This window comes from Capricornis sumatraensis, chromosome 8 (genome assembly GCF_032405125.1).
Source record: "Capricornis sumatraensis isolate serow.1 chromosome 8, serow.2, whole genome shotgun sequence".
NCBI lineage: Eukaryota > Metazoa > Chordata > Mammalia > Artiodactyla > Bovidae > Capricornis > Capricornis sumatraensis.
In genome coordinates this window covers 97,905,351-98,171,960 of record NC_091076.1, presented here as the reverse complement: position 1 = coordinate 98,171,960, position 266,610 = coordinate 97,905,351, and the positions used below count along the sequence as shown (strand labels likewise).

At 48.2% G+C, this 266,610-nt stretch overlaps 12 protein-coding genes across 17 annotated transcripts; 8 read left to right on the top strand and 4 right to left on the bottom strand.

Annotated features, from left to right (window-relative positions):
• The first annotated feature begins 17,906 nt into the window (after positions 1 to 17,906).
• On the top strand, positions 17,907 to 48,973 carry SCN4A (sodium voltage-gated channel alpha subunit 4). Its single transcript, XM_068977553.1, has 24 exons — positions 17,907 to 18,179; positions 18,269 to 18,387; positions 18,537 to 18,626; positions 18,871 to 18,999; positions 19,471 to 19,562; positions 21,787 to 22,083; positions 23,770 to 23,833; positions 24,082 to 24,223; positions 25,767 to 25,976; positions 26,590 to 26,743; positions 28,946 to 29,184; positions 31,088 to 31,261; positions 32,080 to 32,436; positions 38,848 to 39,336; positions 40,942 to 41,074; positions 41,736 to 41,890; positions 42,411 to 42,584; positions 42,665 to 42,787; positions 44,232 to 44,510; positions 44,779 to 44,832; positions 45,035 to 45,172; positions 45,689 to 45,793; positions 46,448 to 46,718; positions 47,748 to 48,973. The coding sequence occupies exons 1-24, from the start codon at positions 17,907 to 17,909 to the stop codon at positions 48,971 to 48,973; spliced, it is 5,487 nt and encodes a 1,828-aa protein (XP_068833654.1).
• A 6,547-nt stretch (positions 48,974 to 55,520) lies between these two features.
• On the top strand, positions 55,521 to 58,409 carry CD79B (CD79b molecule). 4 transcript variants are annotated; one of them, XM_068978987.1, is made up of 6 exons: positions 55,521 to 55,587; positions 56,227 to 56,277; positions 57,241 to 57,552; positions 57,794 to 57,912; positions 58,144 to 58,185; positions 58,311 to 58,409. In XM_068978987.1, the coding sequence occupies exons 1-6, from the start codon at positions 55,521 to 55,523 to the stop codon at positions 58,407 to 58,409; spliced, it is 690 nt and encodes a 229-aa protein (XP_068835088.1). The 4 variants fall into 4 exon arrangements, with proteins under 4 accessions (XP_068835088.1, XP_068835086.1, XP_068835090.1 ...); XM_068978985.1 differs by having other exon boundaries at positions 56,224 to 56,277; XM_068978989.1 differs by lacking the exon at positions 57,241 to 57,552.
• Positions 58,410 to 71,165: 12,756 nt separating this feature from the next.
• GH1 (growth hormone 1) lies at positions 71,166 to 72,798 on the top strand. The gene is made up of 5 exons (XM_068976183.1): positions 71,166 to 71,178; positions 71,427 to 71,587; positions 71,815 to 71,931; positions 72,161 to 72,322; positions 72,598 to 72,798. The coding sequence occupies exons 1-5, from the start codon at positions 71,166 to 71,168 to the stop codon at positions 72,796 to 72,798; spliced, it is 654 nt and encodes a 217-aa protein (XP_068832284.1).
• A 10,754-nt stretch (positions 72,799 to 83,552) lies between these two features.
• LOC138084628 (intercellular adhesion molecule 5-like) lies at positions 83,553 to 87,890 on the bottom strand. The gene is made up of 7 exons (XM_068978980.1): positions 87,836 to 87,890; positions 87,266 to 87,532; positions 86,040 to 86,360; positions 85,518 to 85,796; positions 84,728 to 84,997; positions 83,843 to 84,085; positions 83,553 to 83,653 (listed from the first exon to the last, which is right to left on the bottom strand). The coding sequence occupies exons 1-7, from the start codon at positions 87,888 to 87,890 to the stop codon at positions 83,553 to 83,555; spliced, it is 1,536 nt and encodes a 511-aa protein (XP_068835081.1).
• Positions 87,891 to 99,458: 11,568 nt separating this feature from the next.
• On the top strand, positions 99,459 to 108,633 carry SMARCD2 (SWI/SNF related BAF chromatin remodeling complex subunit D2). The gene is made up of 13 exons (XM_068976816.1): positions 99,459 to 99,674; positions 104,001 to 104,185; positions 104,364 to 104,406; positions 104,567 to 104,689; positions 105,423 to 105,578; positions 105,991 to 106,086; positions 106,226 to 106,327; positions 106,476 to 106,637; positions 106,768 to 106,865; positions 107,027 to 107,162; positions 107,323 to 107,445; positions 107,564 to 107,665; positions 107,757 to 108,633. The coding sequence occupies exons 1-13, from the start codon at positions 99,459 to 99,461 to the stop codon at positions 107,808 to 107,810; spliced, it is 1,596 nt and encodes a 531-aa protein (XP_068832917.1). The 3' UTR covers positions 107,811 to 108,633.
• Positions 108,634 to 108,701: 68 nt separating this feature from the next.
• On the bottom strand, positions 108,702 to 113,307 carry PSMC5 (proteasome 26S subunit, ATPase 5). The gene is made up of 12 exons (XM_068976648.1): positions 113,228 to 113,307; positions 112,609 to 112,680; positions 111,044 to 111,113; positions 110,740 to 110,837; positions 110,519 to 110,575; positions 110,211 to 110,441; positions 109,799 to 109,925; positions 109,521 to 109,711; positions 109,319 to 109,417; positions 109,128 to 109,238; positions 108,952 to 109,038; positions 108,702 to 108,851 (listed from the first exon to the last, which is right to left on the bottom strand). The coding sequence occupies exons 1-12, from the start codon at positions 113,249 to 113,251 to the stop codon at positions 108,798 to 108,800; spliced, it is 1,221 nt and encodes a 406-aa protein (XP_068832749.1). The 5' UTR covers positions 113,252 to 113,307; the 3' UTR covers positions 108,702 to 108,797.
• Positions 113,308 to 113,684: 377 nt separating this feature from the next.
• On the top strand, positions 113,685 to 121,296 carry FTSJ3 (FtsJ RNA 2'-O-methyltransferase 3). The gene is made up of 20 exons (XM_068976228.1): positions 113,685 to 113,892; positions 114,069 to 114,174; positions 115,091 to 115,137; positions 115,262 to 115,341; positions 115,769 to 115,868; positions 115,961 to 116,155; positions 116,236 to 116,351; positions 116,470 to 116,574; positions 116,657 to 116,757; positions 116,989 to 117,069; positions 117,161 to 117,307; positions 117,433 to 117,568; positions 118,712 to 118,893; positions 119,016 to 119,133; positions 119,214 to 119,473; positions 119,711 to 119,799; positions 119,884 to 119,983; positions 120,076 to 120,259; positions 120,341 to 120,435; positions 120,518 to 121,296. The coding sequence occupies exons 1-20, from the start codon at positions 113,826 to 113,828 to the stop codon at positions 120,708 to 120,710; spliced, it is 2,502 nt and encodes an 833-aa protein (XP_068832329.1). The 5' UTR covers positions 113,685 to 113,825; the 3' UTR covers positions 120,711 to 121,296.
• Positions 121,183 to 156,055, bottom strand: DDX42 (DEAD-box helicase 42). Its single transcript, XM_068976226.1, has 18 exons — positions 155,950 to 156,055; positions 146,903 to 147,139; positions 145,021 to 145,171; positions 139,110 to 139,171; positions 137,745 to 137,781; positions 136,758 to 136,907; positions 134,171 to 134,275; positions 132,599 to 132,718; positions 131,356 to 131,532; positions 130,706 to 130,834; positions 129,716 to 129,815; positions 129,071 to 129,118; positions 128,460 to 128,557; positions 126,814 to 127,090; positions 125,847 to 126,073; positions 124,412 to 124,522; positions 123,203 to 123,304; positions 121,183 to 122,792 (listed from the first exon to the last, which is right to left on the bottom strand). The coding sequence occupies exons 2-18, from the start codon at positions 147,121 to 147,123 to the stop codon at positions 122,061 to 122,063; spliced, it is 2,847 nt and encodes a 948-aa protein (XP_068832327.1). The 5' UTR covers positions 147,124 to 147,139; positions 155,950 to 156,055; the 3' UTR covers positions 121,183 to 122,060.
• Positions 156,056 to 156,772: 717 nt separating this feature from the next.
• CCDC47 (coiled-coil domain containing 47) lies at positions 156,773 to 175,031 on the top strand. Its single transcript, XM_068976832.1, has 13 exons — positions 156,773 to 156,934; positions 162,088 to 162,356; positions 162,785 to 162,892; positions 163,400 to 163,574; positions 165,150 to 165,271; positions 165,560 to 165,625; positions 167,398 to 167,499; positions 167,702 to 167,812; positions 168,714 to 168,799; positions 170,097 to 170,155; positions 170,453 to 170,562; positions 170,795 to 170,962; positions 173,837 to 175,031. The coding sequence occupies exons 2-13, from the start codon at positions 162,093 to 162,095 to the stop codon at positions 173,915 to 173,917; spliced, it is 1,452 nt and encodes a 483-aa protein (XP_068832933.1). The 5' UTR covers positions 156,773 to 156,934; positions 162,088 to 162,092; the 3' UTR covers positions 173,918 to 175,031.
• Positions 175,032 to 179,971: 4,940 nt separating this feature from the next.
• Positions 179,972 to 210,461, top strand: STRADA (STE20 related adaptor alpha). Of its 3 annotated transcripts, XM_068978521.1 has the most exons (14): positions 179,972 to 180,044; positions 187,855 to 187,934; positions 189,974 to 190,031; positions 192,200 to 192,228; positions 197,784 to 197,886; positions 198,402 to 198,523; positions 200,218 to 200,326; positions 200,430 to 200,553; positions 202,576 to 202,747; positions 203,262 to 203,366; positions 205,191 to 205,432; positions 205,718 to 205,760; positions 206,252 to 206,417; positions 210,412 to 210,461. In XM_068978521.1, the coding sequence occupies exons 2-13, from the start codon at positions 187,899 to 187,901 to the stop codon at positions 206,402 to 206,404; spliced, it is 1,296 nt and encodes a 431-aa protein (XP_068834622.1). In that variant the 5' UTR covers positions 179,972 to 180,044; positions 187,855 to 187,898; the 3' UTR covers positions 206,405 to 206,417; positions 210,412 to 210,461. The 3 variants fall into 3 exon arrangements, with proteins under 3 accessions (XP_068834622.1, XP_068834623.1, XP_068834624.1); XM_068978522.1 differs by lacking the exons at positions 189,974 to 190,031; positions 192,200 to 192,228; positions 210,412 to 210,461 and having other exon boundaries at positions 206,252 to 207,014; XM_068978523.1 differs by lacking the exons at positions 189,974 to 190,031; positions 192,200 to 192,228; positions 210,412 to 210,461 and having other exon boundaries at positions 180,005 to 180,044; positions 187,855 to 187,910; positions 206,252 to 207,014.
• On the top strand, positions 209,592 to 211,799 carry LIMD2 (LIM domain containing 2). Its single transcript, XM_068978524.1, has 5 exons — positions 209,592 to 209,655; positions 210,412 to 210,506; positions 210,689 to 210,733; positions 210,814 to 210,953; positions 211,025 to 211,799. Exons 2-5 carry the CDS (start codon positions 210,465 to 210,467, stop codon positions 211,182 to 211,184), a joined length of 387 nt encoding a protein of 128 aa, XP_068834625.1. The 5' UTR covers positions 209,592 to 209,655; positions 210,412 to 210,464; the 3' UTR covers positions 211,185 to 211,799.
• Positions 211,800 to 213,353: 1,554 nt separating this feature from the next.
• Positions 213,354 to 265,841, bottom strand: MAP3K3 (mitogen-activated protein kinase kinase kinase 3). Its single transcript, XM_068976470.1, has 16 exons — positions 265,770 to 265,841; positions 254,712 to 254,752; positions 249,313 to 249,412; positions 244,074 to 244,168; positions 231,553 to 231,585; positions 230,054 to 230,139; positions 226,823 to 226,956; positions 223,063 to 223,136; positions 221,148 to 221,215; positions 220,866 to 220,958; positions 219,796 to 219,987; positions 219,128 to 219,276; positions 218,383 to 218,514; positions 217,773 to 217,902; positions 217,240 to 217,417; positions 213,354 to 216,049 (listed from the first exon to the last, which is right to left on the bottom strand). Exons 1-16 carry the CDS (start codon positions 265,839 to 265,841, stop codon positions 215,821 to 215,823), a joined length of 1,806 nt encoding a protein of 601 aa, XP_068832571.1. The 3' UTR covers positions 213,354 to 215,820.
• Positions 265,842 to 266,610: the final 769 nt, after the last annotated feature.

Genomic DNA, 266,610 nt, shown 5'->3' with positions numbered 1-266,610 from the left:
TGGAGACTAGACAGGTCCGCCTCCGACTTATACTGCCTGCTGCAGGCGTCTGCCCCAGAGCCCAGGAAGGCTAGAGCCCGAGGGAGCCTTGACATGATGTAATTGTCGCGCTCTCTTGTCCGACTCTTTGCGACCACATGGACTGTAGCCCACCAGGTTCCTCTGTCCATGGGATTCTCCAGGCAAGAATACTAGAATAGGTTGCGATGCTTTCCTCCAGGGGATCCCCCAACCCAGAGATCAAACCTGCGTCTCCTGTATCTCCTGCACTGCAGGCAGGTACCTTACCGCTGAGCCACCTGGGAAGGCTTGAAGGCCATTTAATTCAGCCCCTAAAGATGCGCCAGCTCGGGGAGGGCAGCTAGAGACCAGGTTCCGTGTCTGTCTAGTCTGGTGAGGGGAGGAGGCTGACAGAAGTTGGGGCAGAGCAAGAGGTGAGCATTGTTGTCACTCGTCTAGGGTGGCAGTGCCTGAACCCAGGTGTGCAGAGCTGGGGTTGGGGGCAGGTGTCAGAGGGCTGGTTCTCCCAGAACCCTCCAGCTTCTTCCAGGGTCAAAGCTAGTCCCCTGCTCGTGGCCAGTGGTGTGGATGATTATACACACTGCACCAGTATTTGGAGCCATGTTCCCTGTGTAGGGTGATGCAGGGGCCCAGACATAGCCCAAGGCCCACTCCATCTTCATCCCTGGCAGCTCTCAGGGGATGGGAGGGGTTTGGGGAAGGTACTTAAGGGTCCTTCCTAGGTGGTCCCATCCCTGCCTGGCTTCCTTGTCATTTTTGCATCGGGACCTGCTTAGGGTGGAGGCTCAGGACTCAGGGTCGCCTCCAGCTCTAGACTGGCCTGAGTGTCAAAGTCTGCCCAGCCGGCTTCCCTGCCCTGACCCACCCAGGCCCAAGGGTGGGGGAGCCCTGAAGCTCATGCTGAAGGCATTGAACTCCTGGCCAGATGCTGGAGGTGGTCCTGACAAAGTCCCTGCCTTCGGGGGCAACTCTGTCCGCCAGATCAGAGAAAAGCGTGGGTGATGGCAGGAAAGGGTGGGTTTGGAGAAGGCTCCCAGGGGAGACAAGGCAGAGAGGAGAGAAGGGATTGGACCCTCCAGACCAGAGGGGGAAGGCTCACTCTCTCCAGGTGATAGGAGAGATGCCTAGAGGGAAAGATCTGAGCCCAGGGGCCTTGGAGAGCAGGTAGAGAGAAGGCGGGGGCAGGAGGAGGGAGCGTCAGCAGCCCCAGTCCACATGACACAGACCTCTGTCCCTCGAGTCCTCTTAGAGGGAAGGCTCAGGTTCAGAGGGCCCTGTCACTTACCTGGGGCACAAGGCTTGTGAGGGGCCACGGCCCCTACTCCCTGGGGCAGAGCTCGACCCCGAGACCCTGGGGGCAGTGGGTCCCCGGTTGCATCCCTAGGGGTCCCCAACTCTGCAGTGGCAGGAACAGGCCCGGACTCCCCCCGGCTCCACTGGAAGGTGCTCCTGGGGCTGGGGAATCCCAGGGTCTCTCCGCCTCCGCCACCCCAGCCCCAGGCCTTTCATGTGCTCTGGCCCCCATTCTGCCTCGTCAGCACAGCTATTTTTATTCCCTACAGTTTTCAGTCAACAGCCCTTGTATGTGTGTGGCGGGAGGGGCGGCAGGGCATGGGACAGCCAGAGGAGTGGGAGGGGCTCGAGGAGCCCACTGGGCAGTGGGGATGGCAGGGGAGCCATGGTGCCCCTCAAAGGGCAGGCTGCCCCCGGCCCCCCGCAGGCCTCCTTGCCCTCTGCTGGGAGGCCTAGCAGAAATCTTCAGTGCAAAACCCACAAGAGTCACCAGACCCCACTCTGTTTTTGAACTGGTTTGTGAAACCAGGTGCCAGCCCCTCCTCCACCCCCATAGGTGCTAGAAGGTCATGGCCCAGTTTAGACACTGACCGGGGTGATGATATACCTTAGTGGTTCAGAGCCAGGGTCTCTTCCGAGAGCCCCAGGGGTCAGGTTTCCAGCCCCAATTTACTACATAAATAACACCTGGCAACTTCCTTATCCTCTCTGTGCCTCCGTTTCCTCATCTGCCAAATGGAATAATAACAATAGGATCATGTCAGGATTACATGAGCTCATTGCATGTGAAATGCCCAGCATAGTGCTTGGCAAGTATATAAGTGTTAACCAGGAATTCATTATTACGCTTGTTATCAGGTTATGACTCTGAAATAAATGTCTCCTTGTTGGGGGGTTGGGAGTCACAGAAGGGGAGAAGAAGTTACAAGTTGGGGGTGCCTGGTAGGAAGCATTAGACCCTGTCCAGCTCTGGGTACCCTACATACCTGGGAGGAGGTGGGTTTTTTCCTACCAAGAGATGCTTTTATTATACTGACAGCAGAGCTCCCCTTATGAGAGTGTGTGGTTTACAGGTATTGCCTTAAGCTCTGTGAGAGTAAAGGACAAAGCCGAGATTGCCCCTACCCCAGCCTCCCCCTACCCCAGCCTCCCCCTACCCCAGGCTCAGAGTTCAGTAAGAGCTGCAAGTGAGTCTTATCTTTTTTGAGGCTTGTTAAGTTCTTGATTGGCCTAATTTGGGAGAAGGATCTTCCACAGGGTCACTGGTGAGAAAACATCCCTGGAGCAGTTTCTGGGGTTGAACCAAATTCTCTGAGTGGCAAAGCCACGCTGCTGAAGGGGCGGGATGCCGCTTGGGGGTTTAGGTTATAGGCTCAGGTTCTGTGGGCCACTCTTCCTAATGCTCCTCGTCCAATTCCCTGAGCCTGGCAGGGACCTAGAGCCCAAGTATGGGGTGAAAGGGGTCAAAGCCTATGCTACCCGGATGGTTAGGGGTTGATGGAGGGAAGCGGGGCCAGATAGGCCCTGGAACTCTCCAGGCTCAGAATCAGTTTCGAACCATCCTCTTCTCACCCTCTGGGTAGACCTAAGGCAGGAAAAAGGCCTGGCAGCCATAGTCTGGGAGTGGGGAGAGTGCGTGGCAGAGAGAACAGAGGCCGGCAGCTCCAGGGGCTGACCTAGGTGGGAGCCCACAGGGTGAGGGGAGGCAGCCCTGTGTGCAGGGGTGAGTCTGCCTGAGGATGGGCAAGGTGGCTCTGGATGTGTGTGTAGACGAGGCTGTGCACACACAATTTGGAGGGGGACCAACCATGGAGCCCCCAGAGGGCAGGAAGCCCCAGGCCTGGGTGGAACTAATTAGCCTTCCCACCCCTTGGAGCAGCTGGGAAATGACTCATAGAAGCAACGAGTGAGTGAGTGAGTGAGCGAGTGTGTGTGTGTGTTTGGTGTGTGTTTTTTGTAGGAGCAGGCTGGCTGCTGAGGAAGTTGGGAGGGTATTTTACAGTTGATTGGTGCAAATGAAAAACCAGACCTCGACAAAGGCTCTTTACCAAATTACAGGTGGGGGCCCTTAATCCCCACCACTCCCAACCCCCAACTCGAGGCCCCAGGAAGCCTGAGCCTGGGGCCTGCCAGGGCTTGCCAGACGCCCACCCCAGCCCACGCCTTTCAGGGGCTTGGCCCAAGGACTGGTCTGTCCTTTGAAGAGGACAGACAGGTGAGGATCAGGCCAGCCCAGGGGGAAGCTGGATGGGACTGCAACCTGGGCGTGCCCCGGGCTGGGGGAGGGCAGCCAGGCCGAGCACCATCCCCCACTGGGAGTGCCAGAGGGAGGCTGTGTTTGTAGTAGCAGGCACGTGGATTTGGCCCCTCCGAGAGCCACATTCGAATCCTGGCTGCACCACTTGGTAGCTGGGATGATGGAACAGTGCCTGGCATGCGTTTAACACCAAATGAACATACGGATGACTGCTCTCGATCAAGAAATAATTCTCAGTGCTGAATTTCTAATTAAAAAAAAATGGATATACAACAAGCAACAAAGCTTTACTGTCTAGCACAGGGAACTATAGTCAATATCTTGTAAAAACTTATAATGGAAAATAATCTGCGAAATGATAGGTGTATATTATAACTGAATCACCTTGCTGGGTATCTGAAACACTAAGTCAACTATACTTCAATGAAATATACATATATATATATATATATATATATAAAGAAAAAAAAATTATTGGCCCTCCACCTCTCAGGCCCTCACATGTCAGGATGACAGGTGAATGCACTGAGGTTTGGGGGTCAGAGGAACCACCCCACTCCCACTCCTAATAGAATCTTCCCCAAGCTGATGCTGATGAGGCCTGGAATTTACACCTTGAGATAAGATCAATTCCTTTGATTTAAGGCTCAGTCTTGGGAGAAGAGGGGTTTCCCTCATATGTAGGAGACCCTGGTTTGATTACCGGGTCAGGAAGATCCGCTGGAGAAGGGATAGGCTACCCACTCCAGTCTTCTTGGGCTTCCCTTGGGGCTCAGCTGGTAAAGAACCCGCCTGCAATGCTGGAGCCCTGGGTTGAGAAGGTCCCCTGGAGAAGGGAAAGGCGACCCTCTCCAGAATTTGGCCTGGAGAACTCCATAGACTATAGTTCATGGGGGTCACAAAGAGTCAGACACAACTGAACGACTTTCACTTTCACTTCACTTGGGAGGGAAAACCCATTCCTGGGAACCCCATCTCCAGGCAAACAGTAAGTCGAAACGTCACTCTAAATCTTTGTTGTGACAAGACAAAGAACCGAGGAACATACACTCACGTGACATTTAATAAATGTGGCCACACTACGATCATTCTTTCCCCATAGGCAGGACAAATCATCAGCCTGGTTAAATCAGGTGCCTGAAAAAGGGAGGCTTATTTCAATCCAGTGAGCCCCAACTGGAAAGTGTCATCAGCGTTAGCCCACCCCTTGTCCAGGGTAACCCTCCCACTCCCCCACGGTGTGACCATGAGGGTTTCTGGAACTCTCAGAGCTCCTGAGTGTCCAGAGGTTTCTGCATTAGGCTCCAGGCTGCCCTCCAAGACCTCTTCGAGCAGATTTCCTCTACAGAGAGTCAGACCAGAGGGGAGGGCCATCTGGAGTGACTTCCTCCAGGCCCCTGGCCTGCCAAGGCCGAGGCCCTAAGTGCTGGCAGAGAAACAACACAGCTACCCACTTCCCATCCTTACCCCCAGCCTGCCCCGGCTGAGAAAAAAGCTGTGATTTGAGATTTACAACTAGGGGGACGGGAGGAAGGGATCCATTTTGCATTCTTGGTGCTGGGCCACAGCAGAAATGCAGGAATTTGGGAAGCAGGCCACCAGGATGCCCGGTGCTGTCTTTGGCCAGGACAGAGAAAGTTTGATCTGTTTCAGCCTCCCAGAAAGTCCTGAGTCTGAGCCCTCACTGCAGGTGAAGCTTGAGGATTGGCTGCAGCTCTGGGTAATTTTGCCCTCAATCCAGAGAGAAACAGCCTGACTGCGGCTTTACTAGAGATGAAGGGCTTGCTTGGTTGGCAAGAGAGATGGTGCTGAGCAAGGCCAGCAAGTCATCCACCATCTCTGCATCCTGGGAAACGGGCCCTCGAGTGAACGGGAAGGCTGTGAGGGGCAGGTCTCATCCATTCTCAGTCTTCCGGAGGTTTCCCGCAGCAACTGTTACCAAGCTGGCAGGGCATGGCTGAGGCTCCTTGGGGGGGTTTCAGGCCATTTCAGTGCAGCAAGGTGGTTTGAAGGACCCTCATTGGAAGCTTGGTGTCCCAAGAGAGAAGGTTCTAGAAGCATATGAGTGGCAGGAGGTGGGGATGTCTGTCATGAGTTTTCTTTGGCCAGTAATTTGGGACAATTAGGATCATAGGCACTCAGCTGTGAGGGATTGGTCTTGAACTGAGTGGGGAGAATCAAATTTTTACAAAAGATTGCAGGTTAAGAGGTGCAATGAATGAGAGGCACTTAAGTGGAGGTAGATGGAAAATCCTACACCCGAATTTGGGCTTCCCAGGTGGCTGAGTGGTAAAGAATCCTCCTGCCAATGCAGGAGACGTGGGTTCAATTGCTGGGTTGGGAAGATCCCCTGGAGAAGGAAATTGCAGCCCATTCCAGTATTCTTGCCTGGGAAATCGCATGGACAGACGAGCCTGGTGGCCCTACAGTCCCTGGGGTCACAAAAGAGTTGGACATGACTTAGTGACTAAACAACACCACCTGAATTTATATTAACTTTACATCCTGAAACTCTGCTATAATTATTATTAGTTCCAAGAGGGGGTTGATTTGTTTGTTTTTGGTCGATTCTTTTGGGTTTTGTACAAAGACAATCATGTCATCTGTTAAAGACAATTTTATTTCTTCCTTCTTGATCAGTGTAACTTTTGTTTCCTTTTCTTGTCTTATTGCATTAGCTAGAACTTCAGTATGATATTGAAAAGGAGTGGAGAGAGGTGACATCCTTTCTTTGTTCCTGATCTTAATGGGAAAAGTTCCAGTTTCTCACCATTAAGTACTATGTCCACTGTAGGATTTTTTAGGAAAATGTTCTCTATCAGGTTGAGGAAGTTCTCTTCTATTCCTAGTTTGCTGAGAGCTTTTATCGTGAATGGGGGTTGGATTTTGTAAAATTAATTTTCTATATTCATTGATATGACTATAGGATTTTTCTTCAGCCTGTTAATACGACAGATTAACATTAATTGATTTTTGGAACTTTCCTGTGCTAATTTTCTTAGCACAGTGTCTGAGACTCTGTGCTCCCAATGCAGGCAGCTCAGTTCCATCCCTGGTCAAGGAACTAGAACCCACATGCCACAACTTAAAAAAAAAAAAAAAATGATCTGGCATTCTGCAACTAAAACCCAGTAGAGCCAAATAAATAAATAATTATAAAAATTAACCGATTTTCTAGTGTGGAATCTGTGCTGCATACCTGGGGTAAATCCCCTTTGGTTGTATAGTCCTTTTTATATGCTGTTGGATTTGATTTGCTAATATTTTGTTGAGCTCCACCTGGATTTAAAAGAGAGAAGTCAGTTGCATAATTACAGGATGGTGAAACTCTGATATGGCCACAGTTCCTGATGAAAACTCCAGGGGTGTCTGTAAACTCCCCTTGTAAGTGGGCTGCTGAAAATGTAAATGCCATTTTGGGATGAATGAACACAATGGGTGTCCAGGCCAAGGAGAAAAAGCCTCTCTCTCTGCGGTCAGACTATATCTGGAATTGGGTGTTCCGACCTGGCAGCCCCACAGAGAGAGACAATGCAGGGCTGGACCCGCTCCAGAGAAGAGCTGCCTCGCCCTCCAGTGTCCTCCCCGCCCGGGGACAGCTGGCCCTCGCCTGGCTCCCTGACTCCCGGACCCTTCTTTCACACCCCTTGCCTCCAGGTTCCCAAGACTTTAACCCCGACTTCCGCCCAAACTTCCGTTTTGACGCAGTTTCCGACGGAGCTTCTCACTTCCTAACTGAGTTCTGGTGCCCACGGAACAGGGTTTTAGTCTTGGCTGAGCCTTTCATTTATCATTCTCTAAAATTATCTTATTTGCTTCCTTATTTATTATCTGCCTTCTCCCTCGGGAATGCAAGCTCAGTGAGGACAGGGACCTCGCCACTCCTGTATCCCTGGTTCCCCAAACAGAGCCCCGCATAGCGTGGATGCTCAGGAAATGTTTGTTAAAGGAATAAATGTGTGGTCTGGGGAGTAGAGAGTTACTGCTCCTTTCAAGGCCTCAGTTTCCCCATCTGCAGAATGAGGGAGTTGGACTCCATGTCTCCGGTCCTTGCAAATCTAACATTCTTAAATTCGGGGCGGGGGGGGGGGGGGGGGGAGGGGCACTGCCTGATGGTCCAGTGGCTAAGACTCCACACTCCCAATGCAGGGGACACAGGTTCGATACCTGGTCAGGGAACTAGATCCCACATGCTGCAACTAAAGCAGCAACAAAGATCAGAGACAGCGAGTGCTGCAACTAAGACCTGGCACAGCCAAAAAAAAAAAAATATTAAAAAATTTTCCATGAGAAGAAACACCACATCTCTGAGGTGGAGGCCAGAGACTGGCTGGCAGAAGGAGGGTTTGAGCTGTCACATGGCTCCCTTTACTCCAGGCTGGATTTGAGGGGCCATGTGGCGATCTGCCTGCAAGACACCCAGCCCACTGACATGGGACATTATCAGTACTTGTCCCTGCCAGAAAGTCGCTGTGTGTATACCCCAGATGTCTTTTCATTCTCCACTGGTGCCACTGCAAATAGCACAGCTTGTCATCCTATTCTAGACACACTATTAGGGTGAGCAGGGGGCACATACCCACTGGCCAATGTAAGCAACCCAGCACCCCTGGGAGGGGCTTTCCAAACCAGGGGGATGAAGTCCAGACTCCCAGATGTGGTCTTCAAGGCCCTGGCCTAGCTGCCCAGCCCACTTCCCCAAAGCCCATAAACAGGGATTCCCTGGTGGCTCAATGGTAAAGAATTCCCCAGTCAATGCAGGAGACATGGGTTCAATCCCTGCTCCAGGAAGATCCCACATGCCACAAGGCAACTAAGCCCATATTCCCACAACTACTGAACCTGTGCTCTAGAGCCCAGGAGCCGCGACCACTGAGCCCATGTGCAGCAACTACTGACCCCACGTTCCACAACAAGAGAAGCCACCGCAATGAGAAGCCTGCTCGCTGCAGCTAGAGAGTAGGCCCCACTCAGCCACGGCTAGAGGAAAGCCCACACAGCAACAAAGACCCAGTGCACACAGGAATAAATGATCTTTTTAAAAAGCCCATACGGATTCCAAGCCTTCCAAAGACTGACACAGCGCAGCTCCCTAGGTCCGGCTTCTGTATTTTCTCTGGCTGTCCCTTCTCCCTGGAGTGTCCTTCCCTTTCACTTCCTTGCGCCCATAACTTCCTCATCCTTTGTGACTCAACTGAAAAGCCACTTCTTTCCTTTCCCTGGTCTGGAAGTCACCGCTCCAGCCACCCGAACTCCCATAGCACAATCAACTCCCTTCTTTATTTATTTATCTTTATTGGAATATAATTGCTTTATAATGTTGTGTTCGTTTCTGCTCCCTTCTTTAGGGCGGACATCTCTGTCTCCTCATATCAGAGCTTCTGTGCCCATCTCCCCAGCTGTCAACTCTTGGAAGGCAGGATGCATAGCTGGTGCATCTTTGTGTCCTACTCAGGGCTAGCTCAGCTTCTGACTTATGAACAGAATGAATGGATGGCTGGGTGGGTGGATGGATGGAAGGATGGCTGGGTGGATGGATGGATGAAACCTTTCAGAATCCATCTTATTCTCAGAAAGATCTATATCCAAGGCCTCATCCACACACTGAGTATCTGCGAAGTGCCCAGGCCTGGGACCAGCCGTGGTGATCTGCACAGACAGAGTTCCTGCTCTCTCGGCATTTTGGTCTGGTGAAGGAGATAGACAAATAAATTAGGCCAATAAACAAGTGATTATGAATTATGATAAATAATGTCAAGGAAAATACACCATCATGGAAAGTACAAGGGGCTAGGACAGAGAGATGAGGAGGAGAAATCCTCCTGGAGAAGGGACCTTAGAGGCTTGATGGGAAAGTGAGCAGGAAGAGCCATGTGAAGAGATAGGAGACAAGAGCTCCAGAGAGAGCAAAGACCCAAAGGCTGACTTGAGCTCAGTGGTCAAGAAGCTGGAAGGAGGCCGGAAGGACTGAGGCAGAGTGGGTAGGGAGAACAGATCAGCAGACAAAGATGAAGAGGTATAGATAGGGGCTGGATCACCAGGCCTTGGAGACCACCAAAAGAAGTTTAGGTTTTATTCTAAGCACCATAGGCCATTACTGGGGAAATTTAAGCAGGAGAAACAATATGATTAGTTTCTTATTTTTAAAACAGTGCCCGCTGGGGCCTCCCTGGTGATCCACTGGCTAAGACCCTATGTTCTCAAGGAAGGGGGCCCAGATTTGACTCCTGGTCAGGGAGCTAGATCCTACAGGCCACAACTCATGATCCTGCCACCACGAAGACAGAAGATCCTGCATGCCACAGCTAAGACCTGGCACACATAAATAAATAAAATATTTTAAAAAATGTTTACGTAAACCAGCACCCGCTGCTTTACTAGACTGGTTTGGAGAGGGCAGGGGCAAAAGCAGGCAGCTATTGCAAGAAAATGTTGTGATATGGACCAGGGTGGGTAGGGGAAAACAGAGGTTATAGGAATTTTGGAGATGTTATTAATAGAACTTTGGACAGGCTGAATATAGAGATGAGGGAGAAGAAGAATTCACAAAGACATCTCAGCTTTTGATTTGAGCAGATTTGGTGCTTGGATGGATGGTGGTACCATCTCCTGGGGTTGAGGAAGAGGGTGAAAAAGACAGTGATCTTGAGGAACCTAACCTTGCCGTTGATATCAGAAATGTGGGCGGTCTTGGGTGGACTGTGTCCTCAAGCTTAATAGTTGATTGTAACCCCTTTTGGGAGTGAAACCTGTTCTCCATAGAGGCTGTACCAGTTTACATTCCCACCAACAGAGTAGTAGGGTGTCTTTTTCTCCTCACCCTCTCCAGAATTAATTCTCTAGACTCTTTAGCAATGTTGAATCCTTTTTCATGTGCATTTTGGTCATCTGTATATCTTCTTTGGAGAAATGTCTGTTTAGATCTTCTGCCCACTTTTTAATTGGATTATCTGTTTGTTTGCTTTGAGAATATATTTCTGTTATCTTTTTCTTTTATATTGGAATATAGTTGATTTGGGGCTTCCCTGATGGTTCAGTGGTAAAGAATCCGCCTGCCAATACAGGAGATGAGGGTTCGATCCCTGGGTCAGAGGATCTGCTGGAGAAGGAAATGGCACCCCACTCCAGTACTCTTGCCTGGGAAATCCCATGGACAGAGGAGCCTGGCAAGCTACAGTCCATGGGGTTGTAAAAGTGTCAGACAGGACTTTGGGATTAAACAACAACAGCATACTTGATTTACAATATTATGTTAGTTTCAGGTATACAGCAAAGTGATTCAGTTATTCATATACATGTATCTCTTCTTTTTCAAATTCTTTTCCCATTAGGTTATTACCTATTATTGAGCAGAGTTCCCTGTGCTAAAAGCAGGTCAGTGGGCAAATGTTTCATTCCAGATGCTATTGGCTGCATGCCTATTACTATCCACATAGTGGGGTCCAGGAGCCCGTTGGGTATTTTAGTCTAGAGTTCAGAGGAGAGAGTTGCCATACTCCTATAACACTACCTACAGTCATAGGAATGATGCCATCCAGACCCAGACAGAGCCCTGGGGAGAGGAAGAGGGACAAACACAAAGGACATTGAGAAGGAACAGCCAGAGAGGCAGGAAGTAAAGCATGCGTGAGCTGTCATGGAGGCTGGGTGGGTAGAGCCTGCCCAGAAGCGGGCCACGGCCAACTGGGTTGAATGTTTCTAAGAGGTTGAGGGAGGTGAAGACAGAAACGTGTGCAGCAGGCTTGGCAGCATCGAGACTGCTAGTGACTTGACAAAAGCCACTTCCGTGGAGCGGGGGAGGTGACACACGCCAGGTTGGAGTGGGTTGGAGAGGGAATAAAAGGTAAGGAAGTAAAGACAGCTGGTGTAGACACTGTCCAAGCAGTCCGTCCATGAAGAGAGGCAGAAAAATAGAGCGAGTGTGAAGGGAGGTGAGAATTCCGTACTCCCAATGCAGGGGACCTGGGTTCCATCCCTGGTCAGGGAATTAGATCCCACATGCCTTGACTCTAAGATCCTGCATGCCACAACTAAAAAAAAAAAAAAAATCCATCTGCCGCAACGAAGATTGAAGATCCTTGTGCCTCAGCTAAGATCCAGTGCAGCCAGATAAATCAATAAAAATAAAATATCTCTTTAAAAAGAAGGAAGGGAGGCGTGGAGGCAGGAGGGTGCTTTTGGTCACCACTACCATTATTTTGAAGATGGGAAAGCCTGGTCACTGAGAGGGAGGGGCTGGTGGTGGGAGAAAGAGACGATACATAGAGAAGGAGGTCCTTGGGAAGGCAAGTGGAGTGAGGGGCCCAAGCCGAAGTGAAAGTCCTGGTCTTGCTTCTTCTGTTGGTAGGATGGAGGAGGAAGGGGCGGGCAGTGAGGCTAGGTCCATTGGTTTGACTGTGTGTGATGGATCCCATGTGTGAAGATGGAGACTAAGTCATCAGCTGGGAGCACTGTGGGGAGGATGGGGAGGGGATAGTTGGAGGAAAGAAGAGAAAGCACGAAATAGTTCTCAAAAAGAAGAAAAGTGAGACTCACAGGGAAACCTATCCTTAGAGGGTGGCACTCAGGGAAAACCTGGAGCTTATAATCACAAAGGCAATGTGAACCCAGCCAGGTCCTGCCTTGGCAGCAGTAGCACCCAGCAGCTCAGGGCCCTGACTCAGGCAGAGCATAGCTGGGCTACCAGGTAGATGAAGGTTGCCCCTGTTGAGGGGCGGAAAGAGAGAGAAGGCTATGCTTAAGGGTATTTTCTTTTCTTTTCTTTCTTTTTTTAAAAAAACTGGACTGCCAGGGAAGCCCCCTAAGGGAATATTTTTTACTATTGTAGTGTAAGCATTCTATTGCTGTTCAGTTGCTAAGTCGTGTCCGACTCTTTGCAACCCCATGGACTGCAGTGCACCAGGCTTCCTGTCCTTCACTATATCCCAGTTTGCTCAAACTCATGTCCACTGAGGCAATGATGGAGAAGGCAATGGCAACCCACTCCAGTACTCTTGCCTGGGAAGTCCCATGGATGGAGGAGCCTGGTAGGCTGCAGTCCATGAGGTCTCAAAGAGTCAGACGCGACTGAGTGACTTCACTTTCACTTTTCATTTTCATGCATTGGAGAAGGAAATGGCAACCCACTCCAGTGTTCTTGCCTGGACAATCCCAGGGACGGGAGAGCCTCGTGGGCTGCCGTCTATGGGGTCGCACAGAGTCGGACACGACTGAAGCGACTTAGCAGAGGCAATGATGGCATCCAACCATCTTGTCCTCTGTTGCCCCCTTCTCCTCCTGCCCTCAATCTTTTCCAGTGAGTCAGCTCTTCACATCAGGTAGCCAAAGTATTTGAGTTTCAGCTTCAGCATCAGTTCTTCCAATGCATATTCAGGGTTGATTTCCTTTAGGATTGACTGGTTTGATCTCCTTGCCATCCAAGGGACTCTCAAAAGTCTTCTCTAAAGCCACAATTCAAAAGCATTTTATTATAAAGGATAATAACGGGTAAAAATGAAGAGCCAGATGAAAATGTACACAGGGAAAAGTCTGGAAGGATTCCAAGCATAGAATCTTTGGTCTCCCAACAGTATTTTCAAGGGGGGATTATGATGGCTCTTGTAACTGAGGCTGGAAGAGGAGGGAGGTGAAGTCTGAGGGGCTGATGGAGAGGGAGAAGTCTCAGGGTCAAGGGCAGAAGATAAGGAGAAGCTCAAGGATTACACAACCCGGCACTTGAGCTGAGTAGTAGGAGGTGGGGGAGGGGAGTGCTCAAAGCAGACATATCAGAGGAGATCCAGGTTCTGTTCATGATTTTAGTTCAGAGTGGGCTCAAAGGAGAAATAACTCAGGTGGAAGGGCCCTCTCATTCATTCATTCATTTGATAAACTCTTCTTCAGCATCAGGCACACAGGTGATCCAAAGGGGAAATCCACTCAGCCAAGGTTACCAGGGAAGGCTTCCTGGAAGTGGTGGTTCGTGTGTAGGTTGAGCCTGACAAATTAAACCTCTCCAGGGTGACATAAAGAAGGAGTGCTGCAGGAGGCATGGGCTTCAGTGAAAAACAGTGTGGCCCATTTGTGAAAATGGAGGTACCATGGCCAGAGTCCGGGTGCATGTAGACAAGGGCTGGGTGACAAGGTAGAGATCGGATCATGGAGGGCCTGGGAGCCACATGGAGGAATGCAGACGCACTTTTAAATAAACTTTTTATAATGCATTGGGGTCTAGCCGATTAACAATGTTGTGATAGTTTCAAGAGAACAGCAAAGGGACTCGGCCATATCTATACATGTATCCATTCTCCCCTAAACTCCGGTTCCATCCAGGCTGCCACATAACTTTAAGCAGAGTTTCCTGTGCTTTATAGCAGGCCCTTGTCGGTTATGGATGCATTGTTAATCCAGTGAAGGATTAAGCAGAGGGTGACCGGAACAGATTTATGACTTTAGAAATGGGGGTAGAGACTTCCCTGGTGGTCCATGGTTAAGACTCCACTCTTCCAATGCAGGGGGCCTGGGTTCGTTCCCTGGTCAGGGAACTAGATCCCACATGCCACAGCTAAAGATCCCCCACACTGCAACTAAGACCCAGTGCAGCCAAATAAATAAATTAAAATAATTTTTTTAAAAAAAGAAATGGGGATGGTGGATTGGAGGAGAGCCAGGTGGGAGGCAGGGAGGCAGGTGGGAGGCTGTTTGAATGGAGCTGGTGAGGGGTGATGAAGCACCCCCGGCAGGATGGAGAGACAGCTGGGTGCTGGAGGGAGCCTCGGCGAGGTTGGGAACTGACCAGATGTGCCACTGGGATGATTTTGGCCATCACCAACCAAAACCTTTGCCTCCACTGGCCTAGCCAAGGAAGGCATCCACTCACTGATATAACACAACATCCAGACGCTAAGTGGCTCCAGGGCTGGTGAAGAGGGAGGGAGGAAGCGGGGAATTTAGGACCAAGTGCAAATTCCAAAGGGAGGGATGAGGAGTCCACTGGGGGCCAGCTAGAGGCCAGCAGGAGGAAGTGCCAGGCTAGCTGTGCTGGCTGTGGGCCCCGTGCCAATGTGCCAGGCACCAGTTCAGGGTGACCCCAAGCCCTGGTCTCTGAGGATTCTGGTCGGGGAGACAGACACCCATCACACAAGCAGGGCATGAGCCACCATTGACCTAAGAACTGCGAAGGCGACACAAGAAGAGGAGCCATGACCTGACCTGTCCTGGGGCCAGTGCAGAGTGTGAGCAGAAACCATGAGAGGAGGGGGATGGTGACTGTTCCCGGAGCAGAGGAGAAGGACACTGGGAGAGGCGCCTGCTGCGAAAAACAACCGAAAACAGGGCTGCAGACCAGGCCTTGGAGAAGAGTGTCTTCCAGGGGCAGGAAGGAAGCGCTCACAGAGCAGATGTAGAGAGAGCAGCCTGATGGGGAGGCCACATTCCTCTCTCAAGAACAAAGGCTGTGGGGACCTCTCTGCTGGTCCAGTGGCTAAGGCTCAGCACTCCCAACACAAGGGGCCTGCGTTCGATCCCCGGTCAGGGCTTGCCAGGTGGCTCAATGGTAAAGAATCCACCTGCCGATGCAGGAGACGTAGGAGACATGGGTTTGATCCCTGGGTCAGGAAGACCCCCTGAAGGAGGAAATGGTGACCCACCCCAATATTCTTGCCTGGAGAATCCCATGGACAGAGGAGCCTGGCAGGCTACAGTCCATAGGGTTGCAATGAGTCAGATATGACTGAGCAACTGAGCATGCACGCATGGGAAACGAGATCCCACATGCCACAAGTGAAGACTGTGCACGCCACACAAACAAGTATCTCAAAAGACCAGGCAAAATAAACAAGTACGTAAACAGAAGGAGGGGTTATGGCCGGGAGATGCTCGAGGGAGGGTCAGCTGCGCAGAGACCACCGGGTCTGACTGCTGGGGGCTCTGGAGACTCTGGCCAGCAGTTTCCACCGGCGCTGGGGCCCAAGCTGGACTGTTTGTCCCTGGTTTTCTGTCATCCCACTTTGATGTTGTTCAGTCTCTCAGTTGTGTCTGACTCTTTGTGACCCCATGAACTGTAGCACACCAGGCTTCCCTGTCCTTCACTGTCTCCTGGAGTTTGCTCAAACTCATGTCCATTGAGTTGGTGCCCATCCAGCCATCTCATCCTCTGTCGTCCCCTTCTCCTCCTGCCCTCAATCTTTCCCAGCATCAGGGTCTTTTCCAATGAGTCGGCTCTTCCCGTCAAGTGGCCAAAGTACTGGCGCTTCAGCTTCAGCATCAGTCCTTCCGATGAATATTCAGGGTTAATTCCCTTTAGGATTGACTGGTTTGATCTCCTTCACTTGGGCTCCTGCAAAGGAGGAAGGGGGCAGCATCAGGCCAGAGAATTGTGCCAAGCGGGGCCCATGAACCAGGAGGGTGCTCATTGGCCATGGTCTCTTCAGGGCCATCTGGCAGGTCAATGTCTTCTGTTCGGACACGTACGTGGGACCAGTGATGGGGATGAAGGAGAGAAGGTGTGTGGCAAGTGGTGGGTACAACTGTGGGGTCAGTGTGAGGAGAGGTTTCAAGCTGGGTATGCGCACTTCTGTGTGTGCACGAGTGCACACGTGCGTGTCCGTGCACAAACACATTTCCACGCACATGACTGGGCCGATGAGCAGCTGAGGGGCGGGGTGGGCAGGAATGAGCAAAGTCATCCCCGTGGAAACACGACTCCCCGGGTGATGGGAGGGAGCAGCTGGGCAGTCAGGCCGGAGGGCGTGGCCTGCTCTGCCCAATGGTTCCGGCCGTTCCCTGGGCCGCCCTCCCCACCTGTTGACCAAGCCTGAGGAAGTGCCCGCACTGGCCTGGGCACTGCTCAGGCGTCTGGGCCCACTGTGACAGAGCTGCCCTCTGGTGTAGCCCTGGGTATCTCTGGAGCCTCTGTCCGTGGGGTCCTTGGGAAGGCTCTGTATGACCAGGTGGCTGGGGTGTCCCTGAGTCCATCTCCTGATGTGGGTCATTCCCCAGGGCCTTTGCCATAAGTGACCCACTGCCGCCTCCCTTCCACAAAGAACAGGCTCAAGAAGGCTTTGGGGGAGGAGGGGAGTAGTAGCAACCAAGGGACTGGCCAGGAGACAGCGTGTAGCTCTTATGGCCTCCAAGGCTCCTGGTAGGCGCCCCTCTATCTGCCCTGTTCATACAGGGACCACCAGCCAAAAGCAGTCCCTGGGAGCTCCCGTCCTGCCCCCACCATCGAAACTGTCCATCTCTTTCTCCCAGGACCTTACCTGTGTGTCCTGCTCTTCCATGTTAACACCTGCAGCTCTCCTGACGTGCCCCCCCCACACACACACCCCTTGCATTTTCTTGCTCCAGTTCCCCCTCCCTGCCCATAGGTTAGATCCCATGGGTCATGGAGGAGGAAGCTATCGGAACTATCCCCAGAGCCTGGGAATCTTCCTTCTTCCCGCTCCCCATCCAACATCACACCTTCCCAAAGCTCAGGACAAGGTGCTACATGTTCACACATCTTCCTTGTCTCCTCCCTCCAAGCAAGATGTGGTGAACAGTGGCAGGTACAGGCATTCTCTCCTTCATGCCCCCGGCAGACATTACTAATCAATCCCCGCAGTCTCCTCGCGCCGAGTCTGTTTCCAGCCCACATGGTCTTTGCCCACATCTCCAGGCAGCCTGGAGAATTCCAGGGACGGCAGAGCCTGGTTGGCTGCCGTCTGTGGGGTCGCACAGAGTCGGACACGACTGAAGCCACTTAGCAGCAGCAGCAGCCAGGCAGCCAGAGCAGCTGATCCACGTCAGCCTTCAAGATGAAATCCGTTTGCCGTTCCTGTTTTAGGCTGACCCCGCCGGGCCCCTCACCTCGGCCCGTCCTCTGGGTCTGCCCTCACGTCTCACATCCGATTCCTTTCTGCGTCACGGCAGGGTCGAGGTCATGGGGGTATAGCCAGCTGTGGTTTTCTCTGTTCCCCGTAGGCTGAAGCCACACAGTTCCCAGAACTCGGGCCCAGGAGGCAGTTGAAGGCACGGGGGCGTTGGCCTCGAGTCCCCGAGGGAGAAGAGGACCTGGTTGGTTTTCTGTCAGTGCAGAGGGGAGCCAACCCCCTGCTGGGGCGAGTGTGGTGCAGGGCTGCGGGGGTGATGCTCTGTGTCCAGCATCTGTGCAAAAGCAGCACCCGGGCCCGCAGGCACACCCTCCAGTTCCGACAGCGCCTGCTCGCCAACCTGCCTGCCCTGGCCCCAGGGCAGGCGGGAGGTGAGTAGCGGGACCGCAGGCCCAGGGCGGGGTGGCCGCCCAGCACCCCGGGGGCTGCACGCTGCAGCTGCCCCAGCTGCCCGCCACCCTGCTGGCCCCTGAGCCCAGGATGCGAAGATGGCCAATGCGTCTCTGCCCACGGTGGTGCCTCTGGGCCCCGAGAGCCTACGCCCCTTCACCCGGGAGTCCCTGGCAGCCATAGAGCGCCGGGTGTTGGAGGAGGAGGCCCGGCAGTTGCGGAACAAGCAGATGGAGATCGAGGATACCGAGCGGAAGCCGCGCAGCGACATGGAGGCTGGCAAGAATCTGCCGCTCATCTACGGGGACCCTCCGCCGGAGGTCATCGGCATCCCCCTGGAGGATCTGGATCCCTACTACAGCGACAAGAAGGTCCGCGCCGGGGAGGCCTCCCTCCACCTGTCTGTCCCTGGTTCATCCGTCTGCCTGTCCCAGGCCTCACAGCTCTCTCCCTGCTGCAGACCTTCATCGTGCTCAACAAGGGCAAGTCCATCTTCCGCTTCTCAGCCACTCCTGCTCTCTACCTCCTGAGCCCCTTCAGCATCGTCAGACGCTGCGCCATCAAGGTGCTCATCCACTCATATCCTGGCGGAGTGGGGCGAGCACAGGGGTGGGGAAAGGCAGGCAGGGGTCAGGGATGGGCAAGAACGGGGCGCTCTGGGTGAGGAGGCCCTCTGTCCTCCTCTCCTCCCCACCTGCTCCCTCACTTTCCTTGACCCTCCCCCCAACGCTGTTCAGCATGTTCATTATGATCACCATCCTGACCAACTGCGTGTTCATGACCATGAGTGACCCGCCTTCCTGGTCCAAGCACGTGGAGTAAGTGCCCCGCCCCCACTTCCCCCGGTTCCCCAGTGTCTCTGCTCGGAGGACGCCCCAAGTGACCATTGCTCTGTATTCCAGGGGGACAAATACTGTCCCTGTCACTCCATCAGCACCCTAAGTCCCCAGAGTGGCACACACTGGCCCTCTCACCGATGTCCTCAGCCCCCTGGGTCCTCCGTCCCAGGAGGCCCGCCTCTGCCACCCACATCCTGGCCCTGGCCCGCCCTCTCCCCGCCAGGTATACATTCACAGGGATCTACACCTTCGAGTCCCTCATCAAGATCCTGGCCCGAGGTTTCTGCGTCGATGACTTCACATTCCTCCGGGATCCCTGGAACTGGCTGGACTTCAGCGTCATCATGATGGCGTGAGCAGGGGCCCCAGGGGGGCGTCCAGAGCCCGATGCAAGGGAAGGGAGGGGGCCAGGCTGTGGAGAGGGCAGCTGAGTGGGCTGGGTGACCGTCCGAGGCTGGGCTGCAGGGCTGTGGTCCGGCGTGCACAGTGGGCTGCACCTTTCCAGGAGCTGTCACTCGGGGTCTGACTTGGAGGCTGTCCATCCGGGTGCCCCTCCACACAGTACATGTGACCTGGCCCCCAGGCCGCCACCCACTGGGCGAGCTGGGCTACCCTTGCCACTCCCCCACTCCTCAGCAAAGTCCCTGCAGTGTCTTTCCCACCCAGGCCCCGATAGGAGCCTATGGTCCCTGACCTGTCCCCTTGCATCTCCACGGTAACCCCAAATACAAGGATTCCTTGGGAATCCTCATTCTGGGCCTCGTTCTGCCCCATCACCCACCCCTTGGCTCTGACACAGCCCTCACACCTACCCCCCATCCAGGTACCTGACGGAATTTGTGGACTTGGGCAACATCTCAGCGCTGAGAACCTTCCGGGTGCTGCGGGCCCTGAAAACCATCACAGTCATCCCAGGTACAGGGGAGGAGCAGGGACCCTCTGCCTGGGCCAGCCGGCCTGCCCCCTCGCCCATGCCTGGAATGGGGCACTCAAGTTCTGGGAGCCTGACCCAGGGTCATAACCCTCCCAGGTGGCGTAGCACCCTCATCAAAGCCTGGACACAGAGTAGGGGGGGTCCAGTGTGTCTACAGGGAGAAGAAGAGGCCCCAAGTGGGAGGATGGGCTTTGAGAGGCAGCACAGCAAGGTGGTTAGAGCACAGACTCTGGAGCCAGACTGCCTGGGTTCAACTCCCATCTCTACCACTTCCTGACTTTGACCTTGGTTAAATGGCCACCCTGTCTGCTTCAGTTTCCATATCTGTGAACTGTGAATAATGACAGTACTGCTCACTCAGTTACTATGAGAATTCAAAGCCTTGATAGCAATAAGGTGCTTAGAGCCATGCCTGGCACTGGGAGGTGGTGGTGGTTTAATCCCTAAGTCGTGTCTGACTCTTGGCAACCCCATGGACTGTAGCCCACCAGGCTTCTCTGTCCATGGGATTCTCCAGGCAAGAACACCAGAGTGGGTTGCCATTTCCTTCTCCAGGGGATCTTCCCCACCCAGGGATCGAACCTGAGTCTCCCACATTGCAGGGAATTCTTTACCAACTGAGCTACCAGGGAAGCCCTGGGATAGGGTTCATGCTTTAAATAAAATAAACAGACTGGACGGAGCAGAGCACTCCAGCTGAGAGACACAGAGGGACTCAGTGACGGAAAGTCCACACCCTGAGAGCTCAATAATGAACACATCACATACCCGCTGAGCCATGAGGCCAGGGCAGTTCCAAAGTAATGCATCGAGAAAAGCATGAAATAAATAAAATCTGGATCATCCAGACCCTCAAAAAAGCATGTGAAGAAACTGGAGAAGGTTCATTAAAGGAGAGAAGTGTAGTCACTCACTCATGTCCAACTCTTTGCAACTCCATGGACTGTAGCCAGCCAGGCTCATCTGTCCATGGAATTCTCTAGGCAAGAATACTGGAGTGGGTTGCCATTTCCTTCTCCAGAAGGAGAGAAAGATGATCTGAAAGGCATGGAGAACAGGCTCTGGGACACAGGGAAGTTGTCTTAATGCTAGGAAGCACCTTAGTTTTCTCTAGTCCAAAGCCCTTGTGAATTGCAGTTGAGGAAGGAGGGACGCCCAGAGAGAAGGCAACTCGGCATGTTAGCCACTGAGTCAAGGCCACAATACCTGCCCTCAGGACCACACTGCGGCATCCTCAGAGCCCGTAGGGCTTTTATGATGAAGCTGCTGAGCATCTCTCTTCATACCAGGATAAGAAAAGGAAATAAATATTGAAGCGAGAGACACCCTGATTAGGCCCAAGGAAGAAGTTATGGTTCTTCCATAAATGATGGGATCTGAGCCTATGCCTTTGCCTGTTCAGAGGGGCAGAATGCAATAGTATTGCAAAGTCAGCCTAGAGCTTCTTTGAGTGAACCCTGCTCTTCCTTGGGTGTTAACAGGCTAGAAGAGAAAGGGTTCTGTGTCAAATAAGCTGAAACATGGTATTAAAAAGTTTTTGTTTCTGCAGAACTTTCCCAAGCCTCTGGTAGGATAATCTACATAAAGACCCTCCAGAAGGGTATCACGGGGTTAGTTGTTGTTGTTGAGTCGCTAAGTGGTGTCTGACTCTTTGCGACCCTATGGACTGTATATAGCCTAGCAGGCTCCTCTATCCATGGGATTCTCCAGGCAAGAATACTGGAGTGGCTGCCATGCCCTCATCAAGGGGGTCTTCCTGACCCAGGGATTGAACCCACATCTCCTTCATTGGCAGGCAGATTTTTTATTACTGAGCAACTATGGAAGTGCCTTCCAAAAGCACGATTGAACCCCTTTCATGAAGGGCGCAGCTTGTGAGATTAGTGTTCTATGAACACTTTGGGAGTCCTGACTTAGTGACATTTATGAAGTTACACCGTGTGCCTGAGTGTTGTTGTTCTCCTGTGTTAGACAACACCCTGTGGAGTCTTCATAGTCCATTCTTCTAGTGGCTGAGATTCGGTGGCCACTGGAAGGCTCGAGATGGAGGTTGTAATCAGAGATGGATGGGGCTAATTTAGGAAGGCTTCAGGGAAGTAGCGCCCCAAGTAAGCCAAGGCCCAAAGGAGATGGAGCAGGCAGAGGCTCGGAGGTGCTGAGTCGGTGAGTTACCCCCTGCCACACTCTCCCGCTCTCTGTGATCAGGGCTGAAGACCATCGTGGGGGCCCTGATCCAGTCGGTAAAAAAACTCTCGGACGTGATGATCCTCACCGTCTTCTGCCTGAGCGTCTTTGCCCTGGTGGGGCTGCAGCTCTTCATGGGAAACCTGCGGCAGAAGTGTGTGCGCTGGCCCCCGCCCTTCAATGACACCAACACCACGTGGTACGGCAACGATACCTGGTACAGCAACGACACCTGGGACGGCAACAACACCTGGGACGGCCAGGAGAGCTGGGCCAGCAACTCTACCTTTGACTGGGATGCCTACATCAATGATGAAGGTAAGAAGGGAGGGTGGGGAGGCCAGTGGGGTCTTTCCTAGCCCCATTGGCAGCCCCTTATGTGAGATAAAGAACATGAGGAAGGGACTTCCCGGGTGGTCCAGTGGCTAAGACTCCATGCTCCCAACGCAGGGGGCCCGGGTTTGATCCCTGGGTGGGGGAACTAGATCCCACGTACCCCAACTAAGTTCTCCTGCTGCAACTAAAAATCCAGCATGCTGCAATGAAGGTCCCATGTGCTCAGACCCCATGTGGCCAAATACATAAATAATTTTTTTAGAAGAAGATCATGGGGAAGATCTGAGTGTGAACCCAGCACTTAACAGCTCAGGTAACCTCTGACAAGTCACTTCATCTTCCTGACTCTCAGAATCTTTACCTGTAAAATAAAGATCACAACACTGCTCTCAAGTTTCCCTGCTGGCTCAGTGGTTAAGAATCTACCTGCCAATGCAGGAAACCCGGGCTTGATCCCTGGGTTAGAAAGACCCTTGGACAATCCGCTCCAGTATTCTTGCTGGGGAATCCCATGGACAGAGGAGCCCGGTGGGCTACAATCTATGGGGATGCAAAAGAGTCGAATCCAACTTAGCAACTAGATAGCAACGGTTACCCTCTCAAAGGGTTTACAGCAAACAAGGGTAACAGCAAACACGAAATTGTTAGGAAAATCCTAAAGCTTTGGCTAGGAAAAGCAACAATCCCTATGTGCGGGCTCCTTGTTCTCCTCCATCGTCCCGGCAGGGCCAGCAACAGGCACCCACATCCCGTTCACATACCCAGACTTCACAGGTGCACACACACAAGACAGCGTTCTCATGGAGCCACTCCTAGTCCACACGGTGCCTCCTGGCAGCTTAGAAAATGGACATGGAATCGCCAGCTTAGAAATGCCACCTTCTTCAACCTGGCATCCTGGATTCTAGCTCCCCACTCACCCCTCCACTGGGGGTCCTGCTCAGGTACGTGGTAGCCCCAGGCACACACATACATGTCCCCCCATCTCCCTCTGTACCCCCACTATACCCCATACAAGGCACTGCGCTGACACTGAAATGTGTCTACCCAGAGAGCTTAGGACTTGGAGCTGCCCTTAAAGGAGAAGGAAGAGAACAGATAGCTAATGAGAACATGCTGTATCACTCAGGTGAAAGGGGAAGTCGCTCAGTCGTGTCTGACTCTTTGCGACCCCGTGGACTATGGTCCATGGAATTCTCCAGGCCAGAATACTGGAGTGGGTAGCCTTTCCCTTCTCCAGGGGATCTTCCCAACCCAAGGATCGAACCCAGGTCTCCCGAATTGCAGGCAGGTTTTTTACCAGCTGAGCCACAAGGGAAGCCCTTATGGCACAGGGAATGCTACTTAATGCACTGTGGTGGCCTGAGTGGGAAAGAAGTCCAAAAGGGACTCCATGCATATATGGAGAATGTATGTGGCAATGGATATGTATCCATGTGTGTGTGGCTGAATCATTTTGCTGTACAGTGGAAGCTAACACAACTAAAGCAACTATACTCCAATAAAAATTATTAAAAAAAAAAAAAAGGAGCGGGAAGGGGCACCCTGAGAGCATCTACGTGGCGGTGCCCATGGTCCACACAGATGTGTCCACGGGTGTGCAATGGGCACTCTGCCCACAGTGTCCATGCGCTGACATGCTTCCTTTGTGACCTCTGACTCCCACAGGGAACTTCTATTTCCTGGAGGGTTCCAACGATGCCCTGCTCTGTGGGAACAGCAGCGATGCTGGGTGAGTGACACCCAGGAGGGTGGGGGGTGAATGGAAACAGTGGCCCCAGGGTTGCCAGAAGATGGGGGATGATTGGGGATGAGAACCTGGGGTGGATGGAGGTGTAAAGACAACTCGTGAGCATGCACGTGTTTTCAGGATGCAGACAAGACTAAAGGATGTTTTTTTTTTCTCTCGGAGTGCCCCCCATGTGGCCCCTAGTTGGAGCTCTCCTTTCTCCCTAACACCAGTCCCCATCCTGTCCACAGGCATTGCCCTGAGGGTTATGAGTGCATCAAGGCCGGGCGGAACCCCAACTACGGCTACACCAGCTATGACACCTTCAGCTGGGCCTTCCTGGCTCTCTTCCGCCTCATGACCCAGGACTATTGGGAGAACCTCTTCCAACTGGTACAGTGGCCCCCTGCCCTGCCCTGCCCCTCAGCCCCACAGCCCTACCTCCCTCCATCTCCATGGCCTCCTCGGGGCTTGGTAGGACCCTTACCAAAGCCATCCCTTCCATGGGACCCCCCCGATCAGTGGCCCTATATATGGGTTCTTGGCACCTCTGGCATTTGGTTCCTGCCCAGATCTGAGCCCCAGCCTTTTCTTCCTTTTCCTCATTTGCTTAGGAGCTGAGATCTAAGCTTAGCACAGACTTCCAGGCCTCTTCACAGTAACCAGTAGGGCTGCTTAGACACCAGTTCTGCCCATAATGATTTACCTTCCACAGTTTGCAGGTGGGCAGGTTGAGTCTGGAGAACAATGCCTTCCAGTGCCTGGTAATGTTTCTAACATCGACAATGTTAATACTAAGAGTAATAGGACTTCCCTGGTGGTCCAGTGATTAAGAATCTGCCTGCTACGTACACCTGTGGCTGATTCATGTTGATGTATGGCGGAAATCAACATAATATTGTAAAGCAATTATCCTTCAATGAAAAATAAATAAAAATTTTAAAGTAAAAGAAAAAGGCCACAACTAAGACCTGGCACAGCCAAATAAATAAATATTCAAAAAAAAAGAAGAAAGTGAGTCTGCCTGCCCATGCAGGGGACATGGGTTTGATCCCTGGTCCAGGAAGATTCCACAAGCCATGAGGGGCAACCAAGCCCATGCGCCATGACTACTGACCCCATGCTTTGGAGCCACACTCTGAGACAAGAGAAGCCACCACGACGAGAAGCCCGTGCCCCACAGCTAGAGTAACCCCAGCTCTTCGCAACTAGAGAAAGCCAGTGTGCAGCAACAAAGACCCAGCACAGCCAAAAATAAATAAATAACTGTAATAATAGTAACAACAATAGCTTCTATTTGCTGAGCTCTTACTAGATGCCAGGCATCATGGGGAAACTAGGATTCAAGCTGATCCCAAAGCCCACATTCACCAACTTTTTATCCTGGATCTCTGATCTCAAGATGTCTGGCCAGGGTCCTCAGGGCTCTCTGAGTCAGGAGCCCAGGAAGGTCTGGGTCCCAAGTTCATATATTGAAATGCCCCAGAATGTGGTTTAACCCATCAAGGGTGGCCGTAGAAGAAGATAGAAAGCTGTCTCTATTTGCAGATGACATAATTATCTATGTGCGTGTGTGCTAAGTCATTTCCGTCGTGTCTGACTTTTTGCCACCCCATGGGCTGTAGCCCTCCAGGATCCTCTGTCCATGGGATTCTCCAGGCAAGAATACTGGAGTGAATTGCCATTTCCTCCTCCAGGGGATCTTCCTGACTCAGGGATCGAACCCACATCTCTTATGTCTCCTGCTCTGGCAGGCAGGTTCTTTACCACTGGTGCCACCTGGGAAGCCATACCTCACCTCAAAAGCCCTCAAACTTCCAGGCTCCGTGAGGGATCCTTCCTGTCTGCCTCTCTGGGCAATGGTTGTATGGAGGGGGGCCCTGGGTGAAAGCAGGCAGGGTACCACGTGACACTTCCTCCCCTTCCCTCACTCCAGACCCTTCGAGCAGCCGGCAAGACCTACATGATCTTTTTCGTGGTCATCATTTTCCTGGGCTCCTTCTACCTCATCAACCTGATCCTGGCTGTGGTAGCCATGGCCTACGCTGAGCAGAACGAGGCCACCCTGGCCGAGGATCAGGAGAAAGAAGAGGAGTTTCAGCAGATGCTGGAGAAATTCAAAAAACAGCAGGAGGAGCTGGAGAAGGTCTGGACTTGGGGAGGTGGGGGGAGGGGAAGATCCGGGGGTCTCCCTGCCCCTCAGCCCGGGTACCCTGGGCAGGCTGAGGGGCACGGGGAGGTGTGGGCTGGGGGCTGCGAGACAGGGGACGGGGAGCAGAAGGCTCAGGTGGAGGTTTGGTGGGGTGGGAGGCTCCCAGGCAGTAGAAAGAGTATTTCGTAGCTCAGTGCCTCAGTTTCCCCATACATAACCAGGAATCTGGAGTAGTTAAACCTGAAGTAGCCTTCCAGCTCAAATGCCTATGGTTTTATGATTTTTTTATGGGCAGTGTCTGGGTCCAGGCTGAGGGAAAGGTGGGTGCTGATGAGCCCCCAGGGAGCAGCTGTGCATTCACCCATCGCCTCCTGAAGTGCAGGGTCAGTCAAGGCTTCAGAGAAGGAAGGGTCTTCAGGGATGAGGGTCCTCAGTCACTTTGGTCCCTCCCCTGTCACCCCCCGCCACCAACCACCCCTATTGCAGTAGACTGGGTGAAGGCCAAAAAGAGAGGTCCCCAGCCTGAAGGACTCAGGAAGAAGCTCTGAGAGTTCATTCCCATGGCTTGGCGATGGACTTTATGTCCATTACCGTTGCTGGTCCACAGGCCAAGGCTGCCCAGGCTCTGGAAGGTGGGGAGGTGGACGGGGACCCAGCACACAGCAAAGACTGCAACGGCAGCCTGGACACATCAGCAGGGGAGAAGGGGCCTCCGAGGCCAAGCTGCGGCACAGACAGCGGTATTTCTGATGCCATGGAAGGTGAGTGCCCAGCATCCCCAGACCCATCCTGCCCACCCTGGCCATCGGGCCACTCAGGCTCCCGGGGTGGGGGCAGGGAGGGCCTGGCTGGGCCCAGCTTCAGGACAGTAACTTAATATTGGCATCGAAGAAATGGCCGTGATAAATATAGTCCTGGCTTAACCTGGCCCGATTCTGGCCACAAGGCCAGGCTGCGGCGGGAACTGGGGGCTTCCGGGAGGCCTTGTGGGCTGCCAAGGCAACGGGAAAGGACAGGATAAGAATACTAACCAGGAAGGCCCAATGTTCCGGAAACTGAAGATCCTGTTCCACAAATATCTTCTGGGTAAAAGCTAAAGGTCAAAGTCAAACTCTGCCCAGATAGAGCCAGAGACCCCCCAAAAAAAACCCATGCTGCCCCCCAGGCCTCAGGAGACTAGGTTAGGGTAACAGGGAGAGGTGGGTAGACATACGCATGGATGGATGGACAGATGGATGGATGGTTGGAAGGATGGATGGATGAATGGAGAGATAGTGAGTGGGTAGGTGGGGGGATGGATGGGTGAGTGGATGGATGAGTGAGTGGATGGGTAGGTGAATGGATGGATGCATGGGTGAATGGATGGACAGATGGTTTGATGGATGGGTGGGTGGGCTGAAAGATTAATGAATGGGAAGAGACACAGGTGTGTGGATGGATAAGAGGGAGGGAGGAGGAGGAAATGATGCAGGAAAGGAAGATTCAGGGAAATCTGACATCAGAAGGGATTTCTTGCCTTTTGGCAGGAAGAACTTGAAGGACTTTGCAAACCTCTATCCCAGTTGACCTTGCCTGAAGGGCATCCAGGTGTCTGTGCCCTGACAGAGAACACCCCAGGGGATGCTGGGCAGAGCCAGCCAAGGAGATCACTCAACACTGCCCTTTCTGGGACCACTGTGGGAAGTTTGGGACCTCAGACACAATTTGAGGCACCTGCAGTAACACCTGGGTTGGGAGTGGGGGTGTTACTGTCAGAACCTGCAACCTTTGGGAAGTCCGGTTTACTAATTGCTGGATGGGGGGAGAGGCTCAGCTGTCCCCTCCCTGGGGTGTCCCATTCAGGCCCTCAAACCCACATGTCTATGAGACAGCCCCTGACTCCTGTTCCCTTTCCTCATCTCTGACATGGGGGCACTAATATTATTACCTCATACATTTTTCGTGGATTAAATGAGATCACGCCCTGGCTGAGAACTCCCATGGGCACCAGAGGCCTGGAAGACCTGGAGGAGATGTAGCATTTCCGTGGGCCTGGCAGAGCCCCAGGGGTTTAGAGCTCGAGGGGCAGGGACAGGGCATGTTTCCAGGAAGCTACCCTGGTGGGAAAGGACCGGCAGGGTCCGGTGTGGAGGAGCCGGCGGCAGCGCGAGGCAGAGCCCCCAGGGAGGACTCGCTGTGCTCCTCAGAGGCTCTGGCCAGCAACAGTCGGAACTGGGACCCAACCTTCTGCAGTGGCCTCCTGCCTCTCCCCGAGGCCCTTGGGCCCCTCCCTAGTCGGGATCCTGGGCCGGCAGCCCTGGGCCATAGTGGATGGAAGTCACCCTATGGCACAGGGGGATTTTGTGCTGAAAAGGTGGAGCTGAAGTAGAGCACTGGGAGAAGGGAGCTGGGCTAAGGCTTCTGAGGGCATGGCTCTTCATGGGGCTGCCCTGGTGCCTCACACAGTAAAGAATCTGCCTGCGATGCAGGGTTTAATCCCTGGGTCGGGAAAATCCCCTGGAGAAGGAAATGGCAACCCACTTCAGTATTCTTGCCTGGGAAATCCCATGGACAGAGGAGCCTGGCCGGCTACAGTCCATGGGCTCTCAAAGAGTCGGATACTACTGAGCAACTCTGGGAGTTGGTGATGGACAGGGAGGCCTGGCGTGCTGCGATTCATGGGGTCGCAAAGAGTCGGACACGACTGAGCAACTGAACTGAGCTGAACTGAACTGAACACCTTCAGTTTCAAGGGACTGGTCATTGGGGGCGCGGAGCACTGAAGGTGGGGCCATGTGGGCGGGGTCTGGGGGTGGGTCTTGAGGGTGACCCACTGAGAGGCGGGGCTTGCGGTGGGCGTCCCTGAGAGGGCGGGGCTTGAGGTGTGGTGCTCTGAGGGGCGGGGCTTGGAAGGTGGGCTCAAAGTTGGAGGCGGAAGAAGGAGCAGGTGAGGGAGCGGATCCTCATCTGCCGTCTGTTTTCAGAGCTGGAAGAGGCCCACCAGAAATGCCCACCATGGTGGTACAAATGTTCCCATAAAGTGCTCATATGGAACTGCTGCACCCCGTGGGTGAAATTCAAGAAGATCGTCCACCTGATCGTCATGGACCCCTTTGTGGACCTGGGCATCACCATCTGCATTGTGCTCAACACCCTCTTCATGGCCATGGAGCATTACCCGATGACAGAACACTTTGACAGTGTGCTCAACGTGGGCAACCTGGTACGGAGGGGACAGGGGAGAGGTGGTCCTTACTGGGCAGGACAGGAGAGGGGCCACAGGGCCCATGGGCTGTGTGGAAATGAGGGGCACGATTAGGGGGCATAAAGAGACAGGCTGGGGTTATTTTCCTAGCATATGGGAATACAGGGACATGAGTTGATGTACCAGGGGAGGTACATGGGGTACATGGGGATCTGTGGAATTTGGGTTTCGGGGTATTTGGGGGCAGAGAGAGTGGGGATGAAGTACGTGGCTTCTTAAGATCAGGACTTCAGGGGTTCTGGAGTCCAGGTCATGCCCTGGAGGCAGAGATGGGGGAGTGGGAGCTTGGGAATGGAGAGTGAAGTGCTGGATGGCAAGCCTCTCCACTTTCAGAGGTTGTTGTGGGCCCCTGGAGAAGGGCATGGCAACCCACTCCAGTGTTCTTGCCTGGAGAATCCCACGGACAGCGGAGCCTGGCGGGTTATGGTCCACAGGGTTGCCAAGAGTCAGCCATGACTGAAGTGACTTAGCCTGGGGGCCTAAGCGAGACCAAGGGACCCAGAAGATTGGGTGTAGAGCCATGGGCACCCAGGCCCAAGAGGCCCCAGCTCACCCTGAAGGCCCCAGGGCATCGTCCCCTAGCCCTGAGGCCCCCTGCCCACTCCATTTCTCCAGCACGACCAGGCCAGCTCCCCTCTCAGCCCTTTCTGCTCCACTATTGTTGACACACACTGATCCCCCTGCTTATCCCTGCCCATTAGGAGCATTATCACCTCGTTGCCAGCCCCGGTGGAGCCTGACAAAGGGAAAAAGCCGCCGCCTCCTCCTCCAGCCCGGCCCCACCCTTCCCAATTCCCTTCTCAATCTGTCCAGGGCAGCCAATGGGCTAGATGCTTCCCGCACCCTGAGGGTGAGGGGAGCCCAGGGAAAGTAAGATGTGAGGCCTGGAGCAAGATGAGGCTGGGGTGGGCGGCATGGGAATCAGACCCTGGGCTCCCCAGCCCCTGAGGCAGGCACATCTACCCCACGGAGATGCCCGAGGCAGCTATGACCAGGCTGGGCTGGAGGGGCAAGGGCGGGCTCGGGACTCGCTGCGCAGCTGCTGGGGTGTGCGTGATGGGCCCGGCCGGCTGCCTGCCCACCCTCTGCCCACACTCTGCTGCTGTCTGGGCACCTGCTATGGTTAGGGACAGCTCCTGGGCGGGGCTCAGCATGTGCCCGGGCAGGCTGTGGACCCGGGGCAGCTGGTGCCCGGCAGGAGGGCGGGGGCCATGCCCAGGGAGCTTTTAGGGGCTCTGAAGCCCTCAGACAAGTCCAGGATTGTGGGGGATCAGCTCTGGTTCTCACTGATCCTCAACTTCACCTCCTGTCTGACCTCCCCAGATTTCAGAATCCACCCAGATTTTCTGGGTCCTGGGACCACCCCCTGCCCCTCCCCTGCAAACTAGGATAGAGAGGCTGTAGGGTGTAGAGACAGGAAACTGAACTAAGCACCCCAAGACCTGGGTTTGAGACCTGACCCCATATGGACAGTCTTTCTTCTCTGGGATGGACGTGGTGATCATCCCTCCCAGCTTCATGGAGATCAGGATACGGATGAGGCCATAGCGTGAAACACAGAATGCTCTACGAGTGTCAGATATCATTATGAGTGGGTTGAGACCCCAGGAGTCACAAGGCCAGGAAGAGATGGGCCCCGGTCTCTGAGCAGTACCCACTCTGCCCGGTGGCATGGCTGTTCAGCTCCTCGTTCATTCACACACCACTGTGGGCCATGGGTATACATGTACCATGCCCGCCCCCTCGGGGCTCTGTCACCCTCTCTCCTGGCCTCGAGGGCTCTGCCCGGAGGTTTAAGAGTGGGGTGGGAGACTCTGGAGGCCCTGTGCCCCTGAGGCTTTGCACACCCCACCCCCCGCAGGTCTTCACAGGCATCTTCACAGCCGAGATGGTGCTGAAGCTCATTGCCATGGACCCCTACGAGTACTTCCAGCAGGGCTGGAACATCTTCGACAGTATCATCGTCACCCTCAGCCTGGTGGAGCTGGGCCTGGCCAACGTGCAGGGCCTATCGGTGCTCCGCTCCTTCCGTCTGGTACGTGAGGCCCCGGGGCCTGGGCGAGGGAGGGTGGGGTGTGGATGCTCGGAGGACACAAGCAGAAGCCCCCAAGAAGCCAGAGGACTGGAAAGGAGGCCCCTCTGCCCTAGTGTGTACCCCTCTGCCTCTCGGAACTTCTCTTACTGGCAAAAGGGAGAAAGAGGCCCTCCCCCTTATCACATAGGGCTGCTGGTAGATCAGAATGGCAGCCCAGGAGCTGCCATTTGGACTTGACTCCTAAGTGAACTTGGGGGGCAGTGGGGCGGGGGCTTCAGCCCATATTGCAGACCTGAAAACTGAGCCTCAGGAAGTTCATCAGTAGTGGGATTGGGACTCTGAATTAGCATCCTTTTCACCACCTTGTAGGGACCTTTCATGCCTCCACAAAAATATAGAGAAAGATCTCCCTCTGTGTGCCTTTCAGCTGGCTCCAGTGGCCATTAGTACCCTGTAGTTCTTGCTTGGTCTGTCCCCCCACTTTTTATGGGGGAGTATCTTTAAGTAAATCCTGAGATTTTATTTCACTTGTAAATGTTTTAGCTTTTATATGTAAGAGACGAGGACTCTTTCTTTTGATCATGTGAAGAGGATGAGGTGGTAGGATCCGAGCATTCCCATTTAACAGAGAGGTAAACTGAGGCCCCATATCCCTCAGGGGGTAGGAGCTGGAGCCATTCATAAGAGTTCTTTCTGGGAAACCCCTGGTGGTCCAGTGGGTAGGACTCTGCGCTGAGAGTCTGGGTTCAGTCACTGGTCGTGGCTGGGCCGGGGGGTCCCTGGGTCTCACCAACCCCTGCCTTCCCCCTGCCCGGCAGCTGAGGGTCTTCAAGCTGGCCAAGTCATGGCCAACGCTGAACATGCTTATCAAGATCATCGGCAACTCGGTGGGGGCGCTGGGCAACCTGACGCTGGTGCTGGCCATCATCGTGTTCATCTTCGCCGTGGTGGGCATGCAGCTGTTCGGCAAGAGCTACAAGGAGTGCGTGTGCAAGATCGCCGCGGACTGCAGCCTGCCCCGCTGGCACATGCACGACTTCTTCCACTCCTTTCTCATCGTCTTCCGCATCCTGTGCGGGGAGTGGATCGAGACCATGTGGGACTGCATGGAGGTGGCCGGCCAGGCCATGTGCCTCATTGTCTTCCTCATGGTCATGGTCATCGGCAACCTGGTGGTGAGTGAGTCCGCCTGGGCGGCTCCCATACCTTCACCCGGAAAGCCCAGGTGTCCAAGGCGTGTCCGTGCCTTTGTTGCTGTTGTTTAGTTGCTAAATTGTGTCTGACTCTTTCGGGACCCTATGGACTGTAGCCCACCAGGTTCCTCTGCTTGTGGGATTTCCCAGGCAAGAATACTGAAGTGGGTATTTCCTTGCCTACGGGATCTTCCTGACCCAGGGATCAAATCCCGCCTTGGCGGGTGGGGTTTTTTTACCATTGAGCCACCAGGGAAGTCCATCCATGCCTTTGTTTCCCTTAAATCGGACTGTTGAAGGGTTCTTTTCCCATGAATCTGTGTCGTGTAACATTGCCGACACGTGATTGTTTTATTCCTCTCCTGACCCTAGATGGCAGTTGTGTATGGTTTAACCCAGTGGCTCTCAAATTTTAACCTGCTTCAAAGCTCTCGTGAGTTTCTCAAAACCTAGATTCCCAGTCCCAGCCCCCCAGAGTCAGATGAGGCAGCTCTGAGCCAGGCCCCCTAGGCCTGCATTTCTAATGAGCTCTGGGTGATGTCCTGTGCAAGTAGTTGAGACCTAGTGTTTTGGGGAAAGTAACATGATAACCGGAGTCAGACTGGCCCGTGTTCCAGTCCCAGCTCCTTCGCCATCTGTGACCTTGAACGAATCACTGCTCTCTGGTCGGCTGGGTTCTCTAACTCCACATGGGAGAAAAGTGGTAGACTCCTCAGGGCAACAGTGCCCAACCTTTTTGGCACCAGGGACTGGTTTCATGGAAGACAATTTTTCCACAGACTGGCGTGGGGTGGGGGGTGGTTTTGGGGTGATTCAAGTACACTGCATTTATTATGGATTTTATTTCTGGTGGTTCAGATGGTAACGAATCCACCTTCAGCGCAGGAGACACAGGTTCAATCCCTGGGTCAGGAAGATCCCCTGGAGAAGGGAATGGCTACCCACTCCAGTATCCTTGCCTGGAGAATTCCATGGACAGAGGAGGCTGGCGGGCTACAGTCTATGGGGTCACAAAAGAGTCAGACACAACTGAGCCACTAACACTTAACACCGTATTTCTATTATTATTACATCAGCTCCCCCTCAGATCATCAGGCATTATATCCCAGAGGTTGGGGGCACCTGCCTCAGTGGGTGGCCGGGGGGACTGACCGTGATGGAAGAAGGCACAGTGTGGGTCGGTACCAGGAACTCCTGGCGCTTTTGTTCCCCTCCCCTCTCACCCTCTGCTCCTGGGAATCAGGCCCCGCGTGTTGGGAGGATGTGGAGATGGCCTGAACTGCATCTATCCTGCCACTTTCTGGGTGGGGCGCTGGAGGAGGGAAGGGGGTGCAGGGGCCCAGGAGAAATGGGATGTGAGGTCGTGGTGCAGCTGACCAGAATTTCTGTGGCCGGGCGGAGGGAGGCGTTTCTCCTCACCTTGTCGACCCTGCTCCTCGGGGCGGGGTCACCCCTGCCAGGAGAGCTGTGCTCGGCTGCCCCGGGCGGGGGCGATGCCACCCTGGGCAACAGTGGGTAGGAAGACGCACGTCCCCACGTTCCGCAAAGGCCGGTGGAATCCTTGAGCTGCTCCGTCAGCGCTTCTCAGATAACGCTGAGCTCTGCTGGGGCAGGGGCGGACCGGCGGCCAGGGGAGTTACCGCGACTGAGGAGGGGACAGTGGGATGGGGTCCGACACAGCCAGACAGCAGAACCCAGGCCGACTGCTCCTAGGAGGGGGTCTTAGGGAGCGGGGAGAGTAAAGGAAACGCTTCAGCAGGACTTGGGGGCAGGATTCCTGATTGGGGGGGGGGGTTGCAGGCTCTGAATAGATGTTTGTGAGGGCCAGTTTAAGGGTCACAGTGGTTTCTGTGTACATGTAAACTCAAAAACATTTCAGGCCCCTACTGTGCCACTTTCTGACTGGGAAACTTTGAGCAAGTTATTTACACTCTGGCCTCAGTTTTTCTCATCGGGAAAATGGGGATGAGGCGGGTAGTGACTACTCTGCTGGTGGTCAGAAGGATTACACCGACCTAAGTGCTCAACAAAGGGCTTGGCCCACAGGCCAGGGGAGTTCAAAAGTTACAGGCATCCAGGGAGCAGTGGCAGATTCCACGCCTGCCACCAACCGGCGCCACACGCCAGGCACTGGGCTCCTGCCACGTGCCAGTTCCTGCGCCAGGGGCTTTACGTGTATTATCCCTACTGCTCCTGACAACCCCGTGAGGCAGGTAATGTTGGCTCTGTGCTCCCCGGAGGCACAGCCCAGAACCACACAGCGAGTGTGAAACTGAGCCTGGGCTAGAAACTGAGTCCGTGTACTTTCAACAGCAATAGCATCAATATCATCATTAGTGATACTAACGATGAGTTAGCATCAGAGTACCAGTGGTGACGACCGACCTCTGCTCATGCTCATACAGCATTCTGAGCACTTTCCGGATGTTAAGCTCTCTCTTTTTAAAAACTTGTATATATTTATTTATTTATGGCTTTGCTGGGTCTTCATTGCCCTGGGGGCTTTTCTCTAGTTATGGCGAGCAGGGGCTACTCTTTATTGCAACGTGTGAGCTTCTCATTGCAGAGGCTTCTCTTGTTGCAGAGCTCAGACTGTAGGACATTCAGGCTTCAACAGCTGCGGCACACAGGCTCAGGAGTTGCGGCTCCCGGGCCCTAGAGCCTGGGCTCAATAGCCGTGGTGCATGGGGTTAGTCCCTCTGAGGCATATGGGATCTTCCCGGATCAGGGATTGAACCCGTGTCTCCTGCACTGGGAGGTGGATTTTCTACCACTGAGCCACCAGGGTGGCCCCGGGTATTGATCCCTTAATGCTCACCAGCCTCCATGTGGTGTGTGCTGGATTTTGTTTTGCTTTTAATATTAAAATATATAATAATATTTAATTTTAATTGTCTGTGTCGGGCCCCAGTTGCGGCACACAGGATCTTTCATCTTCTTTGAGGCATGCGTGATCTTTAGCTGTGGCGTGTGAACTCTTAGTTGCATCATGTGGGACCTAGTCCCCTGACCAGGGATCGAACCCAGGCCCCTTGAATTGGGAGCTCGGAGTCTTAACCATTAGACCACCAGGGAGGTCCCAGGGATGTGCTGTCTTATCTCTATTTTGTAGACAAGAAAGCAGAGGCTCAGTGTGAACCCAAGGAGTCAGGTCCCAGAATCCAGAACCACTGCACAGCAGTGTGTGCCCCCACGCCTCCCATATCACACACACACACACACACACACACACACACACGCACGCACGCACACCCTGACACCCTTCTCAGGCCCAGCTCTGCAGCTATCCCACTTTGCTCAAAGGGAGCGGAGCGGCCCGGGGAGGCGTGCTGCCAGCTCCTTGGGCACTGGCCCCGCCTACCACCCTCCCAGGCCTCATGGAAGCAAGTGTCTGCCAGAGGGCATGGGGCACCCTGCCAGGGAGGGTGGGGACCCAGGTCCCCAGTGTCCATGGCACTCAGGTACTTCTTTGAGGGTGAAGAGGAAATGACCAGGTCATATGGAACCCTCCCGACGGAGCCCACTCCTGGGGAACCTAATGTCCATCCCCCCTCCCTAATTTAACCCACCCCCCATGCCTTGCCTGGGGCAGCTATTTCTGTCCCAGGCAGGAGCCGTGTGCAAACCCTGGTGACCCAGAGAGCAGCTAATTCCCATCTCAGATGTGTTTCTGGCAACTGGACACCTCCCCCCAGAGAGGGAGAGAAAGACCAGTACATTGTGGTGGGGGGCAAAGGCAGGACAGTAGCCAGAAGGCGTGGCGATGGAGCGAATCCCCCAGCACATTGCCCCAGAGAGAGAAGATGAACAATACGTAATAGATACATAGATATTTTTTAATTTTTCTGCTCTCGTTCATATTTATTCATTTTTAATTGGAGGATAATTGCTTTACAATGTTGCATTGGTTTCTTTGGTATGACAGTGTGAATCAGCTTTAAGTATACATATATCCCCTCCCTCTCGAACCTCCCTCCCTATAATTATTTTAAAGATATGTCAACATGATAGTTAAGACAATGACAAAAAGACCTTAGAGGACACTGGTGAAAGCCAGACAGATTCACATGTACGGTCCTCCCCTGGTCACTCAGGGAATTGGTTCCAAAACCCCCTGTGTGTTAGTTGCTCAGTCGTGTTGACCCCATGGACTGTAGCCCACCAGGCTCCTCTGTCCATGGAATTCTCCAGGCAAGAATACTGGGGTGGGTAGCCATTCCCTTCTCCAGGAGATCTTCCCAACTCAGGGATCGAACCTAGGTCTCCTGCAATGCAGGAGATTCTTTTTCGTTTGGGGGGCAAGCCCCCAAGACCCCTTGCAGATACCAAAATCTGGGGATACTCAAATCCGATAGAAAATGGCATAGTGCAGTTGACCCTGCTTCTTTCATGTCCAGTCACACACTCAGCCCCACCCTGAGGCCCCCAGAATAAGAGGCCCCCCTGCCTCTGGTTGGCAGGAGCCGGGACCTCCCCCTCCTCAGTCAGGCTGCACTGTCCTCCTCACTGTCCTGGGAGGTGGGTTGGTGGAAGACAGGGCCACTGCATTGCACAGCTTCTGGGGTGGCCATTCACACTGTAGTCTAAATAAATGATGTCCTCTAAAGTTGTGCAGGGCTTTCCAGGGAGCTTCAGTGGTAAAGAGTCCACCTGCCAGTGCAGGAGATGCAAGAGACTTGGGTTTGATCTCTGGGTCAGGAATATTCCCTGGAGTAGGAAATGGCAACCCACGCCAGTATTTTTGCATGGGAAAGCCCATGGATAAAGGAGCCTGGTGGGCTACAGTCCATGGGGTCACAAAGAGTAGGATATGACTGAGCACACACACACCAAGTTGTGCAATGACAGGAAACCTGGATTCTAGTTCTGAATGTGCTGTGTGTCCTTAGGCAAGTCACTCCACCTCTCTGGGAGAACTCAGGCTCCTCATTCATCAAATGCAGAGCTGGCCTCAGAGTTCATCGCACTCCTCCCACCACCGTGTAAAACCTTCTATTACCACACACATAACAGCCCACACGTTTTGAGTGCCTGCTGTGCGCTCTAGTTGTATTGACCTTTCAATCCTCACAACAACAATGTGAGGAAGTAGGTACTGGAATCATTGCCATTGTACAGATAAGAAAACCGAGGCACAGGGCAGCAATAGGACTTGCCTTTGGACGCACAGCTAATCACTTGGGGTTCAAAGCCAAGCGGCATGGTTCCAAAGCCTGTGAACCCCGGTCTCTACTTTGTGCAAGCCCACTGCGTTGTAATCGTCTGATCAAATGTCTCTCTCTAGGCTGGGAGCAAACTGAGGCCAGTCATTCCCGCACACAGTGGGAGAGGCTCAGTAAATATCCACCAACAAATAAAGCTGAGGGAGGTAGACCAGTAGCCTCTTAGCGTCCCTTTCAGTGGGGATAAGAGAAGAGAGCCAGTAGAGCAGGGAACCCCGGGGGAAGAAAAGGGAGTGAGCCGAGGCAGATCGGACGTCCTTCCACAGCAACCGGGGACATAGGTCTGAGTACTGGGAACTCCGGGTGCCACTAGTGGTAAAGAATCCACATGCCAATGTAGGAGACACAGGAGACGTGGGTTCGATCCCGGGGTCAGGAAGATCTCCTGGAGGAGGAAATGGCAACCCAGTCCAGTCCAGCATTCTTGCCTGGAGAATCCCACGGCCAGAGGAATCGGGCTGGCCTCAGTCCATGGGGTTGAAAAGAGTCAGACACGACTGAGGACGCAGGAGCACGTACCAGGAGCCCATGGACTATTAAAAGTCCCACTTACAAGGCAAGAGAAGGCTCAAAATAGTCAGGCTCACTGTAAGTCCTAGAAGCTTGGCGACGTGAGCCCTAGTTTTTGACCTGCTTCCTCTAGCAGTGGAAGTGGAGGACAGAGCCCCTGTCACCCAGTGGGCCTCCTCAAACCCTGCCTCCGCCTTGGTCAGCAGAGTCCTCTCTTGTGCCCAAGCCTCAGTTTCCTAATCTGTAAAGTGGGCGTGGCAGTAGCACTTCTCAGCTCCAAGAGCAGTTTTGCGGGTTCTGTTAGGTGCTTCTGCTGATGGTTAGTCATTCAGCCGTGTCCAACCATTTGCAACCCTCAGGACTGTAGCCCACCGCTCCTCTGTCCATGGAATTTTCCAGACAAGAATACTGGAGTGGGTAGCCATTCCCTTCTCCAGGGAATCTTCCCAACCCAGGGATCAAACCCAGGTCTCCTGCATTGCAGGCAGATTCTTTACCAGCTGAGCCACCGGGGAAGCCCTCTCTTAGATGATGCCCCTCTTCAATGCCCACCAAGAGGCAGGTCTGACTTGGAGGCCCAAGGACCCTCATGTGGACTGCAGGTGGCACCCTCGGGGCCCCGCAGCTAAGCTCAGGCTCCCCCTCACCTCCTGCTCTCCAGGTCTTGAACCTGTTCTTGGCCCTGCTGCTCAGCTCCTTCAGTGCCGACAGCCTGGCGGCCTCGGACGAGGATGGCGAGATGAACAACCTGCAGATTGCCATCGCTCGCATCAAGTGGGGCATCGGGTTCGCCAAAGCCTTCCTCGTGGGGCTGCTGCATGGCAAGGTCCTGAGCCCCAAGGTTATCATGCTCAGCCTCGGAAGCATCGGCGAGGCTGGGGAGGCTGGCGAGGCTCCGGAAAGTGCTCCTGAGGATGAGAAGAAGGAACCTCCGCCCGAGGAGGATGGCAAGGACCTCAAGAAGGACAACCATATCCTGAACCACATGGGCCTGGCTGACGGCCCTCCCCCCAGCATCGAGTTGGACCACCTCAACTTCATCAACAACCCCTACCTGACCATCCATGTGCCCATCGCCTCCGAGGAGTCTGACCTGGAGATGCCCACAGAGGAGGAAACTGACACCTTCTCCGAGCCTGAGGATGTCAAGGTAAGCCCGTAGCAAGATCCAGATTCAGGGGTCGGGAATCAGACAGTCACAACTCTACATTTGTGTATGACCTTGAACGTGGCACAAAGCCCTCTCCAAGCCTCAGTTTCTCCATCTGTAAGGTGGGGTAATGGTACCTACCTTGTGGTGTTACTGTGAGCATTAGATGAGATGCTGTGTGCAGAGCATCTCTGTGAATGGTGACTTATAAATACCATTATTATGACCTGCTCCACTTGTCTGAACACCCCAGGCCTCTCCCTGCTCTCCTGCCCTGCAGCTCCTCCTGGGTCCCCTCTCACCAGTAGGTGGCGCTGTGAGATCGCATATTCTCACCTGAGAAGCCTGAATCCAGGGCTGGAACCCAAGGGGCCTCTCTTAACCCTGCCCTCGGGTTAAGAAGCCCCTACCAAGTTCTTGCTATTATTATATATTTCTGTGTAGACGCCCCCTGGTGGTGGTGGGGACCCGGTCCCAACTTCCCAGCATGGGCCAGAGTGCCGGGTCTGGGCTCGAGACACTGGGGAGAGGGGGTCAGGGATCCAGTAGGGTGTAGCTGAAGGAGAACTGGAGAGCTGGGCCCCAGCCTCAGCTGGAGCCCTGATGCCCACCCTCTGCCCCTGCCCCTCCCCTGTGAGGGTTGGGGAGGCCCTGGCGGTAGGCTGAGCCCCTCACCCACCCTCCAGCCCCATCAGGGGAAGGATCAGCATATAAGCTAGGGCAGGGCCCCCTGACCACCCCCACCCTGGCAGCTTGGGCCCAGCAGGCACCAGAGCCTGGATAAACTTTGCCCTGAAAGCTCTTGACTCCTTATTCCCCCCAAATACGTGGCATGCTCACTTACCAGGGAGCCGAGCGGCTGCCAAGCTATAAATACCCCGGGAAACGTGGCACCAACCTCGGTATGAGGAGTGGGGGTGGAGAAGGGCCGGACAGCAGCCAGGCCAAGGCACTGGGGACTCTGGAGGGGGCAGGCACGGCTCCCGAGGGGCAGTGGGAGGTGGGGGGCACAGGCAGGGCCAGTGGCTCAGCGGGCCTCCTGCCCGACCTAATGCCCCGTGCCTCAGTTTCCCTTTCTGTCAACTGGCCACCATTCTGACAGCTGCCCCCTGCCACCACCCTCTGACCCTCTACATTTTCCTTTTCAGGGGCCTCACCCCAGTCATAAAGGGGGCCCCTTGAGGAGTGGAGGCTGGGCCAGGAGGAGGTGAGGGAGATCTGACCAGGCTGGAGTACCAGGCCCCCACCCCCACCCTTTCTGGATTCCCCCATCTTCCTGGATTCCTCAGCTGAACAGAGCATAGGAAGGCTCGGACCTTGCTCCATCCTGACCCCTTCCCTCCCTAGCCAGCATCTCTGAGCCTCTTCAAATCCAAGTGCCCCGAGGTCAGGGCCAAAGCCTGGGTCCTTCTGCACAGACCCAGTGCTGGGTCCGCAATCCAGGGCTGAATGAATGAATGAGTGAGTCTGCTCCACCTCCCCCCACTCCACCCCCCCGCTTCCCCTTCTCCCTTCTGGGCCCTCCCCTCGGGGCTTCCATCTGGACCCCCTCTGCCCCACAATGCGGGAGGACCCAGGGGTCACATGACCCTGTGGCCTCCGCAGAAGCCGCTGCAGCCCCTGGACGGGAACTCCTCCGTCTGCAGCACTGCCGACTACAAGCCCCCTGAGGACGACCCCGAGGAGCAGGCCGAGGAGAACCCTGAGGGGGAGGAGCCTGAGGAGTGCTTCACCGAAGGTGAGGGCCAGCCCGCCGGGGTGCCTCCCCCAGCCCGGCAGACCCTGGGAGGGGCAGGCCAGGCCAGGGCCCGAGGCGAGCCTCAGCCTCAGCTCACCGTCTCCTCGGGGACGGCCTGGGGACAGACAAGTCACCAAAAGCGATCAGGGCCTTCTTCCTCCGATTGTACCCTGCCCTTCTGCACCCGGGAGAATGTGACCCCAGGAAGGCGTGTCAGAGCAGATGCCTCTGAGCCCCTGCCCCCTCTGACCCCTGCCGTGTGTGCCCTGGGTGACAGTCCCAGCAGCCTGCAGGCTACTGCACAGAATCCCTGTAGAGCCCTGAGTATGGCCAGCACAAAGCAGGTGCTCAGCACTGGCTTCTCTAAGGCTGTCCTCCTTAGCTTTGTCTTCCAGAAAGAGGCCTGTCTGGCTCTTCCAAAACATTCTTTGCCCAGAGAGTTTGGGCTGTGCAGAGTGGAGGCTGCCTGGGGGACATGGGGGAGGATGGGGACAGCTGAAAGCCGTGGAACCTGCGCGGGTGTCCCGCACCCCTGTTCTTTGGAGTGTCTCTGCATGCAGTCAGGATGGGGAGGGGGCACATCCTGGGATGGGGGGGGAACGGGCTGACCATGCTCCTCAGGCAGCCCATGACGGGTGCGCCTGCCGCCCTCCCTCCCCAGCCTGCGTGCAGCGCTTTCCCTTCCTCTACGTGGACATCTCCCAGGGTCGAGGGAGGAAGTGGTGGACCCTCCGCAGGGCCTGCTTCAAGATCGTCGAGCACAACTGGTTCGAGACCTTCATTGTCTTCATGATCCTGCTCAGCAGTGGGGCCTTGGTAGGCGCCGCCCTGGGGGCCGGGCACGGGCAGGGGCAGGGGCCAGGCCAGAAGCAGGCCGTCCCAGGGCTCCCTCCTTTCCGCACCATGGGAGGGACACTTGCTGGACAGGCCGGAACCCAGAAAGAGAGCCCTGAAGAACTCACCAGTGCTTCCAGGGTGTGTGGCAGACTGTGCTCATTTTTACAGAGAGGCAGATGGGCTCTGACCCCGCGTGCCTCCCTGGCTTACAGGTCCCGACCAGGAAGCAGGTGGGAAGGGAATGTGGGGTGGGGGGCCAGCCTGTGTCACAGCAGACCCCCCTGCAGGTTAGTGAACATTCCTATCGTTAGGTCTGGGGAAGGGGAGCTGAGGGGCTTCCCCGCACCAGGAACTCCCTTGCTCACCCCCTTGATGGGCGCAGGGAGTCTGCCCCCCCTAACCTGACGCCAGTGCCAGACCCCTGGGAACCGGCGGCTGTAGGGACATGGTGGCTGCCCCAGCCTCCGGGCCCTGGTCACCCACCTGCTGGTGCCCCCAGGCCTTCGAGGACATCCACATCGAGCAGCGGCGAGTCATCCGCACCATCCTGGAGTATGCCGACAAGGTCTTCACCTACATCTTCATTCTGGAGATGCTACTCAAGTGGGTGGCCTACGGCTTCAAGGTGTACTTCACCAATGCCTGGTGCTGGCTCGACTTCCTCATTGTGGACGTGAGTCCGCCCCACTCCCGCCCGGCCCCACCGCCAACTCCGGAGGCGCTCCCCTGACCACCCCCCCATCCCGTTTGCAGGTCTCCATCATCAGCCTGGTGGCCAACTGGCTGGGATACTCGGAGCTGGGACCCATCAAATCCCTGCGGACGTTGCGGGCCCTGCGCCCCCTGAGGGCACTGTCTCGATTCGAAGGCATGAGGGTGGGTGTCGAGGAGGACTGTGAGTAGGGCTAAGGATTGGGGGAGCAGCCACAGCTTGGGAGGGGGCTGGGGGCGTGTCTGTACTCTGGCCAACACTGGGATTCCAGGTCTGGGGGGTCCCCAGGCAACTGAGGGCAAAAGGAGAAGGGAGTGGCAGAGGATGAGATGGTTAGATAGCATCACTGACTCAATAGACATGAATTTGAGCAAGCTCCGGGAGGTGGTGGAGGACGGACGAGCCTGGCGGGCTATCGTCCATGAGGTCGCAGAGAGTCGGACACGACTGAGCGACTGAGCAAGGACAACAACAGAAGGCACCCCCACACACCAGCCCAGGTGCGGGTTCCTGCTCTCAGCCCCCTCCTTCACTCCTCTCTGCCACCGCTAGGGGGCAGCAGAGGCTGCAGCCGCTCCCAGGAGGGGCCTGAGGGCACCCAGGCAGGCGAGGAAGGAAAGGTCTGTGGGTTTATAGGTGACTCTCCCCAGCCTCAGACTGGGGCCCCCCAGGGCTCCGAGCCTGCCCATCCGTCCCTCAGCCCCCTGAGGGCGGAAGTGACAGGTAAATACAGGGTTCGGGCAAGACCAAGGGGACTTCCCCGGCCAAGGCTGGAAGTAGGGGTTCTGTTAAGAGCAAGGCCTACTCTGGAGGGGGACAGACTTCCATGAAGCAGATGGTTGCAGGTCAGCAGGGCACTCAGCCTGGTGTCTCCCATACAAGAGCTCAGCCCAGCCAGGGACCCCTCCCCACTGGGGGAAAATGACCTGGCCTTGGCTGCACAGCTGGTTGGTGCCCCAGCCAGGAATAGCATTGCCCTCCTGGGCATCACCGGGCTTACTCCACTCACTTTGTCTGGAGGTCATGAAACCACTTCTCCTTGAAAACAGATAATTCTCAGATTCAGCTCAGCCGGAAACAATGAGGTTGGCCTGTGTGGCCAGGGCTGGCTGGGCACAGAGCTCCAGTCCCCAAGGTTCCTGCTGCTTCAAAGGCTCCGTTCTTTTCTGGGTCTTTGTGTCTAATCCTGTGAGCAGATGAGCCGGGGGGCCAGGTCACGGGGACTGAGTTTCCTATGGGGGCTGAGGAAAGAGTGTTTGTCTCCTGCCTGGTGACCCGTGGCCGGGCTGCTTCCAGAGAAACCCAGCTCCCCACCCTGGGCTGTTGGCTCCAGCGAAGCAGAGAGCCCTCTTCAGCCAGCAGGCCGGCAACCCCCTACCCCTGCTCCCTGCTCCCACCATCCCCCACCCCCACAAAAAGCCCGGTAGACTTCTCCTGCAGCCTGCGTTCATTCAGATCAGCCCTCCTCCAGGAAGCCTTCCCTGCCTGGTCCCTTGGTTGGTGTGGGTAGGGAGCCCTCTCCCAGAGGAGGCTGGGTGATGCCCCCTACCCTGCTGCCCAGGAGAGGGTGTGGCAGTGACTCCCTCCTCCCCACGCCCGGCCCCCCAGGTGGTGGTGAATGCCCTCCTGGGAGCCATCCCCTCCATCATGAACGTGCTGCTCGTCTGCCTCATCTTCTGGCTCATCTTCAGCATCATGGGCGTCAACCTGTTTGCTGGCAAGTTCTACTACTGCATCAACACCACCACCTCCGAGAGATTCGACATCTCCGAGGTCAACAACAAGTCCGAGTGCGAGAGCCTGATGCACACGGGCCAGGTCCGCTGGCTCAACGTCAAGGTCAACTACGACAACGTGGGTCTGGGCTACCTCTCGCTGTTGCAGGTGGTGAGTGACGTGTGGCCCCTGCATGAGGCGGGGGTGGAGAAGCCCCTGGAATCTCACTGGGACTGAGCCCACGGCCACTCCTCGTTAGGGAACCTCCCACCTGCCTCCAGGGCTGGAGGACCCAGAGGTCGTGTCCATACCTGTCTGTATTTGATGCCTGCCCAGTGGGACTTGGAGCAGGCAGCTTCTGGGGTGGGCAGGGAGGGAAACTCATGGATGATGGAAGCAGGGAGCAGCCCCTCCCCTCACACCAACCACACTCTCGCAGGCCACCTTCAAGGGCTGGATGGACATCATGTATGCTGCCGTGGACTCCCGGGAGGTGAGTGGGGGGCCCCGAGATGTGGCTGGTGAGTGAGCCTGGGGAGAGGACTCGGATCCATCCCCACCCCACGCAGCCTCCTCGGGAGCCCCCGAGACCCCGCCGCCTACAGGGGTGGGCGGGCTCACAGCGGGACAGGGAGCAGGCAGCGTGTGCCCCGAGCCCACCCCGCATGCCCGCCCCTGGCCTGTGACCGCTGCAGAAGGAAGAGCAGCCGCAGTACGAGGTGAACCTCTACATGTACCTGTATTTCGTCATCTTCATCATCTTCGGCTCCTTCTTCACCCTCAACCTCTTCATTGGCGTCATCATCGACAACTTCAACCAGCAGAAGAAGAAGATGAGTGTCCAGCCCGCCTTCCCCCCGGGTCCTCCCCTCGCTGGGCTCCCTCCTCCCACCCGCTTTGCCCACTCCTCCCTCCGTATGTTCACAAACACTGTCCGCCCACCCGATCGAGGCAGAGCCTGGGTTCCGATCCCACCAGGTGACCTTGAACCAGTGACGGGGCCAGTGTGGACCCTGGTTTCCTTCATGAGGCTCCTGCTGCCTGCTTTGCTGGCTCCTTCTGAGGACCCAGTGAAATACTGATGGAAGGTGGCCCGAAACGGGCCGTGAGGGCTGCGCGGGCCCCTTCCCTCTGTGTGTCACCCACCCCCGCTTCTCTGGACCCCTCCGTCCCCCTTTCCTGCCTCCTTCAAGCCCCATCTCTGGCCCTCTAGGCAGGTCTCCTTCCCTCTTCCCACCAGGGCCCTCTGCTGGGATGGGGGAGGGCTTTACAGGTGATGTCTGAGGTAGGGAAGTCCTGGAAGCTGGGAAGGGGGACTCTCCAACCTTACGGGCTCCATCCCATTGTACTTTGGAGGGAAAGACATCTTCATGACAGAGGAACAGAAGAAGTACTATAACGCCATGAAGAAGCTTGGTTCCAAGAAGCCTCAGAAGCCAATTCCCCGGCCCCAGGTACCAGCCCTCTGGGGCCCTCCCCCTACAGCCCATATGAGGCTCCTGCCCAAGGGGCCCTGTGCGGGGGATGCAAAAGGTAGCCTGCTCTCTGCCCACCAGGCTCTGTCTCTGGTGTGAGGCTGGGGCCCCCTTCAGGAAGGTTGGGCCCACCTGCTGGGAGGAGCACCTCTCCGTAACGACACACTTCATGTACAAGCAAGCAGCAGCAGCCTGATGAACTCCAGTCACTGGTTTACCCCTTGCCCAACCCTGCACAGCTCCCCCAGCATCCATTCAGCTCCTTAGCTGGTGGCCTCTGGGTCAAGGGCCCCTGGAGAGGGGAGGAAGAGGATGTCCAGACAGCTCCCCCAGGGAGCAACCACTTCGGGAGAACGATGAGGGGTTGCTGAGGGCCCTTAATTCGGGAAGAAGCTCCCAGAGAGAGGAAGGAGGCCCACAGACCCCACAGAATGGCCCGTTTCCATGGGCCTCCCCGCCTCCCGCGGCCCTGGCCGACTCCACCACAGGCCCTCATGCCTCCTTTCTCTCTCTTTCGCCTCCCCACCCCCCACACTCTTGGGTCGCGTCCTCCCACGTCTCCTGCCGGCCCATGTCCTGCTCTGACCACTGTCCCCACCCGCCCGCCTCCCCGCACTCCCACCCCTGCTGCAGAACAAGGTCCAGGGCATGGTGTACGACCTAGTGACCAAGCAGGCGTTTGACATCGCGATCATGATCCTCATTTGCCTCAACATGGTCACCATGATGGTGGAGACGGACGACCAGAGCCAGCTCAAGGTGGACATCCTGTACAACATCAACGTGGTCTTCATCGCCATCTTCACGGGCGAGTGCGTGCTCAAGATGCTGGCCCTGCGCCAGTACTACTTCACCGTCGGCTGGAATATCTTCGACTTCGTGGTTGTCATCCTGTCCATTGTGGGTGAGCAGGGCCAGGCTGGGCTGAGTCATTCGGGAAGGCCCGGGGTCCCCCTCCTCGTGTCTACATGCACACCTGCTCATGCACTTGGTAGGCTTTTACACACACACAGACACACATACACACATGCATTTGCGCCCGGTGTCTACACCAAATGCGCAGAAGCACAGACGGTGGGTTCCCAGGCAGCCCGTTACCTGTGCACACACGGCTACAGCTGCAGAAGCATTCACCTGACCTGGAGATGCACGTTCAGGTGCCGATGTGCTTCGGGAAAGGCGTAAGAAGATGGTTCCGGGACTTCCCTCATGGCCCTGTGGCTAAGACTCTGCACTCCTGATGCAGGGGGCCCAGGTTTGATCCCTGGTCAGGGAACTAGATCCCGCATGCCGCAACTAAAGATCCCACATGTTGCAACTAAGACCCATCACAGCCAAATAAATAAAGTCTAAAAAAAGAAGAAGAAGATGGTTCTAGGAGCCTTACGCACAGGAGAGGTGTGTGTAATTATGACAGTAACTAGCTATCATTTATCCATCACTTACAGTTTGCCTGAACTAGGCCATGCACTTCATAGTATTAACTGTGTACTTAGTAATTGTTCCTAACAAATGTCCTGAGACTGGGACCGTTGTCACCTCCATCTTACAGATGAGGAAACTGAGTCACAAACCAGGTAGGCGACATGCCCATCGTCACACACCCAGAGCTGTTCTCCCCCTCCCTCTCATCCATGGCATCTGTGAACAGCCTTGGCAATGGGCCTTACCCACCCTCCCATCCACTTTGGCACATCCCACCTCCACCAGGCTGCATCAGGGCAGAGATGGAGCCCAGGACCCCAAGAGGCCTGGGAGAGTCTACTGGGTCAGGCCACCGGGGCTGCGCACGGAGCGATGAATTTCTATTGCTCCTTCCTGGGGTAGACGAGCCCAGCACTCCATGCCCCATGGAGCCGCGCCTTCCCCCTGCTCCCCACCCTGCCGCCCACCCCCAGGGCAGCAGTGCTTCCTCGCCGCTTCCTCCCTGCAGGCCTGGCGCTCTCCGACCTGATCCAGAAATACTTCGTATCACCCACGCTGTTCCGTGTGATCCGCCTGGCGCGGATCGGGCGGGTCCTGCGGCTGATCCGCGGGGCCAAGGGCATCCGGACGCTGCTCTTCGCGCTCATGATGTCGCTGCCCGCCCTCTTCAACATCGGCCTCCTGCTCTTCCTGGTCATGTTCATCTACTCCATCTTCGGCATGTCCAACTTCGCCTACGTCAAGAAGGAGTCTGGCATCGACGACATGTTTAACTTCGAGACCTTCGGCAACAGCATCATCTGCCTCTTCGAGATCACCACGTCGGCCGGCTGGGATGGGCTCCTCAACCCCATCCTCAACAGCGGGCCCCCCGACTGTGACCCCAACCTGGAGAACCCGGGCACCAGCATCCGGGGCGACTGCGGCAACCCCTCCATCGGCATCTGCTTCTTCTGCAGCTACATCATCATTTCCTTCCTCATCGTGGTCAACATGTACATTGCCATCATCCTGGAGAACTTCAACGTGGCCACGGAGGAGAGCAGCGAGCCTCTCGGGGAGGACGACTTCGAGATGTTCTACGAGACGTGGGAGAAGTTCGACCCCGACGCCACGCAGTTCATCGACTACAGCCGCCTCTCCGACTTCGTGGACACCCTGCAGGAGCCGCTGAGGATCGCCAAGCCCAACAAGATCAAGCTCATCACGCTGGATCTGCCCATGGTTCCGGGGGACAAGATCCACTGCCTGGACATCCTCTTTGCCCTGACCAAGGAGGTTCTAGGCGACTCTGGGGAGATGGACGCCCTCAAGGAGACCATGGAGGAGAAGTTCATGGCTGCCAACCCCTCCAAGGTCTCCTACGAGCCCATCACCACCACCCTCAAGAGGAAGCACGAGGAAGTGTGCGCCATCAAGATCCAGAGGGCCTACCGCCGGCATCTGCTGCAGCGCTCCGTGAAGCAGGCCTCCTACATGTACCGCCACAACCATGACGGCGGCGGGGCCGGGGCCCCCGAGAAGGAGGGGCTGATCGCCGACACCATGAGCAAGATGTACGGCCCTGACAACGGGAACAGCGGAGTGCTGAGCAAAGAGGAGGAGAGGGGCTCCACGGGGGGCCCCGGACCTGCCGTGGGGCTCAGGCCCATCAGCCCCTCCGAAACACCCCTCCCTCCAGCCCCATCCCTGGGGCAGACGGTGCGCCCCGGGGTCAAAGAGTCTCTCGTCTAGCAGGTGGTGGTGAGGTGGCACAGCCCCGAAGGACCCCCTTGGTGCCTGCTGCTGAGGGAGCTACGGCTCTGCGTCCGGGACTGACCCAGCTCCCTGGCGGGGACAGGCTTTGTCCTTGCTGGGCTGTCACCCAGGCCGTGGAAGGGGGGAATTGTACCTGAAGCCTCCACCTTGGGCCGAGGCCACTGCCTCCGCGATATTTACCTTCAAGTTGCTCTCACCTCCTTGTGGGCCCTGCTGCCCCCCTCACAGCCCCGAGGGAGGTCAGAACATCAGTCTCTGCTCCCCACTTGGGAGGAGCCGGCCTGTGATGGAGGGATTGGCTGCCCTCCTGCCCCCAGAGTCTTAAGGGCTACTGACCTCTGTGCAGGCAGTGGCTCAGGCCTCCAGCTCCCTCTGGGACAAGGAAGTCTTAACCTCAGTGAGAGCAGACGCCTGAGCCCAGGGCCTGCCACCCTGTCCAGCCTCTGGGATGCGGCTCACCCTGCCTGCTCAGGAATTCTCAGGAGAAGAAAAACATCCCTGGTTCAGAAATAGCTCCACATACCCGGTGGAGGGGGTGAGGCGGGGAGGCCACTGGATGCTGAGACATTGGGCTGGGTTGTGGCCCCTGAATCCTTTCCCGATTCATCCATTGCCCAGGCCCTCCGGCTCCCTGGCTGGCCCCTGGGAGAAGAGCAGAAGGGAAGATTCCCCTTGGGAATTATCTTTTTCTAGAAAGCACGATGGGGTGGGTAGCAGGGGTTGGATCCCACCAGTGTATCGCTGCACTGGGGGCTTCCTTGGACTGAGCACCCAGATCTCGGGTGGGGTCGGGGATGCTGGGGCTTGGGAAGAAGATTGCCTCCCTCTCCACCAGTCTTCCTCCTCCATCAGCACTTGGGCTCTGGGCAGCCTCTCTAGCCCCAGGATCCTCTCCTGACCCCACCCCTACCCCCTTCTCTTCCTCTTGCCTCATCCTTCCTCACCTCCTCAAAGTGATCCTAGGAATGTTCTAGCTGAGCTCACGTTCGAGATTTCAACACTGAGGTGGGCACCGCTCACCCGGCTCAGGCCCAAGCTTCCAACTTCCGGCCACTGGAAACTGTGCGGTGCATCTCTTGGCCCCACTGATCTGGGCTCCCGCGAATAGATAGAGGCCGAGCTTGGAGGAGGGGGTGAGATGCCAGCTCAGGGTCACTGGATTTACTCACCTGTGTGTGTGTGCGTGTGCATCTGTGAACCACTGTGTCCCGTAGAACCTGTACATGCATTTGTCTACGTGTATATCTGTGTGCTGGAGTGCTTAACCAGTGAGTATGCGTGTGTCTTCTCTGTCGGCCAGTCCGTGGAAGTGTCCCTGTGCTGGGAGTGTGTACGTGAGTGTGAACACATGTGGTAAGGGTTGCACATTGAGCCCCCACCCCACCCCCGCTGCGCTTAGTTCCTGTTCTTTTTCTTCTTGTTTCTCGTGAACAGTTTGATTAAAACTCAGGAAGCAGCAAAACCTCCAAACAACATGTGTGTGTGTTTGCTTGTGTGCACGCCCACAGGCCGGAGCCTTCCTTTCTGTCTGCCCCGCTCTGCCTGGGCATTCCTTCCTTTCACCGCCCATGAGGCCACCCTACTGCCTTCTCTGCTTCTCTTCCTCACACCCACTGCCCAGCTCTGCTCCCCGGCCCTGCCTGGGTCCTCTCTGGAAGGAGGCCCCTGCTCCTTCCATCTCTTCCTGCAGCAGTTCCGATTCTTTCTTCAGAAGTTCCTCCAGGGGTCAGCCTCCTCTCCGACCAGCACCCTGCCCACGTCCTTTCCTTCCTTCTCCTTGGGGCCTGGACGAATGTGGCCCCAGAGCCTCAGCCTCTGTTGGACTGAACTCTCTCCACTGGGCCAGGTACAGACCCAGCATGGCTGAACGGGGTCCAGGCCTCCTGCCTCTGCAGACCCACGGCCATTGCACCTTGTCCGGGTGGGAACAGGCCCAAGCCAGGCCAGCAGAAGGCTCCCTTGTACAGTTCTTATAATAAACCTCCCGGTGCCTCGGATGGGTTCGCTTTTTCCTTCTGTGCCTCTGCGTGCGGACGTGGACGGGAGCTGAGGGCGACAAGAAGGGCTGGGGGGTTGGAAACAAGTGGAGAAGCCTTGAGGAGCTGCCAGGAATTGGGGAGAGCAGGATAAGGAGGGCCCCAGCTCCCTTCTCGGGCTCAGTCCGGCTGTCTCCTGCCCTCTCCGAAAGGAGGCTGGAACCCAGCCTCCTCAAGAGGACAGATGAGATCAGGAGTCATTCCCTCACCCCTGCCCGCCCCACTAACAGGCAGCACCCACACTGCCCCTCCCTGCCCACAATAGTACCCAGCAAATAGGTGTTGAGACCCGTGTGCCCAGACCCTCCTCTCTGGAAGCCCCCATCACTTTTCTGCCTCACCCAAGGCCTGTGGGTCCACAGTATGGCCCTTCCCTTTCCTGAGGCCCAATCCCCCCGCCCCAGGATGCTGCCTCTGACCCCAGAGGACCCAGCATCCCATGGACCTATGGCAAAGAGAAATATTATATAGTGAATTCAGGCCACAATCCCAGTGAGCGAAATATAAGTTTAGATTTAATTCTGCTTTCAGACAGCCAGGGCTGTATTCCTCTAAACTAGTAAATACTTAGTCCCTTTCAAGATTCCTGTACCCCCTATCCCCATTTCCTGAGTCTTGAGGTTACATGGCTCCCCTGGGGCCTGGGGAGGGGCACCCACAGGCCACCTTGACCTCCCTCAGCCATGCCCTCGAGCCCCTTCCCACCCTGTGGATGTCTTTGCCTGCGGGGGTGGGGTGCCAGCAGGGTTCTCTGAGCCCCCACGGGGGTGCTGAACCCCTTCTCACTTTAAGTTTCTCCAAACCTCGGTTGGGGCTCTCTCCGTCCTCAAGGACAGGAGAGCTTGAGAGTGCCCCGAACTATGTTGCCCCTGAGCCTTGAATGGTAGAAGAAAAAGGTACAATCCTGGGTGATAAATGTAACCAAGGTTCCTATTCAGGACCATGTCCTTCCCCCAGACATCAGTGCTACTCACCGCCTCCTGAGGGTGGACTGTGCTTCCACCCATGTCACCATGCACTTCAGGTACAAGAGGCCCTTCAAGGCTCACGACTGCCCTGCAAAGGCCAGGTGGCTCAGTGGTGAAGAATCCACCTGCTAATGCAGGAGACTTGGGCTCGATCCCTGGGTCAGGAAGATCCCCTTGAGGAGGAAATGGCAACCCTTCTCCGGTATTCTTGCCTGGGAAATCCCATGGACAGAGAAGCTTGGCAGATTACAGTCCAGGGGGCCTCAGAGAGTCCAACACAACTAAGCCCCTGAGCACACACAAAGAAGGTTTTATTACAGTTATTTGTATTTTGCCTAAAGAAGGAAACTTGGTCCCTGAGAGGTTAAGAATGGGTGTTGCTTAACTGGGGCGCTGTTGGCAGGAAAGGCAGGACAAATCTGCCCCTCCCACTGCTGTGTCTTCACTGCCCCTGGCCCAGGAATGCCAGTGGTGTCCACTGGTCATTTGACCATGGCCGCGGCCCTGGAGGGGGCTTCCCTTATAGCTCAGTCGGTAAAGAGTCTGCCTGAAATACAGGAGACCCGGGTTCGATTCCTGGGTCAGGAAGATCTCCTAGAGAAGGAAATGGCAACCCACTCCAGTATTCTTGCCTGGAGAATCCCATGGCCAGAGGAACGTGGCAGGCTATAGTACATGGGGTCGCAAAGAATCAGACACGATCTAGCAACTAAACCACCATGGCCCGGGAAGGGCTTCCCTGGTAGCTCAGATGGTAAAGAATCTACCTGCAATACAGGAGAGCTGGGTTCGCCTCAATCCCTTGGCCCTGGAGCACTTCCAGAGCTGTCAGTGTGGGGCAGGACCATCCTTTGTTGAGAATTGCCAGGTAACTGGGGGAGGCTTCCTGGCTGGTGTACTGCAGAGTTAGGGGTCAAACCGGCATTCTCTTTTTTGTTTTCAGATATGTGTTCTGTGACTTGGCTTGGTTTCTCTTATTTATCTATTTATTTTGGGTTGTGCTGGGTCTTCGTTGCTGTGCAAGAGCTTTCTCTAGTTGTGGCAAGCAGGGGGTACTCCTCGTCACAGGTCACAGGCTTCTCATTGCCGTGGCTCCTGTTGTTGCAGAGCCCGGGCTCTAGGCGTGTATGCTCAGTAGCTACTCAGTAGCTACCCTGGTCACAAGGGGCCGAGCAGTCAGTGAGGAAGGAAGGGCTAGGGGAGGGGCAGAGGTCATTCTTTCCAAACTGAGGCTCTGCCCTCCCCCCACTTCCCAGGGATGCTGGGGGTCCCTGCCCTCTTGCCCCTGAGCTCCTTGTCCATTTTCCCTATACCTCCATCTCTTGTTTTGATGCTGCCTTCCTGGAAAGGTGGGGTGGGAGCTGCCAGATGTCGGGGTGTACGGCCCAGGGCAGCCGGGGGCAGAGGCGGAGATGGGCTTACGAGGCCTCCTGTTCCAGGAAAGAAAAAGCGTCACCAGCCTCGGAAGGAGCTCGGTGCTGTTGTCACTGAGGATGGAACAGCACGGCTCCACCTGTGACAAATAACCCTGTAGACGGTGGGGCCCCCACCCCCTCCTGAAAATAGATCCCTGCCTGGCATGAATGGGAATGAGGTCCAAAGGACACATCTGCATTGCTGCCCACAGGAAATGCAGACATGTGTGTATGTCTGGAGGGTACCCGCTGCATCCCCAACCTCCATGGCCCCCCAGAGGCACCCTCGGCCGCAGACCAGTTCCCAAACCGCCTCCCACCCCACAACTCAGCAGTACACCCGTGTTGGCAGCTACATGCACACGCAAACACACACACACACACACACAGGTGCACCCCAACCTTTCTCCACCTTTCTCCCAAATTCAGGGGCCCCCAGCCCCAAAGCTAACCAAGCCCTCCATCACCAGGAGGTGTTTGGCTAAAGGAAGAGACCCCTGAATTTCCCCCCATTCCTCTGGGGGAGTCTTCAACCACCCCCACCAGCACCAGGGGCCTGTGGTCCCCATGCTGACCTCAGGTGATGTTTATATTCCTGGGCTGTTTGTTCTGTGAACGGAACATCTGACACCTTTTCAGAGAAATGTTTTTCTCTTCGTTTGGAACATCTGGAACCAGCAAGAACATCTGGGACTGCCGGGAAGAGCTGTTTCTCGGATGGAACCTGAACTCCCCTGTCCCCATTTCCCACAGCTCCGGCCCCAACCTGTGCTCCTCGGGTGGGGGGTGGGGATGCCACTGTACCAGGTGAGGCCCAAGCCCAGGACTGAGGGGCCAGCACCCAGACCTCTGCCTTCTCCACCAGCAACCCTGGCCTGGGTGGTGGGTCCATGTCTCCCGGAACTCAGACCTGCCTGCAGCACAGGCTGCTTGAAAACTAGCGGGTGGTGAAGAGAGTGAGATGTGGGCAGAGGACACAGGATTCAGCATCTTCTTTCCCCTCCTGGGGGGTGAAGGAAGAGACAGAGCAAGGGGCCAAGAGAAAGTAAAGAAGGTGCCATAATACATGAAACTCACAAACTCAGCTGTGGGGCTGCCATGGGCAGCTGTGCAAGTTGTGCACTGCACAAGAGCACCTCCCCCCCCCGAGACCCCAAGGGATGAGGGCTGTGTCTGATCCAGGGGCAGGAGCACATAGTTCAGCTTAGACAAGCTCCTAGACTCTGTGGTTCCATCCGCGGCCCTGCTGACAGATGAGAAAAAACCAGAGAGACTTTCTGTTTCAGAACTTGCAGGCTCCCCCAGACCAGCCTCTTGTCTTCCACTCCAGACCCGTGGAGCTGTGGATAACACTTCTGTGCCCTGAGAGTCCACTGATTGCTGAGTGGTGGGTTTTCAGTAAGCCATCAACACCCAAGTCCACCGTCTTTGGCAGCTCCCAGCAAACTCTCCCACCAAGTGAGCGAGGTGGGGCCTCTCACCAGAGCCGGGACCAAATCTTCTCCCAAGTGGCTGCCGCTCTTGGCCTGTTCTTGCTCAAGAGCCTCTGTGGCTCCCTTCCTACACAAGGTCAAGCCTCCATCAACTGCCAACATGGCCACCTGCACTCTAGCCAAGAGGCTGGGCTCTGGGTCCATAGCTGTCCCCTCAGCACTCCTACCCCGTCCTTCCTGGATGTGTAAGTTAAAGAGTGTAGATTTGTCTGGGGAGGAAGGGCTGTGACCACATCCATCCACAGGACCCATGTAGTTTCAGTTAAGTGCCTGGAACTCTGGACTGAGAGGCCAACGGGCCCCAGGACATGACTTTGGGGGTTGGGATGGGGCCTCAGGGGCCCCTGCCTCCCAGGGGCGTCCGCCGCAGACCCCAGCCGCAGTGCCCGAGCCGGGGTGACCCTTGGGTCTTAGCAGCACAGCTGACAAGAAAGCCTGCCCTCCCCCAGGGTCCCCAGAGAGCTGGTGCCTCCCCTGGGTCCCAATTTGCATGGCAGGAAGGGGCCTGGTGGGGAAGAGGCGGGGAGGAGGCAGACTGCAGCCCAGGCAGTTACACGTTTTCCCCCAGGAGCCTCCGTTGTCACGGGCTTGGGGCTGGAGACAGGGTGAGCATGGCAGGGCCGGCGTTGATTCCCGGGCTCAACAACTGGCTGGTGCTGGGGCTGCTGCTCCTTTCAGGTACTGCGAGGGGCCCAGAGGCGCCCTGGTCTCGCTCTTTCCACTGCTTCTGCCTCCTGCTCTCGCCTCCTCCGCCTTCGTCTCTCACTTTTGCTGCCTCCTGTCTCCCTCTGACAGCCCTGGGGACCGGGTCTGTGGGAATCAGCCAGGCTGAGGGGCTGGTGTTCTCTGGAGTCTGCGGCCCCTAGCCCTTCTCTAGCCCGGAGGGGGTCGGGCTGAGCTGGGGGTGAGGGGCTGGTGGCTCTGACTTTGGAGAAGAGCGAGGCTGGGGAGGAAGAATGGAGAGAGGGTTGTTCACCCCCAGGCGCTGCAGGGCCCTGGGTGGGGGAGGCGGTGGAAAGGCCGCCCCCCACCAGACCTGGGACAGGCCCGCTCCCCACACGGCGCCCTGGTCTGGAAGGCAGTAGAGCCCTCCAGGGGTAACTTCTTCCCTCTCGTCTCATCCAGGAGCCCACTCAAAGGCCGAGGGCAGAAGCGGGGCTGGGAATCAGATCCTCTGGTGACCCCACCCGGCTCTAGTCTCTCCAGGGCAGGGGTCTTGGAGCTAATGTCCTGGGGGGAGGAAGTGGGTCCGGGAACGCAGGGGCGAGGCAGCCAACTCCGAGGGACCAGCCCCGCCCACTTCCTCCCACCCAGCAGGTGAGACGGTGCTGGCGGCCAAAACAGAAGACCTGCTCCGGGATCCCAAAGGTCAGCAACTTCCCCTGAACCTTCTGGGAGCAAGTATGTCTGTGTCCAACGCGGGGGTCATTGTCCACGAGCTGCCCTATGGTTGCCCCGGCGCCCTGGCCCCCTTGGGTTCTCCCCATCCCCAGGCCTCCTGAGGGTCTGTCTCTCTCTGTAAGACCTGGCTCTAAAGTTCCTCCAACCCCCATTCCTCCAGTGTCACCCACGTCAAACATGAGTCCCAAAGGTCAGGGAGGAGGGGATCCCACTGGGGATGCAGGCCTGGGCTGTCTGGCTGGGGAGTTGGGCTTAGCCCCAGCAGGAGCCGGCAACCGTGGGGGCCCCCTAGAGGCTGCAGGGGCTTAGGGGTTCCTAGGGCACCCCTGACTGGGGACCAAGCAGGAGGGAGGCTTCCTGGGGCACATGGGTGGTGGGGAGTGTGGCAAGCTGAGAAAGGCATAGGAATAAAAAGAGGAGCAGGACCACGCAGAAGGGGTGACAAGAGAGACATGGGCAGGAGATTGGCGCGGGAGCCCTGATTGCCAGGCTGAGGATTTGCGGGGTCACCCTGAGGATTGGGGGCTGGTGTGGGCAGGGAGAGGTGAGAGCACCAGGCCGGGTGAGAGGCTGTCCTGGGGGCCCTCTGGCCTCAGAAGGTGAGGCCTGCATCAGGCTGCTGTAATGGGCATGGAAAGGCATTGGAAGTTTCCAGGCCCTTCTAAAGGAAAATCAAATGGGGAGAGTGGGCCATTAGGAAGGGGCGGGGTCCAGCTGTTTGGCCTGCGGCCCCTCACATGGCTCAGTTCCCCTACACCTCTGCCTCATGACTGTCCCACACTCTGAGAAACAAGGGCAAGCCAGGAGACCAAGCCAGGGGCCAGTGCTGCCCGGGACAGGGGCCGTGGTTGGGGGGCGTGGCGGGCCACGGTCGGCCGGCGGTCCAGAATGCAAGGAGCAGGATTTTGACCCCAGCCCTGACACCCACAGGAAACACTTGTTCCCGGATCTGGCAGCACCCACGTTTCGTGGCCAAGAAACGGGGCTCCACAGTGGAGATCAGGTGCTACCTGGAGGATATGGGTGTCGTGAGCTGGTTCCGGAAGCCGAAGCCGGACTCAGAGCCCAAGATATTTCTCCCGGAGGAGGGCCGCATCCTCCAGAACCACAACAACTCCGAGGCCATCCTCACCATCCTAGGCGTCCAGTTTCAGGACAACGGCATCTACTTCTGCAAGCAGGAGTGCACCAAGGGGACTTCGAGGACAGAGCACGGCTGTGGCACTGAGCTCCGGGTCATGGGTGTGTGTGGGGCCTGCCCCCCTACCCCCACCAGCCAGGGCGACCACGGGGCGCTCCTGGAGCCCTGCCAACACCCACCCCACCCCAGCCCTCCACCAGCAGGAGGGAGGGTCACACCGTGTGGGATGGCTGTGACCCCGGGCACCTGGGAGAGCCGTGGAGAAGCAGGTCCTGAGGGGTCCGGGCCCAAAGTGGGGACATGTCGCACCAAGCCTCACCAGGTCCACCCACCTCCCCCCAGGGTTCAGCACCCTGGCCCAGCTGAAACGGCGGAACACACTGAAAGACGGCATCATCATGATCCAGACCTTGCTCATCATCCTCTTCATCATCGTGCCCATCTTCCTGCTGCTGGACAAGGTGACCGTGGGGGCCGGCCAGACACTGGCAGGGTCTCCGTCTCCCCAGCCCCAGAGCCCACCCACTGACTCACCCATTCAAACACTCCCTCATTCATCAGCTGTTCTCGCAGAGTGCCCCTCAACCCTGACCCTTCACCCTTCACCCAAGACCAATCTCCCTGGCCCTCCCCAGCCTGGCCCAGCAGTGGGTGGGGGAAGCTAACACTGCTCTCCATCCCTCCCCTGCCAGGATGACAGCAAGGCCGGGATGGAGGAAGATCACACCTATGAGGTAAGGGGCAAGCTGGACCCCCTATACTCCTGGAAGCTCCGAAGGCCGAGGGGGGGCAGTCAGAGGCACCATCAGTGTGCGACCAGGGGAGTGTCCAAGGCCTGAGCTCCGTTTCATGTCTCCAGGGCCTGGACATTGACCAGACGGCCACTTACGAAGACATAGTAACTCTGCGGACAGGAGAGGTGAAGTGGTCTGTGGGTGAGCACCCAGGCCAGGAGTGAGGGGCCGGCCCTCCCCACGCTCCTGGGCACAGCCCGCTGGGCCTTAGTGACTGCTTCAGTGCTGTCCCCCCCTTTTCCCTGAACCCCCGTCAGCCTCCAAAGCGGGCCCACCAGACCCACCTGCCCCTCCAGCCCTTGGTCCCCATCTCTCACCGAAGGGACTGGCGCAGAAGGGCTGCAGGGCAGTGATTAGGAGCAACGGGGTCCTCGGGGGCTAGACTGGACCCCGCCTTCCGGGGGTGCTGTGTGGGGGATCCGTGGCCCTGTGAAGGCCAGGGAAGGCAGAGACTTGTCTGGAACCTGCAAGCGGACTCAGAGCAGCCCGGCTTCTCTGGAGAGCCGGGCCAGGGTCACAGCCCACCCCAAGCAGCCGCAGACGGGCCGTGAGAGCTTCGTCCCTCTCCCGTTCTCTCCCGCCCTCCCCCACCCCAGGGAGCTGCTGGCCTTGAGCCCATCCCCCCGTGGAATAAACAGTGTTTCTTGAGAAACAGGCTTGTGACGTCTGTGGTTCTGGGGTGGATAAGGGTACCTGTCTGGGCACAAACGTTCGGGCCTGGGGGTGGGGAGGTCGGGCTCAGCTCATGCCCGGCTCTCTCTGAAGGCCCGGTTGGGACCTGTGCTCGTGTCTGCTTTCTTTCCCCGCTCTGACGCTGGTGGGACCCCGAACAGAGAGAAGGTCTGACTGGACTGGTCCTTCTGCTTGGTGGGGATGCCCGTGTCCTGCCTGCTCTTCAGCCGACAAGCAGTGCTTGAGTCCTGCAGGACTTGAGTGTCTCAGCCCTAGAGGAGCTACCCTCCCCTACCCACCCAGTCCTCTTGTCCTTCAAGGTCCTCCACCTACAGGAAGCCTTCCCAGAACACCCCAGCCCCTGCCTGATCCCTGTTTGGACGCTGTCCTCCACAGCTCTGATATAGCTACAACTTTGCGTTGCCCGTCTTGGCCTCGTTCTCCAGTTAAACTAGAAGGTCCCTGAGGGCAGGGCTTTCCCTGCCTCTATTATACACCTCCTGTCCTCCACCAAGCCTGGAGATAGGTACTATATTTTTTCTTACGAACTTTGACTTTAACTTTTCACAGTCAAAAATTGTTCTTTGTCATCCAATAAATGTATAGGTATGGATCTGATTTTGGTCAAATATTAAACTATGAGATGCTGCAGATATAAACTATGAGATGCTGGAGATATATATATATATATATATATATATATATATATATATTTTTTTTTTTTTTTTTTTACCCAGAGCTATGCAAGAGAGATTCCTAAATCAAGAGGCCTTGTGGTGAGGAAACCTGGGGATTCTTAGTCAGATAATCCCTTCAGAGTTTCTGGCATAAAATCAGAGGCAAAATGATCCCCAGCCCGCCTGCTGCGGGAGCGACTGGGAGCAGCTCAGGGCTAGGAGCTGAAGTGCAGTGAATCTCTGTGTGCAGAGCCAGGCTGAGCTCCACTTCCTGTTGACCTTGGGGGGACCATGCTCTGGATTTGCCACTTACGTTCTGGATTCAGGTGGGAGAAATCCCTGCCCTCAGGGAGCTGCCAGTTTAATTGGAGAATCAAGGTCAGCACAGGGAGGGATGAGTCAAAGCAGCTCCACCTGGAACTGCAGGTGAGGCAGGCAGGAGGCCAAGGACCCCACGCCTGGGGTAAAGGTCCATCTCTGCTTTGATCAGCGGTGACCACGCTGAGCCAGGCTGGGGCTGGGCCTGGCCAGGCCTCCTACCTCCCTGGTCTCTGGGCTGCCAGAGGAAACGCACTTGTTTTGGCATCTGCCTCCACTGAACTGGAGCTCTTCCTCTCCTGCTGCTTTGCATAGTGGGGCTAATTCTGTCCTCGACCTCCACCAGGGACCCTGGGCAACCGGCTGGGGGTGGGATGGAGTCTTCACTTCTCCCCCCAGGCAGGGTCTCCCCCTGCTCGGGGCTGCCCTCAGTCTAGGGAGGATTGGCGTTTTTTGAAAGACAATTAAATATCTTTGAATAACTGTTTTCCTAATACTTTGAGGTACTGTTGACAGAGAGTCATCTGAGCAGGGAGGCCTGCCTTGACCATCAGACACCCTGAAAGGGCACTGATTTCATGGTTTCGATCTAGAAGCCCTCGATGGCCTGTTCTGTTTTAGAGGCTTTTACACTGCGGGTGTCTGCATGTCTGTTGTGTGGGGCCCTGGCCCCCAGAACTGATAGGCAGTGGTAACAAAGCTGAGTGATGCTGGTGGAAGTGATAATTATCTCAGATCTCAGTTGCTTTTTCTACAAAATGGGAATCATAAAACTTCTCCAAAGGAAAGAAGTTGAACCAGATGCTGGTTTTTAGAAAATTATCCTACAGTAAAGTTTTCTTGACATAAATTTTAGCACATGTACAAATTTGAATAACCACCACCACATCCAAAATACAAAACATGAATCAGATTCTCTCAGTGGGTCCCCCAGATTTTTATATATGAAGCATCTCTTCACTGCCAATAAGATTTTATGGAGCACTTCCGTATTCATTTATATGATATTTCCCCAGCATAACCCTGGAAGGGGACAGCTTCATCCCCACTTTACAAAAGAGGAAATCAAGGCCCAGGGAGATGATTACCATAATTGGCCACAAGTCACACACAGACCTTCAGACTCCAAGTGTGGCATTCTTTCCACTATATCACAGCTGCCTCCCCTGAAGGACTTGGCAGCTCAGAGGCCTTCGGCCAGAGGAGGAGGGCCATCAGGAGAGAACCCTGGGACAGCTTTGTCCTGGGAACCATCTCCAAATGTGTCCCCTTGTTCCTGAGTCCCGAAGGCCCCGCTCCTTCCTAAGAGGCCCGGATGTCGGGTCACTCCTCAGCCTTCCTCCTCCCAAAATGTAGCCCGAGGCCCCCTTGTTGGGCACATGCCCCACTGCCCACTGGGGGAATCCAGCCCAGTCCCTCGGGGGCCTGGTGGAAGCACAAGCTGGTTCCTCCTCCGTTTTAGCTTGACTTCCGGCCCCCTGTCTGCAGGTGCTGCTAGGTCAGGGGCGCTCAGGCCAGAGGGTTTGGGTGTTTTTCCAGCAGAATCAGAGATGAGAGAAAAACAAAACTCGGAAAGCTGAGGCTGTCTGGGTGTCTGTGGACCACCCCCAGCAGGGCTACAGCCTGGCTGGGTTTTCTGTGAAAGGCCTCAGAAGCCATTCAGCCCCGGGGGAGTGGGGGCTCGGGGCTCGGGGCTCGGGGCTCGGGGCTCGGGGTCCTGCGCTGCTGTGCCCTGCTCTCTGCAGGCAACCTCAGCAGCTAGATTCAGAGTCCACACACTGTGAAGTTTCTGGATTTGTCTCTGCTCTCCACGCTGCTGCACCGGGTCACAGCATCCTCGGGAACCGCTATTGACTCAGATACAAACAAAAACCAAAACCAACCCAGCTCGTCTGTCGGGGAGACCTTGGCGGCCCTCTCCCAGCCCAGAGCCTTTACTTGTAACTTAGGTGACCCCACAGAGAACACAAAACAGCAAGCCTGAAACCCTGAATTCAGAGTGTAGTTTGTTAAAACACATTTATACAGATCCTAATGCACTTTTCAAACAATAATAATAAAAGACATTGTTCTGTTCAGCCCTAAGATCACTTTCTCACGTGGCAGGAGTGGGCGGCCAGACGCCTCGTGAGGTCCCGTTTGGGGCTCAGGTTCTGTAAGCTGTGGGCCTACTGAACATCTGTGTGCTTGCCCTCAGCATATGCATGCCACCCCGTCCCCTTTTTACATTTGAATTTGTTCAGGTGTGTATTGCTGTGTGTTGCAAGATCCCACGTTATCATTTTTTCCACACTTGTTATGCGAAGTTCATTCTACAGACACAGCATGACCTGCCTGGCCATTCCTGGCCGGGGGGTTATTTGAGTTTCTTTCCTTGACACTGTCCTCCCATCCATTCAATCCACTCGGCGGATGCTTGTTGAGTTTCCTGGCGTCTGGGAATGTGGTTCCAGCTGCCAAGTCCCTCCCTTCTCCCCAGAGCTATACTCTCACCCCTTAGCTCTTTCTTTCATGGTAGTCTTCACAGTGCGGAATTTCTGGATACATGTTACTGTTAGGTATTTATTTGTTTGCTATTGTCTCTCTCTCCCATAGACTGTAAACTCCAGCAGAGAAAAGGTGGTGTCCTTTGTTTATCTAGGTCTGCCCATCTGCCCAGTACATGGATGCCTGGCACATGGAAGGTGCGGCAACTTCTTACTGAATTGGTTAATGTACGAATAAGAGAATGAGTGAATGAATGGAGGGATGAAAGGCATGAACCCAGCCTCAAAGAGCTTACCTTCCCCTACGGGGGTAAGATGTTCACAAACAACCACAGAATAAGGTGAAGGAGGCAGAGGTTATTTCCAGTTGACAGCACCAATCAGGAAAGCACCTCAGACTTCCCACAGCTGCTGGACACACCCCGGTACTTACTACTTCGTTCTCAATGGGCTTGTCCCCCTGGGGAGTCATCCCCGAGGTGAAATTACCCACTAGGTCCAGTGATGTAGGTTGTTTTGCACTTCTAGATTGTTCGGAGATCCTCACCCCCTGTAAACAACACCCCCATCGACTCACAGGGGTGCCTGCCCTCATCCTCCCCACCCCCACTCCAGAGCCCTCCTGGGCCCTTCCTCCATGCTTGAATCCTCTGGCAAACCCAAGGGTCCGATGAGATAAAGGAAGTGAAAATGTGATGTACACTGAAACGTGCAACACAAGTGTGAAGGATGATGTGACTTGGTTCATTAAATCGGGCTGCATCAGGTGGCTTTCTCTCTGCTGCTTGTCTTGGTACCTGTACCTGTGGACCTCATTCTGGGCTGAAGCTCCTTGAACATCTTCTTTTTCTTTTTGGCCATGCCACACAGCATGTGGGATCTTCCTTGGCCAGGGATCAAACCCATGTCCCCTGCACTGGAAACAGGGAGTTTTAACCCCTGGGGTCACAAAAAGTCGGACATGACTGAACGACTGAATTGAACTGAACTGAACTGAACTGAACCACTGGATTGCCAGGGAAGTCCTATTGAACATTTTCTGAGTGGGGACTTGATCCCGCCCTGCCAGCTTTGCACTAAGGATAGTTCTGTCCATGCCCAGCAGCGCTACCATCTTTCCTAGGTGAGGCTTCTAAGCAGCTTGGCACCATGAAAGACTGGGACCTTGGGCTGCTATCACTCCAGGAAAACTACTTATCTCTGAGCCTGAGTATCCTTGTATGAAGGATATATCCTCATACAATCCTCCCCACATCACTCAGTACAGCGCCTGGCACATGGAAAGTGCTCAGAAATGCTGGCCTTACGCATGTCCCCTGGAGAAGCCTTTGAGAATCCCCACATAACATTCTTAAAGACGTTGACCCAATGAGCTGTGATCCACTCAGCCATCAGACTTGTGCTGGAGTCGAAGAAGTGTATATCCTGGGGGCAATCCCAGCCTCTGGATTCAAGGAAGGCAGAAGAGAGCTAGAGATGGGAAGCATGGACCTCAAGTGACAGAGAGAAATGGGGAGAGCTACCTCCAGTCCCTTTGTGGCTCTCTCGAAGACCAGGGCAAGTATGACTCTAAATAATGAGATGGCCCCAAGCCAAGTGGACTTGAACCTTGGAGGGGTTCTTGAAACCTGGAAGGGGCCACTTTCAGATCAAGAGTGGGCTTTCCTGGCGGTTCAGACAGAAAGAATCTGCCTGCAGTGCAGGGGACCTGGGTTTGATCCCTGGGTTGGGAAGATCCCCTGGAGGAGGAAATGGCAACCCATTCTAGTATTCTTGCCTGGAGAATTCCACAGACAGAGGAGCCGGGTGGGCTACAGTCCAGGGGGTTTTGAAGAGTCAGACATGACTGAGCGACTAACACTCAGATCAAGAGTAAATCTGTGAGTAACCATGATGGGTACAGAGAACCCCAGAGACAATCGAATCTGACAATATGAAGGGCTGCCAAACACGCTGAAATTCATGGATTCCAAGATAATGGTGGAATTCATCTCTAACCCTATGGGCCTGGCCCTGGAGATGCTGATCACAGCCTCTGCCCACCGGCCACCATGCAGAGGCCATTGCCTGGCAGTCTCTGAAACTGGAGAAGCTGTGGGTCTGGCCCCAAGAAAGGATGAGTGACTCCCTAGCATGGGCAGGAAAATCCCAAGTCTAATTCAAAGTTTATCTTCTACTAGCAATGACTTATGTGTGTGTCTTCATTATGAAAAATCCTGAAAAAGACCTTATAGAGAAGAGGATCACCAGTATCCACCCCCACACCTTCCAGTTCTGAGAAAGGTGTATCCCAGGGGCCCCCAGGATCCTGTGGGCCAACCAGAAGCGGGTTGGTGAGAGGAGATGCTCCCCTGCTCTGACTGGTCCCACCTGTTCTTGGCAGTCCCCTGCCTGGAGTCACCTCTCCTCACCGTGCCCACCTTGTGTGGCTCTCGAGCAATCCCCAACTCAGGCTCCTGTACCCTCACTCCTAGGGAAGGCCTGAGGCTTCTCCTGTGGTCCACAGCTCACGTACTAGTCCCCCCAGTATTCGCCAGAAGCCTGTCATGGGAGCTTCCACCTCAGTGCTGCTTCCCCCAGGTGGCCTGGAAGGAAGAAGTGGCAGAAGAGGTAGAATGCTGTGTGGGGCTCAGAGACCCTCCCCTACTTTCCACCTGACTCCTCCCCTTTGGTGGCACTGGAAGTAGAGGAAAGGCGGCACAGAGGTAAAGAACCCACCTGCCAATGCAGGAGATGTGGGTTCGCTCCTTGGGTCAGGAAGATCCCCTGGAATGGAAATGGCAACCCACTCCAGTATTCTTGCCTGGGAAACCCCATGGACAGAGGAGCCTGGTGGGCTACAGTCCATAGGGTTGCAAAGAGTCAGACACGACTAAGCTCCTGAGCACACACTTTTCCTGTGGCCCTACCTTCATCAGAGCCAGTTTCTTTCTTTCTTTAAATAAATTTCTTTTATTTATTTGGCTACACGGGGTCTTAATGGCAGCTTGCAGAATCTTTAGTTGCCGCATGCGGGACTGAGTTTCCCAACCAAGGATTGAACCCAGGACGCTTGCATTGGAAGCATGGAGTCTTAGCCACTGGACCACCAGGGAAGTCCCAGAGACTGTTTCTTTCATGACACTCCCCTCCGGTCCTCCTACAGCTGAGCCTGGGACAGTTCCCACAGGTCCCAGTGCCCTTGGTAGCAGATAAAGAATCAGGGGCATGGTTGGGTGACAGTTCACGAATGACAGGAAAAAAAAGAGAGCTCTATCTTCTGATCTTAAAAGGGGAAGGTCACAAGGTGCAAGCCCTCAAGTTCTGGACCACAAGGGTATAACTTTTCAACACTGGTTGGCAACACCATCACTAACCACCTCTAAAAAGGTTTGTTTCTTTCTTGCTTTCCCACAGGGTCAAGTGCTAAATGTATTTAGACTCAAGGGGTGGAAGGTTTAAATGCAGGGGAATATGTTCTTTCCTGCTCTTATCCTTGGGGACAATTCAATGCTGGTGACTTCTGGATGCTGAAATAGCCCCAACTCTAGGCACCTAGAGGTGGGAAGTTTGTAGTTCTAGCCTTCCTAACTCAGGCCTTGCCTTGCTGTGTGGTCTCTGCCACACATCCCGTGTCTCTGGGCTGGTCTCACCTGGAAAATGACAAGCTCTGAAGGGAGGACAAAATGAGGCAGAGACTCTTGTGACTAGAGGCAGGATCCTTGTGATCAGGAAGCTAAAAACGCAGAGTGGCGCCCACTCAGTCTGCTTTGAAGAAAGGACCTGGAGTGCTGCAATGAGAAGAGTAGGCATTTGGAGATTTGCTGTCTTGGCTGAAGTAGCTCTTGTAAGTATGCCTCTTTGAGCCTCAGTCTCCCCTTCTGTAAAATGGGGGTGATAACCATACCTCCTTCACAAGATGATCCTGAAGGTCTAATATGGGCTGCATGGGCATGCTTTTCACAGCCTCATAAGCTCTGTACAGATACTAAAAGGAGGAGAAGAAAGACTGGGAGGAGACTACAATGACTAGAGAGAGCAATTTTTCAGGATGCTATGCTTCAGTGCTGGGGGTGGGACTCAAGCCTTCAAGGGCTCTTCCAGCTGAGATTCTCTGATGGTAACAGGGCTACGGGAGCAAGCACTTGTGGTCAGTGTCTGTTCCTGGGATTTCTGCTGCACATCCGAGGAGTAGGGGCTATGCCTCAAGCTTCCGTCCTTTGCCCCCACCCACCTACCAGAGCGGGGACGTTCAGGAAGAGGGATGTGTGGGACTGAAGCCCTCTAACGGTCACGGGTTAGCACTGCATCCACCTCAGTCTGGATCAGGTGGCAGGAGGAAGGTGATGGAGCGAAGGAGGAACTTGTGCCCAGAAACCTCAGAATCTATTGCTATCCTTGGCTCCCTTTCCCCAAACACACATTCTCTCTGGTGGATGGAGAGGAGCATTGCAGGGAGGAGAAGTGGGTAGAGAGTGAGGACGCATCCACATAGCTCTCAAGATACTTCCATGCTGAGATAACACTTCCTTCAGGGGACCAGCTCGGGCCTCCCTCACCTGGGGAACAACCCCACAATGACACCCTGCCAGAGTTGTGCCTGGGCTCAGGATACTCCCTTCTGCTTGTTGCTTAGTAGCTCAGTCATGGGTCCGACTCTTTTGAGGCCACATAGACTATAGCTCCTATGATGAAAAGGACATCTTTTTCGGGTGTTAGTTCTAGAAGGGCTTGTAGGTCTTCACAGAACCGTACAATTTCAGCTTCTTCAGCATTCCTGGTTGGGGCATAGACTTGGATTACTGTGATATTGAATGGGTTGCCTTGGAAATGAACAGAGATCATTCTGTCATTTTCGAGATTGCGTCCAAGTACTGCATTTCCGACTCTTATTGACTATGGGGGCTACTCCATTTCTTCTAAGGGATTCTTGCTCACAGTTCAGTTCAGTTGCTCAGTCGTGTCTGACTCTTTGCGACCCCATGAATCGCAGCACGCCAGGCCTCCCTGTCCATCACCAACTCCCGCAGTCCACTCAGACTCATGTCCATCGAGTCAGTGATGCCATCCAGCCATCTCATCCTCGGTCGTCCCCTTCTCCTCCTGCCCCCAATCCCTCCCAGCATCAGAGTCTTTTCCAATGAGTCAACTCTTCACATGAGGTGGCCAAAGTACTGGAATTTCAGCTTTAGCATCATTCCTTCCAAAGAAATCCCAGGGCTGATCTCCTTCAGAATGGATTGGTTGGATCTCCTTGGAGTCCTAGGGACTCTCAAGAGTCTTCTCCAACACCACAGTTCAAACGCATCAATTCTTCGGCGTTCAGCCTTCTTCATAGTCCAGCTCTCACATCCATACATGACCACAGTAGTAGACATAATTGTCATCTGAATTAAATTCACCCATTCCAGTCCATTTTTCTCTGATATCTATGTTGATGTCGATGTTCACTGTTGCCATCTCCTGTTTGACCACTTCCAATTTACCTTGATTCATGGACCTAACATTCCAGGTTCCTATGCAATATTGTTCTTTACAGTGTCAAACTTTACTTCCATCACCAATCATATCTATAACTGGGTACCATTTTCACTTTGGCTACATCTCTTCCTGCTTTCTGGACTTATTTCTCCACTGATCTCCAGTAGCATATTGGGCACCTACCGACCTGGGGAGTTCATTGTTCAGTGTCATATCTTTTTGAATTTTCATACTGTTCATGGGGTTCTCAAGGCAAGAATACAGAAGTGGTTTACCATTGCCTTCTCCAGTGGACCACGTTTTGCCAGAACTCTCCACCATGACTCATCGGTCTTGGGTGGCCCTACACAGCACGGGTCATAGTTTCACTGAGTTAGACAAGGCTGTGTTTCATGAGTTAGACAAGGCTGTTGCCTGGAATAACAGGTAAATTTGGCCTTGGAATACAAAATGAAGCAGGGCAAAGGCTAACAGAGTTTTGCCAAGAGAATGCACTGGTCATAGCAAACACCCTCTTCCAACAACACAAGAGAAGACTCTACACATGGCCATCACCAGATGGTCAATACTGAAATCAGATTGATTATATTCTTTGCAGCCAAAGACGGAGAAGCTCTATACAGTCAGCAAAAACAAGACCGGAAGTTGACTGTGGCTCCGATCATGAACTCCTTATTGCCAAATGCAGACTTCAGTTGAAGAAAGTAGGGAAAACCACTAGACCATTCAGGTATGACCTAAATCAAATCCCTTATGATTGTACTGTAAAAGTGAGAAATAGATTCAAGGGATTAGATCTGATAGACAGAGTGCCTGAAGAACTATGGATGGAGGTTCATGACATTGTACGGGAGGCAGAGATCAAGACCATACCCAAGAAAAAGAAATGTAAAAAGGCAAAATGGTTGTCTGAGGAGGCCTTAACTGAGAAAAGAAGAGAAGCTAAAGGCAAAGGAGAAAAGGAAAGATACCTATTTGAATACAGAGTTCCAAAGAATAGCAAGGAGAGATAAGAAAACTTTCCTCAGCGATCAATGCAAAGAAATAGAGGGAAACAATAGAATAGGAAAGATTAGAGGTCTCTTCAACAAAATTAGAGATACGAAGGGAACATTTCATGCAAAGACGGCCACAATAAAGGATAGAAATGGTATGGACCTAATAGAAGCAGACGATAATAAGAAGAGGTGGCAAGAATACACAGAAGAACTATACAAAAAAAACCTTCATGACCCAGATAACCATGATGGTGTGATCACTCACCTAGAGTAAGACATCCTGGAATGTGAAGTCAAGGGGGCCTTAGAAGGCATCACTATGAACAAAGCTGGTGGAGGTGATGGAATTCCAGCTGAGCTGTTTCAAATCCTGAAAGATGATGCTTTAAAGTGCTGCACTCAATATGCCAGCATATTTGGAAAACTCAGCAGGGGCCACAGGACTGGAAAAGGTCAGTTTTCATTCCAGTCCCAAAGAAAGACAATCCCAAAGAATGTTCAAACTACTGCACAATTGCACTCATCTCTCATGCTTGCAAAGTAATGCTCAAAATTCTCCAAGCCAGGCTTCAACAGTACGTGAACCATGAACTTCCAGATGTTCAAGGTGAATTTAGAAAAGGCAGAGGAACCACAGATCAGATGGCCAACATCTGTTGGATCATAGAAAAAGCAAGAGAGTTCCAGAAAAACATCTACTTCTCTTTATTGACTATACCAAAGCATTTGACTGTCGAAAAGCCTTTGACAAATTGTTGAAAATTATTAAAGAGATGGAAATACCAGACTACCTTACCTGACTACTGAGAAATCTGTATGCAGGTCAAGAAGCAACAATTAGAACCAGACATGGAACAACCGACTGGTTCCAAACTGGGAAAGTAGTATATCAAGGCTGTATATTGTCACCCTGCTTATTTAACTTATATGCAGAGTACATCATGTGAAATGACAGGCTGGATGAAGCACAAGCTGGAATCAAGATTGCTGGGAGGAATATCAATAACCTCAGATATGCAGATGACACCACCCTTATGGCAGAAAGTGAAGAACTAAAGAGCCTCTTGATGAAAGTGAAAGAGAAGAGTGATAAAGTTGGCTTAAAACTCAACATTCAAAAAACAAAGATCATGGCATCCGGTCCCATCACTTCATGGCAAATAGAGGAGGAAGCAATGGAAACAGTGAGAGACTTTATTTTGAGGGCTCCAAAATTACTGCTGATGGTGACTGAAGCCATGAAATTAAAAGATGCTTTCTCCTTGGAAGAAAAGCTATGACCAACCTAGACAGCATACTAAAAAGTAGAAACATTACTTTGCCAACAAAGGTCCATCTAAGTCAAAGCTATGGTTTTTCCAGTAGTCATGTATGGATGTGAGAGTTGAACTATAAAGAAAGCTGAGCGCTGAAGTTAAAAAGAGACACTTTTGAACTGTGGTGTTGGAGAAGACTCTTGAGAGTCCCTTGGACTGCAAGGAGATCCAACCAATCCATCCTTAAGGAAATCAGTCCTGAATATTCATTGGAAGGACTGATGTTGAAGCTGAAACTCCAATACTTTGGCCACCTCATGCGAAGAGTTGACTCATTGGAAAAGACTCTGATGCTGGGAAAGAGTGAAGGCAGCAGAAGGGGATGACAAAGGGTAAGATGGTTGGATGGCATCACTGACTCAATGGACATGAGTTTGAGCAAGTTCTAGGAGCTGGTGATGGACAGGGAGGCCTGGCGTGCTACATTCCTGGGGTCGCAAGGAGTCGGACATGACTGGGCAACTGAACTGAACTGAACTGAGACTGTTGCCCGCCAGGCTCTCCTGTCCTTGGGATTTTCTAGGCAAGAATACTGGGGTGGGTTGCCATTCTCTTCTCCAGGGGATTTTCTGACCCAGGGATTGAACCTGAGTCTCCTGCATTTGCAGCTGGATTCTTTATGGCTGAGCCACCTGGGAAGCCCATTCGTTTCTGCTACCTCCTCCTTAAAAAGAAAACCTATGGGGTGGGCTCTCAAGCTGAGACCCTGTGTGCACAGCCCTCAGGCTGGTGGCAGTGGAGAGGGGATGATGACGAGCCTGGGGGACATGACCCCAGAGAAGGAACGGGAACAGGATGAGTGAGAGGAGGTTCTAAATTATCCATTAGCACAGGCTGCCAGTGGTCCTTGCATAAATGTATAGAGCACACAGGGTGGGGGGAAAGGGAGAGAGAAGAAGCCAGGGTATAAAAAGGGCCCAGCAGGGACCAATTCCAGGATCCCAGGACCCAGTTCACCAGACGACTCAGGGTCCTGCTGACAGCTCACCAGCTATGATGGCTGCAGGTAAGCTCACGAAAATCCCCTCCATTAGCGTGTCCTAAGGGGGTGATGCGGGGGGCCCTGCCGATGGATGTGTCCACAGCTTTGGGTTTTAGGGCTTCTGAATGTGAACATAGGTATCTACACCCAGACATTTGGCCAAGTTTGAAATGTTCTCAGTCCCTGGAGGGAAGGGCAGGTGGGGGCTGGCAGGAGATCAGGCGTCTAGCTCTCTGGGCCCCTCCGTCGCGGCCCTCCTGGTCTCTCCCTAGGCCCCCGGACCTCCCTGCTCCTGGCTTTCACCCTGCTCTGCCTGCCCTGGACTCAGGTGGTGGGCGCCTTCCCAGCCATGTCCTTGTCCGGCCTGTTTGCCAACGCTGTGCTCCGGGCTCAGCACCTGCATCAACTGGCTGCTGACACCTTCAAAGAGTTTGTAAGCTCCCCAGAGATGTGTCCTAGAGGTGGGGAGGCAGGAAGGGGTGAATCCGCACCCCCTCCACACAATGGGAGGGAACTGAGGACCTCAGTGGTATTTTATCCAAGTAAGGATGTGGTCAGGGGAGCAGAAATGGGGGTGTGTGGGGTGGGGAGGGTTCCAAATAAGGCAGTGAGGGGAACCACGCACCAGCTTAGACCTGGGTGGGTGTGTTCTCCCCCCAGGAACGCACCTACATCCCGGAGGGACAGAGATACTCCATCCAGAACACCCAGGTTGCCTTCTGCTTCTCCGAAACCATCCCAGCCCCCACGGGCAAGAACGAGGCCCAGCAGAAATCAGTGAGTGGCCACCTAGGACCGAGGAGCAGGGGACCTCCTTCATCCTAAGTAGGCTGCCCCAGCTCTCTGCACCGGGCCTGGGGTGGCCTTCTCCCCAAGGTGGCAGAGGGTGTTGGATGGCAGTGGAGGATGATGGTTGGTGGTGGTGGCAGGAGGTCCTCGGGCAGAGGTCGACCTTGCAGGGCTGCCCAGAGCCCGCGGCACCCACCAACCACCCATCTGCCAGCAGGACTTGGAGCTGCTTCGCATCTCACTGCTCCTTATCCAGTCGTGGCTTGGGCCCCTGCAGTTCCTCAGCAGAGTCTTCACCAACAGCCTGGTGTTTGGCACCTCGGACCGTGTCTATGAGAAGCTGAAGGACCTGGAGGAAGGCATCCTGGCCCTGATGCGGGTGAGGATGGCGTTGTTGGGTCCCTTCCATGCTGGGGGCCATGCCCACCCTCTCCTGGCTTAGCCAGGAGAACACACGTGGGCTGGGGGAGAGAGATCCCTGCTCTCTCTCTCTTTCTAGCAGCCCAGCCTTGACCCAGGAGAAACCTCTTCCCCTTTTGAAACCTCCTTCCTCGCCCTTCTCCAAACCTATAGGGGAGGGTGGAAAATGGAGCGGGCAGGAGGGAGCCGCTCCTGAGGGCCCTTCGGCCTCTCTGTCTCTCCCTCCCTTGGCAGGAGCTGGAAGATGTTACCCCCCGGGCTGGGCAGATCCTCAAGCAGACCTATGACAAATTTGACACAAACATGCGCAGTGACGACGCGCTGCTCAAGAACTACGGTCTGCTCTCCTGCTTCCGGAAGGACCTGCACAAGACGGAGACGTACCTGAGGGTCATGAAGTGTCGCCGCTTCGGGGAGGCCAGCTGCGCCTTCTAGTTGCCAGCCATCTGTTGTTACCCCTCCCCCGTGCCTTCCTAGACCCTGGAAGGTGCCACTCCAGTGCCCACTGTCCTTTCCTAATAAAGCGAGGAAATTGCATCACATTGTCTGAGTAGGTGTCATTCTATTCTAGGGGGTGGGGTCGGGCAGGACAGTGAGGGGGAGGATTGGGAAGACAATAGCAGGGATGCTGTGGGCTCTATGGGTACCCAGGTGCTGAATAATTGACCCGGTTCCTCCTGGGCCAGAAAGAAGCAGGCACATCCCCTTCTCTGTGACACACCCGGTCCTCGCCCCTGGTCCTTAGTTCCAGCCCCACTCATAGGACACTCATAGCTCAGGAGGGCTCCGCCTTCAATCCCACCCGCTAAAGTATTTGGAGCCGTTTCTCCTTCCCTCATCAGCCCACCAAACCAAACCTAGCCTCCAAGAGTGGGAAGAAATTAAAGCAAGACAGGCTGTTAAGTACAGAGGGAGAGAAAATGCCTCCAACATGTGAGGAGGTAATGAGAGAAATCGTAGAATTAGTTTTGTGCAGAAATTTTAAGGTGACTACACACTTGGCCCAACTACCCTTGGGAAATGTGTGTGTGTTAGTCACTCAGGTGTGTCCAGCTCTTTGTGACCCCACGGACTGTGGCCTGCCAGGCTCCTCTGTCCATGGGATTCTCCAGGCAAGAATACTGGAGGGGGTTGCCATTCCCCAGGGGATCTTCCCAACCCAAGGATCAAACCCGAGTTTCCTGCATTGCAGGCAGATTCTTTACTCTCTGAGCCATCAGGGAAGCCCTGTGGGAAATGGAAACCATGCAAAAATGGCTTTGGGACCAATAGGACCAGAATGTTTGGGATCTGAACTGGGTCAAGAGATGTGGAAGAGAGATTCTAAATGCATGTGTTCATGCTAAGTTGCTTCAGTCGTGTCCGACTATTTGCAACCCCATGGACTGCAGCCCGCCAGGCTCCTCTGTCCATGGGATTCTCCATTCAAGAATACTGGAGTGAGTTTCCATTTCCTCTTCCAGGGGATCTTCCAAACCCAGGGATTGAACCAGCGTCTCTTATATCTCCTGCACTGACAGGCTGGTTCTTTACCACTAGCGCCACCTGGGACCCAGTTCTAAGTGAGGGGTTGCAAACTCAGCGCCAACAGGTGCCAGGCAGCTTATATACATAAGTGGCAAGGGCTGCATGTGAAGGGAGAAATAGCAACCAGGCAGGTTATATACATAAGTGGCAAGGGCTGCATGTGAAGGGAGAAATAGCAACCAGCCCTTAGCCTGCTTGTGAAGGACATAGCACAGAGGGGTAGGAACCGGGGCAGCCTAAAGTCTCACGCCCCAGCTAAGGATGCAGCCCACCCAGCCTTGTTACATTGCCTTATCCTGCATTCAGGACTGCAGGAGGACTTTCCTGGTGGTCCAGTGGCTGAGAATCCACATACCAATGCAGGGGACACGGGTTCAATCCCTGATCTGGGAAGATTCCACATGCCTCAGGGCAACTAAGCCTGTATATCACAACTACCGAAGCCCTCACACCTACAGCCTGTGCTGTGCTACAAGAGAAGCCACTCAGTGAGAAGTCTGCTCACCACAACTAGAAAGTAAAGTAGCCCATGCTCGCTGCAACTAGAGAAAGCCCTCTTGCAGCAACCAACACCCAGCACAGCCAAAACTAGTTAAAAGACCTCAGGGGACTTCCCTGGTGGTTCAGCATATAAGGCTCTGTGCTTCCAATGGAGGGGGCCCAGGTTCAACCCCTGGTTGGAGAACTAGATCCCTCATGCTGAAATTAAAGATCCCAAGCGCCACAACCTGACTCAGCCAAATAAATAAATTAAAAAAAAAAAAAAGAGCTCAGATGCAGGGCTGCCAGACCTTCTGATTCTTCAAGACAGACAGGATATCCACACTTTCATGTAAAATCAAATGTTTAAACATTGGCAACTAATTCATATTGAAACATTATAAGGGCAAAATTTAACCCAAACACATTTGCTCTTCAAGCAGTCAGTGAGCAATCTGTTATTAGAGGAGTGGATTGGGATAACTTGGAATAAGGGAAAGAATCAGAAAGACCTGGACTTGAACTTATGCTCAGGAAGAAATTACTTAACCTCCCCAAGACCCAGTTTGCTCACCTACAAAATAGAGATAATAATGTATTGCCTTATAAGGCTTGGGTGAGCAGTAAATGAAATGAGGTTTCTAAAGTGATTGACACATTATGGCAGGTAAGAAGCTTCAGCTATTTTTGCATTGAACTGTGGAGTGCTCTGTGTTTTTCCAAAGGAATTGAATCACATTCTGCTTCCCTAATGGCAGCCTGAATGTTCTTTCTAAATACACTTCAAAGGGCAGTTTTAAAGTTGTTTTTAGTCACCCAAGCACCTTGGCTAAGTAACCAGTGATCGATAAATTAATGCTTAGATGTTCAAAGTAACTCTATTGTCTGCTAAATTTTGCTCATAACTTTATTATTTCTACTTAACTACTCACTTTAAGTTTTCTTCTTTAAAAGCCTCTATTCTTTAAGTGGATTTTTAGATTACTAACTTTAGAGCTTTATTCTTTACAAATATAAGATTTAAAAGTATGGTTCAGTTCAGTTCAGTTCAGTTCAGTCGCTCAGTCATGTCCGACTCTTTGCGACCCCATGAATCGCAGCGCGCCAGGCCTCCCTGTCCATCACCAACTCCCGCAGTTCACTCAGACTCACGTCCATCGAGTCAGTGATGCCATCCAGCCATCTCATCCTCTGTCGTCCCCTTCTCCTCCTGCCCCCAATCCCTCCCAGCATCAGAGTCTTTTCTAATGAGTCAACTCTTCACATGAAGTGGCCAGAGTACTGGAGTTTCAGCTTTAGCATCATTCCTTCCAAAGAAATCCCAGGGCTGATCTCCTTCAGAATGGACTGGTTGGATCTCCTTGCAGTCCAAGGGACTCTCGGGAGTCTTCTCCAACACCACAGTTCAAAAGCATCAATTCTTCGGCGCTCAGCCTTCTTCACAGTCCAACTCTCACATCCATACATGACCACAGGAAAAACCATAGCCTTGACTAGATGGACCTTAGTCAGCAAAGTAATATCTCTGCTTTTGAATATACTATCTAGGTTGGTCATAACTTTTCTTCCAAGGAGTAAGCGTCTTTTAATTTCATGGCTGCAATCACCATCTGCAGTGATTTTGGAGCCTCCCAAAATAAAGTCTGACACTGTTTCCACTGTTTCCCCATCTATTTCCCATAAAGTGATGGGACCGGATGCCATGATCTTCGTATTCTGAATGTTGAGCTTTAAGCCAACTTTTTCACTCTCCTCTCACTTTCATCAAGAGGCTTTTTAGTTCCTCTTCACTTTCTGCCATAAGGGTGGTGTCATCTCCATATCTGATGTTATTGATATTTCCTTTTAATCAGTGCTTTAGCTACATGCTACAAATTTTGATATTTTGTGATTTCATTATCCTCGAGTTCAAATATTTTCCAAATTTCTTTGGGATTTCTTTTGACTATGGCAATTTAGAATTATGTTGCTTAATTTCCAAGTATTTCAGGAACATAAAACAAGTATCAAAGCATTTAACAATATTGAATTAATATGGAGGATGTCCTCTAATGAAAATTAAGAAATTAACAACAAAGATGATTTTTGGGGAGGCAGCCTATTTACTTCCTTAAGTACTGAAAAATGAGTTTTAAAATCTCCGACTAAAATTGTGGATTATCTCTCCTTTTTCTTTTTCTCTGATGTTTTGTTATTTCTATCCATATTTGTAAAACATGATGCTGCTGCTGCTGCTAAGTCGCTTCAGTCGTGTCCGACTCTGTGTGACCCCATAGATGGCAGCCCACCAGGCTCCTCCGTCCCTGGGATTCTCCAGGCAAGGACACTGGAGTGGGTTGCCATTTCCTTCTCCAATGCATGAAAGTGAAAAGTGAAAGTGAAGTCACTGAGTCGTGTCCAACTCTCAGTGACCCCGTGGACTGCAGCCTATCAGGCTCCTCCATCCATGGGATTCTCCAGGCAAGAGTACTGGAGTGGGGTGCCATTGCCTTCTCCGAAAACATGATGCTATAAAATCAATAATTCTTCTACAATGAAAATAATCAGCAAATCTTCCTAAAAAGCTTTTAGGAAGTTCTTACATGCTGTAATGAATTTTCTTCCAAATGGCACATATGTGTATTCACTTGGGATATCTTACATTTAGTAATTAGTGTAAATATACTTGGGGAATGGTTGAAAGTTGGAGTAATCAGAACCCTAGAGCTCCATTTCTTAGCTCAGAAACCATCCCTCTGCTTCAGGTCAATCTTTAATTGTCTGACTTTAAAATCATGGAGTTTGGGGGACTTCCTTGGTGGTGCAGTGGCTAAGACCCCAAGCTCCAAATGCAGGGGGCTTGGGTTTGATCCCTGGTCAGGGAACTAGATCCCACATGCTGCAACTAAAAAGATCCCACATGCCACAGCTAAGACTCAGTGCAGCCAAAATAAATAAATAAAAATCATGGAATTTTGGATTTAGGAGGGCCTCACAGGGGCTTCCCAGGTGGCTCAGTGGTAAAGAATCCACCTGCAATGCAGGAGCCACAGAAGACATGGATTCGAAGCCTGGGTCTGGAAGATCTCCTGGAGGAGGGCATGGCAACCCACTCCAGTATTCTTGCCTGGAGAATCCCCATGGACAGAGGAGCCTGAGGGATTACAGTTCATGGGGTCACAGAGTCAGACACGACTGAAGTGACTTAGCACGCATGCACAGGGCCTCCTCACAGGTCATCCTAATTTCTTCTAATTTAGGATTCTTACGCTATAGTATATCTCACAGGTCATACTCACTTGTGTAGCACTGGTGTCAAGGGAATCACTATTCATAAGGCAATTTATTCTATTAAACCCCTCAGGTTTCAGTAAAGTATCTCTTACATTCAGCTGAAATCAATATCCCTGTAATGTCCCCATTTGACTTTAGAATTATTTGCAAATCTCAAGGTCTTTTAGAAGTTGATGTATTGAGCACAAATACTATTATCTATTACTTGAATAAGTGTTTCAAAGGGAAAGTGAGCCATATTAAGAAGTATGTGTTAAATGAAATGCGGCAGGAGAGGGGTGTTATAGCCACCAGTAAGAGGCCTCTATGTGGCTTCCTGGGTGGCTCTAGTGGTAAAGAACCCGCCTGATAATGCAGGCAGACACAAGAGACCTGGGTTTGATCCCTGGGTTGGGGAGATCCCCTGGAGTAGGAAATGGCACCCCACTCCGGTGTTCTTGCCTGGGAAATTCCATGTACAGAGGAGCCTGGTGGGCTACAATCCATGGGCTGGGAAAGAGTAGGACAGGACAGTGGGCTTGCCAAGACAGCAGTAAACTGCAGCGAGAGCCACACTCCAGACAGCTCTGGTTTCTCTCCTTCTAAGCCTAGCTGAAACAACTCAACCACTGCTGGTTGAGAATTAGAAAGATGCCAGTTGATTTTGCAAAGTTTTTGAATTTAAAAAGAACTTGACGAGGCCACATGTTCCAACTTCCAAAGTCCGCTGCACTCTAGGGCCTGGGAGCTGCAACTACTGAGCCTGCACGCCTAGAGCCTGTGCGCCACAGCAAGTGAAGCCACTGCAATGAGAAACCTGAACAACACGAGCAGTAGCCCCTGCTCACTGAAACTAGAGAAAAGCCCATGCAGCAAGGAACACCCAGTGCAGCCATAAATAAATAAATAATTTTTTTAAAAAAAGAGACCTTGAAGATCATCTTCCCTAAACTCTCTGATTTGCCAGCTATTCATCTGCTTCCCTGGTGACTCAGATGATGAAGAATCCGAGTGCAATTCGGGAGACCTGGGCTCGATCTTTCAGTTGGGAAGATCCCCTGGAGGAGGGCATGGCAACCCACTCCAGTATTCTTGCCTGGAGAATCCCCATGGACAGAGGAACCTGATAGGTTGAAGTCCCCGGGGTTGCAAAGAGTTGCAAACAGCTAAGTACCTGGCAACCCACTCCAGTGTTCTTGCCTGGAGAATCCCAGGGACAGGGGAGCCTCATGGGCTGCCGTCTATGGGGTCGCACAGAGTCGGACACAACTGAAGCGACTTAGCAGCAACAGCAACTAAGCACACAGCACCCACACACACATCTGCCTTTCAGCTCTCCAGCTAGGCACTGGATGGCAATCTTAAATGCAAATTAGAAAGGCCTGGGATGTTTGCCTAGAATCCCTGAGATTCTAAATTTAATGAATCTGGGAGTGGAACCTGGACAAGATAATTTTAAAATGCTCCCTGAGTAAGAAGGTGGAGAATTACTGAGTTTGAACCACAAAGATGAATTGCACATGTCCACATGTGAGCTTGGTAAAAAGGAACAAAAGGAGACGAGAGACCTGGGCCAGTTTCAGCGCTTTCTGTTTCCAGTTCTAGCCAGTTAATTTTATTTTCTATTTATTTTTTAAAAATAAATAGGCTTTTTAAAAATCGTTTTTAAAGTCTTTATTGAATTTGTTACAATATTCCTTCTGTTTCATGTTTTGATTTGTAGACCAGGAGGCTTGTGGGATCTTGGCTCCCTGACCAGGTATCAAACTTGCACCCCCTACACTGGAAGGCTGGACCATCAGGGAAGTCCACAACCAGTCAACTTTAAAAGTTCTAATAAGCCAAGAGCAAAAAGACAAATATTAGATGAGTCATCACATAGGAAGTACTTAGAGTGGTCAAATTCATAGAGACAGAAAGTAGAATGCTGGTTACCAGGGGCTGGGAGGAGGGTCAACAGGGAGCTGCCTAACAGGCTCTTAGTTTTGCAAAATGAAAACGAGTTCTGGGGACAGGTTACACAACAATATGAGTGTGCAGTAAACGTTATGTATATTTTACCTCAGTTTAAATCTTCACATTGAGGTATAATTGACATAAAACATTGTATTAGTTTCATATAATGCATTAGTTTATATATTTTTAATGAATCAGATATATGTATGTCTCATACAATGATCTCATATTTGTATGTATTATGAAGTGATCACCACAATAAGTCTAGCTAAAATCTGTCAGCATACATGATTACAAGTTTTTTTCTTGTGATGAAAACTGTTTTTAAAGACTTTTTAAAAAGATGGATCATTTTCAAAGTCTTAATTAAATTTGTAAAAATATTGCTTCCGTTTTATGTTTTGGTATTTTGACCACTAGGCATGTGGGATCTTAGCTCCCCAACCAGGGATCAAACCCAAATTTCCTGCATTGGATGGTAAACTCTTAACCCCTGGACCACCAGGGAAGTCCTGTGATGAAAACTTTTAAGATCCATTCTCTTAGCAACTTTCAAATAAGCAATACAGTATTAAATATAGTCACTATGTTGTATATTACATCCTAATGCATAATTTTAAAATTTTTTAAATATTTTTTAATGAAAACAACTTCCCTATGATTAGTGAGATGTACATAAGAAAGAATTCAATAGATAGAGCTCCAGTAATCCTAGACCCTTTGGAATAATGTTTTCCTGACTTCCTTTAATCTTTTAAGTTTAACCTGAAATGGCCATCCTGAATCCTTTCCATCACTATTGCTGAAATACATACAGTGAGAGCTTTGTCCTTTTATATACATTTGAGAGAACTGACACTTTTCCCTTTCTTCATGAGTCCTCCTCAGATTTACAGGCCCTGGGCTTCTGGGAGAAGCAGAAATGATACTGTTTTGTGACTTCTTTGAGTCAGAATGCCCTGGCAAAGCTGAGAAACATTTTGAGGGATACCAGTATTAGAATGAACAATTCTTCCTAGTCTGTATGAGACTTTTCCAATTTTAGCATCAAAAGACCCATTGCAGGACCCTCTCAGCTCTATGCAAACTGGGACAACTGGACATCCTACCAGCAGTCCTAAATCTTAGGGAACATAAACTTTAAAAAAAGGAAAAAGTAGAGGAAAGAAAACAGAGTAGAAAAAAATGAAGAGAGAACGCAGTGGGAAAAAGAGTAAGGAAGTATTGATGATGTGAATGACTTTTGCTCACATACATTAACAGTGGTTGTCACGGATTTCTGACTCTTGCTTTCAGTTCATTATGATTATCACCATCATTGTATAGTACAAACTAATACTTGTGAATACACATATATGACACCATGCTAGTGTATTTATAAGCACTAAGTCATCTCTTTCCAAATATAGTTGTATACTACGTAAATGTTATTATTATCCCACTGAAGATTTGTGTTTTTTCAGGTCTAAAAAAAGTCGCCTTGACTTTTCTAACAGGATAAACTTTTGGAGTATTAAAGGTAGCTCTTCACCTGGAGAAAATCAGGATAAATGCAGTAAAGTGTGAGCTGGTTGCTCTATTTTCAGAAAAGGAGTATGATCAAAACCTTTCAGGGAGTGGGGTTTCCTGGAGGCACTGCCCTTAGTAGGGTAGGGTGAGCAGAGACTAGCTCAATTGTTCCAGAAACGAAATGTAAGAAGATCCTTTGTGCTTTAAGAATTGACCAAGAGGGACCACCTCCTCTGGGGAGAGAAAGGAAATAGAAGTTCCGATTCTACAAGGGGAAGAGCCTACCCAAATCTGAGGAGACTTAGGGAACAAGGCATCCAAAGTACCCTTCTCTAAGAACCCCATGCAAGGTGTCCCCTAAGCTGGACCTGAACAGTAGATCATCCTCCCTGGAGGATCAGCAGCAGCCCACCAGGAATCTGGATCTGTATGGGCTGGGAGGGACACTGTCAACAGTGACACCATGTGGCAGTGAGAAGCAAAGGCAGGAGGCAGGCTAAGCCTCCACTAAGGTGGACCAAGGAGCCTGAAAGACCCTTTCCTCCCTCCCATTTAGGATTCACTGTTCCATGGAGCTCTGGGCTCATGAGGTGGGGTTTGCACATGATGCAGCTAATGCCAAGACACTGAAGTGGGTAAAGATTCCTGGATGACGTAACTCTATACTCCTTTCTCGAACCTGTTTTCTAACTTACTTCCCCAAGCGCTCAATTCAGAAAAGTGGATAATTGCTATTACTCACACGATGAGAGAGCAGTGCCTACTAATTAGAAAAATGGAAGCGGAGGTCATTTGGAGGGTTGCTGTTGTACAAATTCAAACAAGGTATTTCCCAGCTCCCCCCGGAAGCCTTCCTTGACCCTGAGTTAGGTGTTCTCCCAAGGGTCTGTGCGGCCCCATTCACAGGACTGTGCTTTGCTGTTGACAAGCTCTAGCTTCTAGTGGCAGGGACAGGGCTTTGTTCACCAGTGTATCACCACTGCTTTGTGTGTCTTAAAACCAAAGGATTATTTTATACCTAATCCACAACTCAGACTCAGGGAAGGTCTGGGAAGAATGAGACTGTTTTTACTTTGATGCTCGTCGCTGTACTCTTTCTAGGTGGGGTTTTCAATTTGGGGAGGCCTGTTGCCCTCTATCTGGAAGTCTGAACTTCAGTTTTAAAGGCGAGCCGAAAACGCTACTTCCTGAACTACACCGCCTGCCCTGGGCTGGCTATGAACATTCTTTTCTTAGAAATTTTACTCAAAATGCAACTGTGTGACTTAATAAAACTTTCACACACGGAAGAAAACTAGTTTCAGATAAGGTAAAATCACTTTTATTTTTATCATATCCAACACTTCAACGACCCATACATAACTGATTTGGGAGAAAAGATTGGTTTTAGAAATCTTTATATCTTATCTAAGGGTTGAATACAATCTTTCCAATGAACAGAAAAGGAACCTCTATCATATGGTGAACACGATCATATGAGGAGTCTTCCTGAAGCTTAAAGGAAAGTTTGCAGACATATAAAAATATATACTTCTATATGGAAAAGGAGAATAAATTGGGATTCTACCCTAAGAGCTTGTACAGGTAAAAAAAATGTTTAATATGAACTCAGATGATTTACTCTATAATGGATTTCTAAAGAGTAATTCAGATATGTTTAGAGCCCAATTCAAGGAAGAACTCTATCTTCCACTTCAAGGACAGAACACTGGGCTAGGACAGCTGCTTGTCTGACCCAATGTGGAATTTCTTATGATCTGTATACTCTTCTAGGGCACACAACAGATGGTTAGGGAGTTGAAGCCTGACTAGCCACTGAGCCTTAATGATGTTACCAAGCTCAGCTCTGGAGCCAGTATTCCAGAATTCCCCATTAGGGGAGCCCAGAATGTGTAATATATAGGCAGAAACAGGCTTTTAATTCCCAGCCCTTTGCTAGGTACTGACTACCTTCCAACTGGTCCCTAGACTAAGAAATTGGTTCCCATTTAGTCATGAGGAAACCATGAGAAACGTACTGTATCTCAGAGATAGTTCTGGCTATCTCTTCCATCTGATGTTTGGGAGCAAAGGGCAGTGGGAATGGGGATGACAAGGCACTTCTTTTCTGAATCTGAGAGTCGACTGATGAAGAACACACAAGGAGCAAAAGGCCCGCTCACTAGTTGAACACTGGGACTGGATTCTTACAGGAGTTGGGCTTGTGGCTGCATTGGATCCACAGGATGAGGACCAGCAATATTGCTTTATGGGACCACAGGACAGAAGATAACATCTCCCTTTCTCTTCTAACCCCTCCTTCCCTCCCTTAGGAAACCCCAGTGGTAGAGGTTGCCTTCAACCAAGTAACTTTCTAATAAACAATTATGTTCATTGTGCTTTTCTGCTTGTTGAACAGCAAACTGGCTCTCCTCTTCTTTGTTCTTCTCCTTCTGCCTATAGGGCAATTTCCTCCTCTCCACTTTTCAGGGCCAAATGTTTCGAATCAGTGCCATGTAGATGACACCCACTACAAAGGCAACCCTAAAAATCACCAAAATGACAGAACTGACTCCTTTATCCAGTCCTGCCAAAGCACAGAAGACAAGAGAAATGGGAGGGTTAGCAGGCAGGAGAATCACCCTGCCCCAGCCCACCAGGCTTATGTGTCAGCCTCACCCTCCCCAGCCCACTGAGCTCTTTCTTGTCTCCTTAAGAATCCCAACCCCCTGAGGGATTTCCACCCTGGGCCTGGCAGCAGGGGAGCCGCAGTCACCTTTAACAAGGACCTCAATATGTTTGCTGACAGAGCCCAGCTGGTTGGTGGCTGTGCAGCAGTAGGTTCTAGAGTGGTTCCAGGTTGCCTTCTGTGGCACTTCAAGGTCAAAGACTGTGCCATTCCAGGTACACATCAAGACCGGTGTTGGGTTTCCCTTTGGGACACAGGCAAGCATCTGCACCATCCCTTCCACCCAGATCTGGTTGCCAGGGCAACCAGATTCCTCAAATCGTGGCTTGTCTGGAAAGAGAGTCCCCAGAGGAGCCAGTTCAGTGTGCCACGCTTCTTCATGACCGCCATGCATTAGCTCCTTCTCCCTCCCCTACCCAAATGATGTGTCCCCTCCACCCAACAGCTTCCTTTCCCAAGGGGAGGACCATCAGTTCCCTGCTTGGAACTACACTTTTTCCTCCTTGGATGAATCTGAGATGCAACAGGGCATTTTAATGGGTTAATACTAAATGAGCTTGCTCAGTGGTGGTCCTGGGGTCCCTGCTCCTCATCTTTGCTTCTCTGTGAGGGATATCATGGGTAGGGGTGAACCCAGAGACAAGGATTTTTCTACTTTTCAAAATACAAGTTTTCATGAAGAAATTACCCTCCTCAGCATAGGCTCCAGCTGTTTTTATTCCCTATGTTCTCAGCCTTTGGCCCTCAGCCTGATCACTTTCTCTTTTGTTTCAGTTTCCCCCAGGTTTCTCCCTACTCATTTTCCCATGGGTAAGGTAAGCTTGCTGAGCTTTACTTTTTATTTTTTCCTTTGATTTTCTTTTTTAATGAGAAAAATGTGGCAACTCTAACAATGCAGCTATTGGCTAAGATCTCTGGAAATGTGAGACTAACAATCCATGTTTTGACAAGAAAGATCAGGCTTCTACTCACACAAGACATGGAGTTGGATCACGGTGGTTTTGCTCAACTGCTGACCCTGAACCTCCAAAGAGGCCTCACAGGATAAATTCCGGCCATCATCTTCCTCACTGGCGTTAAGTGAAAGCCAGGCAGGCTCCCCAGGCGCAGGAAGATCTGGGGCTCCCTGAAGCCTCAGAGTAGGGCTAGAGGATGTTAAAATATGCCCCGAGCAGGTCACGTTAATTTCTGTCCCTGCCAATGGGTACATTTCTTCCATCTCCAGGATTGGTGGAGGGAAGCCTGTAAGGAAAGGAAAAAGAGAATCAAACATATTTCTCAAAACTGGCAGCGACTTCTGTACTCAGCTGCTGGTGGTAACCCTCGGGTAGGCAGACAAGAAGGGAAAGGCTTTGGATACCATTACTGCTTCTATGCTGACTTGCAGGAGCAATAAGATGGTTTTGGAAATTTGAGAGCTTCCCCGTAACAAATGCCACATGAGCCTATTTGGCTGTGCCTCTGTGGCAAGGAGAATAAAATGTCTTTTCATCTTACAGATTTCTTTCTCACCTCAAATCACTGTACCTAGGAATAAGTTCAAGCATCCATAATCACTCTGTCAGTACGATGGCCTAAGAAAACAGGGTGATGGTTGGATAGAACTGCTGCCTCAATGCGTCCCTGCACTTATCTGAGGAAGACGAAGACCAGAGTTCACTTAGGTTCATGGGGACACCTGCAGCTGAATAACCAAGCCTTCACTATGGAAGTTTTCAATGGCAGAGAACCTTCAAGGGAAGGGAAGAGGCAGGTCACTTACTATAGACATACACTGGCTGGCTTGTTTTCTGTTCCACTGGACCCAGAGATGCAAGGCAAGACAGCTCCTGATCACCAATCTCCATGGCCCGAATGGTGGCATTGGCCCATATTGTGTCTCCCTCCCAGAAGAGAAAGGGGCTAAGCTCCTGGTCTCCCAGGAACATGTGGATCATTACCTCTTCGGCTGGGAACACCCTAGCCACCTTGCAGCTCACCGTTTCTGCCATCCCAACCTCCAGAAGTGAAGAGACCTGGATTTGCGGGCTCTGAGAAAATTCTGCCAAGAAATGAGGAGAAGGGAAGAAAAGAGAAAGGCCATGATAAATTGTATAAGACCCCACAGTATAGGGACTGTGGCTAAAAGCTCTCTGCTCCCTACAGTGAGTTTAAAACTCAAGTAAAGGAGCTCAATTACCCTTCCACCCGCATCCTAAACCCTATGGGAAATGAGTCCTAAAGGCCAAGGTAAGATGAGGAAAATGAGCCCCGGGATTCCCTCCACACCTGGGCTCTGACTTACCAAAGATTCGGAGTATCTGGAGGGCTGAGTTGCTGTGAAAGAGCCCCCCACCACGTGAATTCAGGTCCAGTTCTGCACGGCAGGAGAAATTGCACCTGTCATCCGCCCATCGGGCTTTGACATTGATGGTGACCTCAGCTCTCTGGGAAGCCATAGCTAAGCTCCTAAAATTCTTCCGCCGTAGTTCTCGGTCATCCTGGAGAAGGGTGAGGGTGAGGTTCTCCAGGGGTGTGACCCTGGGCACACGACATGTTACCGTGAAAGCTTCATCCACGGCCACCCATGCAGGCTGCAGCTCCACGATCACCTGCTCTGGTGGCTCTTTAAGACCAAGAGATAGATTTGATGAGAGAAGGATACTCACCTCTCCAGAGAGAAAGAGTAAGAGGACAGGAAGCCTGTGATAGAAGGTAGGACTGCTACTCTTAAACCATCTGATGAACAGCATCAGCTCTCTGCCCTGGATGAGATGAGTTAGGCTTCTTCTTCCCATTGCAGGGGGCTAAAGTCATAGCCAAGACATGTGACTGCTGAGAGGCCCCTTGCTTTGACTGCCATTTGGGAGATCCCCTTTGCTTTGGAGGGGCCCCTCTGCTGCCATTCTGGAGAGCTTTTCTCTCTTACCAGAAGTGCTTCAGAGGTGTGAGCAGCATCTGAAAAGCTCCTGAGCATCACATGAAAACTACACAATAGCTAACCAAGCTTCAACCCTGGAGGGCACACTCATGGCTACATCTTTGCCGATGCTATTTCCTCACCTGAAAGATTCTCCTTACCCATTCCCATCCCTTCAAATCCTAACCATACACAGGGGTGAAGTTTAAGAGCCTCCTTTTCTGTGGAGACTTCTCCAACTACCCCAGCCTATAAAGCCCCTCTTTTCTCTAATCCCTATTTATTCTAAGAATTTGTGACAATTCAACACTAATTTTACACTTTTTTTTTGTAATTTACAAATCAGCATCATTAGCATATGCCTCCTGTATCTTAACATATTCTCAAGCCCAGATGCCAGGATGCACTCTATGGTCTGCTCCTAATTTAAAAGCCTACACCAAAGGGAAACAGAAACAATTGGCTAGAGAATCCCTATAGTATGACAAAAATCTTTAGTAAAGGCCCCAATTCTTTCCCCTAAAAGAAATTCTCTAACTATTCCCTATATAAGGCATAGTAGTCATGTTCCCCCATGCTGCCCTTCCTCCCCAGCCCTCAGCTCCACTCACGGTACACAGTGATGCCAAGGTTTATGTCCTTTTGGATGCCTGCACAAGAGAAGAAGCATTGCAGGATGGAATTCTGTGTGGCATCTTCCAGCAGAAACTTCTTCCACTGAGGCCCTTTGCCCACCTCGGTTTTCTTTAATAAGGTTTCAATTCCACCGGGTCCTGGGTCTGGACAGGTAGTGCTGCAGTTGACCGTAAGGGACTGTCCATACTTTACAAGTGCCTGATCTGGCCAAACAGAAACCTCAAATCGCTCTTCTGCAGCTCCTGAAAAGGTCAACCAGTCATGCCAAAGTCTCTGGTGAGGACCACAAGACTTAAAGAGAAGACAGAGCTTAGTCTACCTATTTACAGGTTAGAGAATAGGAAACCCACTCTGAATAAACAGGAACAGGGGACAGGACAAGAAAAGGGCCCTGAAAGAACAAGTTAGAATCCCAGCTCTACCACCATCCCACCCCCCCGTCATCTTTTAGGGATTGATTTCTCCATTAGTGTCCCTGTGGAAACTATGGCGTTGCTAAAAATCATGCCCATAGAAGCTAAAGAAACCTTCCCAGAGAGCCTCACCTGGGTCAGGGATCAAGACCAGCAGGGCCCAGACACCAAACAGTAGCATTTCCATCCTGATGAGAAGGGCCAAAAGCTGGAGAGGAAGAAAGAAGGCAGCAATACTGGAGAAAGCGACCAAATAAAGAGGAAAAGGAAGTAGGAGATTCTTTCTTTGATATTGTTAAGTTACCTCCTTTCCTGAAAACCTACATGGTCTGGAGAAACTGCAGCAAGAGTATCAATGCTGTGGTTGTATTAAAAGAAATTCTTTCATCTATCCATTTCAGTTTGGTTCATGTGCACAGCAAAAAGACAACAGGAAAATATGGGAAATAATGAAGGGGTATTAGATTAAATGAGATTCCCGTATCAGTTTGTATTGCACTTATCTGTTTACATGTTTGCTTCTATTTCAGTCAATAGAAAACGGCTGTCAGCATGGAAATATGAAAAATGAGTTTTAGAGAGATTAAATTTGGCAGTGTTTATCTGGCACTGTCCAGTGGAAAGTGACCCTGAATCAAGAAAACATGTTCACTAGACTCTTGTTCTCTTATGGGAGAAATGTTTCATCAGGCTTCATGAAATATCCCTCAAAATAATCCATCTTTCTGATCTGCCTCCAGGCTCACCAAGCAACACGTTGATTACACTTTGGCAGAGTTAAGTCTTAAACGTCTACTTCTTTTCTCTGCCAATCTATACCAAGAGTTTCTTTCAAAATCCAATTCAAGCTAATTTCTTCTAAGAAAGGAATTTCTTGACTAATGCTATTTCACTTCATAATCCCTTACTTATTACACATTATCTGTACACTTGATTCCAAAAGTGATTTCTGAAGCTATCTACCTTAAAATGTAATTCACCTCAGTGGGTTATTTTAATGATGTAATCATAACTGTCCTAGAATTCCTTAAGAACAAAAGACCATTTTATTACCTTGCTTCTGCAGCGCCTAGCACAGCATCTAGCGCATAATGCATATTCCATAAGCGAATGACAGCCCTATAATTCTGCATTTTTTCATACATTAGGTTTTATACAAGACTACTATTACCTGTATGCTGGTCTGAAAGAGGGTTTTTTTGGGGTCTCTTTGATTCACACATAAAACAATAGGCATATCAAAATTTACCCTCCCAAGTAAACGCTACCATTCAAAACAATCACTTCTGCAGGCTATAAATTTAATCCAGTAATGACACCATTATTCAAAAAAATTTTTTTTGGAAAGTGATCTAGAACTAGATTTTAAGCTACATAAGAAAAAAATCAGTCTTTTATTAAGCTATTCTATTATTCTTCATGCAAAAGTGATATTATTCACTCATCTTATTCCCCAAACTTAACTTTGAGTGACTTAATGTCTCTTTCAAAGGAAGATCTCCTATTATGGGAGAGATAATAAAGTAACACCAGACTGTGAAGGAAATCTCAAAACAAGAGTTTTGAGTAGTAACAGCTCTGTGAAAAAAGTACAAAATCCCCAGTTGGGGCTACTTATATTTATATTCCAGTCTTCCCTGGTGGGTCAGAGGTTAAAGCATCTGCCTGCAATGCGGGAGATCCGGGTTCGATCCCTGGGTCGGGAAGATCCCCTGGAGAAGGAAATGGCAACCCACTCCCGTATTCTTGCCTGGGAAACCGCTGCAAACAATTATTGAGCCAGGCTTGTAGTAAGGTGTTGAAGTTACCAAGATTTATCCTGTTACATAAGAATTCCTGGGAGTTAGTGGGAAAGACAAATGTAAATACAAATAACAATATACTCTGCTGAGTGCAACAGGAGGGAGTACACTGGCAGGTACTCCAGCCACTAAAAGGCTGCAAGGAGAATGGTGGTCAGGACTTCCCTGGTCCAGGGGTTAGAACTCCGCCCTTTCAGGGCAGGGTTTCAGGGTTGTTGGAATGGCTTTGGCTGTGCAGCTGAACTGGACTTCCCGCCCAAGTTTGGGATGCTCACTATCCTTTTACATCCCAAGGGTATTTGCAGTTTCTTATACAGATTGAGTCACACCCTACTCTTTGATCACTCTCTCTTGCCTCTGCTTGGAATTCACTTCTTCCTCCCTGAACACTGCTTCACCCAGTTCAGTGTATCTTTGCAACAAGGCCCACAAGCCCGAGCTTCCAAGGCCATATCCCAGCACACCCTCGGACGCTTCGGCTGCTATCTTCTCCCTCAGCAGCACGACCTTCTAACACACTCCTCCTGATCCGTTAGGCCTAGAAGTCCGGTCTACTTCCGGCCTGGACTGTAAGGCCCCTCTGAGGGCAGGGCCTTTTTCACTGATGGATCCCAACCACCCAGAACGGTTACAGACGCTCAACGACTATAAAATGAATGAATGAACTAAATAAAATATTGACCAATATATGAGTGAGGGGCTGTGCCCATCGTTCAGACAGAGAGTATAAAGGTCAGTTCTGCCTCAGGTGGAGTTTCCCGAGAAGTGTGTGCACTGCCCCACAGGCCCTGAAGGTCTTTAAAAGCATATAGTATTTTAAAATTTTAACTATGTGGGAAACATACTTAAGTGAATGCTCCTCAACGATTCCCGAGTGTGAGGAGGCAAAGCCCGCCAAGAGGTCAGACTCCCACAGATTTGACAGGAAAGCCGGGAGGAGACCCCGGCAGGAATCTAAACGAAGAAAACAAGACCTAAAATCTCACTGAGGGCCGCTCCTCGCTGCTCCAGCCGGTCCTCTAACCGCTCCGGGGCTTCGACCGCTACGCCTTCAAGAGCCGGCCACGCGCTCAGACCGTTGGGTAGGCACTGCCGGGCGGGGGCGCAAGACGACGCTCCTAGCCGGAGGATTTGCCTATTCTGCCTAGAAACTCGTGACGCTTGCGCAAAAGCTTAGCGAGGGTTGGCTGAGGCAGGAAGCTAAGAAGACCGGAGGGGATTACGGAGAAGATGAGAGTAGGGTTGCCTGTATCCTGCTTGGCAGAGAGCACATATTTGACTCGAGATAATGCTTACTGCAAAAAACAACATGAAAACAAAAGGTAAATGGTTGCTGTAGCAAGTAATGGCCCTATAAGCAAAACAAGGGATTGTAGGCACCCCTGCCTGTTCGAGGGGTGGTGCGGCCCGAACAGGTGAGACTCCCGCGCGGGAGTGGTCTGCGCGCGCAGTTTTGTTCCTGCCTTGGGCCTCAGTGCGGGCCTGGCGTTGGGTTTAAGTTAGTGACTCGCACGAAGCCCACCAGGGACTTTTCCCGGCTCTTCCTGGGTGGACTGGGAAAGGGATGCCCTGCCAGTGCCTGCCCCCGTTTCTGTAGCCCACTCCCCACATAGAAGTAACACGCTTGAGAGAAATATTGGTTCAGGCTTCACTTCCTACCCAATGTGCGTGCGCCCTTCCTCCCCACCCTGCCCCAGTCAGGTCCTATCAATAAGCCATAAAAACTGGGGTGAGCTTATAAATCTTACTTTGTTGCCTCTTTCCACCCTGAGACCTTTTTGTCAACTTCCACGTGGAACGTCTCCGGAGGGTCATGTCTCAAAACCCTTTCCCTGAGCCGAAATTAGGCCATTTGCTTCGGCGTCCTTTTGCGGCTCTGGCTCTCCCGTAGCCGCTGGTCTGATCCTAAGCTGTGGGCTAAATTTCTTGATGGAAATTTGAAGATTTGGAAGATTTTTTCAAGTGCTTACTTCCTCTAGTACCCTAGTACCACTACCTCCTCTTTCTCTACTCACAGTTTCAGGGAGAATGTTGGATAGAATAGAAGCTTTGAGGCGAAACAATTTTGTCCATGAATGTCTTACTAGCTTTAGGACTATGGGAAATGTAGGTAACTTACAGTGTCCTCCTCTGGCAACAGGAATGGCATTTAGTTTGTTTATATGAAAGTGCCTGCCATTGCTTTTGACACTAAACATAGGTGTGCAATAAATGGTCGTCAGTTTTTTCCTTTTCCAATCTCAGAAAGGCCTTTCCTGATTACTCAAACTGCCGAGCTTTATTTTTCTTTGTAGCACTAACCACTACCTGACTTTGAGCTAAATATCCAGCGACCAACTTAAATGGGTGACCTGTTCTCTTCCCAAGTCTGCATTTAGTGATGTTGGTTGGTTACCTGAAAACCAAAAACTCTTTCATTGAAGTATAGTTGATTTACAATGTGATAGTTTCTGGATATATTCATATTCATGTATATAGAATAAACTATGTATATTCTTTTTCATATTCTTTTCCATTATGGTTTATTATAATGGTGGCTGCTGCTGCTAAGTCGCTTCAGTCGTGTCCGACTCTGTGCGACCCCATAGATGGCATTCCATCAGGCTCTGCCGTCCCTGGGATTCTCCAGGCAAGAACACTGGAGTGGGTTGCCATTTCCTTCTCCAATCCATGAAAGTGAAAAGTGAAAGAAGTCGCTCAGTCGTGTCCGACTCTTAGGGACCCCACAGAAGGCAGCCTACTGAAGTGGGGTGCCATTGCCTTCTCCATATAATGGTGGAAGTATATATATATGTATATATACATATGTACATATACATATATAACATATATATTAGATGTTACAAGTTAGGGTTTGATTGTATTTTTCTGAGAAATGGTTGGTAAACATTCACTAGTACATCACTGTATATATCTGTTTACCTGTTTATTATTTTCTCTCTAGAAAATCTTTTTTTATAACTTATTTTTTATTTGTTTGTGCTAGGTCTTTATTGCTGCACCAGGGCTTTCTCCAGTTGCAATGAACAGGGGCTTCTCTTCATTGTGTGCAGGCTTCTCATTTTAGGGCATGGGCTCTCAGGCACACACGCCTCATTAGTTGAGGTGCATGGGCTCAGTAGCTGTGACTTGAGGGCTCTAGAGAGCAGGCTCAGTAGTTGTGGCGTGCTGGCTTAGTTGCTCCGTGGCATGTGGAATCTTTGTCGGATCTTCCCTGACCAAGGATCAAACCTGTGTCCCCTGCATTGGCAAGTGAATTTCTTATCCACTGTACCACCAAGGAATTCCTCTCTCTAGAATCTTGTGTCAAAACACGAGGGCATGATTTTCATCTATCTTATTTATTGCTGTCACCTTAGCACTCAGAACAGTGATTGCACATAGCATGCACTAAATAAATATTTAGTAATTGAGTGAGCTAGGAGTCTGTGAAGAGTGGTGATTTCATACCTTAATTTTCTTTGTGGGGAGGTAGGATGTAACTCCTTCAGAAGACTTCTAGTTTTATGATGCCAGCCTCTTTGACTGCTTTCTGTTTTCCCCCTGCTTCTTCATCCACTGTTGCCAAAGGTAGGGGCGAGGATGAGAATCTGGATCTGTCTAGAAAAGATATCACCACCATCCTCTTTTAGGCAACAAGCTTGGTGCATCATCCCCACCCTTGGTGTCCTCTCTCAGCAGGAGAGAGTGGAAGATTTGTGCTTGTCAGACACATACCTTCAACTTATCCTAGCCCCAGATGACTCAAAAGGCCAAAATGGGGATGACCCCTAACACTGTTTTTCAAAAAAAGTGTTTCTTTTACCTCTTCATAAAGTTCCCAACAATTACTATTGTACGGGTTAGTTTTTAAAGCATTTGGAGATTTCTGAGAAGTTTTAATTGATAGGTTTCTATTTTGTTTTCATAGGAATATTTTAAGAAATATTTCATTTGTCTGAAGTTTTAGAGTAACTTAAAGAGTTTATGAAAATAGAGTATATATCAAAATTTATCAAACTGCAATTTAAATATGTGAAGTTGTCAATCATATTTCAATAAAACTTTTTAAAAAGTCACTATTTGGGGCTTCCCAGGTGGTGCTAGTGGTAAAGAACCCACCTGCCAATGCATGAGACGTAAGAGACTCGGGTTTGATCCCTGGGTCAGGAAGATGCCCTGGAGGAGGGCATGGCAACCCACTCCAGTATTCTTGCCTGGAGAATCCCATAGATAGAAGAGCCTGGTTGGTTATAACCTATAGGGTCGCAAAGAGTTGGATACAACTGAAGCGACTCAGCACATAGAAATACTTAATATTCTACATGAAAACTCTTATTTTTTTTTCAGTATCAGTAAACAAATTTCAGTTTCATGTGAGAATGTTTTTTCAGTTGTGTAACACATTACTTTAGTATGTTATTTCTAGCAAAATGTATTTGTGATGTGATTCTTCTGTTGCTTTACCTAATTTTTAGCATGTTCACTGTTTTTTGTTTTTGGCCCTTTACAAATTTATTTTCCTGGTTCAGTTCAGTTCAGTCGCTCAGTCGTGTCCGACTCTTTGTGACCCCATGAATTGCAGCACGCCAGGCCTCCCTGTCCATCACCAACTCCCGGAGTTCACTCAAACTCACGTTCATCGAGTCGTGATGCCATCCAGCCATATCATCCTGTCATCCCCTCTTCCTCCTGCCCCCAATCCCTCCCAGCATCAGAGTCTTTTCTAATGAGTCAATTCTTCACGAGGTGACCAAAGTACTGGAGTTTCAGCTTTAGCATCATTTCTTCCAAAGAACACCCAGGGCTGATCTCCTTTAGAATGGACTGGTTGGATCTCCTTGCAGTCCAAGGGACTCTCAAGAGTCTTCTCCAACACCACAGTTCAAAAGCATCAATTCTTCGGCGCTCAGCCTTCTTCACAGTCCAACTCTCACATCTATACATGACCACAGGAAAAACCATAGGCTTGACTAGACAGACCTTTGTTGGCAAAGTAATGTCTCTGCTTTTGAATATGCTATCTAGGTTGGTTATAACTTTTCTTCCAAGGAGTAAGCGTCTTTTAATTTCATGGCTGCAATCACCATCTGCAGTGATTTTGGAGCCTCCCAAAATAAAGTCTGACACTGTTTCCACTGTTTCCCCATCTATTTCCCATGAAGTGATGGGACCGGATGCTGTGATCTTCGTTTTCTGAATGTTGAGCTTTAACCCAATTTTTTCACTCTCCTCTTTCACTTTCATCAAGAGGCTTTTTAGTTCCTCTTCACTTTCTGCCATAAGGGTGGTGTCATCTGCATATCTGAGGTTATTGATATTTCTCCTGGCAATGTTGATTCCAGCTTGTGCTTCTTCCAGCCCAGCGTTTCTCATGATGTACTCTGCATAGAAGTTAAATAATCAGAGTGACAATATACAGCCTTGATGTACTCCATTTCCTATTTGGAACCAGTCTGTTAATGCATATCAAATGTAAGTCTAATTTATAAGCTCTATCACAGCAACCTCTTCAAGCCACCCTTATTTCTCTTTTGTGACTTTGAGTAGTTTTGCTCATTTATGTTAACTCTTTCTGCAAAGTGCTACCAAGTCAACATCCTAATCACTGCTTGTAAGAAATAAAAGTTTCAGCACTTATAGTTGGCAGGACTTCTTTCAGCTTATTTTTTTCAGGTACTTTTGAATGTCATTTTCTATATTGTCATATGCTTTTATTTTTACTATGCTTTTTCCAGTTCCTCAGCAGCATATCATCCTTAACTTTAATTTCTTCAATTAAAATTTTAAGCTTCAACATGTTTAAGGCTATTTATATAATCCCATGTAATAAAAATAGCTGTATCGTGTAAATATAGCTGTTTTTAAAGTTCTGATAATTTTATAAAATGATCACTTAGTGAATTGAATTTTGGCAAGAGAGCTCACTCCAGCCCACCCTTCCTTTTTATGAACGGTGCTTTCCTAGGGAAGTGGAAGTCATTCCTTCAGGTGTAGAATTGGTTTGGTTCAGGTAGTTCATGGTCACGTGACTGGGTTATAGAAGCAGCAGGTCTGAACCCGACAAAAGCAGAAGAAACTCCAGCTAGAGAACTATCCTTTCCTGTACCTGTATCTCTCATTTGACTACTTTTTTTGATTTCTGCGTTCTCCAAATCTGCTGCCTCCCTGATCCCTCAAGACCCTCTCTCTCCCTTTTGTTGTTGATTAGTTGCTAAGCCATGTCCAACTCTTGTGACCCCATGGACTGTAGCCCACCAGGCTTCTCTGTCCATGGGATTCTCCAGGCAAGAATACTGGAATAGGTTGCCATTTCCTTGGGGATCTTCCCAATCCAGGGATTGAAACCACGTCTCCTGCATTGCTGGCAGATTCTTTAGCAATGAGCCACCTGGGAAACCCCCTCTTTCTCTCTTACCTGCTTTTTATTCCTGGGACTGGCAATACCTGACTCAGGGCAACTTATTAATAGAGGTTAAATAGCTAGTTAGGATCAATATAGCCTTAACCAGAATCAGAAGAGCTTATCGATTAAGGGTTAAACATAAGGAGTTAGTATGAAGTGAATCAACCTTGGCGACCAATCAGAGTCAAGATAAGGATAAGATCTGAGTAGGGAGTAAACAAAGAAAAATCCAGGAATTCAGGTGGAGGGTCACAGTCAATACAATACGTCCACGGTAGTGAGGCTGTAAAGCTCAAGAAAGATTTGAGAGTCAAAGTTAACTGTTATGGTTGTTGTCCAGTCACTCAGTCATGTCCAACTCTTTGTGACCCCATGAACTGGAGGACGCCAGGCTTACCTTTCCTTCACAATCTCCCGGAACTTTCTCAAACTCATGTCCACTGAATCGGCGATGCCATCCAACTATCTCATCCTCTGTCATCCCCTTTTCCTCCTGCCTTCAGAACTGTTATGGTTAAGCTGGTTTTAACCTTCTGTCATGATGGATTACCTCCTGATTGGAAACAACCTGAAACAGAGTCCTGGGATGGGGAAGCAGAGGTAACTTTTATCAGTTATTTCCTGAGCAGGCATTGTTTCTGTGCGGTCCTAGAGTTCACGCTGCAGGAATGTGTGGATGGAGACAGAGCCCCAAACAAAAGTCACAGCACAATAGGATGAGTACTCTTAGATTTAGAGTGCTGTGGAAAAACAGAAAAGAGAATAGCAAATTGACAATGGCATTTGGTGAGTGGGGATCAGAAATGATGGAGACTTCCAGAGGCAGTGACATTTGAGCTGGTCTTGAAGAATAAACAGACTCTTACATAGCAGGGAACTGGGGAAGAACACTTACTTAATAAATATGTATTGAGTACTACACTCTATGCCAGGTATAGTTCCAGGCAGTGGGGACACAGCAGCGAAAAAGTCCCCACCTTAAACGAGCTTATATTTTAGTGACATCATAGAAGAACCACAGCATGAAAGGCATGTTCAGGGAAGGGCAGGTTCAGTGTGATTTGATGGTAGAATTCATGGGATATTGATGGGGAATAAAGCTATAGAGATAGGAGGAGGACAGAGAATAGAGAGTCAATTGTGCCATGTTTATAGACTCTTCTGTAAGCCATTGGCTTTTAACATTTTAGGAAGCTTTTCTGCCAAAGATATCTTTTCAAGGTGAGTCAACATAGAAAAAAGTAGAGCTCCTTGGTTACAGCAGGGATATGGAGGTGGAGCAAGGGAGGAACTCCTAGCTCAGCCCTCTCAACCTCACTTTCAACTCTCCACAAGAGCGCTGAGAAACCCAAAGGACCCCAGTGGGTTTAAAACCCACTAGTGAAGGTGATGGAAGACACGAATGTGGGAGCACTGTTTCTCTGCAGGTAATAACAGACCAGAGGTAACAGAACGATAGCAACTCCAACAAGAAATCATATACAGTGGTAAATGCCTGGACTGTGGATTCTCAGGCCAGATTAGAACCAGAACTGAATCTCAGCACCATCACAGGAAGAACAGGCAAGTATCTGAATCTCTCTGCCTTGATTTCTAAAACAGAGGTAAAAGTAGTATTTATATTATATGCATTGTAGGGATTAAATAAGGTAATGTGTAGTAAATGCTTAATAAATGTTTGCTATTCTCTCCCTACTGTCTAGGAAATCTTTCTCAATTTCTACCATGTCTTAGATATGTTTTCCCCCTAAAACCTTGAGGATATTTTTTTCATAGCAATTAACTCATTGCTGATGTTATCATTTTATCTCATTGCACTTGAAGACCATTCACTTGTTTACAAATACACAGAGGGTTGAACCAGAATTACCTGGGAGGTCTTTTTTTGAATACAGCACAGGGATCCAGTGGTTGTGTGTGTGTATGTGTAGGGGGGTGGCTTGGCAAGGATAGTTTGGAATAGCTCCCCAGCGGATTCACCCCTACTACTTCCTCTGGAACTGCTGTTGGTCTAGCAGCTTGAAAGGGCTGAAATGGACATCAGCTGCATTGTTAAGAATTCTTTACCCACTTTGCAGTGGTGGGGAGGGGACCTGGTGGAACAATTCCAGTGGTTTGTTCTCAGACTTGCAGGTAACCCACTTTTAGGGAGAAAGAGGAGAATCTCTGAGAAGACAGGAGAGCAGCAGCAGCAACAGCAGGGTTGATCACTGAAGGATAAAACTACCAGGAAGTAGAGATGTGCAGCACTAATCAAAAAGGGTTGCACTATGAACAGGATCTGGGGTGCTTTGGTGCAAGACTTGGTTGGGGATGAAAACATAAAACAGAGAATTTATATAATGAAAAATTCTATCTTCGGTACTCCAAAGTGTACTGAGTAGCAACAGCATTGCTTGAGAGCTTGTTAGGAATGCAGAATCTTGATCCCTAGCCTAGAACCCAAGCTTACAGAATCATAGTCTGCATTTTAAACAAAAGCCCAGCAGTTTCTTATGCTCCTTAGAGTTTGAGGAGCACTGGTCTGAATCATGGAGAGAAAGTCAAAGAACACCTGGCAAGGTTGAAGCACTTTTGAGTACCTCTGACTTAGGACTGATTTCTGAAAAGTTATTGAACTTTTGAAAGTCGCTATAAATCTTGGAGGCAGACCTTATTTAACTCTAGGAGCCTTCTCGGAATGCAAAATTCCTTTGCCTAGGAACATCTCCTGTGGAGTAAAGTTATTACTAGGTTTCCTTAATGGGAGGCAGAGGCACATTCAAAATAGGCGATAAGAGCTCGGCGCTTGGCCAATTCAACCCTTCACACAGTGGATCGGGTCCGGAGCAGCCAAGTCCGCTGGCAGCTCTGGCTTTTAAAGTCAAGTTGGCAGCTAGCTGCCCTGCCGGAGAGAGCAGCTCGTTGTCTTTAATTCTAACAACGTAGAAACGAGGACAAAACTATTTTCAGGGAGCGTGACCCGGTACCTCGGGGATTCGGCTGCACCGAGGAGAAATCAGCAACTACTCTTACACCGTACTCTTACCTCCTGACCTTCGACCTCTGACCCCCCCTACCGCATTTCCGTGCGCAGCTTCCGCTCCCGCCCCTCCGGTGGAGGGCCGACCCAAGGGATGTGGGCGGGGCTTCGGGGCCCGGCCATTAGGGGCGGTGCCTGTTGGGGGCGGGTCTCGCGAGGGGCGGGATTTGAGGAGACATCCTCGCATTGGGCGACTAGGTATAGGCGGGGCTTGGTGCTGGGCTGGGTTAGGCGGGGCAGGGAGTTAGTTACCACCTCTGGGTAACTGGACGCTGGCGGCCAAACCTCCGGAGGCCCGGGGAGGCAGCGGGCCCGTAGCAGATCCCGGATCCGGAATTTTCCGGGCAGGACCGGAATCAAGATCGGCACTGCCCCAAAGTGGGTTTCTGAAGAACTCGCGAACTTGGATTAGGAAAGCCCGGAATCCGGATCAACAAAACCCAGAACCCGGAATTTAGATCGGAAAGTCCCGGAGCACGGAGTGCGGAGCGAACTCAGCGCGGAGCCCGGAGTCCGGACCGAGACACCGCCGGACGGGACGGAGCGATGTCGGGCCGTGGCGCGGGCGGGTTCCCGCTGCCCCCGTTGAGCCCTGGCGGCGGCGCGGTTGCTGCGGCCCTGGGAGCGCCGCCTCCGCCAGCGGGACCCGGCATGCTGCCCGGACCGGCGCTTAGGGGGCCTGGGCCGGCTGGAGGCGTGGGGGGCCCCGGGGCCGCTGCCTTCCGCCCCATGGGCCCCGCGGGCCCGGCGGCGCAGTACCAGGTGAGGAGGGCGGATGGGCGGGCGGCGCCTCGAGCACTCCCGGGGCTGGGGGCCTCTAATGAGGGCCCTGGGGCAGCCTCCTGAATAGGGGGCACAGAGGCTCTGCATGCGGATTTCACGGGGCACGGTGGGGGGCAAGGGCAGGGACCCTCGGGCTCGGCCAGGTGGTGGTGGAGGATTTGAGGGAGAAGGTAAGAGCGACTCGGGTGGAGGGTTTGAACCATTTGGGAGCGTCTGGGGGTCTTCCTTGGAACGGGGATTCTGAATAACTGAGAGATGGAGGCGTAGTCGAAGCTAGTGAGTTGTGGACGGGTGGAATGAGAAATCTAGTATAGATTTTCGGGTAAAGGGTCCTGGGAAGTGATGAGAAAGTTTTGGGAAAGAGCCCTCATTGAGAAAGCAGGGTTACCCTGCATTGGTCTTGGTTATACTCCAAGTCTGCTCTGGGTTTTTTTTTCTCCCCCTAGTTGGGAACTGGCAGAGTTTTAGCGTGTCTGAGATGGCTCCCAGCTGCTAAGGAGGAGGAAGAAGGGCCTGGCTTCCCAGGGGCACAGAAGGCAGAGGATGGGGATTGCAGCCCGTGCAAGGGGAATCTACTACTGGGCCAGGCCCTGGCACCTTCACACAGGGATGCCTCTAGGTTAGATCAGAGAGGGTGGTGGACAGGCCTGAGGAAGGAGGAAAGCCTAGCCCATTCTGGACAGACTTTCTGGCTTTCTGCCTGGTGTCATAGTGTCCAGGAGTTGATTAGTCTGGAGGAACAGAGAGGCACCACTGAGTACTGCTGGTCTGGGGCTGGAGGAGCCTGCAGAGAGTTGCCTCAAAGGGTTCTGTCTGACCCCTTCTGGGTCTGGCTTTGCAGAGGACTTCTCGGGTTGCAGCTTCAAAGGCCATGGAGAAACTGTGGGGTCAGTGTGTGAGGAACACAGCCTCACACTGGGGGTGGGGCTTACCAGTCCCCAAGTTCATTGTTTCTGGTTGCCCCAGAATGCTTGGGAATTGCCCTCATCCTTTTTCCTGCCCTCCTCTCCACTTTTAATTAGCCTTTAGGTTCTAAACAACAACATATTTCAATCTGTGTGCCCCAGCACTTGACACGGAAGTCTTGCTAATCTCTCAGGGCAGCTGGGAGATTCTCATGTCTCCTCTCCCTCTTGCCCCCAGGTAAAGGTCCCCTAAGTGGTTCCTCATAGAGTAGGAGCCCTGGGTCCCCACTTTGTGAAGAGATGCTTCACTGGGACGGTGATTTTTCCTTCTTGCACCTCATGTTCCCTCTTCTCTCTGAACCAAGGATCTGGCTATTGACAGAGACAGACCTGATCCCCAAGACTCCAGCTGGGATTCATCTTTCCCATCTTGCTCTCACTCCAGGGGATTCATGGGCCCAGGGTGTCACTGAGGGATCCCTGGGTCTGTCATTCCAACTCTTAGGTGAGTTAGCTGAGGAGCCTCCCTGGGGGCCGTTGGCCCCGGGGAAGGCTCCAAGGACTAGATAGGAGCCTCTCTAATTTCCTAAGCCTGGGGAAAGCCCTGAGAGGACGGATTCCAGAGTGATTTGGAGGGAGTGGCCTTGGACCGGTGGCAAGGCTGAGCTAACTGGCTGGGTACCCCAGGCTTCCAGGAGAGGGGACCTTGAGGAAGGCACGGAGCCTCTGCCTCCCTGGGCTTCCCCTGCAGCTTCTCATGGCCTCCTCCTCCTCCAGGGAAGGGGCATGTGTGTACGTGTGGGGGGAGGGAGGGCCCAGTTCATGTCTGCTGACTTCAAGGAGGATCCTATGTGGCCTCTTTCCAAGTCCAGTTATGTGACTTCTGGGAGAAGGGACTTGAGATCTGAGGAGCAGGGGGTGTGTCTCTGCTGGGGCATGTGAGGTGAGCTGGAGGAGTGAGGCTCTCAAGCCCACGTTGGGCAAATAGGGGAGCTTACTGGTGGAAGGGAAGTGATGACCCCACCTCTTTACAGAGTGTTTCAAGCTGTGGGTCACGGTCTACTAAGGACCTTAAAGAAAACATAATATTAAAATAAAAAACAAACACCACACCGCCCCCCCACCCCCCACCCCCCACCCCCCACCCCTGCAAAGAACACAGATTGCTGGGTTCACGCCAGAGGGTTGAAAATATTTTGTATGTCTGCAGAGGTAGGTTCTCTTCTTCTTGGTCCTTAGGCCCAGCCTTCAGAGGCACCAGGGGCCAGACTGGCCTCCCACCCCTGCTGTCCTGGGCGGTGGATCCGGAGTCCGGTTGAGGACATGGGCTGTGCTGGGCTAAGGGAGAGGAGGTTACTGCTCACATCTGAGGCTCAGGGCGTGGAGCCAGGCCTCCCTAGCCCTGCTGCAGGAAAGGGGTCAGGGAGCCTAAGAGATCAGGGCTCTGTTCTTTTTTTATTTTTTTTGAAGTCTTGGGTTGTTTTTTAGAAGAGGAGGAATTACTGGTGCTTCAGAGCCCAGGTGTGGAGCTTGGCCAGGCTGAGCTGGGACTGCAGGAACTGTAAGCCGCCTTTCCAGGGGCCCCTTCCCACCTTGGGAGAAGTTTGGGGCCCTGGGCGAGCTGGAGGTCCTCGCAGGCTTCCTCCAGGCCCGGCCTATGCCACCTGGTTTTGAGACTTCCTGTTCCGGGAGCACCTGCCTAGGCGGGCTGCGTGGTGCTCAGGACCTCCCACTCTGCAGGTTCCCTGCCTCAGTCGTTCCACGCCCTCAGCTCAGGCGCTGGTGGGAAACACTCGAGTCTAGGGTGCGAGGGGGCCGGGCTCTCAGCTGTGGCCACCCTGAGTTTTTTTTTCTAGCATCTCTAGCTGTGTAGCTCTGGCTCATTAAGGCAGAGAAGCAGGCTGTCTTTGCCTCTCCGCAGCTCAGAGGAGCCTCCTCCTGATGAGGAGACTTATGGCAGGACTCCAGAGGCCCCCCATCCTCCCAAATGCTTCCTTCCCACCCCTCTCCTTCTCCCCCCCCCCTGTCTTTGGGTCGTGTTTCTCCTCTTTTCCTGTGTCTGCCTCTGGTCAAGAATCTGACCGTCCTTGGTGAGAACGTGGGATGAGTGCGGGATGAAGAGTTGGAGTAGGAATCTCATCTCTGTGATGCTGGCAGGGAAGGGGGTTGGGGGGGGCGGGGGGGGTCCTTTGATTTGGTGTGAATCCCCACCCAGCCTGGCTTGGTTGGCTGGTTGTGCTGGTTGCATAATCTGGGCCCTGGGGCCAGCCCTGTGAAGCTGCCAGGGACAGTGTGTGCGAGGCAGAGCTGCCAAACAGGCCTTGCAGGCCTTGCAGCCACAAGAAAGGGGGTGGGGGCTCCTCCCCAGTGGGTTCCACAGTAATGTTGGGGAGCCGGACCTCAGTGGGAAATCCCTTCTGCAGGTTTTGAAAGAAGCCACCTCCTACCCAGCTTCCTCTGCTGATCCTAAGACTTTGATCCTTGCATCCCAGGCTAATCTTATCTCCATTCTCCAGCTTGGCATTGCCAAGCAGCCCCAGCCACCAGGTGGCGTGCGGACCGCAGGCAGAGGCCAGGTGCCAGCTGCTCTCCCTTCCACAGACCACTGGGGAGCCACAGCTTCCCCTTGGAGTCTTCAGGCCTAGAGGTTGGGGGCTGGGCAGCAGGGAGGTGAGAGAAGGGTCCAGTTCTGGGTGGTGAGTAGGGGCCATATGGCGACCAGATGGCCTGTGTACTCTGCCTGAGGCTGCCCCCACCCGTCGGGACAGGCTCCAAGCCATCCTGTTGCAGCTTGCTCACCTGCGGCGCCACTGCCGATGGGCCTGCCAGCCCTTTGGACTGCCGTTCCCTGCTCAGTCACACCACCAGGCCGGTGACTGGGGACGGGCACTGGGGCTGTGCCCCGTCAGCCTGCTCGCATCACAGCCACAGTCCGCCGCCTGGCTACGACAGTGCGCCTGGCTTCTGCCTCAAGCTGGGGGAGGAGAGGATGGAGTGCTCGGTGGCACCATCTGAGAGCCTTGAGGCCGGCTGGTCCAGGGAGCCGGGCAGAGTGTTGCTGGGGCCAGAAGGTGGTTGCAAGTGGCAATGGGCCCTGAAAAACTCCCCCAGGCCCTTCTCCCTGCAGGCAGTGTTCTCCTCCCACCCCTTGGGCTCTGCGGGCCTCATTCGCTGGCACGGCTGCCAGGGCGGTTGAAGGGGGCGGGGCAGGTGTGGTTTACACTTCTGCTCTCAAGCGCTTGCTCCCCTTTGTTCCTGGCACTCCTGCCTGGGCTCGGCGGCCCCGTGGTGTGCTGCTCAGGACTGGACCCGGCCGAGGAGAGGGATGGAAGGAATGGGTTACGGGCCCCGTTGGGCCCCACCCCTGACCTATGCACCCCCGTTGGCTCACTTCCCCCAGCGGCCTGGCATGTCCCCAGGGAGCCGGATGCCCATGGCTGGCTTGCAGGTGGGACCCCCTGCCGGCTCCCCCTTTGGCACAGCTGCTCCACTTCGACCTGGCATGCCACCCACCATGATGGACCCATTCCGAAAACGCCTGCTTGTGCCTCAGGCCCAGCCCCCGATGCCTGCCCAGCGCCGGGGGTAAGACCTTCCTGTTTCTTCTACCCCATCTAGTGAGACGGTTTCCGTGTGTCCTAAGGGCTGCGATGACTGAGGAAGACTCCTGGTTGTCTGGGGAAGGTCCTGGGGACTGGAGAGGTGGGGAGGCGGGGAGGTCCTTTGGACCATTGACTTCTTCGTTGGGTTTCTGTCCTTTTAGGTTAAAGAGGAGGAAGATGGCAGATAAAGTTCTACCTCAGCGAGTGAGTATGTTGGGAGAGGGCCTAAGAGGCCCACCCAAGGGCTGGTTGGCTGAGGGTGGACTCAGTCTCCCCTCACCTTGGGGCGAGGGAGGAAGTGAGGAAGGAGCCAGAGCTGCAGCTGAAATGAGCTGATGGATCCTTGCTCCCTCCACACTTCCAGATTCGGGAGCTTGTCCCAGAGTCTCAGGCGTACATGGACCTCTTGGCATTTGAACGGAAGCTGGACCAGACCATTGCTCGAAAGCGGATGGAAATCCAGGAGGCCATCAAAAAGCCTCTGACGGTGTGTGCAGCCCCAGCTGCTCCTGGGCCTCCCCAAGCTTCTCTGCCCCTCCCTGGGCTTGTTTTCCAGGGGCCAAGTGGGCGTCTCTGATGGGCTAGAGCAGGATGTTTTACACTGTAGGATACAGCCCATTTAGCATGAATTTGCTTTGATGTGGTGAGGCCAGCCTGTTTTTAATGGAACATTAGGGTTGTAGAAATGATCATTCTTCACAGTAGCAAAGGAATTATGACATTTTTGTTTCATATATTTGCATATATGTGCAGATCCTGGATCATAATTTAAAACATTAATATTGTACATCATGGTCAGAAGTTTGAAAGGCAAAGCTGGAGGGTAGATGAGGATAGTTCCTGTCTTCTTCCCCGTCCCTAGAGAAATTTTATCTAGAGAACAGTTCCTTGAATGGTGGAGGCTTTCCGGGAGACGATGTTCTGTAGCCACGATGAGTGAGTGGGTTTCACTTAAACTATGAGCCAGCGACTTCTGATAGCACCCTCAGTGTATCTGTCACACCACCGATGCCCCTGTATTGGACCTTTTGGTACTGCATCTGTTTCCCCATAAAGTTGTGAGTCCCTTGAAGGTGAGGGATGAGATTTCCTCACCCAATTCCCAGGGCCTCACTAGGGGCCTGACCCATAGCACTCTCTCTATGGGTGTGAAATGAGTTCAGACGGGAGGATTGGGTAGCAGCTGGTCCCTGTCTAGTTAACCTGTTGTCTTTCTTTAGCAAAAACGAAAGCTGCGGATCTATATTTCCAATACATTCAGTCCCAGCAAGGCAGAAGGTGACAGTGCAGGAACCACAGGGACCCCTGGAGGAACCCCCGCAGGGGACAAGGTGGCTTCCTGGGAACTCCGAGTAGAGGGAAAACTGCTGGATGATGTGAGTTGGGGAAGGAGGTGTCTGGAGGGGCAGTGGTCTGTGTGGGTTTCAGACTTGGGCCAGACACTTGGGCACTTCCGGGGTCATCCTGCTGGAGGGAGAGGGCACAGCACCCAGTCCAGAGGTGGGAGGTTTGTGTGGTTGTTACAGTGCTTTTCCTGCAGATGGCGATAGAGTGTCCTGAGGAAGGGGTGCCCTTGCTAATTCTGGTCCTTTACTGGCTGACAGCGGGGCTGCCTAGGGCCCCTTTCTGTGCCTCAGGTCTCACTTTTCCCCGCTTCTTTCAGGGCCTGAGAATCCTCAGTACCCTGAGCTTTAGGACTGAAACAATATTCCTCTGTTCGGGGCTTAGTATGTGGCTTAGGCTTGAACCTTCAGTGGCACCCCTGTCTCACCCCCTTTACATCCCCAGCCTAGTAAACAGAAGCGGAAGTTTTCTTCCTTCTTTAAGAGCCTCGTCATCGAGCTGGACAAGGAACTCTACGGGCCGGACAACCACCTGGTAGAGGTGAGAGCGGGCCTGGGGCTTGGGAGCACAGGGTGCCGTGCCCGGCGGGCAGAGAAATGGCCTCAGTCCCCTTGCAGGGCCGGGGGCGTATGTTGCCCGTCCCTTTGGTGATGAGCTTGACTCCCCTTCCTCCTGCCAGTGGCACCGGATGCCCACCACCCAGGAGACAGACGGCTTCCAGGTGAAGCGGCCTGGAGACCTGAACGTCAAGTGCACCCTCCTGCTCATGCTGGATCATCAGGTGATGAGTGCCCTGAGGCCACGTCTGGGCTCACGGGGACTCTCACCTGGGGCGGGGGCAGGTGCCCATTGGAAACCCTTCCTGTCCCTGCCCTAGCCTGCTTTGGGTTTTTTTTTTCCCTCCTCTGACTCCCGTCTGTCCACGCCAGCCCCCGCAGTACAAGCTGGACCCCCGCCTGGCGAGGCTGCTGGGGGTGCACACGCAGACAAGGGCTGCCATCATGCAGGCCCTGTGGCTCTACATCAAACACAACCAGCTGCAGGACGGCCACGAGCGCGAGTACATCAACTGCAACCGCTACTTCCGCCAGGTAAGCGCGGACACCGCCCCTCCCCTTCCGGCCCCCGCCCGCCTTGCCTGCGGCGCCACACCGCCCCGGGGACGGGCCACTTCCCCGTGTGCCCACCAGGGCGTCACCGACCCTCTGGCGCCCTCCCCAGATCTTCAGCTGCGGCCGACTACGTTTCTCTGAGATTCCCATGAAGCTGGCAGGGTTGCTGCAGCATCCAGACCCGATTGTCATCAACCACGTCATCAGGTAAACGGGAAGGGGGAGGAACGCTGCTCTCAGGGGTTTACCTTTGACTTCAATTAAAGCCAAAGCGAAGCAGCGCGTTTGGTTTCTTGCTCCCTGGGTGTGTGTGGTTTGGCCCCGGGCGGGCGGGAGGGAAGTAGCTCCCTCTCCCGTGTGCCGTGTAGCGTGGACCCTAACGACCAGAAGAAGACAGCCTGTTACGACATTGACGTGGAGGTGGATGACCCGCTCAAGGCCCAGATGAGCAATTTTCTGGCCTCTACCACCAATCAGCAGGAGATCGCCTCCCTTGATGTCAAGGTGGGCCCCAACCTCCTCTGGGCCCCCAGTGAGCATGGGCAGGTGTCGGGCATTTCCATTTATATAGTACCTTGGGATGGGACCTGAGTCCTTTGGGGTTGGGGCTGGAAGCAGACCTTGTCGGGGTGGGAGCCAGTCTGACACGTACCCCTTTGCCCAGATCCACGAGACTATTGAGTCCATCAACCAGCTGAAGACCCAGAGGGATTTCATGCTCAGTTTCAGCACTGACCCCCAGGACTTCATCCAGGAGTGGCTCCGTTCCCAGCGCCGGGACCTCAAGGTGTGCCCCTTTTTCCTGAGGGTGATCCCACGTTAAGCTCTGGGGGTTCTGTCCCCAGCACCGTTCTTCTGGCTCAGGGGTGGGAATTGCGTTCAGCTCTGCTCTTGGCGCTCTACAGATCATCACTGATGTGACTGGGAACCCGGAGGAGGAGAGACGAGCAGCTTTCTACCACCAGCCCTGGGCCCAGGAAGCAGTAGGGAGGCACATCTTTGCCAAGGTGAGGCGGCTCTGCCCTGACTGGCCTGGAGGGGATACCGGAGGGCAGGGTGGGCAGCCGGGCCTGAGCCGCTGGTCTGTCCCTGCTCCAGGTGCAGCAGCGAAGGCAGGAACTGGAACAGGTGCTGGGAATCCGCCTGACCTAACTGCTCAGGGACCCCTTCCTTTCTTCCCAGCCTGGAGCCATGCCCTCAGCCTGGAAGGGGACCACCCTCTGGGGCACAGACACGTAGGATAACGAGGGGGTGAGGGGCATCTCCAGTTACCCTCGGCTCCCCGGCTTTAGTTTCTTAAGTGTAGTGATAGGATTCCTTGTTGCTTGGTCCTCCAAAGCCTTCTTACTTACACATTGGCTTTAACTGGGTTCACGAGAGGCCTCCTATGCCCCCTGCAGGCAGGCCTGAGAAGGACCTGGAGGCTCTGCTTTGACATTTTAACCGAGACCTTTTGGAACCAGAGGCCCCTGGCTTTGCTTGTTTACAGACCCCCTTGGGGCGAGTGTCCACGCTGGCTCCAGGGAGCGGGGTGAGGAAGAGGAGCATGGCTCCCTTTCTTCCCAGCCTTTCCAAACCAAAGTTCTTTGCCATTCCTACCAGCCCAGCCTTGCTGCTGGTAATTTCCTTTCCTTCGGGTTATTTGCACTATTTGTGGAGCAGGATTTTCTATGCGGGAGCCACTTTTTTTATGGGGGTGTGTTGGGGGTTTTCAGGGAGCCCTACTTGGGGGTCCCTTATTTTCTTTTCTCAATCTATGCAAGCGGCTCTGGCCGCCATCATCTCCTGCGATGCCAGAGGGCTGTCACCCCGGTTCTTGGGCCCAGGGTAACGCCTCCTAGGGAGAGGGCACCCTAATTCTCTGGCGTGGCCTGAGGCGTGGGTGTGTGTGTGCTCGGTGGAGGGCAGTGGGAGATGGGGAGGACTGTTGTTGCTCTTTGGAGCCTGTTAAGGAGGGTGGGCCGAGGGCTTGGCAAACGCCACTTCTGGCAGGTTTGGAAATTTCCAAATAAATCTTTGTTTATTGGTGGTACCCAGACCTGGTGATTGAACAGTGCAGCTGCTGATTAACAGACTCGAGTCCTCAAGGTCCTGACCGGTAGAGCTTTATTTGAGGGATCCACACAAAGGACGTCTGCCTCACTTCCATAGTTTCTTGATGGACATGTTTTTCTCACTGTCCTTTTGCATGACCTGGAGAGAGAACATTTGAGTTAGAGACCCAGTGAACACGTGCCCGACCCCACTGCTCCAGAGTCACCACCAGCAAAGGCAGAAAGGTGTGGCCCTGTACCTTAGCTACTGCCATCTCGAAGTCCTCCTGCGTGACGTGCACTCGGCGCTCCCGCAGCGCATACATGCCAGCCTCGGTGCACACGCCCTGAGCAGGGAAAGAAGGTGGAGATGCCGCTGTGCCCTGAACCCAGTGATTCCTGCCTCTGCCCCCTTTCCCTTGGGCACTCCTGTTACCTTCACTTCAGCCCCTGACGCTCCCGGCATGAGCTCAGCAATTTTTCTCAGGTTGATCCCCCGGGTCAGGTTCATTTTCCGAGAATGGATCTTCAAAATGTCCAGCCGGGCCTAGCGATGGGAGGGGAAAAGCCTGAGCCCAGGGCCTACCGCCACAGCTGGGGCTGCTGCCAATGCTGCTTACTACAAACCTCCTCGTTGGGGGGTGGGAATTCAATTTTTCTGTCTATGCGCCCTGGGCGGAGTAGCGCCGAGTCTAGGATGTCAATCCTATTGGTTGCCATGATAACCTGAGTGGACAAAGCAGGTGGCGTCAGCTAAGCCCTTCCTAAGGCAGGCTGCACCTCACCCAGGGCCTTCCCTGGGTCCTTCCCCAAGCCGACCCCACCGTACCTTGATATTCTTGGTGGCCTCAAAGCCATCCAACTGGTTGAGCAGCTCCAGCATAGTGCGCTGGACTTCACTGTCCCCTCCAGAGCCCCCCTCCAGCCTCGAGGAGCCAATGGAGTCAATTTCATCCATGAAGATGATAGATGGAGCGTGTTCTCGGGCCATGACAAACAGCTCCCTCACCATCCGCGCCCCTGTGCAGAGACCAAGCGGGGTGTCAATAAGCCAACGAGTTCCGCCCCCTCCCCCCGGCTTAGTTTCATGTTTCTGACCACAGTTACCTTCGCCGATGAATTTCTGTACCAATTCAGAGCCAGAGACACGAATGAAGGTGCAGTCTGTATGATGTGCCACAGCCCGGGCCAGCAGCGTCTTCCCCGTGCCTGGAGGTCCATACAGCAGTACCCCCTAGAGAGCAAGGGTGGGGCTCAGGGAAGGAAGCTGGCCCCCATGTTTCATTCAAGGAACATTTATTGAGTGTTTGCACTGTGCCAGATCTCATGTTAGACGCTAGAGATAAAAAAGTAAATGTCAAAGTCCTTTCTGGAGCTTATACCCAAACTATCTGATGGCCTGGTAGCGTCTCTTCCCCCAGCCCCTGGGTGAGCAGGACCAGTGGAAGCAAGCTCCAGTCTACCCGGCTGGGGCAAGTGTACCGTAGCAGCATGGCCCTGGCACAGAAGCCCTGCTCACCTTGGGCTGCGCGATGCCCAGTGCTTCAAACAGCTCAGGATGCTTCACAGGCAGCTCAATCACTTCTTTGATCTCCTTGATCTGTTTGTCCAGTCCACCAATCATCTCGTAAGTTGAGTCTGGCACCTTCTCCACCATCATCAGGGACACCAGCGGGTCCACCTTGTTAGGCAGGATCTTGTGCAGAGTGTAGCTATCATTTCTGAGGGCCACCCGGCAATTGGGTGTCACCTGGGCAAGGGACAGAGGTTCAGGAAGTGGTGTGGTGAGAGCTGACCCCCACCTCCCAACTCCCGGGCTGCACTCACATCATTGATGTCGATGTTCTTGTCCACGTCAACGACAAACTTGCCCTCCGGATGTACCTACAGAAACAAGGGCGCATGACCGTCCCTGACAGTTACCAAATCACTAACCTCACCCAGAAGACCCATGAATCTTACACTAAGGTGAGAACAATGTCCTCACGGCGCACAACGGTACGGGAAAGCAGAGGCAGGTGGCTGGTGCCGGGTCCTGCTGCCTTTACCTTGACGAGCACTTTTTTCTTATCCATGGCCCGGACTACTTCCCCCACGTAGGAGCCCTGTTCCTGCAGTAGCTGTAGCTCCTCCCGCAGCAGGCGAACTAAATGGAAAGCAAGACACCATGATCAATCAGAAGTTTTGAAGGGAAGGACTCAAAAACAGAATTCACGTGTTTAAGGCGATTACAATGAAACTCAAGGGAGATGAAGCAATGGGCACTTAGGTGAAGACTCGCTTCAAGGACACGGAACACTCAGAGCTCACACCAGTTGCCTCCACGCAGCCCTCCCATCTTTCCCTCCTCACCTTTTGCATTAAGCTCATTCCTCTGTGCCTGTAGCCTCCGGAGATTCTGGCTCTTATCATTCACAATCAGCTATTGGAGAACAAGAAGCAAAGGGTAGAAAAGAGGAGGAGGTTAAAATCTTGGCCAAGACCCTCACAGGCTGACATGAGCTGAGTGAGGAAAGCACAGGGCACCTGCATTCCCCATTCAGATTCTCCAATATGACTTTAACCTTGACCCTGTCCTCCAAGAGCGCCTCTGGAGCAAAGGACAACCATGGGGGCGGGGTGGGGGGAGCTGTCTGTCTAAAACTGGTCTAGGAACCCTAATGGAGACAAGGTAACAGCTGATTAACATAGTTTCTCAGAGTGGGAACTTGGGTACTGAAGATTTCTGAGTCAGAATCCTAAGTTCCAGCCCCATTGCTGGCAATCATCAGCTGAGTAAAGCCAATGAAAACCATGAGAAAGGTCTAGATCTGTTACAAAACCGAAAGTGGGTACAGCACCCCTATCCTGGCTCTTTTCAGGATTAACATAAGGAACAAATGAAAGCACACGTTGTTTAGTTGCTAACTCGTGTCTGACTCTTTGTGACCCCATGGACTGTAGCACACCAGACTTTCCTGTCCTTCACTATCTCCTGGAGTTTGCTCAAATTCATGTCTACTGAGTCAGTGATGCTATCCAACCATCTCATCCTCTGTCGCCTCCTTCTCCTCTTGCCCTCAGTCTTTCGCAACATCAGGGTCTTTTCCAATGAGCTGACTCTTCATGTTGGGTCAACAAAGTATTAGAGCTTCAGCATCAGTCCTTCCAATGAATATTCAGGATTGATCTCCTTTAGGATTGACTCCTTTAGGTTTGATCTCCGTGCAGTCCAAAGGACTCTCAAGAGTTTTCCCCAGCACCACAATTCGAAAGCATCAATTCTTCAGTGCTCAGCTTTCTTTATGGTTCAACTCTCACATCTGTACATGACTACTGGAGAAACTACAGCTTTGACTATACGGACCTTTGTCATACAGGTAAAGCATTTCAAAAATGACAGACCAAATACGATACCCACAAATGTACCTGAAGTTCAGAATTTTCCCTTGTGGCGCACCTCCATCCAGTTTACGTTATTTTCCTTATTTCTGTGGTCCTTGCTGCTTCTCTAGGCTAGAGCACTGGGCTGTTCAGTTTCATTTCATTCAGTCCCGTGGAATCAGCATTTTCCAGACTCCTCAACTCTTCTCACTCTGCCCCAACCCTTCCTCTGATAAATGTCATTTCCTGAACCTGTGTCTTCTCTTCACAAGAAACTGTTTCATTCGGGTTTCTAAAAGGAATGACTTTTGGCTGGGGGGTACTTTTATGTTAAAATTTGACTCTTGAAGATGTGTAAGAAATTGTGAATATTAATCATCTTCAAAAAGATGGGATTTCAGGGGAACATGAGACAGTTAATTTCATATATTTTATACTATTAACTTGTCATCAATACTAATTTTTCCACTGCATCGCAGTGGAGTTACATGGATTTGTAGAGATCTGCTCATCCCCCTTCTAGCTCCCTCTGGACCTCTGAAGTCCGTTCTCACCTGGAGTTCTTCAATCTTGGACAGATAATATTGGCGGAGTCCACTGCCTGCCTTCCCCTCTTCCAGCTCCATCTGAGGACACAGTGTAATTATTAACCAAAAGGCTAAACATCCAAAGGATAAAGCTATTTCCACGCTGACTTCGGAGATTTAAGATTTGTGTTCTCGTCCCTCACTCCATCTCTTCACAACCATTTCCTTAAGACTAAAACAGAATGAGAATGCCGCCTGCCTCTTAAGACTTTCAGGAGGATCAAGAAACAGCGCACCAGGGAACGCTACACAATCCCGAGGTGTTGTTTGTACAGGAGCAGCCAGCAGGAAGCACGGGGCCCCCGAATCCCGCAAGAGTGGGTTCCCGCTCCCGCTCTTCTCACCGCTCCCACTGTTCTCACCACTCCTCACTCAATCGGCTTCCACCCGGTCTTCCACTCCCGGCCCTGCCGTGACCCGCCGCGGGCGGCGCTGACACAGCAGATCCGGTCCCAGGCAGGGCCCAGTCTAGACTGGCCCACCCACCCCGGACTCCCCCGACCCGCTGGCCCCGGCCGGCTGCCCACCTCGGATCGTACCTGCTTCTCATCCAGCCCCGGTCCCCGCCCGGCCGCCGCCGCCATACCTGCTCTGGTCCGTCAAGCGCCATCTTCCCTCTTCCGCGGAGACCGCCGGCATCAGAGCCGCTTTGGCGCGCAGGCGCAAAGCCGGCGCTTGCGGGGTGGGGGAGTACCAAAGACTCGGGCAGCGAACAGTTCCGGGTCAGTGGGCGGGGTGTGAGGACGGACGGTAACAAATAACAAGGGACATGAGGGGAGGGACGGGGTTACCCTAGGTCAGGATCTTTGGTGTAAAAGGCACAAAACTCCTAAAGTTACTCTCTAGAAATTCGGTTTTGGCGCCATTTCTCCTGGTGCCAGCTTCCAACTTATAAAACCTGGGGAAGGATTACAGAGAAAATATTTGCGGCCACGCTCTAAATGGCGGAAAACTTGGAGCCGGGACGCGAGCGACGCAAGCGGAAACGGAAGTACGTTTGCTGCCCACATGTGCCTCTCCAAGGTGGAGAAAACGGTGCTGGTTGCTGGTGAGTGGTGTCGAGTAAGACTCCGAGTGTCTCCGCGACAGCGAGTGGGAAACGGAAGGCGGAATCTAGTGCTCCGGGAAGAGACGTTCCAACTTCTGCTTTCTCTCCCGCTTGAGTGGTGCCCCCACGTTACACCATGGGCAAAAAGAGCAAAGTCGGGAAGAGCCGGCGGGACAAGTTCTATCACTTAGCGAAGGAGACCGGTGAGTCAGGGTTCGTGCTGTCAGAGCAGGCGAGCCACCGACCTCGGTCGGTTCGCCCCGCTTTCCGAATATTGAGTTTCTTTTCCGCAGAAGGGGTAGTGGGTCGGGAGGCCGCAGAAATCCCGCTGGGAAAGCGCTTCGCGGACCTTGTTACAGAATTTTGTCGCCGCCTCCAGGTTACCGGTCCCGCTCTGCTTTCAAACTGATCCAGCTGAATCGCCGCTTTCAATTTCTGCAAAAAGCCCGAGCATTGCTGGACCTGTGCGCTGCTCCGGGTGGATGGTGGGTACACCTGGCACCTGAAGCTCCTTATGGAAACTTTCTGGGTTCCAGCCTTGGATGACTGAGAATTGGCGTTGAGGGGCGGGAGGGATACAGTAATACCAGCCTCAAATTTCTGTACTCCCCAGAACTGTAAGCTTCAGGAAGGAAGATTTAGAACGTGTACATACATTTGGCTGGTACTGGCCAGGGTTCTTCAGCTCCATTCAGTTGCTCAGTTGTGTCCGACTCTTTGACTTCTGCACAACTGGCCTCCCTGTCCATCACCGACTCATGGAGCTTGCTCAGACTCATGTCCATCGAGTTGGTGATGCCATCCAACTATCTCATCTTCTGTCGTCCCCTTCTCCTGCCTTCAATCTTTCCCAGACCAGGGTTCTTTGCCTTCCCCAATCAATAGAAATTGATTAGGGGCCAGACAGGAAATTCAGGCAAAGCTTTATTGGGGCCCCTGCTGCAGCAGGAGGGCATGAGAACAAGTAACACGTTCCCTTGGTTGCTAGCTCCTGGAGGGGTGTGAGCTGATTCTTTATATGGGGTGAGGTTGCTGTGTGTCTAGGAGCCCAGCCTTAGGAGTGGCTTCGGTGGTTTGCTCATCCCGTTGGTGATGGTGAGTGTTGGGGCAAGTGCAGGACCCTGCTTTTGCTCCTAGCTCTTCAAAAGTGGCAGTGGATTTGTTTTTTGGTCTTTTGTATCTTGTCCAAAATTTACCCCAGCTGGCTATGCATACAGTTATTTTTAGTCACTTGTGGTTTGTTTGTATTTTATTACTTGAGGACTTGTTTGTTCAGCTGCAAACACTGCAGCAAAAGGTCCCAGGTCCCAGAGACTCCCAACACTAAGGGTGGGAGATCAGATTGTCAAGGGAGAGGGAGAGGTGGTCGAGAGTATTTTAATCTTTACTTCTCTTTTACAGGCTGCAAGTAGCTGCCAAGTTTATGCCTGTATCCAGCCTTATTGTGGGTGAGTGACCGGTGGCTCTCTTAGGTGTTCCGGGGGGGTGGGAGAGTGAGACACTGTGGTTCTGCATTTCCTTCCTCCCTGCTCGAGGCAGCCTTTTGGAATTCTCTGGCCTCTTTTCTTCCAGGAGTGGATCTGGTCCCAATCAAGCCTCTTCCCAATGTGGTGACCCTCCAGGAGGACATCACAACAGAACGCTGTAGGCAGGTAATAGGAACCTTCTTTTTCCCATCCTTTTTATAAGTAGACATCTGCATCCATCCCTCTTCCCACCCTGAGCCCCTGAAAGCGCGTTTTTCATGTTTACCATGCCCTAAGCAGTGCCCACCCATTATCTCTGTGACAAGGCCCAAAAGACAGTGTGTCCATCCAGCCTTTGTTTATTCAGGAAAGAGGTCTTTGGAATTAGAGGAAGTGCAGAGATTTCCATGAAATCCTTTCCAGCAGGTTCTCTATAAACTAAGCTCCACGAGGACAGATAGGTTTGCTTATCGTTGTATCCCCTGTCCATGGCACAGGAATTGGCCTGTGGCAGGCACTCAGCAAATGATTGGGTGGACAGATGGCTGAACCAGTGATTCAGTTCATAGCCATGTCTGTATTTCAGTTGCAGTAATCTCTTCCTTCTCTGCAGGCCCTGAGGAAGGAGCTGAAAACCTGGAAGGTTGATGTTGTGCTCAATGATGGGGCCCCCAATGTCGGGGCTAGCTGGGCCCATGATGCTTACTCACAAGGTGCCGGGGTCAGAGGACGTGGAGATAAGGGTGGAGGCGGGCATGCCTTCTCAGGCTGCAGAGGTCCTCAGCTTACCATCTCTGTCCCACAGCCCATTTGACGCTGATGGCTCTGCGTTTGGCTTGTGACTTTCTGGGCCGTGGTGGCTGCTTCATCACAAAGGTTTTCCGTTCCCGTGACTATCAGCCCTTACTGTGGATCTTCCAGCAGCTCTTCCGCCGCGTCCAGGCCACCAAGCCCCAAGCCTCTCGTCATGAATCTGCGGAGATCTTTGTAGTCTGCCAGGGTGGGTGTAACTTCATTTGTTCTCTTGATTCAGTCTCCTACCTACCAAAGCACACTTGCTCATGAATCCTATTATCTTAGGTTTCCTGGCTCCTGACAAGGTTGACAGTAAATTCTTTGACCCCAAGTTTGCCTTCAAGGAAGTTGAAGTTCAGGCCAAGACTGTTACAGAATTGGTGACTAAGAAGAAGCCAAAGGTGTGTTAGGGGAGTGGGCCCACTCTCAGGTCCTGGAACTTGGGGGAGGCTGGGCCTGGTGGGTCCTACAGACAGCCCGGAAGGGACTGACTGCTCAACCTTCGTTATTTCCCTTAAGGCTGAAGGCTACGCTGAGGGTGACCTCACTCTGTATCACCGAACCTCTGTCACTGACTTCCTCCGAGCTGCCAACCCTGTTGACTTCCTCTCCAAAGCCAGTGAAGTGAGTCCCCAGATTCGAGGGCTGTGGGGGAGATCTGGAAACAGGGCCTGAGCATCTCCCCACTCCTCCCCCGCCCAAACAGATCTCACTAGACGACGACGAGCTGGCCCAGCATCCAGCCACCACCGAGGATATTCGGGTGTGCTGTCAGGACATCAAAGTGCTGGGGCGCAAGGAGCTCAGGTTCGTGCTGGGGGTGGGCGGAAGTTCTGGGAGCCCCGAGGGCAGCGGGGAGGCCTGGGAGGGACATGATGCTGGATCTTGGGGAACAGGATGCTGCTGTGCTGGAGGTGCGGGGTCAGGGCCTGAGTCCTTGGACTTATGAGGCTCACCCGTGAGGTTTGGGGTATGGACGTAAACCAGAAGGAGGTTGGGACGGCGACAGTAGGGTCAGGAATGGTATTTCTGGGGCAGGTCCCTGCTGAACTGGAGAACGAAGCTTCGGCGATATGTGGCCAAGAAGCTGAAAGAGCAGGCAAAGGCGCTGGACATCAGGTGAGGAGGGAGCTAAGCCAGGGCAGGTGCTGAGCGGGTGCTGGCGGGAGGCATCCGTGGAGATCACCAGCTCCTGGGACACTTGTGTCAGCCTCAGCTCCGGAGAGGAAGAGGAAGGAGAGGAGGAGGAGGCTGCAGCCGGGACTGGGCTGCAGCCGTCTCAGGAGGAGGAGGAGGAGGAGCAGCTGAACCGGACCCTGGCAGAGATGAAGGCCCAGGAGGTGGCAGAATTAAAGAGGTGAGGGGAGCTGGGGGACCACCACGGCCGAGTCCCTTGGTGGGTGAAGATGCGGGAGAGTGTGAAGGCCTGGCTAGGGAATCTGCAGAGCTGGGCAGCTGTAACTCCTCAGCCCGGCCCCTCAGGAAGAAGAAGAAGCTGCTGCGCGAGCAGAGGAAGCAGCGGGAGCGCGTGGAGCTGAAGATGGATCTTCCCGGGGTTTCCATCGCAGACGAGGGAGAGACTGGCATGTTCTCCCTGCGTTCCATCCGGGGTCACCAGGTGAGGCGGGGTGGGGCCCACGCAGGAGATGGGAGGACCTGTGTGGGTGTTTGGAGGTGGGGGCCTTTGGTTCGGTACGCTGAGTATCATGGCTCATGGTTGCTGTCCTCGCCCATAAATGACTTGGTGAGGGGAGGCAGGGAAAAAACAAGAGCCTTGTATTTCAAGGACCAGGAGGAGACGTACACCTAAAATAATGGTAGGGTAGGAAGCGCTGTGAGTGTGACGTAGATTTATTTATTCTTGCTGAACTAGAGTATCAGAACCACAAGGCTCTCGTTGCCAGATTAGGTGATAGGCGATGCAGCCAGGGTTGCTGGGTTACCAGCGCATATGTTGGGGGGTCCGCCTCAGGGAGGCGGGGCACATTGTTCAGTTCACTGAGACCAAGTCAGCACCTGGCTGCACAAGGCTGTTGGACGGTGCTTTCTGTTGAATGCTAGAGAGTCTGCTTTTCCTGGTAAAAGCAGCATCACAAATAAAATGAGCTTCTGTGGCTCTTGTGTGGAAAGGTAACAGCCGGGTCACATTGAACCGGAGCCAGAGAGCGTGGTGGTCCTAGAGCGGACCACCACTTTCGCATGCTGTCTCCTCATCTGTAAAAGATATTAACAGAAGCCACCCACTAGGGTGTTAGGAAGGAATAAACAAAGATGGTTAGGTGTGATTCCTGGTGTGTAAGTCAGGAAATAGCTGTCTTTGCCATGAGAACAGATTTTGGAGTTGACAAGTGGTTTATAAGTGAAACAGTTCTTCCTGTTAGATGTATGTTGCTGGGTTCCTTTGTTCAACAGAAACAACAGTTGTAGAACAGTTGTAGATATTCTCCAGTGATAAGGTGCCTTCTGAGTAATTTGAAAACCAGTGATTTTAAAACATTTTAAAGTTTGGCACCAGTTAGGCCATGGGGTGCTTTTCCATAAACCTGGTCCTTCCACTAATTGAAGAGAACGCTGAGTAACGTGGCCTAGGATGGGGTGTTTTAAACAGTTAACCCCGTCACCTCCCTGTCTGTAAAAGGAGGTAATGTTCTTGCCGCAGTGTTTTTTCTAGCGTTGCTGAGACTCAACTAAGATGGTGAACAGAGAGGACCACAGCAGTATGCTCCTTGTCATGCCCTTGACCTCTGTCTCTGTCCCTCAGTTGTTAGAGGAGGTAACGCAGGGGGACATGAGTGCTGCAGACACATTTTTGTCCGACCTGCCAAGAGATGACATCTATATATCAGATGGTGAGGATGATGACGACGCATCTCTGGATAGTGACCTCGATCCAGAGGAGCTGGCAGGAGTCAAAGAACCTCAGAGTCTAAAGGACCAAAAGTGGTAAGGAGTGTGTGTGTGTCTGGGGAGGTGTCTATGGGCACCCTCAGCTCAAGTCCTCAGTGGAAGTGGGGGGCAGCAAGCCCTCCAGGGCCCTGACACACCCACTTACCTTGGGGCTACAGTGTACGATTTGCTGAAGTGGAAGATGATAAAGAGGAGGAAGAGGCGAATCCACTGTTGGTACCACTGGAGGAAAAGGCGGTGCTGCAGGAAGAGCAGGCCAGCCTGTGGTTCTCCAAGGTAAGCAGAGGCTAGGGGCCGAGACAGACCAGGGCTGGCATTCCCCGGGATGGGGGTGCCTGACGATTCCCCCATCGCAGGACGGCTTCAGTGGGATTGAGGACGACGCTGATGAGGCCCTGGAGATCAGTCAGGCCCAGCTGTTGTTTGAGAGCCGTCGCAAGGGGCAGCAGCCGCCACCACCGCCTTCCAATGAGGAGACCGAAAACAAGCCTCCCCCGTGCCAGGGTGAGGCCCCTAAGGGAGCGGGGGCTCCTAAGGGGTCAGAGGTCGCCCTTGGGCCTGGAGAGGAAGAGCGCGACGGCAGCTCCGACAGTGACAGCAGCAGCGAGGATGAGAGGTGAGTGGTGGTGGCTGACAGGAGGGCTCAAGGAGCAGCCGTGGTTCTGGCCCATCCTCTGGGAGCTGGAGCTGGAGAACTGAATACAGATGGTTCTGTTTTAAGTGATCTGCAGTACAGCCCGAGGGGCAAGGTTTCTGGAAGTTCCCCAGGCAGTTTTAACTAAGAACTAGGGTTGGGTCTCGGTGGCGTGGGTTACGGTGGGACATGGGTGCGTGTCCTTCCCCTCTTGCACAGCTGGAAATCACAGCGCGGGAAGAAGCGAGGCCGTGGGCCTAAGTCAGAGGACGATGATGGGTTTGAGGTGGTGCCTATCGAGGACCCAGGTGAGAGCTCTGCACTGAGTGGGAGGGAAGGCCACCGGAGATGTGGGTGTTGTGGGCTGAGCTGTGATCTGCTTCCCTCCCTAGTGAAACATCGGATCCTGGACCCTGAAGGCCTTGCTCTAGGTGCAGTTATTGCTTCTTCCAAAAAAGCCAAGAGAGACCTCATAGATGACTCCTTCAGCCGGTGAGGGGCCAGGAAGTCACAAGAATTGACCTGGGTAGGGAGTGGGAGGGATGGTTTCTGTGAAAGCCTGATGTGGTGTTCTCTCCACCTAGGTACACGTTCAATGAGGACGAAGGGGAGCTTCCAGACTGGTTTGTGCAGGAGGAAAAGCAGCACAGGATACGACAGTTGCCCGTCGATAAGAAGGAAGTGGAACACTACCGGAAACGCTGGCGCGAAATCAATGCACGGCCCATCAAGAAAGTGGCCGAGGCCAAGGCCAGAAAGAAACGGAGGGTGAGCTTGGGGCTGCCTGAGATGCTGGGTGGGCTGGGCAGGGGTAGGAGAGGTTGGTCTGACTGTGAGGTCCCCCAACAGATGCTCAAGAAGCTGGAGCAGACTAAGAAGAAGGCAGAAGCTGTGGTTAACACGGTGGACATCTCAGAACGGGAGAAAGTGGCGCAGCTTCGAAGGTGAGGGGCCGGGGGTCACCCACAAAGGTGCACGGAACCAGGGAGCAGCAGGAAGCCTCTAACCTGTGTCTTCCGCTTGCAGTCTCTATAAGAAAGCCGGGCTTGGAAAAGAGAAACGCCAAGTCACCTATGTTGTAGCCAAAAAAGGTGTGGGCCGCAAAGTGCGCCGGCCAGCTGGGGTCAGAGGTCACTTCAAGGTGGTGGATTCGAGGATGAAGAAGGACCAAAGAGCACAGAAGAGGAAGGAACAGAAGAAAAAGCACAAGCGGAAGTGAGCGGGGCCGCCGGGCCTGAGGGCCTGCGCGAGGGTGAGCAGGGCTCAGGGCCCCTTCTGGCCTCCTGGTGCCAGCCCTGCCCTTGCCTGAGGGACTGCGTGAGGGTGAGCAGGGGCTCAGGGCCCCTTCAGCTACCTGCACTCTTGTGGTCCTGTGCACTGAGGGGGCATCATACTGACCGACTGGAAGAAAGGGCTCCCATCAAAGCCCCACTAAAAACGCTGTCGCCTCTATCAGAGCCCACAACCCTTCTGTAAAGGATGTGGGGCACTGGGCAAGGAGTCTTACCACTTCTGAATCATAAGGGAAGCTCCACACCACAGTGGCAGTCACTGCAGCCTATGCCTGGGCAAGTGGCTCTCAAGCTTTCCCCCATTATCATCTGAATAAAACCAGGAGGAACACACTTGTATGTTCCAACTCATGGTGAAGTAGAAATGATGAGCAATCCACAGGTCCCAGTAGTAAAACATTTACTAGAGCAAGCAGAAGGGAATGCACATCTTAAAGAAACCCTCACAAAGTCACAAAATTTGAAGTATGTATATTTCTTTTCCTTTTATAAACAAGATAGAACAAAAATCATCAAAATCATTTCAGCAAAAGATTCTTCTACCATTGTGGCAAGTTAAAAAAAATACAATGAAATAGAAGACACTTTAAAAGCTGTTGTTGGGTTTTTTTTTTTTTTTTTTCATTTTAAATTTAGCAACAGTTTAGGCCCAGAGCAGTCCTGTTTCCAGGATCGCCTTTACCCCTCAGCTGCAGGGTCTCTGGGTCTGGCAGGCTGCTGCTTCCCGTCTCAGAGCTGGACACTAACCTGGCTGGGAAACCTGAGCATCAACTCGCATGTAGCCTCAGGCCCCTCCCCTCCCCCCACCTCCCCTGCAGAGGTTTGGAAGCGCTTCAGTGCACATCCCCAACACCTCCAAGGACTCATCTGCAGAATCAATCCAGCCTCAAATGAGGACTGCCTGGCCACAGAAAATTTTGTTGATGTTTTTAAGGTGACACTTTAGTAAAAAATATGCACTACATACAATATAAACCTAGAGTGAGTTTTGTGCCCTGTAAGGCCCCTTCTCCCAAGGTATCCTCAACTGCCCCTGGTGACACTCACCCAGAGCCAAAAGCAGCTGCCAACTCTGGCTGCTTCTAAGACGAAAGCAGCTTCCCAAGAAAATACCTGAAACGTTCCCTAGGTGAATGGGTCACGTCTCCAAACTCCAGCTGTCCATTAAGGGCCCAGGGTCCTTACACCTTGGGCCCTAACCCAGCCCTGAGACACCTAGTTACCAAATCTAAAAATAAAGTTAAAGACAACTGACTTCACACCTCAGCACATACCCTCTAACTGTCCCACCGACTTTTCTTGCGCTTGGGCGGCTCGGGGACAGCAAAACCATCAGGAGTCTTATCTGTCTTGCTGTCCATCTTGTCCACCTTCGGGCTGTCCACCTTGGGGTCCATCTTGCTTTCACGATTACAACTTTCCTTCCTGCTTTCACCATTCCGACCATCATTGGCACCCCGGCTCTCCCCGTGTCGGCCTCCGCCCCCTCCATGCCTGTTCTCTCCGTGAGGATGACCATCAGCATGACGGCGGCTGTCAGTGTGACGGCCGCTGCTCTCTGGGTAGCGGTATCCCTCTCCGTGGCGACCCCCATCTCCATGGCGACCCCCATCTCCGTGCCGTGGGCTATCGCCATGCCGATTGCCACTCTCTCCATGACTGTGACGACTTCCACCCCGGTTCTCAGTATATCGCTCTCTTTTCCCATTGCCACCCCCAGTCCCTTCTCGGCTGTTACTCCCTGAAGCTGTGTTGTTGTTGACCCCTGGAGCTCCGGCAGAAGGGTAGGTCACCGGGGCACTGCTGAGGTTCCCAGGACTGCCAAAGCCTGGGATACCCTTTGTAGCGCTGGCAATGGGGCTGTCAGGACTGCTGTGGCCCTGCTGGGCTGAATTAGTTGGAACTGAATTCAAGCTCCCTGCACTAGTCCATCCGCTTGCCCCAGCCGCAGAGCTTCCAGCCTTCTGGTTGCTTAAACTGGCAGCAACAAAGTGGCTCTTGTACTGTGACTGAGAGAGAGCACAGCAGTGGGTGAGACAGTAAGTTTAAGAAATGTAACGGCCCAGCTAGCTAACTGGAGGTACAGAAGAGACACAGACGCAAACTTGTCTCAGCTGAAAACCAGCACTCACTCAACCAGATTACAACAGCCTCGGCACCTTGATGTTTGTTAGAGCAGGGAGGGAACACTGAAACTGTTTTAGGTTGAGGGCCCTGAGCATGCCTGAAGGAGATGACCAGCAACAGGGGTCTGTCCGGCCTCTACACCTGCAGCTCTAGGTAAGCTGCAGTTAAACCGATATTCAGAACTGAAAATGGCGGAAAGCCCTCGGGAAACCCAACATCTAGTCTATAAGGCCAGCTGCCATCTCAGGAAGACCAGTGCCCCTCACCCCTGCCTGAGTGCTTGATTTCACACCTGGAAAGCTGCTTTCATCGCCGTCAGCCGGTCTCCCATGGCTCCCGTGGAGGGCTTGTAGGCCTCATAATTGCTCATTACATTGTTGTTACTTCCTCGGTCCTAAAAAATAAACACAATCATGAGAAAGGAAGAGTAAGCAGGGAAGCCTACTGCCACAGAAGGGCCTCAATATGCTGGAAACTCAAGAGGGAGCTGAAATAGGTGTGGGATTTTTTTTATGCCTTTCAACCCATTAAGCCTATTTCTGAGAACCCACCCTAACAATAAGAAATGAGGTCAGATTATGCCCAAAGCTGATCACCTGTTATTATTTATAGGCATAAACATTACATTTATGTAACTGTGTAAAAATTATGTTAAAGCTGAAAAGGCCACAAGGCAGTGCAGCACATACATAACTGCTCAGGCTCTACATCCAAACCCTGAAGAGTCTGAACCTCAGCTTTGATGCTTCCCAGTGTAACCTTGGGTGCCTCAGTGTGTCAGCTGTATTTACTCTGAGTGACTGTGAGGCCTGAGTTAACATGTGTGGCTGCTTTAACTGGCCGGGCACATACTAAGGGCTCGGTATCACCACTATCCCCTGCGTGATTCATAGCAGCAGCGTCATTGTGACACGGGGACAGACTCCTTCACCAAGATACCGAGCTAACTACAGTGATCCAGACACATAGACTGACAGCTTTCTTCCTTGGTTTAAGAATCAAAGTGACAAGAAAGTTAAGAAAGCCAGGCAGGGGGAGCTTTTGTTACTTGGGTTGTGAGAAAAGCTAGCTCTCGTATCTGAACCAATTTCCCAGAGAGTGTAGCATTGTTTGTGCGTTTAGTTACAAGATACAGCTGAATTACAGAGGAACCCTCTGGCATGAGGCCAATGCTGGAGGGTGTGTAGAAAGACCCCTAGGCCCCACCTCCAGAGTCTGATTCACCACGTCTAGGGTGGGCCATGAGACTGCATTTGTTGCAGGTCCAGGGACCACACTTTGAGAACCAATGCTAATCTACACTGATTTCCTGAGCACACTTAGTCAAGGACACACAGTTACTTCTCTAATATAAAGTCACATTAAGAACCAGCACTGGACAGACTAAAGTCAGCAGATGACAGCGTTCTGAACTCACTGAGACTCAGGTAAATAAGAATAGTCCTAACGTCATGAAAGATGCAGGACCAGCCTGAAGGACATTGCTCTAGTCTCCACTCACCGAGCTCTCAGAGCCAAGGCCAGGCCGCTCCCGGTAGCCCAGGCCTCCGCCACCAATGTTCAGCTTTTTCCCCTTCCCTCCTTTGAAGCGGGATTTCCGAAACCAGGCATTCTGCAGCAAACACAATTCAAGGTTAAGTCACGGGAGGAAGAGGCACCCAGAGAAAGAGAACAAAGTCAAAGAGGAAACTAAACGGGAGGGAGAATCTTTAGCCAATGTATCTACAGCGAAGGAGGAACTGTTCACAGGAACCACAGATTACCTTCTTTTTGGCAGCTTAATCCATCAGATTTGTCAGGAGCCTTTAGCTAAGGCTTCCTTTCACTGCTCCTTTCTTCCTTCAGAGCTTCCAGGAAGGGCAATGATTACAATACACTTCAAATGTAGAGCAATTCCTCTGGCTATTTCTAACTTCCTCATGGAAAATGAATTTATTTTCTATTTCTCAGACAATCTATACATAAAATCTCTGGGGAAGCTTAAGAGCTTTATCTGACTATCACAAGTTACAGTCAAAAGTACTTGAAAGGTGGCAAGGTGCTGATCAGAGAAGCTGATCAATCTGAGAGCATAGGAAGCCTGAAGCACAATGAGATGTAGGAAAACGCCAAAAACAAATATATATGGTTCAGAAACTTAGTTTAGCAGTGGCTCCCCAGGAGAGAGAAAGGTGGCAAGGTGCTGATCAGAGAAGCTGATCAGTCTGACAACACAGGAAGCCTGAAACACAATGAGATCTAGGAAAACGCCAAAGACAAAATAGGTCTAGTTCAAAACCTTAGTTCAGGACTGACTCTCCAAGAGAGGGAAGGAAACACCACTCTTCCCTCCCCTGAAATGCTGGTCCTTTACTCCCAGGGCGGGAAGCATGGGCAGTAGGACCACAGTTCAGCTGCATTACGGGTGAACAGCTCTGTAGGCTGACCTATGAATCTGAAAAACACGGAAGTCTCTACTATCAGAACATGTATCCCAAATACACTGGCAATTTGGGAACTGTGTGTATCAAGATGACTCAAGATTTAATTTAGCAGAATGCCTCACTCAGTTTTGGATCAACAACCAGTGTAGTCAAAGGTCTGAGAAGCAGTGAAATGCTTTTTTAAAAAAGACATCATACATTTTTAGCCCCCAACAGAAAACACTGGGGTAAAGGGCAGTGAGGGGAATAGTAACTTTGACAGTAAAATTGCTCACAAGTGTGATATGCAGCAAGAAGGAAGAAATCCAAGGGACAGATTTCAGCACAAGAAAGGAATAGCTTTTCAACATGTATGCTGCTGAGAGAAGGAGAAGGCAAATCAGATGAGCTTTAATGCCCCACAGTACCAATCTGTACCTTGTAAGTGCTGCCTGCCCAATGCTACTGTCATGTTTCTGTTCCCTGCCTCTGGCATAGTGAAGGTTTTTCACTGAAGTATGTCCAGTCACTCACCTGCATGGCCAGATCTAGGAGCTCCTTGGAAACATGCTGATTGGCTCCTTCCAAGTTCCGAACAAGGTCACCAGCAAAATTGCTGTCTTTGGGTGTCAGCAAGGTATAGGCCACGCCCTTCTCACCCGCTCGTCCTGTGCGGCCAATCCTATGAGTATGGGTGTCAATATCTCGTGCCACATCATAGTTAATGACAGTCTTAATTGAAGGGATGTCCAGACCACGGGCTGAAATAAAATAAAAATTCTTTTATTCTTTATCAGAAGTCAAAACAACAAAGTCACCCAAAATGCTTACCTAAGAAGCCACATTCCTCTTATCTAAGCAAAGCACATGGTTTGATGTGCTGAGATATAGGTATGAGAGCCACCCTTCTAAAAGGAACGCTACTATTATAGATTCTACAACGGTAGGTAAACTTAGTGTGGAGGGACATCTATCTTCTACTACCAGTAACCTGCCATGGCCTCTCTCTTGACCAGAAATAAGCTGGAAAAAAAAAATTTACAACCAACATCAAATGTATCTTGAGGCTAAGTGATCACCTTTCTGGGAGAAAATACCAAGTTTTTAAGTGTAGCTATTAAAACTCATCAGAACAAACTCAAAAATCACATTTCAAAATTTTTTTCTGATCTCGAGTGAAATATGTCAAACTACATAACCAAACTAAGACATCTACTACATTCAGGGACACAGCCTACGATGTATCTGTGTTAACAGTTTCATCCTCAAGTGTCTTCGAAATGCAGTGATTCTTTTTTTTCAGAGAGGAATATTAAGTGGGAAGTGGTACTCAGAGTTCCAGACTATGATCACCATGCTCTGAACTGCTGCTTCAAGGGGTGTGGACAGCCAGGCCAGCAGAGTGCCTTCAATTGGCCTCTTCAGATATTACAGGTCTACATAGCCAGAGCAACCCATACAGCACAGGAACCAAGGGTTACTGGGGAAACGCACACCCTACCTGCAACGTCTGTGGCCACTAGGACGGGGATGTCCTTTTTCTTAAAGTCTGAAATAACCTTGTTTCTTTCACTCTGATCCATGTCACCATGGAGCAGGCCAAGATTATGACCCTCCTGCTTAAGGTTATTGGCCAGCTCTTCAGCATTGGCTTTCTTAGTAACAAACAGGAGGACACTCCCTGAAGAGGTAAACTCCACTAGACGCCGGGTAAGCCAGTTCCATTTACTAGGTCCAGAATGGAGAATCTCCACAATCTGAGTCACATCTTCATTTGCCTGAAAAGAAATGAAAAAGATGATGGCAACATTTGTGCCACAGGGCACCTGAGTAAGAACCCGACACCACACTTTCCACCCGCGTCTAGAAGAACAACCCCTGTATCCTTGGGCTTTCCTTCAGCAAGTCAAGTGCAACTCAAATTTTACATCCCGTCTCAAATCACAGTGCTCCCCACCTCCCCTGATGTGTGTGTGCGCGTGCGTGCTCAGTGGTGTCTGACTCTTTGTGACCCCATGGACTGTGGTCCACCAGGCTCCTCTGTCCTTGGGATTTCCCAGGGAAGAATACTGCAGTGGGTTGTCATTTCCTTCTCCAAGGGATCTTCCCAATCCTGGATTGAACCCGGGTCTCCTGCATTGGCAGGCGCATTTCTTTACCACTGTGCCACCTGGGAAGCCCTCCGCTCACACGTGTACATATACCTAAATAATCTCTAAGCTCCAATGCTCTGTGATACTTTTCTACATTATTCTCAATAGAGAAAGAGCTCCTAGTACAATTCATACCCGCACTCAGCAATCAAAGTGGACAATGTTTAAAAGCTAACTGCACAGAACTTTTGGAGAAGGCAATGACAACCCACTCCAGTACTCCTGCGTGGCAAATCCCATGGATGGAGGAGCCTGGTAGGCTGCAGTCCATGGGGTCGCTAAGAGTTGGACACGACTGAGTGACTTCACTTTCCCTTTTCACTTTCATGTGTTGGAGAAGGAAATGGCAACCCAGTCCAGTATTCTTGCCTGGAGAATCTCAAGGACAGGGGAGCCTGGTGGGCTGCCATCTATGGGGTCGCACAGAGTCGGACACGACTGATGTGACTTAGCAGAAGCAGCACAGAACTTCACTAGCATACTAAGAATATAAAGGAATTCTCAAGGTTGCCTTATTTGATTTCCTAATCACAATTCAGAGAAATTGTCCACATAGGGCATATGTATAGGTGAGGAAAACAAAACATAATTCAACAGGTCTTTCAAATCTCCCCGCTCCACACTGTGAAGGCCACCTCCCACAATCACTGAAGATGACCAGCATCTTTCAGACAAGACTTGCTCTTTTCTTCCCCAAAATAAAATTTTTTTTAAAAGAAACCTTTTATTGTGGAAAATATTTTAACATTCAAAATAAATAAAATGAACAAAATCAACTCCCATGTAACCATCACCAGAGTTCAACAATTAGTAACATTTTGCCAAACATATTTCACCTATTGCCCCCAACCCTTGTGCTTTTAAAGCAAATTTGAAACACGGTGCCTCATCTGTAAGTGCGTAACATTTTTTCTCTCAATAGTGAGTAAAGAAATCCATGTTACCAGTGTGAAAAATAACCCCCTGGGACTCCATCTGCCCTACTCAGGCTTACCTCTCCAATATCTCCCTGTACCACACGAATGGGGTCAATCAGAATGTCTCTGGCCAGCTTTTCGATCTTTTTCCGAAAAGTTGCACTGAATAAGAGAGCTAAAAGGTAAACCATGTTAAAGAAACAGTTATCACTTCTTTTCTGAATACCCACCAAGCTCCCTACTGACATTCACTGCTCAGGTTTTGAAAAATGAAAGCCCACTGAAGTTTAAAAATTAATTCGCTAAGGAAAACAAAATTACCATTATTTTAATTTTACACATTTTCAGTTAAGGCAGATGTTGCTGTCAGTATGGTTCAGAAAAAGGCTCTTGACTTCAAATCAGCGGATCTGCACCGTGTATTGCCTCTAGCCAGAGATAAGACGTTATGAACTGAGGCACGTCATTTAATTCTCAGTCTTGGTACTATCATCTATAAAAATGAGTGAGTTCTATCTGGTGATCTCTAAGGTCCTGTCTAGCTCAGATAGACTGTCATTATCTTCCCCTTTATGGTTCCTCACCAGTACAAACATGATTATTTTTACTGCCATAACTGAGAGTTACAAAATAAATAGGTGTTTATTCTGAGCACAAATGTGGCTCAAGGAAACTGCTTCATACGTACTCTGTCTGTCAGGACGGACATGACTTGCTATGGATCGCACCTGGTACTCTGGAAGAAGCAGAAGAGTAAAATCAGTATTATAACTCTGCATGACAGTTTGGGATACCTGGAAAATCATTTTATTAACAGCAAAAATCTTTCTACAAAGACATTACAAGAATTAAGGAAGTTCTGGAACTCCCAGACCTGTCACTCAGTGTGAAACTCAGAAACACTTAGTCCAACACCTAGCTGGGTTAGGCTCAGTGGTGTTCCACTCAACAAAGACAGTTACTCAGAATTTTCACACAACTGGTTAAGTCAAGGAGGACAGGAAAGCAAAGGCCTGGAAGGATATGACACCTACCTCCCGAATAACACAGACCTTGACCTCCACAATCAAAGGCAGATGAATATAAATAAAGCCTAGAATATTCTCCTTATATTCACAGGTACTTTCAAACGTCCTCAACCCAGTTAAGCCTAACATACTTTTTCTGAAAGAACTCCTAAAAATAGCTAATGTCTTAGCTCTATCTCTACGGTCCAACCCTACCCAGGAGTATTTTTAGCTTCTCACACAGAGAAAAAATTAAGTCTAGAAAGACATGGAAAAAACTAGTATCATTAAGACAGAGACAGGAGAATCTGGTATTCAAAGCATACCAAATCCCATGTCAAACATTCGATCTGCTTCATCAAACACAAGGTAGGAGACTCTCTGAAGGTTGGTAGCTTTCTTCTTCACATGATCAATCAGTCGACCCTAAGAGAGCCAGAAAATGAACAGTAAGTCAAGTCATCCCAGTTATCTGCCGGACACTGGTTCCAGCCTCATCCCCTATGAGGAAGCTCAAGTCCCTTAAACAAAATTAAGCAGTATTTGCACATACAACTTGTGCACACCCTCCTGTATATTTTAAATCATCTCTACATTACTTATAACACACAGTGTAAATGCTACATCAACAGTTGCCAACATACGGAAAAGTTTGCTTTCTTGACTTTTTTTTTTTCCCCCTGAGTATTTTCAATCCTTGGCTGGTGGATCCCACAGGGAAACCTGGCAATGCTGAGGGCTGTTTAATTAAATGTATTTACAAGAACTTTCTAGAGTTCTGCTCCTGGCAAAAATAACACTCCAGTTTCAGACTGCAATATACACTAGTCTGACAGCCTTGGATTTTATGCATTGCTGTGCCCCAAAGAACAGAAAATCTGAAAACTCACTGGCTTCCTCCTTTACATTAATTGTGATTAAAACTGTAGAAAGATTGTGAAAACTATTTTTTGTGAGGCTTTCTGAAATGACCAAAGTTAAAGCCTTACTGATGGGTCTTAATGTTTAAACTATAATCTTCAAGGCAGTTTTGACCATATTCTGAACTTAGGCTCTCCATAAGCATGGATCTATTTTCCAGGACAGTGTTAAGAAAAACTGTTTGATGCAGACAGAAATTTGTAGCATACAGAGAATCTTACTAGACTGCTGCTATTTTAGTCCAGCAACCAAAATTAAACCAAAGCCACAAGCTATCACTGCCTCGGAGTATTCTCAACCCTGCTTCACCACATTTCAGGGGAATGCCTTCCAACAACTGACATTTTTTGTATACCGAGAGGCTGATAAGCTATTTAAACCTAAGACATACTTACTGGTGTACAGACAACAATCTCTGCCCCTTCCTGAAGGGCCTTGGCCTGTTCCCACATGCTCCCTCCTCCATACACAGCCACTGATCGAAGATTGTATGCTTTCCCAAACCGCTTACATTCTGCATGGATCTACAAAGGTAACATGATGGCATATGAACAAATACCTCTGTGACACTAACCTGTCACAGTCCAAAAAAGGAGTTATGAAAAACACACAAAATGTGATGTCAATAGAAAATCAAAAGGTAGAAAATACAAACACAATTTTATTCATAAAGAAAATAAACAGGGTACCATTATCACATCTTAAAAGGCTATCTAAAATCTTATTGTGACTATTCTTTTTCACTTCTCTTCCTGACCCTGTTATTGCCTTTCACCGCACAAAAGGCAAATCAATTGGTTCCCAAATCAATTGGTTATATAGAAAATACATAATGTGCAATATTTTCTGGAAGTTTCCTGAGAGCACAACAATGTGAATCTACTTAATGTCACTGAACTGTACACTTAGAAATGGTTAAAATAGTAAATTTTGTGTATTTCATACAATTATTTAAAAAAACACAAAGTTTCCTGGTGATTCTACCCAGCTGATTAGTCCTCATTAGTTGATATATGGAAGGGGGCACTCTACACAAAGCACATACCTGCTGGCAGAGCTCCCTAGTGGGGCACACAATCACTGCAATCGGTCCATCACCTGGTTCCAGTTCTTTCTGGTCCATGATATGAATCAACATGGGCCAGATAAAGGCAGCAGTTTTCCCACTGCCGGTTTTGGCAATACCAATCATGTCTCTACCACTTAATGCCACAGGTACACCCTAGAGGAAAAAGAGAAGTAGTATCCAAACTTTCCATTTTAAAGATGAACTGAAGGCAACCCTGAGAAAGGGCAGATGACTGACTAATAATGACATTTATTTCCAATGGGACAAAAACGTCCTAGGCTATGCACACTGGTTATGGAATAACAAGAAATACCTGGCGGGGGGGAGAATGAAACATCTGGATTCCCATAAACTTCATTTGTAGGAAACATTATCATTGCTTAAATTAAAAAAAAAAAAAAAATTTGTCCCACCTCACCATGAAGGTATAGAATGTCTCATCCACATACTGAACTGTGTGGAAAAGAATAAAATCCATTTATAAATGGGAAACAGAAGCTATTACTTTCAGTTATAAATGAGAAGTTTCAGGCCATGGACAAAGGAATCCTCTTAATTGACAGTGCTATATTTCTCCACACACAAACTTTTGTTTAGTTTAGGCTTAACGAACAGTTTTCTTCAAATCATATTTTCAAGACATTTATCAGAAACAGAAGAACGCTTCTTAGTCCTTTAGCAACTTTTAAAAATAGGTAAGAAGTAGATTTATTAATACAGCACACTAGTGAAAGATACAAGTGGCCAGATAACAGGGCTCTGAGCCGAGGACAGAGCGGGCTACATTTTTATAATCGAAGAAAAGTGACAAAGGGGAGAAGAACACCTCATGTCCTAGGTCTCACTCAGCTGAGCTCCTAAGACAAGTCACCAAATGAGGGCCCCTGGCTTTCACACAGGGAAGAATTCAAAAGCAAGCCATAGTGAAGTGAAAGCAGTTTATTTAGAGAGATTCACATTCCATGGACAGAATGTGGTCCATCTCAGGTGACAGCAGTCAGTAACTTAGAGTGGTAAAATATTCACTTCTGCTTTTTAAAAATTTTTTTTAAAGGTTTCAAAAGTTCTATCCATGTCAATACAGTTCTGTATTAAAGTGTTTTGTTGCTTTGTCAGTTAAAAAAAAAAAGATCATGTCATTCTACTTCATTTTTCTTTCATTATATTTACTTTAGTTCAGTTCAGTCATTCAGTCATGCCCAACTCTTTGTTTACTTACCTGGCACTGTATTGGAGTAGGCTGTGTGTACTCAGATTTCCGAATCTGGTGCATAAGTTGTTCATCAAACCCAAAATGAGCAAAACTACTTCCTGGTCTAGGAGGTGCAGCACCAGAAACCTAGAGATAAAGATGACTTGCAGGAATGACTTATACTTCAAAATAAATAGCACCTGAAGGTCAACAATATTTACCTGTAGCTCTCCAGTGTTTAGTTGGAATATGAAGAAGTGAAAACCTAAGTCTATACCTAATAGCTTACAATGTGTGAAAAGGTAAAATTCAAATAATAATGGACCTAAATCTGGCATTAAAAAAAACTCCAAAATAAATATTTCTGAGATAATGGTCATGTTATTTTAAATGATTACAGGCCTTGAAATCTCTTCAATCACAGTTAATTTTCTCATAAAAAATAAAAAGAAGTCATGTTCAAAAAACTGGAAAAAGTCAATATATTTTTTCCATGTGTATAACTATTAACTAAGTGGTAGAAAAAGTAAAATTTACTCTAAGCTCCAAATTCAGACACACCTATAACCCACTAGTTATAAAGATATTATCTACTGTCTCCAAGCTCAGTCATGCCTGAAGAGACAGTGTTCTGCTTAGTGCAGATGCAGACACTGCCACGTTTGAGTGTCTGAACGGTACCCAGGTGAGGAAAGGGCTTCCACATCCATGCTGACTCCAACAGTGCCAAGCTTTCAATGCTTCTGGGGTAATGCTGCTATTTCCAATCAGCGTTTCACTTCAGTTTTTTTTAAGGGGTACTGCTTAGAAAACAGACAAGCATGTACACACACCCACACAAAACCACTCAACCACCTAGCCCTCAGGAAACAAGTTCAAACATCACGTAGCAACTGGTATGGCCAGAAAGTTGTCCACACCAGAGCAGGCATCATTTTACTACCCGTATGTTTCACTTCGTATCTAGCAGCACCTTAAACAAGTGTGGCCAACGTACAACCCAAAGCTTTTTAGTGGACAGTTTAAAACTATTATTCTGATATTAGTGCGTGCATATTTTGTAAAGTTGTTAATTTCTTCATCTAATTAAAAAATCGTGCCGTATATAATGTGAAAAGCAAGTGCATCTTAATCTTGAAATATTTTAAGACTTCCCATATGGTTCACATCAGTTAATTTTGTCTCCTCTTTCTAAAGATGGGGACCACTTGCCTTTAGCCCGCCCAAAACAGTTCTTAATTAGCACATTGCTCTCATGGCTATGAGAAACACTTACTGATTGGTTTTAAGGTCATATGACCTATTGTTCCAACACAACACACAGTTAGAAAAAAAACTACACAAAGTTGACTGAACACATACATACAGCAACTCATGTGTATACATCAAATAAAAAAAAATCCTATCCTAAAACAGCTGTAAAACTAAAACAGTAAAATCAAGACACAAGAGTCCAAGGGGTCTAATTATTACTCTATCAAAGACAGTTGAGGGACTGTTGGAGAAGAAATTCAAGATTATTTCAGTATGGATAAGCAACACTACTAACCCTGGACTAGTTAACATTAATATGAATCTCTGCCTTACTAGCTGACTTACCCGAAGGTTGAGCTTATGCCGGAGATCTATTAGCTGCTGTGGGGTGAGGTTGGTTATCTCTTCATGTTCATTGTAAAAATTTTTCTCAAATGGTGGATAGTCAATCTGCAGGTCCAATTATTCAAAGTTAGTCTAGAATTCAAGATTCGATCCTGTAAGTTTGATTTTAATGCAAAATCACCTTTCACAAATACAAGTAAAGCCATAACCAGCTAGAGAGAAAAAAGGAATTCACTTATTCATGACACAGATCCCCAAAGTACAACCAGAACTTTTTCCCCATTCCTGTTTGAACAGCCTTGATGCAGACTAAGGAATCTCTAATGCCAAAGGACTCAGATATTCTACCCTGTAACATTTAAATATGCTTTGTGGTAAGCTGTTCACCTAGATCTAGGCCTCTGATAATATTTCTAAGGAGTTCCATTCTTTTTAGAAACATGGAAATGTTTATGTTAAAGTAGTGTCAAGCATTTCCAATTCCAAAGAGGGAAGAAGTCATTTCTACTACAAAACACGAGCATATTACCACATATGAATCTGGCCAAATGATTCTCTTTCTGACACGATCTGTCTACAGTAAATCTGTTTTTTTCGTTTTTTTTTTTTTAAGGAGAACTTAAGCCTTTGATAGGTGGTCAAAATTTTCATAATCCTAGATACAGCTTAAAATTAATTATCGTTCTATGGTACTATCAACAAAGAGAAAGAAAGAACTAAGTTTTCCTTTAGAGTTATTAACAGGACCTTTTATTAAGCTCCCCACAATGCTGCACCAAGCCCTTTTCTTCAGTTCTCTTATCAAAACAGAAGGTCCATGAGGGTAACAATTTTTGTCTTTATTTACAAAAATGTACAAATATCGAAGTTTTTTTACACACACAATTTTTTTTTTCCAAATAAGAGGAAAAAAAAGAAGAATGTGAAGAAAGGGTATTCTTTCTTGATTTCTGGTCTCTCCTGGCAGACTTCTCATTACATTAGGACAACTATGGGATATACCCCAGGCAGGATGAAGTTTGAGTACTCTGTCAAGTATCTCAAATATTTTATTAGACAACTATTTCAAATACTTGTGTTTTTTTCCCTATTATATTTTCACTCTTTATCATGGATGCAGCTTCCCAGATAGATTTCATTATGTAGCTTCATTTGCCACATGTAAAATGCCAACTCCTTAAGTGGTAACAGCTGCACAAAAGGGAAATTTAAAAAACTGAATATAACCCACACTCTAGTCTAGACCAGTAGCTCTCAAACTTCTTGGTCTCAGGTACCCTTTACACTTAACAGAAATACAATGAGATTTCATTTAAAACATGGTTATTATCTAGTGTTATTTACTGTATTAAAAATAAAAATTTTAAATTTATAATTCATGTTAAAATAACAAACCCCATGAGACTTCAACATATACGCTTTAATAAAGATAACTTTTGTTATAACACTGCTTCACATTTTTCCAAATCTTATATTTCCTACTGCATTCAAATGATTGCAATGTGTTATTCTGATTAAAGCCAAGGAAGGAAAATTCTAATTTCCACCTGAAAACTCGAGTTTCTATCGCTGACAAGAGACACTCTTGTTTCCCTTGATGTGTCATTCATTTTCTCAAGTGAAAATGGTGTTCCATGAAAAAAAGCAGCTAGCTCAGTTCACAACTTGAACACCTAAGTGCCTTTCCTTGAGACAACTGTCTTATCTTGGCTTGCAATAAAAATGTTTACCTGCCCTTTCCCATTTTGTCACATGGAATATAAGAGTAATGTAAGAGTCAAGATTAAATAACTGTCATTGTTTCATCAAGGACATTCTTAAGTGAAGCTGGCTTTTATTTTTGGTCCTGTGATAGTCACGCAGGGAAGAATGCAGTGACTACTGGACAAATGGCACCGCTGTCCCGATTCAGGCTACCGTATCAGCACTGCTTTCAGTCATCAGTGCAAACGCTGAGGCAGTGGAGAAGACAAACAATCTTAGCATCACCAGGAAAATTCTTCTGACTCTGTAGACTCCGTGAAAAGATCCTTCTAGGTGTCCTTGGACCACACTTTGAAAACCACTGCTCTAGATCTAGAATCACCAGGGTATGCAAGCTCTAGTCTGATATTTAACCTGGATGAAATACTGATTTTTTCCCCCAAGTGAGTACAATGATATCCTCATTTCCTTTTCCTGATTTAAGAACAGCCTTTCATCTGCCCCAGATCTGGGAGAAATGGTAAAGATTTACAGCAATTAAAAAGCAAATGCAGGCCCAGGGACCCACAGTGAAAGGAAGATGGTAAGTGATGGTATGGAAAACAAGTACAATTGCTTGAAAAAAATTCTTCACCTAAAACTGAATGTGAGCAAGAGACTCAGCTGTGCCTTGAACAGGACAGGCTACAAAGTCTCAGCCATTCAGCCACCTTCTGACTCAATCACTTGGCAAATACGACAAAATCCCAAAGAAATATTCTCATGACACAATAAGGAGTACGAATCAGAGGAGTACTCTGCTATGGGGAAAACCTAAATATTAAAGCTGAGGAAAACTGCATCAGCTTGAAAGAAAAGTCAAATTCAGCAAGAAATACCGTACCTCTGAATGATCAATGGGAGGAAGAGGATCAATTATTTTTTTGGAAGGTGCAATTGGATTTCCATCACTATCATATTCCAAATTATCTTCCTCCTCCTCTTGAACCACACCAGCAGTTGGATTCTCTGCCATGTACCGAAAATAAGCTTCCTGCAGGAAAGCACAAGATCACAATCATACCCAAGTATAACACAACATTTTTGCTCCTGTAATTAGTGTGCACAGCGTACCAGATGACTGCACAGTTTACATACCTACCCAGTAAGACAAGACTCTTACTAGCAATGATTCCTTTAACAATAGCAGTATTCAGAGGGACAATCAGAGGAAATGAGTTACTACCATAAAGTGATTCAGCTTGCTTAACAGAAGACTTATAAAACTGTCAGTTCCACAGCCTTCCTGGGGTGGAGTGTCTACTACCTACCCTGCTGAGAGCTGTGGAACACATGCTGTGGCTTTACCAATCCAAGTTTGGAAGCTGACACTGATTAGAAGGGTCACCAACCTAGAAAGGGCTCACTCTGGGTCCCTTCTCTCCATCCCACAACTGAATGGGGAAAAAAAATACTAAAGGACTGTCATTTAATGAATGTTCCATCTTGAAACACAAGAATCACAAACAGAACCCTTAGAAACAGGTCAAGGTTAGGTGTTACTAGAGGTTGTCTATAGATCCCACCCTATTCTACTTCTTGATTTATCAGAATAAACATTAATTTTGGATTTAAAAAAAATCACACTGAGTAAAGCTCATCTTTCTTTTTGATATTGTACTTGACCAAAATTTCCATCTTCAACATGGGGGAAAGCCACATGAATCTTTATATTACCAACTGGTCACACAGGGAGAAAAGGAGCAGGTCAAATGACATTCCCTGCTGAATGTCAGGAATGGCCATTTCAGTCAAGACAAGCTCTAGCTTGTCCCCAGGACAGACTTTGTGGGGTGAGAGTAAAAGATAGAAATACTGCATAGGAACTCACTTGGTCATCTTCCTCTTCAATGTCATCTCGAATACCCCTGGAAAAACAAGCGGAGAAACAAACTTCCCTGCAAATGTTCCACATACCCAGCTCCATCCTTATAGCACATTAGTGTTGAATTCCATACAGGACAGGAACTTTCAACACTAACAATAACAAAGTAGCAGTAAGCACACTGGAAGCCATCCATCCACCATGTGTGTCTGATTTCACACTATAAGCTGCAGTTTGCATTTCTTTTGAATGGGATGATGTGGTACCCCTAGAAACATCAAATATATCAATACTAACAAGAATACAGGGAGTAAAAACTTGTGAAGAGAGATACCCAAGGGCCCTAGCCTTGTATATCCCACACAACAAACACACTGCAGTTGTGAAAAGGATTTTGTATTAAAAAACAGAAACAAGAAGAACACCTGCATTTGGTATACACTAAAGATGGTCACAACTGCCTTAATGAGCCCCAGAGTTTTTAGCTCTGAGTAACTGCATTCAGCCAAAATCCTCAGGGACAGAGAGAAAAACTCCATCAACTCTTTTTAAAATCTGGGACTCAAACAGTTCATGTGGAGAAGTGGACCTTCACCACCTGCCTCTCTCAGGAAGTATGAAAAGTATAGCTGCTTAATTCCCACAACCATTGCTTTTTAATCAGACTTTCTGCCGACCCTAGAGCACTTGCTATTCCTAGGGCAAGCGACACCACCAGTGGAGGGGAGCTGGAAGGGAGCGCAACACACAATAAGCACCCAAGAGAGGGCAGACCCTCCGTCTGGCACAGGAGCCTTGGGAGGGGCTGAGCACTGACTGCCAAGCAGAGGGGAAAGTCCAACCTGCCTGCCTGTGCTTGGTAGCAAAAGCCTTAAGAAAAGCATATTCAGCAAGGGAAAGAGGAGAATTCTCTTTCCTAGAAAATAAAGTATTTCAAGCTCTGACTAGTTGCTAAAGCATGTCACTCTCAAATCAGGTTTTATTATTTATTAATAATATACATAGTTTTTGTATATAATTACTGTTACATCTTAAAAATCAATCACATATGCATAAGCCTATTTTATATTAGTTATGGGGACAAAACTCAGAAAAATGAACTCAAACTAGTAATGATGCTTTCTTGCTTCCCTGTGTAATTCGCTCTTGTGGTTACTAAAAACTACTTACAGTTGAATACCAAAGAGAATGCTTTTTAATTACTGTAAATGCAGTCATCTCTATTACCTACAGAAATATTATTTAAGGTAATAACTTTAAGTCAGGACATTTGTGTAGTTTAATTTTTCTTTATAAACTTTGGGGGAACAGGCTTTGCAATAATGTAGCAATTTTCATGTAACCTTTCTGAAGGAGAAGAAAACAACTTACTTTACGTTTTTTCTTTCCTTGTCCTTTTCTTCAAGCCTCTTCATGTCTCTAGCCGCCTGATCCTAATGAAACAAAAGGCCGTATGGAATCACCAACTAAAAACACTGAAAGGAAAATTTCTTTATAAAGAATTTTTAGATTCAAACAAGTACCATCACAGTTTTAGCTATGCATTTTGACAACTGCACTTTGATGCAATCAAATTGTTTTTTGACAACTATTTTTTAGAGAGAAATACCCATGTTCTAAAAACGTGACTATATATGCAGATTTCACAGTTTTTATCTGCAAATATACCATGTGTGGAAAAATTAGCAAAAATGCTAGATTGGCTTTTTTTTTTAAAGAGTTAATGATATAATTACCAAAGTGAAAGTGAAGTTGCTCAATCGTGTCTGACTGACTCTTTGAGACCCCAATGGACTGTAGCTTACCAGGCTTCTCTGTCCATGGGATTTTCCAGGCAAGAGTACTGGAGCGGGTTGCCATTTCCTTCTCCAGGGGATCTTCCCAACCCAGGGATCGAACCCGGGTCTCCCACACTGTAGGCAGACGCTTTACCCTCTGAGCCACCAGGGAAGAGGCTAGTAAAAAAATGCAGATTTCTGTATCTGGCTCTAGAAAGGTGGTTCTGAGCCTTGGGTGATTCTATCCCCCGTGGACATTTGGCAGTATCAGGAGACATTTTTTGGTTGGCACAACTTGGGGTGGGGGGAGCGGTTACTAACATCCAGTGGGTGAAGGCCATAGATGCCTCTAAACATCCTGCAATGCCCAGGACAGCCCACCCAAGAATTATCCAGCCCTAAATGCCCTTAGGTTGAAAAAACGTGCACTAAATAAACTGCAGGCATGAAATTAAAAGACGCTTGCTCCCTGGAAGGAAAGCTATGAAGCAGAGACATCATCTTGCCAACAAAGGTCCGTACAGTCAAAACTATGGCTTTTCCCATAGTCATGTACAGATGTGAGAGCTGGACCATGAAGAAGGCTGAGCACCCAAGAACTGGTGTTCTGAACTGTGGTGCTGGGGAAGACTCTTAAGAGTCCCTTGGACTGCAAGACCACCAATCAATCCTACTGGAAATCAACCCTGAATATTCATTGGAAGGACTGATGCTGAACCTCCAATACTTTGGCCACCTAGTGGGAAAAGCTGACTCACTGGAAAAGACCCTGATGCTGGGAAAAGCTGAGGGCAGGAGAAGTGGGCAACAGTGGATGAGATGGCTGGACAGACAGCATCACTGACAATGGACATGAGTTTGAACAAACTCCAGGAGACAGTGAAGGACGGGGAGCCTGGCATGCTGTAGTCCAGGGGCTGCAAAGTCAGACACGACTTAGCAATGGAAAGACAACAAATAAATCTACTACATCAGAACCCTTTGGGGTGGACTTAAATACATGTAGTTTTTCCATTTTTCATAGGTAATTTTTATACAGCAAATTGATAATTATTGATCTAAATTAATTCTTTGCTTTATACACGTGAAAATCAAGGGTAGAAGAATTAACTACTTTTTGCCAAGGTTAAAATACATTCTGCTAACTCTTTTTTGTTGTAAAGCAATGTGAGTTTTTCTGACTTCTTTGATTTGGATTAATGCAATACCTTGGCAACAACACTCGCCCCAAGATCAGATAACATCCAATCTCTCTGTCCAAAAATCAGCAAAATGCCTTTGGATACTACTGCAGAAAATATCTGGAAGAATGATGTTATATCAAAAAGATTTAACCTCCAAACAGCTTCAACTACTTGAAGTTCCAAGCAAGAGAATTTGGACCATTCTTGGATACTCCTACTCAAAAAGGGCTATGCCAGCTTGCACTACCAAAAATTAAATCTAAATTTAAACCTCAAAAAATCAAGAGTTGATTTTTATTCTAATTCATCACTAGGGATCTGAAAAAATAATGAGAAACACAGCCCTTTGGGAAACGTCCATATATCAAGATTAAAAAAAAAACCTAAACCAACATGTACATGATATCTCAAACAAAACAAACCATTTATCCATTGCCTTTACTTCTAGAGAGAATCATTTAACACACTCTATTTACAAAATTGCTACCATCTTGCAAAGCACAGGTATGTTCTGAGTAGTTCTGGTAAGCATTATGCAGAAATACACAACACAAGAACTCAGATGCTGAATGATACAGCAAAAAGAACATGGGCTTTGGAGTTTACATGGGCTTTGGAGTTGAATCCTGGCTCTGCTACTTTTTAGGTATACACTCTTTGGAAAGTAATACATTCTAAATCAAAGGTGGGAAACCCAAAATACTCAATGGGTAGCAATTTCACAATGAATGAAGTGAGCCAAGATAAGAAAAGTTCTATTCTTCTGATACAGACATGTATTGCTTGCATTTTACTAAGTTGTTTTTGTTTAGCTGCTAGGTTGTGTCCGACTCTTTGACCCCATGGACTGTAGCCCTCCAGGCTTCTCTGTCCAGGGGATGTCCCAGGCCAGCACTGGAGTGGGTTGCTATTTCCCTCTCCAGCGGATCTGCCTGACCCAGGAATCAAACCCACATCTCTTGCTTGGCAGATAGATTCTTTACTACTGAGCCACCAGAGGAGGCCCTGAATATTCTAAAGAAGCATGCTCTAATTTTTCTTTTAACACATAGCACTGAGTTTTATTTTTGGATATTTGACAACAGACTCACACTCAGGAAAACTACATCTCTACTATAAGAAAATTACAACACAAATATGAGGGTAAAAGGCTCTAAGCAATGGCCTCAGTGTCAAGAAGACAATAGGGACTGATGGGCGAAGTAGAAAAAGCCTGCCTTGCCCGAAGCAGGCAGTTACTTAGTCAGCAACAGCCTGTTTTTTGCCACCCAAGAATGCAGTCCTAGTCTTGCCACATTTTTCACTTTTCAGGAGACTGATCTTTTAGGAAAAAAATCTCCAGATCTTAAAAATGTTGGCTCCTGTTTTTAAAAAGCATTGTTTACACCAAAGAAAACCACATCTTTACTGGATTCTTTTTCTCCCCTGCCTCCTTAGAGGAGAGATGAATTCTGGCTGAAGACTTCAGGTAACAAGTAACTGAGGGATCTAGAAGGACTTTACTTCATAACCAATGAAGTGACAGTTTCCGAGTAAGAGGAGTAACATGACAAGAAGCATGCTTCAGTCCAATTACTCCGCAGCTGCACACGACATGGACAGGAGAGCAGAGAGCCTAAAGAAGGGAGAGAATTGATTTAGACCAGTAAGAGTTAAGGTTGAGGGGAAGAGGACCATAATGGAGACAGAAACAGACACAAGAGACACTGTAGAGACTGACAGAGCCTGGCAGGGGAGGAGAGGAAGGCAGCACTACGTTCTGGACGAGAGCTGGTTCTCAGGACTGCTAAGCAAGGAAAATTAGATCTGCATCCCAGCTCCGCCACACAGTGCCAATGTGGTTTGGAGAAGTGATTTCTCTTAGGGTTCCATTTTTTATCAGTTAAGAAGTTTTAAATCGTTTTTCTGCCTATTCACTTTCGTTATTCCGAGGAATAAATGAAGCAAGTCATAAACATGCTTGATCAGTTACTAGAAGAAAAAAAGAGGGGACTTCCCCAGCAGTCCAGCAGCTAAGACTCTGCCTTCCAATACAGGGGGTACAGGTTCCATCACTGGTCAGGGAACTAAGATCCCACATACTACACAGCAAAAAAGAAAAAAAAAAAAAAGAGAGAGAGAGAGAGAAAACCCAAATAAGAAATGAAAGAGAAGAAATCACAACTATAACAACAACAACAAAAAAGCCCTAAGAGAATACTATGAACAATTAGATGCCAACAAATTCAACAACCTAGAAAAAACAAACAACTTTCTAGAAACATGCAGCCCACCAAAACTGAATGAAGAAGAGAAACAGGTAACTTGAACAAACCAAACACTAGAAATTAAATAAAATCTATAAGTAAAAAACTCCCTACAAACAGAAGTCCAGGACCAGCTTCACTGGGGAATTCTACCAAAAACACAAAGAACTTACACTGATCTTTCCCAAACTCTTCCAAAAGACCAAAGAGGAAGGAACACACCCAAAGACATTCTGCTGCTGCTGCTAAGTCGCTTCAGTCGTATCTGACTCTGTGTGACCCCATAGACGGCAGCCCACCAGGCTCCTCCGTCCCTGGGATTCTCCAGGCAAGAACACTGGAGTGGGTTGCCATGTCCTTCTCCAATGCAAGAAAGTGAAGAGTAAAAGTGAAGTCGCTCAGTCATGTCCGACTCTTAGCGACCCCATGGACTGCAGCCTATCAGGCTCCTCCACCCATGGGATTTTCCAGGCAAGAGTACTGGAGTGGGTTGCCATTGCCTTCTCCCAAAGCCATTCTATGAAGCCACTATCACCCTGAAACCAAAACTAGCAAAGACACTACCAAAAAATAAAAGTATAGGCCAGTATCTTTGATGAGTCTATGTGCTGTGTGCTATGCTCAGTTTCGTCTGACTCTTTGTGGGCCCATGGTCTATAGCCAGCCAGACTCCTTTGTACATGGAATTTTTCAGTCAATTACTGAGTCACTTTTTGCTGTACAGAAGAAATTAACACAACACTGTAAATCAACTATACCTTAATAAAATTTAAAAAAAAAAAAAAAAAAGAGGGGCTATTTAAAGGAAGAAATTAAAGCCAATGTGGGAATTTTCTGGCAGTCCAGTGGTTAGGACTGTGTTTTCACTGTGGAGAGCCAGGGCTAAATCCCAGGTTAAGAAACTAAAATTCCACATGCTGTTTATTGGGGCCAAAAAAAAAGAAAAAAAAAGTTAAAAGGGACCAGGGGGACACAGTCATGTAAAAATGGCCAATATGTTTCTAGAAAAGCAGAGCTGAAACTAAAGACAGACTATGGATCTAAAGATATTAATTTATTCACACAGAAGTTAATTTTGGAAGTGGGTGAGGTCACTAAGGAATTTTTATTATTATAAAGGAATGTATAAAGCCTGAAGACAGCACGTTAATAAAGAGAACTGTAGGAGAAACATCATATGAGAAATTGGAAGAGAATCATAAGAATGACAGATAACAGTCACATGGCTAGGTAAGGATTTTTCTTTTTGGTGTAATCATATGGTAGTTGTTTTTTAAGAGCTAAAGACATAGAAATACCAATAGATGAAATGATATGTTGGAGATTTACTTTAAATAATGTAAAAGGGGGTGGGAGGTGTCAGATAACAAAAGACTGGCCAAAGTGTTACCTGATAAAGCCGGGTGAAGGGTATATGGGAACTCATCTTATTATTCTACTTTATGTGTTTGAAATTATCCATAATACAAAGTAATTAAACAGAAAAGTCAGAGACATGGGAGAAAAGAACAAAATACAAAATCACAAAAAGCCTAGTGAGAAGAGTTTTAAGGAGGAAGAGGTCACAAGTCTCAATTTCTATAGCAAGGTCACGAACATGGATAAAAAGAAACAAAACACCAAAAATACTGAATACAGAATGTGTAATTTTAGCACAAACACCAAAAATACTGAATACAGAATGTGTAATTTTGGCAAATTTCTTAAGTTTAATTACCTTAAATATGTATTCAATAAAAGCTAGACTGAGTAAGATAGTATCCATTTAAGACTATACGAAGAATTATTAAAATAAAACACACCACACCACACACACACACACACACACACACACACACACACACACTCACTTGAGCCACTATGTTCAAGGGTTACAGTTCAAATTCCTAGGCATCAATCATCTCTAAAAATGCTACAGGGCCATGGAAGGATATTTAAGAAACTACGGAATACAAGAGCAAAATTCTTTCAACACAGGGCCAATGAACACACTCTGTCTGAGGACTAAAGCACTAGGTTAATTTGACCTGTTTCTAATTGCTAAAAATGTTAACGTAACAGTGTTGATACTTGCCTCCACTTCAGCCATGAATGCCTCTAAGGGATCATCATCACTGTCAGAGTCTACTGGCTTGGAATGGAATTGCTGGCGGGTAGGTGAGTTCTCAGCAGGAATGTAAGGTAAATCAACATTGCTAGAATCTTCTTCCTCATCTTCAAAATATCTGAAAATTAAGATGCATGATTGATAAAGTGAATGCTTAATTTGAGGGTGGGTGAATCTTTAACAAAATTTTTATTATGGTGTATGTTACCATTAAGAGATTTTGGTCCTTTGGCTTAGGACCCAATTATTAAGTATCACTTGATATATGCCAAATTCTAATACTGCAAAAAAACCACAGCAGATTCTCTATTTCAGTAGTGTCTGTTAAAAATTACATTTCTAGTTCTGTCAAAAGGGATGAGTTTCCAATACAAAATTATCAACAGCATATCACTGTTGAATAGATACAGCAAATATTAAAGCATATGCTATGGAAAAAATACTTTCGTATGAAATATCAAAAGCCTAGTTTATTCTTCACCACACTTTAAAAACTTTGAGAGATTAAATTCATAAGGCTAGAGATTTTCTTAAAAAGTTCTGGGCTATTTTCTAAGAACCAACAAAAAGACTTCTAGAATTGAAAATAAATGCTCAAGAATATAGCTAATATTTTATAACTATAAAAGGAGTATAACCTTTAAAAACTGTGAATCACTCTGTCGAACACTCAAAACTTATATAACATTGTACATGAACCACACTTCCTCACCATACTATGTTAAGTATTCAGAAACAACTTCAACATCTGGAAAAAGTACCACTTTCCCTCTAACAGATATCCCAGAAAAGAGTATCGATATAGCTATACACTAAAACAAAACAAAAATACTGTTTAGAGTTTATCCCAGAATTAAATGAAAGAGTAATACAACAGAATATTAGATCAAAACTACAGGCTAAACCTCAAGGCATTTCAAGTCTTCATTTTTAAAACTCTATAACCATTCTTATATGCTATACACACACACACATTTATAAATAAATGCGTATTTATTTATACAGTAGTTTCATTTAATGTATCCCTGAGCTGGTAAACTGGTCTCTAGAATAATGATCCTGGACTTTGCTGAATCTTAAACACTTACTTATGAACTTAATTGCTAAATAATATACCAATTTTTAAAAATGCTGCTAAATACTTTAAAAACTGTGATCCTGAGGCTTAAAAAAAAAAAAAAAAAAAAGCTCAACAGTGTAACGACCAGGCTAGAATAATAGCAGTACAAGATTTCTTTAGACCTGGCAAAAAAAAACCAACTTAAAATCTGTAAAGAATTAGAGCTCAAACTTTCAAACCCCAGCTTTTCAACAATCACCTTATTAGACAATCAAGTTAGAAAAGGTAACTGGTAAATATGGTTCCTGAGAACTGTGAGCAAAAATCTGAGATTTTCCTACCACTATAAGATGTTACAACACAACAGTTTGTAACAGTTTTAAGTTCAGTGTTGAGTTAAACTATGTCTCTACCAGTTCTGACAACTGCCTGTGTTTACCAAACAACTTCTATGCTGTAAATAAAACACTTCAGTGAAGAACATTAAAACCCATGTAAATTAAATAATTTAATTTAAAATAAAACACTTAAGCCATATTTAGGTTTCAATGGCCTCAAATCTATTTTGGAACAAGGAAAAATAAAGGACCACACAAGTACTATATTCCTTATGAATGAGTGAATGTAACAATTTAACTCGTTAAGAACAATGCAATTCAGTGAGATAACCAATTTAAGAAGTTGTGTTATTATTTGAGAAACAAATGGCTTTATTGCTTCAGTTTTTTTGATGGAATGAATACCTCAAAGACTAACCTTGCTAAATTACCAGATATTATTACCACTTACGCATTTTCTTCATCGAAGTTGGCCCGTTTAGAACCAATTTTGTAGAAAGAAGGGAGCTGTGGTGGAGCCGACTTTCCGAAGCCAGAGGCAGAGCTGGCTGCCCCAAAGGCACTATGGGACTGCTGCGGGAGCTTCGGCTCCTCCTTCTTCCCAGCACTGATGGCGAAGCCGCCAAAGCCAAAGCCCCTCTTAGTGCCGGGGCCACCTTTATTCCAGTTCATGGTGTCAGTGACTGATCTGTTAGAAACAAGACACACGTACAAATTTAACTTTATATAAAGTGAGCAGCCCACTGATGTTTATGTCTCTTCCAACCTTTACCTACAATTTTAAACATTTGCCTCTCAATTAAAATTTTAATTTTGGAAGAAAAAAGATTGGTACAACACTGTAAATCAATTATACTTCAATTAAAAAAATTTTAACTTTGGACTTCAGATATGCAATATGCTAACCTTAATAAAACAGTCACATTTTCTTTTTTTTGATATACATTTTTAAATTGGGGGATAACTGCTTTACAATTTTGTGTAAAGTTGTACACAAAATTGCTGGTTTCCGTTGTGCAGCAATGTGAATCGATCATAATTTTACACACACACACTCCCCTCTCCATCTTGAGCCCCCTTTCTCTCTGGGAATCAGTCATACTTTTACACACACATAACACACCTCTCCCTCTTGAGCTCCCTTCCTCTTCCCCTGAAAGTCACATTTTCTGAAACACTGAAGACAGCATAATTTATTTTACAGAGATTTCAATTGGAAGAGGAATTCAGTATTTTATATCATACCCTTCAAAAAGATTTGATTGCCAGTTGAATATCTTTTTCAGTTAGCCTACTGTTAAAAGATTACAAAGAAATTTCCTGAGCATCAATCAAACTCATTTAAAAATAAATTTTTTTATCTTATTAGCCTTGGTTTCAAAAAACCATTTTTTAATGAAACAAGTTACCTAAGTTTCACAGAATACCAGAAAACTCAGAAAGCAAAAAAGACCAAAATTTAACACTACCTGAAACTACTCTCCCAGATAACAATTTTGTTGATATATTTTGCTATTTTTTCTATGCATATGTGTATACACACACACACTTTAAGATCAAAACTGAAACCATACTGTACAAATTGTTTTACCGATTTCTTCACCTTATGATACACATGACTATGTCAATAAACACATTTCTCTACTTCTGTTTCTTTTTTTTTAAAGTTGTGAAACATATCATATATCTTTATCCATACATTATTTCCTTAGGCTCAATTTTTAAAAACACAACTGCTTATCAAAGGGAAAGTGCATTTTAAGTTTCACATTTATGGAAAAGTGTCCATTATACACTGATAACATGATAAGGACATAAAACAAGGTCAGTGGTATGATTCAACATAAAAATATGTTACCTGTACCAAGATAGCTGGAGGGCTATTTATCAAAATGTTAATACCAATTATTTGAATTTTACTTTTTTTCTCTGTATTAAAGTTTACCATTAATAAGAAAAGTGTATATTTTTATAAAAGACTCTGAAGTCAACGTGAAAAGAGTTTCAAAAACTGCTTTTTATGATGGCACTGTTCAAGTGACTAGGAACAGGAACAATATGCTCTGCTCTTCTGGTTCTATACTCCGCTCACTGGTTTTGTTTTATTGCTGTTACACAGTACTTAGTTCAGCCTGTTTAGTATTAAATTTGATTTATGCTATGTCAATCTCTACCCTTAGTTCCAGGTAGGGACTGTCTTTACTCATTTTGGACCTTTCGTAGAAAATATTTATGGTTCGAGTAAGCATTTAATAAGTAATAGCTTACTCAAACATAATTAAGACCATTTCCTTCCTTCTTCTGGAATCCCTTAAGAGGAATCAACATAATTCTAGTGAGATGGTATTTACTTAGAAGATTTACAAGCCAGAAAATTTTAGCATCTGAGAGTACTGTTTAACCAATCTGTGAGCCTGGCCTTCCAAGAGCTGTTCCTAAGCAACAAAAATTACAGATTCTGAATTTTAACCTTTTTCCTAGTGTATATAATACATAATAAGAGACTGTTAATAATTAATCCATTAAATTATAGATTCTGAATTTTATCCCTTTTCCTGTGTATATAATGCATAATAAAAGGCTAATAATAAGCCATTGAAATAGGTAAAGGAAGGATGGAAAAAACAAATGTTGGTAGATTTTAAGAATTACATGAACAATCTCATGGCTTATTGAAAGCCTGTTGAGAAAGTTCAGGCACTGTATTGGGTGCTGGGCATTCATCGATGAAAAGATACCATCCCATTCTCAAGGAATTCAGTGAGTTTTAGGCAGCTTACAAAAAGAAATGATGTGTAGAGGTATTACACAAAGCACATTCATCGATGGCCCAGGAGAAGAGTACCCAACCTACCATGAATGGGGGACAAGGCAGTTTTTCTGGAGATGACAGTGGTGTTAACTTTTTAAACCTGAAGAGGCACTAGACCAAGGAAGAAGTGTCAGAGACAGAAGTTTAGATCAAAGGCACTGTAAATGCTACCACAGAGGGCTGGAAATAGTTTAGTGCAGCTAGAGTTCTCTAAGACATTTGGGAAAGCTGCAGGGCACATGTTCAGAAAGACAAACAGGGCCCAGATACAGGGTTGGTATACTATGCTAAGAATACACCATGCAAAAATACACTCTGCCAGCTGTAAGGAATCCATGTTTTGGATCACCATTTTAGAGAGATCAGATGAGAGATGGCATGAAAAGTTGGGACACAAGGAAAGTGGTTAGGACATTATCATAAAAATGCAGATAAACCACATCAAAGTACTACAAAACTCAGGAAGTGGCTATGAGGAAGGGTGGAGTGTAGATCTGATGTTGTACTGAGGTATTTATGAGGAAGAATCAACTGGGGAGAATGACCAAATCAGACGTGGAAGCTGAGGAGGAAGGAAGAGTCTAGAATAATTTTGGAGGGTTCTGGCTTTTACAGATTGGGTGAATGATGGTGCCATTAACAGAGATGGAAACCCAGAAAAGTCATGGGTGGAGAAGCAGGTAGAAAGTGAGATCAGTTCACAGTACCTATGGGAGCACTCAGGATAGCTGGCAAGTAAGGTCTGTAACTGCACAGAGAGGTCTGTGAAGGAGTTATAGGTCCCACACAAGATATCTGCATTTGAGGTTACTGATGTAGATAAGCCAGCAGAGAGGGCAGAGAGAGCGAGAAAAGAGGTGTTAGCGGAGGTCCATACTTAGGAAGGATCGGGACAAGAAGCTCACGTGAAAACCTGAGAGAGAGAGAGAGAGAGAGAGAGGGTAGCAGAGAACAGTGACATAGATGGTGCTAAGTTTTACAAGCAGAAAGAAATGTTCAATGTTAATAAGAAAAGAGGGATGGGGGCGGGGAGGGGGGGCGTGGGGGGCGGGTAAGAACTGAAAAGCCCCTGTTGAAGCAGTAGGGAAAAAGTTAAGTGATGATCGGTAAGGGGTAGAGGGTGAAGACAAGGCCAAGAGGAGTACAGATTACTTTCTAGGCCATTTAACAATGTGAAAGAGAGTGTGAGATGTTAACTAGAGGAATTCTGCTTTTTGTTTAAGGAAGACATCTAACCATGTTTATATGCTGGAGAGGAAAGGCCAACACAAATAGAAAAACTGAAGATTTAGGAAGACAGGAAAAATCACAGGAACAAGGTGTTGCCGAGAGCTGAAGAGAAAAGACCAAAACCTTTAACAGGGAGTAAATAACACTTCCCCCTAGGCTGAGGACAGGAGAAGAGGATGGGCATAAATTAATCCCACTAAATAACCAAAGGGCTCAAATTACAAGAGAAATAAATACTCGGTTTTAAAAATTCAACTTCTGCAGACAGGCAAGCAGCATGACCTTGGGCAGGTGAGAGTTGCTTAATAGCTTAAAAATATGCAATACTTTAACTCTTCCAAGATGTGGGTCATCCCAAAGACTGAGAACCCTTAAGCGCCCCCACACCTTTCACTAGTGTGATCTAGGTCACACTGCCCATGTTCCCCAATTAACCGTCTTCAGCAATGCCAAACAACTGTGCTTTCTGCAGCCCACTGACTAGAATGTCAGCGCCATGTGGGCAAGGACTTTCTTGTTTTGTCCAACATAGTACCTTTAGTGCCTGGTGTATACAGTACTCAAAAATTTTTCCTTGAATGGATAAATATCAGGTTCTTCAAACTTCATCCCAGTATCTGTGAAACCCATCATCTCCTGTTATTACAAGCCTTGCTTATGTAGCCAACCAGCTGTCCTGATGAAATCTGAGCAGGTCATCCTCAGACACCACTGATTTTTACTTTCTTGAACAGTTTTCCTACTATTAGTCCATGTGTATGGCTATGGGTCCTCAACAATCAGAGGTCTGAGGGACTGTAGCAGATATAAGAAGCACAAGATGGCCAACCTAATCTCTATTTGGTTTTATCTTTTTTTTTTTTTTTTAATGAGCCCTCCTCTGCTTAGGTTATAAGTCTATGAAAAGTAATTTGCATTCTCTAGGCAAACACTAGAGAAGTGACATCTACTCAATAGTTAATAAGGAAGTCAAAACATAGTGAGGATATTATTAATGTAGTCCACCATTCATGGGTCTTCTCAAAGTTCCCTTTACAGTGGCTTCTTACAAAACTAACCATAGAACTATATGATACAGCATTTCCTCCCGAGTACATACCCAAAAGAACTGAAAACAGGGACAGACATTTGTTACACCCATGTTCCAAGTAGCATTATTCACAAGACAAAAGGTGGAAGCAACCCAAGTGTCTACAGATGGATGAATAAACTAAATGTGGCAAGATAAATATATAGCAATAGTACTCAGACTTAAAAAGGAAGAAAATTCTGACACATGCTACAACGCGGATGAGACTTAAGGACGTCAAGTTAAGGAAATAAGCTGGACTTCCCTGGTGGTACAGAGGATAAGAATCCACCACCACCAGCGAGTGCAGGGGACGCAAGTTCGATCCCAGGTCCGGGAAGATTCCACATGCCCTGAGGCCACTACGCCCTTGTGCCTAGCGCCTGGGAACTGCAACAAGAGAAGCCATCGCAGTGAGAAACCCACACACCTCAACTGGAGTAGCCCTCGCTATCAGAGAAACCAGAGAAAGCCTGGACACAGCAACGAAGACCTAGTCCAGCCAGAAATAAACAAGAGAAATAAGCCAGTCACAAAAGGACAAATATGGTATGATTCCTCTTACATGAGGTACTTAGTCAAACTCAGAGGCAAAGTAGAAGGGTGGTTGCCAGGAATTAGGAGGAGAGAGGATGGAGAGTTACTGCTTAATGGGGGGAGAGTTTCAGTTTTCTAACGTGAAAGAAGTTCTGTGGACACTATGGTGCAGATGGTAGCGAAACAATGTGGATGTGCTTAACGTCCATGAACTGCCCACTTGAGAATGGTTTCGATTTTTCATGTGTTATTTTACCATAGTTAAAAAAAAAACACCCTTGAAAATCAAAGAATCAGAATTCAACCACACATGTATTTTTAGACTGTTATTTTATCTGGTTTATGAGGGAGAATGATGCTGTCCAGACCTCAGCTTCTACTCTAAAATGCAAATATACTTGTGAAATTTCAGTTACATTTTTTCTCTTTAAAAAATAGTGCTTTTTAAAAATAAAACATTTACTTCAAAAAGATTTAGCTAATAAAACCTTAAGCAAAATGTACAAGCATTTGCTTTAAAGAGAGCAATGTGAGTTGGGTCTTAGAAATAACAAACATGTTTTATGTAGACCAATAATCACTTTCTGTTTTGTGCCCGGTACTGAGGGATAACATCTCTCCCTTCCTTAACCTACAAGAAGTGAGGGAAATAGCCCTATGAGGTAAAGTATTAAATGAAGTAACAGTGGGTCAGAAATAAATAGCAAAAAGAGAAAATAAGAATTCCCACCTCTTTTGGCAGGTGTTTGTTAATATTTTGGAACTAGGGAAAGTCACACTCAAAAGGAGGTGAGCACTCAAACCTCTTTCGGGGTTTCTCCAGACCCTGACCCCTCACCTTCTGGCCATATACTTCTGATCCTGTCATTCCCTTCAACAGCTCTCCAGTTACTCAATCAGGCTGGAATGAGATGCTCCGCTGTGGCAATGTGCTTTACGTGCACTCTGGTGAATGCTCTTCCTTCTCCCTGCATTCTGTTCCCACCAGATCTCTCATTTTATCTATCTGCCACAGTCCTATCCTTCAACGCCCATCTCAAATACCAACTCCTAGAACTATCACATGAATATGATTTCCCAGAGAAAAGCTACTTCCTTCATTAAACTCCTGTTCTAGTCTTAAAACACCCAACATCTATTCAAAACTATCTGTGTTCTTTTTTTCTCTCTCCAGCTCCATGTTACAAACTCTATGGCTTATTCATTTTTTTTTTCTCTTCTGTTTTCCAGAGAATACACTCATCATTCATGTTTATTCAATGTATAGGAGACCTAGGGAGATTCACAACTTGGCCAACGAGAGAAATTAAGGACAGCATAAAGTATCAATACCTGCTTGGTACTGTTTTAGGCACTAAAATGTGATTCAGTAGAAAATCTTAACAGCACAGTAAAGCAGCACAGACCGTGGAGCCAAGCTGCCTACGTTTAAACACTGGCTTTGCCAGCTAACTTGATGCGAACTTCATGGAAGTTATTCAGCTTCTCTGGCCTTACTTTCCTCATCTATAAGATGGTGAGACTATCACCTACTTCATAGGGTTGGTGTGAAAAACTGAATTCACACACAAAAATACACCTGGAACAAAGCTTGGCAAATGGTGCACAATGCGTACTAGCTGTCATGTTTTATCATTTTTTTTTTCTTTCCAGAAATCAATCTCTCCATTGGTTAATGCAGAATATCAAGTTAAGACTTCTCAAGTTTCTTTCGACTTAGAGATTCCATACCTTGGTGCCACGTGACACTGAAGATGTCAGAGATCACTACAAGTTGACAAATGGGGACAGGCTTCAAAAGAGAGCTAGAACCCAGAAGATTAAGTTTGTTTTTTTTTTTTAACACAGAAAGATATAAGCTGAGTAGAGAAGTATGATGCAAGGAGGAAAGCTGGAAACACCAAAGTCTAGGAAATTAGAATAAGTGTAGGAACACAAGGAAGATAATTTGGCTAGTTTATGTTTTGAGAAATGGTGGAAAATAAGATACAAATGACTTTAAAAATAGCGGACTAAAAACTAATGATTATAAAATGTTACTTTTTCATTATCATTGTGTTTTTGGAGTACAGAATGATTTCTAGTGACAGTTGATCACCGTCTACTCTATCTAATAATCTGCCTTGAGAATAACTCACACACTATAAATCTGATTCTTTAGCAAGAATTTGTACAAAACCCAAGAATTCCAACACATTCTTCTAAAGCCAAAATAAGTAAATGCTAGATTACACTTGTTTTGGAAGCATCTCTTTTCCCTCTGCTGGCTTAGAGAAACTAAGAGCTGATTACATAAAGATGTGATAAAAACCAAACCATAAAGAACTGTACTCTTCCACAGACTGCACTAAATTATTAACAGTGTAGGTCAGATCTTACCATTCCCCTGTTCAAAACTCTCAGTATCCATCTCAGGCAGAAGAAAAATGAAATCTTCACAACAGCCTAAAAGGTCCTGGTTGTCTGGTGCTCCCTGCAACGCCTTGTTCCCCTCCCTGACCTTATCTCCTAATAATTCCTCCTTTTGCTCACAGTACTCCAAGCATGCTGGTCTTCTAACTGTTCCTCTAACAAGCCAGCATTGTCCTCTTCAAGGTCTTTATACTTGCTGGTTCCTCTGCCTGGAAGGATCATTCTTCCAGAAACTAGCTGGGCTCACTCCCTCACCTTATCTAGTCTGCTTAAACATCAGCTTGTCTGTAAACACTTCCCTGACCATGCTGTTTAAAAATGCAACACCTCCCCATTCCTCTCTTCAGCTTTTTTTTTCACCTAAGGCATTAATCATCTTCTAACATACAGTATAATTTACATATTTGTTTTCTCTCTTCCCCTCACTACAATGTTTCAGGAGGGTCGGGTCACAAATCAAGCACACAGGTAGGGAACAGGCACACAGAAGTTATCAACAAAAATATTTCTTGGGTGAACGAACTGCATATTAGGCCATAGTATGTCTCATCTGGGTACAGGAAAATACAACATACATTTTTTTCCCTTAACCACTTAAAGTCTAAACATGAATTTTGGTATGAAAGACCTTCCACTGGGCTTGGCTCTGGAAAGTTAAAGCGAATTAAAACAGAATCTCAGCTCTTTAGGAGTTCGGTGGTGTGTATACAGAAAATAGATATATACAAAGATCATTCACAAAAAAAAAAAACAAAATGTATGGGAAGCCAGAGGAATCTGAATAACCGCCCAAAGGGGTGAGGGGGCAAAGCTTCCGCTAAGGTGATAAGAAAGCTACGATTCCCCCGAAGTCTCGAGAAGTATGATCGTTCTTCCTTATATTATTGGTGCCTAAGCTTGCAACTCCATATAAATTATTTACCCACATCAGAAAGGCTCTTTAGCAGGCAGCAGAAAAGTTTTGTGAGGAGGCTAATGCTAGTCACAGATACATTCAAAGCTACACAAAGATCACAGACTATGCCTTTCACTGTCTTCAGATTTGGCAACTTTGGCCTGGCAGGTCCCCCGATCTGGAAACTAGCATCTGTTAACTGCTGCTGGCTCGGGTCAGAATCCTCCCCGTGTCTATGCCTCCCGGAGCCCAGCACCCTGCAAATCGCTTCCCGGACGAGCGATCGCCGCCTCCGTAAAGCCGCCAACTGGGCCTCATTAAGAGTTGTGGGAGAAGCGGGAGCCGTAGGAGGGCGACGAGGCTTCGAAAGGCTCCTCGAGTCTTCAGTCCCGCACTCCTACCCCTCCCCGGGCCCCTGCGCCTCGGCTTCCTGGAAGCTCCACCGACTCTTTGTTAAGAGAGGCCGCGGTTCCCTGGCCCTCACTAGGCCCCGCAGTTGCCTGTGGTGCCCCCAAGGGGTTACGGCCCCGCGTCCAGACCCACCTCACGCAAACCTGCTGCTGTGGCTGCAGAGGCAGCTGTTGCTACCGCTGACTCGGAGAGAACCTCACGGCCCGAAGTACGCGCGGTCCAGGCCCCGTCCCGCCGCGCTCCTCCCTCTCCGCCCCCTTCGCTGCCGCTGCCGCCGCCGCCGGCGCCGCCGCCACCGCCTCTTGGCCCGTTGCTGACGGAGGGGGGGAGGGGAACAAAACCGGACATGCGCAGTGCGGAAAGCGCGGGCGAAGGGCGGAGCCTGGTCTACGGCTCCCGGAAGGCGCCGCGGGCTCTGGGTCTTAAGGCTCCCGGATACCACACAGACGCCTCAGATTCTGACAGCCATTGCTTCTGAGTGAGGAGTGTTCATGGCCCGTATAGGGAGTGGGTCTGGGAGTGAAGAAAAGTAGTAGTGGCAGGGAGCCGCCAAAAAAAAAAAAATCCCCCAAAAGGGGCTCGATTGGAAAACACATGCACATGAAATTGCCGATTCCCTAAACTCTGCTCCTTAGCAAATACGACCTGGGCGACATTTCTTCCCGTGCTCCTGGACACGTGGTCTTGTAGAGCATGGTGACTTTTAACTTCCGGAGCACGGGTTCAGCGTGATGACAACTAGACTGAACCCTAGCGGAGAGCACTGGGATAGGCGCCGGCAGCTCCAGCCCAGGGGCGGTGCTTATGTAATTCTCCCGGCCCCCCACCTCGCCTCATCTGGGCGGGGGAGCAGGCGGTTTCGCGTACTCCCCAGGGCTGTGTCCCGGCCCCGTGCCGCGCGCAGGCGCGGGCAGGCCTCACGCATTCTACGTAACGGCTAGCGGAGGCTACGTGAAGAGTGGCGCGGCGTGACTGAGCTGCCTGGTCAGGCTGTGTCCTAGAGGCGTCGGGGCAGTGAAACCGCGTTGACCCTGCAGGCGGTGGCCGGGACCAGAGGCTAGCGGGATAGAGGCGGCGGCCGCAGGAGCAGTGGGCCGGGTTCTAGCCCCCAGTGCAGGTAGGGCGCGGGCCGTGACGCGCTGGTCGGTGGGGCCTGGCCGGGCCGAGCGGTGACGCTGAGTTGCGTGGCCTACCCGGGTCCCTATTCCCAGTCCAGCCCCTAAGTCCAGCCTTTTGGTGACATGCTTCGATCCTCGCGCCTTCTCGCCTTTCCCTTTTTTCTTAAGAACATACCAAACTTTGTCCACCCCAAATCCCTGTTTTCTGTTGGGAGTTCTCTTCGGGGTGACTTTAACGGTTTTGGGCAACTTCCAGAACTCTGAGCAAATGCCAACCCGCAGAGCAAAGTTGGAGCGTGCAGCAAGAATAATGGCGCAGAGAACTAATTCTCCGCGTTGGGGAGAGATTAGACCCAGCTGGTTTGACAGACAGAAGCAGCAACCTCGGTGGTGAATCTTCTCCGCAGGTTTCTAACATAAGACATTTTTATCCAGCGTGTGGAAGGAGACAGGCTGGAATGTCTCCATGATCTCCAGAAGCTTTAGAGTCTGGCCATTGTCAGAAAGGCCCACTCTAAAATGCCAACAAGGAATGATTTCCACACTTAACACTCATCTTTGGTTTTTAAGTCCTGACCCAACCACAGCCCACTCCAGTATTCTTGCCTGGGAAATGCAATGGGCGAGGGGCTTGGCGCTACAGTCCATGGGGTTGCAAAGAGTCGAACATGACTTAGCGACTAAACCAACCGCCGAGATGGCGGAATAAGCTAGAAGAAGAAATCAGACACGACTTGTCAGTTCCGGTGTGGCCTGTCCAGGGAGTCTTGGGTCTGCTCCTCCGGCAGGGTTTGTGCATTTGAGAAATGAGTTGACAGGTGCCTGCAGAGAGACTTCTGAGACTGAAGGCCAAGGCACAGATGGCTTGGATAATTTTAACCTAAATACCCTTAAAGGGGCTCTGTTACAGTGCTGAGTTATCTTAGAAGTGCTTCTGTGGTGTAAACATTCTAAGTGGAAATTCACAGACCTTTTGGCAGGCAGGCAGTCAGGCTGACTGTGCCAATGTTAACCTGTAATACAGCTTCTCTATTTCAAAAAGTTTCAAACACGGATCTAAAAGGGAATACTAAAGATGAAGTATTTTTACATCTTACAGGGCGTTCATAAGGCACAGTGGAAGGAAGTAATAGGAACTGCTATTTATTGAGGGCCTTACGTGTGGCAAGCGCCCATCTCCTGTCACATCCACTGTAGCCCTACGAGGCATGGAGTGAATGGACCTCCCTTTTTTGTACCTGGGAAACAGGGATTTAAGTAGTTTGCCCAAGATCATACAGCTGGCAAATGGTAGAGCTGATGTTTTGTTTTGCTTTTAATTTTATTTATTTATTTATTTTTGGCTCTGCTGGGTCTTCGATACTGGGAGGGCTTTTCTCTGCTCGTGGTGCTTGGGCTTCTCATTGCAGTGGCTTCTTTTGTTGCCAAGCAGAGGCTCTAGGACCTGTGGTCTTCAGTAGTTGCAGTTCCCAGGCTCTAGATCACAGGCTCCGTAGTGGTGCTGCACTGGCTTAGTTACTCCAAGGCATGTGGGACCTTCCCGGATCAGGGATTGAACCCATGTCTCCTGCATTGGCAGGTGGATTCTTTACCACTGAGCCACCGGGGAAGCCCAGAGCTGATGTTTTAAAGCAAATCTTACTCCACCGACATAGGTGCTCCTTTTCATACTTTTTCCACTTTTGCCCATGAAGCTGAAGAGTGTGTGGAGACACAGCACAAACCTCTTCGAGACTGTTGTCAAGAAGGCATCTGTGTTTTCTTGTAAAATGTCCCCTGGTGCTAACCTCAAAGATCAAATGTTGGAAAGGATAGACTATTGACCTCTCCTTGGTAGCATTTCTCAAATCATTTGTGCCTTTCAAAATTTATGAACTTCGTCCGATTCTAAGACTATTGCTTGAGCAGCCATGAGTTGGAGGGTATTGGGCAATAGTCTTTGATAGTGAACCAATTTCCTTTATGAATTTGTGGTGTTGTAAATATGAGATACAGAATATTCATAATGCCAGAGCAGCTTGAGAGATTAGTCTGTACTCCCTTTTGCCACCCATTCACTTAGTGCTCAGCTCCCTGCATCCTGCACCACTTCCTTGCAGTTGCCAATCATGACTTCCTCGTTAACATTTGGAAATTTTTGGTCCATATTTTACTTGAACTTTCTGCTGCAATTGAAACCAACCTCTGTTTCCTGAGATGTGTTTCTCCTTTGGCTTCTGTAACATGATAGCACTTGAACCAAAGTCTCTTTTTCTCCATCCATCCCTTAGTTTCCCATTCTAATTCTCCCTACTACGCCCACCTTTTAGCTTTTATGATTTGTTTCAAGATGTTTGGGCCTTTTTTTTTTTTTAATCTAACTCTTCATACTCCCTGGGGATCTGATCCATTCTCATACCATCTTATTTCCAATTTAGGCTCATAGCCTGAACTCCAGGCTTATATTTCAAACTGCTTCTTTTTCTTCTTTTGTAAAGTAAGTTATAATACCTTTTGAGATTGTGACAATTAAGAGAGAAATGTTAATCATCTAACATACTGCTTGAAAATACTCCAAACCTTTCAGCTGGTACTAAATTTAATTTATTGTCTCCCCCCCATTTTTTTCCCCCTCCTTTGTTGTTCTTTATCTCAAGGATGACTTTGTCCAGCTGTTAATCAAGCCAAAACTTGGAATCACCCAGGATCTTCTTTTCCCACATTCTTTATGTTCAGTCCCTTTATGTTGACAAATACAGTTTTTAAATACCTGTCAAATGTATTTTCTTGTTCATTCCCAATAGCACTGCCAGTTCAGTCATGTTTTATCTTCGGTCTGTCTCAGCCGCTTCCAGTTTTTCCCACCTCAGGTGCCCTTCTCTAATTGTGTATGAGCTGTCAGGGTTACATTGCAGATCTGATTGTGGCACTCTGTTACTTAAATCCTTTAGTTGATTCTCATTATCCACATGTCTTAGTGTGGTGTTTAAATAAGAACCATCATGTTCTTGGGCTTTCCTGGTGGCTCAGTGGTAAAGAATTGGCCTGCCAACACAAGAGACTCAGGTTCATTCCCCAGGTTAGAAGATCGCCTGGAAAAGGGAATGACAACTCACTCCAGTATTCTTGCCTGGGAAATCCCATGGTGGGAAAAGCCTGGTGGACTACAGTCCATGGGGTCGCAAGAGACTCAGACATAACTTAGCCACTAAACAGCAGCATCATCAAGATCTGGCCTGTGCTGGCCTGTTTAGCCTCCTTTATCCCATTTGGGTCTGCAAACCCAATGTTCTGTCATTCCAGACTTCTAAAATGTGCTGCTTCCTGCCTCTATACTATAGCTGTTCCTCACATTACAGTGCCTTTTCTTGAGTGCGAGAACTATCCTTTTATTTTGTAAAGAACATTTTATTATAAAAACATCATAGAAAAATTAGAAAAATAGAAAAATCATGCAGAATGCCCATACTCCTATCATGCATAATAACTACTCTTTTGTATGTAGATGTATGTGTAACCTTCCAGACCTTTTTGTTTGAGTATTTGCTTCTAAAACAACATGGTTTGGGTTCTAACTTCATTCATTAATGAACAAAAAGTAAGCTTGTTTTTGTATATATGCATGATTTAACCAGTTTTAGATTTTTCCTGTCATGCTGTAACACATATCCTTAAAGCTAGATTCTCTTGGCATAGCATATGAAACAGTGATGTGCTCATTGACAGTATGTTTGATTTGCTTTGGTAGGAGTATTTTATGAAAAGCAGTGAAAGCCAGAGGGGTTTTTATGTTATTCTACAGGAACTGGTTAGCCTTCATTGGTTATTGAATCCTTATAAAACAATAGTCATGTCTAAGAAGAATAATGGTAGTTTTTAGAGAGAAGTGGGGAGAGAGTTGAGACAGGGAAGACCATTTAGAATAATACTGTACTTCTTGAGTAGGTGGTGATAACTTCGGTTATCATGGTGGCTTTGGGAATCTTAAGAAAGAAACACCAGAATTTGGTGACTGGTTAGATTTCAAAGGGAAAAGAAGATGAGAAATTAGGTATCTTGCTCTTTTCAACAAGTAAGAACTAGAAATATGGGACTGATACTAATATCAAAATAGAGAAATTCAAGTACCTGTTGATTTTGAGATGACTTTTGGGCAGGGTCAAAATGCAGCCTGAGAGGCAGGCTGTCTGTACAGTCTGCAAACTAAGAACTGTTTTTGCATTTTTAAAGGGTTTTGTTTTTTTTTTTTTTAAAGAAGAATACGCAACAGAGATAGGTATGTGGCCCACAAAGCCTATGATATTTACTACCTGATATTTATTATACTATACAGAAAAAGTTTGTAAGGCATCAAAATGGATGTGTCTGTTAGATGTTTGGTGATGTAGGGCTGGTATTTAGATAAAAAGAGAGGAGGGCTAGAAATACAGCCTGAATAGATTTGGTGGTTGAAATCTAGCTACTGTTGAAACTCTGTCTCACATGCACTCCCCTTTTTTGTAAAACCTTACACATTTGGTAAGATGATTTCATTATCCTTAATATTTTCATATCATTTGGCACATTTTGTTGCCAGTCAGATTTCATTATATGAAATGGGCCTGTTAATAAAGCTACTTCCTTCAGCGGGTTGTTAAGAGGATTAAATTAGTTGCTCTTTGTAAAACCTGTAGGATAATGCGTAGCACTTTGTGTCTTAAACATTTGCTTTGTTGGTGATGATGATTTGCACATATAAAGTTGATTTAATGCTGAAGAGCTTTTCTATTTATGTATTATTTTTATTACAACTAATAAATAGTTGCATCTCATTCTTTTATTATTCCTCTTCCCAGTTTCTATGTAAAACTTTTTATAGGCACTCAAAAAAAAAAAAAAGCTTCCTAAATACACAGCATAAATGGAAACGCAACCTAAAGGAATTAAATGACTTGTCCAAGATTTTACAGATAACTAGTGAGAGAGCCCAGACTAGAACCCAGGCCTCTTGAGCCTCACCTTATTGTTGTTTATATAATACTATCTGAAATGAGTAGTATTCAATAAGAAAAGTGGCAGAATCTTAGATTTATTTTTTAACAGCTTACAAAATGTGATCAGTATATGTAGAAAAGCAGTCCATTCAGGGTTTTTTGGTTTTGTCTTTTTTTTTTTTTTTTGACTCATTTTTAAGGTGCAATGAAAGGCTTCCATGCTTTCTGTGTTGTCCTTTTGATATTTGGGAGTGTCTCTGAAGCCAAGTTTGATGATTTTGAGGATGAGGAAGACATCGTAGAGTATGATGATAATGACTTTGCTGAATTTGAGGATGTTGCGGAAGATTCCGCCACTGAATCTCCTCAGCGGGTGATCACCACTGAAGATGATGAAGATGAGACCACTGTGGAGTTGGAAGGGCAGGATGAAAGCCAAGAAGGAGACTTTGAAGATGCAGATACCCAGGTAAAGCTGCTTTTTCACTGATTTCTCGGGAAATGAGAAGGATGGGACATGGTGTAACTAGCACTTAGGGAGACCTTTACTCTCTGTGTGTTCATTTTTATTCAGCAGGTGGAGCTCTTTTAAATGTTTGTGGTTCGCTGCCACCTTTTATATTCAACAAAGAATGAATTGTATTTTTCTCCTCTATGGAAAGCAGGGAAGGAGTGGGCTAGATGTGTATTGGTGTGTGGGTGGGTGGAAGTTGTGTCATTTAGAATCCAGGGTTCAAATGCATGGAGAGTTGTCATTTGTTTAAAATATGTCATATCTCTGTGTCCTGTGCTTGCTGTTTTCATGTTCTGTTTTCCTCTACAAATGGCGCCTGTAAAAATGAGATAAAATGGCTCGTGACATTTATGAGGGAAACAGATTGTGCCTCGTTTTTGTAGGAGGGAGATACCGAGAGTGAACCATATGATGATGAAGAATTTGAAGGTTATGAAGACAAACCAGATACTTCTTCTAGCAAAAGTAAAGACCCAATAACAATTGTTGATGTAGGTATATAGATTTGAATCCGAAACTGACAAACAAAATATCTTGCTGTCATTAATCTCAGAAATATAATTAGTGACATGCAGCTGGCATCAATGTAATCCTGGGAGCCATGAGAGAGTTTGACATCAGTTCCTCTGATAACACTGTGCACATAGAGAAGCAATCCCTGTGTTTTTATGTTAGCCTTCCTAGTTTTATCTACCAAGGAATGAAGAGGATAGACTTTGGGTTTATTTGGGGGATGGGGCTCAGAATCAAGATAAATACAGAGGGGTTTCCAGCTTTTCATCTCATTTGATTATCCTCAGATTTCCTTAAAGAATCTTTTCCAAAAATGACCTAGAACACCAAAATGGGCCATTTTTCGAAGTATAACCATATTCAGTGACAGTTATCTAAAGTGTCCACTTCCACGTACGGGTAGTCTCCTTCTCCTTCATCCCTTGAGTTAGCTTTGTCCTTCAAAGCCTCAGGCAACGTTAAATGGAATGACTGTCCTTCCTCAGGTTCCTGCACACCTCCAGAACAGTTGGGAGAGTTATTATCTAGAGATTTTGATGGTGACTGGTCTGCTTGCCTACATCATGAATTATATCATCGGGAAGAATAAAAACAGTCGCCTTGCTCAGGCCTGGTTTAACACTCACAGGGAGCTTTTGGAGAGCAACTTTACCTTAGTAGGTAAGTTAAGCTAATGCAGGTCTAGCCACCTGCTGGAAAACTACGCAGTAAGAACTGGTTCTTCTTCTCAGAATCAGCATCTAACTGCTTTCCTGCACTGTGAAGAGGATGCTTTTTTCCCCACTCTCAAGGATCCCTTTTTTGTTAGATTTTGTGTAATGAATACATTGCATTTATGAAATAGTTTTCTCCTCTTTCATTATTCATCATTTGCTATGCAGCTTCCGATAGAATTGAGGTAATCAGTGTTATCAAAACAAGTTGATAAAAATCTAGCCAACAGCAAAGAGTTTTGACATTTTTGGTAGCTTGTGAAATTCTTTCAATTCATCTTTTAGAAGTCCTTCAGAATTCCTTCAGGTTTTTGGCACTTTGGTTTGAGATCCACTGCAGAGGTGTACTTAGCATGCCTGCATGCATGCAGATGTGTATGCTGGAGTGCCTTAGAGGAAGCCCTGCATTGTGTGGAGTAGGGGATGAGGTGAACTCACCCCACCTCTGTTTGGCTTTAAACACTTCGTTTCCCTTTGATAGTGAGCAAGTCTCCCTCTCTTCTGCTCTTTAGTGGGACTGTGTACTATGTTTCCTGAGTGCTTTGCATACATAAATTGTTTCTTATTCAATCTTTAGAACAAAATTTTCACTTGGATATAGTTTCTATTTTCCTAAAGAGGGAACTGAAGTCCAGAGATGTTAAAACTTGTCTAAGCTATTCAGTTGCAGCCAGGAGAACCTAGTCTACCTGCTTCCAAAATCCATGCTTTCCACAATAGTATACTCTTTCAGTACTTCTTGACCTGAAAATTAGGAAAAATATAAGCAGCCTTTAATGTCTTCACTTCCTCTGATATGTTTTTATTTGGTGAATCAGTCTGCTTTACCTTGTAAGGTTGGATACATTTTTTGGTACACTTAATGAATTAAATGAAGAGGGGAAATGACTAGAATTTTAGCTTTCTCTAGTTCTAAAATTGGAGAAGGAAATGGCAACCCACTCCAGTATTCTTGCCTGGAGAACTCCTTGGACAGAGGAGCCTGGTGGGCTACAGTCCATGGGGTCACAAAGAGTCGGACACAACTGAGTGACTTAACACTTTAACACACACTAGCTCTAAAATACAACTCTTAATACTGCTTTTATTTTGCTGCTGAAAAAGCAAACTTGGATAAAGTTAACTGAAAAGAGACAGAATGAGAGAGTGCTGACTAGTTAATATTTTTATTTAGTACATAGATTTTGTTTTAGTTCTTTCTTTTTAAAAAACTTTTGGCAGACACTTAAATTGACTTTGTTCTATTTTGTACCTATTCTTGAGATATTTATACTCCAAGCTAGATGTCATTAACTGATAAGGACACACAAGTAATACTAGAGTCCATAATTTTTGAATGTTGACAATAAGAAGTGAAAGGAATAATGCCCATCTCTTGTAATCTATGTGTAAAGTAGAGTTCTATAAGATAGCAAAGTATTGCTCACCTAAAGTTACCATCATGTTGGGGTCAGAGTAGAAGAAAGTGTGGTGATTAGGCCCAACATTTCCAACGGATCATGGTAAGTGGTTTTACCCCCAGGGGATGATGGAACCAACAAGGAAGCCACCAGCACAGGAAAGCTGAACCAGGAGAATGAGCACATTTACAACCTGTGGTGTTCTGGCCGGGTGTGCTGTGAGGGGATGCTTATCCAGCTGAGGGTAAGTGGGGAACTTAAAGTGAGATCTAAAAATCGTCTTTGGGGAATTACCTGGTGGTCTGGTGGTTAGGGCTCTGTGCTTCCACTGCAGGGGGCCTGGGTTCAGTCCCTGGTCAGGGAGCTAAGATCGTGCACGCTATGCAAGCAAATAACTAAGTATTGTCTTTTTACTGACTGGCTAATGTAGCGTGTATTCCATAAAGCATGTGAGTTCCCTTCTAAGGTCTGTTCCTTATAGCAAGTAGAAGTTGCAATTGTTCTCTTGGGTTTCTTTTTTCTTGTTTTCTAGTTCCTCAAGAGGCAGGACTTACTGAATGTCCTGGCCCGGATGATGAGGCCAGTGAGTGATCAAGTGGTAGGTATCCGTCCCCTGGTTTTCTCTGTACAGATTGGCGTCTTCATGTCTTAGAGCTTGTTCCATTTCTTGCCTGGATTATACTTGGACTTTGTGACAACTCGTGTCCTTTGTCCCCTCCAAAATGGAACATTTTCTGTTTGGACAGATCATGTTCCACTCAATGTGCAGCTAGCTGCAACTGGGGGTGTGGGGGTGACCCAGGAGCTACAAATAATATCTGGTTAATAAGGGCTGTATCAGTAATATACAATATTTTGTATATTTTTATTGGCTGAAACTCAATTGTTATTTAAAAGCTCTCTTTTTTGTGTTGCAAAACTGTTTGTTTATATTATTTTTCTAATACAGCCACAGATGATTTAATCCACACATTTTTAGAGCCTCATCAATTGAAACTCAAAGGAGGAAGTTTTGCTGCATCGTCAGCATCTTTTTCATAGAAATTATTCTTTATTGTGTTCTGGTAATCAGTTTTAGTTCTTTCCTGAGGTAGATTTAATCTTTGCTTTTCCTCTGAGCCAGGCAGCCTTTTACCGTTTTTTGTTGGTTTTGTTTTTTTATTTTTCCCCCTGCAATGATAAACAACCTCAGCAAACAAGAAGTTCTTTGTATTTTTAAGCCCTTTTATCAGGACAGTTCTGCTTAAGATGTTACTTTGTGTAGTTTCCCCTCAGTGATCAAAGGGTAGAAAACCTTTTCTTTAGCAGCTGGCATCTTGTCAGATCTTTGCCATATCTCCTTCTGTTAACATTTCCTTCATCCTTATATATACTGGTATATTTTGAGCTAAACTTTTGAAGAGTTAATAAAAGAAACGGAACCATGTTTTATCATACCAGACTCTCCAGGCTTATAACTCTCTCTCTCTGGTCCAGGGTAGAGCATTAAAAACTGTGTAACTTGCTTCTGGGGAGTTGCTGGCTTCCAGGGCTAGCAACCGGTTCTCTGACTCTCCGGATGCCAGCGGGGTGGCCAGCAATTCAGTTCAGTTCTGATACTGTCTGCCTGGAGTTAGTGCCAGACCTACAAGTTAAAGGTCTCAGACCCACAAGATTGCCCACACTTCATAGGTCCCAGGCCACCAGACATCTGATTGCCCAGCTGTAAATCTATAGAGTTCCCACAGCCTTTCCCTCAGAGTCAATAATTTGCCAGAATAGCTCACAGAACTCCAGAAAACACTTTACACTTACCAGTTTATTGTAAAGGATGAAGTTCAGGAACAGCCAAATGGAAGAGAGGCGTGGGGCAAGGTATGGGGGTGGGGTAATGCACAGAGCTGCCTTGCATCTGGAGCTTAGGCCCCTCTTCCCAGGGCCATTCAGGCTTTGGCAGAATTCAGCTCCCTGTGGTTGTAGGTTCCCATTTTCCTGCTAGTTGTTGCTGGGAACCATTCTTAGCTCCTCGAGGCCTTTCTTAGGCACTTGCCGTGTGGTCCGTCCGACTCCTACCCCTCCCTCCCCTCCACCTCCCTGTCCCGCTCCATTGCCGTTTCACGCTTTGACTCTTTCTTTAAGTAGGGCCCAGTCCCTTCTGAGGACTCCCTTGGTTATGTCAGTCCACCTGGGGTGGGGGGCGGTGTCCCTTTTGATTAACTCAGTCAGCTGATTAGGGACCATCTTCCAAGTAACACAATATCATGGGAGCAATAATACCACGTTCCCAAGTCCTGCTCATGTTCACAGGGAGGATGTGGCAGTCGGCATTAATCTTGGAGGCTCTCTTAGAACCTAATAGGTGAGGGTTGTTTTTGTTTTTTGTTTTTTAAGCAAATAAAAGTAACTATGAATGATGAAGACATGGATACCTACGTGTTTGCTGTTGGTACTCGGAAAGCCTTGGTGCGACTACAGAAAGAGATGCAAGATCTGGTATGTCGGGTTCTTCTAACTCAAACAATATGTAGAAACGGTGTCCTTTATTACATAAAAGTTCAACTTCAGGGCATAAGATAATTATATGACTTGACCAGTTGTATCACTTTGAAACAGGTCAGTACCTATTCTCTTGAGAAAAGAAGTTCCTGTGCATAATAAAATATTGTGTCTTACTTTCAACTGCTTTTTCCTCTAGAGTGAGTTTTGTAGTGACAAACCCAAGTCAGGAGCGAAGTATGGACTGCCTGACTCCTTGGCCATCCTGTCAGAGATGGGAGAAGTCACAGATGGAATGATGGACACAAAGGTAAAGACAATAGAAACATACATTTGTAGACCTTGGCCATGTGCAGGGCAGTCTCCCTGAAAGTTACACTGTACAAATTCACCATTTTATCTTCCTTTCCCACACAACCATTAAAATACCTTCCTTAAACACTAGACTCACTTGTCAAAAAGGCAATTTTATTAGCCCAGAAGTTCTCTCTAAACCAAGAATCAGTTGTCCCTAGGATTGCTAATGGCATTCAGGCTTTTTGGAAAAGAACTACAACTTTCATCCTTATCACTGTGTCATTTAGTACTTTTTTTTTTTAAAGTTTCAGTTAGAATCGAAAATGGGTATAGGGATTTCCCTGGTGGTCCAGTGGCTGACTTTGTGCTCCCAGTCCCCAGGGGGCCTGACTTCAATCCCTGGTCAGGGAACTAGATCCCACACGCCAGAACTAAAGATCCTGCATGCAGCAATTAAGACTTGACACAGCCAAATAAATAAAGAAATAAACTATTTTTTTTCTCTTGGTCATATATGGTAGCAGCACATCTTACTATCATAAAAATATAAGATAGCTAAAAGACAGTTCTAAATGTAAGTTCTGGGTAGTATGGTTGTGAAGAATCCCTGAAAATAGTTTAGATTTTATGTTCATGCTTTCATTTGTATTTTTCTTTGTTTTTTTTTGGGGGGGGTGGGGTATGGTTGCTTTTTTCATTTGTATTTTGAATGTTATTTTGGATGAATTTTCAGTTGCTCAGTAGGAAGACTTTTGATCACCGGTGTGACTAAAAACGGTACTAGTTTCATTGTAAAGCTTTAGGCTTCATGACATCGTGCAAAAGTAGGGAGGATTAAAGAATGAATATCTTTATGAAAAGGAGTTGTATCAAGCCTACTTTAAAAAAAAATAATTTTCTTTTCTTTATTTCAGATGCTTCACTTTCTTACACACTATGCTGACAAGATTGAATCCATTCATTTTTCAGACCAGTTCTCTGGTCCAAAAATTCTGCAAGAGTACGTATGAGATAAAAATATTGATCAGTTTTCTTCGCTAGCTTTCTGTGTTGAAATACCTGCAAGGTGCTTCTGCAATTACCCTTCCCAAATGAGTTTTCCTTGCTTTGACTGTATGCATCGTGAAGGTAATTGAAAACCTATGGGAAACAATCGAATAAGCCCCCTCTGTCTGCATGTGTCACTGCACGTACGCACCACCCACTCAGTGAGATAAAGGGGAGTCTTACAGACTGGCTGGTACTAAGAAAATACAACTAGCAATCTTTGTCTTTTACAGTCTAGGGTGTTTTGTTTTTTTCTTAATTTATGATGTGAATCTGTGATGTCTGACTTGTGTTTGATTGATTGCAAATGTAAGCATTTTGTAATTCATGGCCTTTCCTGGCTTCCTTCTTTAATGGTTGAGTGACTATATTCTTTCTAGTATATTATCAGACACCTTTAATGCTTGTAAAGTTTCTGGCTTTATAAAAACATTGTTCAGACATACATATTCAGGACTTAAATTTGATGTTTGATTTCACATCTGGTCTCAGGAGAGCACATTTAAGTTTACCCTTGGTGTAGAATTGGTTCTGACCTAAATTTTTGGCTAAGGACTGTGGAGTTGAGTACCGTTAAAAAAGCCAGTTTGGATTTTAGTTTTGTATCAAAATCACGAAGATAATCAAAATTGCTTATGCCTCTAGATAGTATTACATCATCCTTACCTTGCTCAACTCAGTAATAATACTGTGGGCAAAGTATCACATTGTGGATTCATGGAGCATCTTATATGGGGTGGGGGTATGGAAGGTTGAAAGTCAAAGATTACAAGAGGAATCTTCGGTGAGTCAGAAATGAATTATTATATGCTACAGTAGATTATTTCTAAATTTATTCTGATCCTGACTCAAAAAAATAGCCTTCATTATAGGAAGATAAAGAGTTGGAAATAAAACTTAAAATCCATCAAAATAAAAAGGTTTTAAAATATGGGCCTCATACTTAAATATAGGCTCATTTCTGGCTCCCCAGGTGAGATGAAATATATCCTGCCTGGAGGGGACATCACTGGAGGTGTTCAAGGATAGAATAAAGATCACTTGGGAAGGCATCCATCAGATAGACAAGAGGACCAGATGACCTGTAAAGCTCCTTCAGGCTCTGAGATTATATTTGACTTGGGGATGCCAAGACAAATACTGTGCTGATTATTTGCAGGTATCTGTTCATCTAAGTGAACTGTGTGACTTATGTGCATGGAAAGTCTCTCTCTTATGTTCTTTCTAAATAGCCTTTTCTTTTATGACAGGGAGGGTCAGCCTTTAAAGCTGCCTGATACTAAGAGGACACTATTGTTTACATTTAATGGTAAGTGTTCTGCTTCCTAAGTTCTTTGTTTTCTGTGAGATGATCTTACAGAGAATATGGCTTCTTTCTAAAAGATAGCAATAAAAAACTACAATAAAACTAACCCCATACCAGCATCTTGGTTATTAGGTTTCTTCAATAAGAGATCCTTGTATATATTTTAATTTCTATTTGCTGCTGCATTTTAGCTGTCTAAGAAACTTGGAGAAAGGAGCCTATTAATGTAAAAAGAAAAAGTTAATACCAGAAGTCTGAATGCTGCCATTAACTCAAAAGGAAAATGGTTTTGTTTTCCAGTGCCTGGCTCAGGTAACACTTACCCAAAGGATATGGAGGCTTTACTACCCCTGATGAACATGGTGATTTATTCTATTGATAAAGCCAAAAAGTTCCGACTCAACAGAGAAGTAAGACTTTATTTTTATTTTAAGTTGGAGCCTCTTTTTGTTGTTTCTCTCCCACTGTTGGGGGGCAGCAGGGAGGAGGGGGTCATCTTTTGCTTATTTCAGTGATTTTATCTTTGCTAGCTGGCTTGAAACTGCTCGGTGGGAGTGGTTTTATGAAAGAATACTGCATGGGATTTTGTTTCTGCTGGACTGAAATGGATTTCTGATGAATTGCTTTGTTTCCTGGGGAAAGGGCAAACAAAAAGCAGACAAGAACCGAGCTCGAGTGGAGGAGAACTTCTTGAAGCTGACACACGTGCAGAGGCAGGAAGCAGCCCAGTCCCGGCGGGAGGAGAAGAAAAGAGCCGAGAAGGAGCGAATCATGAATGAGGAGGATCCCGAGAAGCAGCGCAGGCTGGAGGTAAGACAGACTTTTCTTATCGCTGGGGTAAAACCTTGGTGCCATCTTGGCTGTGAAATGTAATTCTGTGTAGGAATGTGCACAGGCTTAGCATTTTCTCAACATTTGGGACAGTTAGCAATATTTAAAAAAAGGAGGAATAATCTTCCCTGTTCAAACCGTGTTAGATTGAGTCTCGATCCTGGTGAATGATACGAATTATTCTGTTCCCAGCACAAGCCCTTTCTGAAAGTTCCACTATCATCTTTCAGGCCAAACACGTACTGAGGTAGAAAGAAATTAGGCCAAGCCAACACATGGACCTATGGTCCAAATAAACTTGTTTTATAAAATTTCTATTTTGATTATAGATTAGAGAATTCTAATATTTTTCTTTGTATTTTTTTATTTTGTACACAGTTAGAATCTCAAACTTAAGAGTTGCTTTTGTTTTAGGATTTTTAAAAAATTTATGTTTAATTGGAGGATAATTGTTTTACAATATCATGTTGGCTTCTTCCATACAACACCACAAATCAGCCAGAAGTATCCGTGTGTCCCCTCCCTCTTGAGCCTCCATCACCCCGTCGCACCCCTCCAGGATGTCACAGTGCCCCCCTCAGCGCCCTGTGTTATACAGCGACTCTCCACTAGCTGCCTGGTTTACATGCGATAATGCATGTGTTTCAGGGTTACTCTCTGAATTTGCCCCACCCTCTCCTTACCCTGCTGTGTCCACGGCCTGTTCTCTGTGTCTGTGTCTCTATTCCAGCCCTGAAAATAGGTTTGTCAGTACTATATTTCTAGATTCCATACATGTGTGTTAATATATGAAATTCTTTTTTTTTCTGACTTCTGTCTGTATAACAGGCTCTAGGTTCATCCACCTCACTAGAACTGACTCAAATGCTTTCCTTTTTATGGCTGAGTAATACTCCATTGTATATATGTCCCATAATTTCTTTATCCATTCATCTGTTAATGGACATCTAGGTTGCTTCCATGTACTAGCTATTGTAAATACTGCTGCAATGAACATTGGGGTACATATTTTTTTTTTTTTCAGTTATGGTTTTCTCAGGGTATATGCCCAGTAGTGGGATTGCTGGGTCATATGGTGGTTTTATTCCTAGATTTTTGAGGAATCTGCATACTGTTCTCCATAGTGACTGTATCATTCTACATTCCCACCACCAGTACGTGAGGGTTCCCTTTTCTCCACACCCTCTCCAGCGTTTATTGTCTGTAGATTTTTTCATGATGGCCATTTTGACCAGTGTGAGGTGATGCGTCACTGTGGTTTTGTTTGCATTTCTCTAATAATGAGTGATGTTGGGTATCTTTTCATGTATTTATTGGCCATCTTATGTCCTCTTTGGAGAAACGTCTGTTTTTAGGTTGTGGAATGTTGTGTTTCAAACATTAGCATGTTCTCATATTTTGTGAATTAAGATGCCATAGTCCAGCTGTAAAATTTTAAACCTTATAAATGCTAGTCAAAGAAAGAGAAAAACAGAGTACTGAGAAATGCAAATTTTAATGAGAATAACCTCAAGGATTGAAGAAAATACTTGGAAGTGGAGGAGGCAAGCTGCTAAGAAAAAGTGAGCCCTCGTATGGTACTTTAGTTGCCAAGAAGAGTCATGCCATTGAGCGAAGTAACCAGAATACCACAGGCCTCCTCTCATCCTACCTATTATCATTTTTTGTTTGATTTGGTTTGGTTTAGTTGATGGATATTTTTCGCCTGAACATAGAGCTCTGTGTTTGTGCAATCTTCTTTATAAATATAATTGGCTTTTTAATAGATACACAGGAAGAATCTACATGGACTCATTAATAGATAATGCCTTTCATTTTTCTATGAAAAAAAAAAAAGTTCTCCAAATATTTCTAGGGTTTGAAACTATTAATAGGCTTAAGAAAAAGGGGGGCCCAGAACTTAAGTCAGATTGTAAGTTGCTTGTAGGTATAAACCATGTATTTTTTTTAGAACCACCACTTTGTAATATCTAGGCCTAGTTATCTTATGAGAAGATCCAATGAATTAAATGGGAAAGGAGCTTACCCCCTTCCCCCCCCCCAAAAAAAATTCTGTAATGAATTTCTGGCTTGAATGGCTCATGTATACATATGATCTTGACTTTTTTGCCACTGCTGGTGGAGCTTTGCTTGTTTTGTTTTGTTCCATATTTAATTTGAAAAATGTAGAGAAACATATACACAGATATTGGGACTTCCCAGGTGGCGCTGGTGGTAAAGAGCCTACCTGCCAGTGCAGGAGACTCCAGAGATAGTGGTTCAGTCCCTGGTCAGGACAACTCCCTGGAGAAGGGCATGGCGGCACACTCCAATATTCTTGCCTAGGAACTCTCATGGACAGAAGAGCCCGGCAGGCTACAGTCCATGGGGTCACAAAGAGTCAGACACGACTGAAGTGACTGAGCACACGCTCAAGCAGACTCCTAATTCCTAAATAAAAATGTGATAAAAATTCTCAATCAGACATTATTGATTGAAAGGTGTTGGGCTTGGGTGTAAAGGCTATGCTAATAAGAGATTTATAATTAATAACCTGATCAAACAAGGTCTTAAGGTTTTTTGAACTGACATACAAATCCTTTGCAGATACATATGTTATGATGAAAGTTGGGCTACTGTTTCTTGTATTTGGGAAAAATCAAAATAACTGTCTAATTTCGCTCTAAAGATTTTAGTTACCTTTACTTCAAGTTAGTTTTCATTAACCAACATACATATTAGCAATTCTTATAACTATCTTCTGAAATGTTATTTGTGGTGTTAGCCTAAACAGTATAGGCAGTATTCAGTTCTGATTTTTTTTTTTTTTAACAAGTACTTAAATCTTAGTTTGGATTCCCTCTTTCTCTTTAGGAAGCTGCTTTGAGGCGTGAGCAAAAGAAATTGGAGAAGAAGCAAATGAAGATGAAACAAATCAAAGTGAAAGCCATGTAATAGCCATCCCAGAGAACTAAGTCCTAATGCCACCTTTAAGTTCAAAATTCACAGGAAACAAAAGCTACCAGTTCATTTCTCATCTTAAAGTTTCCCAGTGACTGAGAGTTTCCTTATTTCATCACCTGTTCTGTTTTGGCTTGGAGTTTTACAAAGGTTATAGATACATTGGAAGGAGTCTATTTCACTCATTTTCTTCCAGATAATCAAATTATTTTGACTATTTTATAAAAGGAATGATATATGAAATCTGTGTAGTTTTAAAACATTTTAAAATTACAACATGAATCATCAGTACTTTTAGTGCTTGATGTTTGAAGAAATATCATGAAATTTATAGATATATCATTAGATTGTTGCTTTTTTGTTTAAGCTAGGCAGTTGAAATGGCAATGAAGATTGACTATAAACCACAATTCCACAAATAACAATTGGAATTACACAATAAACATTTCTTGGTGTTCTCTTCTGTGTCTACATTAAACTTGTGAAAAAAAATAAAATTTAGAACACTGTATGTGGTATTGAAATTTCAGGGACTCAGCAGTCTAGTTCAGTATATGTTTATAGGTGGGAGGTGCTTATGACAGTATCTAGGATATCTGTAGGCTTTAGGATACGTACGTGTACATGGAAACTTCTAGGATAGGAAGAATTAGGAGCACGGTTTTCTCCTTACCTGATACAATGAGCTCATGACAATGTGAATGCTGTATTTTAAGTGGCTGTATGTTTTCTTGAGTAACAAATGCATGAAAAATTACCTGCTTCGCCTCGGTGAGATCAGTGGTCTGCGTGAAGTCAACAAACGTTCTCCTTGGTTGCTGCAGCCTGTCGGATGTTCATGGAGAAGCTCTGTACTCTTGTTATGGCTGTGGCCCTGTGCTTCTCCTGCTTTTATCTCTTCCACAGTTGAGGCTGGGTATATTCAAAGAAGTAGCCATGAATATGCATACTTTTTAACATGAGCTTTCCTAAACTACAGAGAGTTCTTCCTGCCTCGAGGAAGGAACTCTTGGGGGAGAGGCCCATCTGTTCTGCACGAGCATTTAGCTTGTTCAGATCTCTGCATTTTATAAATGCTTCCTACTGAGAAAGCATTTTTTTAAGTCACTGCTTGTACCAGGTAATTTTTGCTGGGGCTGGGAAAGGGTTGGGTTTTTTGTGGGAGAGGGGTGGGTGGGTATTTTTTGTTGATGCTGTATGTGCCAGTGTGTTCCGAGGCAATAACAAGTTGCTGTGAAAACAGCATGTGCTGCTGCCTTTTTAACTGCATGGAAACTCTCCACATGGGTTTTTCTCTAGGTCAGTGCAGAAATGTGTAAGCTGGGAGATGCAAATGAAATATTTTTTTTAACAGTTCATGAAATTAAGTTATTAAAGATAACAAAAATAAGATAAAGTTGAATTACTTAATGCTATATAATTCTCAAATTAGCCTTGTTTTACAAACCTTTAACCTGCGTTTTAGAAATCAAAGTTGATATGCTTAGCTATCTTTTGATTAATAAAAGCTTTCTTAAAGTTCCACACATTTGGACCATGGCAGCTAATTTTGTAATTTAAGCATTAATATGAACTACCTATGGACATATATTAAACTAATTGACAAAAGTCTCAGAGTGCCGCCTTTACTTTTCTGGGGTTTCCCTACAAGAGTATAAGCCCATAGGAATGTCCTTCTTGTTCAGTAAAAGTCAGCACTGAAATGCTTTTCCCTTAAGAGTTGGCACTGACAATAATCCTTTTGTTGTTTAGTTGCTAATTCGTGTCCAGCTCTTTGTGATTCCCTGGACTGCAGCACACCAGGCTTCCCTATAATTGTTAGCAGGTTTTGGTTTTGGAGTTGGTTTTGTTTCTTGGCCTTGCTACACGGTTTGCAGGATCTTAGTTCCCCAACTGAGAATCAGACCCATGCCCTTGGCAGCAAGAGCATGGAGTCCTAACCACTGGACCCCCCTCCTAATTCCCACCAGTTGTTTATAGAATGTTTTCTATTTTTAGAGCCCTATTAATAGGCTTCTCCCCCAAAGTCTCCCACTAAAGTTAAGACACCATTGTCTCTCCTGTGACTGAGAGGACAAAGAAAGGAGAATGTTGTTGACTGTCACATGTTAGAAAACCACTAAGCCTTCCAGTCTTGTCTGCATTGCCTGGGCATTTAGCAGTACCACAACAAGTGCTGGACTGGAAGATAAAGACTTGGGTTTTAGTGCCAGCAAAACCAGTTACTAATCCTTTGACTTTGGGTAAGTCACTAACCTCTTTGAGTCTCGTTCTTCCTTCTACAAAGTAAGGATAGTAATTATTTTCTCTACCTGCCTCACATGTAGATCAACACCAAGAGGTAATACATGCAAAATTCTCCTGTAAATGATAGCACTATAAAAGTGTATCATCTAGGTTTATTCTCCAAGTGGTGTATTTTTGCTTTATTCTGTTTTGCTTTTCTTTCTGTCAGTGGAAACCAAGCAGATCCTTTCAGAGTTCTCTAACTTAGAGATATAACATGTGTGTCTACACAAAACATGACAGAGTTTATTTGGGGTGGGGGGCGGGTAGTTTACAATTCTGTTTCCTTAATGATAGAAGCTTTCCTTGTCAGGCACCAATGTGAAACTTTTGTTTAAATGGGACAATTGGTATTCTCATTCCACCCATCCAATAGGAATTGGAAATAAGAAAATTATTTAGACCAGTGTTGTACAGGGACCTATTGGTTTTAGTGCAAGGGACGAAATACTGTACTTTATCATTCCAGCTTCTTTAAGTTCTGGCCTCTACTCATTTTAAATAATTTGAAAAGAGATGAGAGAGAGGAGACAGTTATACTCGTAAGAGTGGCTTCTATTACAGACTGCTAAAACAATAGTGAAAAATACTGCTTTTCTTAGTTTCTGAAATTTGGTGATGGGCCAAAGATATACTTACTTGCATTTGGATAAGTGTGATGGTTTTGTCTTTGTGCAAGTTGAATGTCATCATCTCAGCAGTGACCTGAGAAATGATACAAATTTCAGAAAAAAGTTTTATGTTTTTTTAAATGGCAATCCACTCCAGTGCTATTGCCTGGAAAATCCCATGGACAGAGGAGCCTGGTAGGCTACCGTCCATGGGGTTGCAAAGAGTTGGACACGACTGAGCGACTTCACTTAAAAGGAAGAACTTCATGTCTATTGCTGTATTGCTTTTAATGGATATTACTAGGTTTTATTTTCATCTTTTAAAATTAATTGTCCTCTTTCATTCCACCTATTTGCTTTTCCAAATAGTGTAACTTTTGTTTCTTGAAAAGACACCCAGGCCTTTTAAAGTATTTAGTTCCATATAAGTATTTAGGTTATTTGTTGTATCAACTTTGCTTTCCTATCACATTTTCAACTTAAATGCTTAAATAGCTTTCTTTTGCTTTTTTCTTGCATGTACTTATATTACTTACCAAGGTTGAAGCAAAGCTAGAATTGAAGCCAGTTTTCTGCTTCAGGAAAGAGCTCTGGGTTTGTGGGTTGCGACCCAGGTGCTGTCGTAGTGCTGTAACAAGTCTCTTTCCTCATCTGTAAGTGGGCATCATCTACTCTCACCTTTCTGAAATGCCTGTTCAGAGGATCATATTAGATTATAGGTATAAAGTGCTCAGGACTTCCCAGGTGCCACTAGTGGTAACGAACCCGCCTGCCAATGCAGGAGACACAAGAGATGCAGGTTTGATTCCTTGGTCTGGAGGAAGGCCTGGCAACCCACTCCAGTATTCTTGCCTGGAGAATCCCAGGGACAGAGGAGCCTAGCAGGCTACAATCCTTAGGGTCGAAAAGAGTCTAAGACACAACTGAAGCGACTTAGCACACATAAAGTGCTTAGACATATAAAATGCTCTATAAATTAAATAATGCTGCTCAGCTTGTTAAACTATACATCATAAGCACTTCCAGCTGTCTTTCCAGTATTCTAGGCAATTAGTTTTATTGTTCCCACAGTTAATTTATGTGCTATCTTGAAGAGGGCATTGTAGTCAGTGCTCATCAGTCCCATCTCCATTCCTCTGGACTTCAAGCAGATTTCAGAAGGCTCCAGAAATCTTGAAGAGTTTTAGCCCTTATTATACATAAGTGAGAAGCATTACAGAGCTTGTGCACCCCAGAACTCTTAAGTCAAAAGCAAAGCAAGAAGACACTGAGTTTGTACACCTTAAAAATTGGCCTTTAATTACATCAGTTTTCTAAGTTATCTGGATTTTGGAGACCTTTCTACAAGGAAATTTGCTCCTTTAAACAGTCTAGACAGAAGATTCTCAAACTAGCTTTTGTGGGCAGTCATGATAGCCCCCTTGATTGACTGACATCCAGCTAGAAAATGATGTAGCTACAGGGCTGGGTATCAGATGGGAAGTACTTCTTTATTTAAATTCCCTATCCTGGTGGGTGCATTAAATTTGGCATCTTTTCAGGCACTGACTCCTCTAGTACTCTTATTTCCAAAGACTACATGGCAAAGGGGACGACCGAGGATGAGATGGCTGGATGGCATCACGGACTCGATGGACGTGAGTCTGAGTGAACTCCGGGAGATGGTGATGGACAGGGAGGCCTGGTGTGCTGCGATTCATGGGGTCGCAAAGAGTTGGACACGACAGAGCGACTGAACTGAACTGAACTGAACATGGCAAAATGATCTTTTCCAAAGAACATCACAAGGATTTTACTTCACTTTCTGCTACTATCTTGCTTTGTCAATTTACTAAGTTCGCTGCTGGGTAAGGATCTTATTTGATAATGAGAGAATAGTGAGAATACTGCTTGGGAATGCTAAAGCAATAGATAAGATCAGACTGGTGTAAGATTCAGTAAGATCCTGAGTTGTACTGTAAAAAGTTCACATTGACTTAGGCCTCAAATTTCCACCAGTCCCTTTGAATGTAGGTGAACTCATCCATCTTGGAAGTTAAACCGGTATAAATCTGTGTCAAGGATCTTAGTCAGGAAGGGCTAGTGTTCATTATTGGATGGTGTAGATCCAATATTGGATCCAGCCCACTCCCACCCCCGCCTCCGTGAGAGGAGCAAGTCAGTAAAAAAAAACGCGGGCTCACGGAAGTCTTGCTCCATCACTCATTGCTTCATTGCTTTCTCAAGCCCTGCATCCCTTGGCTGAGGCTAGCCTACCCTGAAAGGCAAACTTAACAGGTTTCTGCAAACGGCACATGTCTCAAAGTCGTGGGTACGGAAGGATTCAGGACAAAAAAAGATAGTTAAGCAGTTTTCCTCCCTTTATAGAAGGCGGCACAGAGAACGGGTGGGTTTCCCCTTTGTAGCTTGTCAGTCTGGTGCCCGAGAGGCCAAAGTGAGGGGCGTTTAAAACATCTTCAAAGAAAGTGCGAGACTGATTTTTCCTAAAGTCCTACCACAGGAAAGGAAAAAGAACCCGCCAAAAAGTAGCCAAGTCAGCAGCCAGCGTTGGTTTGCCTTCCTCTAGTCCCCTTGACTCTTTCTTCATTATTGAAATCATCCCACTTCCTTCCTGCTTCCGGGACCGAGGCTCACAGAGCCGTTTTCAGACCCCGAAGAAGACCACATCAAGGACAAGCTAGGTCTCTGGCTTCCACACGCGGGGACACAGGTTTCATCTGTTGGAGACCGAATGCCCTCAGGTTTGCGCTGCGCGTAATCAGGTGACTCAGAATTGGAGAACCGTTCTGTGCGAGGTAGCTGCTAAGAAAAACCCCGCCGCACTCGAGGAGACACAGGAACCACGCGGCTTCTCCACGAGCTTCGCCCGGGGCCAGGGGGCCGGGGCGGGGCGGAGCTTCCCCACGAACCGCGCCCGAGCCTAGGGCGCCGGGGCGGGGCGGAGCTTCCCCACGGGCCGCGCCCGAGCCCAGGGGGCCGGGCCGGGGCGGGGCTTCCTCTCCCGCGCGGGGCGGGACGGAACGTCCCCACTTGCCGCGCCCGGGCGGAGGCGGCCGGGGCGGGGCGGGGCGGAGCTCTCCTCTACCAGCCCTCCCCGCGTCCCTCTACTGCGCATGGCACGCTGCGTACCTCCCTCCCAGCAACCGGCCTGGCGGCAGCGCAGCCTTAAACCAAGGAGGCGGAGCTGAGACGGGGCCGGGACTGCTTGCTAACTCCAGGACCAGGTACCGGGCTGGCGGGGGCCGCCTGGTGCGCTCCGGGGATCAGTTCCTCCTCGCCCTGACGCCGATTCCATCTCCTCAGGGGCGGGCCTTCATCGTAGCGGCCACCCTTCGCCTCCCTCGTCCTCCGCGGGCCCCCTTTACGTAAACCCGAACCCTTCTCGATTCCCGCAGTGAGGGGCTGTAGCCCGAGAAGAGAATAGGCTTGGGCCTAGCCCGGAGACACCGCAGCGGAGTGGCCGGGCGGAAGAGGCGAGCGCCTGCTTTTCCTCTCCCCTTCCCCCCTGATTTCCAGGTGGGAAACCTGGGGCCCAGGTGACAGTTTGTCCTGATGTAGCGAAGAGGAGGCATATTCTCTCCCCGCACCCCGTTCGCGCCCCCCTCATCCGCATCTCTTCCCAGGCGGCACAGGCAGCAGTAGGTGAAGCCCTCATAAGGACAGAGCTCAGGTATTCCCTGAATCAGCCTAAACAGAGCTTCTAATTGTCTTGTTTTCCAAAATGCTTAAGTGCCCACAGCACCTTGGGGTGGAGATGCAGGATGGGGGTAGGGAAGTGAGCGCGAGGGAGGGGAGTGGTTAAATAAAATTGTTCAAGTTTTCAGGAAATGGGGAACCAACTTTTCTGCCCAGCCTGCTGCTAAGGTATCCTACGATATTCGAACTTCTTCCCAAAGAGGAAAAGACGTGCCAATTGACCCTTTTCTTATTGCAACATTTGTTGGGGTAGAACCGAACTCCAATATGTTTTTGTGGCATTAAGACAGTTTTTCATTGACTGATCTATGCTTTTCTGTAGAGATCCCCAACATTGTTTCTTGTCCCTGAAAGTTGAAGAAACCAAATCTTTTCTGATTATCTGCCTCAAGCCTATTCAGCCATAAGATAAAGTGTTGAACTGGTTAAATTTGTTGCCCTTTAACTAGATTTCTTAGAGGTGTTGTGACCCAAATGCAGTGTTTATAGTTGTAATCCCAGACATGGAAGAAGTTTAGAAAACCAGTGACAAAAATAGGGGAAAAAGAAAAATTGATAAGGTAAATAAATTTTCCTTTCTATACCATTTAGCATCTGGTCAGCGTTATCAAATCAGATGATGCCTTTTCAGTCATTACATCTTTACACTCAGTCTTGAGGCTTCTCCCTAAGCTTCTCTGTTATCACTTACAGCTTCTAGAGCACAGGCTTTGGAATAGACTGACTCAGTCCTCTGTTACTTGCCTGTGTAACTTCGGTTACTGGTTGTTGTTTTTATTTTAGTTTTTTTGGCCGTGTCATACAGCATGTGGGATCTTAGTTCCCCACCAGGGATTGAACCTGCTCCTCCTGCAGTGACAGCAGGGAGTCTTAACCCCTGGACTGCGAAGGAAGTCCCATGTCTGTGTAATTTGGGCATTTAACCTGAATCCTAATTTCCTGATCTGTAAAATGAGGATCACTAATAACTTATTGTGAGCTGATCTCCATGAAGCATTTAGCACAGATGCCTGGCACATGCTAAGTTCACCATAAGTGTCTGCTGCTTTATTCTCACTATTATTAATTTAACAGACACAAGAGTGTCCATATTAAGTGTTGGTCACAGTCGCCCCTGGGAATGCTGTTCCTTGTTGTAAACAAGATGCATTCCCTGCCTTCACAGACTTTAGTGACAGAAAATGATAAATAGGCCGTTGAGAGAGTGGTATGTCTAAGGACTGAATACACAGGCCAAGCATCTAACCCGGGTGGGGTGGGGCAGTCTGATAGGACTTCCTATAGCGAAAGGACAGGCAAAAGATGAATAGATTGGAAAAGTGTAAGTGGTCCACGAGGGGAAGCAGGGTCTTTAAAGTTTATTCTTTGGGTTCCGTTTCCTACCTGCCTTTGAAGTTGTGCTCAGTCGTACCCAACTCTTTGTGACCCCCATGGACTGTAGCCCGCCAGGCTCCTCGGTCTGTGGAATTTTCCAGACAAGAATACTGGAGCGGGTTGCCATTTCCTGCCGCAGGAGAGCTTCCTGACCCAGGAATCAAATCCTTGACTCTTTCTTCTCCTGCATTGGCAGGCGGATTCTTTACTGTTGCACCGCCTGGGAAGTCCACTGCCTTTGATGCTCCATGTCCTAAAAGAAGCTCCATGTCCATGTCCTAAATATGAACTTATCCCAGTGCTTACTTCCCAGCTTTCTGCTTTTCTCTCAGCATTTTCTTCTGAAGTGAATTTCTGTCACTCATACAGCTTTAGCTGCTGACTCCCAAGTCCGCAGAGCCGTCTCTAACCCCTCTTTTAAGCATCAGCCTTACTTTTCTAACTAAATGGTATTTCTACTTGGGATATAAAACTGGTTTCTTAACTGCAGCATAACTTAAAAACTCAAACTCATCTTTCCACGAAAATAACTTCCATCTCTGACTTTTCCTGTTTTGTCTTTGACACACTACTCTTCGCAGTTACTCAGGCACACACGCAAAAAAGTCATCAGAGTTGTTCACAGGTAGAACAGGTTCCCTGATTAGGTAGTGAGTTTTCAAGCAGAGACTCCAGGTGTTTTTAAAGCTGTTCTACCAAAGAGTGGCAGGTAGACTCAGTGACTTATGGTGTCCTTACTAACTTATTTTTCTTTGTCCTTATCCATCTGTTTTTTTTAATTGGAGGATGATTGCTTTACAATGTTGTGTTGGTTTCTGCCTTACAACAACATGAATCAGTCATAACTATATATATGTATCCCCTCCCTCTAGAGCCTCCCTCCCACCCATCCCCATCTATTTCTCAATATTCTTTCTGCCGCAGGCTCATATCACCACAGATGTGGCCCAGAATAATTGTATTCCCTCTTTTTCTTTTTTTAATTATACTGGTTTCTAACTAACATTCCTTTCTCTGTTTTTTTTTCACCTCCCTCCTCTCACATCTCTTAGCAGATTACACAGCCCCTCACAACCTTCAGTTCAGTCGCTCAGTTGTGTCCAACTCTTTGCAACCCCATGGACTGCAACACTCCAGGCTTCCCTGTCCATTACCACCAACTCCCAGAGCTTGCTCAAACTCATGTCCATCGAGACAGTGATGCCATCCAACCATCTCATCCTCTATCGTCCCCTTCTCCTCCCAGCTGAGACACCAGGGAAGCCCCTCACAACCCTAGCCCACCTGAAAAAAAGAATGGAAATGTGGCTGATTTTTTTTCTAGATCTTCAAAAGCATATCTGAGTATTTATTTTAGTAATTTTATTTTGAAAATCAGCTTTGTTCAGATATAATTTACCTGTAACAAAATATACCTATATCAAGTGTACAGTTTGTTGAGTTTTGACAAGTACACTTACATAACCACCATTCAATAAAGATAGAGAACTTCTCCATCACCCTGAAAAGTTCTTGTGTGTCTCTTTGAAGTTGGTCCCTTATCTCACTGTTGGGTCCAGGCAACCAAGACCTGCTTTCTGTCGTACTTTTGCTTTTTCTAGGATTTTACGTGAATGGAAAGAGTATGTAGATTTGTGTCTGACTTTTCCCCCTTAACCTGAAATTGTTGCCTGTATCACCAGTTTGTCCCTTTTTATTGCTGAGTAGTATTACATTGGTGTCTGTTCAGTTCAGTTCAGTCGCTCAGTTGTGTATGACTCTTTGCGACCCCATGGACTGCAGCACTCCAGGCTTCCCTGTCAATCACCAACTCCCAGAGTTTACCCAAACTCATGTCCATTGAGTTGGTGATGCCATCCAACTATCTCATCCTCTCTCATCCCCTTCTCCTCCCGCCTTCAATCTTTTCCAGCATCAGAGTCTTTCAAATGAGTCAGTTCTTTGCATCAGGTGGCCAAAGTATTGGAGTTTCAGCTTCAGCTTCAGCCCTCCCAATGAACACTCAGGACTGATCTCCTTTAGAATGGACTATTTGGATCTCCTTGCAGTCCAAGGGACTCTCAAGAGTCTTCTCCAACACCACAGTTCAAAAGCATCAATTCTTTGGTGCTCAGCTTACCTTATAGTCCAACTCTCACATCCATACATGACTACTGGAAAAACCATAGCCCTGACTAGACTGACCTTTGTTGGCAAAGTAATGTCTCTGCTTTTTAATATGCTGTCTAGGTTGGTCATAACTTTCCTTCCAAGGAGTAAGTGTCTGTTCATGTCATGGCTGCAGTCACCATCTGCAGTGATTTTGGAGCCCCCCAAAATAAAGTTTGACACTGTTTCCCCATCTGTTTGCTATGAAGTGATGGGACCAGATGCCATGATCTTAGTTTGCTGAATGTTGAGCTTTAAGCCAACTTTTCACTCTCTTTCACTTTCATCAAGAGGCTCTTCAGTTCTTCACTTTCTGCCATAAGGGTGGTGTCATCTGCATATCTGAGGTTATTGATATTTTTCCTGGCAATCTTCATTCCAACCTGTGCTTCCTCCAGCCCAGCATTCCTCATGATGTATTCTGCGTATAAGTTAAATAATCAGGGTGACAATATACAGCCTTGACGTACTCCTTTTCCGATTTGGAACCAGTCTGTTGTTCCATGTCCAGTTCTAACTGTTGCTTCCTGACCTGTACCACATTTTTAAAATCTGTTTACCAGTTGGTAGATGCTTGAATTGTTTTCAGCTTGGGGCTATTTTGAATATGCTTTTATGAACATTCATATACAAGCTAATGAGAAGATATGTTTTCATTTCTCTTGAGTAGATGACCTAGAGCAGAATTATTGAGTCATAAGAAAGTTTCTTAGTGGTGTCTTTCTAAGGCAGACATTTTAAATTTTGATAAAGATTAACTTGTCATCTTTTTCTTTTATGTTTTATGCTCTTGATGTTCTATTTTTGAATCTGTACTTATCCCAATATCATGAAGATTTTCTCCTCTCTTTTCTTTAGTAGTTCTAACTTTTTCTTTAGTTCTGTGATCCATTTTAGGTTAATTTTTGTGTGCAGTATAAGGTCAGCATTGAGGTTCATTTTTTTAAAAATAAATATCAAGTTGTATCTAGACTGTTTTTCCCCATAAAATTACTTTGGTTATTCTCTTGAAAAGTAATTGACCATATATGTATGGGTCTATTTCTAGGTTCTCTGTTCTGTTTCACTGACCCATATATCTATCCTTATACCAAAGTACACCATCTTGATTATTTTAGCAATAAAGAAGTCTGGAGTTCAGGTAATAAAAGTCTTCTGACTTTCTTTTTCAAAATTATTTTGGCTATTTTAGGTCCCTCATATTTCAATGTAAATTTTAGCCTGAGCTTATCAATTTCTTTTGAAAGTCTGCTGGGATTTTGATAAGCATTGCACTGAATCTGTAGATCAGTTTGGAGAGAATTGACATCTTAATAATACTGAGTCTTCCAATTTATGAACATGGCATATCTTTTAGCTAGATCATCTTTAATCTCTCTTAGCAGTGTTTTATCATTTTACAGGTCTTACTCATAGTTTATTAAAATTATTCCTAGTCATTTTATGTTTTCATTGGTTTATTGATGGTATTTTAAAAATTTCATTTTCTGATTGGTTGTTGCTATATATAGAAATATAATTGGGTTTTATAATCGATCTTTATAAATTAATTTTCTTAAGTTAAATGATTTTTTTTTGTAGAATACTTCGGTTTCTACGTAGGGTTTCCCTAACAGCTCAGTTAGTAAAGAATCTGCCTGCAGTGCATGAGACCCCGGTTCGATTCCTGGGTTGGGAAGATCCACTGGAGAAGGGATAGGCCACCCGCCCCAGTACTCTTGGGCTTCCCTTGTGGCTCAGCTGGTAAAGAATCCGCCTGCAATGCAGGAGACCTAGCTTGGGAAGATCCCCTGGAGAAGGGAAAGGCTACCCACTCCAATATTCTGGCCTGGAGAATTCCATGAACTGTACAGTCAGTGGGGTCACAAAGAGTCGGACATGACTGAGTGGCTTCCATTAGATTTCTATGTATACAGTCTTGTTATTTATGAATAAAGAATTTTACATCCTTTTTTCCCATATGTATGCCTTTTATTTCTTCTTGCCTTTTTGCATTGGCCAAGACCACTATTACAGTGTTGAGAAGAAGTGATAACGTTTTTGCTTTATTTCTGTCCTTAGAGGAAACTCATTCATTCTTCTTACTATTAATAGATGTTAGCTATAAATTTTTTATATGTATCTGTTACGAAGTTGACTTGGTAAATCCCATTTCTATCCTATTCTTTTTTGACTATTCCTAGTTGACTAAGAGTTTTTTTTTAAAAAATTTGTGGCTTAGTGTTGAATTTTGTTAGATGGTTTTTCTCCATCTATTGAAATGATTGTATTTTTACTTGTTTACTCAGTTAATAAGATAAAATTACATCATTTAAAAAAATTCCTTAAAATTGGTGGTTCTTTATTTGCAAGCAGCTTCAAAAACAATTTTATGTATGTTGATTCATTTTTTAATGTTAAACTGATTTTTTATTCCTGAACTAAACCCTCTTTGGTCATGATGTATTATGCTTTAGCCATTCTAGATATAAATTCTTAACTATAAATAGCAAACATAAAACAAAATCAGGATGATATGAAAAAACATACATTTGAGAAGTGGCAAAAGGTCCTGGGAATGGGTAACAAAAATATGAAACTTAGCAAAAAGGTTGGAAAATAAAGTTTGAAGAAGTTTCCTGGAAAGTAGAAAGTTGTAAAGTAGGAGTGAAATATAACTTTAGTGGATAATCCTAGAAGTACATCTTTAACTATTAGAATTTCTGTTGCTGTTTCTTGCTACAAAAATAATATTCCCCAGAATTGGAAGACCCACATTTCCACATTAAAAAGGCTGAATACTTTGTAGCTAGTCTAGGTTATAGCCAGAGGATGGAGGGCCTGAGGAAGGCAGTCCCCAGGGAAAAATTGCAATGAATGAGTTTGAGTGTATGGAAAAATACATTGATAAGACTAATAGTAGAAATGTTGAGGTATTTGGAAAAAGTTAATAACTACATGGAAAAACAACCAAGTGAAAAAATGAGGCAGTTATTAACTCTGCTGGGGGTGGGGTGGGAGAATGAGTGTATAAGACAAAAGACATAGTCGTCTCTAACTGTTTGCCTGTGCTAAGAACCAAGTCCTTGGGCTTTCCAAGTGGCACTAGGGGTAAAGAACCTGCCTGCCAACGCAGGAGACAAGAGACTCCTTAGGAGTTCGATCCCTGGGTCACGAAGATCCCCTGGAGGAGAACGTGGCAACCCACTCTAGTATACTTGCCTGGAGAATCCCATGGACAGAGGAGCCTGGCCAGCTATAGTCCGTGGGGTCACAAAGAGGTGGACACAACCAAAGCAATTTAGCATGCAAGAACCTTGTTGGTGTAGTCATAGTAATGTAAATTTGGACCATGGTTTTAACCAGAATTTATGTCAGAGCTATGTTGGGAGAATGAAGGCAGGAAAGTAGGGTGCAGTTGATGTAGGAGAGCCTAGTTTTCACTACCATGGTGGGAAGTTAGTAGATAAATGTCTAAAATGGGTAAGTCATCACATGTAAACAACATGTAAAAACGATGATTAAAAAGAAGGGTAAGCAACCAAAAGAATTAAAGGTAATTGCTTCTACAAAGGTGTCAAGAGAAATTTAAAAATTTTCTAAAAACCTATAACAAACTTCATTTTCCTTACAGAGATGCAGTATTTCAGAATGTATTTGGCCATAGTACCTCCAGGTTTATTGTCACTGAAAGTTTCTCTAAAATGTCTTTATAGTCTAGCAATTTGTAGGTTTAGTTCAGTGCTTTGGACGGTAGACTCAGTAAGTTTTTGTTAATCAACAAATATTTCTACAAAAGTGGGCTTGACTAACAACTTGTGTCTATTTTCCTTTTAGGTTTAAATTTTTGAAATTGAAGTAGGTCTACACGTTAGGAACTCATGTCTTTTCTTGTAAGTAAACCAGAGCGAATTAGGGTGAGTGTTTTTCTTCTGCCTTTACTATTTTTATTTTCCAAAAAGCAGTGTGTTTTAGCAGATACTGTAGACTTTTTTTTTTTTCAATGTGATGCTCAGAATCATGTAGAAGGGAGAGATGTAGAAAGTCAAGCAGGCATTTCAGCCTCCACTGCAAAGAACAGAACTTGCAGGCGCACGCTGACTGGAGACACAGAAGATCACATGCCCACCAGCTTGTCTGGTAGAAAAGAAACAAGGTGGCTTATTTCATGAGTATCAGTCACACATTAAATGAGTTGCTGGCCCTTTTCATCACAGATATGCACCCACTAATGATCTGCCTGTGTCCTGCGCGTTTTCAGTGAGTTTGTGGGTTTTAAAAATCAGCATCAAATTGTAATCATTGGAACACTTTTTTGAGCCCAGGCCATCAGCAGTAAAAGCACAGAGTCCTAACCACTGGACTGCCAGGGAACTGCCATCATAGGTTTTAACTGAAGACTTTGAAAAAATTTATTACACCTGAGAACTTCACTAGCTAAAATGACCTCAGGAACAAATACTGGGTTTAGCTTCCAAGATTTTGTAAGCATTTAATATCAAGTATTTAAATGCAGTAGTAATCATTTTAAAATTCTTTAACAGTGTATATGTAAAATGAGACATTGTGAATAGACCACCTTCTTTTGTGGCTTGTGGCATCTCAGCTCCTAGACCAGGGATTGCACCTGGGCCATAGCAATGAAAGCCTGGAATCCTAACCACTAGGCCATCAGGGAATTACCTGAATATACCACTTTCTTTAAATATTAAGGTATAAATTATATTTTGTGGTACAGTGCATATGAATATTTTTATCAAGTTTTTTATTTAGGGTGTTGCTCTTTTACTTGGAAAAAATTGATACAGAGAAGGATAAAGAATGATGGTATAGTTTCAATTCATAGTCCTTATTATGTAACTTTTTTTTTGCAATGTATTTCTGAATGTTCCTTATCTTTTTCTTGTGTTTATGTGGATAAGAATAACTTATATTGGAAAGAATAAACTTTGCTATTAAGAGGGAAAAAAATACAGAATCCTTCCTTGGCCTGAACTCTACCTGGTGGAAAGAAGACCCTCAAGCCGATGGGCTTCCCGGGTGGCGCTAGTGGTAAAGGTTCTCACCTGCCAGTGCAGGAGACGTGGGTTCGATCCCTGGGTGGGGAAGATCCTTGGTGAAGGAACTGGCAACCCATTCCAGTATTCTTGCCTGGAGAACTCCATGGATGGAGGACCCTACCGGACTACACTACAGTCCAGGGGGTTGCAAAGTCAGACGGGACTGAGCACACACGGAAGCCACTAACTTCCTGTTGTAAACTCTAAATGTTGATTCAAAGTAATACCAGCCTTAAGTGAAATGCAGCCTTGTTCCCATGGCTTTTATGTATGAGCTGCTTTTCTCTCTCAGCCTGATTGAGGTGAAACCAGACGTCTGATTCGTACGATAGAAACCCATACTCGTTTGAAATAGGCCAGTTGTATAAACCATAGATCAGTCATGCTAGTTCAGTCCTGGTAAACTTGGTAGAAAATTTAAACGTTGATGATGTCTTTAGAACTCCTACTGGATGAAAGCATATGTAGCTGGCTGATTCCTTTTACAAACTACTAGGGGCTTGTGAAACCCTGTTTTCTGTGCTGTGAATTTATCCTATTTGTTTCAAATTGGCAATAATGACCCAAAGCATCTATAGTAGACAGCCATGGACTGACAGTGTTCTAGACAGGAAGGACAAAACCAGTCCTCATTGATAGGGCCAGGACACCTGTCATCTGTTAGATTTGAGAGTTGCTCACCAAGTTAGGCAAAGAAGAATAGAGCAAGGAGGTAATCTAGTGTTTTCAGTCGATTTGAATCCCAGTTTCTTTTCAAAACTTGTCCTTAGTAATGTAGCCTAACTATACTGCATGATTCAGTGTTCATAGTTGTATTTTTGTCTTTCTAATGGCTGATCGCTAATTTTTTGTGGCTTGGAAGAAGTACTAATTCTCTCTGGGGTTTTCCTCTTTAGCGGTGGGTCTCGGAAAAGTTCATTGTTGAGGGCTTAAGAGATTTGGAACTATTTGGAGGTAAGTACAGTATGGCTTTTAGCCATCAGTTCAGGATAAATATCACTACCCTTTTCTTGATTACAATCAATTTATAGACATTAGCAATTCCAAGGGAAAGTTGTTATATTTATTTGGCTCTTTTTTGAATCCATGGTTCCCCCCAAATTTGAGGGCTAATCTGGCAGTTAGTTGTCCTTGGCCTGTCTTGATTGTTAAAAAGCCAGTATTTACTTAAAAGCACACGTGTTTCTTCTAAGTATTTGTCGAGGTGAAATACTTAAAAGGAAAAAAATAGGTGTTTAAAAGCCTCTAGCCTTGAAGATTTAAAAAATAAAATTATGATCAGGACAGAGGTAGCAGTGATATAAAAGTTATGGTTTTACTGATGAATCTAGTTGACTCATCTTTTCATGAGACTTAAAAGAGACTAAAGGAAAAAATCTGTCAGGACAAAGGCGCTAACTTCCTATTGTAAATTCTAAATGTTGATTCAAAGTAAAGTAGATTTACAATTTGGAAGTTTAATAGACCCAACCTCTTCCCTTTGGCTGTTTTCAGATTGAGCTGTTTTGGGAACTGTGATCTTAATTGAAGGCAAGGAAAATTCCTTTTCTATAAAAATAATAGTAATAAAGCCCCATTCTTTGTGTCTGGACACCACAGATACTCACTGTAGCTCCTATAGCTAAAGAAATGGCTTATCAGATTATGTTGATTAACTGATCCAAAATACCCTGAAAGCCTTGAGTAATTGAAAACTCAAGCACGTTAGTTACCAGGTGGTACCTATTAATTTATTTTCCCTAATGCCACTCAGAAAACATCTGGAGTTGAATTATTCATGAACTTTGTCGAAGGGTTGTGTAAAAGACAAATGAGAGTTTAGAAAAATGATGAGTTATTTTTGTTTTGATTATAAACAATAAAAATCATCTACACAGTACAAGCAAGGCTTATGGAACAGAAATACTATATCTGCTCCCATTCTCATTTTCTTCCCGTCGCTAATGGTAACACAGTGGTTTAAAAGTAAATACTGGCATTGATGAAAATTGAGTTGGAAGTCCAGTTTATATTAGTTTAAAATATTCTGGTTATGTGAATTAGATGAATGGATTTTGATTTCGGTATCTTGAGTGTAGGATTTCTGGGTGTCTTTTGATAATTGCCTAGTCTCTGATCTGAGGAAGATGAAGAAATTGTTCTGTATATTGTTTACAGCTTAATGAAGTGTATATTCAGGTTGATACAGCTTGGGATTTGCCTTCTGCTCTATGAAGACTGGGTTTCATTTCCTTTCACCTGTTCACCTGGCTTCTTTTCTTTGACTGTAAGAAGCCTGTCTTAAGCAACCACTCCTGCCATTTGTATACCAGGAAACTGATCCATGGCACACACACAAAAATCTTATTTTGATAAATTGAGGCCAATTTACTCTGCAGATATTTTGGAGATGTGTAATCATTCCAGTCCTTTACAGTTAGAATCTTTACTTCGGTTATTTTTCAGAATGGAGAAAATAAAAAGCACAGATACAGAAGTTGTCCTCTTTTGGAGCAGAAAGTTACTTAAGCTGGCCAATGCTTTGTTCATGTTCACCAGGCATAGCAGAGGGCCCAAAAGCCTTTGCTTTATTTTCATTCAGAACAGGATGTATCTGACTGAAGAATCAAATTCCGTAATGGTCCCACAAACACAGGGTGCTGTATTAAAACTTCTTTTGTCTTTTTTTTTTTTTTGGCAAATCTATTTTTTATTTCCTGTACTCCCTGGGAAATCATCAACAATGTCTATAATTTTATAATGAATTTTTATAAAAGTGTAAGAGTCTGAAACCAGCCTATTGAAAGTAATATTGCTTGCTGATGGAAAGTAATTGTATAACTGAAACTATAGCAGTTGAGTTGTACTCAGTAAAGAATACCCGTAGAATAAGTCTTGCCAAGTTTTGAAGAGCCATAGATTCATGTTTAAAACCCTGTGTATCGGCAGCGTTTTTACTGTGAATCTGTGTGTGTGTGTGTGTGTGTGTGTTTATATGTAGCACTGCAGGCAGTTTTTGCTATAAATGACTTAAGTGGTTTCTATTAATAAATATAGTTCTAAGTGCAGTAATTGCTGTTCTGAATGTGGGTGTGTCTTCTGCCGAAAACACAAAATGCCAACAACCAATCTCTCTACTCCAGAGCAGCCTGCGGGTGACACCCGGAGAAAAGTGAGTGGCTTCCTGGGCTCTTGGACCAAGGCTGTTGCATGGAGTTGACTTGTGGGGCTCCGTTTGGTTTTTTGGTTGGCTTATCATTTTACATTTCTGCTCGTCTGCCCTTGAGTTTTATTTGCAATATCATTCTTCTTGTGGGGACTCAGGTTTCACCCTGGAGAGATTCTGATGTGTACTTTGAAAACAAAAAACATCGCAGACACTCTTTCTCTCTCTTCCCCCTCCTAGCTCTCCCAATCACCTGGCCGCCCTCTCCAAAACAGAAGAGAGAGAAAGTTTCAACACTCTAGTGTGGTTATCTTGCAGTGTCTAGTGGCATTATATTTTCTGTCCTTAGTCAATTAATAATAGATTTCAGTCCACAGAGAGAATATAGATCTCTGTCTAGATGATAAGGCAGGACTTCAAATCTACTTTAAAAACAAACCCCCAGATTTTAATATGCAAAACAGAAAATATAGTATTTTATTGGCAAAAGTTTTAAGAATCCTGCCCCACTTCTGACTCTTCTACTTTATTTTACCAATGGGAATAACAGCAGCAAACCAAGCTGTTTCTGATACAGTGAATCAGTATCATACAGAGAGAATCATACAGAGAGAATCAGAGCCCTTTTCTCCATAGACCTCTTCCTCTTTTCCAGTGACGACCTTGGTGCCTTTTGCAGGCAGCTCCAAGGTGGGTGAAAGATAATGCTGCTGACTAGGAGCTTATTTTTTTTAGGAGTTTATCTTTGAGTGAAGCTTGCTTGGCAGTGCCTGTCTGTCAGATCCGAATATTTTCCAGTCAGGAGACCAAAAACGTGCCCTATACGAACAGTTAGGTGTTCTTCCAGAGTACAGCGCCAGGTGTATGTAGTTTTTATATTTCCCCTGCTGCTGATTTTATACCAAAAGTCATCCTGTGTGAAACCTGTGGGAAGTTGAATGTACTTATTTGTTGGGCATTTCGCAGATAATGTCTTTGTGTGCTTTATTGCATTTTGGTTTATATTCTTTAAACAAAGTTATTTAATGGTCATTTCTCGATATCAGTAGCTTATGTATTTTTCAAATGGTTCAGAATGAACAAATTACTTTTCACGGTAGGGGAAACTAAGAAAAGACTTTGATCGAATTAGTTTCTTTCTCTAGGCAATTTGAGATTACACATTACACTAATAAAACTATGCCATGCTGTGTTTAAAGAGAATGGACTTCATATCTCATCCTTTTCATCTGAATTTTGACCTCGTCTAAATCTGAAACAGTATAATGGACTAACCTGCTTTTCTTGTGGGAAAATCAGACCAAACCTCTTCCTTTCAAAATATTATTGCCTTTGTTTGTTTTCCTAAATAAAGATCAGTTTCTCTCTGAGTTCAGACTGTAGAACATCCATAGCCCAGAAAGCCTCCATTTCAGGGTCGTTTCCAGGCAGTTGGGGACAGAATGGAAGAGGGGCCAAGCAGTCAGCACTAGTTCATTTCGTGAAATTCCAGACTGCCCAGTGAGCTCATTCGTATGCCCAGTCGCCTAAAGAATTGTATTTTCTAAAACACTCTAAAGTACTTTTCTGTAGTCAACAGTTGAAATACGTTTGTCAGGTTACAAGCTAATCATATGAGTAATTAAATGAATCATTCCTTACCTAAGCTCAGCAGAAGTATGACTTTAGTGCACAGGTAGTATGTCTTATATGCACTCTTGGCAACAGAAGGGAGGTGGGTAGTTTTAAGAAAAAGTATCCCATCTGTAGTTTTTCTAAAGGGAGTTATTTAAAATGCATGTTAAAAAAAAATTTTATCTCAGGACTCAAGTGTCTTTCACAGTCCTCTTTTTCAAATTAGAGAAACACAAGGCATTTTGCCTAGAGATCAGAGGAGAGACCTTAAAACACAGTCATTCTAGATTTGTTCTCATCGGGGCCATATTGTTAGCTGCTAAAATACGCGGTGCTTTCTCACATGCAGGTGTCGGATTCTGATCTGCAGAGTTCCCCTGGTAACAGGAGCTAGGGGGTGTGTTGTAGGAGGGCTGGCATTCACAGCGTAGGTCTGTTTGTTGAACTGTCTCCAGTGGAACGGGCTGGTACGTTTGCTTCTCCTCTTCAACCGATGGGAATAACAAGGTCATGGGCAGAAAACCTGAGTTCAAATGTTGGCTTAAGTTTTCTTTTTTTCCTTTTTTTGGCCACACCGTACCAGGGAAGTCCCATAAATGATTCTCTTTTAAGTAGATGCCAGCATGGTTGTATGCCTCGGGGAATACATCGGTGAAGAGACAGACAGGCCCTGTCTGCACAGAGCTTATATTCTAGCATAGAAGACAGACAGTAGACAAGCTGCGGTGATCCCCACAAAGAAAATCCCAGTGATCCCAGTGTGGGAGAAGAAGCGAGGTGACATAATAAAGTGACTGGGAGCCTGCTTTCCTTTAACTAGAATAGATGACATTAAGTTGCAGCCTCGGAGGTGAGGAGGAAGCATCGATGAGAAGATGGGGAGGGCAGGGAAGGAGCAGGTCAGGCGTGATCCAAAGGGACAGCTGGCGCACATTTGCTACGACCACTTGCTCACGGGGGTCAGGTGCAGTGAGTCCGGGCAGTGAGGCAGCGGCCGAGTCAGGTGGACCTCGGAGGCCAGAGTAGGGGCTGGGTCTGAAAGTAGCCCCCTGGATTTTCTGTTAACTGGCGACCCTGATTTTCCTGAGGGTAGATTGATACTTGAGAAAACAGCTAAGCAGAGTGAGAATATGTGTAGCAGGTTTTAGGTTCAAGGTTATGATGGCTGTCTCCTTGATGAGCACCTCCTGCCGCTGAGATTCTCCACAGCTGGGGGTCGCCACCTTGCAGCTCTCGGCTTAGGCTTTTTGCTCAGATCGCTACTCTGTTTTGTTCCTTGATGGTCTGAATCTCTCTCAGCTGCGTGAGGCACCTGGCGTGTAGTAACCAGTATCTGGTCTGAAGATGAGACTTTGAAGAAGCTGCAGTAGCTGTTAAGTGATCCTGGAATCTGTTTTCAAAGCATCTGAAAGCACAGCTATGTGCAGAAACCAAAAGCAAACCAATCTTAACCGTGGATCAAGCTCTAGGAGTCTCTGTTTTCTCCATTTTCTCTGTTCCACCTTCTTTGTGGAACAGGAGAACGACCAAAAAGTAGACAGCAGGAGAGGGAGGAGAACAGAATTCATGTTTACTGAATACCTGTGATCCACCAAGCAGCGCTGAGCTCTCTACATGTTTCATCTGATCTCATCGTCAGAGCAACTCCAACTCCGTGAAGTGGGAATTATTCCACTGATGAGATAACGGAGATCCCAGGGGTCAGAGGGACTTGCCCAGGGTCACAGCACAAGTGACAGACTGAGTTCAAGTTCAGCCTCTCCCTGGCCCCTAAGCCTTGAGTCTTGGCATTATCCCATATGTTTTGTTTCAGATAGCCTTTCCCGAATTATCTTCCCCCAGATTTAACAGATGTAAGACACACAAGGCAGCTTTGAGAAATATGTTAGGTTAAACAGTGTTAGTCTTTGTCAAACTGCAGGACTTCTCAAAACCTTTAACATGCGTGCACCCCTTGGGATCGTTCATGAGATGGGAGTGTGTTGCATGTTGTAACTTAACTGGGTGTGTAGACTGTTTTTTATGCATTAACTGCCAGGATCAGTGCTCCATGGGGCCTGCTTTGGGGAAATCAAAAAATGATAGAAGAATGGACAAGAGACAGAGGCATTTTCACTCTGGAGAAAATCCACATGGCCAATAAATACATGAAAAGATGCTCAACTTCATTAGCAATCGGAAATGTAAATCAAACCCACAAAGAGATTGGCAAAAATTAAGTCCAAATACACCAAGTGTTGAGGAAAAGCTGGGTTGACAAGAGCAAGAGTATTGCTGGCGAGCGTGTAAACTGATATAACCTTTTTAGAAACCAATTTGGCATTTTTCTCCTAAAGTCAAATGTTTGTATACCCTGTGACCTCCAGTTCTACTGCTCAGTATAAGCTTTAGCGTAACTCGTGCACGTATGTGTCAAGGGACCCATTCGAGTGTGTTTTTAGTGGCGCAGTTCATCACAGCCACTGAAAAGCAACCCCAAAAGCCCATCATCATTGGAAGGATAGACTGAAGTTGTTCATAAGGTGAATGTTACACAGTGTGGCTAAATACAGCAATATAGGTGAACCTTAGACATATAAAGTCGGTTAAATGAAGACTACACTTTGCTGACAAGGCTCAACTTTGCTTGACTGGGTTCCTCTTGGTGTAAGCGCTGCTGGAGACAAAATCCCGTTTGGTTTCTTGCCCCCCCCGGCAGCATCAGTGGTTTTGAAAGCAGATGTGTTTCAAACGTCAGGGACCCCCCACAAAGTGATACCAGGACATTTCTCAACTCACACACTCTGCTGGCTCATGCTGAGCCAAGAGCCTCTGAGTCTTTGAAGACCTTTTCCTAATCAGAGGGCAGGTTCATGAACGCAGCCTATGAAATGCGAGCCGGTCTGAGAGTCTTGGTTTCAGTTAGACACACACCTGAAGAAAAGAGGACCCAAGAGAAGAGTACTGAGAGGCCTTAATGATACAGATGGAGTTAGACCTGGAGGGACACTGAGCCTGTTGAACTGAAGGAAGAGCTGTTGGCCTGCCGTTTACTTTTCTGGGCATTTCCCTTCGGGACCTCACCTGTGATGCCCGCATCCGAAGTGGCTGAGACCCAGCTTCATCTGCAGCTGAAGTGCACGGGGAGCGGGTCCCTTCTGCTCCCTGGGATGAGGACCGAGACCCGATGGCTCTGTTCCCTGCCTGTAGCCCCATGTGTTAGCTGTTTTCTAGCTTCCCTTGGAAATGTCAGGGAATGACTAGTCTGGCCTCTTTTTTTTTTTTTTTTTTTAATTATTTTGCTGTATGAGGTCTTAGTTGTGGCCTGTGGGATCTAGTTCCCTGACTGGGGATTGAACCTGGATCCCCTGCATTGGGAGCTCAGAGTCTTAGCCACTGGACTGCCAGGGAAATCCCTTGGCTGGCCTCGGTTTGCTCAAGAGGGAGACTCTTATGGCCAATAGTGAGATTCAACGTTTGATCTTTGGGAATTTTTTAAAATCAGGATCTTAAAAATAGGACCCTAATGCAGCTGGAAATCCAAGAGAACCCCCTACCCACCCATCTCCCTTCTCTTTTCTAAATATGCCTTTCTCCGGACATCCTTTCCCAGGTAAGAATTTCAGAGCTTTTAGCTCTGACCCAGCTAAAGCCACAGCTTTTAGCTATGAGATGAGCCAGTTGTTGAGAAGGACAAGCAAATCAGCTGTCAACTACACCTGACCCTCATCCCCATCCATGTTTGTAGTTAGCCCTCACACGTACTCTTAATGTTGGTGCCAGTGACTGCACTGAACTGGTGAGATTTTACTTTACCTTTCTCATCAAACAGTGCTGGAACTGCGCCAGCGTCCAAATTTGTATGTTTGTTTAGATGCCAGTCTCCTCATGGGTCTGAATTACCGTCTTCCCCATTCCCACACCTGTCCCCAAGTTTCTCTCACTAACCTGTTTTTCTTTTCCTGTAGACCAATGAGGCGAGCTCAGAGTCGATAGCATCCTTCTCTAAGCCGGAGATCATGAGTAGCTTCCTGCCAGAGGGAGGGTGTTATGAGCTGCTCACTGTTATAGGTAACGTCCAGGACTGTCACGCTCAGGGGACTGCAGTGGTCTTTTCAGCACCCTCAGATGAATGTGTGCCAGAAGCTGTCAGCCAGTTAGCAGGATATGTGGTGACAAAGCTGGCTTTTTGGGGAGGGTCTCCTGTGGTTTTCTTCTTTGAGGTATGGAGAAAGAGATCAATCACGTTTTCAGGAGAGGAGCTCTTTTTCAGTTCTTTTCTGCACGCTCCTGGTGTCCTGGGCCATCATCAGTTAGAATAGTTGTCTGAGAAGGAACTGACAGAAGAAGAAAAAAATCAAGACATAACAGAAGTGAAAGTTTTAACTTGAATTTTCTTTTAAAATCAAGTCTTTTTTTAAAAAAAATTGGGGAATAGTTGATTTCCAATGTTGTGTTAATGTCAGGTGTATAGCAAAGCGTTTCAGTTACTCATATACATATATTCATTCTAAAATCGAGTCTCTTTAAAGAAGATGAAAACTGGTGTTGCTCTTGTCCCTGTTTATGGCCTTCTTTTCTTTTAGGCAAAGGATTCGAGGACCTGATGACAGTGAATCTAGCAAGGTACAAACCAACAGGGGAGTATGTGACGGTACGAAGGATTAACCTCGAGGCTTGCTCCAACGAGATGGTGACGTTCTTACAGGTAATCAGAAACGATTGTGACACTTGGAGGGGGGCTCTAGTCCCAGTAATAATTACAAGGATGTTTACATCTGTCTTCTGAAATAGCTGGCAGGAAACGAAAGTGGACCAAGCCAAGAAGGTAAGGAAGCTCTCGGTGAAGGATCTCGGACATTTGGTGTTAAGGGTTGTGTGGCTCTGCTCAGCCCGATGTGTATTTCCCTCTTCTCTAGAGACTCTCTGTGGCTCATTTATTCATGTATTTGTTATTCAGCGAGGCTAAGTAACTTGCCCCTGGTCACATACACACTAGTAAGTGACAAGCTCCACACTCAGACAGTCTCTTTTCTGGTGCAGGGAGGAGGGCCTGAGCCAGTGTTGGTTGCAGGGAGGAGGGCCTGAGCCAGTGTTGGTTGCAGGGAGGAGGGCCTGAGCCAGTGTTGGTTGCAGGGAGGAGGGCCTGAGCCAGTGTTGGTTGCAGGGAGGAGGGCCTGAGCCAGTGTTGGTTGCAGGGAGGAGGGCCTGAGCCAGTGTTGGTTGCAGGGAGGAGGGCCTGAGCCAGTGTTGGTGCAGGGAGGAGGGCCTGAGCCAGTGTTGGTGCAGGGAGGAGGGCCTGAGCCAGTGTTGGGGCCCCTTCCCCTTCTTCAGGTACAGCGTTTCTCTGAATCCAACTCATCTGAAGGTGCTCTAATACCAGTTCATACGTTCAGAGTAGTTTTGTGGTTCTCAGGGTGGGACAGAAAGTCAATCCTAGCTCAATTATTTGGAAAAAAAAAAACATACCTGAGTTTGTTCGAGAGCGCATTGGGTTCTGTGATTCTTTTCTTCATTCTGTAGAGCTGTGGACAGGTTAGAAGGGGCTGGCTGTTTGGCCTTGGCTCATTTCCCAGGGGCCAGGACCCTGGAGTTTCTGCAGTTCTTTTGTCCAGTGTTTTTTTCACATCTTTTGTCCAAATTTACTTTAGAATTCCAGCAATCTTATGCTTTCTATAGCTGCTTCTGAGGAAAGGAGCTCTCAACCGGAGGTTGCTGGAGGCAGCTCTTCTAACGTTTAGTAGTGGTTCTTGGTGCGCTCTTTCCACATTCCCATCTCTAACAACACTTGCCTTTGTAATAGGCAAACATGTTGTTGTTGCTGTTGTTTTCTTATCTTAAAGAGTGGTGTGCCTTGGCCCTTGCGGTTGAGCTAAGCTTTCAACTTCCCGAGTCTTCAGTCTGCAGTCTGTTTTCTTGTCTCCGAGGCAGTGCCCTGCCACCCTCTGCTGTCTCGGCCATTGCCCTGGCGGTGGGGAATGGTTCTCAGGCCCTTTAGGATTGGCTGGCAGAGCCAGAGCTAGGCAGAAGCTGGCGGAGCAGGGCTGACTTCCCTGCAGAGACAGCAGAGCCTGGCTCCTCTCATCCCGGTCCCGGCGGCTCCCGGGCTTCTCGGTCCCCGTAGTGTTCACACTGCCACTACCATCTTGCACATTCTCCTCGGTGCCCCTTGGTTCTTTTTATTATTATTATTAATATTTATTTGGCTGCACCAGATCTTAGTTGCAGCATGCAGCCTCTTTTAGTTGCAGCATGCGAACTGTAAGTTGCAACATGTGAGATTGAGTTTCCTGACCAGGGATCGAACCCGGGCCCCTGGCGTTGCAGTGTGGAGTCTGAACCACAGGACCACCAGGGCAGTCGCTGCCCCCGGTTCTGACTGCAGCTCACCAATGCTTGCAGGGGGAACTCCATGTCTCTAAACTCTTCAGCCACCCCAACATCCTGCCCTACGGAGCCACCTTCATTGCGGACAACGAGCTCTGGGTCGTCACGTCGTTCATGGCATACGGTGAGTGGGCAGGGGGTCCTGGCGGAGAGGGGTTCTGCGCGCTCTGCCGGCAGCTCGCTCACGTGCCGCCGCCCTTCCCTGTCCCGTCGGCCCTCTTCCTCAGGCTCGGCCAAGGACCTCATCTGCACGCACTTCATGGACGGCATGAGCGAGCTGGCCATCGCTTACATCCTGCAGGGGGCGCTCAAGGCCTTGGATTACATCCACCACATGGGCTACGTGCACAGGTGCTCGCTCTCGCCGGCCTCTCCCTCTTTACACGAGCGGTGTCTGGGATGGTGAGCCCTCCAAGGAACGGCTGAAGGCTGAAGTCAGTCAAGCCAGAGGTTAAACCGAGGCGCGAGTCCGGCCCTTGCCTCTGCTGGGGGCGCGGAGCATTTGCCCTGTCCGTGTGAAGCTGCTGGCTTTCTCTTTACCGAGCAGCTTTTTCCTGAGGACTGTGTGAGGGGACTGAGTAGCCAGTGTGGGCCTCTGCACCCACCCCTTCCCTCCTTGGAGCGCCTCTTCTGGGGTGTGCTCCCCGGAGTCAGCCCTCAGCTGGGGGGCTCAGGAAAAGACAGATGGCTCAGTAGATGGTGTTGGGGAGAAGCAGTTCGGGCTAGGGAAGATGGTACAACCAGGACCTCTCCCTAATTCCATGTGCAGAGGAGTAGTTCAGATGTTTGCAAGGCTTAAATGCAAGCTCTAGGCTTACACAGAAGGAAATGCACCATAACTTCTAAATGTTTTACACGCAAAAAACATAAGGCCAAAAAAAAAGGATTTGATTCGATTATATCAAGATTAAAGCTTTCTGTCTAATACAGGGCACCAGGGACAAAGTTAAGAGAGGAATTAGAGTGTGGATGTTGTTCATTTTGTCCAAAACCAATTTTGTGAATCCGTAAGGAAAAGATAGCGAAGCAATAGAAAAATGGGCAAAATATGAAGTTCATGCAAGGGAGAACCCAAACGACTGATAATGGTCATATGAACAGACACTCAGCGTGGCTCCTCAGGTGGCGCAGTGGTAAAGAACCCGCCTGCCAGTACAGGAGACCTAAGAGACTCAGGTTTGGTCCCCGAGTCGGGAAGATCCCCAGGAGCAGGGAATGGCACCCCACTCCAGTACTCTTGCCTGGGGAATCCTACGGACGGAGGAGCCTGCCGGGCTACAGCCCATGGGGTCACAAAGAGTCACACATGACTCAGCAAGAATCAGAAAATCAAATGAAAACAAGGTGATGTCACCTTATGCCCGTGGAGGGCCTGGCAGGGATTCAGACACTGGGTGAGGACTAGTGCGGTGAGGAGGTGGGCCTCCCATCCAGATGGTAGAAGGTGGCCCCACACAGCCAGTCAGCGTCACTCAGACCCGGAGCCATCGGTGCTGCCTCTGGGTGCACACCCCAAAGAAGCCTTCCCACAGGCACCTCAGGGGATGTGTGCATAGACGTCTGTGTTCATATTCGTGCTGGTTAGAGTCAACATGAGTGCCCCTTCCTAGAAGAATGGATTAGTAAATGTCAGACCCCACTCCAGAGTGCAGGTGGCAATTAGAAGCAACAGTGAGGTGTATACCATTGGCAACACGGTGGAGCTCAGAAACATAACCATGAAACATGGGCTGCCTAACACAGTACCGTTAGGTCAAAACAGAAAATGCGTGCGAAACAGCAGTACACTTTATGAGAACACCTACAGACAGAAAGCACAGATTAAAGGCAGCAGAGGAAGCCACTAGAGGAAGAGTGGTCTGTGAGCAGGAAAGAGAGCTCGAACAAAACATAAATAGGTTTTAAAACCTGGTAATGTGTAAATGGGGTCATGATGTTTTTTCTGTTTCCATATGTTTGAAAATTTTCACAGAAATACATGTTCATGCATATATAATATGTATGTATATGTGTACTCACATATTATATGTATATATATGTTGTTTAGTGGCTAAGTCACATCCGACTCTTTTGCAGTCCCATGGACTGTAACCCACCAGGCTCTTCTGTCTATGGGGTTTCCCAGACAAGAATACTGGAGTGGGTTGCCATTTCCTTCTCCAGGGGATCTTCCTGACCCAGGGATCCAACCTGAGTCTCCTGCTTGGCAGGTGGATTCTTTACCACTGAGCCACCAGGGAAGCAGTGATCTGTATGTATGTGTGTAATACGCACCCCAGGGGAGAGAGCTGGCTGGGTCTAGTGTGTGAAGACAAAGCTTTGTGCTGTGAGGGCCTCCTCCGCCACCCAGTGACACACCCTCCCCACCCCCAGGAGCGTCAAAGCCAGCCACGTTCTGATCTCCGCTGATGGGAAGGTCTACCTGTCGGGTTTACGCAGCAACCTCAGCATGATCAGCCACGGGCAGCGGCAGCGTGTGGTCCATGACTTCCCCAAGTACAGTATCAAGGTTCTGCCCTGGCTCAGCCCAGAGGTCCTCCAGCAGGTCGGTGCCCTGGATCTCAGGAGCCCCCGCCCCCACCAACTTGTGATACCGCCCCCAAAGAGGCCTTCAGGAAATTCTAGGGATGAGGAGTGCCCTCTGCTTCTGAGCAGAGTCGGGGGTTCTTGGAGAGAGGGCTCTCCTGTTGGCCGGTAGACCTGGGAGGCCCCTTGCAGCACAGGGATGCTGTGTCCCTGGCAGGTGATGTCATTACCCCTGGCGGGTCCTGAGCTGCACTGAGAGATGCTCCCATCTTATGGGAAGAGAGAGCACCAAATTCTCGAGCATTTGGCGCGCTCTGCATTCCTGTGCTAAGCAGAGCACTTCCTTCTGCTCCCACATGGCCTTAGCCAGACACTCATTCATTCCAAAATAGCAGTGACTCCTCAGTGTACAGGTGAGGGAAGCCTCGCAGCTCGTCCCGATTTGGGGAGTTTCTGCTCCACCTGCTTCTTTGTCTAAGAACAACGACCAAGGCTCCAGTGGAGTGACCTGTGGCTTTTCTCTCCTGATACAGAATCTCCAGGGTTACGATGCCAAGTCTGACATCTACAGTGTGGGAATCACGGCCTGTGAGCTGGCCAATGGCCACGTCCCCTTTAAAGACATGCCTGCCACCCAGGTGAGCCTGCAGCTAGGAATCTTCCTTCTGTCCTCCTTTCCTGTCTGCCTCCCACAAACGCTTGTTGAGGACCTGCACGCTCTGGACACCAGCCTGAGATGCTAGGATGAACAACCCAGGCCTTTCCTTCAAGAGCCCCTGTGTGTGTGTGTGTATGTGTATGTGTGTGTGTGTGTGGTGGGGGGGAGGGGAGGGGGGGAGGGGGGGGATAGTTGCGTAACTTGTGTAACTGTTTACTTGTGTCTGTGATAATTGTGGAAATGGAGCCCGGGACGTGGGGGTCATAGAAGTAAGCACTGCTCATAATCACAGGCCTGGAGCCCACATACCAGGTGTCTGTTTTTACTTTTAAACTGATATCCCCCCCAGCTTTTGGCTGCACCACATGGCATGTAGGATCTTAGTTCCCCAGCCAGGCATTGAACCCATGCCTGCTGCAGTAGAAGTGTGGTCTTAACCAACTGGACTGCCAGGAAAGTCCCTGAGAAATTTTTCAAGCTTATAAAATGTGTTTTGTTTTTTTACTTTGATCAGTATACCTGGAAGCTGTTGTTCTTCAGATACTAAGTCATGTCCAGCTCTTTGTAGCCCCATGGACTGCCACACGCCAGGCTTCCCTGTCCTCCACTATCTCCCGGAGTTTGCTCAAGTTCATGTCCATTGAGTCGGTGATGCTGTAGAAGGCCGATTTCTAATTTAGAATTAGACTTCTCAGGTTCAGTGCTACCACTTGCCAGCCAATACCTTTGCAACCTCCAGCCTCCTTCTGTTCATGGTTCCTCCACTTTTTAAAACTTACTTATTTTTAGTTGGAGAATAATTGCTTTACAATAGTGTGTTGGTTTCTGCCGTACATCAGCATGAATCAGCTGTCGGTGAACGCATGTCCCCTCCTTCTTGAACCTCCCTCCCACCTCCCGCCCTGTTCACGCCCCTTTGCACTGCCTGCTGCCCTTGGCTTCTTGGCGCACGTGTAGCCAGGAGTCTGCATTGCCTCCCTTGGAGCTGGACTTAGGGAAGAGAGTTATCCAGGTCTTGCCAAGTCCAGGAAGTGGACTTGGGTCGTTTGGGTAAGGATTACCTGGGCCCAGAGTTCCTGGAGCATGATGTAGACCTGGGAGGAGGCGGTGGGGGCCGGGGTCAGGGGGTTGTGCCCGTTGAGTAAGCCTCTCCTTGAGCCCACAGATGGCTTGCCCTGTGGGGACATGGGCGGCTGAGGAGGGGCCAGAGGGCCGCTCTAGAGGAGAGAACCTGGGGCAGCTTCAGGGAGGGGACACTTGAGACTTCAAGGCAAATAGGAATTAACTAGGTGAAGAATGGGAGCTTCCAGTGGAAGGAAACTTCAGCAGAGGGAACAGCCTGTGACAGGCCCAGTCAAGAAAGAACAGAATCTGAGGACAGGAGGTAGTTGTATGGCTGAAGTATGAGTGCTTCTGCGGGGCTGCCAGTGGCGTGGCTGGAGAAGGAAGCCCAGGCAGGTCACGAGGGCCTTTGCGGGCCAGGCCAGCGTGTTCCATTCTTGTCCTAGGGCCTGTGGAGAACTGTCAAAGGCTTCTGAGCACAGGAGTGGTAGCATCAGATGCATGTTTCAGAAAAGTTGAGTCTCACAGCCGGATGAGCGCTGCTGGACTAGACAAGAGGGTGTGGATGTCTGTCTAGGTACAGCATCGAGAAAATCAAAGTAAGACAGTGACAGGCCTTTTCCCACTTCTGTCTTTGCTGCCCCCGAATCACTCGTGTGTTTGGGGAAAAGTGAACTTGTGAAGGAACTCTGTGGTCCTTCCGGGGGCCCCTCCAGCCCGGCCCTGGCTCTGTCCTCCCCAGATGCTGCTGGAGAAGCTGAACGGCACGGTGCCTTGCCTGCTGGACACCAGCACCATCCCCGCCGAGGAGCTGACCATGAGCACCTCGCGCTCCGCGGCCAACTCGGGCCTGAGCGAGAGCCTGGCCCCCAGCACCCCCAGGACCTCCAATGGCGACTCGCCCTCCCACCCCTACCACCGCACCTTCTCGCCCCACTTCCACCACTTTGTGGAGCAGTGCCTTCAGCGCAGCCCGGACATGAGGTGCACCTGCGGGGCTTAGGGTGGGCCTTGCAGGGAACCCTGGGCTGGCGGGGGTTGGAGACGATGGATCTGTCCCGGAAAGGTCTGGGTTCCCCGGAGGAGTCTGAAGTCCCCACAGCGGGAGCGGGTGGCCCAGGGTTTGCCAGGAAGCCAGTTGGGTCACTCTGGCTGTTGTTTCTTGAGGAGCCGAGGGAAGGAGAGGGGCGCTTGAGGGTAAGGCAGCAGCAGCAGGATTCTGGAAATGACACAGGGGTGATGCTGGCCTCTTCTCTCCTTCCTCTGTAGACCAAGCGCCAGCACCCTCCTGAACCATTCTTTCTTCAAGCAGGTACAGTAGCCTTCCCTGGGCCCCCTGCTGGTGATTTTCCTTGCTTGTGGCTCCAGCCACCCTCAGTCCCCTTAGTTTTGGGTCTTTAGATATTGTCTCCTCCTCCCTGGTGGAGGCTCGAATGGTAAAGAATCTGCATGCAGGGTGGGAGACCCGGGTTCAGTCCTTGGGTCGGAAGATCCCCTGGAGAAGGGGATTCTTATCCCCTGGAGAAGGGGATTCTTGCTTGGAGAATTCCACGGACAGAGGAGCCTTGCAGGCTACAGTCCATGGGGTGGCAGTAAGAGTTGGACATGGCTGCATGACTAACACTTTCATTTTCCCGATGGGTCAGAGACATGACCGTGTTTCCAAAGTCCATTATAGGCGCTGCTCCTTCCTCTCCCCTTAGAGATTCCTGCCTCTAGCCCCTGTCTGTCCCTGAGCCATGGTCGCTTGCCCCACCATGTCCTGAGGCTGAAACAGGATCCACCCGCAACTCTCTTCCCCAGATCAAGCGACGTGCCTCAGAAGCTCTGCCTGAGTTACTCCGACCTGTCACCCCCATCACCACTTTTGAAGGCAGACAGTCTCAGGATCACAGTGGGATCTTCGGCCTGGTAACAAACTTGGAAGAGCTGGAGGTGGACGACTGGGAGTTCTGAGCCTCTAAAGAAGGTGCCTGTTCTTCATCCTGGGCTGCGTGCACCTCCGGGACCCTTCCCAAGGGCTGGCCACATTCCCACCCTCCTGGGGGCAGATGGGGCAGAAAGGACATTTCCACCAGGAGAGCTGGCTGCTTAGGGACTGGAAAGGCAATTCTTGGAGAGAAACTTTACTGCTTCAAGGCTTTTGAGACATGAGGGAACCCCAATACCCAGGGATCAGGAGGGGCCAGGAATCTAACATTCCCTGTCCTGTGAGCTCAGGCAACCTGACCTCTGCAGAAGGGAGAGCCACTGTCCTGTCCTGGCCGTGGGGTTGTGAAGTCCAAGCCCAGGGTTAGACTTGCCTGGGGAGCTGTGGCTTCCCATGCTGGCTCTCCCATCAGCCTAGTTCCATTCTTCTCCCCTACTCTCAGATCCTATAGGTCCATGGAGGGACCCTGCCCCATTCCCCCAGGCCTCTCCCTAATAACTGAAGGACAGGGTATTCTTTTCTCTTTAAGCACTAGATTAAGGCTTGGGTGGTCCATCCTCCTTCTACTCGGCCCCTGACACCTCACCTTGGTTCATCTGGGGAGCTCCTTCCTTTCCCACCAGGAGTCCATCTAACTGACCCCTGCTGGCTGCCTTGGTGCTGCCCAGCCTGAAGGGCTTAAGTTCTAAGGCCATGTTAGTTTCATTGCCAGAACAAATTAAAAAGTTCCAGAGAATCCACTGGAGAGTGACATTGTCGTGCGTTGGCCATGCAGGCTCGGACACAAGTCATCCCGCCCTGGGTTCTGCCATCTGAGAGCGTTTCCATGCCTGCCCGTGGAGGCATAGCAGTGACCTCCTTCACGAGACAGCCTCAACAACACACATTTCCTTTAAAACCCATGATAGATTTGTCTTTAACTATCTGATGTTGGGGCCATTTTAGCCTGTAGCCATCAAAACACTTTGGAGCAGGAAGGGTCTGAGTGCTGACCCTTCCTCGGGACCACGTCTGGGCCAGTGGAGGCCAGGCAGAAGAGGCTCCATTTTGGCAGGAAAGGAGGTGAAGGGGGTTGTTTTGCAACAGGACTCGTGGTGTCTCCTTACCTTGGAAACAAATACTCAAGAGAGCAGGTAATCCAAGACCCAGACCCAGTCCTCCCCTCCATCCTGGCTGTTGGCCAGGAGTCTGGGCCAGGGGTCAGGGGATGACCTGGGTCTCCTCCACGGTGCTTCCTCCTGACCTCCGTGCGCCGCAGCCGGGCCCCTTCCCCTCCCCGTCCCTCGGGGTGGGCGCCCCTTTAGCCAGATCAGGGAAGTGCCCCTCCCTCTTCCCTGTAGCTGCTTCATCCCCAAGCATGCCCTTGCTTTCCCTTTTCTGAGAAACTATAACAAAACTTTGAAAAAGAAAAATAGAAGACCTCTTACCCAGTTACAGGGGTTAAGGAGAAGGCAGCACTCTGGAGGGAACGGGGAGCCCTGAAATGGAGGGAGTGAGCAGGCCAGCTCACGTTTATTTCCACCCCTCCTGCCCAGCTCTTTTTTTGTTCGTTAAACCTCAAGTTCCCTTTTCTTTGCACCATTATCAGCGTGTTTCTTTCCTCTGGTCTGCTTGCTTCACCTTGCCATCAGCTCATCCTCAGTGCCGAGTGCTGATTCTGTGGGAACCGCTGCAGCTCAGCACACGGATGGTCCTGGGCAGGGCAGGGGGGCTGAGGGGCCAGGTGGTGCCCAGGGGCTAGCCCAGCACTGCTCCCCACACCTCCCAGGGCTTCACCTTTCTCACCTCGCCACAATCCCCTTGAGAATCTGAAGGCAGGTGTGGAACTCGGCGGGAAAAGAGAGGCCCCTTAACAGTTTCAGTTCTCACACACCCCATCCGGGGAGGCCTGAGGGCTGCAGCTCAACCCAAATGTAAATCTTCCTCCAAAGAGGGGCAGGGGTCTAAGGAGAAAAGTGAGCCACAGGGAGGGTGCCCTGAGACAGCCATGGGAACAGCCTGGGGCTGGGGCGCCCGAGGCCTCCCTCTCCCCTGCCAGGCGGGCAGCGCTGAGCCCTTCTGTTCCTGACCAGTGTGTGGGCCTCGCTCTGGAGCCGCTCCTTCTGTTCCTGCCACCATGTGGGCAGGAGCTATGTTTAGGGCTGTGCTTTGTGAAACAGCTTCCAGCCGGATGGCAGGCGCAGCTCAGCAGTCCCTGGCGTCCCTGCAGAGATGCCACGGGGACAGGCTCCCCTGTGCTCCTTGGGGAGCTGAGGAGTTAGGCGCCTGACCTCCTGTGTACCCAGGACTTGCAGTGCCCACCGGCTTGGCCACGGGGACAGGGGTCCAGAGGCCCAGCCTCTGAAGCCAATCCTGCTGCTCGGCTTTGTTACTTGAACAAGTCACTTCAGATCATCAGGCCTTGCTCCCTGTGTCAAATGAGGTTTGGTTGAACCCAGGTTTGCTTGTTTGAAGGCTGGAAATCTTTCTCTGGAGGGGGTCCCCTCGACCTCTCTCAAGCAGCGGTGCCCGCTGGAGCCGGGAGTGAGAGTGACTAAGCCTACGAAGTCGGGCCCCAGAGTCCCTTTGGGACGGCGGCCTCGCGAGGGCTGCAACGGGCGCCGCAGGCGCAGGCTGCCGGGCGCCAGCAGGGGCTGAGGGCTGGTGGCCCCGGGGGCCCCCAGGGTCCTCCCTGTGGCGGGATCGCGTGCCCGGCCGCCCCTGCCGTCTCGGCGTCTGAGGGGGCGTGGGAGCCGCGCGGGGACGCCGGCAGGGCCCACAGAGTGGGGAAATGGAAGCAGCCAAAGGCCAGGCGCGCCCAGTTATCCTTTGCCCCCGCCTCGTCGGGAGCGCCATTTGTCACGCGAGTCGTCTCCACCTGTACTCGTCCCTGCCCCGAGGCCTCCGGCGCGGACCCTCCGGTCCCTGCCTTGGTCCAGAGCAGGCCGACGGGGCGGCGGGTTTCGAGAGGCGGGCGAGCGCGAAGCCGGAGGGGCGGTGCGGAGCGCGGGGTCAGCGCGGGGGGCAGACAAAGGCGGGGGACGCCGAGCGAGGGGAAGACAAAGCGCAGAAAGGGGGTCGGCAGCGGCGCCGGGGCCCCGGAGGCGGCACCGGGCGCGACGGAGCCAATGGGCGGGCGCGGGGCGGGGGCCGGCGGGGGCGGCGCTGCGATAAGGCGGCGGCGGCCGCGGCCGCTCAGGGACCACTGGCAGCGGCGGCAGCTCGCCCCCGCGCGCTCCTCGCACCCGAGGCTTCCCCCGGAGACCGACCCCCGCCCCGCGGCCCAGGCCGGGGCCCGGTGAGACCCGCGGGCGGGCGGGGGAGGGGCCGGCCTCCGGCTCGCGATTCGGGCGGCCCAGGTGGGGGCTGTGGGCGCAAGGGCCGCCGCCCACGGGGTCCCGACGCCGAGCGTCTCAGTCCGTCGCTCTCGCCCGGGGTCCTGAGGCCGGCGTCCATCCCCCGGGCAGGGCTGAGGTCCCCTCGGCTGGGCCCGCCGGGGTCCTGGGTTTGGGGTCCGGTCCACGCGGGTTCGGAGCGGAGGAGCGGGAGGCGGCTCGGCGGGGCGGGGCGGGGCGGGGCGGGTGGCCCAGCCCGCGGGCGCTGTCCAGGGGCTGGGTCCGCCGAGCGGAGCGTACCCGAGGCCCCGCACTGGGCAGCTTCGGGCTGGGGTCAGGCCGGGGCAGCCGCTTCTGGCCGCGGCCCCACTGGGGCCGCCCTCCTCTGACCTCCCCTCGCGCCAGGCGGCGTCCGGGTCCGCGAAGCGTTCGGGAGGCTGCGCGGATCCCCTCCCTGAGCCGCTGCCCGCTAACTCCGCTCCTCCTGGGACACATGGTTCCACTCAGGGACCCCTGCCCCCTGGGGAGCCGCGTGGAGGCCGAGCGGGCGAAACGGGGGGTGGGTGAGGGGCGGAAGTGGCAAGACCCAGAGCAACAGGAAATGACTTAGGGAAAGTCCCAACCACAGCCCCCCAGCCCCCTGCCTGTAAACACCTCTACCCCCACCCTGCAGGCTGGGAAGGGCTTGTAGGGCCCCCCCAACCGACTTCCCCTTGCAGAACCCAGCGGGTGCCGCGTCTCCACTCGGGGCCTCCATCGCCTCCAACGAGCCATGTTCCAGGCCGCCGGAGCCGCCCAGGCGACCCCCTCCCATGTAGGTGCTCAGCCGGGGTGGGAGGGCACTCCATCCCTGCAGGTGTCTGGCCTGAGCGTGAAGGGACAGGAGCGGCCTGTTTGCGGGTCTCCCTCCCCTTCCCCCTTGAGTGTCCCTGGGATCTGGGCTGGTGATGGTCTAGGGCCCTCCTCAACTGACCCTGCGCCACCGCCCTCTCTCAGGAAGCCAAAGGTGGCGGTTCCAGCAGCACGGTTCAGCGCTCCAAGGTAGGGCTCCGAGGCTGGGCTGTGCAGGGAGGAAGGGGTGGGCGCCGGTCAGGCTCCTGATGGCGTCTCTCCTGGAACAGTCCTTCAGCCTTCGGGCCCAGGTGAAGGAGACCTGCACTGCCTGCCAGAAGACCGTGTACCCCATGGAGCGGCTGGTGGCCGACAAGCTCATCTTCCACAGCTCTTGCTTCTGCTGCAAGCACTGTCACACCAAGCTCAGGTGCGCCCCGCCCTGACCCCGCCCCAGCCCTCCTGGCCCGGCCTGACCTGACCAGTGTTCTGCTTCTGCAGCCTGGGCAGCTACGCGGCACTGCACGGGGAGTTCTACTGCAAGCCCCACTTCCAGCAGCTGTTCAAGAGCAAAGGCAACTACGACGAAGGCTTTGGTCGGAAGCAGCACAAGGAGCTCTGGGCCCACAAGGAGGTGGACCCTGGCACCAAGACAGCCTGAGGCCCCTCTGGCTGTCCACTCCCTCCTCCCCCCACAGAGGGCCTGGAGCCGGCAGCGGGAACAGTGGGAGAGAGACTGGACGGCCGGGCCCCGGGTGAGGGTGGAAAGAGGATGAGGCCATTTTGCTCAGGCAGAGGGTTGCAGGGGCAGGGCTCTGCTCTGGGATGCCTTCCTTCTTTCTCAGCCAGTCGGGGTTCGGGAACCAGGATTGGGGTTTGCTCACATACCTACTTCCTGTTTCTTTCAGCCTACCCCACCTCACCCCAGGGCCCCCCTGGGAGGCCCTCAAATTCAGCTTCCCTATCTAGGTGCCTTTTCTCCAGCAAGGAGTCAGCATGCCCCCTCAGGGTCCCAAGCTCCCTCACTGCCACCCAGGGGCCTGTGTGGCCCCCACGTCTCCCCATCTACCTCTGCCCTTAGCCTGGTCCTGAGCCATGGAGACCGGAGGAAGGTGAGCCGGAGTGCCCCCTGCTGGGCCTCTCCAAATGTCCCCCAGGACCCAGTGGGGGAGGGGAGGGGAACTGGAACAGCCCCCTCCACCTGCAGAGGTGAGGCAGGGCATGCCTGTTAGGGCCGGGACCACGCCACAGTGCGGAAGAAAGCACCCGCCAGGCTGAGAGCCACAGGGACTGGTGGGGGCTGGCGGGGCCGCATTCCCCCTCCTCCCACTTCTGCCGGTTTTGACTGTTGTCTGTTGTAATCAATCCTATTTTAAACGTGTTTTGACAGATTCTGACTCTGTATTATATGGCCGATGGGGGGGGGGGGTCGGTTTGTGGCAGGAAGGAAACACCACAAAGAGGTGAAGGGGAAGAGCATCAGGCCAACGCACTCCTGGCCTTGATTGGTGGCAGCGGCTGGTGGTTAGGGTGATGGGTGTCAGGGATCTTATCAGGCAGCCTGAGAAAAGGGGGTGTTCTTCCCGACCAGGTCTCCATGTTGCCAAACTCAGTGAGTCTGAGGACTGAACCCCACTGGGTCTCAGCCCGCGTTGCCCAAGGTCGGGCTGTCAGCGGGTGACGGTGCTGAGCCTCACTGCACTTCTGCTGAGTCCTTACCTAGATCCTGTTTGTCCTGGCAATCAGGCAGGGATGGTGTGAACCAGCGGATCCAAGTGTCCAAGAGCTTAGTCTATATGCCCTTTCCTCAGCAAGGAGTCAGTGTGCCCCTTCAGGGTCCCTCTTCCTTCTGCTTTTCCAGCTCCAGGGAATGGGGCACTCGGTCACCATCCCAAGTAGTCGAAGGAGAAACAGCTCTTCTGCTTCTCTCGGGGACACCAGTTTACAGTGAAACAAACGAGGAGGACCTAAGACCCCACCCCTCAGAATACAGACAGGAAGTCTGGACTGTCCTGCCCCAGACCCGACTGTCTTGGTTTCCCCCAGCTGACTGGACTGTGTAAATTGGCAGAACAAGCAGGCAGACTCCTAGGGGATTACCCGACCCTAACCCTATGCAAGTCTTTAAGCTCCTAAGTGACCTCGTGCCCACAGAACAGGGCAGGAAGCAGGGCCTCGAGCTCCGGTGGTAGACAGGCCACTGTGCTGTGTTGCCCTTGGAAGTGACAGAGCTAACAGGAAGCACAGTCGGCACTCAGCCTGGGTCCTCAGAGTATGAGGGGAATGCGGAGAGCCTCACTCAGGGCAGCTCTTAACTTCTGCACCAGAGGCCTCAGCTGGGGACGAGGACGGTCTTCCTCTGCTCAGAGCTAAGCAACAGCATCAGATCACCCAAGAAGAGAGGTGGCTCGTGGCGGTACCTGCCCCGCAAGGATGTGACTCCAGTCAGCAAGGACTTCCCGGGGCTGGGAGTAGTGGGTGCTACAGAAGTCCTGGGAACTGAGCCACAGTGATGCCCAAGCCGGGTGAGCTGACAGTGTCACCTCAGGAAGTCAGCTGTGGTAGGACCACCCTCAGTAGATCTCCGAGGATTTAGGGAGGAAGAGAGGGTGCCACCTCTGAGCTAGCAGCGGTACCAGCCAAGTCCCAGCAACCCAGGACCCCTCTGGGAGTCATTTCAAGTTCTCTGCTGAGGGACACAAGCTTGTTGACAGGCAGCATAACCTGGTCTCTCCCAGGTACTTATTGCCTCCACCCCACAACCAAAAGCACTGCCACAGGACCCCTTGAGTATAAATGATCCCTTTTATTGTAAGTAATGCACGACACTGGCCTGGCTTTGCACTGCAAGCCCTCGGTCAAGATATAGTCAAATAACTATGGCCGCAGGTTCTTCTGCACGATCCACAATTCAGACACACAGAGCTGGGGTGGGCAGGAGGGCAGTGGAGAGTGGACTGTCCTCAGCCCTGGCCTCTCCATGTTGGGTTGGCCAAGGCCGACATACCCCACGGAATGATAAGCAAATGGTGGCATGGCCCTTCCCACAGCCAGCCTGGGGCTGCTAGGAGATGGCCCTTCAGATCCTTTGGGCCAGGCCATCCTAGGCCCCACAACTTTTCATCTGGATTATTTAATAAAAAAACAATAAATTAAAATTAAGCAACAGCTTGGTCCTGAGGATGCTGAGCCAGCATGTCCACAGTTTTTGGCACAAAAAAAAAAAAAAAAAAATTCAGGGTCTTGTTTTTTTGGAGTGTAGGATTTGTTGGCTTTCTGGCAAATTCATTTTAAAAAACACATTCCCTGTGAGGTAAGACCCCGGGGGTGGGGCTCTGTGAGAGCCTGAACCTGGGACACAGAGTCGTCTCATCTGGCACCGGCACCACTTTCCTGTTGGGGTCGGGGCCCCAAGAAGAATGCTACAGCCATTAGGACGGGGATGTGGAGAGGCCGAGCTGCCAATCGGCAGCTTTGGTCGAGACAAGGGGCCGGCCCCCTCCCTAGGCAAGAGCCGAGGTGGAGGCAGGAGCATCGCTCACTGTCTTCAGAGGGCCCGGCTGGGGTGCCTAACGGGGGCCCCTGGGGGGCAAGGATGGAAACGGGCCCAGGCCCAACTGGCACCGTGCAACACACATTCCTGCAAAACCAGCTGCTTTCGTTTGCTCTTCTCTCTCTCGAGGCGTCCACCTGTAACAGTCTAGAATTGATATATATAAAAACCATCAAATATGATCTGAGATATAAATTAACAAGTACAAAGCCTCACATTACATGATGTGAAAAGGCTAAAAACAGCGATAGAAACTACATTCATAAAAGTGCATCGTCAACATACAACGAAGGCTTTGGCTTGTTCTGGTGCCCGTGGGGGAGTGGGCATGGCTGGCAATGAGCTGCCTGGCACAAATCCCCAGCTCCTTGGAGACACCCATCCCTGGGCACTGGCTTTTTTTTTTTTTTTTTTCCTCTTTTAACAACAACTCCCAAGGAAACTGGGTGTTGAGAGGGAGGAGCTCTAGCAATAGGCACATTTTGGAGGGGAGGGGCCGGAAGAAAGGACCAGCGCCCAGGCTGAGGTAAATAAGGCCAACTCTAAGCTGCTTGAAGATACTGGCTCCCTGACCCCTGCTGCCATTCCTCCCCCAGGGGAGCGAGAAGGGAAAGGGGCTGAGACCTCGTGGGGATGGGCGAGGCTGGCCACGGAGGAGCAGAGCTGGAGGTTCCAGACACAGGTGGTGGCATCACACAGGCTTTCCCTTCTACCAGGCAGAGCCCTGGGCTAGCAGGTCACAACTCGCAGACAGCCTGATACAACTCCCCGGCCTGCGGAGCGCTCCGCTCAGGGTAGCCAGCCGGCTCAGATGCCCTCACCGTACTGTCTGTCTTCCTTTCTGCTCCGGTGGGGGAACAGGTGCCAGCCAGGAGCACAAGGCCTGGGGCGATGACCCTCAGCTCTTTCCAAGCTGGCCCAAGGCCCCAGCCCACAGCAGGGGCACTCAGAGCCCAGAGGGCACATGAAGTCTCCAGTTTAGAAACTGGGTACAGCGTAAGAGTGACTCCAACTTGTAAAACACAGACAATTGCATTGACAAAACCGGGTCTCCCCTCAGGGGGGTAGTTCCACATCTCAGGCCCCTGCTTGAGGGTGGGGGTGGGGGGCAGGGTCATGGGGGCAGGCAGGACAGGCTCCTCCTTCCCTGAATAAGGCAGCATAACAGTTGCTTCATTCATCTTTGGTAAAGGACAGGGGCTGGCAAAGCTGGCCTGGGGCTCCAGGGAGAGGGCCGCCCCGGCCTCTGCTCTCCATTGGCTGTGGGGTGCTGGGCTTTACCTCAGGCTTGGGTGGGCTCATCCAGCCCAGAGATGCCCTGGTGGTCTCCAGACATGGGGAGGAGAAACAAAGTAACACTCTGAAAGAAAGTAACACTATTCAGACCCTTGTGTCCATCCTGTGCCCCAGACTCTCTGAGGTCTGGTGCTGATGGCCATGTCAAGACACAGCCCCAAGGGTGGGGCCCTGGATGCCTCGCACACTGTTCCAGCTCCTTCCCCCCTCCAGGCTGAGCTGAGGACGCTGGCGCTTCGGGTCTGGCAGGCTGGGAGCTCCCAGTCCATGAGGCTGCAGCTACCCTCCCTGGCCCCGGGCCCCAGCAGCAAAACGGCACAGACAACGCTGGCTGGACTCAGCTCCGTGGTCCGTGGCCCTGCCTGGGAGAAGCAGCAACTTTGCTGAGCCCCCAGCAGCCCCTTGCCCCTGCAGAAGGGGCGGCCAGCAGCAGTGTGGCCTTGAGAGCTCAGTACACGAGCTGTGCAAAGTGGTGTGTGAGCAGCTCCTCGGCCGAAGGTCTCTGGCGGGCTTCCACAAAAATGCGCCTCAGGAAGTCCCGGCCGTGCTCAGAGATGTGGGAGGGCAGCTGAGGGTTGGTGGGCTGGGTGGCGATCTTGAAAATGGCAGCCATGGCTTCATACTCTGCCCAAGGTGGTTTCTCTGTCAGCATCTCCACCACTGTGCAGCCCAGGCTCCTGGAGAGAGAGAACCCCTGTGTCACCCCGCAGCCAGCCCCAAGCTCCCAGCCGCCGTGCACACTGCTGTGAAAGGAGCTGCCTTTCTCGAAACACACTGAGGCAGGATGGGCCAGGCTGGGGGCTAACACCCCTGAAGAGAGCGTCCATGGCCAGAAGAGTTTTCACAGCCCCGTCAACCTCGTCCACGTGGGCTTCATCAACCTGCACCCAGCCGGCTGCTTCCTGATGCCGGGGGGGAGCCACTGAGCATGTGCAGAAAATGCTCTGAAATAACGGTACTGGTTTCCTACTGCTGCTCTAACAGTGACCACAAACCCAGTGGCATAAAAAAGCAGCCTAAGTGTGTTATTGCTATGGAGGTCAGACATCTAAGGGCAGTCTCACTGGGCTGAAGTCAGTGGGCCAGTCAGGACAGTTCCTCGTGGAGGCTCTCAGAGGAAAGCCCATCTCCTGGCCTCTTCCCACTCCTAGAGGCTGCCTGCGTTCTCGGCTCATGGCTCCTTTCTTGTCTCACACCAACTTCTTGTTTCCTTTGTCACACCTCTTACTACTCACTCTAATCTCTTGCCTCTCTTTTATAAGGACCTTTATGAGTACTGGGGCCATCTGGATAATCCAGGATCATCTCATTTCAAAATTCTTAAAAATCACTCTGCAAAGGCCCTACTGCCACATAAGGTTAACACTTACTCATCCCTTTGGGATTAGGCCATGGACATCTTCAGGGACCACTATTCCTCCCGCCACAGTAACATTATAAGAGGAAGGGATGCTCTCATAACTTTCAGGACCTTTCAGAGGATGGACACAAAATTAGAGCAGCTGCAAGCCATCTGAGCACTAGTAGAGGGAGCCAAAGCCTACTACTGCTGCTTAGAGACCCATCCAGGCCTTCAGATGGGATCCGAGCTCTTTCAAGGATTTAGCAAACACCCCAGGGATGTTTACCATGGCCTAAGTTCTCAGCAATAACAAACAGTTGCTGTTGAGAGTGAAAACACAACACATCTGCTGTGTGTATTGCTGCAGACCACCCCTGCCCACAGGGAGCCTGAAACCTGGCCTCGCTGGCCAGAGGCCACCCTCACTCTTGCCACACTGCAGAGCCCTCAGCCCCATTTCTAAGCTGGAACCACTATAGCCCAGACCGGGAGACGAGGGTCCCAGCATGTCCCCAGCACACTCACCACACGTCTGCCTTCCTTCCGTAGCCCTCACCGCTGATCACCTCGGGGCTCATCCAGTAGGGAGTGCCAGTGACTGAGCGCATGCCCGTGCCGGACATGCAGATGGTTTGCAGGCGCTTGCTGGCCCCAAAGTCCCCCAGCTTCACATTCCCAGCAGAGTCTCGCAGGATGTTGGCTCCTAAGGCGTGCAAGGGCAGAGGCTGCAGCCCTAGACCCCTGGCCACCATCCTCCGTCTGTCCCTCCCTCCCAGTCCAAAGGGCTGCTGGGTAGGATGGGGGCCTTGTGAGCTGGAATGAAACTGCACAGAGCAAACAGGCTAGTGGTAGGAGGCATCTGCCCTACAGCAGTGAACAATCACCACAGCCAGCATCTGCAGAGCCCTTCACTGTGTTTCCCCAAATCACTTAACTGATCTTTATACCAGTCCCCCAAGGAAGCCATTAGGGTTTCACTTTTCAGAAAGCTCACAACAACCAGGTGGAGAGTCCCTGAGTTCCCAGGTCATGGGGAGCCCAGAGCCTGCCCCGCTCACCCTTGATGTCCCGGTGAACAATCATGTTGCTGTGCAGGTAGGACATGCCTTCCAGTATCTGCCGGGTGTACTTCCGGGTCACGCTCTCTGTCAGAGCACCGTAGGCCTTCAGCTGGTCTTTCACTGAACCCTAAAGCCACAGGAGTCAGAGGGGTCACTGCAGGAAGGAGGAGGGAAGGGGGCATGGCTACTTCCAGCCCCCAGTGCTCACCGAGGGACTGAGGTCCAGTCCCCATCTGTGACAGGCCAGGCACTTGACTAAGGGCTGTCAGTCAGCTTGGAGAAACATATGAGACAGCCCTTCCCTTAGGCCAGGGTGACCCAAACCCAGAAGGGAGGTCTGTGTGCTCCACGTAAAGGTAGTACCTACTGGACAGTGCAGCTGCCCTGTAAGCCTCAGGTCAGAAGAGCCTGGGACGATTCTCACCCCACACCATCACTGCAGCTAGACGCAGGGCCTGCTGACTCCACGTCCTGCCCCTCCCTCGCCTTTCCCCTGGAGCCTCTGGAGTCTCAGGTGACCAGACTCATGTCACAGGGGCCCCTCGCCACAGCCCCAGTGCCATGACAGTGCCTCTCTTGCTGTCCGCCTGCATCACGGGGCACATACCCCTGGCATGTACTCCATGAAGATGGTCAGGGTCTTCTCGGCACGGTCCCGCAGGCAGCCATAGTACTGCACTATGCGCTCATGCTGCAAGTTCTTCAGCAGCTGGATCTCGCACTCCAGAGCACTCACCTCCTGGGAAGGGGCCCAGTGTCACCGAGGCTGGCAGGCCTCCGCTCTACCTGCCTGGCGTCAGCTCAGCTTGCCCTAGCCAGTGGCCTCAGAGGAGCCCATCTGCCGTGGGAGCTTCGGCTGGAGAAAACGGGGAATGTCTCGACTGTCTGGCGCTTACCCACAATGCTGGCTAAGCCGTGGGACTGGGCACTCCCGTGCTGGAAGACAGCAGATGGTGGGGTGGGAGATGGGTTTGTGGGTGCAGTTAAGGAGTTCAGGTAACTGCTGAATTTGTCCACTCAAACTGGAGTGAAGGCCACAGCCCAAGCTAAGCTCCAAAGACAGGGTCCTTCCTGGCTCAGGGGCTGGGAGAGAGAGGCATCTGTCTGCTGAGGTGGGGGTTGGGGGGCAGGAGCTGCTCGTTGTGGCACTGGCCATCCAAACCAGTCTGGGTGGTTAGGTACTTTGACACCAACTAATCTCTCCCTAGGACCGGGGTAGATGGTAAAGGAGCTTGGGAGGAAGAATGATGGGAGAAACAACCTGTAGCATCTCAAGCAATTAGTCTGTGCAACAAGACAGGCATTTTGTTGAGAAGGAGGAATTGGAAGTCAGACCATAGGGAAGGCAGTACCTTGCTTGTCTCAGGACTGTCTGGGTCAAACTGCACCTGCTTGGAAGCAAGTTCTCGTCCGGTGTCCACATCATAGCACAAATAGACCCTGCCAAAGGCACCCTGGCCTAGGAGCTTCCCCCGGCGCCAATTAATGGGGGCACTGGGAGCTACAGGAGAACAGAAGGAAAGAGCATCAGAGTTTACACACTTATTTCCCGACATCCTGCCTCACTGTCCGAAGGCCCGAGCTGCCCCTCACCCGGCATCATCACACCTCAGCACAGCATCTCCACCCTCACCTGGAACAGGCTCAGGGTCCTGGCCAATCAGACCTCAAGGCCCATGCCCTGAGAAGCACAAGACTGGCTAAAATCATGGGTAAATGCTTATCTGAACTGATTAAACACCTTCATACTTCCAAGGCCCCCGATAGCTCATTCTGTCAGGGAGTAAGGAGATCACTCTTCAGTTTAAATGTGGAGAAACTAAAGGCCAGAGAGGAGTGCCTCATCACGCAGTGGGGTGAGGACTAAGGTCCAGGGGGTCTGCGGCCCCTCAGGCTCTTCCCCTGGGTACGGATGGGCCAGGGCAGCCACCCGCCGAGCCCAACAGCCCATTGGACTCGCTGGCCCCCCACCCTAAGCATCCCCTAGGCAGGCCCTCCCCAGCCAGGGCACACTGCTCACACTTGGTGGGCACACTCCTCTCCTGCACAGAGAGGGCATTCTCGCTGTCAGCGCTCCGCAGGCGCCCACGGGGGTCCAGGTACTGCACCGCCAGGCCCAGGTTCTCGCCATTTGTACTCAGGGAGCGGCTCGAGGGCACCAGGGTGAACAGGTTGCCTTGATGACGCCGTATTCGGGGAAATGTTCTTCTGCCTGAAGGGGTGCAGGGGCCAGAGAAGAGCAAGTCAGAACCCTGAGCACAAGGCCAAATGTGCCAACCAGGTCATAACACCAGCTCCAGTCCATCCTCTCTTCCCTCCCACCTGACTCTGGCCAGAATGGCTGATGTCTCAAGCATCCTGAGGATCAGGACAAAAGTAGGAATCAGCAAGCAGCCAAGGGGTTTAGGGAAACCAGCCAAAGGGAAAGCGCAGGGCTGGCCCTCATGCCCCACAACACCGTGGGGCCAACCCATGGCTGCTCTCTGTTTTCCTTGGCATCGTAACCCTACACCTCTGTGGACGCTCCATTCCGTTTGCTGCCTGAGGCAGAAGAGGGCAGTGGAGAGTTGGCGCCTGGAGCACTCCGTGCCCTCAGACAAAGGACTGAGTTCCTGGAGGCAGTATCCATCTACAATACCATCCTCCTTTTGAGATCAGCCCTAGAATTTCCTTGGAAGGAATGATGCTAAAGCTGAAACTCCAGTACTTTGGCCACCGCATGCGAAGAGTTGACTCATTGGAAAAGACGCTGATGCTGGGAGGGATTGGGGGCAGAAGGAGAAGGGGACGACCGAGGATGAGATGGCTGGATGGCATCACTGACTCGATGGACGTGAGTCTGAGTGAACTCCGGGAGTTGGTGATGGACAGGGAGGTCTGGCGTGCTGTGATTCATGGGGTCGCAAAAGAGTCGGACACGACTGAGCGACTGAACTGAACTGAACTGAACTTTTTAAAAAACCCTGACTCTACTGCCTCAAGCCTGGATGCAGTTCCTCAGGAAACGTGGGGCCTGGAGTGCCTCGGCCGCCCCCTTCCGGTGTCTGTTCCTGAGGTGGCCAGCAGGGGGCAGCGTAGAGGCGCACTCACCATCATTGTAGTCCTTGTGGTGCATGGACACGTGGTAGCGCCGGGGGTAGGTGCCACCTTTGACCCCTTTGTCATAGAGCGGAGTTTCCCGATCTGAGGAAGAGAGAGGGGTCACTGGCTGCCCGACAGGCCCTGGTGAGTGCCTCAGGGGAGCCTCCAGGTCACCTGAGACCTCAGAGCAGCAGGCCCCAGGAAGAGTAAATACAGCCCTGGCTTCTCATCCCCCCTGAGCTGTCCAGGGCAGACACCTCGCAGTGCTCACCCACCCTCTGCAGAACTCACCCGAGAATTCCTGTCTGTTGTCTGGGAAGCTCTGGGCTCGCGACATTCGTGATTTCCGGAAGGATGGGCTAGAAAAACAAAATGAATCACATAGCAGATTTCAGGGTCCCTCCAAAGTAGCTCACCAGGTCAGAGGGCAGGATACCCAGACACACTGCTTTTTCTGACTCCTTTCCACCCATGTCATTATACAGTAGGAAGCAGAGCTCAAGAGAACTTTCCTATGCTTCCTTTCTCTTCACTAGTCTGAGGCCCACATCTGACAGGACCCTGCATAATGAGGCCCTCCAGTGCTCCCGATTTCCACTGGGGGGCAGAGTGCTGTCTCTTACCCTTTCCTCCCACTCTGGTAACAGGAAGAATGCAAACGATCCCTTGCTCAGGGCAGTCATAAAAACAGTAATAACATCCAGGATCTTCCTTTCAGACTAATCATCACTATCCCCTCTTAGAGATATGGAAAACTGAGGAACAGAGAGGTTAATGGACTTGTCCAAAGCATTCGACTAATATTTGGTGGAGTTGGGTCTATATGGCTCAAGGTCCCATGAAGGGAAGATGAAAGCTCTGACCTTCAGTTATGCTGGGCCCCAAGGAAGTAAGTCCAGGTCACTGAGTCTGACTCCCAAGGAGATGAAAACAAACCATTGGAGGGGGCCACAGGAAAAACTCAAGAATCAAGAGAGTCATCTTTACCAGCATCCACCTGAACGGTCCTTTTGCCTCATGTGTGAGTGCCTTTGGAGAAGATCAAAACTCAGAAACTCTCAAGGCAGTGGTGCAGGGACTGTCCTCTACTTCCCAACTGCCAGACTTTTTGTGGTCCTGTCCCACACCTCCCCTCCCCACCAGCGTGGCCACAAAACTCAGAAGAGAGTTCACAGCCACAGTTAGTCCCTGTCCTGGAAGAGCCCTCAGTTTGCAGCAACAACTCTGGGACTTTTACCAGTGCCTTCTTGCTCTTCTGCTTGGAAAGCCTAAAATAAGGCTTCAAATTGGATGCCAACAAGCAACTGTAACTGTGCTCTATGACACCTGGAGGGAGACCACGCTCATCAGAGCACAGATCTGTTAGAAGAGACACAGTACAGACATGGCCAGGGTCAAAGGTGATTGTCCGTATGAGCAATTAATCAGTTCCACAAAGAGAAGAAAACCCTCCGAACTGTTCAGTGGCCTCTGACCACAGCCCTAAGCCCAGCCAGACATGGTCAAAATGTGCTCCTGGGCATGATGAGGTCAAAGAGAGAGACTGGCTGGATCAATGCCAAAGCCATCTCTAAACACCCCTGCTGACTGACGAACCAGCTCCACAGACTATGGGGTGTGTAAAGGACAGCACTTGTTCCCTCCCAAAGTGTAATAAGAACACAGCTGGTGCATAAGATTACACACCAAGCAGGCAGCGTGGTAAGCTAGGCAGTCTGGATTATTTTGTTTTCTGGTTTTTATACCCCAGTTTCTTTTTCCACCAGAAACACTTGGAGGAAAGAAAAAAATGAAATTAAACCTACAGGTAATAATTCAATCTTGTCCCCAAAACACCGAAGGTCCACTGCTTCTCAGTCCAGACCTCAGCAATGAGGCCAGGGTTACCATGTATTATGTGGGAAGTCAAAACACATAAAAAGTGCTGGAAACAACGGAGCCAGCATTTCTCCATGTGAGCTGCTATTATGACCTATTACATCCATCTAATTATACAAACAGAACATTCTCCTGGTGTTTGGAAAATTAAGGAGAGGGCTCGGAATGCTAGCGAGAAGTTTCTTTCCCAAAAGCATGAGGTTCTAGCCATGGGCCTGCAGACCAGTGTCTAGTTCAGGGACACACACACTAGCTAACTCTACTTCCTTAGCTCATCAGTTCCAAAAATGCCTGTGCACCAACTCCCGAACTAGCTACAATCCCATACCTGTCTGCTGACCTGTCCAAGGACTGGCAGCTTCCCGACAAGGAGTTTTCAGCACTGCTCAGAGGATCCAGCATCTGCAAGGCAAGGCATACAGTAAAGCCCCAGCCCCAGCCCCAGCCAGGTACCCAGCCAAGACCAGCAAACGGTCCTTTTTTTTCTCCCCAAATATAAAAGTGCCCTTTCTCTGCCTGGGCAGTGGGAAGAATGGTTAGGCAGGTACCGTTCTCCCCCACAGTCTGAAAGGCAAGTTTCCAGGAGTGAGAAAAATGCCTGGCTGGCATCCCAAGGCGCTCTGCCAGGACAGCAAAGCAGAGACGCTGCTTCTCTGGTTGGCATTTTCTTGGCTTGTGAATGCTGGAGCCTGGTGCTGGAGACGGTACTACCCTGCAGAGGCTTCCAGTGTGTGTGGGTAGGACGGTGATGCTTCTGTTTACACTCCATAATTTATAATTTACAAAGACAAGGAGTGTCCTCGTTTCACAGATGAGCCACTGCAGGTCTGGAAAGGGGAGGAGTATTGTCTGAAGTCACGAAACAAGTCAGTGCACAACTGACACAGAATTCAAGTTTCCCGGTTCCTGGTTCTCAGGCAGGGCCAACAGGTACCTATGTGAGTTGAAACGTTTCGCTGGCCCTTGGTCAAATGCAGTAACAAAAAGCCTTCAGATTAGCCTTTTATCCAACTGATCTCCCTTCATTTTGCTTGGGGGCGGGGGGGGGGGGGGGCAGTGAAGGGGTTTGTTCACTGTCAGAGAACTCATTATCTGAGATCCAAAGTCAAGCATTACATAGAGAAGCAGAGTATCAGAACTATGAGAATCCATGAACAACTTTCATAAAATTGGTTTCCAAGTCAAATGATCTCTTCCCATTTAATGCTGGAGACCATCTCACCCATAATTTCACCCGTATATTGTCATATGTGATTTTTTTAAAACTGCCAATCAAGGCAAATTAATTGCAAAGTAAAATCCCCAAAATCTTGCTAAGGAGATAAGATTTCCCCAAGTGGATAAAACCAACATGGGAAAGAATTGCTCCCAATCCAGAAAGTACATATTTGGCAAAGTTAGGTCAGATAACGGAAGAGAGAACAAGCAAGAATAACAACATGACAGGTGTGATGAAGGAGAAGAATACCAAAGGTTTAAGAGAGGCCACTGGAAAACACACTGAACCCCGTGAAGGTTTCTGTTTAAAATAAAAAAAGGACCCTCTTTTCGGGACTTGCCCTGGTGGTCCCGTGGTTAAGACTCCATGCTTTCGTTGCAGGGGACATGGGTTCGATCCCCAGTGGAACTATTATCCCATATGCCGCTCAGCCAAAAATAAACACCCTCTTCATGACAGTGCTGCAGAAGTCAAAGGGAAGGAAGTTATGCTGCATTAGCAAAATTTTGTTAGAAAAATCAAGCCAAAAAAAAAAAAACAAAAAACTAGCCTGAACCATGCTTTGTTCATTCTGAAAATTAGCAAATAGATGCAGCCATTGCTCAAATCTGATTAAAGAAAAAATAAAACAAACTTATCTTAGTTTCACTTTTCAAGAAAGTCCCAGTCGGATATTCTTTCACTACATACCATGCTGTTTTGGTCTCTGTTGAGTAGATTTATCTTGAATGGCCCATTACCAGCAGCAATTCTCTTCCGCTAAAGACGCGAGCACTGAAGAAGGACCTAGTCATTCCCCCGCTGCCACATTCCACGGCCTCTCTCTAAAGGCCTCTCCTCACTACAAGTCTAATACTCCCATGCCTTCCCGGGCCATGAAAGTAACGTAAAGAAGTAAAAGGACCAGGATATAGGACCATGGGGAAGGAAAGAGAGCAAAGGCAATCAAACTCATTAACAATCTCTGAGGTTTTACACCCAAGTTACCCCTCGTACAGCTGATGTCCGGAAGCACTCTGGTTAGAGAAAAAGGAAAGGATGGTCAGTAAGATAACCAAGAGGGGACTCTGCAGATAAAAGCACTCTAGGTCACTGTTCTAAACATAAATTTATCTGGAAGGCAAGGCTACAGAAGAGAGCAGAAGCTGTATAAAAATGCTTCTCATAGCCTGTACAATTGAAACAATGCTGGAAAAGTCATAAGAATCAGTTTTAGGAAAAGTTGTAAGAATCAGTTTTTTTTGGCAAAATCCCCCATGTGTTGGTGCTGGCCTTCTACTGGATGCTTTTACCTTTAAGAAATTTCTCCTTTCAAGATCAAATTCCAAAAGTTTAGAAGATGTATCTTTTTCTTTGCAATCAAAGCAAGCTCACTGAAAAAACTTTAGAATGAAGCCAGAGATCTCATTCTTGCTGAGTTTACTAAGCCAAAGTGACATTTTCATCAAGTGAGCCAGAAGTTTAAAAAGCTAACCATCAAAATGGGTAAGCTATTGTAGTGAACACACCCTAAGATGACCCCCAACCCCAACGCCCCTCCCCTCAGTTGAGTCACAATCTTTCAGAACCCCTTCACCTGAGTATAGGTAGAACCTGTAATTCGCTTCTAGTCGATAGATCATAGCAAAGTGGATGGGATATTCATTCCCACAATTGTGTTATACTACATCAGACTCCATCTTTGCAGACTGGAGCAAGAGACTCTCCTGGCAGCCTGGGAGTGAGAGGGCCACACCGCCGGGAGCTGCAGCTGGCTTGCAAGAGCTCAGAGGGGCCCCTGGCTGACAGCCAGCAAGAAAATAGGGGCCACCATGCTACAACCACAAGACACTGACCAACAACCATGTGGACCTAGAAGGGAACCCCAAGCTTCAGGAAGAAATACAGCCTGGCTGACACTTAACTGCAGGCTTGTGCGACCCTGAGCAGAGAACCCAATCAAGTTGTGCCTGTATCTTAGACCCCAGGAAACTGTAAAATAATAAATGTCTGCTGTTTGTGCTGCTAAGCCTGTGGTAGTTTTTACACAGCAACAGATAACTAATTTAGTTGTCTACTATCATAAAAGTTCACCCAAAGTAGCCAGTCCTACTTTGGACTGGTATACTCCCTACCTTTCATAAAGCAATAGCAAAACTAAAAGCTGGCTGATGGAAAAGAAAAAAAAATGATCTGTGTGTTCAGGACTGGTCATACGTTCAGACTCTGCTGAAAGGACAGGTGGATTGTAAGGAGCACCCAGACAGCAGAGCGGTGTTCTGCAGCCTGCGTGAGACCAGTGAGAGGGCCGCAGAAGAGGGAAGGGCCGTCAGGCACCCGTCCAGCACCAAGGAGGCCAGGCAGCTTAGCTCCTGTCTCTGGTGGAAGTCACTCAGTCGTGTCCGACTCTTTGCGACCCCCATGGCCTATAGAGTCCATGGAATGCTCCAGACCAGAATACTGGAGTGGGTAGCTGTTCCCTTCTCCAGGGGATCTTCTCAACCCAGGGATCGAACCCAGGTCTCCCACATTTCGGGTGGATTCTTTACCAGCTGAGCCACAAGGGAAGCCCAAGAATACTGGAGTGGGTAGCCTACCCCTTCTTCAGTGGATCTTCCTGACCCAGGAATCGAACTGGGGTCTCCTGCATTGCAGGTGGATTCTTTACCAACTGAGCTATCAGGGAAACCCTGTCTTTGGTAGGAATTGATATTTGGCCCTTAGAAAGGAAACATCCATACCTGGGGAGGGCCTGGTTTACAAAAGAGCTACTGGATGGGACTCAAGTCCCTCACTTGCACACCATGTCCACTGAGGACTCCCCATTATAACCTTGGTCTGACACCTCCCAGGACACACACCCTCTATATATAACCCAGACTATACTCACGCACTGCTCGCTGGTCTCCGGTATGAACTCCCCCTCGCTGTTGATGCTGGTGTAGGAGCCCTGCCGGGCGATGCGCTGCTGCCGCTCGGGCACATAGCCAGGGGGAGGCGAGCTTCGGCCGGGGTTCTGGGAGCCTAGGGCACAGAAACAAGACCCTTGATGGGAGAGCCCAGGACCCACAGCCTGAGAGGAGCAGACACGGAGCCAGCTTGGACCCAGCATCTGCTTGGTGGTGGAGAGCCTGTTTGGCTCTCTGAACATCCTGGAAGAGAGGGTGGGCCTCCTCCTAGCAAAGTGCTGGGGTTGAGGGAAACTTCCTGAACCAGGCAGCTTCTCCCCCTAATCCAAGGTCCCTAAGAAGGAAGAAAACTCCTTAAGAGAAAAGTCAAAGAATGGTGGCAGGCTTGCTCTTTGAAAGAGAGTCTTTGAGGAGTTTAAAACTACTATTTTCAACGTCCTTCAAAGAAGTGATTCCTTCATTCTTCTACACAAAGTCAGTCATTCAGAATATATGGATCATTCAGTTTGTACGGAAGATATTTTAATGAATTCGCCACCAAGAGGAGTTGGTATTCCAATCTCTTATTGGATGCATCAACTCACACTCTCTCCAAGAACCACTTGGATTAGGTAGCTCAGGTGGGAAGCACCTGACACTCTCGGTAGCCTGGCTTCCCCACTTGACTCTAAAGTAGAGGCTTGAAACCAAACTGCTCTGAAAACATGTGTAGAATTATGCTGGATTTCCACTTTCAACACCTCACTCACAGCTACAAATTCTGAGATAAGGAGGTACCTAAACCATGCCTTTCAAGTGATCTCAAACAACCCATGGAAGAAAGAGTCTGCTCAAGCTTTCTAAGCCCTGGCAGAAATTGATGCTGCTCAGAATAGAAAGTTAGTCATTTTCTTTCTTTTTTTTTTCCTGGTCACCCGCACAGCATGTAGGATCTTGGTTTTCTGACGCGGGATCAAACCCACACAACCTGTAGTGAAAGCACATTCTTAACCACTGGACCACCAGGAAAGCCCTCCTTTTCTTTTTTATCCTCTGTTACTTTGCCTTTAATCCTCACAACACTCCTACAGTGAAGATGCACTGCTCATCCACCGTGTGCAGACGCAGAAGCCAAGGCCCAAAGTCATATAGTGAGTGACTCAACGGTGGTGCTGCAGCCAGAAAACAGCCTTTGTGACTCCCAGTACAGTTCAGGCAAGGCCATTTTGAGACTGCAATTTATTTCCAGAAAGGGCAGGCATACTGTTCAACACAGAGATGAAAACCAAAACTTCTCCCCAAGCTGGCCAGGCCATACATTCCCCAGAAGCAATCCAAACAGAGGAGTTGGGGGGATTCACCCATGGGGGAACACGACTGCCTTTCTGCAAGGAGCAGGAGCGAGGCTAATATGGGGATTCCTCGACAGCACAAGAGAAACTCAGGGCCACATTTATACTCAGATTCAGAGCTGTTCTGTCCATGGTCACTTATAAGCTGGATGCAAGATGTCCTTTGGCCAACGGAGGGCTCAAAGGCAACAACAAGATGGAGGGAAGAGGAAATCAAATGGGAATTAGAAAGCTACTCCATTTTTGAGAGGGTCAGATGTCAAAGATCCAGGCAGCCAGCCATTTCTCTCCCCACTATACCATAAAATTCCAGTGTAACCATGGAAAAGAGGTGGCTTTCTTAAGCCTTCAGTTCAGTTCAGTTCAGTTGCTCAGTCGTGTCCGACTCTTTGCGACCCCATGAATTGCAGCATGCCAGGCCTCCCTGTCCATCACCAACTCCCGGAGTTCACTCAGACTCACGTCCATCGAGTCAGTGATGCCATCCAGCCATCTCATCCTCTGTCGTCCCTTCTCCTCTTGCCCCCAATCCCTCTCAGCATCAGAGTCTTTTCCAATGAGTCAACTCTTCACATGAAGTGGCCAAAGTACTGGAGTTTCAGCCTTAGCATCATTCCTTCCAAAGAAATCCCAGGGCTGATCTCCTTCAGAATGGACTGGTTGGATCTCCTTGCAGTCCAAGGGATTCTCAAGAGTCTTCTCCAACACCACAGTTCAAAAGCATCAATTCTTCGGCGCTCAGCCTTCTCCACAGTCCAACTCTCACATCCATACATGACTACTGGAAAAACCATAGCCTTGACTAGACGACCCCAAACAGCACAGTTCACTTTTTTAACACTTGGCTTACAAACATTAGCCAACTGCTTGCTTCCCACTTCCAGCCTTGGATAACATTCTAGTAGCTCACAAGTCCTATGGAAATCCAATCCTATGTTGGCAACAATTTGTCAGCAGCAGAAGCAACATAAAGAAGTGAGCAAGGTATAGTGAGAAAAGCCTAAGCTTGAAAATCAGATGTGCAGAGGTTCAGAGCAGGTTCTGTCACTCATTAGCTGAATGATTTAAACTCTAACCTAAATTTCCTCACTTACGAAAATGGGAAAAACTATCTACTTTACTGCCTTTTTTGGAAATTATAAATGAAATGTGGTAGCACAGGTACACACCTACATGCTAGAATTCCATTTGTTTCCTTCATTATATGTGGAGGAGATAACGGGTTAGACTCAAGACACATTCTGCCCTTCCAGGGTGCCTTCCTGTACTTCAGAAGTTAATCAGCTAGAAGCTATTAATTCTAAGACCTCCTTTAGGTTCAGCCAGTTGATGCACTTGTGTAGATTTAGATGGCTTCCTGAAATTCCTGCTGTTTCTGGGCACGGTCCCGGAAGCCTTGGTTTTTCTGCTGCAGCGTTAGCAGAGGCCTCACCTGTGGTTCCCAGTTGTCCTGATGTCAAGACACAGGTGCAGGGATCCCCGTGTACGTGGTGTGTGGACAGAGCAGAGGGGCCCTAATTCTGGATCTGGTGGTTTCCTCACTACAGGAGGAAGAGGAGCTCTGCAGCATTTTTAGACTTACTGAGTCTGTTTCTCACTCTTTGTGATTTTATAAGCCAGAATGTGCTTTAAATGCCTTCTTCCTGAAACTAGTCAGAGTGGATTCTGTTCTGTGCAACTCAACCCTGACCAATATATTCCAGAGTGAAAAGGTATTACATATTTGACCTAAAACAAACAAAAGATGTCTCTTATGATTAAAGAGAAAGAAAAACTCTTACTTACTGATGAAATCCCACACATTGGTCCAAACTATCCCAAGACAGGCCGAAGTACCCTCAGTCTGTCACACAGAGTGTCTAGGGTGAGACCTCCTGGGACAAAAGATCCATGGCCCCTCGACACCCATTCTCTCTCCTCTACCAGCTACCACTGAACTCTCCCCTGGTTCTGCAGGTGGGATGGGACTAGCTCACATGAAGCCAGCACTACAGACCCAGGAGGGGCTGGGGGAAAACAGCAGAGGGTTTCTGAGCTTTTATTTCCAGCCAGAGACTTTCACTTTTTCCAATACACATTGCTGCCTGCCGAGAGCCAGCCTTGTTATCTGATGGGCAGTGGGCCAGGGGCTATTGTGCACAGGCCCACAGCTTGGGGCAGGAAAGGGAAGTCTCCCCAAACCAATGGCTATCAGAGGAAGCGAATGGAAAAATCAGGAGTTGGCAGAACTGCTCCAGAGCATTTTCAGTTTTGTTTTTATCTTCATTTCAGAAATTAGGGGCTAATGACACACACAACAGCCGCTGGGGATGAGTGAGACAAGGACCAGAGCAGGACAAGATACTGACCATAGAGACTCACTGATGCTCACATGTTTACCAGTAGGACTGTAGCGAGCCAGGCGGCACGAGCACAGTGCCATGCCGGATGCAGTCAACCCAGGTACCAGCGGGCACGACAGGGAGAGTGGCTTCTCTGGGCCACCCTCCCTTGGCACTCCAGCCTGCTCCTGCTCTAGTCTCATCAGGCCACTTGTGCCAAGGGGCCCCCGTCATTACCAGCTGAAGCAAAAGAACAGACTGATAATCCTGTGTTTAAGGTGGCCACAGCTTCCCACGAAGCCTCTCTACACAGGATTCATGCTGCCGGCTGGCCACATTCCTCCTTGATCCAGGGCAGCAGAGCTGGAGCAAAACTCTTACCCAGGATATGGCTGAGTTTTTTGCTCTGTTCTCTGACTCAAAGCTGAAAGAGAGGCTCCTTCTCATAGGAGACTCCTGTCAGGAAGCTGATGCAGTCAGGAAGTTGCCTCCACAGGGAGTTCTAGGGCTTTGGGTCAGTGTTAATGTGCAGGTCACTACAAGTACAAAGAGATAGCTGTTTTTGGCCATCAACTATTTTCTCTAAACCCGGTTCTCTCTTGGGGCGCTGACGAGGGGAGGAATCCAATCTTTTTTTTCTTCATCAATGGAAAACCTTAACCAATACGCCCCCATTTCCTCACACTGGCCCAGGCTGTACAGAACGAAGCTCCTCGATACTGTCATCCCATGAGGCCCTGAGAGCACCGTGTCTCGACTTGCAAACCTCCCGTTTTGCTCTGAACTTGCTGCTAGCACTGCACAGTTTCTGGTCTCATCCAGAATTGCAGAATTTTAAGCAAGGAGAAAAGCCTGTGGGAGTGAAGGAAGCTGGCCGTTTGTTTCTGCGTTTGTGGTCGCTGCCTCTGCAGCTCACTCCAGTAGATCTGTGCCAGGGCTGGAGGTCCGCCCTGAGTGCAGTTCTCTAACTCGTTACTGTCCAGGTGTCACTGTAAGGCATCTCATCCTCCCAACACTCCTCTCCGAGGACGAGGGCTGCCTTCTTCCTTACCCAGGCACTCTAAGCCCTCGGCCTGGACTTCCCCGTTGACTCTCAGCAGGACCCTAGGGTCCCCTCTTCACCGCCTCCAATCTCCTTTTCAGCTGTCTCTGTGCCTCCCTTCATAAACAAGCTCAGATCTCTAGCCTAAAAATAGCCTGACCTTATTTCTGCCACTCCCTTAAGGCACTAGCCCACCTCTTTTTTTTTTTCTTTCATGGCCAAACCCTTTGAAAAAGAACTGATTGCCTCTACTCATCACCTACCCATTCCTGAGGGGCTGCAATCTGGCTTGCCCACTGCAGGTCGCAGTAGCAAGAAGAGGAGCAAAATGGAATGAGAACAGGGACAAAGGCACTTAAGAGGCGCTAGGCCAAATGCGAGTCAGATATGGCAGGGCTGAGTCCTTTACTGAGGGCCTCAGGGCATCGCCTGATGTATTACGGAAGAAACAGTGCTCGAGCTCTCAGTGCCAACGGTGGGTAGAATCTCCAGGGGCAAGGACACAAAGAAGGATATCTCCACACAGAGAAATTCCACTTGCCTTGTCTGGAGATCTTCCCCAGGGGTCTCTCTTTTGGGTTAACATATTATCTAGTAGGTTTTATTTTTGGTTTGGCGTGGTTTGTTTTTTTTGTTTTTTTTGGTTTTTTTTTAAAGCTAATTAGATCGAAAAAAACTGTAATTCAAGGTATGTATATTATGATGGGAAAAAACCAAAGGTGAACATGATAGCTGGTTTCAAGCATCTGAAAAGCTGTCATATGAAAGATGTTATCTGTGCTGCTCAAGAGGGCAGTACTAGAGTCAATGGGTAAAGTGAAAGAAGGCAGAATCTCAACTCAAAATAAGGACTAATCTCAAATAAAGTTGTCTCAAATTGGGTTGGGCTTCGCTGCACTTCCTCATTATTGAAAATGCCGCACTGGGAGATGAATGACCTGCATGTTCAGTTTTCCGCTCAATACCCACAGGTTATGTTGATGTTGGTGGGGAAGGAAGGCCAAGAGCCCCTCCTGTTGGTGGGGGTTGCATTGCTAAGGCTTCTCATCTGACCCCATTTGCATGGCTAGGACTTCTCCTGTTCCTCATGCTTAAACCCTAACTCCTCTCTTTCTGTTTCCTTCTATTCCAGAAGGCCCTACCCCATTATCAGCAGAGCGAGCAATCAGATGTGTGGGTGAAAAGGACAAGTCTTTACTCTTGGTCTGGCCTTTCCAACCTGGCTGGCGCCATGGAGGGCCTCCTTCCCACCCTGGCATACTCTCCCTCCTACCTCTCTGGCCACTCCTTTCCTGTGTCCTCCACAGGTTCATCCTCCTCTAATGGTCACTGACTGGATTTCTAAGGCTCAGTCCTAGGGCCTCTTCTCTTCTTACTCTAAAGTATGTTTAGAAACTCTCATCTGGGCCCATGGCTTCAACTTGGTAACACCCATTTTTCTCCTCTACCGCTGGTTTTCTCCCCTCTGAGCTAGAGATCTGCAGAGTTAGCTACCCATCTGCTGTCTTCTCTTGGCTGACTCAAACCCATCTCCAATTCAACCTGCCTAAAATTTCATGCCCTTCTCAGCACCTGAAACCAGGCTCACTTCTAATCTCTGTCTTGGTGAAAGGCACTGCCAGATATCCATAAACCAGTAACTTACCATCCTGTTCTCTCAACACCTGAAAATGCAATCCAATACCACAGTGGTTCTTAAGCCTTCTGATCTTATAACCTTATTTCACTTCTAAAATTGAGGACACCAAAGATCTTTTATTTATGGGGTTATAACCAGTTGATATTCACTGTATTAGAAATTAGGGTCAGAAAGTTTAAAACACACTGATACACAAGCACACATTCCATTAGCCAGAGAGCAATGATATTACCCCCAAGCAGGTAACCTCTGGAAAATTCCTCTATTTGTGAGAGAATGAGTGAAAAGCCAATTGATGTCTTATCTTAGTATTATCATGAAAATAATAGGTTCTGACCTTGCAGATCCTAAATGAATCTCAGTGACCACCCCACCATCTCCCCAGACCACAATGCCATGTTCTAATGGCTTTACCTTCTAAATGTCTCAGATCCACCTGGTCCTTCCTCTTTACCTTCCATCACTAGTTTAATCCACGTTACTGTCTTCTTTCATCTGGACCACCACATAGGCTAATATGGCTTTCCCTTGGAGCCATGCTTGACCCTCTTGGATCGGCTCTCCACTCCTTATGTAGCTAGAGAAATCTTCCCAAAATAAAAATCCGAATACGTCACCCATTCCTCTTCACTTAAAAATCCTACAGTGGATTTTTCACTGCCTTCAACATAGGACAAATCTACCTGACAGTCCACAAGGCTCTGCCCCTCCTCCTCAGCCTCAGCCCATCCTCCTTGCCCGGTTCTCAGGTCTCCAGCCCTCAGGGCTTCCTTCTGTTTCTGAAACACATGGCACTCCCCTTTGCGTGAGGCCTCTGCAAGCGAAGCCAGGAACTCTCCTCCCTGTCCTTTTGAATAACTCCCATGCATGCTCTAGGTCACAGCCTAAGGCTTCACTGGCCCTAAAATCAGGTTATATCCTTCAGTTATATGTGCTAACACCACCACACACCTTTTTGGTCACAGCCTATAATTAGAGATGAATCACGTCACGACAAGTGAGACCTGACCTGCTACAGGTATACAAGGGCCACAGGGACAGGAACTGTGTTTTTGATTTCCATGATTCCGGCACACAGCAGATACTCTAGGTAATTATTTCCTAAATGAACAAATGAGTAAAAATGCTGTTTGACAGGGAGACAGATACCATAGGATAACGTGATAAGTGTTAGAACAGAGGTGGGAACCAGGGGTGAACACTCCCAGCAGCTGCCCACCGCCCACAGAGCAAGTCCACGTGCAGTTGAGGCTCCTTGGTCATGACAGACATCCTTTCTTATCCTTCTCTATTTCTCCTTCAAAGACATCAGTCCAGTCAGAAGGGTACGTGGGATCTCCACCAGCAGATCACTGAAATGACCTCTCCCATCATCCTGGCCTATGGAAATCCTCCATAACCTCTAAAATTCCAGGTCATTCTAGTGAGACATAGCCTCTGCCACATCCCAGCTTTACAAGTCTCTCTCATAATCCAGAACCACCTGGTGTTCTCAGAAGCCACCATCTTCTTTGGTGATCGTGCCTGGCAGATGCCCCTTTCTGTGCCCGGAATATCTGTCTACATTTCATGCTCAGTAAACCTTCCCCTCATTTGTCATCTCTAATGTTCCCTCTCTTGTGAAAGCAAAGTCCTGGGTGGAGCTGGTTCTCCCTCCTCTGTGTCCCCACACCACCCTTGGCCTTCCAGGTGCCTCCACTGTAAGCCCCACACCAGCCTAGAGCCTGGGATATAACGCTGGCTGAAGGGAGGAACTCAGGATCTCTGCATGCTGGGAGGCTGTGTTTCCCATTCTGTATATAGACAGAACTCATTTGTAGAAATTTTACTCCTCAGCACTCTCAGACAAGCAAATTCCAAATCGGGCCCCTACGACAATGACCAACCATTTAGCCCCCACCTGCACACACATGTCACAGGCACTTGCTTAGGGGCAGGAGGCCAGATCACTGCCCAGCGTCAGTACTCACTGCTTCCTCCACAAAGGAGCAGTGCTGCCCCCCTGCAGCCCCTTCGTGTCTACAAGGGCTCTAGAACAGAGGCCAAACTAACAGAGATATGCAGGTTCCTGGACACCTGGATTCTAGGGCCAGAGATGCTCTGGATAAGGTCTCCCTGCTGGGGTACTTGCTCTCCCCTCAACCAGCTTACTGTAAGGACACCAATCATCCACAAGGCTATGGAAATATGAAATGCATATATGGACTTCCAGCTTGGCAACACTTACTATCAGAGCTTGCTTGGGCTCCAGAAATTACTCAGTGAGGCAGAGTCAGTGCCTCAGCAGCACAATCTTTCTGCTGCTCCCTGGGGAGGCTTCTCATTCCCACACAAGCTCCATGGCAGGACTGATGCTCAGAATGCAGCCCCCCACCCTGTCCCGCCCTGCTGCCAGCTCCGCTCCAGATCTCCAGAGAGCAGTTCAGTTTGATGCAATTCTACCCACCCAGAGAGAACCTGTATGGACAGCAGCAGGGGTTCCAGCAACATCAGGGCAGCAACCTCAATGCAAATGCTGACAAGGCCAGACGTCCCCCTTGAAACAAATTGCACAATTCAAAAAAAGAGCTTTCTCCTCAAATGTGGAAAAAGGGATCCAGAGCAAAACTGGACTGCCTGATGTAACGCACAGACCTGATTTAGATTTCTTTCCCAGGAAGGCCTGGCAGCAGCTACATATCTTTCTTACTAATGAGCCAACTGTACATATTACGTCAGTAGTCTCCTGTCCTCCCAGACAACTTAAGACGCTCCAGGAGTTTTGTTGGTCTGCATCTTCCGTGAAGTATCAGAACTCCTGGAACCATAAGCAAGAGGCTTGATATCAAAACTCACACTTGGACCTGACTTCTACCTCCACAAGTCCCTAGTCTTTTGGGGAAAGTATGGTCAGAAGTGAGGGTCTACTGCCACTGAAGGTCCTCAAACAGATGTTTGAGATCACTTTTTTGGGGCTGTTGAAAAGGACCTGATTACCCCACCACAGCAAGACAGCATAAGGGTCAGGACTCCATCCCAATCATATCCCTATTTCTCTTCCCCAAAGAAAGGCATGGAAGATTATTCCAAACAGCGTAGCAGTCAATATTATGTTTGATGACTGTTTTCTAATTAATAATTATTTTTTAAAAGAATATTTTAAAAAAACATAGGCAGATAGATAAGAGGAAAAAAAGGGATGAGATACTCACTGACGGATAGGTGCCTGCTCCTGGACTCAGGGGGCTGGTAGATGGTATTTACATCTCCCGCAGACTGGGAAGCTTTGATTCGCACTTGCCTGGACACCCCGGAGTGGGGAGAGGAACTGGTCTGCAAGATAAGAGGAAAAAGGCAGCTCACTAAGGAGGCAGGCTGAGAAATGTCCCCTCGCCCCTCCCTGGAACTCACCATGCTCTCAGCCACCGTCATGCTTTCAGTGCATGAGCTTCTCATCTTTCCCCAAAACCTCACTCCTCAATCAGATCTGGTCCATCACTATTTGCTCAATGTCATTTTACAGTTTCACTAATAGAGAGCACTGATACCCAGTGCTCCAATGTAATAGGTGATGACCCAGACACACAGGAACACCAGGCATTCCTGTAGTAATGTGCCAAACAGAAAACAGCTGTAAATATCCTCTCACAAAACTCTCTGAAGGGCTGGGGAGAACAGCAGGAAAAGCAGATTATCTCAGCAGCGAGATCACCTGTTGCGTGGGGGTTCACCGTGGACAATGATGGCCACCTCTGCATCAAGAACTCTGGTTGATACAACATTTTAAAAATAATGTGATATGCTTCTTTTTCCCCCACCATCATTGCTCCCTGAAAATTAGGGTACAACGAGCTTGGCTACTTCATGTTCCTGGAGTTTACGTGTGAACCATCTTGGGACTGTGTTCATCTCAGAAAGACTATCACAGGTACCATGCTGCCAGAGGTCAAGGACTTCAGGACAGGGTCAGCAGCCTTGCTACATCCACCCCACTTTGCACTGACTCAGATGGGCCACGAGGTGAGCCCTAGAGAGAAAACAAAGCAATAAAAGGGGCCTGGCATAAGAAAGTTTACAACTGAAGCCTGAAGGGGAACAAGTGATGTCAGGCTGTGCTCATAAGTAGAGCGCTATGGAGAGTGGGAGCTCAGAATTTATAAATAACTTGGGTCAAAATTTCTACTTGTTTCTCTTTTTCTCTCTCTCACACCCACCTCCCATAAGAAAAAAAAAAAAAGTGCGACCAAAACAAACTATCCTGTCCTCCAGGAAAAAGGCTTCCCGCACGTGTTCAGGGGTAGGGTCCAGCTGCCAAGCAGCCTCCTCTGGTCTCCCCGCGCCAGACCTGATCACATGCTGGCTGTCCTGACACACTGTCCTGCTCTAACGGGAAGTCAGAACCAAGGGGAAGTGAGTGTTCTTGCTGAAGCCTCCGATGTGCAATAGCTCTCCGCCAAGGGTCAGAAAGGAAAAAACAATCAAAGCCACACACTGGGGAAGCAGGTCAGTAAGGGGCACAGAAAGGCTACAGCCCTGCAGTCAGAAAGAGAAGAGCTGTGCAGAGCACCTCAAGGACACCTGCTGAGACACAGGGCCTGACACGGAGTGGGAACTCCGTACATCTTGGCAACACAATCTGAAATTACTGAAGAATATAAATTCTAATCTCTCAATTTTCAAATCTAAAAGCTGAGACAGGAAATGAGGTTCAATAGCTGGCACAAGCATAGGTTTCTAAGAGGAAAGGCTGACTGCAGCACCACGTTGGAAAACAGATGAAGGGAATCAGCGAAGGTTTCCGAGCAGGGCTTCTCACATTGCCACGTGCACACAAACCATCTGGGACTTTGTTCAAATGCAAGATTCTGATTCAGGTCTGGGGTGAGACTGAGGATCTGCATTTCTGACCACCTTTCAGGGGATGTTGATGAGGTGGTACCTGGACCACACTCAGAGCAGTGAGGTCCTGGGAGGTGAGTCATATTTGGTTTAAAGCAGTGGTTCTCAGCCCCATCTACCCAGCAGAACTGCCTGTGGGGTTTTTAACACCTCAGACCAACGACAGCAGACTCTCTGGGGGTAAAGCCCAAGGACTGGTATTTTTAAAACCTCCCCCAAGTGTTGGAAATATTCGGTCAAGTTCGGAAAACCCTGATTTTAGGAATGACAAGAGAAAGACATGGTAAACAAAAATGAGGATGCAGCAAGGATTCAAGGAACCTGGAACAAGACCTAGAAGTGGGAAAGAGAGGGAGGAAGGTGGGGCTAGGAAAAAATAAAAGTGCCTGCAGAGAGTGAAAGGAGTCCCAATGGGTGCAAAGTGTGTAGCTGGTAGAACATTCTAGAAACAGCAAATAGAAGGCACTCGACCATTTTGTGAAAACCTCACTGAAAGACTCTGTGGGTAGCAGTGTGCTCTGGCCGACACAAACAACATGAAATGTCACCAGGGAACCATGTGCACAGACTGCAGTCACTGGAAACCAGGAGATCAGCAAAAAAAAGATTATAAAAGTTGACCCACGAATTATCTTGATAAAAGATGTGGTGTATCAGACAAAAGGAGCAGTTGAACTCAATGATGCAGGGGGAAAAAAGGGGTAACCATGTGCTTCGTTTAGTTTGGTTCATGGAACGTGAGCTGAGAAGTGGCTCTCTGGATCTCAGTGGCCCTCTGTTTCAATGGTGGCACCAAGAGACATTTGCATGGAAGACCATGATAGTTATGATCACTGTGGGAGCATCCAGATTATTCAATAAATTCACAGCTTTTAACACACATGAATTTATTAAAAGTCTGAAAAAATCTGCTTTGAAGCTATACAACTTGAATAAAGGATGACATGTTTATGTTTCTTAAACAAATTCTTATTTCCTTTTTGTTCTCTGATAATCCTCATACTCAAGGGGTTCATTCAAACTGAGATCAGGTGAATAGATCTGTGCTTTTATTGTCCCCACTCTTCAGTGCTACACAGACTTTGCCTAAAGGAATGCATGCTTCAGCTCCCTTTCCTGACTAGAGTTCCAGGCATTTTAGGCTGTTCACGTAAAAAACTGATCCCAACTTCATGAAAATTTGTCTTGTCTTGGACCTTTCTTAGCTCAGTTCCCTTCTAAGTTGAGAAAGGAAGCAAAGGGGGAGAGAGTGACACATATCACAGGTTTTCCTCATGGGCAACATTACATTTCCTGTTCTGCTTCGAATGAACTGTGGGAGAACCTGGGTGAGGATTTCCAGAACTACAATAATTTCCAAAGACTACTATAATAATCCTAATAATAAAGGATCTTACAATAATTCTAAGATCCTTTTCCTGGATGGTGTCTCATATGTACTGGACTGCAGTCAGAACATCTGGGCTCGAGACCAACTCTGTCACTATTACCTGCTTCACCCAGGGCAAATCACTCTAGGCCTCAGTTTCCCTAGGTATAGATTAGCAATAACCAGGATCCCTCAAAGTCACAAAAATCAAATGAGAAAAGAAAGTACCTTAGACACGTAAAATGTAATAATTTTTATTTATTTGTTAGCCGTGCTACTGGCTTGTGAGATCTTGGTGCTCTGACTAGTGATTGAACCCTCATCCTCACCAGTGAAAGCATGGAGTCCTAACCACAAGACTGCCAGGGAATTCCCAAATGTGTAATGATTTTTAAACAGGGCCAGACTAAAAATATTCTAGCCACCAAGTTTTGTTCCAACTTCCTGCACTTGCTCCATTATTCTTAGAAAAATAAGAAGAATTATCATTTAGATTATCCTGGATATTTAGTTTTTATAATATGTATAAGTGACAAGATAATGTTGAGTTTGAGATTATGTTATGACGGTGGAAAATCTGGAAAGTTATAAGAAGGTCAAGAGCTTTAGAAGGATAAATTAAGAGTTAGATGAACACATGCTTAGAAAAGCAGTCTGTAATAGCAAACAGCTGAGAGTTGATGGCCCAAGGCAGAGGTCTAGGGCAGTGAGAACTACTGAAGGAGGGAGGTGGTGAAGCATCTTAAAATGGCAGTAAAATCAAGGCCAGAGAAAGGTTCCTCAGACTAACAGAGGTTCTGTGATTACCAAAATCCAAGTGTTCTCAAGTGAAAACAATACTGAAGTCTAAGACATGGCTTTGGCCAGGTGAGATGGGAGGAGTACGACTATCCACCTTGCTGAGGGATGAAGACAGAGGAAAGGCTAAAATCTGTCATAGAAAGACCAATAAAAAAGGAATCCACAGAGAAGAGACAGTACATTTAAAAACAAGAATGAGAAGGGAAGTAAAGGTTCAGTTCAGTTCAGGTCAGTTGCTCAGTCGTGTCCGACTCTTTGCGACCCCATGAATCACAGCATGCCAGGCCTCCCTGTCCATCACCATTTCCCAGAGTTCACTCAAACTCATGTCCATCGAGTTGGTGATGCCATCCAACCATCTCATCCTCTGTCGTCCCCCTCTCCTCCTGCCCCCAATCCCTCCCAGCATCAGAGTCTTTTCCAATGAGTCAACTCTTCGCATGAGGTGGAGTTTCAGCTTTAGCATCATTCCTTCCAAAGAACACCCAGGGCTGATCTCCTTTAGAATGGACTGGTTGGATCTCCTTTCAGTCCAAGGGACTCTCAAGAGTCTTCTCCAACACCACAGGTCAAAAGCATCAATTCTTCAGTGCTCAGTACAACTCTCACACCCATACATGACCACTGGAAAAATCATAGCCTTGACTAGACGGACCTTTGTTGGCAAAGTAATGTCTCTGCTTTTCAATATGCTATCTAGGTTGGTCATAACTTTCCTTCCAAGGAGTAAGCGTCTTTTAATTTCATGGCTGCAATCACTATCTGCAGTGACTTTGGAGCCCAAAAAATTAAAGTCAGCCACTGTTTCCCCATCTATTTCCCATGTAGTGATGGAACCAGATGTTCAGATGGTAACAAAAGGTTAATGAGGTGATAGGCTGCTAAAATTGAAGGAAACTATAGAGAACACAGTAGATGACAGTGATCATCAAGAGGGGATGAAGACCAGGGTGATGTGGTGTCCTGAAGAAGTGTATGTAGAGTATGATCTATGGGCTGGTGCCAGGCTCCAACCTGTGGTGAACCAGTCCTCTTCAATATAAGTACTGAACTGAAGAGTAACTTGCTAATAAACACTTTGGTAACAATTTGGCAGAGTGATTTATGCTTATTGAATCTAACAATAAAAATCGTGGGCTTATGTTTTGTCTCTAGTTAATTTGTCCACTTTTCAGTTTTTGTGTTTTTTAAAAAGAACTGGTCTGTGACAGATTGGAAACTAGAAGAACAAAAGTGAGATTTCATTACAAACAGAGAAGCACTCTTCTAAGGGTAGGACACCTGCTGCTGCTGCTGCTGCCACTAAGTCACTTCAGTCATATCCGACTCTGCGGCCCCACAGACGGCAGCCCACCAGGCTCCGCCGTCCCTGGGATTCTCCAGGCAAGAACAGTGGAGTGGGTTGCCATTTCCTTCTCCAATGCATGAAAGTGAAAAGTAAAAGTGAAGTCGCTCAGTTGTGTCCAACTCTTAGCGACCCCATGGACTGCAGCCTTCCAGGCTCCTCCATCCATGGGATTTTCCAGGCAAGAGTACTGGAGTGGGGTGCCATTGCCTTCTCCGACACCTGAGCACATAGCAATTTTGGATCATGATACTTCTGTTTACAAAGAAGCCTGAAGTCTAGTTGTGGAAGTCCCCAAGGAAAGATTTCATCACCACCAATACTGTTAGTCTTAAATGTAAATCTTTATAAATGCCAAAAAATAGGAGCAGCTTAAGCATTCTAACAGTAGCAAAACTGCTTACTGAATAAAATTATGGTCTATCCACTCAAGGGACTTCTGCATCCTTATAAATTATAATCATGAAGACTGTATATTAACAGAAAAATGTACATGACAATAAGTGAAAAATTAAATTAGAAAACTGCATAAATACCATGACAACACTTAAAAGTGTGTATACATATGGCCAAAGAGAAACATATGCAAAAATCAATGTTTTGGTGCTAGAATTATGTAAGACAATCCTTTTTTATTATTTTAACTTTACAGTAAGTTGCACTGACTTTATAATTTTTAAAATATACATCCTTACAAAGAGAGGCATCAATATGGAATTTATTTCATGCAACATCTAATGTAATGCCATGAGTGTCAGAGATCAGATGGTCACCTTTCATACGGCTCTGGGTGCTGTAGTAGCACCTGCAGCTGAGTGCACCTTTGATGGATGCGGAGGCAAATGTATAGAATCAGTTGTCTGAAGTTTCGCATCAGTGGAATGGAGGGATCACCATCAGGGTTGCTGGCTCCCAGTTAAACCATCACGTCATTAAATTTCAATTCCAGCTTCTTCTGTAAAGAAGAGGTTTGCTAAAGATGGTCTCTACTTGACTCTTGCTAACATTTCAAGTAGTCACTGTTGCTCTCTTAGGAAGATGGGCTCCAGAACAATAAGATACAGCTCCAGTTCTCAAGGACCTTACAATCTTCTGGGATAAAATTTACAAATACACAACAACTTTAGGGCAATTACTAAGCAACCTATAAACTAGTGTGCAAATTATATCCAAAGACTAAAGGAGAGGGGAATAATCAATATGGCTTCAGTCAAGAATACTGACCAAACTGTAGCAGGTAAATCAAGCTAGAACCTAAAAAAGGCTGACAACCATGGTCTGGCAAAAAGGAAGAAAGAACTGCAGAAGAAGGGAAGTATGCTGAAGGACTTGGAAAGATGAGACTGGGGAGCTGAAAGAAGGACAGTTAGTGAAAAACCTTGGGTGTGAGGCTACATTTAGATCTTACAAGATGGGCAACGAGGAAGGACTTCAAGGAGAAAGGAAGGAAGTGGGACAGAGAAATGAAGGAATAAAGTTTACATTTCATTTCAGAATACTTCCCAAAACACATCCAGAAAAAAAAAGACACTGGGAAAGAGAAGACCAGTCTCGTGTGCAAGGACACTTCTGTAGTATTAGAAAACATCTTTATTCTAAGGCTTCCTAACTACATTCTTCTGTGTCTTTCCCTAATCAAGAGACATTCTAAAGTCTCTTTAAAAATAAAGCACCATTCCCTCTAAATTCTGTCTGGTATAGGGCATCCACAGTTCTCAGGCAGCAACACTAGCTGTCCACAGTTGGCTGTTTTCAAGCATATGGAAAGGAAAGAACACCAAAGAAAACTTCAGGGATGTGTATGTGAAGAAAACTGGTAGAGGAATCAGACAGAAGACAGATACAGATTACAAGCATTCTTGTGAAACGTAGGCCCTTGGGGATTCTTTAGGAAAGGAAACTGTAAGGAAAAATCCCCAAGTTCTGAAGGTCCCTAAGATTGCTGCCATTTGGTAAGGCAGCAGATGCTAACTTACCAGAGGCTCTTTAGTCTATGAACTTTTTCCCACTGAACAGAAGGGAAAAGTGTGTTTTCTACATGTGTCCCAGGGTAAAGTCACAGTTGCCGAGGAGTTGTGGGAGCTGGGTTCACAAAGCATGACAGTCTCAAATCCTTTAAAGCCTTTGCTAATCAGCACCCCCACGCTAAGCGAATCTCCCTTGCTGGGGTCCATATCTAGTTTAAAATTAAAAAAACACATTAACTATAGAGAAAAAGAATCCTCTCCTTTATCATAAAATGCTTTCCTTCCTCCCACACCACAAGCCAAGTAAGCTTCAGCTGCAACTTTGACACTGATGATCTGGCTTTGCAGTAAAACCAAATGCAGAAGGCTAGCTGGCTGCTGACCCAGTGGGCTAGACCACACTTATGTTCTCGCTTTAGCAGTGACAGAGAAACACAAAACTCTGTCAAGGAAGAACGTGAACTCCTGAAGGACAGCAAGCTGTGTCTTCAGCTGTCAGTCCAGGGCAGGAGCTACTTACATGGTTTCTGTCCTGGGACAGCAACAATATTCTAAGACTTTTCATGCTTGAGCTTCTATCCAAAATGTCAATTGCTTTGTCAAGATCATCTTGATTCTTCAGCAGGATGGAGAGCTGTGACACAGGACACAGAAAAAGGAAATCATATAAAATATGTCTTTAATCTGCAAAAATAAGAAAATTAACACTAAAAGTAAATTTGGAGAAAAACAATCTCAATGCATACTCTGGAGTCCTCAAAGACCTAACTGAAGCCATAGAGATATTTTCTTTTTTTTCTTCATTAAGTGTACAATTTAATAAGTTTTAGGAAAATGACAAGAGTTGTGCAACCATCGCATAATTCAATTTTAAAACATTTTCACTGCATTAAAAATATCTCTTGTGCCCATTCACAGTCACTCCTCTTTCCTACCTCTCGCCCCAGGCAACCACCAATCTACTTTCTGTCTCTAGAGATTTGCATTTCCTGGACATTTCATATAAACGAAATCACACAATTCGTATATATTCAATTCATAGTCTTTTGCATCCAGCTTCTTATTTTGCTTAGTGTTTTTGAGTTCATCCATGCTGTAGCACATTAGTACTTTATTTCAAGATATTTTCTGAGAAGAGTTTCCTCTCTCTAAATACTCTTTACTCCAAAGCATCAAGTCCCAAACAGTTTTAGCCCCTATAATTCTTCCCAACTTGAGCAGTAGAAGCATGTCCCACCCTACTCTGTGCTGACATTAACAAAATAAGCAGAAAAGGCAGAGGAGGAGGAAGAGAGGGAGGACTGAGGATGAAAACATTACTCAAATAAGAACACAAATTTAGGCCACATAGAAGGGTTTAATATCTTAATGTTTAAAAGTTAAAAACAAAATCCATGACTAGAACCAAAAATTACTTCCTCTGTTTTCATTCCACCGAAGTATTAAAGAGAAGATTCTCGAGGATATAGATAAGTCTTACTCACTACTAAAAAGCAGAAGATATTGAGTTCAGTTCTGTCACTCAGTCGTGTCCGACTCTTTGTGACCCCATGAACCACAGCACACCAAGCCTTCCTATCCATCACCAACTGCGGGAGTCTATCCAAACCCATGTCTATGAGTTGGTGATGCCATCCAACCATCTCATCGTTTGTCGTCCCCTTCTCCTCCTGCCCTCAATCTTCGTATCAGGTGGCTAAAGTATTGGGAGTTTCAGCTTCAGCATCAATCCTTCCAATGAACACCCAGGACTGATCTCCTTTAGGATGGACTGGTTGGATCTCCTTGTAGTCCAAGGAACTCTCAAGTCTTCTCCAACACCACAGGTCAAAAGCATCAATTCTTCAGTGCTCAGCTTTCTTTATAGTCCAACTCTGACATCCATACATGACTACTGGAAAAACCATAGCCTTGACTAGATGGGCTTTTGTTGACAAAGTAATGTCTCTGCTTTTTAATATGCTGTCTAGGTTGGTCATAACTTTCCTTCCAAGGAGTAAGCGTCTTTTAATTTCATGGCTGCAATCACCATCTGCAGTGATTTTGGAGCCCAAAAATATAAAGTCAGCCACTGTTTCCCCATCTATTTGCCATGAAGTGATGGGACCAGATGCCATGATCTTAGTTTTCTGAAATATTATGAGTACTTAGTATTAAAAGATGCAGAAGTATGCTATGCCTTAAGACCTAACGAATGTCAGATCTTACACATCTGTGGCAAACACAAGCAAAAATCCAATTAATTTCTGTGGTTCCCAATTTATAATACAAGGAAATGAGAACTCTAAATCCTAGGCCAGGAAATAACAAATAGTAAAAAACGGTATTTAAAATAAAATCTCAAAACAACCCATGGAATGGGATGAAATTCTACAGATCATATCACATTAAAGAATTCATTTCTGAGTAACATATAAAGTAAGGATAAATAAAGGCTAGTGTTGGGTGGAGATAAGAGAAGATAAAGAAATTACTGGAGCATGTTTTAACAACCAAAAAAAAAAAGCTACAATTTTGCAAATATATGATAAGGATCTAGTATCCAGAGTATATGAAGAACTCTTACAACTCAACAATAAAAGGACAACAATCCAGTTTTTTAAATGGGCAAAGGATTTGAATATATATTCGTCCAAAGAAAAATCAATAAATGGCCAATAAGTACATGAAAAGATACTCAACATCACTAGTCATTAAGGAAATGAAAATTAAATCCACAATAAAATATCACTTCATACCTACTAGGATGGCTAGAATTTTTTTAAAAAAGAAAAAAAAAAAAGAATCACAAGTACTGCTGAGAATGTGGAGAAATTGCAACCCTCATATATTGCTAGTAGGAATGTAAAGTGGTACCAGCCAATATGAGGAAATTGGGCAGTTCCTCAAAAAGTTAGATACAGAGTTTCTACAAGACCCACAATTCTCCTCTTAGGTATATTTTAGAGGATTAAAAACATCTGTTCATATAAAACTGGTACACAAATGTTCACAGCAGCATTATTTATAATAGCCAAAAGTAGAAAAACATCAAGAGGTGAATGAAGTGATACACAAAATGTGGTATACCCATATCATGGAATATTATTCAGCCATAGAAAGGAATGAAGTCCGATACATGCTACAATATAGATGAGCCTTGAATACATGCTCAGTGAAAGAAGCCAAATACAAAAGGCCACATACTGTGTCATTCCATATATATAAAATGTTCAGAATAGGCAAATCCAGAGAGATGTAAAGTAAATAAGTGGTTGCCCGGGGCTAGGCAGTGGAGGGGGAATGGGAAGTGACTGCTAATGAGTATAGGGTTTCTCTTTGGGGTGATAAACACGTTCTGGAATCCGGTACTGATAGTTACAACTCTGAACATACTAAAAATCACTGAATTGTACAGTTTAAAAACATAAATTTAAAAATAAAAGGGTAAGTGATATGGTAGGTGAATTGTATCTCAAAAAAGCTATTTTAACAAAAATATAAACATAAATAAAATCAAAGATTTTTCATTTGTGGTTCACAAGTCCTGACAAGGGAGGGTTTAGAGGGCAAAGAAAAATAGGTTGAGAGAGTTGAAATTAATAAGATATATATTAGTCAACTCTTAGTCACTGACATTAGCAGAGTATGGAAAAACATGCATGACTGAATATATTAACAACTATGGGAGTTCCCTGGTGGCCTAGTGGTTAGGATTCTGGGCTTTCACTGACATGGCCTGGGTTCAATCCCTGGCCTGGGAAATGAGGTCAAAAAGCAAAAACAGAAACAACAACAACAGTAAAAAAGTGATGAAAAATAAATGCTCAAATACTTTAGTCTTCACTGACTCTTAAAATATATATATATTTGGTTTAGAATCAATATCTGCATAAACATTTGAATAAAGGAATGTCCAACATTCTGGGCAGTCACTTCCTTGGCAAAAGAGTTTGAAAATGGATTTGGGGACATACGGAATTCTTAATGGAAATATTAACAGAAAGAGAAACAAGTAGTGCTAAATCATCCAGAAAAATCTTTCCTAACTAAAGAACACCTTCTTGAATGCTGACTAGCTAGCTGATTTTAGCCTCACTTTCTCATACAGTCATGGATGCTTGAACTGTTCTATGGATTTTTCACTTATATTTTGGGGGTTCTGATATCCTGTATTTAAAATGTGTTAGTTTACATACTTTGAAATGCTTACATCTGTTTTATTTATTAACCATAGTGTTATTGACTTTCTAAATTTGTTGTATTTCTAAAATTTATCCAAAAAGCAAAAGCTCATATGGTCTTATTTTTGTTAGCTATATGGCAGCATATACCCAACTGGGGAGCTTCCCCAGTGGCTCAGACGTAAAGAATTTGCCTGCAGTGCAGGAGATGCAGAAGACTCGGGTTCGATCCCGGAGTCAGGAAGATTCCCTGCAGGAGGGCACAGCAACCCACTCTAGTATTCTTGCCTGGAGAATTCCATGGACAGAGGAGCCTGGTGGGCTACAGTCTATGGGATCACAAAGAGTCAGACACGACTGAAGTGACTGAGCAAGCATGCGTACCCAACTGTGGCTGTACATTTTGTTTGAAGAAGACCAGAAAGTTTTTAGCCAACAAATCTCAGCTTCTACAGATTTCAGCCCCAGAGTCTGGAGGAAATTCTTAACTTTTCAACCACTAAAATAAAACTACATGGGAAAGACCTCTCAAAGAGCCATGAGGTTTCCCAGCTTTCCTGTCTATTCCCCTCAACTTAGTTCCCTCAAGGAGCAAGCTTTTTTTTTTTTAAGCCTTTATTTTCAACTAAGGGATGAATCGACCCTTTTTTTTTTAAAAGATTTTAATTTATTTTTTGGCTGCGACAGGTCTTCATCGCTTTCTCTAGCTGTAGCATGTGTAGTATGTGGGTTTCTCATTGCAAGGGCTTCTCTGGCTGTAGAGCATAGGCTCTAGGTGTGCGGGCTTCCACAGCTGCAGCACTTGGGCTCACTAGTTACAGCTTGTGGGCTCAAGACTGCAGGCTCAGTAGCGGTGATGCACGGGCTTAGTCGCTCCGCAGCATGTGAGATCTTCACAGACCAAGGATCGAAGCCATGTCCCCTGCATTGGCAGATGGATTCTTAGCCACTAGACCACCAGGGAAGCCTCTCAAAGTGCAGGCTCTTTACTGGGCACAAATATGTTGCCTTTCAGACTAATGCAAAGCATCAACCTAAGCAGACTACAGCCTCTAGTACCTTCCTTGGAGGTGGGAAAGCAGCCAAGTAACTGACATTCAAAAGAATTCCTTCCTGAGTGATGTTCAAAGTATGCATAAATAAGGACCATTGGGTGGGGTTAGGAGGAGTAAGCGTTTAAAGAAATGATTAGATGAGGTGCTAATGTTTGACACCAGCTACAATCAGAAGCTAAACTCTGAGAAGAATCCAATATTTATGACTGTCAATAGAGGTTGACAGTCCTACCCACCAATTTTCACCACATCCCCAGCCCTGCTGAACCCTCTGCTATAGCAAGGCAATGCTAAGCTCTGACCCTGATCCCCATACCTGACTCCACCATGGAGTTATTAGAGGTACCAGCCTAGAATGAGCAGAGGGAATGGAAATAGCTGTGCAATCTTCCACGCAGTAAAAAAGAAAAATCCCAGAATTATCGGAATTAACAAAAGAGGCTCCAGAAAATGAAAACCTGCAGATGACATCAGAAGAACAAACTAGGAGATCCTCAGTTAAGCAGAGAGGAAAAGGCAGGCAAGGTGCTCCCCATGCCCCCGCCAGCTGCCTTTCGCACCTCATTGTTCATGTAATGTAGGTCCAGGGGCTGCCCAAACACTGCCGTCACCTTGTGCTCCACATCTTCGTATCTCACAGGCCGGCTGAATGCTATAATTCTGAAAGAGAACAGAAGCATGATTAACTGCATATTTTAAATGCAGGGTTTAGAAGTTATGACTCCTGAGTGATATTTTCCTTTCTTTTCAAGAGTTCTTTTTATTTTTCATGTAGCTTGTCTTTTTCTGTATTTTTTTCTTCTCTTATCTGCCTTTATCTTTTCACCCTTTCTCTGAGCATCTCTCAGGTTTTTCAATAGTACCCACAGGTAGCTAAATCAATGTTCAATCTCAATCAATGTTCTACCACTTCAGCTCAGATCTTTCAGTCAACGACAGTTCAGTATCATGGCAGGACACCTGGATTTAAAAGCTATGTTCCAAATATTCCTATTAGGAAGAAAAACTGGAGACTGGAACTACAGTCCTGAAAACATGGTCTTAACTCCTAAATGACTCACATCCAGGACTTGAAAAGGTCTTTTCTACTGTTCATTTTTGAGATGCCACAGGAGTCTCAATGCTGATTATCCTAAGAATTGACTTTCCCACCACCGAGTCACAGGAATTCCCCTTGAGTTGGTTATATGCCTGATTAGTTTTCTTAACCAGTGACACATGTGTGCCTATAAACAGTATTGATATTGATATTTTTCTAGAGAGACTCACTGCTACTGCTACTGCTGCTAAGTCACTTCAGTCATGTCCGACTCTGTGAGACCCCATAGACGGCAGCCCACCAGGCTCCGCCGTCCTTGGGATTCTCCAGGCAAGAACACTGGAGTGGGTTGCCATTTCCTTCTCCGATGCATGAAAATGAAAAGTGAAAGTGAAGTCGCTCAGTTGTGTCTGACCCTCAGCGACCCCATGGACAGCAGCCTTCCAGGTTCCTCTGTCCATGGGATTTTCCAGGCAGGAGTACTGGAGTGGGGTGCCATTGCCGTCTCCAAGAGAGACTCACTAGGTCTGTTTAAAGAACAATTTCTATAAATATTAACACATGGTAGAGTAGGAACATGTTCAAAGAGGTCTTAAAATAATTTGTCATTACACAGCACAACAAAATTTACAAGTGGGGATAGATGAAACAAGGTTGGCAAAATGCTGATAATGTTGAAGCTGGGTAACAGATCCTTGGAGGTTCAGTTTCACATTCTCTACTTTTGTGTGCATTTGACATTTTTTAAATAAAAAGTTTTAATGTATTAGGGATACTGGGGATAGTCAACAATGTTTGACATATAAAAGTGACCATATCATAGGGGTCCAACCCAATACTTTAAAACTTATTTAAACAAAAATAAAGAGATAAACAGAAGAGAACATAAAAAAGAAACATATGCATACTACATATGTACATATATATAAGAAAATGTAGAATTAAAAAAATGTTGGAGTAGGGAAGGTCTTCCTAAGCATTATATAAAATTACATAAAATATAGAAGTCAAAAGGAAGAAGACAAATTTGACAGCAACAATTTAAACTGCTGATGACTGCAGCTTTTAAATTTGTCTGAAGTCTGAGAGGGTTATGCCTCCTGCTTTCTTTTTTCCTCAGATTGCTTTGGCAATTTACCTTCTGTGGTTCCAAATGAATTTCAGGATTATTTGTTCTAGTTCTGTGAAAAATGTCACGGGTAATTTGATAGGTAAGCCATTGGATTTTCATGAAATCTGGCTGGCTGAAATCAGTGGGCATCATGAAAGTCATATCTAGAACTGAGCTGTTCAATACAGTAGCCACTAGCCACATGTGGCTATTTAAATTGATTAAATTTAAAATCAGCTCTTTCAGTCCCATCAGCACATTCAAGTGCTCACTAGATACTGGAGAACACAGCTATAAGTCACCCCTTTTTATACCCAGGTCTACATATGCAGATCAAAAATATCTGGAAAAAAAAATTCCAGAAAGTTCCAAAAAAGCAGAACTTGAATATGCCCCATGCTGGCAACTATTTACATGGCATTTACATTCTCTTAGGTTTATAAGAAATCTAGAGATGGTTTAAAGTATACACAAAGATGTACATAGGTTATATGCAAAGACTGCACCATTTCATCTAAAAGACTTGCGCATCCGAGGAGTTTGATTTCCACAGGGGGCCCGGGAACCAATTTCCTCAGCTACCAAGGGATTTCTGCAGAACATTTCTATTAGAGGGGAAGTTTTACTGAACAACGTTGATAGGCTATTAGTATAATCCTTCACACAAAGCCTAATATCTCAGGAAGATAATTTCTCTATAACTTTTCCTTCATCTGTCACTACCTTCATTTCTGAAAATTATATTGCTGAATATATTGATTTTTATCCACCAGGAAATCATCCATATTGTAATCCTTATATTTCCCCCCCTCAAATCAACCATCCCAAGCATTAATCAGGTGCTGTCTTTAAAAAAAAGAGAAAAAATTAAGTGCTACCTAGATATGGGTTATCTAGACATGAGTATTTGATGGATTCTTTCGAGAGAATACCTTTCTATTAATTCTTTTGTAATTAAGGAATTACTAAATTCTATAATAATTAAGTCCATATCCCCTTCATCAGGACCTCAGCAATGGTTCAAAAGGGGTCCACCTTTCTGAATAAAATACCAGATCCACTCAGATGTCCCTAACACTGTCAGAAAAAGATCAGGCTCAGATAAATTCTCCTGCATTTGGTTTGGTGATGAACCATTTAAAACTTCCGAAACCATTTAAAAGCAGTCCAAAAGTCCTATCAAAGTCAAGAAAGCAGGACTCCCAGGTTAGTTAAGATCTAAGCTGCCACCATCACCTTAAATAACTGGCATCTTCAGGCTAGTACTTCAGAGACAGGTCTAACACCCAGCACAACCATCCCCACCAGTTCAAAAGGCAGGCCCCTTTTGAACTGTGGCTGAGGTCCTGATGAGGGGGATATGATTTACTATAAGAGATAAATAGAAAGGTATTCTCTCAAAAGAATCAATCAAACACACATATCTAGATAACTCATATCTAGGTAGCACTTAACTTTCTCTCTCTCTTTTTTAAAGACAGCACCTGATTAATGCTGGGGATGGTTGATTTGAGGTGGGGAGGGAATATAAGGATTACAATATGGATGGATTTCCTGGTGGATATAAACTAATACATTCAGCAATATAATTTCCAAGGAGGGAGATCTTAGTCTACAGTCCTCTTCTGCCCTCCTGAGGCTAAGAGGGAGGAAAGTTCAGAGTCTGATGCCCACCCATCCAAAGCAAAGGGAAACTCAGCCCACCAGAATGGATATCTGGCAATGACGAAGGGGAAAAATCACTATTCTTTCTTTCCTCTTTTCTGTAAATTCTAAGTCTATAAGAACCTACCACATTTAAATAGATCCTGTTCCTAGTCCTGTAAAAAGTAAAGAAAGCCCACAGAAATATTTTCAACCAAATCTTTAAGATATGAAATACATGAAACCAGAGCTGTCTGGCACAGAGCAGCTTGTACGTGGCTTCGCCGCACAGACTTTACAGAGTCCTCAATTCCACACACAGTACACGAACAGTGAAACACCACGGCTCCAGAAAACAGCTCCATAAAAAGAGCATGCACTTCTCAAAATCTTGATACCAACACTGCTGCTCGGGGCTTCAAAAGGCCATTCCTGCCTGACCACCTTAAATATTTGTGGTTTCGATCTGGCAGCATCTCTGAAACTAAACACACACACTTTCTCAGTGTAAGTCCGCTCACTGTAACTATATACCACTTAGGGAACAGGAATTCAGGAGAGCATAACTGCGTAATTAGGCTCCAACACAATCGAGCCTTTGATTTTGTATCTACTTCTGAAAACTCTTGGCTGCTCTGACTTTGGCAATCCCTCCAAAATCCAGTCCGGTCAGAAGTGTGAAAAGCAGCAACAATGAAGTGACAATTTAACTTCCATGCTACTGGCAGGTCCTAGAAAGAACAGCTGGGGACAGAGCTCAGAAAACCTTCTTCCCTCCCGGCCTGGAACAGCCCTAGAATTTACCTAGCAGCAGCAGGCCCTGGCTCTGCAGACGGCCCTTTGCACAATGTTTCCACCTCTGACCAACTTGCAGGCTTCTGAATGTATCTTTTTAAGCGAAAGCAGAGCCACAGATATCCAGAGCTAGTTTCAGAGTGGGCTGAAAGATGCCAGCAGCAGAGAACTTTCAGGACAAAAACGTTTGAAGGCACTTAAGGTCCTCTGGGGGCTTCCCCAGTGGCCCAGCAGTAAAGAACCTGCCTGCAATGCAGGAGCCGAAATAGATGTGGGTTCAATCTCTGGGTCAGGAAAATCCCCTGGAGAAGGAAATGGCAACTCACTCCAGTGTTCTTGCCTGGAGAATCCCATGGACAGAAAAGCCTGGCAGGCTACAGTCCATAGGGTCGCAAAGAGTTGGACACAACTGAAGAGACTGAGGAAGCATGCAAGGTCCTCTGGTGACTGGTAAAATAGGAGGATCTTATCCTCACAGGTGTGCTCTTTGCCCTCCAAATGTTCATAGTAAAGGAAAAAGGGCAGGGCAGTTATCAACGAGGGAGAAAGGCAAAGAGCAGGAAACAGATACTGAAAAGCATGCTTGTGTGTATACATGCTACACACATGCACACAAAGTGTCCCAAACATCCCCTGACCAGAGTTCTATATGCTTTCTTAAAGATTTTCCTTAAAATAACTTGAGAAATTAAGTGAAGTCATATTTTTCTCCACTGAGAACTTCTATCTTGACCTCCTACAAAAACCTTAATATTGACAATGGGAAAAGGATACAAGGGTTTTGTAACAGTACTTTCACTTCCCCAAGGTAAGATGCAGAATGCAGACTGAGAACTCTCTCTTTCTATGTCCTCAAATGAGCTGAAATCTTTCACAACTGAGGGACTTAATGCAGCTTCCCATGACCTAGAGACATTTTAAGAAACTACCAATTCACCCAACATGACCCCTGATGTGGACAAAACCAGGGACACTCTTTCAGGACAGGAATGGTAGCACGTCACAGGAGAAGCCTCCTCTCCCTCTGATGCCCACAGCTGGCACAGGGTCAGCATGTCTGGAAGCTATGACTCAGTGGAGCTGGAGCCCTGACTTCCTCCCCCAGCACAATGGTGGACCTCACAGCAGCAGAATAAGAGCAAAAGGGTAAAACATTAGCAGTTGACCAGACCACCAGCTTTAAGACCAGAAACAAGGTTCAGTCAATATGCCAAACCAAGGATGCAGCATTCCCCTTTCTGCCCCATCAACCCCATTACCTAGCCAGGGACCCCACAGGAGTCATTCCAGGGAGATGGCCCCCATAAGCTGCACGCTTTCTGAGAAATGGGGCTCAACGGACACATCCACGCATCAGGAGGCAGACTTACCGCCTCTCCCCGTTGTGCTCAAACTTGATTCTGACGTCACTCTGCCAAAGAAAGGACAGACAGGTTAGCGGGTTTTCTGGCCTGTGTCACTCCTGCCCCACCCAGGTAGCCTCAGGCAGCCCTTCAGCAACATTAGGCAGCATGCCTGGAGGCTCCTGTTGGAGCTTCTCTGCCCTGACAGGCACTCCTGTCATAGCGTTCTAACCTCTGGGGCAACAAAGGTCTTGGGACAAGAACCCCTGGGGTTGCCCAGCTCAGGAGATCTGCTCTGACGTGTCATCTCTAAGTTCACAAGCTCTATTTCCACAACTGGCTCTGGAGCTGCTCCCACTATGTCGCCACCTCTGGGCCAGGATACTACTCCTTCTTGGCTGACGTAACTAAATGGAAAAAGAACTCTTCATAGTGATAATTCTAGCTATACGACCACAACCAAGTTACTTATCCTCTATAACTCTTAGTTCTTCCATCTGCAGAATAGGGCTAAATACCTAACTCACAGAGTTGTTATGAGAACTAAACAAGAAAATGTAGTATAATACTTAATACATAGTAGACACACAATAAATGATTGCCACTGGTACCAGTGATCTCCACTACCTTATCACGGCTGCCCTAAGTGGGAGTAGAGTGGCACCCTGGACAAATACCTTATAACCGTCCCCAGTTTTAGCCTAGATGACCATCAGGGTACCCTATAAGCTCTGGGAGAACAGGGATCATGCCTCTCTTAATTCCGTAGCTCCAGGGACAAGCAAACGTAATGGTATATAATGTTCGTGCTTACCAATATTTGTTAAATGAATTCACTGATTGAAAAACACAGAGTTGAGTATAAGTATCAGGAACCAGAGAAGGAAAGGGTGTTAGAAGGTTAAAGAACAAATCAGGGAGGAAGAGATACTATAAAGGTCAAGCAAATAACTTGAGGGAGTTAGAAATGACAGGAAAAGAGAAGACATATTATAGAAGAACAGGTACAAAGGAAAAAGAAAACTAAGATAGTTAGGAAACCACCAAGCAACAGAGATAAAGGTAAGAAAGAGTTCATAGTCAGTGAATGAAAATAATACTGAGACAGGCAAAAGACTGTGGCTTTGAAGAAAGAAGAGGGTTTCAGGATATCTGAAGATGAAGAACATAGAGCAGGCAGAGAAAGTGACAGAAAAAGGAGAAAGCTGAAAGGCAGGGTAGGTGCACAAAGGACTTCCCCTTTCCAAGAGATGGGAGGGCTAGAATTCTCTTCCAGTCAAATGAACTAGACTGATGATTCTAACCTACACTCTAAAAATTTACACTCTAAAGACTCTAACTATACTCTAAAAACCCCTAAAAGCTTTTGTTTATGTATATGATATCTACAGATATTTGCCTTATTACAAATTAAAGCTAGGAAAACAAATTTTATTCATCTAAAAATAATTTAAAACCATTATGTGTTAACATAAACACATTTTAAAAACTGTATGTTTTTTAAAAAGTGAGGTGAGACAGAGTTCCCTGGTGGCCTAGTGGTTAGGATTTGGCACTTTCACTGGGGAGGCACAGGTTCAACTCCTGGTCAGGGGAGTATCCTCTACGCCACAAAGTGTGGCCAGAATACCGGGAAACAAAAAGAAAGAAAGAAAAAGTGAAGCAAGAGAGTGGGACACTCTTTAATGCTGGCTTCATAGGAGACGGCTGGGCTCTCAGATCAGCTTCTGCTTTCAAACTGCTGTGGTAACATGGATCAGGTAGCCTCCGGAAAACTCTACTGTACTTTTTTAAGAGTATGAAGGTGAAAAGGGCAAGGAACATCTTAGTACTATTATGAAAATAGTTTTAACCTGAGGGACACCCAAAAGGTTCTTGGGAACCTGCTAGGGGTCCCAGAACACATCTTAAGAGTCACTGAATTGAAATATAAGAATACAGACTCCAACTCACTATTTTAAAGTCAAGGAAATGGAGGCTCAAAGAGCTGCTGCTGCTAAGTCGCTTCAGTCGTGTCTGACTCTGTGCAACCCCACAGATGGCAGCCTACCAGGCTCCCCTGTCCCTGGGATTCTCCCCCAAAATTCACATACTGAACAGTGGACAGCAAAGCTCCTTGGAGTAACAGGCCTGCACTGTGACAGCTCTTCAAAATACAACCCTGATACAGCCCACTCATCCTTCGATTTAACATATGGACCACTTTATCCATTACCAATAATATGACAGTAGCTGACATTTATAAAGCATTTACTATATACTAAGCCTTGTTCTAAGTATGTTACATGCATCAATTAAACTAACCTTCACAACAGGAACTCTTACGATCCCTATTTTACAGGAGAAACTGAGTTACAGTGAAGTTAAATAAATTCTCTCAAGATCATAATGCTTTAAAAGAAACCTAAATAGGCTACAAGGAGAAAGCAATGGCATTCCGCTCCAATACTCCTGCCTGTAAAATCCATGGACGGAGGAGACTGGTAGGCTGCAGTCCATGGGGTCGCAAAGAGTCGGACACGACTGAGCGACTTCACTTTCACTTTTCACTTTCATGCAGTGGAGAAGGAAATGGCAACCCACTCCAGTGTTCTTGCCTGGAGAATCCCAGGGATGGTGGAGCCTGATGGGATGCCATCTATGGGGTCGCACAGAGTTGGACACGACTGAAGCGACTTAGCAGCGGCGGCAGCAGATAGGCTACAACCTAAGTGTTACACAGGCAAGGGAGGCTTATTTTACTCACAGATGCAGGGCTTCAGTGGGAACACTGAAAAGAAGAAACTATCACAGCATCTTCTGAAACCTTACTTTTTCAGAACTCATGGAGGAGATGAAGTAATAATGGAGTCGGCATCAGATCAGGGTGGTGACCTTGCGGGAAGCTATGAGGCCTGGGGAACCTGTAGGCGAGGCTCTGGTTGAGGCTGTGCATGGTTGGAGGTAAAGAAGGTGGAACGGGAAGGCAGGGTGCCCTACCTGGTCTGCATTCTAGGTGAGAGAGACTGTGTGTGAGTGTGAGCGTGCACACGCACACGTGGAAAGATGTGCCACACTACAGAGGAAGTTATGTGGCTTCAAGGTTTTATGAGTGACAGCAGTTTTGCCACTGTCTTCCTTTTCTCCCTCCCCTGAAGTCCCCATGGGAAGCGCCTTCCAAAGCACAGTGTCTGCCTCATGCTGCCGCGCTCAGCCATGCCACCTCCAGCTTCCCATACTGTCCAGTTTCACACCAGCTCTAGAGGACCCCACGTCTCCACCAGTCTGCAGTCCTGTCTGTCCCTACAGGTAGGGTACCACACCTTTCACCTACAACATTATTACAGTTAAGTCCCCTACATACCAATAAGTTCCGTTCCAAGAGCACGTTCATAAGTTTGATTTGTTCAAGTCCAACAAAGTTAGCCTAGTTACCCAACTAACACAATCAGTTATATAGTCTGTACTGTAGTAGGTTTATAATACTTCTCACACAAATAATGTAATATAACACATTTTTAATCTTATAGTACAGTACCTTGAGAAGTACAGTAGCACCAGCTACATCACCGCTGCTTTTACACTTGTTTCTGTGCATCCTGGGCTTGAAATAAAGACACTGTACTACTGTATACAGTACTGTACAGCACACAAAAGCACAGCCGTTGGTAGAGGATGCACACGCGTGTACGCCAGGCATGTGAACTAACTTACGTGACTGAACATGGGAGGGCACATTCGCGTCTTTGAAAGCTCACAACTTGAAGGTTCATATGCGGGGGACTTACGATATTTAGATGCACCTAGGAAGCAACTCCCTCCGTCCCTTTGTGGGACTAAAGGAACTACATTTATTTCATGATGGGACATAATCCAAATTCTATTTGACGTGAATTCAGTCAGAAAGGGAATTAAACTTTTGCCTCAAACCACAAATCACTCCTACTCAAGACTAACCTAGCCTGTGATTAGCAAGCAGTGTAAACAAAGACGCCCAGTCTTCTGAGTCCTGTGTCTGATGTGGCTACAGCATTTCCAGATCAGGATGCAGGCCCATGACTGGTTTCCATGTACCACATGGTGTGCCCAAATCTGCCAAGTTCCTAACCCTGGGTTTCCCCTGTCAGGGCTGACTAGAACAAGCCATGGACAAGAAAGCTCAGCTAAAGCTCACTGGATTCGATTCCTTCCTGCCAACCGTTCTCTGTGTCTCTCTGAGGCACTGCGCATTGGTGGCTGTGTCCTCCTTGCCTCTGTGCCCCTGTCTCAAGCCAGGGAACCTGCCACCACTCTAACCACTTCTGCTTCTTTGCTGGTTCCTCTTCCTCATGCCTTCTCCCACCCCTCCCCTCAACACGTGACTGTGCCTCAAGGTTTGAACTTTTGGCCTCTGGATTTCTCTCCTTCTCTTCACTTCTTCTCCTTGGTAGGAATTAAAAAATCAGGTCACCTCTAAATAGAAGATTCCCAAATCTCTATGTCCAGCCCCACCTTCTCAAGCAAAACGTCATCTGTCTGCCATGTAAACGAGACAGGTAAGTCGTTGTAAGGAATGGAACACTAGAGTCAAGTTGTCTGGCTTCAAACCCTGGCTCTATAACCTCCCCGTTATAACCTTGAACATGACTCTCTGTGACCCAGTTTCTTCATTTGCAAAGTGCAAACAGTGGCAATCTGTCTCGTGGAATTATCAAAATAATTAAGTGAAATAACTGGGGAAAGCTATGAGAAGGGTACTTGATACACATGTTCAAAAAATGAAAATACAGGTCCATTTTCCTTTAGCCAAACCCTTGGGAGCCAAAAATGTTTCAGAACAGTGGTTGGTGTTCTGTATGTTAAGTGATGCCCCTCTTGAGGGAGGGTGACAGGTGGCGCTCCCATGGCAGAGGCAGACACAAACACTTCATGCCCTCCTCTACGCTGCTAAGCCTCTCGGAAGTTACTTTGGGGCTTTGTAACTAGTTCTGACCAATAGCTAGGGACAAAGCTGAGTTCTGCTCTCTCTTCCTTGGCAGCCACATGTTCCAGGTCAGAGGAGCCACCCTCAATCAGGGTCCTGACGTGGCTGTGGGGAACACTGTCGCCTCCTTCCCTGCACTGGACACAGCTGTACAGTCACTGAGATTCAGGGTTTACCTGTTAACAGCAAAAGTCAGTTTCTGTATTGAAAAGTATGAATATTCACAATAAGTGCAATAAATAAAGACTGTAAATAGCCCTGTGTCCATTCAGGCCAAGTTTTGTTGAGTTTGCCGGAAATTTTAAAATACATAAATTTTAAAAAGCTCCTTTCAGTTGGCAGTACTCTTTGGATTTCAGAACTGCAAAAGCAGTGCACACACATACCTGCGCACACAGCTCAGTCTTTCTCTATAATTGCAAACTCAACCTAGTCATGTGTCTCAATCAGCCACCCTCCCTAACTAGTCCCCCTTCTCAACGGTGCCACTTATAATACTGGCGACAGGCTCAAACCTCTGAGCTCCGTTTGATTCGTTCCCTCTTTTCCCTTTCTCAGCAGATGGCAAGACCCTGCTCTCCCCTCCAGAGACTCCCGGATGAGACTGCTCCCCATTCTCTCAGTCCTCACTCGCCTCGAGTCCCTTTCCCCTCCTGAACTCCTGAAGCAGCCTCTGCACTTCCCAGCTCCCCTCTTCCAGCACGTTCTACATGCCTCCAGTCTCAATCATCTTAGCCACCGCTTTCACCACATCCCTTCTTTATTCAAAAACTAATCCGCGATACCCATGACCTACGGAATAAAGTCTAAGTTATTAACTATTATTCAAAGCCCCCTGGAACTTATGCTTACTTAATCATCTCACATTGTTTGTTCTCTCTCCAGCCAGCTCAATGCGCACCCTATTTCCTGAAATATGCCATATGCATTCCTTCCCCTAGGCCTTTAATAATGCAGTCTCCCACCCCGGGGTGCTGCACCCCCTGACTAAACTCCTACACATCCTTCACTGCTTGGCTCTGGTGCCACCTTCTCCGGAGATGACTCTGTGACTCCTCTGGCCCAAGTTCTGGCCCACCTTTCACTTTCCTGGCCGCCTTCACCTCTCAGAATTTGTACCATATATTTAGGCACAGTCACATCCTACCTTAGTTTCTTTTTTTCACATATTTCTCGTTTATAATAAGACTGTGTGATTCCTAGGGTACAGGGAATATAACATATTTCTTTTGTCTAAGAAGCTTGAGTATAAGTTCACATTGAAGTAAATGGAGAGATGCCACAGCTGCTGAGAAAAAAGCACTGGTACAAAAATTCAGGCCTCCCAGTGTGGCAAAAGAGTAAGAGCCATAGCCAGGAGAAGGCAGTGCAGGCCCCCAGGCTGGGCTACAATCTGGGAACGGCATACAGGCAACAGGAGTGATCAACGATACCAAACTTAAGTAGAAAAGACCTTCTCAAAGTCTGAACTCAACAACTGAACATGTAATCCAGGAAGATTCTCAAGAATTCAAAAAAAAAAAAAATCAAAGTGTTTATTAAACAAATGTCTGTGAACCTCTGACCTGGTGAAGGCCCCCATGAGCCAGTATCTCCGGCACCCTCTCTCTGATTCTGTAGCGCTTGCATTCCCCCACATTGCTATGTATCTTTGCTGGCTCCCACATCTTTGGCACTGGAGCCCTAATTTTGCCAAAGATAGTAAATAAATGAGAAGAAAAGAGCACCAAAAATAATTTTATTTGTGTGACTCAGAGAAGTCCTAAGAGATCAGTGGAAGAGGTGATTATAAAGCAACCATCTTCCCTGCCCCAGTTCCTTCTCAGTCCCCAGTCCTAGCACTGTGCAAGACATTCAGTGAGGATGTGAATAAATCAATGATGAAATGGTATATTCATCATTTACTGCTACTTAATAAAATACCACAGAAAAGGAAGCTTCTTACGAAATAGAATATGAGACTTGTACACTGTATGTTTTATTTTCAAACTAGCCAGCCTATCTTATCAATAACTCTTGAAAGAGAAAGGAAGTCCTGAAGAGTCAGGTCTATCACAGTAAAAAGCAAAAGACAGTCCTCTCAGTCCCTGCCCCTGCTGGCAGAACAGCTCCCAGAATTCTCTTCCTTTAGAGCTGATACCAAGAGCCTGCCCTTCTAGTGCCTGCTATGAAGAAAACAACTTTTTCATTCTCAAGTACCAACTAGTAAACATCTCCGTGCAAGCCTCTACCTACCTCTGTGATAAGATTCAAGGAAAACAGGAACCTGTGGTAATAAGGATTCTATTTCTTCCTTCACTGGGATTTTCATATGTTAGGTTAGCTGCAGAAGTCTACAAAGGACCATCTGATTGATAGTAATGTCAATCCAATAAAGGCAGAAATCCTTAACCTTTTCAGCTCCATGACAACAGAAGTGACGCAGGCACTACCGCTTTACACCCGTGCCCTGTGCTCCAATGTATAAAGCGCTTTATATTCTATGAGCTCACAACTTCCAGAGGTAAACAGAAAAACTGAGGTTCAGAAAGGTCATCAGACTTACACAGTACTACTTTTACAGTACTACTTTTACAGTAGGTAAAACTACTGTGACCAGGAGTCAGAAGACCTGGGTTTACTTCCTGGCTCTACTTAAAACCTTTGCATAAGCACTTTGAGAATTTTTAAACTATAACACACATGCTTATATTGTTGTTATTGCTATTAATTGTTGTTGTTGACAGCACTCTCCAAACTGCAAAATTCCACGTTAACGGATTATTAACAACTCAATGACTTCTGGGCTCCTTTCAGTACACTAAGCTGTCAACTTGGAAAAACAGCACCTGTTGCTAAAGCACTGCGAGTGATGACTTCTAAAGAGTCTGCACATTATGGCCTACAGAGCCGTCCATGGGCCCCAACCACACCTAGGGTGTGCCACACCGATCCAAAAATGTGCAGCCAGCTCTAACCAGGTGGTAGGCTTCCAGGGACCTAATGGGAAAACACAAACCGCACAGATCCTAACTTCTAGCAAACAGGTGGATAACCAAGCACGTCATGCCCCTGTACTTCCATAGCTGCTCAGAACGCTTAGCCGTTCTCAAATCATTCCCTTTTTCAATTAATCGCCTAGTTTGTTTACTCGGGGAAGAGGATGTCTGAAGTCTTGCCAAGCAGAGATATTAAACTAGGCTTTCCCGTTCTTCCAGGCCTCGGTCCCAACCAGTTCTGTCACTGAAGTCCCAGCTCCTGTGGCATTCCTTGTCGTGCCAAGTATGAGCCCCAGGAGGCTACCATTCTCACTCTGAGGCGCTGCTTGCCCCTGCGAGCACCAATCTATCCCCAAACAAACCATCTTTCCTACTGGCCAAAATACTTGGGTTCTTTCAACTGGGACTCTGCAACCTCAATCTTTAGCCCACTGTGACATTTCTTAGACCAATTTGGCATCTCCTAGCCATTTAAATTAGGTTTTTGATCTTTCAGTCCTCTCTCCTCCTAAGCGTGGACCTTCTGGCAGAAGTGGTAATGAGGAAACTGTTTATTCCTATCCCAGGCCCAGACAAACAAAAGCAAGAATTTTTAAAAAGGGAATTCACTTTGTAAACTGTAAAGTCCTACAGTAACAAACTATTAATATCTCGAGACTCTTAGGCTGGGCTCTTTTCATTATATCAGGCTGTAAACACTCGTCCCCTCTGCTCTCACCACCCCCATCTTACCCCATCTCACACTTCCTCGGAAATGCATTCACTAAGACTTTCTCTCTCCTTCCGCTTTCAGGATTTTGCTGAAGAATATTTCTCCTGGTCAGAAGCTGAACATCTGCTACACTTCCCAGAAGAGACCACTCTACAACCTTGACTTTATTAACAGCAGAAGCTAGTCTGATGTTTTCATTGTCCTTTTACCTAAAGTTAGCATAAAACTTTGAGCTTCAATTTCTAAACAGCCATGAGAGTTCCACAGCTTCCCATTCTCCCCAGAACCCCATGCCCCTGGATTAGACTATTAGATAGGTTTCCCACTGATGAGTTTATTACAATGTGTAGAAACCCATGAACTCATGACCAGTCCATGGAGGATGAATATACACATCTCCAAGGATTTACTCAATTTCTTGCCCAAAAAATCAATAGTCCCTTATATAAAGTTGTGCTAAGACCATAGCCAATAGCCACATGTTGCTATTTAAATGTAAAATAATTAAAACTGACTAAAAATTTAAACTCAGTTCCTCAGTTGCTCAACAGCCACGTATGGCCAGTGGCTACTAAATTGGGGCAGCACAAATATAGAACATTTCTATCACCACAGAAATTTACTGTTCAGCAGTGATACAGGCTGCTTATGAATAATATTGTTGTGAGAAATGGTAACAGAACACAGGTAATGAGTAACCAGTGCTCCCTACAAATCCACTAAAACAATTTGTCCAGGATATGAATTCCATACACTTCCAGCACTGCAAGATTTAAAAGCACATTTCAGCTTTAATGGGTAATTTTATTCCTTACCAAAAATTTCTTTTTCTCACTGGCCCCTGCACATGAGCTTGTTGTTACTGTGGGGCTGTTCAGAAGGGCTGAGCTGCCGCTGTTGTGCTTTTTCTTTAAAAACAAAAAAACTGAGGTTAATAATTTGTATCCTTCATGCTGCAGAAAAAGTCTGATGATATTCAAGTAAACTGTGGATCCAAATAACTAGTATTTCTTGTTAAGATTATTTCCTGAGAGTAGGCAATCTTTCTCACAGGCTTCTACTTCTATAACCACTGCCTTTACTCCAAGAACACAGCAGTAGGCACAGTACAAGATCAGGATTTTCTAACGGTAGCTTTATCCTCTGAGCAGGATTCCTAGACAGTAACAGACCACCTCACTCCTCGGCCGGGTTCTTTCGGGCCTTCCAACTCAAGAAAGCTTCCCCTTTTCACCTCCTAACTGATATCCACGCTAACAGTCCCATTTGGAGAAGGATCAGCTGACTGGAGCAGCATTAGCAAGCACACTCCACATAGGAAGACAGGAAGGAAAGTGAGGTCATTAGGCTCAAGTCTGGGGGAGGGGATTCGCTTCTGGTAAAATGCTCCTTCCAAAAGCAGCTTTGAATAGAAAGGTTACAGCAAGGGAGAACCCACACAATCAGAATAATGTACGAAAGCAGTACAAGAATGGGCCCTATTCTGTTGCTCCCCCAGTTCTATAAGGTAACCACAAAAAATAAAAGCAGCTCTCTAAACTATTCCTTCCGCTATAACTGAAACAAAAGGACTTGGGGTCCCCAGTTTTCCTAAAGGCAGGAAATACTCTGGGAGGCTACATCTAGCAGACCTCAGACAGAAAAAGTTTCAGCTCCTACTTTCTCCAGGAACCAAGAGCACTTTTAAAGAACTGGTAGACAAGGTGCATATGAGGAGAGAGAAGGTCAGCTGACAACCAAGAGAACCACAAGGAGGAAATCATCAAACACACTGAACACAACCCTCTGATGCCCACCAGGAAGGAAGGCTCCCCCTCACTCACGCCTCTCTTCTGCCAAAGGACCCAGGAAACAAGGAGGTCAGCAACACTGAACAGAAGAAAGTTCTCACCAGTGTACAAGCGGAAATGTTAACAAAATAGAAACTGTTTTCCTAAGAAAGCACACAGCTCTCAATAAAACAGGCACTCTCAATTACCTGAGTTAACAAGGGGAAACAGCTGTAAATAACAATAATAACAAAATCACTCATTCTTACCTTTCAGAATATATGATGTTTTATTAAATATATTTCCCTTCCTAATTACATTTAAATAAACTAAAGTCAATTAATTCTTCCTGAGAATATACTGTTTAAAGACCTTCTAAGCTAGAGATCATGAGTCTGGATAAAATATTTGCCAAATGATCAGTAAAGGAAAAATTCTATGAATACTCCTCATAATTAGCAAAGAAATTACTCTTATTCTTCACAAATGAAATACTATTTGCAAGGTCAGATGCACAAGGCACTGGGACTCCAGATCATGACCCATACCTGGTGGGTATACATCACTTACCTACCATTCAAGAGACTGTGAAAGGAAGGGGCCAACAGCATTTAAACCTGTAACATATTTCCCATCTGAAACTCACCCCCAACAAAGTTAGTTAACAGCCACAGCTGCACACACCTGCCTATTTGGGTGACCCGTGTCTTTGCTCTTCATGGTCTCATATCCAGGCACCCGGGGACGTCGGCTCATCTGGAGGGCCACCAGGTCCTTCATGATCGAGTTCAATGCCTCCTGCTCATCTGCAAAGAAAGAGAGCACATGGGCTAAGACACTTTAAAACAGACCACAAAAGAAAGTACTTTCACAAATTGTATGACTCATACTCAGGGAGTTTTGCCCAGGTGAAATGACAGGTCCTGTAACTAAATGACATAAATTTGCTATCTGTGAAAAGAGGATAGCTGGCAAATTGAATTTTAATAGATTCTAACAGCTCTCCAATCGGATTTCTGGCAGTAATATCTACCTATTCACTGGGAGCGAGAGAGGTGCTCAAACAAACCAATTCTTCCAGTGCCAGAGAAACTCAACCAGGAAAAATAGATGAAAAGTTGGAGTGAAGTGAAGAACAACACAGCACAGTGTAGCAGGGAACTGAGTAGAAAGATGAATTCACAGAGAATCAATTATGAGACAATCAGTCACAGACCTATTCTTCAAGTACTATAGGAGAGCATATTTAAAAGGTACCAAGCAAGGTTGCTGCTTTAAACAGAAGTTGTTTCACAAGCCTAGCCTTTGAAGGCCCCTTCCCAACTCTTTACAAGTTTATAGGCCTTCTGCTTCCCACAGGGAAGTCGAAAGGCAGTTCTATTGTTTTTCTTCCCTAACCAAGCAAGCAGTGCATTGTCTCTGCCTTATTGGTATTACTTTTAATCCCCCTTTCTTGAAATAGCATAGAGCACTAGAGTTCTCATGCATTGAAGACAACTGGCCAAAACCGAGAACCTAAAACCAG

What these genes read in the sequence shown, in the direction of transcription:
- CD79B (XM_068978985.1), top strand. Translation starts at nt 55,521, where the DNA reads ATGGCAGGGCCGGCGTTGATTCCCGGGCTCAACAACTGGCTGGTGCTG. An exon ending in CACTGAGCTCCGGGTCATGG is followed by an intron (nt 57,553 to 57,793) that starts GTGTGTGTGGGG and finishes ACCTCCCCCCAG; the next exon opens with GGTTCAGCACCCTGGCCCAG. An exon ending in AGGAAGATCACACCTATGAG is followed by an intron (nt 58,186 to 58,310) that starts GTAAGGGGCAAG and finishes TCATGTCTCCAG; the next exon opens with GGCCTGGACATTGACCAGAC.
- PSMC5 (XM_068976648.1), bottom strand. Translation starts at nt 113,251, where the DNA reads ATGGCGCTTGACGGACCAGAGCAG. An exon ending in TGGGCATCGCGCAGCCCAAG is followed by an intron (nt 109,926 to 110,210) that starts GTGAGCAGGGCT and finishes CTTGCTCTCTAG; the next exon opens with GGGGTACTGCTGTATGGACC. An exon ending in TCGAGATGGCAGTAGCTAAG is followed by an intron (nt 108,852 to 108,951) that starts GTACAGGGCCAC and finishes TTCTCTCTCCAG; the next exon opens with GTCATGCAAAAGGACAGTGA.
- SMARCD2 (XM_068976816.1), top strand. Translation starts at nt 99,459, where the DNA reads ATGTCGGGCCGTGGCGCGGGCGGGTTCCCGCTGCCCCCGTTGAGCCCT. An exon ending in GCCCGGCGGCGCAGTACCAG is followed by an intron (nt 99,675 to 104,000) that starts GTGAGGAGGGCG and finishes CACTTCCCCCAG; the next exon opens with CGGCCTGGCATGTCCCCAGG. An exon ending in CCATCAAAAAGCCTCTGACG is followed by an intron (nt 104,690 to 105,422) that starts GTGTGTGCAGCC and finishes GTCTTTCTTTAG; the next exon opens with CAAAAACGAAAGCTGCGGAT.
- MAP3K3 (XM_068976470.1), bottom strand. Translation starts at nt 265,841, where the DNA reads ATGAGCCGACGTCCCCGGGTGCCTGGATATGAGACCATGAAGAGCAAA. An exon ending in CGGGTCACCCAAATAGGCAG is followed by an intron (nt 254,753 to 265,769) that starts GTGTGTGCAGCT and finishes TTTCTTTGGCAG; the next exon opens with AGTGACGTCAGAATCAAGTT. An exon ending in GTCCAGGCCGAGGGCTTAGA is followed by an intron (nt 230,140 to 231,552) that starts GTGCCTGGGTAA and finishes CATGTGAGCTAG; the next exon opens with TCCCATCCCACCTGCAGAAC.
- SCN4A (XM_068977553.1), top strand. Translation starts at nt 17,907, where the DNA reads ATGGCCAATGCGTCTCTGCCCACGGTGGTGCCTCTGGGCCCCGAGAGC. An exon ending in GGGAACAGCAGCGATGCTGG is followed by an intron (nt 23,834 to 24,081) that starts GTGAGTGACACC and finishes TCCTGTCCACAG; the next exon opens with GCATTGCCCTGAGGGTTATG. An exon ending in TCGACTTCCTCATTGTGGAC is followed by an intron (nt 42,585 to 42,664) that starts GTGAGTCCGCCC and finishes TCCCGTTTGCAG; the next exon opens with GTCTCCATCATCAGCCTGGT.
- STRADA (XM_068978521.1), top strand. Translation starts at nt 187,899, where the DNA reads ATGTCTTTTCTTGTAAGTAAACCAGAGCGAATTAGG. An exon ending in CGGGTGACACCCGGAGAAAA is followed by an intron (nt 192,229 to 197,783) that starts GTGAGTGGCTTC and finishes CTTTTCCTGTAG; the next exon opens with ACCAATGAGGCGAGCTCAGA. An exon ending in AGATGGTGACGTTCTTACAG is followed by an intron (nt 198,524 to 200,217) that starts GTAATCAGAAAC and finishes CAATGCTTGCAG; the next exon opens with GGGGAACTCCATGTCTCTAA.
- GH1 (XM_068976183.1), top strand. An exon ending in CTGACACCTTCAAAGAGTTT is followed by an intron (nt 71,588 to 71,814) that starts GTAAGCTCCCCA and finishes TTCTCCCCCCAG; the next exon opens with GAACGCACCTACATCCCGGA. An exon ending in GCATCCTGGCCCTGATGCGG is followed by an intron (nt 72,323 to 72,597) that starts GTGAGGATGGCG and finishes CTCCCTTGGCAG; the next exon opens with GAGCTGGAAGATGTTACCCC.
- CCDC47 (XM_068976832.1), top strand. Translation starts at nt 162,093, where the DNA reads ATGAAAGGCTTCCATGCTTTCTGTGTTGTCCTTTTGATATTTGGGAGT. An exon ending in ACTATTGTTTACATTTAATG is followed by an intron (nt 170,156 to 170,452) that starts GTAAGTGTTCTG and finishes TTTGTTTTCCAG; the next exon opens with TGCCTGGCTCAGGTAACACT. An exon ending in AGAAGCAGCGCAGGCTGGAG is followed by an intron (nt 170,963 to 173,836) that starts GTAAGACAGACT and finishes CTTTCTCTTTAG; the next exon opens with GAAGCTGCTTTGAGGCGTGA.
- DDX42 (XM_068976226.1), bottom strand. Translation starts at nt 147,123, where the DNA reads ATGAACTGGAATAAAGGTGGCCCCGGCACTAAGAGGGGCTTTGGCTTT. An exon ending in GGCATAAGCTCAACCTTCGG is followed by an intron (nt 132,719 to 134,170) that starts GTAAGTCAGCTA and finishes CTTTATCTCTAG; the next exon opens with GTTTCTGGTGCTGCACCTCC. An exon ending in GCCTTGGCTCTGAGAGCTCG is followed by an intron (nt 123,305 to 124,411) that starts GTGAGTGGAGAC and finishes TTTATTTTTTAG; the next exon opens with GACCGAGGAAGTAACAACAA.
- LOC138084628 (XM_068978980.1), bottom strand. Translation starts at nt 87,890, where the DNA reads ATGGAAATGCTACTGTTTGGTGTCTGGGCCCTGCTGGTCTTGATCCCT. An exon ending in GGTCTTGATCCCTGACCCAG is followed by an intron (nt 87,533 to 87,835) that starts GTGAGGCTCTCT and finishes TGACCTTTTCAG; the next exon opens with GAGCTGCAGAAGAGCGATTT. An exon ending in GATCCAACTCCATGTCTTGT is followed by an intron (nt 84,086 to 84,727) that starts GTGAGTAGAAGC and finishes CTCTCTTTCCAG; the next exon opens with ACAAGCCACGATTTGAGGAA.
- FTSJ3 (XM_068976228.1), top strand. Translation starts at nt 113,826, where the DNA reads ATGGGCAAAAAGAGCAAAGTCGGGAAGAGCCGGCGGGACAAGTTCTAT. An exon ending in GAGGTGGCAGAATTAAAGAG is followed by an intron (nt 117,308 to 117,432) that starts GTGAGGGGAGCT and finishes CCGGCCCCTCAG; the next exon opens with GAAGAAGAAGAAGCTGCTGC. An exon ending in AGGCCAGAAAGAAACGGAGG is followed by an intron (nt 120,260 to 120,340) that starts GTGAGCTTGGGG and finishes GTCCCCCAACAG; the next exon opens with ATGCTCAAGAAGCTGGAGCA.
- LIMD2 (XM_068978524.1), top strand. Translation starts at nt 210,465, where the DNA reads ATGTTCCAGGCCGCCGGAGCCGCCCAGGCGACCCCCTCCCAT. An exon ending in CCCAGGCGACCCCCTCCCAT is followed by an intron (nt 210,507 to 210,688) that starts GTAGGTGCTCAG and finishes GCCCTCTCTCAG; the next exon opens with GAAGCCAAAGGTGGCGGTTC. An exon ending in GCACGGTTCAGCGCTCCAAG is followed by an intron (nt 210,734 to 210,813) that starts GTAGGGCTCCGA and finishes CTCCTGGAACAG; the next exon opens with TCCTTCAGCCTTCGGGCCCA.